At 41.2% G+C, this 288,358-nt stretch overlaps 1 protein-coding gene across 3 annotated transcripts; it reads right to left on the reverse strand.

The window, feature by feature from the left end:
- Positions 1-2,825: 2,825 nt before the first annotated feature.
- Positions 2,826-216,763, reverse strand: CHST11 (carbohydrate sulfotransferase 11). 3 transcript variants are annotated; one of them, XM_056574514.1, is made up of 3 exons: positions 216,279-216,763; positions 81,701-81,786; positions 2,826-5,260 (listed from the first exon to the last, which is right to left on the reverse strand). In XM_056574514.1, exons 1-3 carry the CDS (start codon positions 216,379-216,381, stop codon positions 4,406-4,408), a joined length of 1,044 nt encoding a protein of 347 aa, XP_056430489.1. In that variant the 5' UTR covers positions 216,382-216,763; the 3' UTR covers positions 2,826-4,405. The 3 variants fall into 3 exon arrangements, with proteins under 3 accessions (XP_056430489.1, XP_056430490.1, XP_056430488.1); XM_056574515.1 differs by lacking the exon at positions 216,279-216,763 and adding an exon at positions 84,475-84,697 and having other exon boundaries at positions 2,827-5,260; XM_056574513.1 differs by having other exon boundaries at positions 2,828-5,260; positions 216,264-216,761.
- Between the last annotated feature and the right edge of the window lie 71,595 nt (positions 216,764-288,358).

The following is a 288,358-nucleotide window of genomic DNA, read 5'->3' on the forward strand; positions in this document are numbered from 1 at the left end:
AGTCCAAACTTGTGCACTTCAGTAAAGGGGCAAATTATTAGATACCCATACATACTAGATGTATTCTCCGATGGGAAGATTCAGACAGTGCATCAATAATATTCATTTAATAGATATTAGATATTGTATTGTACCCCTACATTCTTGGTCCTACGTTCTGATGGTAGAAACACAAACTTAAAGGGGTTATCCAGGAAAAAAATGTTTTTTATATATCAACTGACTCCAGAAAGTTAAACAGATTTGTAAATTACTTCTATTAAAAAATCTTAATCCTTTCAGTACTTTTGAGCTTCTGAAGTTAAGTTTGTTCTTTTCTGTCTAAGTGTTCTCTGATGACACGTGTCTCGGGAACCGCCCAGTTTAGAAGCAAATCCCCATAGCAAGCCTCTTCTAAACTGGGCGTTTCCCAAGACACGTGTCATCAGAGAGCACTTAGACAGAAAAGAACAACCTTAACTTCAGAAGCTCATAAATACTGAAAGGATTAAGATTTTTTAATAGAAGTAATTTACAAATCTGTTTAACTTTCTGGAGCCAGTTGATATATAAAAAAAAGTTTTTTCCTGGAATACCCCTTTAAAACCCTGGCTTTTATTTTATACTGCTCCTTCCATAACCACAACCTTGTGTCAGACGTTCTGCCTGGTCCATTCACCTGTTTATAGTCTTTCCTATAATAAAACATAGATGAATGTATAGGTTAGCATTTTCATTTTGTCCACATTTCGGCGTGTTAATATGAAGCACCACAGTTGCAGTTCACTGCATAAGTATTGAATTTATTTTGTTCAATATTTTATACAATTTAATACATCATTAATAAATAATCTTTTGGCCATTCCAGTAGATTACAGTTTCATTTGAACCATTTACAGCTTGAGGTGCATGCAAAACATCGCTCTGCAAAGTGATGCACGGACCTGAAGCAGGGACAAAAATTTTAAAGAACATTATGTACAAAAAGACAACAGTGCATCCTCACTGGGGAGTGGGAACACAACAGTTCCAATGCATCATTGTCATCTACAGTATAACACAATGTTTTGCTAGTGACTGGAAACACATTAGGGATATGAATAAGCGTAAGAAGTAAGCATTTACTGACCAGCAGGAAGACATAATACAAAGCCTAAAGGGACAGAAGTGCAGGCGGTCTCTTTGTATGAATTGCCGTAGATTATTGTATTCTATGACAAAAGCAGAAAGAAACGCAAGGCTTATTTTAAGGCTCATTCTTGAGGCAGTGCTGTGCCTTTATCACTCCCATTGTAGACTGTGCTATCTATTCTGGGTAAATACTGTAATCCACTTGCAACCAGCACAATTTATTTACAATGTACACGGATCTGATCTTTACTTTGCTGGAGTTGGGATTTTGACGGCTTACATGGCAAACCATCAATTGAGGTAAAACCTAAAACCATATAGCTTAAATTTTTATACATAAGTGAAGCAAATATGTTTTGTAAGGTTGCAAAAGACCATTTCTAGCATTGGTTTGTTGTACTTTCCATAGTCGCAGAAGCTGCATCACATGATTAAATTCTGTTGGTTAAGTCACCAATCTGCCAAATTCCTCATTCGCTCATAAACAGACATAAAGTCCAGATCAAAAGAAGCTTAGAAAATAGTAGAAGTCGTTCAGCTAGGGATAGGGCTGACTGACTGGGTATTCACATATGTTCTCTCCAAACACGAAGACAGAGTTTGTTTATTGGAGGGACGGAAATTCTGCCTTCAAAAATTCATTATTTATACTCCATATAGGGGTGCATTTATTAACAACCGAAAAGTATGAAAAATATTAACGGTATGTTCACACATGCTTGATGCAAATCTGTCAGTTTTGAGATAGCCGTATATATATATACAGCCCTAAATAACCATCGGGAATGGGAGTGCACAAATTCTGTACCTGTACCAGTGTAATAAGGTCCTGACCGCAAATGCCGATAGGTCAGAGAGACGGGGTCTTCTACCAGACTCCCTGAGGATTGACAGTTCTAAAGTTTTTTTTTAACTAAACCATACAGCTATCATTCATTGGTAAGAGGTGGAGCCGATAGAAAAGCCCGCCTCTCTACGTATTGGCAGTGCATAACCGAGAACAAAGGTGTATGTGCTCTCCCCCTTCCCGTGGCTACTGCAAAACTAGGGACAGAATCACCTTAATTCTCTGTGGATTTCAAGCTGCGGAACTGACGCTGGGAGTCTGACTGCTGGGACCTCCCTGTGATCAGACACTCATCCCCCTATCCTGTGGATTGGGAAGAAGTTATTTTTCACTGGACTACCCCTTTAATCAATACAAATAAATAGATTAAATCTGCAGCTTAAAATCAAGAGCATAAAATCCACACAGTGTTAAAGGGGTACTCCGCCCCTAGACATCTTATCCCCTATCCAAAGGATAGGGGATAAGATGTCAGATCGCTGGGGTCCCACTGCTGGGGACGCTGGGGATCGCTGCTGCAGCACCCCGCTATCATTGCTGCGCAGAGCGAGATCGCTCTGGACGTAATGACGGGCAATACAGGGGCCGGAGCATTGTTACGTCATGGCTCTGCCCCTCGTGACGTCACGGCCCGCCCCCGTCAATACAAGTCTATGGGAGGGGGCGTTGCGGTCGTCACGCCCCCTGCCATAGACTTGCATTAAGGGGACGGGACATGATGTCATGAGGGGCGGAGCCATGACGTCACGCTGCTCTGGCCCCTGTATCGCCCGTCATTACGCACAGAGCGAACTCGCTCTGTGCAGTATTGATGGCGGGATTGCTGCAGCGGCAATCCCCGGGGCTCCCCAGCAGCGGGACCACGGCGATCTAACATCTTATCCCCTATCCTTTGGATAGGGGATAACATGTCTAGGGGCGTAGTACCCCTTTAAGTATGTGTTAACATACCCTAAAGAAGTATCCAGAATTATATGGGAAATTGTTGCACTAGGTACTATATCTTACAGAACAGAAAACGCTCCAGTATAGGTAAAAAAAAAAAATCTAGATCACTTTACATGAAAAATGAAGACATTTAATATGGTGCACAATTGTATTTTCGACATAGACGTGATTCAAGGTACCCAGGTTCCTCAGTTATTTCATTATCCCTTATGCCCCCCAGGGGGTTCAGCCTAAAGGTATTCCAGGTGAATGAGAGTACATTACTGAGCAGCACCCACATGGATGAAGTTATAAAGTTGTCTGCAGCACCTAAAAAACAAATTGCACTTAAAATGGTCACATTTTGCATAATATCTGAACCACATACAACCAAAAGCTGATGTATAGATCTGAACAGACTGCTAATGTGTTTTGTGGGTGAGGTTACAGTACTATATAGTATAGTGAAAACACAGTTTATTCAGATTTATGCAATCTCCATAGTTAAAGGAGTAATCCTGTTCAAGAAAGGATAGGGGATGAGTGTCAGATCGCAGGGGATTCGACCTCTGTATCTCCGTCTCTCCCATAGAGATGCATGGGGGAGGGCATGTCGGCCACCGCTTCTTGCCGTTGTCGACACACTTCATTAATGCGGAGAGCTGGGGCACCAAGCAGGAGATTGTGAGGGGTCCCATTGGTCAGACCCCACAAGATCTGACACTTTTCCCTATCCTGCGTATAGTGGATAACTTTTTTTAATACCCTATTCCTTTATGGGAATTGATATAGACTACATGTACCAAATAGGCCAAGGCATAAGGGTCTATAGTAGAGTAACAAAAGAAAGAGGAAACACTTGTACCTAATACACAAATACTGAACTGATATTGTATACTATTATTCACAGTATGTCTGAACTAATGCAATACCCTTTTGTTTATTCAAAATAAAAGATATCTCTATATAATCTCGAGTAGAAAACCTAATGGGTTTTAGCTTGTTAAAAAAAAAAAAAAAAGGTCACATCATTCAGGTGACACTGGTAATTTATTTATTTACTAACCAGGGTGGCAAGGATTTCAACAAGGAGAGTTCCTAAATATTTGGCTCTTTGAATATGTACATATATACATATGTATGTATATATACACACAGAAATATCTCTATATATAGATATTCTAGAAACATAAAGATTTATCTATATATAAAGACACACAGTAGACTTAATCAGACCAAGAGACATTGTTTAAATAACTATAAATAATTTATAGACAATTTACATACAGAATGAAGGCGTCATGGAACTTGAGAACAGCATAGTAGCTTGCGTGTCTTCAGACTAGCTTAGATTCCTCTTACCCTAAACAGTTTGTAGTCTTTCCTAAGAAGAGATTAAGTTATTATGCTTGTACTGCTTGCAGCACAAATCGAACGCCCCCCCCTCCTCCCTAACCCCACTTTTGCCTTCCGTTAATTTACAAATTGTCCCTTATCGCACAGTAACAAACAGATTTCCAATCATTCTAGCTTCAGATAGGCTGGAGTGGAGTAGTTGAACATTAAGTAGTCAAGTTTGTATACTTCGTACAGTTGTGTTTGGTGCTCGGAGCTGATGTTCTGGAAAAATTCGGCTGTCATTTCATCAGTAGTTCTAGTAGACTTGGCAAAAGTGGGAAACTTTAAGTAGTTGCCCACTCCCGCCAGCTGCAAGACATAATTTGAGTCCTCCTCCAAGGTTTCATATTTCCCTATGAGATCATAATGAATATGACAAGGGTGGCAGAGAGAAAAGACAGTTTGCCAGTGCTCATTAAATGGTTCTTCTTTTTGGGTATGTGGGTCAATAAGATAAGCGACAAACTCTTCAAATTTTACATCGTTGCCATTATGCAGTGCTTCCTGGGTGGCATTTTTACGTTGCCGCCTTACTATTTTGGTTCCGTAACGCTTATGGAACGATGTATTGTATTTCTGGGTAAATTTGTTTCTGTAAGCTGAAACCAGCCTCTCAAATGGTTCACGGACAAACAAGAACTTCATGAAATTTTTCAAGCGATGGTTAATCTCTGAAATACTGTACTGGTTTAGGGTCTTCAGATTGGACGACACATGGGCTACATTGGCTGGAATTTCCATTGGATCGCTATATTTACCTCTACCTGTAAGGACCATCATCACTCTTTTCCAATTGGTGCATGCCACTTTTGGAACATAGCAATAGATCATTTCATGGTATTCATCTACCACCAAATGTTTCAAGTCATTAGGAGTCAACATACGACGTTTTCTGCTGGATACATTGTTTGCTCGACAAATGTCTGTAACCTGATCTCTTCTAATTTGGTGCAAAAGGGCATTATTGGAAAGGTCCACCTGTAAAAGAATAGAAAATATAGTCTTTGTTAGAAATCACAAAGTGTCACAGTGTTACTGGAACATTGGATTAATAAAAAAAAAAACACTTTTAAGCATAAGGCTGGGTTCGCACAGTGTAAAATTCGATATGTATTTTAAAATATCTGCCGATTATCCCATAAAATACAACTGCAATCAGTGTAAATTCGTACACAAAATAAAATGCGCCCACATTTTCGAAGAAAATCAGAACATGTAAACTTAAATATGCACTGAAAATTAACACTGTCTGAACCCAGCCTAACACTGAATAATACCAAGGGCAGGATGGGTAGTAGGTAGTCAATGACACAAAGATACAAAGAAGACAAAAGTGACATTCCATGTAGCATGCACTGCTTCACCAGGCCTATGGCTTTAAGGGGGCTATCATGACAGAGCATTACATTTTTTTAAACAAATAATAAAACATTCTTTATTTAAACTTTATATATACTGTATAAACTCTTTTTAAGTTTATATATATATAAAAAATAAAAAACAGAGAGCCATTTAGACATTTTCCTATATAGCATGGTGCTACCTGGTGTTCAAAATGTATAGAAAAGTGCATATCCACCTACTGACCACATGCTAATTCATTCTCCCCATAGCTAGTCCTCTGCATTATGATCCTCTTTTCATTACAATGCAACTGAAAGACAACACTTTTTATGTCAGAAACACTGCCTTTTACATGAAATACGTATCTAAAGTCCGGCATATGATCCCTATGACGTCTGGCTTCTTCCAGCGCTCAATTGCACGCTGTAGGAGGTCCCACCGGCTGGATCTGAATATTCAAAGGCGCTGGTCACGTGAGCGTTCAGTAGGCATAAGCGCTCATGTGACAAGCGACCATGAATATTCAAGTCCAGCCGGTGGGACCTCCTCTATAAACGTACCTGAAGTCCGGCTTCTTCCAGCACTGAATTGCACATTCAGTGCTGGAAGAAGCCGGACTTCAGGTACGTTTATAGGTCAGAAACCCTGCACCGGTCTCCTGTTCACCCACACTATAACCCGGTGTATCGGGTTTAGTGTGGGTGAACAGGTGTCAGTTTTCCTTTAAAAGCCCTTGAAAGAAAATTCTGTTAAAGTGTTTCTAAATATCATTTTCCAAATATAGATTAAACCATATGTGTAGAAAAAGATTTGCACAGAAAATCCTAGAATGCCAAATTTATCATAAAGGACATACAGTACAGCAATGAACTGTAATGAGTTGTATAGCCTTGGTCACTCACAGGCCCATGTTAGTATGTGTGGATCAATTCTTTTTCATGGATGTAGATCCTATCTTATACACTATACATATAGATCTATCTAGGTCCTTAGCTGACAGGTTACAAGAAGCAGAATGCTACACAGAGCAGCAAGTTGATTCTTGACTTCTATGAGGCCTTACGCTTAGTCCTGGCTGCAGGGTATTCTCCTGCTCACTAGATGACGGGTTATTTTACTTCAGCTCATGTAAATGATACGCCACTTGCTGAACACCTAATTCTTCATGGCTTCTGCAGAACAATGGTGAAGCTACTCTGTGGTAATCTTGTGACAATCTTATTGCTATAAATGTAATGCATCCTGCCTATAATCCAGAATTACAGATTCCCCTTGTGAAAAAGACATACAAGGTTGTATCTCTTTATGTCAATAAAACCGTAAGATAGAAAAAGGCTTAAACGCATAGCTTTAACATTTAATATAATATATATATATATATATATATATATATATATATATATATTTTTTTTTTTTACAAAATATTAAATAATCTCAGAAAGGATAAGGGTGAAATCTGTAAATTAGAGCTATACCGATACGATTCTATATTTTTAATGCATATTATGGCACTGAATCATACACATGAAATCTGCCCAGAAACTGCATCCTATTGATTTATGAATGATAGTTCACATTTTTATGCCATCGTTTTCAAAATCTGTGTCACATAAAAAGGTGATGTGTCACTTCTTTGATATGTATTTTTTAATGGATTATTATTAGAGATGAGCGAACTTACAGTAAATTTGATTCGTCACGAACTTCTCGGCTCGGCAGTTGATGACTTTTCCTGCATAAATGAGTTCAGCTTTCAGGTGCTCCCGTGGGCTGGAAAAGGGGGATACAGTCCTAGGAGACTCTTTCCTAGGAATGTATCCACCTTTTCCAGCCCACCGGAGCACCTGAAAGCTGAACTAATTTACGCAGGATAAGTCATCAACTGCCGAGCCGAGAAGTTTGTGACGAATCGAATTTACTGTAAGTTCGCTCATCTCTAGCCAGTATGTATACTAAAAAATCTTACTAAAAAAGACACAAAAATATGTACCAAAATATACATTAAATACACATAGAAAATTATGAAGTGTCGAAAATACACTAGAAAGGATTTCTGAAACATTTCTTTTGAAATAGTTATTATATTTTTTAACCTTTAAAATATGCTTTGTGAACATACCTCTGAAATACAAGCTGAAGAGCATCATATTACTATTATCCCAAGTTATAGTTCTATTATATAGTTATACTATATCAGTTTTTTCTTACATTCTTCTATTACTTTACAGTTCTGTGCTAAAAACAAGGGCTGGATTATTAGATGCCGGAATAAAGAAAATTTACTGTATGCCTGACATTAATTTATATCAATATAAACACACAGATATGCGCGTGTGTATACTCATAACAAAAAACTGCAGACTGTCAGACATTTTAGACGTTTATTTTATTTTTTTTAAGTTATTTACCCTGCAGGGCTAGTAGGATACTTAGAGATTGTTCCGCGAAATTACTGAACTGACTTCATAAACATGACTCATGCACTCAGCACTTTATATTATTCAAAAGCCACAGTGGAGAAAAATACAAGATCATACAACAGTGACTAAAGATATCAACACCTGCAATAGTCTAGACGTACACACACAAGGAGAGTGATAGATTTTGTTAAGGAAGGCTTAAAGGGGTACTCCACCCTTAGACATCTTATTCTCTATGTAAAGAATAGGAAATAAGATGTCTGATCGCGGAGATCCCCTGCGGCACCCCAGACATCCGGTGCATGGAGCGAACTTCACTCTGTGCCGGATGACTGTCTATGTGGGGCAGAGGCTCGTGACGCCACATTCACATCCCACTCGTGATGTCTCAGCCACGCCCCCTAAATGCAAGTCTATGGTAGGGGGCGTGACGTCTGTCACACCCCCTCCCATAGACTTGCATTGAGGGGGCATGGCTATGATGTCACAAGTGGGCATGGCCATGATGTCATGAGCCTCCGGTGCTCTAATGCAGCAGGGAGATCGCGGGGGTGGCCAGTGGCGGGACCTCTGCGATCAGACATCTTATCCCCTATCCTTTGAATAGGGGATAAGATGTCTAGAGGCACAGTACCCCTTTAATGAAAGTTAAGCAAACGTCTGAGCTTATTGTGCTATTCAGTTTTTGTAACGCTCATAGTAGGTAATAGGGGTTACAGAAAAAGTTACGCTATTTCCACACCTATTCACTACTTTGGGAGTTACAGAAACAACATAATACAGAAAGCTCAGCTGTTTCTATGATGCTGACCATCACCACAGATTTATGGATTTCATTCCAACTATAACAAAGAATATATAGTTCTTAAAAGCGTACCTGTCAGATCCCGCAAAAAATAAATAAATAATATGTTACTCAGTAACCTAATCCTGGCCATGTACATCTAATGTTTATGCCTCTATCATCTATATTTATTATAAAAAAAATACCTCTTTTCATTAGCTCACAGTATTATAAAGTCTCTCAGGGAAAGGGGGCGTCTCCCTCCCTTGTGGTGGTGGGAGGTGATTTGTGTGTCTGCTCATGCAGCCCTGTCCATGAGTCATATTTTGTCCATGATCCATGGACAACCTTATGCTGCTGAAGGACTGGTTAGTGTCCCAGTAGGTATGGGGACCCCTAGTGGTTGGATTTTCAGGAGACTTTTTCTTTATTAAATATAACAAAAAGGGTAAACAACCATATTACAAAAGGTCTTTCATTTTCATTAATAATAACATATAAAAAGGTTTTGGATCTGACAGTGCCTATTTAAATATTATTTGAAAAGACATCCATTAGGCAAGGCAATACAAAAATCTATATAGAAAGGGTTATTTACAGTAAAAGTGTACCTGTCATTTCAGGTAACTTCAGATAAGCTGCCCTGGGTGCATGAAAAGCAGCACTATTTCTGGACACTCAGGCATTGTTCACAACATTTCTGCTCTGCAGGCTTTATCTGTAATTTCCAATTTTCCCTAAGCTAGCGGGTGGTCCCTAGCCGCTATGATGTCTGCAATACACTGCGCACACAGAAGGGATCTTGCTTTTCTTTTCTATACTCCATTTAGTAAGAAGAAGCAGCAGCATGGAAAGACATTATAGAGCAGTACTGAGCGGTAACTGTGGTAAGATCTATTACTTACAGTTGCCTCTCTGCAGTCTCTATGTGTCTGTCTGCTTCTGCTCATTGAAATCACTCCCTCATCTCACACCCTTACCCTTTTCTCTCCATAGACTTTTATTGACCATCTTGTAAACACAGGATAATAGTTTGCTGTTTTTTCAGAGTTAATGAAAGATTAGAAGCCTGATAACAGTAGAGCTATTTTTTTCTCTCTGATAAGATATATTACAAAGTTTCTTACATTCGCTTGAACTATTGATTTATGCAGAGATTGTTGAAATGACATTTTAAGAGTTATCTGGGAAAGCTTACAAGTATTGCACTTGATATACTATGATGATATTCACTAAAATAATTCCTGTTTTACTAGCTGACAGTTAATTTACTAAGCCACCCTGGCAAGAAAACTCTACTTTCACTGGAATTTTGTTAAGTTGAATCATGGACATTTGCAAATAAAAAAAGCAAAAAAAGAAATACTGCAAAGTGTATTCAAAGGACCTTTAACCAGTCAGGGCATGTTACTGGAAAATATAAAGGAGAGACAGCACTAAGATGTAAACATTTCTAACTTTTATAAATCTATAGCTGACATTTTATGCTATTAAATAGTGTTCTGGAAGGAAACAATTTTCCAAAACACTACCAATTTACTTATCTCCCCTGCTGAAGCACACAATACCGGATATGTAGTTCAGCTGCAGTTTTCAGTTTTACACACAAGTAGGACATCCAGCTAAGGCAAGACTGCTGTAAGTGTTATAAATAAACCGAAAATTGTTTCAGAATTGTTAAGCAGTAAGTTGCAGCTGCAATTTGCTATAGTAATCTTCTGCTATAGTCAGGCAGGGTCATTTACAGATCACAACAATACTGTTTTTCTCAGCTGTAATAATGTATACGTGTCCTGGGTAGAAAATAAGGCGAGCCTCTAAGCCGCTTAGGCACGAACGGAAGATGATCCTGTTTTGTGATAAGTTTAGATGTAAAATGTCTTCATTAAAGGACAACTGCAGCGGTATGACACTTATCCCCTATCCACAGGATAGGGGATAAGTGTTTGATTGCGGGGGGTTCGACCGCTGGGACCCCCCGCGATCTCCCTAACGGGGTGCCGCCATTAGCGCTCATGGTGAGCGCTAAGGCGCGTAGCATCGACCTAGAGGTCGACAGTGATGCCCCGTCTCCTCCCCGCCCCATACAGTTCTATGGGGGAGGCGGGGAGGCACGAACGCTGCCTCCTCGCCTCTCCCATAGAGATGCATGGAGGAGGCGTGCCGGCTGCAACATCATGCTGCGGCCGGCACGCCCCCTGCATGGGACAGCCGCGGCCCCATATAGGAGATCACTGGGGGTCCCAGTGGTCGGACCCCCCGCGATCAAACACTTATCCCCTATCCTGTGGATAGGGGATAAGTGTTAATCACGCTGCCGATGTCCTTTAAGCATCTTGCCTTACTGTAAATGGAATCCTAACATAATGTTCATGTTAAATTAAACACGTGTGTGTATATATACATATACACAGACCCCCTGACCTACGATGGCCCCAACATATGATCATTTCAACATACGATGGCCTCTCAGAGGCCATCGCATGTTGAAGGCAGCATCAACATACAATACTTTTGTATGTCGGGGCCATCGCATAAACAGCTATCCAGCAGCGCTGACTCCTTCAGCTGCCACCGGATAGCCGTTTACGGTGCCCCGTGTGGTCCACTGACGATCACTTACCTGTCCTTGGGGCTCCGGCGCATCCTCTTCGGGATCCCCTGCATCGTTGGCGCTCTCCATCGTCGTCATCACGTCACTGCGCACGCCGTCCCGCCATCCAATAGGAGCGACGTGAGCAGCGACGTGATGGCGGCGACGGAGAGCGAGGATGCCGGGGAAGCAGAGGCCTTGCCGGAGCGTCGGGGACATCCCAGGGACGCGGCGACAGCGATGGAAGGCGACATCCAGGGCAGCGGTGATGAGCGGTGATGGTCCGGAGCGGCGGGGACACGTGAGTATAACCTCCAATACCAGTGGTCTTCAACCTGTGGACCTCCAGATGTTGCAAAACGACAACTCCCAGCATTCCCGTACAGCCGTTGGCTGTCCGTGCATGCTGGGTGTTGTAGTTTTGCAACATCTGGAGGTCCGCAGGTTGTAGACCACTGTCCTATACTTTACATTGCACGGATCCCTCAATGCGATGGTTTCAACAAACGATGGTCCATTTGGAACGGATTACCATCGTATGTTGAGGGACCACTGTATATATATATACACACACACACACATACACATAAACACGGCTCCTATTCTTGACAGCCTACAGAGCTGAACAAATCGTGACAGCCCATGATCTGTTCTGATATCCATTCTGAGCAAAGGATATCCAATGGGATAGTGCAAATGTGAATAAAGCCTAAGTAGGAGTAGCAGTACAAGGCAACATGCTTGTTGGCATGGCAGATACAAAACTTTAGGGACAAGCAAAATAGTGTCAGGTGATGAGGTAACATATGATGCGAATATTGTCAGTACAAAGAATAGAAATTATAGGAAAATTATTTTGAAAATGACAGCAATGTGAATGACTACACTGAGTAACATTGGGTACATGATGTTTAGAACTAAAGACATTTGACATGTTAAGTCAGTTGGTTATTACAGGTAACACCTAAATGTAATTTGTCTTAGAAGAAAAGTGAAATAATGTTAAAATCTGCCTGACTTTCTAATTAAAAATAAGCTATGACATATTTCGACCACTGCGAATAGTAACCCATGGAAGTCTGAGGCTTTGATGATTTTTTGTTCTGCCTCTTTTATTACTACTGTTATAAGTCCTTCTTGGTGGAAAGATTTTATAATGGACATTGACCTGGGCTGGATTTGCCATCAACTACCGTATTTTTCGTCATATAAGACGCACTTTTTCCTACCCGAAGCTGGGGGGAAAAAGTCGGTGCGTCTTATATGGCGAATACACCCCTATCGCGGTGGTCCCTGCGGCCATCAACGGCCGGGACCCGCGGCTAATACAGGACATCACCAATCGCGGTGATGCCCTGTATTAACCCTTCAGACGCGGCGATCAAAGCTGACCGCTGCGTCTGAAGGGAAAGTGACACTAACCCGACCGCTGCGGTGAAGTCCCGAAAAGCCCGACTGAATAGCCGGGTTAGTGCTTACAGGACACCGGGAGGGACCTTACCTGCCTCTTCAGTGTCTTCTCCGTTCAGGGCTCCCCTGTATGGCTGGTGCTCTCCTTCCTTGTCATCACGTTGTCGCGTACGTGCGTCGGTGTGCGTAAGGACGTGATGATGGCGACGGAGAGCGAGGATACCCGGCCGGCAGCAGAGACGTTCCAGAGCGACGGGGACACGGCGACAGCGATGGAGCGACATCCAGGGCAGCGGTGACAAGTCTGGAGCGGCAGGGACACGTGAGTATTACCTCCTATGCAGTGGTCTTCAATCTGCGGACCTCCAGATGTTGCATAACTACAACTCCCAGCATGCCCGGACAGCCAACGGCTGTCCGGGCATGCTGGGAGTTATAGTTTTGCAACATCTGGAGGTCTGCAGGTTGAAGACCACTATTATGTTCAAAATCTTAAAAATTTTTAGATTTTGCACCTAAAAATAGGGTGCGTCTTATACGCCTGTGCGTCCTATAGGGCAAAAAATATGGTACATGTCATAGGATTTGAAATAAGCAATATTTCAGATCCTATAAGATGACCTTTAATGCAAACACTGCAGATGTAGTTCCTCCCCGATGAGGAATGGAATAACACTTTACATTTCTGTCATTTTCTGATAATATTTTGTAACTATTACTTAATATAACCACAGAAAATACACACAAAACTGTTCAAACGCCCAACAATTTCTCCCTAAATGCCTCTCAGGAAGAAGTACAGTACAGAATTAAAATATCTAAATTACCAGGCCCAGAGGGCCTACACCTCTGTATTCTAAGGGAATTAAGTAGTGTTATCGACAGACCATTATCTTTATATTAAAGGATTCTAGAGTATAATGATAATGTCAGTTCCACAAACTGGCACAAATAAAATGTGGTGCTCCAATTCTGTCTCATGTTTCGTGTTGTTTTTTTGCTGACAAATGAGTTAAACTGAATGGATTTTTTTCTATTTTCCCAATCTATGTTACTATTAATATCCTCCTTTTCTTTGCTTTTATTCTGCCTTATATTGCAATCAACACCAAGAGATCCTTCCTGTGTATGAAGAAATGTGTGTCACAGCCACATTCCTCCTCCTCCTCCTTGGTTGCAATAGGACATCTGTAGTAATGTCACAGCCTTAGCTATGGCTCTTTATAGATGTCGTATTATATTTTGTATTTTCTTGTGGAAACGCAAAACAGAATGAAGAATGTGCTGCAGAGGTCACAAAACTCCATAGAATAATATAGATTCTGTATTTTTCACATACTCTTTACAAACAGAATACGAAGGCAAAAACATAGAAGTTTGAATGATGCCTTAAAAAGATAGTATCAGTCTTGTTCTGTAGACTGAAAAAATAGAACTTTCCCGTAACTAATATTTGTGCTATATAAAAAAAAAGAAAATTAAAGAGAAATGGGTCAGGGTGGTTTCTTTGCCATTACAGTGCTGTGCTGGAAATACATAACTGCAGGGCAATGGGGTCACATTGTTACGTGTTTAGTCTCCATAGGTGGTAGAACTTTTTGGAACCTCTCTCGGAATCTAATTGACATCCATCAACCTCCAGCCTCAGAGCTATTAGGTGCCAAAATTTGCTACCCACAGGTAAATCTCCATAATAAGCCTCGGGCCTTTTCTTCCAGCTGTTCCAACACAGCAGGGCCAGGTAATCTCTGTACACTTGTTAAGTTTTCTGACAAGAAAAATGGACACAGGCAACTGAAAGGGTCTAAGGACCCTTTAATTATTTCTCCAGCACTGGATTTCTCCTATGGTGATTAGATATTGGTGTAGCCCTTATTTTCCCCTGGTATGGAATTATTATACAATTACTATAGAAGTAACTAAGGGAGGTTAATAATAATGAGATACCCATGGTGTGTGTTCCATAAATAACATGTAATATACATGTAATTGAGAGGTTAAGGGTCAAAGGTGACTTGTTTTCACTCTGGCTGGAGGTGTGGAGTGATCACTTTGGTTTTCTGCAGTTTATCCTCTGCTCATATGTCTAAAAGGACCAAATTGGGTTACACAGAACCACTATAGTACCCGTTGTATGCACATATGTGATATTGTTGATTGTAACTATGAATGACAGGACTGTAGAATTAGCTAGCACATCAGGTCTGTTTCATGTCTGTAACTATAGAGGTACCCAGGTTTATATAGGAGCTGTATACACAAAATGGTAGGAGATTGTCAAAGCAATTCAAGTAGCAAAGTAACTCAATATTATACTTTTGATGCATTGGAGAGATACAAAAAAAAAAAAAAAGTTTACAAAAGTGTACAAAGCATTTACTGTGACTACTTTAACACCATCATTTACAGGTTCTAAGGTCTGTGCTTACTATATCTCTCCTGTGATCATGTTCCTCCCCTGACTGTGATCTTAGAACCCTTTTTAGGCTGGTGTACTGTATTCTTCTTTGGATCCTATTGCCTGGTAACAGTTGTTGTTCTTTTGGTTATGACCTTTTGTCATAGTAACTTTTTTCATAGTAACATATAGTAACGTATCAATAGCAGTGTTGATCCAGCAGAAGGCAAAAAAAACACGTGCAAAACAAGTACAAGTCAATTTTACTCATCTTAGGGAGAAGAATTGACCCCAATTTTAATAATCAAGATAAATCCCTTGATCAATGACCCTTCTCCAGATTCTAGTAACTGTCCTCTCCTTATCTTCCAGTTTCATCCTTTGGCTCATGGCATTCTGGATGTGTCCCTGGTGAAGACCCTAAGCTGCATTCCTGACTATGTTACAGTTCTTCATGCACTCCGGCACCAATCAGTAACTCTTCCTGAGACTGCTATCTGGGACTGCTGGTCCTGGGACCTCCTTGTGAGGGAGAAAACTGAACAAAGAGGATATTTTTTTAGCACTTCACCCCCTACTCCCAGCGGATTTTTTTTCTTTAATTCTCCCTCCAGTCACCACATGAGTGAACTGCAGACTGTATATGCATTGGATTAAATAATAAAACTGTATGCGGTAAGCTTTTAAAGGGAAAATTTTTAATAACAAACTGTAACTCACCTTATGTCGCTCCCCTGATGAGCCGATATTGGTCTACTGTCTTTTGGGCCCAGTCCTCTTCTGCATCTTGGAGCCCGACGTGTCACGCTGTGATCAGCTTATCACCAGCCGCAGTGATGTCCCGCCTGGGCCAGTGATACGCTGAGCACAGTGTCATGTAACGGGCCTAGGCAGCAGGGAGAAGATGGAGCTCAGGCTGTGTGATGCATTGGGCTCCAAAATGCAGAAGAGGACTGGTCCCAGAAAACTGATATCGGGGCACCGAGGGAGTAACAGAAGGTGATTTACAGTTGGTTATTTTATTTTTTTGCAGCCCAGGCACAATGAAATGATATAACATTCCGGCAGAAATCTCATTTAGGGTAGGGTCACATTCCACAGTGTGCCTCCAGCTGTGACCAAAAGCTCCGCCCTCCACCCCCTGACCTCCGTCGCTCTGTGCAGCCACACAGGGGCCTGTGAGTTGCCGCACGCACGCGCAGTGTACTATGGGTCGGGCAATCGGCGGATCCTCAGCGTAAAAAAACTCTGTGGATCCATTACGTGTAACCCTACCCTTAAGCTCTCTGTTCCGCTTGCTGAAGTAACTAAACTCTTATAATTTGTATGGTTATGTATGAAATTTAGGTCTGTATCAGAAAAACAATGGGCATATGAGTATCCGACCTGGACCATTTAGCCAAGGTAAAAGGTGGCCTGGTCTAATGAATTATTTTTGCTTTAACATCAATTGGATGGCTGAGTGCATATGATTTACTGTGGGGAACAGTTGAAACCAAGATACACTATGGGAAAAATTATCTGGGGGAGATAACCTGATACTCTGGTTAATGTTTTCCTGGAAAAGTTGGGTTCTGTCACTCATATAGATATGCCACCTACCTAAATATTCTTGCAGACCAAGTTCATGGCAGCAGCATTCTCTAATGGCAGTGGCATAAGCCAGCATGATAATGCACTCTGCCACAATGTAACAAGAAATGGCAAGAAACATGGTGTTGACTTAGAAATACATGTCCAACCCATGAAGGCACCACTTTGCAACTCACAGAGGATCTGCTGCTAACATCTTGGTACCAGATACCGCAGGACACCATCTGAGGTCTTGAACTGCAAAGATTTCTGCAAGGGGAATGGGCACCACAACTCGGCACTGTTGTCAGGAATACAACATATTGCTGTTTTTTAAAGGGAAAATAAGATTTGTCAGAGAACGCTTTTATCTGTGTTTTTTCTTTATTAAAATTTGTTTATCTAAATGAATGCTCATATTCATATCAGTTTAGGATATATATATATAACCCATTTATTTAATTTATGGTATACCCTGGAATCCATAATCCTAGAAGACACCAAGCCCATGGTATATTTTACAAATTCTGTCAAAAAAAAAGGACATTACTGTGGTCATGAATTACATTTTGGCTCATTCTTTGAGCAATGGCATAAATCAGCATTTTAACTTTAAAAGGGTATGTCATAAAGAAATATAACAGACACAAGGAAAGCTGTCTATCTTCTACGTATTGGCATCAAGACTTGTAGAGGTCAAATCTATCCCAAGTAATCTGTGCTGCTAAATTTGAAAGTCAGCCAGAGCTACAGTGAAAACGTGCCAGCCAGAAGATATCTTCTAGGTGTAAGAAAATTAAAGTGCTTTAAATTTAGATTTTGTGGGTCATATGAAGCATAAAATGTATGGAAACATGGACTATTGTATTTAAAAGCATTTTAGGCACATCATGGAATCCAGCATATTCCCTTCCCTTGAATTAGAGTATTCCAAAGTACCCCACTAAGATCTTTGGGTACCATATTAGAACTCCGAAGTTGCATGAGACCTAAGTTTTTTTTTTTAAATGTTTATCACATTATATTACTTCCATCAAAAACTCTGCAATATTTTTCTTACTTTCCTCCCATGAATAATAGTGGCTGAAACTGCATTCACCTTATGAAATCAAATATGAAATTTCCTCAACTGTCTATTGTATTTGAAGCATTTTCAAAATAATTCTGTAGTTCAACAGTTCAATTATTGTAAACCCGCCTAAAAAAATAAGACCATCTCTAAACATATTTGAAGCTCTTGGGCCCCAATGCTCAATCCAAAATCTGTAGCAGGGATCTACATGTTCCATTTGTGTACTATAATATTTGTCTCAACCAAGCATCAGGGCATTGTTTGACTGCTACCTGTGCAACCTGTATAGCCAGGACCTTGGGTTGTAACCAATATATACTATTAGTATGTTGTCCCGAGCACCATGGGTGTGTAAACGCACTTCCTTCATCCCCGCCCGCATCACTGAGAGAGAGCAGGGAACGTTTGTCCACCGCAGTGCTGTCCCTATGGAAATTACAATGTTTATCTCTTATCTCTACAAGTATCTCTTTTGAAATCAGTAGTATTCACCGGCATTTAACTAATACTGTGAAACCTCTATGAGAAGACCACACCTGTGACAGATCTCCTGTGACAGATTTTCAGCCATTCATACATTCTGCATAGTAAACATTTCATTTCGGAAGACCACCCTTACAGATAACCATTTTTCAATGCAATTGCAGGTGGTCTTTTTAAAGAAGTTTCACTGTATATATAACTGGCTGAGTACCCGGCGTTATCCATTTTTTCCTACCTAATCCATGTGGGAGAGGAAAAGCAACAAAAGGAGGAGGCTTTCGTCCTCATATCTCGACCTCATATCCCATCCTCATAGCCTATCCTCATATCCCGTCCTCATGTCCCATCCTCATGTCCCATCCTCATGTCCCCTCCTCATATCCTGACCTCATATCCCATCCCCATATCCCGACCTCATATCCCGTCCCCATATCCCGACTTCATATCACAACCACATATCCTGTCCCCATATCCTGTCCCCATATCACAACCTCATATCCCGTCCTTATATCACATTCTCATATCCCAACACCATATCCTGTCCAGATATCATGCCCTCATATCTAATCCTCATTTCTAATCCTCATATCCCGTCCTCAGGTGGGGCTGAGTTGTGATAAAGATATTGTAAACTGAAAATAAAAGGGGTGTGGCTTAAATGGTGGGCGTGTCTTTGCAAGATGGGGCATGGAATGCAGGGAGGGTGTGGCTTGCCAGCCCGACTGACACATTCACCAGCAGATGCAGAGCGGAGCTTGTGGAGAAAGGCATCAGAAGTCCTATATACTTGTATGGTACTTGAAACAAAAACCCCATCCTTCACATAAGGGGGTAGGTTTGGGTTAATTTAACTATTATATATTTTTATTTGACATATAAGTAACATGTAACCATATATTAGCAAAATATCTCCAGCAGTACGGAAGTTATGCTGGAACATACATTTCCCATAGATTTGCATTGAACTTTTAAACAAAAACCCGACCTTCGCGAATGGGGCTAGGTTAGGGTTAAATTAACTATCCTATATTTTTAGTGGACATATAAGTAACATGTGACCGAGTAATATCAAAATATCTCCAGCTGTTTGGAAGTTATGCAGTAATATATATTTCTCATAGACTTGTATGGGACTTTAAACAAAAACCCTGACCCTCGCAAATAGGGGTGGGTAAGGGTTAAATTATCTATCCTATGTTTGTTATTGACATATAAGTAAAATGTGTGCCAAGTTTCATGTTAATATCTTTAGCCGTTTGGAAGTGATGCTGGAACATACACACATACATACATACACACATTAAGTTTTATATACATAGATGATATTATGTATTTTGGCAGCTTATTATGATCAATTCACATCACATTACAGATGCTTTGAACACTTATTTATTATAGCTTCAACCCAAGCAGATCATGTATTGAAGATTTCCTTAATATTGCTATTTAATTAGTTTTAATCAAAAAAAAATATAGCATGTGTGCTTTCTCTATGGGGCATTCTTAAGAGATGGGATTCCATAAGAACTTCATCATGAGATATTAATATAAAGTCATATTAATTTTGGAGGGTCGGACTAAAACACTATAGCATCTCATTGAATGCAATGCAGATGAACTTGACTAGCAGCCCAGTAAGCTAGGTGGTAAGGTTAATGGAAACAGCAGATTTTATTAACAAGGTTGGCAGGCAATACCTATTACTCCCTAGGAATAGATCAAGAGCACCGTTGAACTACACAATACTTGGCTTCATCTGTAGTGTTGTGGTGTAGTGGCAGGCTACAGAGCATTGGTGCATATTCCCTAGTTAGATTTAAATGGCAGTCATCCAGAAATACAGGTTTTATATTCAGAACCACTTCAATACTTCTGCAATGCAGTGTATTACACTACCTAAAAACCTTATTGAACAATCATGAATCTTGTATTTCTGGCAACAACCTTTCTGAATGGCTGCTTTTATAAATTGTATTGATGTAATTGTAACAAGATTAGAAATGTAAAAACACCTCTACGGCATCCATCTCTTGATAAAGTAATTGAGATAAAAAGATTTTCCATGTTAGATTTCGAGAAATACTAAATAAAAATGTACAATTAGGCCTGGGGTGTGGCTGGATGGCTGTGAAGGATATCATAAAGAAGGGGGATACCCAGAGAGTGACTGAAGAAAAACCCAGGTGACCGAGATAGGAAATGTTGGGGAAGTGCTAGATATAAACGGAAGGTACAATGAGTCAGTTAGATTGAGAAGTGGCCAAAACACAGACGTTAATAGGTATTTAGGTAGTGCCAGAAGAGGGAAATAGATGATGAAAATTTGAAAAGTGTCCCGTGCAACACATATAAGTAAATCCTATTGAACCATGCCATACAGAAAGTGACAACAACGGAAAAACCTGCATAGACAATACATAAAAGGACATAACATACTTAACCTGAGGTTTCGTGTACCAGTAAGGCAGTATCCTAATACTTGCAGGCTTAAAGAAGATGATTACTGCTGCGCCTTGAGATTTATCACAAAAGAAAATATAGTATAACCAGCAGGTTACAAAGGCCGAAATGGGCAAATTTCCCACCAACAGGTACCCGTGTGACAAGACACGAACATACACAACAAGAGGCCAAGAAGCTATATCCACAACAAAGAACTTAACATTAAGATGTGTACAAGTAAGACCACAATCACACGCATAGTAACAAACAGAGAAAGATGGAAAGAGGAAGATGGAGATGAAAACAACATGCCCTGGTGCCTCCTGGGGTTTTTGTTGTTTAGACAACAACATGAGGAACGTGGACTGACAGTGCAATCTGCCTCGGACAGAATCATATGTAACACAGAACGGAAACAACATGGGGCTCGTGGATTGTCAAGAAATCTGCCTCTAACCAGAGCGTATGTAAAGTACAAAAACAAATGACGACATGAGGCTCATGGATTGATTATGCAATCTGCCCCAAACAAGATGTTTGTAATGTACAAAGGAATAACAACGATATGAGGCTCGAGGATTATTGAGGCATATTGGGAAACAGAAGTGTGGAATACCCTATGGTAACTACAGCAAGGACTATAATGACATTCTATCACACCTGACCTCCAACATGAACAAATGTAAAAGCAATGCCATGATAACAAACAGCCTAACATACTCGACCTGAGGACCATGAGAGTAATGCTATGACAACAGCTTGAAATACCTGACCTGTATACATTAATGAAAGCCTAATGTAACAGAGGTAAAAATAAGACAAATGTGACAATAATGCTATGAACTATTCACTGACTTAGCAGGTGGGCGCACAGTATATGCTATGGTGACATAACCCGTACGTGTATGTAATAATAAAGTATACAAGTTATACAAATGGTAGCATAAAACAGTATAGTAGAGACATATGGCGTATATATGATAAGTGACATAACCGGAGTGACATATAACAGAATACTGACAGCAGCTTACATGGTATATACTAAGGGATGTATACGTTGTGTACATATAATGTTGACATAAACACAGTGAATAATTGCACTGGTGATGTATAACAGTACCATGTATAATGACAACTTATACATGGATGACATGCTGTCTGAGATAGAGCTCTGTCCTGGGCTGCAGCATGAAAGATTGTACAGATGGGGGGACGCAGAAGAAGAGTCTCCAGCAAGGGGACAGTACGGAGAGTGGTTGTGAGCATAAAACTAGATTACACCATGTCACATATAAAGGAAAAGGTACTCTAGTAAATGTATGAACACAGTCAAAACACATAACACTTAGCAGGAATATGGAGCCTGAAACTGAGAGGGTTAAACCTGGAGATATCCAGCAGTCTGTGCCGCCCTGTCAGCCCAAACACATCCTCCTGTTGGAGGCAATTATACGTATAAGCCACAGCTGTGACTTCCTGACTTTACAGAGACCTTCTACAAATGATCTCTGCAGACTAAGGGATTGATGCAAGGAAAGTGTTAACCTCAGGCTGAAATATGCAAATTACCTCATGGCCAGTGGGCCAGAGCTTGAGCCTGCACAGCAACATGTGTTTATTTAACGAGGGTCCATACTGACCAGACAGCACATTGCAGGAGGGAGATGTAGCTGCTTCCCAGCTTGCCACATGAAAGGTACTGTGATACATTACTCTAACCCCTGCACCATAGTTAGGATAGTGAAAAGTGCCTCTCTGCGATGTATGCAGTCAAACCTCCCGCCAAGACCACAGCATTTGGTGCAATGACGTTTTGCATGCTGCTGACAGGACCTGTGTGGACCAGGTGGGTATATTCCATCTTGGACAGCCGGGCCGTCGATGAAGAAGAGGAGTGAAGACCCATCTCCTTCCCCATGTCCCCCTCAAGTTATAGCCCAGTAGTTTGCCCCAGTGATCTGTCCTCTCCCTACCCCCACATAGTCGCCCATGCCCCCAGCCCCGCCCCACTCCCCTACCCTTTTCTCTTACAGGATTGAGCGGAGTGTTAGAGTAGCATGCTGTGCAATGTATAGCTTAGCCAACCTTTGTTGTGTATTGTACTGTCATGCTTTGTATAATTGTAATTTATTGTAATGACTGAACGATTAATAAGGCTCTTTCAATAACGGGTATATAAAGACCAGACTCCTCCCACAAATCAGGATAACTTAATTAAGTTTACCTTTACTTGTTATTTTTCTGTGGGATCTGACAGGTGCACTTTAAATTCAACCGATTTGAGGTACAGGCTCATCTATAATGTTTTCTCTGGATTAGACAAAAGATAATTCAAATTATGCTTAACAACTCTGTATTTTCAGCAGACAGGAAGATTAGTGGGATTAAGGGGGTTTTGGTTGGATAAACCTATCTGCTGGTGACGATAAACCTATGGACTTAGAAGTAAACAGCTCTTATCTTAGAAGTGCGCTCAGCACAAGTTTTACAGAAATAAGACTGTGAATTAATTACTGAACATCTTTGAGCTTCAACATTTTTTTTCTACTTAATAAAGTGTGGTTTTCTGGACTCATGCTAATGTATACTTTTTTTTAAGTCTAAATTTTATAAAAATATAAAGGGTTATTCCCATCTCAAGATGTTATTTATCTAAGTTCTGGGACCCCCACCAATTATAAGAATGGGGAAAATTGGCCCTCATCTGCGCTCAATTAATTCAAGTGACAGCTTTTTCCTGTTCTTTGGAGTAATTGGGGTCTCAGAGGTCTATCCCTCACAGACCAGCTTGATATCCCCCATCCTGGAGTCTGACCATTCATCAAAAGAATGGCGGTAACTTGTCCCTCCAGTAAATACATACTTGGGCATCATTCCATTCACTCTCTATGGGACTTCTGAACATACTGTTGCTGGATGCTGTACCCTGCTATCTTTGGAAGCCCCATAGAGAGTGAATGGAGCAGTGATCAAGCGTACACAGTGCTGCTCCAAGATGAGAAAACTCCTTTCTCATGACTGGTGATGGTTCATATGGATAGATGATCTCAGGAGAAACTAGTGTTTTCCAACCAGTGTGCCTCCAGCTGCTGCAAAACTGCAACTCTGAGCATACCTGGACAGCCAAAGGCTATTTTGCCTTTTAAGTGTTAGGCTATGCTCACACATATGTCAGCATGGAAAATTTCCGTGCAGACATTCCACAGACAGCTGAGTGCCAGCAGAACATGCCGGTGCTAGGAACGCTCGGAAGTGCACGGTCTCATAGACAGGAATGCATCTCTAAACAGACTCCGCAGAAAGAATAGACATGTCTCTTCCTTCTGCGGATGCCGGAATCAACATTTTTGCTCCAGAAATATCTGGTGCAGAAATTCTGCCATGTGAACAGTACAGCAGAATCCAATTGAAATCAATGGGTCTCTGCTGCTGCGGAATTCCGCTCAAAAATGCCATTGTGTGAACATGGCCTCACTGTCATTAGTTGTAAAACCTTCAGCCTCCAGAGGATGCAAATACGTTAAAGGGGTATTCCAGGAACTCCAGATTAACGGTGATCTTGCAGCAGGCATCCTGGCTAGGCACTTAAAGGGGTTATGCAGGAAAAAACTTTTTTTTTATATCAACTGTAAAGTTAAACAAATTTGTAAATTACTTCTATTAAAAAATCTTATTCCTTTCAATAATTATCAGCTGCTGAAGTTGTTATTCTTTTCTGTCTGGCAACAGTGCTCTCTGGTGACATCTCTGCTTGTCTCGGGAACTGAGTAGAAGAGGTTTGCTATGGGGATTTGCTTATACTCTGGACAGTTCCCGAGACAGGTGTCATCAGAGAGACAGAAAAGAACAACTCAACTTCAGCAGCTCATAAGTACTGAAAGAATTAAGATTTTTTTTAAATAGAAGTCATATACAAATCTGTTTAACTTTTTGGAGCCTGTTGATATATAGAAAAAAGTTTTTTCCTGGATAACCCCTTTAACCCCTTAACGACAATGGACGTAAATGTACTTTATGGTGCCATGGTACTTAACGCACCATGGCGTACATTTACGCTCCGCCATGACCGCGAGCACCGGACCGATGCTAGTGTCATGTGCGGCAGGTCCCGACTGCTATAAGCAGCCAGGGACCCACCGGTAATGGCGAACATCTGCGATTGCGTGAATGTCTGCCATTAACCCCTAAGATGCCGTGATCAATACAGATCCATGGGGATCCGATCATCCAGAATGGCGGATGGAGGTCCCCTCACTTGGCTCCGGCCGTCTCCCGGGGTCTTCTGCTCTGGTCTGTGATCGAGCAGATAAGAGCAGAAGATCACCGATAACACTGATCAGTGCTATGTCCTATGCATAGCACTGAACAGTATTAGCAATCAAAGGATTGCTATAGATAGTCCCCTATGGGGACTATTATAGTGTAAAAATGAAAGTAAAAAAGAAAGTTAAAAGAAAGTGAATTTTTTTTTTTAAATGTCCTCTTTTTCCATTTTAACCCCATAAAGTGTAAAAAAAAAAAATGTATACACATATTTGGTATCGCTGCATGAGTAAATGTCCGAACTATTAAAATATAATGTTATTGATCCCGTACGGTGAACGGCGTGAAAGTAAAAAAATAAAAAAAACTGCAAAATTGCTGCTTTTTTGTCCCATTCTATTCAAAAGAAAACTACCGTATTTATCGGCGTATAACACGCACTTTTTAGGCTAAAATTTTTAGCCTAAAGTCTGTGTGCGTGTTATACGCCGATACACCCCCAGGAAAGGCAGGGGGAGAGAGGCCGTCGCTGCCCTCTTCTCTCCCCCTGCCTTTCCTGGGGTCTAGAGCGCTGCTGTCGGCCCTTTTCACCCCCTGGTTATCGGCGCCGCTGCCCGTTCTGTCCCCCTGACTATCGGTGCCGGCGCCGATAGCCAGGGAGAGAGAAGCGGCGCCAGGGGGAGAGAAGGGGCAGCGGCACCCATTGCCGGCGCCGCTGCCCCGTTGCCTCCCCCCATCCCCGGTGGCATAATTACCTGAGTCCGGTCTCCGCTGCTCCAGGCCTCCGTCGTGCGTCCCCGGCGTCATTGCTATGCGCTGAACGGCGCGGCGCTCTGACGTCATGCGCCGCGCCATGCATAGCAATGACGCCGGGGACGCACGACGGAGGCCTGGAGCAGTGGAGCAGCACGGACCGGACTCAGGTAATTATGCCACCGGGGATGGGGGGAGGCAACGGGGCAGCGGCGCCGGCAATGGGTGCCGCTGCCCCTTCTCTCCCCCTGGCTGTCGGCGCCGCTTCTCTCCCCCTGGCTATGGGCGCCGGCACCGATAGTCAGGGGGACAGAACGGGCAGCGGCGCCGATAACCAGGGGGTGAAAAGGGCCGACAGCAGCGCTCTAGACCCCAGGAAAGGCAGGGGGAGAGAAGCGGGCAGCGACGGCCTCTCTCCCCCTGCCTTTCCTGGGGGTATATCGGGGTATACACGCGCACACACGCACCCTCATTTTTTCATGGATATTTGGGTAAAAAACTTTATAGGCCGGTGCGTGGTATACCCCGATAAATACGGTAATAAAAAAATGAATACAAGTTTTATATACACAAATGTGGAATTATTAAAAAGTACAGATCATGGTGCAAAAAATGAGCCCTCATACCGCCACTTATACGGAAAAATGAAAAAGTTATAGGTCGTCAAAATAGAAGGATTTTAAACATACTAATTTGGTTAAAAACTTTGCGAATTTTTTTAAGCGCAACAATAATAGAAAAGTATATAATCATGAATATCATTTTAATTGTACTGACCCACAGAATAAAGAACACATGTCATTTTTACCATAAACTGTACGGTGTGAAAACTAAACCTTCCAAAATTAGCAAAATTGCGGTTTTCTTTTTAATTTCCCCACACAAATAGTATTTTTTTTTGTTGCGCCATACATTTTATGGTAAAATGAGTGATGTCATTATGCAGAACAACTGGTCATGCAAAAAAAACAAGCCCTCATACTAGTCTGTGGATGAAAATATAAAAGAGTTACGATTTTTAGACGACAAGGAGGAAAAAACGAAAATGCTAAAATAAAATTGGCCTGGTCCTTAAGGTCAAAATGGTCTTGGTCCTTAACCAGTTCACACCGGGTATTTGCGGCGATGCTGGGTCATATGGGTCTCCAGTGACCCGGAAAATAATGGGGATCAGGGTTGTCCAAGACACCCACGATCCCCCTGAAGGGATAGGAGTGAGGTAGCAGGGGTGCCACCCCTCCTATCCCTGCTATTGGTCATTAAGAAGTGATGACCAATAGCAGATTGGGGTGGGGGGGGGTTAACTTTCGGTTCCCCCGTTGTGCTCACCCACAGTAGGCGACGATCGGCGGCGGTGATCGGTGGCAGCAGAGGACGGCGATGCGGCTCCCTGGATCCTACGGAAACCGGTGAGTTGCCTAGCAACATCTGGAGGGCTACAGTTTGGAGACCACTGTGCAGTGGTCTCTAAACTGTAGCCCTCCAGATGTTGCAAAACTGCAACAGAACCTAACTGAAGGTTTTCGAACCAGTGTGCCTTCAGCTGTTGCAAGAGTACAACTCCCAGCGTGCACGGTCTGTCAGTGCATGCTGGGAGTTGTAGTTTTGCAACAGCTGGAGGTATACCCCAGATGTGAATGTACAGGGTACATTCACATGGGCGAGTTTACAGTGAGTTTCCTGCTTGAAGTTTGAGCTTCGGCAAATTTTTAGCTGCAGCGCAAACTCCTAGCAGGAAACTCACCGAAACCCGCCAGTGCGAATGTACCCTAAAAACACTACACTACCACATAATAAAGGGTAAAACACTACATATACACCCCTTACACTGCCCCCCCCCCCCCCCCCCGATAAAAATGAAAACGTATCCTACGGCAGTGTTTCCAAAACGGAGCCTCCAGCTGTTGCAAAACAACAACTCCCAGCCTTCCCTGACAGCCACTGACTGTCCTGGCATGCTGGGAGTTTAGCAACAGCTGGAGGCACCCTGTTTGAGAATCACTGGTGTAGAATACCCCTATGTCCACCCCTATCCCTGATTTAGTCCTCAAATGCGCATGGTGCTCTCTCACTTCAGAGCCCTGTCGTATTTCAAGGAAACAGTTTAGGGCCATATATGGGGTATTTCCGTCCTCGGGAGAAATTGCGTTACAAATTTTGGGGGGCTTTTTCTCCTTTTACCCCTTATGAAAAGGAAAAGTTGGGGGCTACACCAGCCTGTTAGTGTAAAAAAAAATATAAAAAAATTACACTAACATGCTGGTGTTGCCCCATACTTTTTAGTGGCTGATTTTACAGCGGTTCTGACATAAACGCAAAAAAATAAATACCCACATGTGACCCCATTTTGGAAATGGCACCCCTCACGGAATGTAACAAGGGGTATAGTGAGCCTTAACACCCCACAGGTGTTTGAAGAATTTAAAGGGGTACTTCGGTGGAAAACTTTTTTTTTTTTTTGTAATCAACTGGTGCCAGAAAGTTAAACAGATTTGTAAATTACTTCTATTAAAAAATCTTAATCCTTCCAGTAGTTATTAGCTGCTGAATACTACAGAGGAAATTATTTTCTTTTTGGAACACAGTGCTCTCTGCTGACATCTCTGTCCATTTTAGGAACTGTGTTCCAAAAAGAAAAAAATTTCCTATGTAGTATTCAGCAGCTAATAACTACTGGAAGGATTAAGATTTTTTAATAGAAGAAATTTACAAATCTGTTTAACTTTCTGGCACCAGTTGATTAAAAAAAAAAAAAAAAAAAAAAAACCTTTTCCACTGGAGTACCCCTTTAACCCCTTAAGGACACAGCCCATTTTCACCTCTAGGGCGCAGCCCTTTTTTAACATCTGAGCACTGTCACTTTAAACATTAATAACTCTGGAATGCTTTTACTTATCAATCTGATTCCGAGATTGTTTTTTCGGGACATATTCTACTTTAACATAGTGGTAAATTTTTGTGGTAACTTGCATCCTTTCTTGGTGAAAAATCCCCAAATTTGATGAAAAAATTGAAAATTTTGCATTTTTCTAGCTTTGAAGCTCTCTGTTTGTAAGGAAAATGGATATTCCAAATATTTTTTTTTTTGGGATTCACATATACAATATGTCTACTTTATATTTTCATCATAAAATTGACAAGTGTTTACTTTTGGAAGACACCAGAGGGCTTCAAAGTTCAGCAGCAATTTTACAATTTTTCACAAAATTTTCAAACTCGCTATTTTTCATGGACCAGTTCAGGTTTGAAGTGGATTTGAAGGGTCTTCATATTAGAAATACCCCATAAATGACCCCATTACAAAAACTGCACCCCCCAAAGTATTCAAAATGACATTCAGTAAGTGTTTTAACCCTTTAGGTGTTTCACAGGAAAAGCAGCAAAGTGAAGGAGAAAATTCAAAATCTTCATTTTTTACACTTGCATGTTCTTGTAGACCCAATTTTTAAATTTTTACAAGGGGCAAAAGGATAAAATTTATACTTGAATTTGTAGCCCAATTTCTCTCGAGTAAGCACATACCTCATATGTCTATGTAAAGTGTCCGGCGGGCGCAGTAGAGGGCTCAGAAGCGAAGGAGCGACAAGGGGATTTTGGAGAGTACGTTTTTCTGAAATGTTTTTTTGGGGGCATGTTGCATTTAGGAAGCCCCTATGGTGCCAAAACAGCAAAAAAAAAAAAAAAACATGGCATACAATTTTGGAAACTAGACCCCTTGAGGAACGTAACAAGGAATTAAGTGAGCCTTAATACCCCACAGGTGTTTCATGACTTTTGCATATGTAAAAAAAAAAAAATAATTCACTAAAATGTGTGTTTCCCCCCAAATTTCACATTTTTGCAAGGGTTAATAGCAGAAAATACCCCCCAAAATTTGTAACCCCATCTCTTCTGAGTATGGAGGTACCCCATAAGTTGACCTGAAGTGCATTACGGGCGAACTACAATGCTCAGAAGAGAAGGAGTCATATTTGGCTTTTTGAGAGCAAATTTTGCTCGGGGGGCATGTCGCATTTAGGAAGCCCCTATGGTGCCAGGACAGAAAAAAAAAACCACATGGCATACCATTTTGGAAACTAGACTCCTTGAGGAACGTAACAAGGGGTAAAGTGAACCTTAATACCCCACAGGTGTTTCACGACTTTTGCATATGTAAAAAAAAAAATATTTTTTTTACACTAAAATGCTTGTTTTCCCCCAAATTTTACATTTTTACAAGGGATAATAGCAGAAAATACCCCCCAAAATTTGTAACCCCATCTCTTCTGAGTATGGAAATACCCAATAAGTGGACGTAAAGTGCACTGGGGGCGAACTACAATGCTCAGAAGAGAAGGAGCATCATTGAGCTTTTGGAGAGAGAATTTGGCCATGTGCCTTTCCAAAGCCCCCCCATGGTGCCAGAACAGTGGACCCCCTCACATGTGACCCCATTTTTAAAACTACACCCCTCACGGAAGGTAATAAGGGGTGCAGGGAGAATTTACACCCCACTGGCATTTGACGGATCTTTGGAACAGTGGGCTGTGCAAATTAAAAAATTTAATTTTTCATTTTCACAGACCCCTGTTTCAAAGATCTGTCAGACACCTGTGGGGTGTAAATGCTCACTGTTACCCCTTATTACATTCCGTGAGGGGTGTAGTTTCCAAAATGGGGTCACATGTGGGTATTTATTGTTTTGCACTTATGTCAGAACCGCTGTAAAATCAGCCACCCCTGTGCAAATCACCAATTTAGACCTCAAATTTACATGGTGCACTCTCCCTTCTGAGCCTTGTTGTGCGTCCCCAGAACACTTTGCGCCCACATATGGGGTATCTCCGTCCTCAGGAGAAATTGCGTTACAAATTTTGGAGGCTTTTTTTCTTTTACTGCTTGTGAAATTTTAAAGTATGGGGCAACACCAGTATGTTAGTGTACAAAAATGTTTTTTTTTTACACTAACATGCTGGTGTAGACCCCAACTTTACCTTTTCATAAGGGGTAAAAGGAGAAAAAGCCCCCCAAAATTTGTTAGGCAATTTCTCCCGAGTACGGCGATACCCCATATGTGGCCCTAAACTGTTGCCTTGAAATACGACAGGGCTCCAAAGTGAGAGCGCCATGCGCATTTGAGGCCTAAATTAGGGATTTGCATAGGGGTGGACATAGGGGTATTCTACACCAGTGATTCTCAAACAGGGTGCCTCCAGCTGTTGCTAAACTCCCAGCATGCTTGGACAGTCAATGGCTGTCCGGAAATGCTGGGAGTTTTTGTTTTGCAACAGCTGGAGGCTCCGTTTTGGAAACACTGCTGTAGGATACGTTTTTCATTTTTATTCGGGGGGAAGGGGTGGGGGGGGGGCAGTGTACGTGTGTATATGTAGTGTTTTACTCTTTATTTTATGTTAGTGTAGTGTAGTGTTTTTAGGTTACATTCACACTGACGGCGGATTACACTGAGTCTCCCGCTAGGAGTTTGAGCTGCGGCTGCTGCAGCTCAAACTTGAAGCAGGGAATTCACTGTAATCCGCCGCCAGTGTGAATGTAACCTGTACATTCACATGGGAGGGGGGGGGGAGGGCAAAACTACAACTCCCAGCATGCACTGACAGAACGTGCATGCTGGGAGTTGTAGTTTTGCAACAGCTGGAGGCACACTGGTTGGAAAATACTGAGTTAGGTAATAGAACCTATTACCTAACTCGGTATTTCCCAACCAGTGTGCCTCCAGCTGTTGCAGAACTACAACTCTCAGCATGTACTGATTGCCAAAGGGAATGCTGGGAGATGTAGTTATGCAACAGCTGGAGGCACGCAAGTACAACTCCCAGCATGCCGAGACAGCCATTTGCTGTTCCTGAATGCTGGGAGTTGTAGTTTTGCAAGATTTAGAGGGGTTCAGGCTGGAGATCACTGACAGTGGTCTCTAAACTGTGGCCCTCCAGATGTTGCAAAACTACAAATCTCAGCATGCTAAGACAGCAAACTGCTGTCTGGGCATGCTGGGAGTTGTAGTTTTGTAATATCTGGAGGGCTACAGTTTAGAGACCACTGTCAGTGATCTCCAGCCTGAACCCCTCTAAATCTTGCAAAACTACAACTCCCAGCATGCCAACACAGCAAACAGCTGTCAAGGCATGGTGGGAGTTGTAGTTTTGCAACATCTGGAGGGCGACAGTTTAGAGACCACTCTCTAAACTGTCACCCTGCAGATGTTGCTAGGCAACAGACTCCCGGACACGCGGCGTCATACTCACCTCCACCGCCGCCGTGATCACAGCCTCCGCCGGGTAAGGGACCGCCGCTGCCGCCGCCGCCGCCACTGCTACACGGTTCCCCTCGCTGTGCCCGGACACCGATGGGTGGGCGTAGCGGGGGGAACCGAACTTTAACCCCCCTGCCCCCAGTCTGCTATTGGTCGGCCGCTCCGCCGATCAATAGCAGGGATAGGAGGGGTGGCAACCCTGCCACCTCACTCCTATCTCTTCAAGGGAGATCGAGGGTGTCTTGGACACCCCCGATCCCCCTTATTTTATCGCGGAACCGCCGTTGATGGGCAGGGGGAGAGCGCTTCCCCTGCAAACACCGTAGATGCCATGATCAGAACTGATCACGGCATCTATGGGGTTAATGCTGCCGGGACCGGCGCAATCGCGGCCCCGGCAGCTGCGGTGGGACTCCGACTGTGATTGACAGCTGAGTCCCACCCGCGATCTCCTGCGCTGCCCGCGGCAGAGCAGGAGATCGCTTGGACGTATGCATACGTCCATTTGCGCGAACGTGTAATTCGCCTGGACGTATGCATACGTCCAATAGCGGGAAGGGGTTAAAGTTGGATGGGAGAATGAAAAAAAAATTTTCACTAAAATGCTGGTGTTACCCAAAATTTTTCATTTTCACAAGGGAAAATAGGAAAAAAGCCCCCTAAAATTTGTAACCCCATTTCTTCTGAGTATATAAATACCCCATATGTGGATGTAAAGTGCTCTGCGGGCGAACTACAATGCTTAGAAGAGAAGGAGCGCCATTGGGCATTTGTCCGGAATTGAAGGCCACGTGTGTTTACAAAGCCCCCAAAGTTCCAGAAGAATGGACCCCCCCCCCACATGTGACCCCATTTTGGAAACTACACCCCTCATGTAATGTAATAAGGGGTACAGTGAGCATTTACGCCCCACAGGCGTCTGACAGATTTTTGGAACAGTAGTCAGTGAAAATGAACAATTACGTTTCTTGAGGGGTGTAGTTTCCAAAATGGTATGCCATGTGTTTTTTTTTTTTTGCTGTTCTGGCACCATAATGGCTTCTTAAATGTGACATGCCCCCCAAAAACTCCTTCCCTTCTGAGCCCTCTAGTGAACCCACAGAGCACTTGACATACACATATGAGGTATTTCCTTACTCGAGAGAAATTGGGTTACATATTTTAGGAAGATTTTTCTCCTATTACCCCATGTAAAAATTTTAAAACTGTTTCTACAAGAACATGACAGTGTAAAAAATTAAGATTTTGAATCTTCTCCTTCAATTTCCTGCTATTCCTGTGAAACACCTAAAGTTGAAAACCTGAAAACCTTTTGAATGTCATTTTGAATACTTTGAGGGGTGCAGTTTTTATAATGGGTCATTTATGGGGTATTTCTAATAAGAAGGCCCTTCAAATACACTTCAAAACTCAAAACTCATTTTGAAAATTATGTGGAAAATTGGAAAATTGCTGCTATACTTTGAAGCCCTCTGGTGTCTTCCAAAAGTAAAAACATGTCAACTTTATGATGGAAACGAAAAGTAGACATGTTGTATATGTGAATCAATATATCATTTATTTGGAATATTAATTTTCCTTATAAGCAGAGAGCTTCAAAGTAAAAAAAAAAAATGCAAAATTTTCAATTTTTTCATCAAATTTTGGAATTTTTCACCATTAAATGATGCAAGTATCGACAAAATGTTACCACTAACATAAAGTAGAATATGTTACAAATCAAAAGTAAAAGCATCCCAGAGTTATTAATGCTTAAAGTGACAGTGGTCAGATGTGCAAATAATGGCCGGGTCCTATGGTGAAAATTGTCTGGGTCCTTAAGGGGTTAAGTGCCTAGCCAGGATGCCTGCTGCAAGATCACCGTTTACCATATGGTTAAAGTGGCCCTGTATGAGGGAGTCTAAAGTCTTCTAATCTGGAGTTCCCTTTCCGCCGTTAGACATCTTATCACCTATCCAAAGGATAGAGGATAAGATGTCTGATCGTGGGGGTCCCGCTGTGTTCCGGTGGCAGTGGTCGTGATTTCAAGCCACACCCCCTCATTCAGAATGCTAGGTGGTGCACGGAGATGGCAGGGGTCCCAGCGGTGGGTATAGGGGATAAGATGTTTAGCGGTGGAGTACCCCTTTAAGGATACATTTGTCGAAAAACTATTTTATTCCATTTCTTCTGTATTCAAAAGAAAGATAGAGGATGTTTCAGATAATAATGAACATGCTCAAATTTCCTTTTGTAGTGGGGTTGAAATGCCTCTTGTACAGCTTCTTTAGGTTTTACACACATTTTCAGGGACATGTTTTTTCAGCATTTTTTTGGTCAGAAATATTGCAGGCAGATGGTACTTTAAAGTCTTTAGTGTTTTGGGGGACCAGTGGTGTTTTTGTCATCACAAACATATGTTTATAGATTTTCCCTTTGACACTTTTCTCCACAGGTTTTTATACAGGACATGAAAAACATCAGAAGAAATTCATGTATGAAATGTCACAAAATAACAATCATCCTTTAAACTGCTTGAAACACAAAGTGGGTGATTTATCAAAACCAGTCCAGAGGAAAAGTTGCTGAGTTGCCTGTAGCAACCAATCAGATCACTTCTTTCATTTTTAACAAGGTATCTGATTGGTTGCTACGGGCAACTCAGCAACTTTTCCACAGGAAAGGTTTTGATAAATCTCCCCCAAAGGTATTTTTACATGCAGCCCCAGTGTCTCAATGTACGGTATAATCTATAATCATATGTATACATTACACAGTTCTGAGGAAAGTCCCATGGCCTATTTTTTTTTATCTTTGCTACACATTTTGTAAAAATGATATCCTAATACAGGTTCAGCCCCCCCCCCCTCCCCCGTTAAAATGGGAGAAAAAACTTTTTAGCATATACCCTTTTTCTATCCATGGGTTTTTATAGCAGCTCGTGGGATACCTTTGTTATATATACATCATTGACATTATTCTGTTTGTTTGACTGAATCTACTATAATTGTATTATTCTGCTATTGTAATTGATGTCTATTGTTTATATATAATTATTAGGTTACATCTTAGAGTCAATGTGTGTTCTCATACTGTATATACATATATATATATATATATATATATATATATATATATGTTGTAATAAATTATAACTGAATATATAACCTTCCAAATACAGAAAGGAAGCCATGTGCAGCTTGTTCTACTGTTAATGGAAGCAAGGGAATGAGAAGCTATGAGCAATCAATTGGGATAGCCCAAAGGATTTAACATATAACAGAGGGCAGCCAGGACTGTGAGTATAGGATCTGCAGCAGACAGATTGGTTTTACCTCAGGCATAGTTATGTTACATTCATGCGTACATAAGCCTTTGGGTAGCACAGACTATCACATCAGCAAAACTGCAGGGAAACCTGTCGCTTTTTGTAATTAGCAATCAAAATGTGTTATTATAGTTCTGCAGATGTAAGCTTTATGGAGCTGGAAAAGCTACACACCGCACATAGACATTAAATTGCTTTGCTTATATAGTTATATTTCTAAATAGGTTGTTACAAAAATTTGTTAACCTTATCTTTTGGCTGGGTTGACAGTATGTTTAGCCCAAACCACAAGTGCGTCGAAAACACACATGAAGTCCAAATCAATTAAAGCTATTCTGTGTGTTAGTTCAATTCCTGGTTTTGGCTCAATATACTACATGTAAACCCAGCTACTGAAATGTAAAACAAAAAAAACATCCTCTGTACTTTTAGGGATTAGGAAATCATAGCCGCTACTAAAACTACAGATTGGTGAGAGAAGTAAGAGAAATGGAGTCCAGGTGGGAGTACTACTTTCAAACAGTCTAGCTCTGGTCTTGTCCAAAGAAATTGATAGAATGTGAACTATGGGATTTCTGTATTGCAGCCAAAACTGGTGCAGACCTGGCAGACCTAAGGCAAACCCATGGCAACCCCATGATCAGGCTGCAAGGGTGCCAATGGGGTGACATAGGCAGCTCTTCCTTACTTGACTACTTAGAATTAATGTTTGCTATTGACTGCAGCATCAATGGAATAAAAGTGGCAGGATCAGAGATCCCTCTGGTCTTGGTCACTAGAGCAAGAGTAAGACTGCCATTAGACAGCCGAACACATACTCAGTCTGGCATGTGACACCCATACAGGGCACTGTAAAACATGGCCCTGCTAAATAAGGTCCTAACAAGGCACATTGGTGCTTGTTAAGGGGATAAGTTTTATATATAAAATGATACAAGTGTTTCCAATTTTTTTTTCCATTAGCTCACAGTGTAAGAAATGATCTCAGGGGAAGGGGGCATGTCCTTCCCTTGTGGTGGTGGGAGGTGATTGGTTTGTCTGCTCATGCAGCATTATCCAATGGATAAGCCTGATGATACTGCAGGACTAGTTATTGTATCAGTAGGTATGGGGTACCCCTAAAAGTGGGATTTTCAGTAGCCGTTCTTCTTATTAAATATTTAAAATTGTTTAAAAACCCATATTACAAAAGGTCTTTAATTTTCCTCAGTACAAGAAAAAGACGATATACCAAAAAGCGCACACCCACTATTCATGTACAATTAGAAAATATGGAAGGTGGTTTGGATTGATAGTGGATCCAACATGTCACCCAGTCAGAGGCTATATGCCCAGAAGAGGTGAGTGTCATGAGTGTTAGGCTCAGTTTTTGGGTTAGGGTCCCATCCTATATGAGGCCACCTCCACGTGGTGGATGGGGGGGGACACGTTTTGATCAAAAAGTGCGCTAAGAGCCTCCATTTTGTTGACCAAGTGTGCTGCTGCCATTTTCTTCTTTTACATGTTTTGTACTTGCCACAGCAGCACGCACCCGTGTATTGGGTATAGGTGCTGGGTAAATTTTTTTTTTTTGTTTAGTTTTTTGCTGTGCAATTAGAAAATATACGTTATTGCAATTTTCACATAGATGATAATGCAGACATGGACACTTAAAACCATCTAAAAGACCCAAAGACCACTACACAACAGGGAGGATTCCCCCCCAAAAAGGGGGAGACCACTCCCGGGACACCTGCTAAATCAAGAGATAGATATTGCAACGGTCCCAATAGCCCAGAAACATTAATCACAGAATAAATAAAGAGTGATTAATGTTTCTTGATTTAGCAGGTGTCCCGGGAGTGGTCTCCCCCTTTTTTGGGGGGTCCCCCCTGTTGTGTAGTGGCCTTTGGGTCTTTTAGATGGTTTTAAGTGTCCTTGTCTGCTTTATCATCTATGCGAAAATTGCAATAAAGTATATTTTCTAATTGTACATGAATAGTGGGTGTGCGCTTTTTGATACATCGTCTTTTCTTCTGGTGTAATGTTAGTTCACTGATATACACAGTGTCTTTCCCATTTTCATTAATATATATTTTGGACTTGGATTACCCACCAAAAGATGTTCTTCTATTGGATGGATAAATGACCAGAATGTAAAGTATAACAGAGGATATATCATGGAACAATCTGAAGAGGAATAAGAGCCCCAGCAACAATATGGTATACTGTCATAGAAACAATGAACGTGCCATTTATAAGCAGACCCAAACATAAGGCAGGATATTTTAGATAACCATCTAAATGTTGGTTCTTCTCAAAGACATAGTCTTCTGGAGAGGATTCAGTGTATTTTCTTTTGGACTTTTTTTTTGCATTTAAAATCAACTTTTTGCACGACCTATGTACCAAGTCTCTTTTTAACCCCCAAAACTGCAATAACCTAGGAACGTTGCAACAAGAACTCTTGCTGTTCATGAAATTGCTTTTCTTTCAGAGAAACTTCAGGGCTATGTATTTCAAGCCTCCTGTCGCTTCTAACAACTATAAAAGTCTGTAAAAGACTTCTGCCGTATACAGTGGTCCCTCAACATACGATGGTAATCCGTTCCAAACGGACCATCGTTTGTTGAAACCATCGCATGTTGAGGGATCCGTGCAATGGAAAGTATAGGGCAGTGGTCTACAACCTGCGGACCTCCAGATGTTGCAAAACTACAACACCCAGCATGCCCGGACAGCCGTTGTAGACCACTGGTATAGGAAGTTGTACTCACCTGTCCCCGCCGCTCCGGACCGTCACCGCTCGTCACTGCTGCCATGGATGTCGCCTTCCATCACTGTCGCCACGTCCCCGAGGTGTCTCGGACACTCCGGCAAGGCCTCTGCTTCCCCGGCATCCGCGCTCTCCGTCGCTGCCATCACGTCGCTACGCACGCCGCTCCTATTGAATGATGGGACGGCAGGGGATCCCGAAGAGGACGCGCCGGAGCCCCGAGGACAGGTAAGTGATCGTCAGCGGAACACACGGGGCACCGTAAACGGCTATCCAGTGGCAGCTGAAGCAGTCCGCGCTGCCGGATAGCCGTTTATGCGATGGCCCCGACATACAAAAGCATCCTTTAAGTGAATGAATTAAAAAGGACATTACAGTTTTTTCCCGTTCCGACGCATTTCCCCCCATTGTCGGGGTTCCTCAAGGAACTTTAGGGTTAAGTCCTATTGATACGGACTGATGTCACAAGAAGAGGCCTGAATATAGATAACACCGATAAGCCTTGTCTTCTTATGCATCAATGATACGTCAGGCGTGTGCCCCGGTAGGTATGTTCATCCACACGCCCGCGGGCGGGCGTGTGGATGAACATACCTACCGGGGCAAACGCCTGACGTATCCTTGATGCATAAGATCAACACAGTGGTTTCTTTTCAGGTGTTGTGTTATTTTTTGTAATATCCTTTCCACACTGCAAACACAATGTCAAAGTAGCCTTCCTAATGTTACTTACAGAATACATTGCTGAAACAAATAACAAATGTTCTACAAAATAGCAGCAATGAACATGAGGCTGACCATGCATTATTTACGGTCACTAAGATTAAGTGCACTAACAGTAATATGTAGATTGAAAAGTTCCTCTTTATATTGCATGTCAATAATGCCTCTGTGCTGTATCCAATGGTACAGTACGATAAATCACATAGACAGGCTACACACAGGGAGGGCTGCATAACGTTCGAAGACCTTGAGTATGGCGGCACTGACCTTGCTGCTCAATTGAACTGCACTGGATGTCAATGGAAATTACAGATTGTGACGTCACCGGCTCCATAGCCGAAAGCGCCGCGCACCATAATACAAATGGCTTCTATTGTTTTGGCTCTGTTGAGCCGCTGTTTCCTGCGTCAGATTGGATCCATACACCTTAATGATTAATGTGTCCGCCGGAAAGATCCCTGCTGCGGCTATACAATGACATATCAAATGACTGATTTAGGAACTAATTTAAAATCAAGTTTTAAACTAAACCAGAAATAAACATTTATGGTAGTGTATTAGGTTTCTGCCTTGTGTTACTACTTACATGTAGTATAAATATAGGTATTGGACAGCCTACAATGAGCTAGTTTTACCGCAAGCCAGTAGGTGGCACTAGTCAGCTGTTCCAAATTAACATGCCATTTGCTTGCAAAATGTTCGATACACATTCTTTATGTCTTTTAAAGCCATAGTAATGTAAATTCAAATAGTAGCAACAATAAATTATTTAGATTTTTTACCATTTTCGTTTTTTTTTTTTTTTTGTTTAAACAAGAATTTTCTGTTAAAATCGTTACCATCATATAAACAGGAAAAAAAAAACCTTTGGCATGTCACACACACCTCAAAAGTTTTGATCAGTCGGGGTCTCAGTGTTGAACCTCCCACTGATCTCTAGATATAGCTGGGAGAAGACTTATTTCTCTTTATTGTCACTCAATGACTTGTCTTCTGTATCTAGAGATTTAGAGATCAGTGAGACTATTAATAAAACTTTGGATATGTCTGTGTCACATGTCAGAAGTTTTTTTTAAATAATAATAACGCTTTAGGGTAGGGTCACATGTGCCATATTTTGCTGCATATCCTATTGAAGTCAATGGTTACTAAAATCAGATGCAGAAAATATGCAGCAAAATACAGCAGGCGTGACCCTACCCTTAAAGGGGTACTCCGGTGGAAAACATTTTTATTTCAGATCAACTGGTGCCAGAAAGTTAAACAGATTTGTAAATTACTTCTATATAAAAATCTTAATCCTTCCAGTACTTATCAGCTTATCTGTATGCTACAGAGGAAATTGAGTAGTTCTTTTCAGTCTGATATGCTCCTACTCTAGCATGTTCCTGAAACAGACAGAGGTGTCAGCAGAGAGCACTGGGTCAGCCAGAAAAGAACAATACAACTTCCTCTGTAGCATACAGCAGCTGTTAAGTACTGGAAGGATTAACTTTTAGTATTTTACATATCTGTAGAATTGTCACCAGTTGATTTTAAAACATTTTTTTTTCCACTGGAGTACCCATATAGGCATTTTTTTGTTGTTGGTCAATTTAGGCTCCTTTCACACTATAAATTCATCCCTTTTAAAGATCCGTTATAATGATCCGTTAACAAAACCATTAAAAACAGATGTTAAACGGCCATTACAAAATCCCATTATAGTCTACATTATCCATTTTTACCCGTCATAACCCGTTATTAATAACGGATGTTATTTTGTGACAGGAGAAAGAACGGAAGAAATAGTGCATGCACTATTTCTTCCGTTACCTTCTCCCGTCACAAAGTAATGTCCGTTATTAATAACGGGTTATGACGGGTTAAAACGCATAATGTAACCTTCCCATAGACTATAATGAGATTTTGTAACGGACGTTTAACGTCCATTTTTTATGGTTTTGTTAACGGATCATTATAACAGATCTTTAAAACGGATAATTCTATAGTGTGAAAGGAGCCTTAAGAGTAACCATTGGTTTTATTAGGATACAACCATCACATTTCACTGTCTTTTTTCACTGTAGACTTAAAGGGGTATTCCAGGCAAAAACTTTTTTTTATATATCAACTGGCTCCGGAAAGTTAAACAGATTTGTAAATTACTTCTATTAAAAAATCTTAATCCTTCCAATAGTTATTAGCTTCTGAAGTTTTCTGTCTAACTGCTCAATGATGATGTCACGTCCCGGGAGCTGTGCATGATGGGAAAATATACCCATAGAAACTGCACAGCTCCCGGGACGTGAGTTATCAGAGAGCAGTTAGACAGAAAACAACAACTCAACTTCAGAAGCTAATAACTATTGGAAGGATTAAGATTTTTTAATTGAAGTAATTTACAAATCTGTTTAAATTTCCAGAGCCAGTTGATATATATATATATATATATATATATATATTAAAAAAGTTTTGGCCTGGAATACCCCTTTAAGTGGGATAAAAATGTAATTTTTGGGGGAAGGGAGGCAAAGATTTTTTCTGAACAGCTAAGAGAGGATGTGTCTCATACATCTGATGATCTTGAGCCGCCCCAGATCAGAATGCTGGCTACAACAAGCTGGATTCGATGGGGCTTACCAGGCCTTTGGACGATATGGCATAATTGTCCTTTTTTCATGGTTGACACGGATAAAACAATGCTGCATGCAACATGCAAAAATAAAGTGCAAGTATTATTTTTTAATGTAGATAGTGAAGGTTTATCTACCCAGGTCCAGTCCTTCTCCTTCCCATCCATACCTAATGGCACAAAAAAATCTCCACAGTGCTTCACAGCAACATTGTCTGTCACCAGAAAAAATCAATAGGTGTCCAACATGCGCCCCTGCCAAGGAGCACTCTATTGAGGCGAGTTTCTAACGCCTCGCCCCTCCATAACATACACATTACCAGACTACACTTTAACTCTTTAAGATATGAGTGCAAAGTAAAACCATGAATTAATAAATCTTGTTTGTGAACAATACATCGGCCCTATAAAGATCAGTGTAACTCACGGCATCTAACCTAAGCATCTAACTGTGACACACAATACCTCCTGCTAAGTGATGTTGGTGTTTTTTCCATAAATCTGGATTTCCATCTGCTCAGCAATTCATGGCATTCACCTTAAATTACACCGGACCTGAGATCACTACGAGGCTACAATCTGCATTTTGTATAACCAATTATCAAAGCAAAATCTAAAATAAGAAAAAGCTGAATAACATGTTTTCGCTTAGTTTGTGTAAATTTAGATTTGTTGTGGTATAAATGATGATAAGACAGTTCTGACCTAAGGCAGTGCCCTGTGTGGTTTGAATGCTGTTAGGACATGCTGACTTATAACCCACCAGCGCATTTCACAATACGGCAGCTATGACGGGGGGATTAAGAGGCACCTGAATGAACTTAGTATACAACATTGTATAGGTTCTGGGGGGAAAAACTGCAGTACATTTTAGCTATTTTGTTGGCTTTTAGCAAATGTTGGTTGTAATAAGATGATTTAAAACAGGATCACCTTGACTGCGTTCACACAGCATTTTAAAGTCATGTAAAAAATGCAGTATAATCTGTGAGCAGCATGTAATACAGCAGGAAGTACTGAGCAAGATGATACATACAGTCATGGCCAGAAATGTTGGCACCCCTGAAATTTTTCTAGAGAATGAAGTATTTCTCACAGAAAAGGATTGCAGTAACACATGTTTTGCTATACACATGTTTATTCCCTTTGTGTGTATTGGAACTAAACCAAAAAAGGGTAGAAAAAAAGCTAATTGGACATAATGGCCCTCATTTACTATTGCAAACCCTACATGTTTTGTTGGGTTGTGCGCCAGATTCTGTCTGCACCAGATTTTGCGCCGGAATTTGACCCAGAATTGAAAAAACCCAGACTAACGGAAAAGGGGGCGTGAACACCGTGAAAAAGGGCGTGGTCTCTGGAAAGGGGCGTGTTCCCGACATTTTCACAAAAACTCAACATATTTACTAAGGTTTTTACATTAAATGTGGTGGATTTGAGCTGAGGAAAATCAGACAGATCAGAGCATGTGTAAAAAAAAGCAAAGTGTAGGGAAAGTGGAAAATGTAGGGAAACCTTAGTAAATACCGTGGAAAATAAATTGTAGGGAATAAAAACCCACAAAGAAACCTACACTCCACTCTTAGTAAATAAGGGCCAATGTCACACCAAACTCCAAAAATGGGCTGGACAAAATTATTGGCACCCTTAACTTAATATTTGGTTGCACACCCTTTGGAAAAAATAACTGAAATTAGTCACTTCCTAGAACCTTCAATAAGCTTCTTACACCTCTCAGCCGGAATGTTGGACCACTCTTCCTTTGCAAACTGCTCCAGGTCTCTCTTATTGGAAGGGCGCCTTTTCCCAACAGCAATTTTAAGATCTCTCCACCGGTGTTCAATGGGATTTAGATCTGGACTCATTGCTGGCTACTTCAGAACTCTCCAGTGCTTTGTTGCCATCCATTTCTGGGTGCTTTTTGACTTTTGTTTGGGGTCATTGTCCTGCTGGAAGACCCAAGATCTCGGACGCAAATCCAGCTTTCTGACACTGGGCTGTAAAGTGAGACCCAAAATCCGTTGGTAATCCTCAGATTTCATGATGCCTTGCACACATTCAAGGCACCCAGGGCCAGAGGCAGCAAAACAACCCAAAACATCATTGAACCTCCACCATATTTCACTGTAGGTACTGTGTTATTTTCTTGTTAGGCTCCATTCCATTTTTGGTAAACAGTAGAATGATGTGCTTTACCAAAAAGCTCTATCTTGGTCTCATCTGTCCACAAGACATTTTCCCAGAAGGATTTTGGCTCACTTAAGTTCATTTTGGCAAAATGTTGTCTTGCTTTTTTTTTATGTCTCTGTGTCAGCAGGGGGTCCTCCTGGGTCTCCTGCCATAGGGTTTCATTTCATTTAAATGTCTACGGATAGTTTGCGCTGACACTGATGCGCCCTGAGCCTGCAGGACAGCTTGAATATCTTTGGAACTTGTTTGGGGCTGCTTATCCACCATCTGGACTATCCTGTGTTTACTCCTTTCATAATTTTTTTCTCTTCCATCCATGCCCAGGGAGATTAGCTACAGTGCCATGGGTTGCAAACTTCTTGATAATGTTGCGCACTGTGGTCAAAGGCAGATCTAAATCTCTGGAGATGGACTTGTAACCTTGAGATTGTTGATGTTTTTCCACAATTTTGGTTCTCAAGTCCTCAGAAGGTTCTCTTCTCCTCTTTCTGTTGTCCATGCTTAGTGTGGCACACACAGACACACAATGCAAAGACTAAGTGAACTTCTCTCCTTTTTATCTGCTTTCAGGTGTGATTTTTATATGGCCCACACCTGTTAGTTGCCCCAGGTGAGTTTAAAGGAACATCACATGCTTGAAACAATCTTATTCATACACAATTTTGAAAGGGTGCCAATAATTTTGTCCAGACCATTTTTGGAGTTTGGAGTGACATTATGTCCAATTTTCTTTTTTTCCTCCCTTTTTTGGTTTAGTTCCAATACACACAAAGGGAACAAACATGTGTATAGCAAAACGTTTTACTGCAATCCTTTTCTGTGAAAAATACTTCATTTTCTTGATAAATTTCAGGGGTGCCAACATTTATGGCCATGACTGTAGATTTGTGAGAAAATAATTAATATTTATTGATCTACACTTCTTCTAATTATAGGTGTAGAAGTTCAATCGGTGGTCCTACTCAGTGATTGACTGTACGCTTGCTTATATGTACAGGCAGGGTTGTCAGTTAGTAAAGGCAAACTGACAGCGGGTTCACCCGCACTAAACCCAATACACAGGGTTATAGTGCTGGCGAATCGGATTACAATGAGTTATCACTTCCCTTAATACTACCTCTGCTCCCATATGCCTGCCCACCTCATGTATATGTATGGGACCCCTTTTCCCATGTGAGCATGAGATGGGCAGGCATATCGGTGCAGGGGGGATGGAGGCCGAGATACTGGGTACCGCTTCTGTTGTGAAAAGTCGGCCATTTCCAGATTAGCAAAATCGGCTAATACAACGGATATCTCTGGAACCTGACTGATATCTCCAGAACTGGACTGTGGATCCGAGTAAATAATACTTCTTTATAATCTGGTTCACCTGTACTATGATCCTGTGTATTAGGTTTAGTGCGGGTGAACCGGCTGCCAGTTTCCCTTTAAGTAGGACTGCCAATCTCTTTCTACAGCACTATATATCAATCTGCTCAGCTTCTCATGCTGTATAATATGATAAGCACAGTAAGGACTGTTATTTCGATGAAACAGGTTTTCTCTTAAGCCAGTGTTCTCAAACTGTAGCCCCCCAGATGTTGCAAAACTTCAACTCCCAGCATGCCCGGACAGCCACTGTCTTAAGCATATAAATAGATCCCACAGAGTCATAAGGGATCAAGGTAAGCTTTACCTACCCACATTTCTTAAAGGGAATCTATCAGTTGTATTTAGCCCCCACACTGCCAACAGTACCCTATTCATCCTCAGAAGAGTATCCAGGTTATTTACTCGTATGCACAAGACAGCGCTCTAGTTTTCAAAAAAAAGGACTCTGATAGACATTCATGTAATATGCTAGTTACCAGTCATGGAGAAGGGCAGAGTGTTGGGCTTTGGACAATGTTTCCCTATGCTCAAAGAGCTCAACCAAGCTTGGCTGGGAGGGAGAAGGGTCTTGCCAGCATGACTGGTACAGCCACGTCTCCTCCTCCATGACTGGATACATGTGATTAGCATTTGGCACTGGCACGGATCAAAGTATGTACTGAACATGAGCAAAATACTGGAAGCAGTATGGGTGGCCAAAGTAAGATGTCAGGTCCCCTTTAATTTGCATGGTGACTGCTAAAATGCTGTCAGAAACCAGAGCAATGTAGTCATATGATAATGCACATCTATTGATTTATTTTAAAATGAAGCAATTGAAGCAAGAAGGAAAAGCAGGACTCGGTTGTACATTTGGGCTACACATTGACTTGTAGTTATTGTGGTGATGCAGAAATCTAGTTTTTGATGTCTACTGACTATTTTGTCATGGTAACTTGCAGGTTGCAACATGACCACTTTTACCATTATTCGATCCCATGTCACACAGCCACACGTTGTTGTGTAGCCGGAGCTCCCAACAGACTCTTGAGAGCCATGGACAATGAAGTCAATGTTTCTGTTCTTTTTTGTGTGTGGTGCTCTGGCCTTGAAATGAATTATGAGGAGTTCAAGACATTCCTTCCTCTTAGAATTTGTTATTCTTGAGGAAATCAGAATGCTAATCCGGCGCTTACTGATAAATGAACTTGGGTTTGTGTATATATCTCCTACTGACTTGATATGATTATGAGTAAGAGCATTATGATGCCAGCCTGCGGGGATATTACATTGCTAGGGAATATTTCTCTTAGTCCAACATAATGTATATTTTATCAGCATTACTCTATTAACACATCTTAGCACACACAAAAGCTAACATTTACCAATCTGTTAGAAATATAGGTTACTAAATAACATTATTGTCCATAAAAAAGTATGTATGTACAGTCTAAAAGACATCTGTTAAATTGTTTTATGGGAACCACTACTAAAGTAACATGAATTCTATAGACTGTCATTGCATTAGTATTTAAAGGGCTTGTCTATACCTATACTTACCCTTCACCATGTCCAGTGCTGCTGCTCTGCCCCCTCTCACCAATTTGTTTACTTGGCTGAAGCGATTACATGCCCCCATAATGAACCACTATCGTTTAGCACACAGATGATCTACAAAGAGCGCCTCCCTGTCTGGAAGACCCGGCGTGTCTAACCTATTCCATTCACTACATTGACAGCTTACTGATTTCATTGAGCACCATGTAATACTTCCTTTCTCCTAAGGGGGTGCTGCAGGGCAATTGAACACTTGGTTCAGGATTTCTCCATGAAATACAGCTGGTTTAGGATGGTCTCAGCAGTGCAAAAATACACTTCTAACAAAACCGAACTGTCCATAGTGACAATTTTTTAAAATTACTCACTTTTTATTTTTTGTTCAACAAAAATGAAATTAAAGTGAATATTGATGATTTATTACACCTTACAAATTTTTATTTTAGAAAGCATAAGACAGACACCATTAGTCAGAATATCTGCATTTGTGGCTGCAATTCATGTAGTACATTGAAAAGCCCCTTAAGACTCTGACCTGGTACCAAGTGTCACACTTTGGTGTAAGCAGAACTTTTGTAAAAAAAAAAAAAAAAAAAATCTAAAAAAACCAACAATTTAAAAAAAACATTTTTTAGCATTCAGGATGTGGTCAGGCTCCGCTACAAATTTTGATTTCACTCTCACACCTCATATCTTTAAAGAGGTAAAACTATTTTTAGCAACAATATTATTGGACCTGAATGCTGGGCTTTCACTGAAATGTATTCTGCACATACAGGCCTTCTAAATCACAAATGAGCATTGTATGTGAGGTGAATGTTATAGAGCTATTTAGTTCTGTGTGGTTATGAGCCACTTTCACAGCGACTATGAAAAAATAAAGCTAAAGGCTGCATCCTGTTCTAAATATGCAGTTATTGGTCTGGGGCTGCCAAAAGAAAAAGATTTGTTATAGGTCTCACCTGTAATTTGAACTCTACTGACTATAGTTCATAACCTATGATATTAAAAAAGGAAAAGAAAAAGAAAAACAAACATATATCTATCTGTCCATCTATCTGTCCATCTATCTGTCTATCTATCTGTCTGTCTGTCTGTCTCTGTCTATCTGTATATCTATTTATCTATCTATCTATCTATCTATCTATCTATCTATCTATCTATCCATTTACCCATTAATGCATCAGATAGTTTCTTACCTGTTTCTTGCTGCTTTTACCTCTTAAGTTTGCACAGGGGCTATTACATACCAGCCGTATGAAACAGTCTTCAGTGACATGCTATTTTACTAAGGGTATCTTTGTGTCACTCATCCAAGCACCAGAACTTTCTGTATAAAGAAATTCCATTGAGTGTCCAACAGATCCCTTCCACACAGTTATAATGAAGAAGATGACTTGTGAAAAAAGTGGACAGGTTCTCTTTAAATTGAATATAATGTAGAAGAGTAGATGACAGCTCATCTCCTCTGACCACTAATGGCCTCTTAGCTTAGTTATAGGAATTTACTCATAACCAAAACTTACCGCTTATCCGCAGGACAGACGACAGGTGTCCAACTGCGGGGTCTGACTGATGGGGCAAAAAAAAAAATTTTTTTTTAAATGGGCCCCAAACAGGGCAGAGCTCAATGCTGGTGTGAACCTTGCCTTACAGAATTATTGAGAATAAGTGGGGAGGGATGAAGTATTTTTTACTTGAGAAACCACACACCAACCTGTAGCATCCTTTCCTTTACCTGGTGTAGGAAAACCAAAGTATTTTAGGCTGTAAGCTCAGTGGTTAGCACTGTTGCCTTGCAGCGCTGGGGTCCTAGGTTCAAGTCCCACCAAGGGCAACGTCTACAAAGAGTTTGTATGCTTCGGGCAAGCAGGGCTAAATGCCGGAAGACTTTACACACTTTGGCAAACACTGCTACATTGGACCCGGTGCCCATATGACAGGGCAACCAGTCTTGCCCCGTCACTAAACTGTTACATACATCTGACTGCGGGGACTTCCTGGCGGAGGCAGATGTAAGTAGCGCTGTCCAGGTGGGGAATCTGTGCTACGGCTACCTAATGTGGAGAATCTGTGCTAAGGCTACCCAATGTGGGGAAACTATGCTGCGCTACCTAATGTGGGGAACCTGTGCTACGGCTACCCAATGCAGGGAATCTGTGCTACGGCTACCTAATGTGGGGAATTTGTGCTGCGCTACCTAATGTGGGGAAACTGTGCTGCACTACCTAATTTGGGGAAACTGTGCTATGGCTACCTAATGTGGGGAATCTGTGCTAAGGCTACCTAATGTGGGAAAACTGTGCTACGGCTACCTAATGTGGGGAAACTGTGCTACGGCTACCTAATGTGGGGAATCTGTGCTACGGCTACCTAATGTGGGGAAAATGTGCTACGGCTATCTAATTTGGGGAAACTATGCTACCTAATGTGGGGAAACTGCTACCTTCCTAATGTGGGGAAACTGCTGCCTACCTAATGCTTACCCTCCCCAGCAGTAGCACCCCCATCATCTGTCAGCTCATGCTATTACCACGGGGGGGTAGGGGGAATGGGGGGGGGGGGGGGTGTTGCTGGTGGATGATGGGGGTGCTACTGCTGGTGGGGGGGGGTTGCTGGTGGATGATGGGGTGCTACTGATGGTGGGGGGTGTTGCTGGGGGATGATGAGGGGCGCATGATGGGGCATTATATGTGAGGGGCGCATGATGGGGGCATTATATGTGAGTGGCGCATGCGGCCCAGCCTCACACAGCTGCTACCTCCAGTGGCCCCTAGATAATTTGAGACCCCTGGTCTAACAGGTCACTGAATCACTGCTTCCAGGGGAGAACTCTAATCTACACTAATGTTCACTATACAAAATTAACTTTTTTTTTTTTATATATACATACAAGGCTATGTGCAGCCAAAGGTGCATGGGGCCTTACTATACTAAATAACCCAATTAGAGAAAATCACGGCATGCTCCAGTATTAAAGGGGTACTCCGGTGAATTATTATTATTTTTAATCAACTGGTGCCAGAAATGTAAACAGATTTGTAAATTATTGCTATAAAAAAATCTTAACCCTTTAAGTACTTATTAGCAGCTGTATACAACAGAGGAAGTTTTTTTTCTTTTTGGACTTCTTTTCTGTCTGTCCACAGCAGGAGAAAATCCCTATAGCAAACCTATGCTGCTCTGGACAGTTCCTGACACGGACAGAGGTGTCAGCAGAGAGCACTTGTGGACAGACAGAAAAGAAATCCAAAAATAAAAGAATTTCCTCTGTAGTATACAGATGCTAATAAGTACTGAAAGGATTAAGCTTTTTTTTTTTTTTTTTACAAATTAAGTAATTTACAAATCTGGCACCAGTTCATTAAAAAAAAAAAAAAAATCTTTTCCACCGGAGTACCCCTTTGCAGTGACGCCTTTACTACCTGTTGTAAAGCAATATGGTCAAGTTTGGTCTCTTACCAAACTTGACCATATTGCTTTACGATAAGTAGTAAATACACGAAAAGGGGAAGATTTATGAAGCTTCAACTCCTGTGTTTAGGCATGGATAAGTTTTTAACAACTTTTTGTCATGCTCACGAGTGGGTGGAGCTTCGCAGAAGGGGACGTGGTCTCCAGCGGTGCCGGATTTACTAAAACTAATGCCGGATAGGCATAAGTTTTAGTGAAAATCTATACCATCTCCTATAGAGTTTTAGTCAGGTATCGGTGTACCATCCAAATGGAAATGTGGAGGTGCACCATCTTGCTCATAGACTACTTTTGACAAGGGGAATGATAATGCCAGAAATGTCACTAGAATAGACAGGTCCTCTTTAAACGTTTTTTCTAAATGCTTTTTATTTATTTTTTTACACTTTACAAATTCCAAACACTATTATCAAAACAACTTCAATATATCATATGGGGATAATACCCCATATAAGTAAAAAGTACGATATGCCATCTAAATACAGAAAAATCCTAGAAACCGTAAAAAGAATTGCATAGTTTACTGATTGCGAAATTATGAACCAGGCATTCATACACTTAAATATATGAACCCAAAAATGTGCAGCAAAACCATGTGATTTTACCCACATGCTCTTTGGTGGAGTTTCTGGCCATGTTGGAGCCACCAAGAAGATGTCCCTGTAAAAGGCTTGGTTCACACGTGTGGAACGCTCACACAGAAAACATCTGCAGACATTTCACACACTTGCCTGATCTGGCGGGTGCTAGGACCGCTCAGAAATGTTCCGTCTCATAGACGATGCATTTCCTTGGGGACTTGTCTATTCTTTATGCGGACGCTGGAATTAGAATTTCAGCTGCAGAAATATCTATCGCAGAAATTCTGTCATGTGCACAGTGCAGCATTGAAATCAATGGGACTCTGCTGCAGCGGATGCCCGCACAGAATATTCCACATGGACATTGATCTCCGCCCGTGTGAACATACCCTTATAAGGAAACAAATCACTAGGTGACATTTTACTGAGGGTATATTCACACTTTTAGGCTTTTAATTACCATTATTGAATACAAAGCCAGGAACAGATCGTAAATGAAGAACACGTATAAGGGAAAGACTATAAAGTTTCCTCAATCTATTCCTGGCTTCATATTCAATAATTGAAATTACAATCCTGAATGTGTAAAACAAACACTTAACCAGAGGGATTTGACTAACTGAAACACAACATTATACTTGTTTAATGGTCCACGCTCATGTACAGAGCTCCACCACGCTCTGGTAAGTCCGCATTCTAAATATAACAATGGGGGACACTGAAATCATTTACATCATTGTCAGACGATATTACTCGTGTGTAGCTGGAGCATAAATCCTCTTTCATTTCTCATGGTAGATTCGATGTACATCATTTACATGTTTCCTACCACCCATCACTCCAAGTGATGCCTGTCACAGGGCACACATGCCATCCCTCCAAACCCTGCTGTGGTTTTATTTTACACATGTCATTTTTACATGCATTAAAGGAGTAGTCCAGTGGTGAGCAACTTATCCCCTATCCTAAGGATAGGGGATAAGTTGCAGATCGCAGGGGGTCCGACCGCTGGGGCCCCCTGCGATCTCCTGTACGGAGCCCCGACAGCCCGCGGGAAGGGGGCGTGTCGACCTCCGCACGAGGCGGCGGCCGACACGCCCCCTCAATACAACTTTATGGCAGAGCCGAAGCGCTGCCTTCGGCAATCTCCGGCTCTGCCATAGCGATGTATTGAGGGGGCGTGTCGGCCGCCGCCTCGTGCGGGGGGTCGACACCCGCTATCTCGGCGGAGAGCCGGGGCCCCGTACAGAGAGATCGCAGGGGGCCCCAGCGGTCGGACCCCCCGCGATCTCAAACTTATCCCCTATCCTTAGGGTAGGGGATACGTTTTTCACCACTGGACTACCCCTTTAAAGGAAGTGAGTCGCTTCTTCTTTTGATGTACATTATGTGGGAGTTGTATCAAATTGTATTATAAAAAAAAAATGCTCAAAGATATTCTTCAAATGAGCTTGAAATAAATCAAATGTGGTCAAATGTGTACAGTATGTGAATGTGCAGTCACAGTGTATTGACTCATGGCAGATTTTTGCTGATCTTTCCTCTGGATGGGGTGAAAAATTCAGGCAAATGCTGCAGTAACAACATTATTCACATGAATGGAACTTACCGTATATTATCAGAGGCATATATTTCTGGAACAAATCTGCCATGTGTGAAAATAAGCTAAATATACATTTTACAGTCACACAGATGTGAAGACATATTTCCTCCCTATAGTCATACATCAGTGAAAAGCAGTCTGTGGTCTAGAGATGCTTTTCATAACCTACTGGGGATAGGAAGTATAACCATAATCAGACATTTTGGGACACCAATCTGTTAGTCACCCTACCTACCCCACAATCTACACAGACATTCCCGGCTCGCTCCTCCCTGGGGTTGCCAACTGTCCCTAAATATCCCAGACAGTCTATAAAAATGGGAAACATTTTTCCGGGGACTGTGAAAAAAATAAAATGTGTCCGTGAGGCTTGTGGTACTTGGTCAGGGCGTGAAATCACAGTAAATACTGGTAATGGGTTCTTGGCATTGTACTGAGCTATAGACATTTATAATCTAATCCTATCTTAGATTCTTTGTCATTTATTATGGGTTTGAAATGTTTGTTTTCTGTGACTTTTAGATAAGTTGCCCACAAAATAGGAAAAATTCTCCTGTCTAAACCTATGTTTTGGATATGTTTACTAGGAACACTAAGGCCAGCATTAGACAAGTATAATACAGAAGTATTATTGTGTCCGTAGACCTGTAGTCCAGCCGTGATTTGCAACTGAAATAGGGTCACAAAATGCATTCATACTCACCTATAAAACAGCCTAAGAATGGATTTGACAGTCACATGTAAATAAGTAGTTGAAGAGAACCTGTCATCTCTTTCATGCTGTCTGAACCACAGACATTGGAGTGATCCCTAGAGCCTTCTCCCTGCCTCACCAGCCTTGATTTATAGATCTCTCTGTGTTTGGGTATAGGTACATGATATATGATCCATGACATGAGTTTATGATTGGGCTATGAGGACGTCTTGACGCAATGACTGACCGTCAGTTGATACATATGCTGGTCCGAACCAAGTGTTAGCTACTCTACATGACAAAGTTTTTGTACATGGCAGGTATCAGTGTTTTACTTCTTAGTTGTTTAGTTTTGTTCATACTTTGCACTGTTTTCTACACTTTCAACATATGCTTTATAAGTACTTTTCTGTAGGAATTTTGCTAATTATCAGTATATGACATGATGATCTACTTTGCAATAAGATACTGATTTTTCCATGATTAAACCATGTCCGACATTGTGTATTTGCCCCCTCCAGACAGTCATCTATGTGTGTGTGTGTGTGTTTTGGTGCCATCATTTGTGTTGTTATTTTTTTTAGGCATTTTTGCAATAAGAAAGTATATCTTTCAATAAGCTTGTTTTTTGGGTCCTATTTTGGAGTTATTACATAATAACATAGTTTGTAAGGTTGAAAAAAGAAAATAGTCCAACAGTTTAACCTAAAAACCCTACTATGTTGATCCAGAGGAAGGCAAAAAAAATATATAAATAAATAAAAACCCAATGAGGCAGCTAATGCCAATTGCCCCATACCAGAGGAAAAATTATTTCCTGACTCCAATATGGCGATCAGAATAATTATAATACAAATAATAAGATTCTGAGCAATAACAATAGGTGTCCTATGCAACTTCGTTGCTTGGCCACCTAATTATACAAATAATAATATAAACCCACACATGCAAACTTTGAACATTTGTCTGTGTGAGTCCTTCCTCTGCCCACTAAATAGGTGGCACATACCATACTAGACATTTATAGGTTTGCAAGCACTGGGAAAAATCTAAATCCTGTCTGAGGTCTGTTTTTGAAGGTCCTTGCACACCGGATTGCCATTTCTTATAATCCGCTGTAAGCACTGTAGCTGCTCAGTTAATACATATCTGTTGTCTGTATCCAGGTTCTGTCTCCATGGAAATATACCAGAAGAAGCGAGTTAACAAATTACCTCTGTTTCTGTGCTGCCTTCCCAATCCCTGCTCCTGAAGCTGAAGGAAGGAGGGGATAAAGACTGTCTTTATATTGCTCCAGGCTCTCCTTAAGCCAGAGCAGACACACTGTGCCTATTAATTTAAAGTTTCCACATATGGAATGTGTAAATGTAAGATTACATGTAAGATCTTGAGCGCGTTTCTCAAATATAATGGGCTATTGAGCTACTTTAACAAGCTCAATTACAAGGTATTATGATAACATATATTCTTCACATCACTTTGCTACACTAGGCTAACATCGCCCAGGTTATTCTTATATTTCAGCATGTCAAGAAATTTCCATGGCTACCCTGAGAGCTTTAGAGTACGGCGTCTATTTTTCAGACAGATCTAGTACTACCTATTAGGAACCATGTCCCAAATTGTCTTAATAAGGGTGGATTAAGCTGGCATAGAGTGACCTTGCCTGGAGTCCCAGTGTTATACTGAGTGGCGTGACCCATCACAGAACATTAATATAAAAGTCAGGAAAAATAAACAGAGATGCAGCCAAGCGAACACGTGTTCTGCCAGAGTAGTCTAGTGAAATCAGAGGGTGTACCCTCAATATGATGCTTTCCAGGAGCGACAGAATGGGTGAGGCGAAGTCTAGGTCAACATACTACTGCAATGTGGAATTACAATGGTCCATACATTTATTGAACTGCAAAGAGTGAATATTGAGAAAGATACAGAATGAGAAAAGATGGAAAATGAAGCTTCATTGGTTAATAGATGGTAGTACAGGCTAGTGTGCAGCACCAGATGGTTCTAGCTTTTTAGGGGTTAATTTTTTGAAATATTTAAAAAGTGCATTGCTTTCTGGCTTTTTTCAAATCCTATAAAAAGCCTATGAAAAAAAATGCCCTACTTGGATACTATGTTCCATAAACAATGACAAAAACAAAAATGCTTTGTATGTAAAATGTTGTATGTTCTAATTTAAGGCTTTTTTTCCCCACACTGTTTTCACACATCTAACAAAAATGGACCAAATGCAAAAACTGAATTGGTACACGCCTTCATTCAAAAATGACTGAAAATAAGAACAAAAACTATAGTAGCAAAAAATAATAATAATCAAAATGATATTCAAAGCGCGACAAAAAATGCTAGGGCTTCTTTTACACATGGCTCTTTCCAGAAAAACCCTTTTCTGTTAAATCCGCAGTGAAGATCTGCAAATATAACATAAATGTGTGCAGCAATCAAATGAAAATTTTAAATCTGATGTAAACCATTGTAAATTTTACTAGGAAGAAATCTGCAGCTTTTTGTCTCATGTGAATTAACCCTAAGCTTACATTTCCAAACAGTTTTATTCAGCTGTTTATTTGAGCCTGAAGCGCCTAAGAAATGTCCAAAAGAACAGCTGTAAAACAGACCAAAAGCCCCAAAAAGATAAAAATGATACCGCTTCAATAGAGAGTTCATACCTGTGTTGTCAATTCACATTTTTTTATTCTGTCATACATAAACAAAAGTGCCAAATCCATGGACGTCAATGGTGCCTTATAGACTCCACTCCCTTATAATGGGGTCTGTCTTGTGGTATCCTTTGTTTTGACAGAAAAAAATGATGCCCTCTATTTACTATGCATGTGTGAAATGTCATTAGCCATAATAGAACTACAACAAATACAACAACCACAAGTGTTCAAACAGAACCACCATACATACAGTACATATGCCACATTAATGCAATCACAATGGCCAAATGACTTTGCTGTTCAGTGCCTATATACAAATGCTGTAGAGTGCCTTAATATTATCAATAGTGCTGCTTACAGAGTTTGTTTCGCAACATTTACCACCTATTACTGGGAGGGACCCCCACAGATCAAGAATAGGGTGTATGGCTCTCTACAACAGTCCTATGGATAGTGGGGGAGATTTATCAAAAGAGTGACACAGCTGCCTATAGCAACCAATCAAATCGCTTCTTTCATTTTTTTTAAGGTCTTTTTAAAGAGGAAAGAAGCGATCTTATTGGTTGCTATGGGCAACTGTACCACACTTTCTATACACAATTTTTGCGAAATTTCAGTGAGTGAAGCAACATTACACACTCATGACTATAGCTACAGTGAGCGAGTGTCCCGGTGTTTGTACCCCCAGAGTTCATACGTTTGTCACCTTTCTCCTACGATAGGTGATAAATGTTGTTCTTGGGATGACCTCTTTAAAAACCAGTGTTATACAATGCCCAGATCTCTTTGATAACATGCGCCCCTTTTGCCCTCTTGTTATAGCTCAGTCTTGCTGTTATATAATAGTAGAGAACCTATTTATACTGAATAGAATTATGTATTTTCTTTCAGGACATGCTTTGTATGTAGAGCATTTGTAATTCACGATTGGTTAAATGAGGCTCAATAATGCAATTTGGAATGACATAAAAAAGGAACAAATAGTGAACTTTTTCACAAAAACGAGTGTACAACCAGCCTTATAATAGATACGTTCTAAGTGTAACAAGTACTGAAGAAGCACCCTGTCTAGATTTAGGGTGGAAAACTGAGGGATTACATAATGCCATTCATTGTTGAAGCTCAGTGACTAGTTCATCTTGGACTTTCTGCTTACTTAAGGTCTCTGGGGCGAGTCGAATGTTTTTCTTATAACCTGAATAAATGATTCCAACTGAACAAGGAGTGTGCAGCTCAAAAGGAAAACACTGCTACAGTTTCCTGAATAATAATACAAAAAGGCTTCTGAAAAGGCTACCCTTGTTGTTCCTCGTATTCCTCTTCTATTCCTCACATTCTGTCGGTTAATTTGATAAATATGGAAAATTGCAAGTTGTGACCTAACCCAAATCACAGATGACAGCTAAGAATTTGTGGGCTTTATGACAAATGCTGGTTTGTTGGTAGAAAAGGAATGTATGCTTAAAGCAGTGTAAAAATCATCTTGAAGTCTATTTTATAGAAAGAAAGATAGATTGATATGAGATAGATAGATAATGCACTTTTTAAATGACAGTAATACGTGGAAGGTTAGCAGCCTTCTATAGCCTCCAAAATGGCTGGATATGACTTCCTATCCCCACTTTAATGGGAAGAGTTGCTCTGAAGCACAAAGTGCTGCTTTAAAACATGAATATATTCATGAAACAAGAAACAAGTATCAATGAACTATTGGGTTTAGAATTGAAACGACATCACCTTGTACAATCCCCAGCAGAAGCCCTGCGCTGCTGTAGAGAGCCTCTGCTGTGGGTTGCACATGGTGATGTCATTTCAAACATCAACCCTTGAGAAAATCTTGCATCTGCCCCTGTTAAGCAGTGATACACAATATTTTGCACTGCCCTAGGTGCTGCCTTCCTACGCTATACCACTTGGTTAACTGCAAGTCCCCCACTAACACCAGCGTGTGAGAAAAGGGAGGGAATGGTGGAGCGGGAGCTGACAGCAATTGTCCCACTGGAGTCACTTGTAAGTTTTGCAGAAATGATGGGTGAAACAACTCCCAGCATACCCTTACCACATACTTAAGGTCATACTGGAAGCTGTAGTTTTAAAAGGTAAACATTTCTTTAGCACTTTCCCATTCTGTGGCAATTGGTATATTTGATTATTTTACTGGAAATAATTTTCTGCAACTTGCTACACCGCGGGCATCACAACATGCTACAGTGCGGGTATCACAACATGCTACACCGTGGGCATCACAACATGCTACAGCACGGGCATCACAACATGCTACAGTGCGGGCATCACAACATGCTACACCGTGGGCATCACAACATGCTACACCGCGGGCATCACAACATGCTACAGTGCGGGCATCACAACATGCTACAGTGCGGGCATCACAACATGCTACAGTGCGGACATCACAACATGCTACAGTGCGGGCATCACAACATGCTACAGTGCGGGCATCACAACATGCTACACCGCGGGCATCACAACATGCTACACCGCGGGCATCACAACATGCTACAGTGCGGGCATCACAACATGCTACAGTGCGGGCATCACAACATGCTACACCGTGGGCATCACAACATGCTACACCGCGGGCATCACAACATGCTACACCGCGGGCATCACAACATGCTACAGTGCGGGCATCACAACATGCTACACCGTGGGCATCACAACATGCTACACCACGGGCATCACAACATGCTACACCGCGGGCATCACAACATGCTACAGTGCGGACATCACAACATGCTACAGTGCGGGCATCACAACATGCTACAGTGCGGGCATCACAACATGCTACACCGCGGGCATCACAACATGCTACACCGCGGGCATCACAACATGCTACACCGCGGGCATCACAACATGCTACAGTGCGGGCATCACAACATGCTACAGTGCGGGCATCTAAACATGCTACACCGTGGGCATCACAACATGCTACACCGCGGGCATCACAACATGCTACAGTGCGGGCATCACAACATGCTACACTGTGGGCATCACAACATGCTACAGCGCGGGCATCACAACATGCTACAGCGCGGGCATCACAACATGCTACAGTGCGGGCATCACAACATGCTACACCGTGGGCATCACAACATGCTAAAAAAAAATCAGGGCCTATATCCCTTAATGTTATGTTTTTGCAAGTATTCATCCAGTTGCTGTTTAAATGTCTGTACAGACTCTAATAAAACCGCATCTGCAGCAGAGGATTCCACATCCTTATTGTTTTTAGTGTAAAAAACCCTTTCCTTTGCCTTAGACAAAATCTCCTTTCTTCCAGTCTAAATGTGTGACCACGTGTCCTATGTGTAGTTCTGTTTATGTAAACATTCTAATATAGTATACATAAACTGCTTAAAATGTCTTATGATCTTTTTAATATTGATATATCTGTTTAAACATATCCTATCTGTTTGTAACGTAAGGCCATGTTCACACTACGGAATGTCCGCACGGTGTCTGCAGAAAGAATGAAACTGTGGATACAGAAAACTGAATTTCCGTGCTGGAAACATCTGGCATGGATATTCTGCAGAGCAGCAGAATCCTGTTAAATTCAATGGGACTCTGCTACAGCTGAATTTCCGTACCGAATTCTGCATTGGAAATTATGTCGTGTGAACATGGCCTATGAGTCTTAAACAAGGTCAGGACTGTATGGTACACTTAATAATATTGTAAGTTCCTTAAGCAACACCTTATTTTCTGTCCACCAACACAAAATACTCTAATAGTGCCCCTCCTGAGACTAGACTCTGCATCCGCCCCTGGCTTTAAAGGGGTACTCCCATGGAAAACTTTTTTTTTTTAATCAACTTGTGCCAGAAAATTAAACAGATTTGTAAATGACTTCTATTAAAAAATCTTAATCCTTCCAGTACTTATTAGCTGCTGAATACTACAGAGGAAATTCTTTTCATTTCTGAACACAGAGCACCCTGCTGACATCATGACCACAGTGCTCTCTGCTGACATCTCTGTCCATTTTAAGAACTGTCCAGAGTAGGAGAAAATCCCCATAGAAAACATATGCTGCTCTAGACAGTTCCTAAAATGGACAGAGATGTCAGCAGAGAGCACTGTGGTCATGATGTCAGCAGAGAGCTCTGTGCTCCAAAAAGAAAACCATTTCCTCTGTAGTATACAGACCCTAAAAAGTACAGGAAACATTAAGATTTTTTAATAGAAGTAATTTATAAATCTGTTTAACTTTCTGGCACCAGTTGATTTAAAAAAAAAAAAAAAGAAAAGTTTTCCACGGGAGAACCCCTTTAAGTGCAGTACAATCAATAACATCTATGCAGTATAATGAATTAACATATAACACTGATAAACTATGTGATTTGAAATGTATCACTTGTCATCACTACAGTCACCATCAGACTTCCCCAGCTGACCTACAGCAGACGTTTGAAGCATTTGCCAAGATGAAATTTCGTTAACATAGTCTTGGCAGACCTGAGTAAGTAATAGCAAATTGCTTATTTAAGTAAGGGGCATTTTACTCAGCAAGATATAAAATACAGAGAAGCAACATTACTCGGTAATCGTGTATTTAGGTTTTTCGACAAAAATAGCATTTTAGAGCCGCCGCCGTGTAACTAATTATGTCCCTGGTTAATATATTAATAAATGAGCCTGCCTTTATGAACAGCGTTTTGTTTCTTCTCTACAAAAGCTAGTCTCATATACACTGATGTATGGGCACAGCAGGGACCCAAGACTTTCCACAGAATATATATACACAAAACAGCAGCACGGTCATGAATATTTGCAGTTTATAAAAGAATTCAAAAATCCCCTAATAGAATATTGAGTTCCAGCCAGCTAATATAAGAGTAGGATATGTCAATGCATAATAGGAAATAACAATATAAATTTCATATCCAATCACATGGAAGTTTGAGTGACCCATATTTAGAGAAAATTAGGGATTGCATAGGGGTGGACATAGGGGTATTCTACGCCAGTGATTCCCAAACAGGGTGCCTCCAGCTGTTGCTAAACTCCCAGCATGCCTGGACAGTCAGTGGCTGTCTGGAAATGCTGGGAGCTGTTGTTTTACAAATCCCAGCATGCCCAAACAGCAAACAGCTGTCTGGGCATGCTGGGAGTTGTAGTTTTGCAACATTTGGAGGGCTACAGTTTAGAGACCACTGTATAGTGGTCTCCAAACTGTAGCCCTCCAGATGTTACTAGGCAACAACTCACCAACTCACCACCGGTCACAGCACAGTTCCCCCCTTCTGCCCGGACTACTGCGGGTGGGCAGAGCGGGGGAACAGAACTTTAACCCCCCCGATCTGCTATTGGTCGGTCCACCAATAGCAGGGATAGGAGGGGTGGCATCCCTGCCACCTCACTCCTATGCCTTCAGGGTGATCAGGGGTGTCTTGGACAGCCCCAACCCCCCTTTTTTTCCAGGTCACTGGAGACCCATATGACCATGAATCGCAGCAGATCACCAGTCAATTTGCGACATAGGGGGGTGTCTCAGGACCCCAGGGGTTTGTATGGGGTGCCTGCTGAATGATTTCAGAAGGCATCCCAGTCCGGTCCCCGCCCGGAATTCCCACGGGCGTCCTTAAGTATCAGGGAGCCAGGGCGTACCCGTACGCCCTAGGTCCTTAAGGGGTTAAGGGTTAATTTTCACAAAGAACGCTGAAAAAAAGAAAGAAGCAATCTGATTGGTTTCTATGGGCAACTGCACCACAGGTTTTTAGAACTCTCCCCTAATGATTCAGGATTTTTTTTTATTATTAGGAAACATCATGGAAAAAAATAAATATAAGCTCTTATTCATAAGTAAGGTATGACTAATCTACAAGGAAAAGAAAAATAGGGGATGACATGAAAATTCCAAACGTTAAAACAAACAGGAGGAATGATGTAAAGCAATCTATTTTCTATTAACAATGAGGTGTCCCCATAGGGGAAGACTGTGCTTACTATCCCCTTAAAGCAATAGCTCTGTTCACATAATGTTTAGCTGACAGCTCTACTTTTTCTCTGCAATGCCTGGAGCTATTTGCCTAATTGACTCATTAAATTGATTATTACCGTTCATGAAATAGCTGCAAACAATAAAGAATATCTAAAAACTATAAATAAGATACCAGTAAATGAACCGCTGGTGCTGACAGATATAACATTTGCTTCCTATGCAGCAGTAATAAAGTTGTTACACATTCTATTCTACTTTATGTACTGTACGAATCATGTCTTAATGTGGCCTTTCATATGTCAGACAAGTGTGCTACGCTTTATATATTTCATATTCTGATGATAACATAATTAGTGTTGCTCGCGAATATTCGCAATTCGAATATTATTCGCGAATATTGCATATTCGCAAATTCGCGAATTTCGCGAATATGGCGCTATATATTCGTAATTATGAATATTCGTTTTTTTTTTCTTCACAGTACACATCACAGTGATCATCCCTCTCTGCTTCCAGCTTGTGTGGTGTAAAGAAGGCTCTAATACTACTGTGTGAGACTGCCGTGCGAGAATTCGCATATACGAAAAGTAGCACATGCTAATTTTCGCATATGCGAATTTTCGCGTATGCTAATTTTGTGTATGCTAATATTCACATATGTTAATTTTCGCATACGCGAATTTCCGCATATGCGAAAATAAAACGAGAATATAACGAATATGCGAATATTCGCGAATTAATGACGAATATTCGTCCATATATTCGCGAATATTCGCAAATTCGAATATGGCCTATGCCGCTCAACACTAAACATAATCTGATATCAACTATAAATTGGTTTGGTCTGTAGTAATAAATGATGAGGGCATATACACACACAGCTTCGCTATGTCTAACCTGTACAAGCGTGGGTGAAAACCATATGGCAAAACTGTTTCAATTTGCAGTTAAACCAATTTATTATCATTTATTTGCTTCACAGTTCTAGCAAAAATTTGCTACTTGTTCACGTAAGCTTTGCAAATGTTTCCATAAATACATGATAGACACTACTAATGAAGGGAATTGTCATCTTCCTTACAGAAACAGCACCTTACTTGTAACTCATATTGCGACTCTTGGCCATTCAAGTAGAGAGAGCAGAACTACAATACCACATACTGGGATAAGTTTGGCGCTGTTCCTAAAAAAGAAAATCCTTTTTCCTAATTTTTGAGGACCCCTTTAAACGGTCAGGTTAAACAAAAGCCTTACAGTTTCACACAAGGTCCCTCATGCCTCTGGCCAGGCCTAGTGCAGTTATGGTTTTTAATGACACAGATATCTTTAAGATCTGCACCCCACAGCTGGGAATTGCAGTACTGAAAGGACAAAGACAACCAAGTAAAGAAAAATATCAGCCAAGCAGTTGTAATACTGCATCAAAGAGAACACTGAATAGTAAAAGACTAGAGAAAGTTATAGCACCAGAAAACTGTAGATTGGATTTATTCTGGTATACGCAAACAACGTCTGAGCCACTCTTAAAAACTGAGCCCGAATCTGTGAAGTATAAGTGTTATATGTTTAGCTGAGTAAAGAGAACTAAGAGTTAACATTTAGCAAATTACCCCTTTCACTGTCCTGTTATTCACATGTAACCATGAAGGGCACCCCAACCTACATTAGCCAGGAAACTTACCCCTACAGGAAAAACCCTAATGGACTATTGACACCATGTTAATAGTCCAGTGCAATCCTCTCATCACAGTACCAGCCAAGAAGTATGGGATGTTTGATGGAAGCACTGCAGGCACTGGGACAACTATGAACCCCACTGTAACCAGATCATGCCTGCTAACAACTACATCACTCATCATACACCTACAAGTCAGACCAGCTCCCTCTGGGCTGCGCTGCATATGCATTGTGGCTCTGAAGGTGACACAGATTCTTAAGTTGCACCCATAATAACTAAGATTTGTCTGTTGATTCCTTTACCTCCAGCCAGCGCTCTAGCTGCTAGAATATAATGGAAGCCGGTTAATGAGATTTCTGTGTCTGTTAATGTAATAAACCAAACATTTTTTGAACAGATGCTAATGTGAGCTTGAATTCCAGACACAGAAATGATGTCTAATTACACTAATTTGTTCCACCTGTCAGCAAATTTGCACTTGCTAATATCTAAATGAGATTCTCCGAGCCTCCTCTCACCTGAGTAATAACCAACTGCCCCCTACAAATTGATTCTTTGAGTGAGATACATGAATCAAACTCCAGGATCTACGTAGTCAGTGTCCCATGTGCGTGTCAGCCTGATACAGCTACTTATCACAAGAAGAGATTCTCATAGGAGATCAGCGGGTTAGTTTATACCAGTGTATGGAAGGTTATGATAAGATCTAACAGCAGATTTGACTGCACTTTGTGCCTAGAAATAATCCAAATGAAACCTGATGACTGCGCATTTTAGAGAGTTGTATATGGCCCACCATGAGCATGATGAAAGGAAACCTTTATCAACTGGATCAAGTTTACAGGAAAACATATTACAGTACATATACAGTGGGGATCAAAAGTTTGGACACCCCAGGTAAAAATTTGTATTAATGTGCATAAAGAAGCCAAGGAAAGATGGAAAAATCTCCAAAAGGCATCAAATTACAGATTAGACATACTTATAATATGTCAACAAAAGTTAGATTTTATTTCCATCATTTACACTTTCAAAATAACAGAAAACAAAAAAAATGGCGACTGCAAAAGTTTGAGCACCCTGCAGAATTTATAGCATGCACTGCCCCCTTTGCAAAGCTGAGACCTGCCAGTGTCATGGATTGTTCTCAATCATCATCTGGGAAGACCAGGGGATGTCAATCTCAAAGGTTTTAAATGCCCAGACTCATCTGACCTTGCCCCAACAATGAGCACGATGGTTTCTTCTAAGCAGTTGTCTAGAAATCTGAAACTGAAAATATTTGATGCTCACAAAGATGGAGAAGGCTATAAGAAGATAGCAAAACGTATTCAGATGTCAATATCCTCTGTTTGGAATGTAATTAATAAATGGCAGTCATCAGGAACAGTGGAAGTTAAAACAAGATCTGGAAGACCAAGAAAAATATCAGACAGAACAGCTCGCAGGATTGTGCGAAAAACAATTTAAAAAAACACGTTTGACTGCACAATCCCGCCAGAAAGATCTGGCAGACACTGGAGTTGTGGTACACTATTTCACTATAAAGAGATACTTGTACAAATATGGTCTTCATGGAAGAGTCATCAGAAGAAAACCTCTTCTATGTCCTCACCACAAAAATCAGCGTTTGAACTTTGCAAATGAACATATAGACAAGCCTGATGCATTTTGGAAACAAGTTCTGTGGACCGATGAGGTTAAAATTGAACTTTTTGGCCGGAATGAGCAAAGGTACGTTTGGAGAAGAAGGGGAACAGAATTTAATGAAAAGAACCTCTGTTCAACTGTTAAGCATGTGGGTGGATCAATCATGCTTTGGGGTTGTATTGCAGCCAGTGGCACAGGGAACATCTCACGAGTAGAAGGAAAAATGGATTCAAGAAAATTTCAGCAAATTTTGGATGCTAACGTGATGCCATCTGTGAAAAAGCTGAAGTAAAAGAGAGGATGGCTTCTACAAATGGATAATCATCCTAAACACACCTAGAAATCCAAGGGGGATTACATCAAGAGGCGTAAACTGAAGGTTTTGCCATGGCCTTCACAATCTCCTGACCTCAACATAATTGAAAATCTATGTATAGACCTTAAAAGAGCAGTGCATGACAGACAGCCCAGAAATCTCAAAGAACTGGAAGACTTTTGTGAGGAAGAATGGGCAAAGATACCTCAAACAAGAATTGAAAGGCTCTTGGCTGGCTACAAAAAGCGTATACAAGCCCCAAAGTGGGCAGTAGAAGATAATAACTCTGCAGGGTGCCCAAACTTTTGCAGACACCATTTTTTTTGTTTTCTGTTATTTTGAAAGTGTAAATGATGGAAAGAAAATTGAACTTTTGTTGACATATTATAAGAATGTCTAATCTGTAATTTTATGCCTTTTGGAGATTTTTCCACTTTTCCTTGGCTTCTTTATGCACATTAATACAAATTTTTACCTGGGGTGTACAAACTTTTGATCCCCACTGTAGAATATACATTAGTAATAATGGTATTTTAGTCATCACCTTGTCTTACATATTATTATAACCTTATTAATACTTTTTAAGTTCGCCAACCGTATATGTCACACATTTTGTGGTGGAGTCCCATATCTTGCTAGATGGAATAATAAAGTTTTCTGAAACTTAGAAGATGCCAACATTAAATTGAACAATGAAAAAGAATATGTAAAACAAGAAGGGCATTTCTGATAGTATTACTTTTAACAGCGGTAATTTTAGTTTAGTAGTTCAAGGGAGAAATCACTTTAAAGAGTACCTGTCAAAGTTACATAGTTCCATAATTAGTACGGTTGAAAAAAGTTCAACCAGGGAATTGAAGGGTAGGGGTGTGATGCGATATTGGGGAAGGGATGGGATTTATATTTCTTCATAAGCATTAATGTTATTTTGTTCCAGGAATGTATCTAATCCTGTTTTAAAGCTGTTAATTTTTCCGTTCCTGAGGTAGACTGTTCCATAAGTTCACAGTTCTCATGGTAAAGGAGGCGTGTCGCCCCTTGAGACAAAACTTTTTCTTCTCCAGACGGAGGGAGTGCCCCCTCGTCCTTTGGGGGGGTTTAACCTGGAACAGTTTTTCTCCATATTTTTTGTATGGGCCATTAATATACTTTTGCAAGCGCAACGTCGCTGAAGCCTCGCCATGCCCCGCATGCACTTCCAGAGTTTGGTCTCCTGCCAGGCCGGGAGGAGACCAAACTAACTGTTTGACTTGCAACAGAGAACAGAACAGAGCCACCTAGTGGCTGTTTTTTCAATCACATCAAAACATATAAAGATTAAGAATTATAACAGCAAGTAAATAGCAAAGCGTCTTATAATTACATAACAAACAATATATTAAAAGTCTAGTTTGGTGACAGGTACTCTTTAAGAAGTTTTTCCTATCTATTTCTATCTGACAAAAGCACTGGTAAATTGCTAGAATATGAAATAATCTTATGATGAATGGGGGTGTGATCTCTGGGACCCCCACCAATCCTGACAATGAAGGGGCTCAGTTCATGAGCTAAGCCATTTGCCTTCTCTTTCAATAAATCATCCATGATGGAGAAGAAGGATAACTTAGCTAATTGAGCCAGCCTACACATGAATGGCACACAAGGAATGGGAGGACAATTTCCGCCAGCGGATTTTATGTTAAAACACCACAGCTTAAGTATGAAGCTCAGAACTTCCAGGATTTAAATTGGGTCATCCATTGGGTTTTGAAAATTTGTATTAGTAAGATTCTGTATTTTATATTTACAAAACAGTCTGATTTCTACTGATAGATCAGTAAGATAATGGAAAAATGGGAAAAGAAAGACATAAATTCCTTATTAATTTAATAAACTTATATTCTCATAAAAAATGAACACGCTGTCCATATTTGTAGTAAGGTTTCCTTTAACTCTTTTCAAGATATTTTTCATAGCCCTAGCCTTGTTTCTAAATACCCTGGCAAAGGCAAAGCGGCTTTTGGGTGGCCCTAGCACCCCCACCCACTCCCTGCCCCCTAGCTTTTTGTCATAGCCCTACCTCTGCTATTAGCATTACTATAATATCACATTATAATCTGATTAAATTCATAATTCCTCCCAATTGCTTTCTACCTTTCTCATATGATCTTTTTTAAATTTTACAGAGAAGTCAAGATTAAGATACACGTAGGCATGACTATTTTTATTTCATATTACACACTCCATACACAGTCCATTTACGGTCTACTTCCATATATAATACATAATATCTATGTGTCTCTTAGGTCTGGTAGTAAGATAGTTTAATTAGAGGCATTGCTTGGCAGGCTGAACTAGATGACAAGGTTTCATGTCTCAAAGCATTCTAAAATCTGTATGCTACAACACATGCCACATCAATCACAGACATTATGCTGCTGCGTCTACTATTACCTCGAAAGAATAAAATACCAAGGACTGAAAGGAAGGGAGAGGAGTATACACGCTACATATGTTCTAGCCATGTGTAAATGAGAATTGATATTTTTTGTTTTATTCAGTTTTGACTTCCTAAATTATACTTTTTGAGGCAGATTAGTCTAAACTGAGCAACAAAGGCTATGGCTGTCAGGTAACAATATGAACCCTCTGTGGCGGTCTACTAATTTCTGACCATTACAAAGACTAGAGGTGCCCAATGATAGTTACTTTTTTGTGCAGTTTTAGAGGGGAATAAACTTTTTGTTTCACGGTTAGTTATTGAACTGCATGTGTAAACAAAAGGTTGAAGATCTATTTATTATAGGTGTGTGCACCATACAAACAAGTGCAGCCAGCACAAGATTCAGGGCACAGGGCACACTATGCAAAGGTTTAAAAAAATGTCATAAACCAATAATGCTTGGGCTTAAAGGTGTTCTCCGCCCCAAGACAAAGGATAGGGGATAAAACGTCTGATCGCAGGAGTCCAGCCGCTGGGGACCCCCGTGATCTCAGTGTTGCACCAGGAGTTCGTTTACAGCGTCGTATTCAGCGTTGGAGTCTCGTGACGTCACGGCCATGCCCCCTCAATACAAATCTATAGGAGGGGGTGTGACGTCCGTCACGCCCCCCTCCCATAGACTTGCATTGAGGGGGCATGGCCGTGATGTCAGGAGCGGGGCGTGACCGTGAAGTCACGAGCCTCCGCCTCGCATCGCCAGTCATCCGGTATGGAGCAAAGTTCGCTCCGTGCACCGGATGTCTGGGACATCTTATCCCCTCTCTTGTATCCTTTGGATAGGGGATAAGATGTCTAGGGGCGGAGTACCCGTTTAACATGCACTTTTCATAACATATTATTTGTGTTGTAAGAAAGTTGCTCGGGGGGGGGGGGGAGGGGGCTATAAATATAGCATTCATTCTGGGCTGAATATTCTTTTATAGAATTATTTTAGAAAGCTGGTGAAAACACAAGTATATTGCCCAGTGTAAAATATAACATTGCACACTGGCAAGATCAGTTATTAGGTAGGCTACATTTACATATGAGGTTAATAGATCAATCTGCACAATGTTAATCAATAGGACACGTAGAGAATTATCATAAGCCATCTCTCTATGAAATCTATACTATAAATTGCATAGTATTTACCTTTGCTGCATTAATCCATTGCCAGAGTTTGAGAAGGCTTTATCGGCTCCTGGTCTGAGGGGGACAATTTGCGCTTTCTATAGGCAGTGAGTTGGGGTCTTAGTTGACTCCAAAATTTTGTCTACCCTCATATATTAGGGCTTTGTAGGGCAAAGTAGGAGGTTCCTGCCTAATGGTACCACCCTTTTTAGGGCGTCCCTTCCATGTAGAGGTTAGGGCATCTAGTTAGTGTTTCATAGGGAGATGGTAGTCCCATAGGTCCCATGAATATTGGTTGATATCCATCTTCCCTCATCCCTTTGTAGTACTTCACCATTGGCCATATCCCCTCTAATAGGACCTGTTCCATGCCCTGTGTGTCCTATAAATTGCATAGTATTTCCCTTTGCTGCATTAATCCCTTGCCAGAGTTTGAGAAGGCTTTATCTCCCTGATTCATATTATTTTGAGTTGAGGCGACTGTCAATATACATCCATATCTATCATTTATGCACTCACATTATCATAACTATATGTATGTTTGTGTACATCTTAATTACCATATCGACATTGTATGATTCCACATAGGATTTGTTACCACTTGCAGCATTGCTGTAATACTGCGTAAATGCGGATTTGCAGTGTTGCTGTAAAAATAAACAGCTATTAACTATTCAAAATTATATCCGTTCCTCTTGAATGTACTCTTTCAAGTGTGGCTGTGGACTGCTGAACTTGCGCTGCATAAAATAATAGTTTGGAGTTAGGAGGCGATTGTAACTTACTTTGTAATCTAGATGGTGCGTTTTTCCTAGCCTATTAACCACTGTTGTCAACGTGAATATCGCAATATCTTAACCATGATACCCGTTCCCTAACTGTGTATCTCTGAACCATGCGTCTTATGACTGGATCGTGACCCCGCCCCCTGCTTGCGTCATGCAGGGGATGGGCTGAGGGAATCCTGGAAGCAGACGGGCTATTTGTATTGGTGCCGGCACGCAAAATACATGCGCTGATCCCGGGAGCACGAACCCAGTGTTCTGCCACTGCAGGACTATTGCTCATTGTCCTACTGGCATCTTGTAGAAAAAAGCTTCGTTTAGACCAGGATTTGTGGTGCTGATGAGGACACAGGACTCACAGGGTCAGGAAAACATCCATCAGACTTTATTACCAATAATGCAACGCGTTTCGCTGCGCATGCACAGTGAAACGTGTTGCGTTATTGGTAATAAAGTCTGATGGATGTTATCCTGACTCTGTGAGTCCTGTGTCCTAATCAGCGCCACAAATCCTGGTCTAAACAAAGCTTTTTTCTACATTATCCTACTCTTATCCAGGAAGGCTGCAGATGGACCCTATATAACTACACACCTCTACCATTGTTGTGTATGTTGTTACACAACCTCATCTGGTAAGCGGTATTGAATTCCCCTATCTTCTTACCATTACCACCTACGTTACTCCACAAGGAGCGCCTCTGCTTTTTTCTCCTACCGACATCTTGACGTCTTGTAAGTATCTATCAGTCTACCAGAGGCGTTTATTTGACGGGATGGTTGGGTATATAGCTTATATTTGCATATTTGCTGTCGTAGGGCTATCAATATCCACATGCACATACGATATTGAGTCTCCATATATGTGAATATTTTGTCCCAATATATACGCCCGGAATCAGGCTCCATGAGAGAGGTACTATCATGTATTTTCTGTCTCTTTTATTTCTAGGTGCGGGGGCCTCGCGAACTTATAATAGTGCTGCGTGTGGATAAGAGTCTATTTTTTTTTGCACACATACTGCCTTTTGCATGTCCTATTACTAATTTGAGAGTGGGCTACTGTATATGGCTCATTATAACTTGCTATATACCCTATATTGGGGTAGTTGGTCCAACGTCATGCAGCTGTGGTAATTCTAATATCTTTAGACAACTGTGACCACAATATATGTTCCCCTGAGGACATCCCCAAGCGCACAGGGGATAGAAACGTACGTTGGGAACAGTTATGTTGCAATTCATGCAGGGAACAGGAACACCATTATTTTTGTGACGAAGGTTTGCCATGCATAAAAGGCAAACGCATCATATAACAATATTTTTCTTTTGTGTGTATTTTTCTGACCAGTAAATATATTACTAAAGCCATATTGCAGTATTAATACTGATGGATTTTTTTGATCATTGGTATCTCTTGACCAATATTTTACCGGGGTTTGGATATCACGTTTTCCTCACTATAGGTGACACGATTATATAATAATTTTAACATATACCATTAAAATTTAGTTTTTAATTGGTACCTCCCTCCTATTTTTGTTTAGTTGGTTATGCCTAGGAAATTTTTACATGTGGTTATACATATAGCCCAATTCTTATATGTGTTGAATAGGTGTAATACTGTTTTACTTTTCATAAAATACAGTACAATACTGGTTTATATGAAATTCCTCTGCTCTGATAATTCTTGACCTCAGCGCTGAGCACAGGCCGCTCATGCTTGCAGCATTTCAGGTAAAGGATACGCTGTTATGTGGAATCTTGTTACAAAGGATTTATTGAAAGCACAGATTAAATGAAGCCTGATGAGTTTACATTTACTTTGATGAAATTCCATCAAAACTGAACAAATGCAATGGATTAAGTTAGAATCTCTCATTCCTTATTGCAGAGGCTTGGATAGTATAAATAACCATTACAATAGGTTATCTTATGAGAAACAACATAACTACAACAGTAGCATCTGGAGGGCTCAGCTTCCTTCTTGATATTGACATTTCTTTATTGCAGACTTTCCGAAAGACTCCGAGAATCTAGCATTTTTCTGTATATATGTTGTATAATGTTCTCATATGTGTGTAATTTAAAGTGGTTATCCAGGAAAAAAACTTTTTTTTTAATATAGTTACATAGTTAGTATGGTTGAAAAAAGACATACGTCCATCAAGTCCAACCAGGGAATTGAAGTGAAGGGTGTAAGGGGATAAGGGAAAGGGATGTAGTTTTATAATTCTGCATAAGCATTAATGTTATTTTGTTCCAGGAATGTATCTAACCCTGTTTTAAAGCTGTTAATTGTTCCTGCTGTGACCAGTTCCTGAGGTAGACCGTTCCATAAATTCACAGTCCTCACGGTAAAGAAGGTGTGTCACCCCTTTAGACTAAACCTTGTGCCCCCTGGTCCTTTGGGGGGGTTTAACCTGGAACAGTTTTTCTCCATATTTTTTGAATGGGCCATTTATATACTTTTATACATTTATCATATCCCCCCTTAAACGTCTCTTCTCAAGACTAAACAATTGTAACTCCTTTAATCGCTCCTCATAGCTAAGATGTTCCATGTCCCATATTAGTTTAGTCGCGCGTCTCTGCACCCTTTCCAACTCCGCAGTGTCCCTTTTATGAACAGGCGACCAAAACTGACCAGCATATTCCAGGTGAGGCCGTACCAATGCTTTATAAAGGGGGAGTATTATGTCCCTGTCCCTTGAGTTCATGCCTCTTTTTTTACATGACAATATCCTGCCGGCTTTGGATATATATCAACTGGCTCCAGAAAGTTAAACAGATTTGTAAATTACTTCTATAAAAAAATCTTAATCCTTTCAGTACTTATAAGCTTCTGAAGTTAAGGTTGTTCTTTTCTGTCTAAGTGCTCTCTGATGACATGTGTCTCGGGAACCGCCCAGTTTAGAAGCAAATCCAAATAGCAAACCTCTTCTAAATTGGGCGGTTCCCGAGACACGTGTCATCAGAGAGCACTTAGACAGAAAAGAACAACCTTAACTTCAGAAGCTCATAAGTACTGAAAGGATTACATTTTTTAATAGAAGTAATTTACAAATCTGTTTAACTTTCTGGAGCCAGTTGATATATAGAAAAAAGTTTTTTCCTGGATAACCCCTTTAATGTTCTCATATGTGTGTAATTTAATATGACACTACTGTCAGTGAAGTGTATCTGAATCATGGGTATTTTATCTTCGATGTATCCATTCTGCAAACTGGCTCTCATGTACAGTAGTCCAGACCCATACTAGAAGACAGCCTCACAGTATAACTGATGCATTAATGACAATATACTGGTGACATAGTGAATCATCTGTCCTTTTGCCCTGCGGAAAGACTGGAAATGTGCATTGGGGTTTAGGCACCACACCGTCATCAACATAGGTATGTCCTTTTTAGAAGCTTTCATGTCCAGGCCTTGCAGCTTTCACGTGTGATATTAGGATTTATCTGGGTTCTGAATAGTCTTGGGTTATACATATTTTGATCATATAAAGAAACTAAGTATCCCAATGCACTGATAATATATAAGGTGAGCCTGTTGCACATTTATTTGTTTATTATGTGTACCCAGGCTTTTGAGTACATTTGATTTAAATGGGCACTGTCATTAAAACTAATTTTTGCTATTGCACTCCTTATGGTAAATAAAAAATCTTTATAATGTACTTTGTTTAAAGAAATTCAAGCACAAATAAAACATAGAAAACTTAAAGCGTACCTGTCAGATCCAACAAAAATATCTACATGATCAGTATCTAATCCTGACCATGTACATCTAATTTGTATGTGTCTAACACCTTTATTATTATTTTTTTTACACTTTTAATTTAGCTCACTAGTCTGAATTCCTCTCAAAGGGAGGGGGCGTGGCCTCACTGTGCAGGTCTCCGCCCCCTCCCTCAGTATGCTGTCTGCTCACATCTCCCCTAGCATTAGCAAAACTACAACTCCCAGCTTGTCCTCACAGAAAGTATCGGGGCACAAGCTGACAGTGGGAGGATTTTTCCTCCAGCTGTAAGCCCTGCACTCACAGCTGTCAATCAAGGAAGTGTGTCCATGACACATGGACACAGCAGGACTAGTATGTGTCCAAGCAGGCAGAGGGGGCAGTTGTTTAACTGGCTTTTTCAGTATGAAATACTGAATATTTTCTAATGAAAGCAACTGCATAACCTATTGGTTTTGCATGCTTAAATTAACAACATATAAAAAGGTTTTGTATCTGACAGTGCACCTTTAATGGGATTTTCCAAGAAAAAACTTTTTTTTAATATATAGAAACTGGCACCAGAAAGTTTAACAGATTTGTAAATTACTTCTATTAAAAAATCCCAATCCTTTCAGTAGTTATCAGCTGCTGAATTTGTTCTTTTCTGTCTGACAACAGTGCTCTCTGCTGACACCTCTGCTTGTCTCAGGAACTGTCCAGAGTAGGAGTGAATCCCCATAGCAAACCTCTAATGCTTCAGATAGTTCCTGAGACAACAACAGGTGTCAGCAGGGAGCACTATTTTCAGAAAGAAAAGAACAACTCAACTTCACCAGCTGATAACTACTGGAAGGATTAAGATTTTTTAATAGAAGTAATTTACAAATCTGTTTAACTTTCTAGAGCCAGTTGATATAAAAAAAAGTTTTTTCTCCTGAAATACCCCTTTAAGTTTTCTATGTTTTATTTGTGTTTAAAAAAGCTTTCACTAGGTGTCTCCCTACTTTTCCAGAGCACAAGTAAAAATGAACAATTCTGAAAATGGGATTTTTGCACTGAGCTTTATAGTTTATTTTTTTTATCAGCTTTAGTATTTTATTGAGCCCATGAGTTTATACCATAGGGCAGTGGTCTTCAACCTGCGGACCTCCAGATGTTGCAAAACAACAACTCCCAGAATGCCCGGACAGCCAAAGGCTGTCCGGGCATGCTGGGAGTTGTAGTTTTGCAACATCTGGAGGTCCACAGGTTGAAGACCACTGCCATAGGGGATTGTCTTGCTTTCCAGCCTTTTCTTGAAATGGTAGTCAAAACTAAAATGTTCCAGGCATCAGTCCTACAACTAGAGAGACATGTTTAATCCCTGGACATTAATAGCAAAACAAAGACTAAAAGACTATAGATCTAGAATCAGCAACCAATTTTTCCAGGAAACAGCAGACTGGGAACACAGCTAAAGAGACCAGAAGCCTAAGGCTACATTTACTAGTAGTGATTTCTGATATGATCTAAAACATGGTTTTAGTGCTCAAATTCATCAGATAAAACCATTATATGACTCATAGACATTCCCCATGATCTCTAAAATTGTTGTAGAGAATAGCAAAAATTGCACTTTTGTAGTTCATGATTTATGTGGGCTAATGCCAAGCTTAGATGGATATGTTGCATTATTACCAACAGCTGGATCGGTGCCACCACAAGCTCTGGTTCCCAAGGTGGTGGATATTCCCTTCCACCCTGATGCACCACTGGGACTGTTGACAAGTATGAGTTGTGCTAATAAATAATCATAGAAAATCATAGAAAACTCCTTGTCATTGGTATATTTAAACAATGAAGCTACAACACTTGCCAGAGCACGGTGGCCCCTTCAAACCTCTGATCAGTGGGGGTGCCCAGAGTCCCAGAGTTGCCAAATAATCTAATATAGATGGCTTATGTTTAATTGTAAAAGCACAGAGAATTCCTTAAAGGGTAGCTCCCACCATCCTATTTTTTTTTTGCTAGCCCATTTCCCCATACCCCCCCCCCCCGCTACGGCACTAGCCCGTTCCCTCCTCCCCCCCCCCCCCCCCCGCCCCGCATACCCGTTCCCTCATTACACTTGCAGTTACTGCAGAGTCCAGCAGCGGGCGTGCAGGGACAGCGGCGCGGCGGCGGCGATGTGCGGGAGGAGTGGCCTCCCAGCCAGTGGCCGGGGAGCCAATGCGCTCGCTCCTGCCTGTCTGATTGACAGGCAGGGAGCGAGTGCAGCCTAACTGAAAAAGGACTGATTGCCACTCCAAAATCAGTCCTTTTTCAGTGGCTGGTTTTTAAATGTAAATTAAACCTTTTTAATGAAAAAAATTATAATAAAAGTATATTAGAGATATGTTGTAGTACATAAGTACTACAACATATCAAAAAATAAAGTTGGTGACAGTGCCCATTTAAATAAAAAAAAAATGAAATAAAAATAAAACCATGGCAAAGTAGTAAAATGTGTAGTTTCATAGTGGCAGATCTCCAGTTGTCTTCATCTTTTCATGTGTACTCCTTGCTTTAGAACAATAATTGCCAGATCAGTCGTCTTATAGCAATCATCTCATCACAAAGTGAAGGAGACTCGCGAGATGGCACCTGGCATTCCCAATGTTGTCAGTGTACTGGCGTAAAAGACAACAGTACATGATTAAACAGTGAATCTGAGCTACTCGAATAACTACCCTTTACACATCTTCTCATGTAATGATAGTAATTGTGTCACATACTTCTCTATATTGCTGGCAATACAACATTTGGAGACTGAGTTCAAAGAGAGAGGATGGAGGATGGCTAAAATACAACTACAAATGGTTTTTGCCACATAAAAGTGAAGGAATATTGCTAGGAATTGCCATGATCCTGAAAATTAAGGTTTGCTAGTTTAGCCAGCACTATAGCGTCTTTAATGTTTTTCCTCACACTGTGGTGGTCCTACCCACCTGCTGTGCAGGGAACTGCAGCTCGGACCCATTCACAGATACAAACCCAAAGGGGCTTTGTTCCCTTAATTCTCTGAGATTAGCTGGGGTCACAATGGTTATTTTGGATACTTGGAGAAAAACCTATACTCTCGTCTAACCTACCCATAAATGTGGGTGTACAGGTATACAGTATTTATTTTCCCACAGTCAAACAATACAAATAAACAATATTTAAATGTACACTGTGATGTACCCAAAGCTTTGTGGGGGTAACAGATACCAACATTTTTTGGGGCATTTTTTTGGGCATTTTTTTGGCATTTGTTAGCAATACACATCTTAGATGCCCTTCAGTAGAACCACCCAGTCATGTCATCCCGGCTTCTCCAATTAGCTCCCTCATGCTTATAGGGGTTATCCAGGAATAGAAAAACAGAGCTAATTTCTTTCAAAAACTGCTTTCCATCTGTCTCCAGTTTGGGTGTGGTTCTGCAGCTTAGTTCCATTTAAGTGAATGGGGAGAAGTTGTAATATCACACACAACCTGGGGACAGACGTGGAGTTGTTTTTGAAAGAAATTAGCTCTGTTTTTCTATTCCTGGATAACCCTGCTAATCCCAGTGCCGATCACCCCAGACACTCAATGTGCCTACTCAGGGATTCTTGTGCCTGACATCAAAGTTATTGGATGGAAGATCTGACCAACCAGAGTGAGTATCTCACTGGTAAAGCCCATGTATTATTGAAGTGCATGCACTTGTATAGTATTGGTGATGCAGATTACCTAATATTTACATTTAGAGGTTACTAACCCTTTCTTTAGCTGTCTATGTATTTCTGTAGGAGATACAGGGGAGAATGGGGCAGGGGTTGATTCCCTGTCAGTAGAGATAAAGTCTAACCATATGGTGCTCCCTTTTCCCTCAAAAGAGCCAATGTCAGTATTTCCAAAAGACTAGAACACTCTTTTATATAATACAAGAAAAAATCTATAGTACCTTTACAGAATATGGAATGAAACTACCAACATAAATGGTAACAGAGTTTAAAGGGGTATTACAGCCTTTTACATCTTATCCCCATCCAAAGTATAGGGGATTAGATGTATGATTGGCCGTCACGCCCCCTTCCATAGACATGAATGGAGGGGGTGTGGCGTGACATCACGTCTCGGAGGCAGTGCCCTGCACAGATTGCCAGGGGCTGCACCAAGATCACGTGGGTCCCAGCGTCGGGACCCCTACAATCGTACATCTTATCCCCTATACTTTGGATAGGGGATAAGATTTATAAGGCCGGAATACCCCTTTAACTCATGATACAATGACAGTCTTTAACCTATTAATATGCAATTTTTTTGTACACAGAGGAGCAAAAGATAGTTTTCTTGCCAACAATGCTGCTTCTAAAAATATGCATTGTGAATATATGAAAGTTAGATACCTATTTTCCCTTTCTCCATATAGATATGAACCAACATTTTTTTTAAATGAATTATATAAATGAATCCAATGTTAAATATCAATCCATCCAATTTTCCTACCATTGGGTGTTTAGATTCCTAGTTCTAAAAGCATTTTTGATATACTGCCAATCTTTATGTCACCTAAGGCAATGAATGGAGGGCTATCACTTATACAGGACTACTATCTATAATGGAAGACTTCTATTATCAGCAGCTTTGGCGGAAAGCTAAGTAGACTGATAGCGGAGACGTTGCTTAGATATTATCGGACAGGTGTAGGATACCAAAGATTTTCTTTTGTCTGATTGGTTTTATGGAATTTAACCTGAAGCGCCATTTCACCTGCTGCGTATCAAATTCCAGGAGGCTGAAACTCAAAGCAATGTCTGTAGACATTTCAGCTGAAAAGTCCTGTTAGTCGTCTGTTAATGAACTTGTGATGGAGATCACTATCACAGCCCATAATCTAGTGATGCTGGAAACAAACATAGGTACTAAAAAGTCGTTTTGCTTCAGAATTGACTAATAATCCCTTTATTGTTCTAGAGCAAATTAAACAATGCAAATATGATGTAAACGCTCTATTATCTACAAAAATGACCACCCGACTATCTAAATGATAAGCCTGTCGGAACGTACTCATTGAAAACAATATTATTAAATTATATTATTACACTGCATTTTCTTTGATATATTTTAAACAATATTATTTCAGTAACAAACTTAATGAATGCTATCAAAGATAGAAAAGGGGATGTTTAGCCAGTGGCCTGCCTTAGGCAATAGCTGCAACGGCACTTTTCTCCTCTCATACACTTTTAAAACCAGTGCATACAGGTATTCATGACCAAAAAAATAGATAAAAAAATACCAGCATCTTAAGTAAAGTACATAATACAAGTAAAGAAAATGGAGGAAATTGACATATTTAGCCTCTGGCTTGCCCTAAGGCGTAAGCTGAAATGGCCATTTCCATCTCCTTTAAATTAATACAGAAAACCTATGTGGGCTAATGGCACTCTAGAATATCAATACTGTCTTTATTATCAGGTATTATAACAAATGGCTAACTGTAGAGTATACAATAATGTCCAATAGTCAGGCTAGAGCAAAGAATTCCCAAGCTTCCTAAAGAGTAGGACACAACCTGAACCGGGCTGTTAAGTTTATAGCCATGTACATGGTTACATTGCTTGCAAGCCTGTTGGTACTTGCAAAAACTGTACTAATCGTAGATGTAATTACAATGTCGTCTTCGCATTCACTTTAATGGGACAACACTGCAATACTTTGCACATACAAACTGTACATTAGTTTAGCTATCATTACACTCGTATCTACCTCAATACAGTGAATAGTAGTCCACTGCTCAGCGTTTGGAACAAACTGTTCCAAATGCTGGTTGTCGGCGCCGGGAGATTGTGATGTCATAGCTCCACCCCCTCATGATGTCATGCCATGCCCCCTCAATGCAAGTCTATGGGAGGGGCGTGGCAGCCGCCACACCCCCTCCCATAGACTTGCATTGAGGGGGCGGGCATGATGTCATGGGGTGGGGCTATGACATAAAGAGCTCCCGATGCTGGCTCCAGCGTTCGGAACAGTTTGCTCCAAATGCTGAGCAGAGGACTACCCCTTTAATGGACATTCTTCTTCAGCAGCGGCAGAATACGATTCATACAACTAAACAAATCTAAATGGTGTCAATTGGGATAGGTTCAAAAATAGCAATTTATTAAACAACTCACAAGAAACAGATTGCCATGCAATAGTAAATTTAGATCACTGGATCATCTCCAAAGCCTACAGTAAGTCACTTTGCATCTCCCCAGTGAATTCTGCAGGCTTATGGGCCCAGATTTATCAAAGAATGTCTATGGTAGAGCTATTTTCCCACCTTTATTTGTGTGGCGGGTTTGACTAGCGTGCATCTTATTTATCAAGAAGGTGTAGGAGGATGATGAATTTTGCGCAGCTCTGCTGTGGTGGAAAAAGCTCTACCACATACACTTTTTCTAGACACTTATGAGGGAGGGAAGTAGACACTTTCCCAGGTCCTGAATTTGGCAGGTTAGGTGTTTACTTACTTTCACAGAGCTGCCGTGACATTTTTACTTGCATTTTAGATGCTACTATCAAATTTGATTGCGGTGTCTAAGGGGTTAAAACCGGGCATCACCGTGATCGGTGATGTCTGCCATTAGAGATGGGTCCTGGTGGCAAATAGCCGCCAGGACTACCCAGCTATGACCCGCGCTCAGCTCCTGAGCATGTGTCATAGAAGGGGAGTGGGACGCTGTCGTCCACAAGAGGTTAAAGGTTGAATTGTGGAAGGTAGAAGTGATTCTCACGCCTACTGGTAGGTGGTGTAGCTTTGCGCCTAAAAAAAAGTACCTTTGCGCACAAAATAGCGACTTTTGACAAAAATGTTGATACGTGACCACTGCATGGTCAAAAAGAAAAAGTTCTACGGGTAGGCAAAAAGAGTGAAAGTGTCTATATCAAAAGGCGCATGAAAGTCGCTAAATATGCTGCTTGCGCCTGAACTGCGCCTAAACATAGACAAAAGAAATGCTCTAAAAGCAATGATAAATCTCCCCCATGGTACTTTTGGTCTTTTGCCAACCACTCCTTTTTGGGTGACTACCATTTGACTATACTGTATTTAGCTACTCACACAAACTAGTCACATTAAATGTATATATGCTGAGCAATATACTGCCTGTCTGGCGGGTAAAGCCAAACTAATAGACAAAAACAAAGTTGCATTAAGTGACACATTGCATGTAGTTAAGAGGATACGAGTGGCTTACTGAATATCGATGAAGAATTTCTTTACTTTTAATAACTATATATGTGAGGCTTTCCATTCAGTTAATAATGACTCTAAAGAGATTGTTATACTAAAAGTAAACTTGAGATATGCAGTTTCATTAGGTAGAAGTGCAGGATGTGGCTGAATAAGATCCACATTGCTAGAGCTGCCTGGTGAAATCATTATTTAGCTGTACCTTGGTCATAAAAATTAAATGCAGTTTGGAGATATATAAAGATTTTACCAGATCAAACCATTCATTCGACCACTGCCAGAATAAATGTTTTCCAAGCCAAAAGGGCAAAAAAGAGTATAATAAAAAGTATAATGAATTTTGGATGATCAGTTATTCAGGAAAAGCTAAAGTATTACTTATTGCAGTGTTTTCCATGCCGGCATCCCAGGAACCCTGGAGTTCTTATGCCAAAATAAGGGCTTCCCCATAACATAGAAACAAGTCATGTCACCTGTTATAATGAATTTGTAACTAAAGTGTAACCTCTTTCCTAAAGTAAATTGTATAAAGACCCCAAGTCCACCTTTTCTGCCCTTTTACATTTTAAAGGGGTACTCCACTGGCCAGTGTTCTGGCTGAGTTCGAAACATTCAGTTCGAAACACTATGTGCGTGCTGCTGGGGTCGGCCATGCCCCCTTGTGACTTTAGGCTATGCCCCCTCAATGCAAGTCTATGGGAGGGGGTGAGACGGCCGTCACCGGCGTGCGCACAGCGTTCGGAACGAAATGTTCCGAACAAAGCCGGAACACTGGCCAGTGGAGTACCCCTTTAAGATCAATTTCACATTCAGGCTGTTAAGTTGTGGGGAAAGTGGGGACGACCATACATTCTTAATAACATTCCTGGCAGCCAATCTGATCTTTCTTTTCAGTGACCACCCAAAACGTTCCTTCCTAATAAATCATTAAAAAAAATCTATAACAACGTCCCCCCAGCTATTATATATTTGACTGTTAATGTGTATCAGCCTTATCACATCCCCACAATGCAGTTCACCACAGGGTTGCTATAAATCATAGTATACAGGCCATACAGTAGAACGTATGTGTTATAGAATATCATAATGCAAAATGTAGTCAATTGCCACAAAAGATAATTGTAACATATTCACAGGTTAAAGGTATATGACTGACAAAACATGTCATAGGCATTCAATAACCAACCTGTGCTGGATTGTAGAGTTGCTGGAGTGGACTGCGTGACCCCTTCCGACAGCAAATGTCCATTCCAAATGGATTTCTGTGCATAACTGGAAGAGAAAAGAAAACCTGTTTTATTCTATAGCATAATGTATATGCAATACATTTGAAAATTTTACAGTACAGAAGATAGGGAAACTGATGGTAGAACTGATCCCATTTATTTGAATGGGACAGTTCACAATCATCTAGCGTTTCAATTTTGATGCCGGATGGTTGTACAGTTTGCTGCCTTCCCCTATCCGTAGCCCAAAAACAATGGACGCCAGATGCCATACAACTGATGACAACTTGTCATCAGTTGTGGCATCAGTTGCCTCGAGATTTAGGCTGAGTTCGCCTATGCCAGATGCCAGCCTAACAAAGAGACAAAGAGAACCTACAGTTCCTGGAATCCAAAGGCAAAACTTATTTTCTAAAGTTTTTTTTTGTAACACAAGAGGCTTTCTATATAAAAAAAAAAATCTCCTCAACAATCGTTTAAAATCTTCAAAAAATTGTAAATCTGAGTAATGATATCAGGGTACTACATGTAAATAGTCATAAATCAGAATCAGACCATATACAGAATGATACATCCACTTGAGGACTGTATGTGTCCGATCAAACAATTTTAGTAGAAAACTGCATATCCAATATAGCAAGTAAAATGATTTTACGCTGGAGTATTTTCACATTTAAGGGGTAAAATCAGCAAAAAAATTAAAAATCCATTTAAGGGACACACCTTCAACATGCTGCAATAAAAAAGGAAACAGATGTATGAAAACCAAAGCCAAGAATGAATATATAAGTACAACTGAATTAAAAAAACTGCACAGAAAACAAAAAGACCATTACAAAAACATAACATCTGGGTTCTGAGACCGATATAACAAATCAGCTGAGCTCCATTTCTCCTTGCTCACTGAAGACAGGCTGCTTTCTAGGGCAGTGTGCACCAAAATGTCTCTATGTCATTTGGTCAAAAACTTTTTGAAATGCCAATAACAGTTTAAATATTGGTGTGATTTTTTTAAGCATTTTTATTTTATCTTTCGATTTTTTTCTGATTAGTTTACAAAGGAATAGCTAAATGTGAATAAATGAGAGATTCTATGAGTAATATTCTATGAGATTTTAAAATATGATTTTAATAAAGAGATGGCAGTACTAATGTGGTGTATGTAACCCTGTAGATGCTGAATTCTCCATCATTAGAAAAGGTCAACATGATTTCCCAGTTAGAAAGCACAATGGATTTTCTTCTGTGCTCGGGTTTAGCTTATATCTCATATCTTGCTTTTCAGGAAGCTTTCTGCTCCGAGGAGTCAGACCTGCCACTGTCCATCACCATGATGTTCTTCCCCACCGTGGTGCGTCCTCATTTCAGGGTAATGTGCGCTAGAAATGACAGCCCCCTCAGGTGCAGACCGGACAGTGACCTCTGTGTGGATCATTTTGGATGTTCTCTTTCATGTATAATCTTATCAGTCACAAGCCTTGCCTCCACTGTAAGATTTCATAGTACAGCTTGGAGTTCACACCTTTCTATGAACCAGAGATTTCATTTCTTAATATAACACTATGTGAAGCTTTGGTCTCAGACAACACATATACTTTGATACGACTGGAGGAAGCGTAAATTATTACTCTGTCTGCTAATATAATGGTACATCTTACTGTAATAACAATGTTTTATGATACCCAGATACAGTAATGTGTTAATATCACAAAATATTAGGGCCATTAAAGATATTGTTTGGATAGAGCCTGACTATAATTGAGACCTTCCTTTTTAATTCTGCTTTAGCACAAAAGAAAATATCGCATTTCACATATACAATATATAGTAGAAACATTACTTTAGTACAGTGACCCCCCGACCTACGATGGCCCTGACATACGATCATTTCAACATATGATGGAATCTCAGAGGCAGCATCATCATACGATGCTTTTGTATGTCGGGGCCATTGCATGTTGAAGGCAGCATCAACATACGTATGCCTTTTGTATGTCGGGGCCATCGCATGAACGGCTATTCGGCAGCGCAGACTGCTTCAGCTGCCACCGGATAGCCCTTTACGGTGCCCCGTGTGGTCTGCTGACGATCACTTACCTGTCCTCGGGGCTCCGGCGCATCCTCTTCGGGATCCCCTGCATCGTCGGCGCGTCCCGTCATCCAATAGGAGCGGCGTGCGTAGCGACGTGATGGCGGCGACGTGAGAGCGAGGATGCCGGGGAAGCAGAGGCCTTGCCAGAGCGTCGGGGACACCCCGGGGACGTGGCGACAGCGATGGAGGGCGACATCCAGGGCATCGGTGACGAGCGGTGACGGTCCTGAGAGGCGGGGACACGTGAGTATAACCTCCAATACCAGTGGTCTTCAACCTGCGGACCTCCAGATGTTGCAAAACTACAACTCCCAGCGTGCCCGGACAGCCGTTGGCTGTCCGGGGATGCTGGGTGTTGTAGTTTTGCAACATCTGAATGTCCGCAGGTTGTAAACCACTGTCCTATACTTTACATTGCACGGATCCCTCAACATACGATGGTTTCAACAAACGATGGTTCCTTTGGAACGGATTACCATCGTATATTGAGGGACCACTGTATTGTAATTTGGATATTATGCAATAACTTATACAGAACAATATCATTTAGAGCCCCTGTACAACCTATGAGTTGTACTGAGCTGTAATAAAGCACTTATTAAGGGATTTACACCACAATTTGTGTTGCCAAGGCACGGATACCTCATGTAGCTGTCAAAGTAACATGCCGATGTTCCCATGCTTGGACAGGAACAGGCTCCATTCATTTCAATGGCCCTGAGATTTGTCAACTTCTGACTTCATTCAGATCATTTTCCGAGCATAAGTTTTGGCTCGGACTGAGAAGTCTGGTCTGAGAAGTCTGGTCAGCACTTCTAAGTCCAAGACAAAAGTAAAATATGAACATGGGGGAGTTTTATCAAAACCTGTGCAAAGGAAAAGTTGCCCATAGCAACCAATCAGATCGCTTCTTTTTATTTTTCAAAGGCCTTCCTTAAAATGAAAGAAGCAAGCTGATTGGTTGCTATGGGCAACTGGGCAAGTTTTCCTCTGCACAGGTTTTGATAAATCTCCCCATAGTCACTAGCTGACTACATTTAGAATTTGGAAATGCATGGAACCCATGCCTGCCCAAGAATATGAATCATTGTAATCATTTTATATTGTATGATTTTAACCAATAAAATCTATTGTTATTTGCATTATATTTGAGTCTGCCACAGTTCTTTATCTATATAGGTTATTTATTTCTGCCCAAGCATGGAAAGGTCAACATGGATACATCACCATGACAAACTCCTATGGGGCTCGTCGTGACCTCATTTTTATATGCATCTTGCTCCATTGGATGCTTTATTTCAGAGAATTTTTCCCCAAGTATATAGGTCAATTTAGTTATCTAAAATATGAATGTCGGCATCATTTCTATTGTCACCTGAAAAATTTGTTGCAGAAATGTCTGCAAATGAAACTCTAAATCTGCTATATTTCAATAGAGCCTAAGGTTGCTAGACATACTCTCACTAAAGAAATAAATCATTTATAGGTTTAGACTACATAGATTCTATACAGTGCATAAGCTTAGTTGTTGTATGCCCAGGTAGAACAGTTGCCTGAGGGCCTAAGAGCGCCAAGACCAATTGTTTGGAAATATAGCTTTCTGCCCCTGCAGTTTTCTTCTGGCCTTTCACCCTGATAGGTGCCATATGCCAGGGCAGGAAGATCCTTTAGGTAAAGAGCAAGAAACCAATAGCCAGCTATTACATTTATGGCAGGTGAACTATTACATTAAACAGTTAAAAAAAAAAAAAATGTATTTATATGTAAGCCAGGTGTAGTCATATAAGATACTCAAATGTTAAAATGATTTCATATACAAAATGATTTAATTAAAATGCAAAGTATACTTGTATGGTTATAAACAGAAAGTGTCTATTTAAAGGGGTACTACTAAGGATAGGGGATAAGATGTCTGATCGCCGGGGTCCGGCTGCTGTGACTGCTATATCTGTGCCAGCGTTCTGAACACTTATGTTTGGAATGCTGGCATTATGCGGCCATGTTTGTAACATCATGTTTTGCCCCCTCAATTCATGTCTATAAGTGGGGCCATGATGGCTTTGGTCGAGCAACTACAATTGTCACGCCCTCTCCCATAGACATGAATGGTGGAGGTGTATGACGTCACAGCTGCCAAAAGCCTGCGTTCTGAACATAAATAAAGACCGCGGGGTGTCCGGCCACTGGACCACCCACGATCACACATCTTATCCCCTATCCTCAGGATACAGTGAGAAGATATCTAGGGGCGGAGTACCCCTTTTATTGCTATCTTACTCTTACCATACATAGTGACCCTTATTTACTAAGAGTGGAGTGTAGGTTTCTTTGTGGATTTTAATTCCCTACAATTTATTTTCCACGGTATTTACTAAGGTTTCCCTACATTTTGCTTTTTTTTTTTTTTTTTTACAAATGCTCTGATCTGTAGGGTTTTCCTCACCTGAAATCCACCACATTTTCTGTGGAAGTAAATGTTTTTTTTTTGTGAAAATGTCAGGAACACACACCTTTTAGGTGACCATGCCCCCTTTCCCCAATGGTCACGCCCGTTTTTTCAATTCTGGTGCAAATTCTGGCGCAAATTCTGGCGCAGACAGAATATCTGGCGCAAAACATGTTGGGTTTGCAATAGTAAATGAGGGCCATTCTGTCTGTTGCTGATCTATTTTATTGTTTTTAACCCGTTAACGACCATGGACATCTATACTCGTCCATGTGCCGTTAACGGGATATGATGCCGGCTGATCCACTGCTGAGGTAGCCTGAGGGCTTACCTCTCCTTCCATGGCGGTTCCTGTGCTCAGAATGATAAAGCCTGGCAGGACCAGGCTTTATCAATCGAACTCAGAGAACACAGATCAATGTGGTTTTATGGAACCACATTGATCTGTATGAGGAATCAAATGATTCCTCTTAAAAGTCCCCTAAGTGGACTAAAGGTGTGCCAAAAAAAAAAGCAAAAAAAAAAGGAAAAAAACACACATATTAATCCCTTCTTTATTAAAAGTGTAAATTACCCCCCTTTCCCAAATTCCATATAAAAAAATATATAAACATAATAAAAAAAAAACATATGTGGTATCGCCGCCTGCGTAAATGTCCAAACTATAAAATATGTTGTTAATTATACCGCATGATCAATGTCACATGCGAAAAAAAATTCCAAAATAGCATATTTTTGGTAACTTCTTATACCATAAAAAAATGAATAAAAAGCGATCAAAAAGTCTGATCAAAACCAAATGGTACCGATAAAAACTTCAGATCACGGCACAAAATATGAACTCTCATACAGCCCTGTAAGCGAAAAAATTTAAAAGTTATATGGGTCAGAATAGGACAATTTTAAATATATTAATCTTCGTGCATGTAGTTATGATTTTTTCCAGAAGTGCGACAAAATCAAACCTATATAAGTAGGGGATCAATTTAATCGCATGGACTTACAGAATAAAGATAAGGTGACATTTTTACCGAAAAATGTACTGCGTAGAAACGGAAGCACCCAAAATTTACAAAATTGTGTTTTTTCTTCAATTTTGTCATACAATGATTTTTTTTTTCCGTTTCGCAGGAGATTTTTGGGTAAAATGACTGATGTCACTGCAAAGTAGAATTGGTGGCACAAAAAAAAGCCCTCATATGGTTTGTTAGGTGCAAAATTGAAAGGGTTATAGGTAAGGAGGAAAAAACAAAAGTGCAAAAACAGAAAAACGCTTGGTCCTTAAAGGGTTAATTATATTTGATAGTTTCATATTAAGGTAAATTTATTAGATTTTGATAGTTTTGAGTCTGCTGAAAATATATTTAATGTTGTCTTAGTATAGAATGTACATTTTCCATAATATAAAAGGCACTATTACAGAGCTGCAGTCAAATGGTTGCATCATTATAGCCCTTCCCATTATCCCAAGTGATAATACTGCATACTGAAAAAAAAAAAAAAAAAAAAAAAAAAATAGAGCTTTAATGAAAGTGCTGCGCTGTAGGTTTACTAGTGATATTCATAGGTTTACTAGTGATACCCCACTCACAGATTTGTTATTTTCCTGTGAAGGAGAAAGGACATTTCAAACATCAAAACAGCAAAGGAGGTGGAATTATTCATAGTAACAAACAGCTAATAAAAAGAAAGGATTCTAAGATCCCATTAACTATAAACACATGAATAGGCAATAGCAATACAATTGCATGATAATACCCTGCAATGCCTGTTTCAGGCAGATAACACGCTAAAAGGGACATACAAGTATGCACCATATGAGCAGAATTCTCTATTCTTAGCTTTCAAATCAATATGTTTCCTAATAATGAAACATTGCTACAAATGCCTGTTACATGTATTTGTGTGGAAATGGAATTTGCAGGAACATGAATCAATTCCCACAGTATTATTGTACAGTATTATTATGCATTTCAATTATCATATTTAAGTTTAAAATGTACCCCTAAAATCTATTTAAAATAAAGATAGAATGGAGTTATCTTTTCAGCAAGAATTTTAAATAATCACTGTGCTTTCTGGTTGATTGCTCAGTACTACAATTCCCAGGATTCAATAGTTCCCTCAACTCTTCATCACAGCACCCCCACCCTGCCTTCTCTCCTCCCACAACTCCTGCCAACTCCTCACCCAGAGCTGTAGTAGAACATTGCACCTGCTTGCTCACCCACAGCCACTATTCCTTCCTACTTGAGTATCCACCCTAAGCGACGGATCATCAACTGGGTAGCGGTTCCTGAAGTGAGTAATGCAGGGGTGAAGGTAAGTCCAAAACAATAAACAAACACTGTACAGAAGTCAAGGAAGCAAGTCAGGACAAGGGTAAACGAAGGCACAAACCAGGGAGCACAGTACAGCAAACAGACAGATAAACCAACCAGAAAAACCAGAAAATTACGCAGTACTAAGTACGTAAAAATTTAAATAATATTCCAGTCCTCTAGGTTATATATTTAAAATGTATTAAAGATAAAATATAATATAACACAAGTAGCGTTTTAGCTTATGTGGAATCGAAGGGCCCTTGCGTCCCACAACAGCCTGTGTATTACATAAAAGTATTCATCTAATATACTGTAAGATGTATTACTTTTAAATCCATTTGAAGCTGCTGAGGAAAGGATTCTTATCCTGAAATGTGTAAAGCTAAGGGTTATTATCCCACTGATATCACTCAGCCAGTGATTACAAACCGGATTCCCGCCACGGAACCACACCTGCACAGCAGGGATTACCAGAGAATAGGAAGGGAAACTACTTGCCACTGCACAGACCCCGTACCACACCGGAGACCGCAAGCCCTGCACTGCGCATCGGCAGAACTTATAAAGAGACCTGCGCTGCCGACATACACCGGAGCTCCACACATGGGATGCACAGAGTGCATAGAGCTCATTACTGCTAATATCTGCCAGCTCATCTGCTCGGTCCGAGCGGATCCACTGGACTATAGTGTTGCTCACGAATATTCGCAATTCGAATATTCGAATATTACGAATTTCACAATTAAAATTCGCTATTATGAATATTCGTCTTTTTTTCAAACTGTTTTAAAAACTGAGCACATTGTAGGGATCTCCTTCGACTGATAAATGCAATGCTTGTATCATTTCATTAAAGACCCAGGGATGAGACTGTGAGGCAAAAGGTTTATGAATGCGAATATTTGCATTGCGAATATTCGCAATACGAATATTCGCAATGCGAATATTCGTGGAAATTCCGCCCTACTTATGCCTGTGAGCCAATGAGAGTTCTGCAAGCACAGTTGTCATAGCTTAGCAATGTCCCTAGCTACGTCCCTCGCATGATGTTATAGTGCGCATGCGCAGACGAGCGAAATTTCGCTATTAATTTCGCATTCGCAATAGCGAAATTACGCAATTCAAAAAACGTCACGAATATAACGAATATTCGAATTTCACGGATATAGGACGAATATTCGTCCTCATATTCGCGAAATATCGCAAATTCGAATATGGCATATGCCGCTCATCACTACTGTACTATACAATATTGGCTAAAACAGCCCATACTACAAAAGGGTAAGAGATGTCCTACACCTAACCTCTCTTTACTCACAAAATCCTGTTGACAGAGACTATTACTTTTTATTTGGTACCAAAGTTTGTCAGACTATAGGTCACAGCAGACCAAGAAGTATATAAATTGTTGCATTAAGTATATCTACTGGCTATACATTGAAAGTGATATAGTTAAACTAAACCATTATATTTTATTATACTATGTTTTAGCTTACAGTATATTAGAATATACTTTTATGCAATACACAGGCTGTTGTGGGATGCAAGGGCCCTGCGATTCCACATAAGCTAAAGCGCTACTTATGTTATATTATATTTTATCTTTCATACATTTTAAATATATAACCTAAGAAGCATGAGGAGACCATAGAGTGGCTGCATGGCAGAGCCTGGAGTGGTACAAAGGTGGGTTAAAAAAAGGTCTGATGCGGAAGAATGTTTATAACTGGGGAGCAGCACCTTAAATCTGTTTGTCACTATCCATATTTGTGAAGTGTTGGTGTGGCACCATGGTCAATCTACTCTGATGCATCAGGCATTGGTGGGTGGAAATCCTAATTGATCCATGCCTGATTAATCTTCACAAAAGTCAGTCTCTCCACATTTTTCGTGGACAGACGAGTTTTCCTTGGGGTGACTATGGGACACGGTGGAGAATGAGGAGGCAAAGTTGCACACTGTTGCAGCACCAACGGCCTGAGAGCGTGGAGGCGGAAGCGGCGTGACCTGTCCAAGTTTCTGTTGTGGCTCTGCAGGAACCACATTCACCGAGTGTACCGTAAAGGACATGTATTGTTCCTGACCATAGTTACAGTTCCACCCGTCGGCGCTGCCATGCACTTTGGTACACTTTGGTACACTTTGGTACAGTGGGGTAGTGGCAAAGGTGGGAGAAAGAAGGAGAACTTGGCATCAGATGTGTGGGATCAGGTGGGTGGAAGTATCAGAATAGTAGCTGAGGCAGGTAGGCAGAAGAAAACGGTCTTTTTTGTTAAAGTATTGGTGTGCACAAGTAAGTATTGAGGTTATGCATTTGTTAAACTTAACTTTTCTTAGGATAAAATATATAGACCCAAATAATTTTTTTCATCTAACAAAAGGAAAGGTGTGCAAAAAGCACCATGTGCCACCAATACCAGCAAGTATCTATGTGATGCAAAGACCTCTAAAAGGTGTAAGGGAAGAACATATGGTCCATTGTAACAGTTGTGGGTAAAAACTTCCCCTGTAAGGCCCTACACTCCCACCATTAATTCCTTTATTGGCAAGTGTTACTCATCCTAAAAAGGGTGGCCCAACACAGGAACCTCTCCCTATTTCCACCTAAAAACACTGCCATTCCCCATGGTTTTTAGTTGGAAATAGAGAGAGGTCTCTGTGTGGGGCTGCCCTTTTTAGGACGAGCAACACTGCCAATAAAAGGAAATAATAGTGCGAGAGTAGGGCCTTACAGGGGAAGTTTTTACCCCCACCTGTTACATGGACCATATGTTTTTCCCTTCCACCTTTTAGAGGCCTTTGCATTGCATAAATACTTGGTGGTATACGTGGCATATGGTGACAGAGCCTGGAGTTAGTAGCATTAGCATGAGGAGACCATAGAGCAGCACAATGACAGAGCCTGGAGGTGGCAGTAGCAGCATGAGGGCCATGCCAACTGAAAGGTGAGTCTGAGGAACGCACCAACTGTTGTAACAGTTACCTGCTAGCAGTTGTACACTACGCTTCATATATCCACTCTCCCGGCTGGAAGCCGTTTCTTTATTACTGCACACCTCCGCAGCAATCTAACTCTGAGGAAGGTCCAGGGATTGGAATGAAACGTCAGAATCTGATGATTGTCTAATAAAATACTGTCATTATTCTACTCCTGTTTGAGTGCCAAGTTTTTCTACTTATGCCTGTTTAAAAGGGCCACCAGTGTGTAACCTGGAATGTGGCCAGGGGACTGCAAAAATAATAATAAACAATAGGCCTCAAAAAATTTCACTTTGTCACTTTCAAAACTTTCTTCTGAGTCTTTAAGCAATCAAAACTTACACATGTTGGTGGAAAACTGCACTTCACTTAAACCAGTAGTCCATTTGGCCACATATAGTGAAGGCACTCTTAAGTGAGGTACAGCGAGCCACCATGGACACCCTGTACTGTGTAGCAGTAATGCCAGCTTCTTCCTATAGGGGTTTCATTTTTTTTTCAATGCAGGGATAAGACACAGCCTAGGAAAGGATAGGTATAAAATATTACAATATGTGCATTTTTAAAGCTGACTCACCTCCAGATGGCAATGATGGGGATTGAGGTAGGTGACTGACTATAAGTTACTTATTATTTTTAAGTTTGCCTGGGGCAGAATTATTTTTTAGTGCCATTTTACTGTCAATAGAAAATATTTTTTTTAACATGTTGCCCCCATGTCAAAATGGCACATGTTTTGATTGCACCGGTTCTCAGTACTGGCAGTTTGCTTAGTCCCAGCCACTTAAAGGGGTAGTCCAGTGGTGAAAAACTTATCCCCTATCCTAAGGATAGGGGATAAGTTTGAGATCGCGGGGGGTCCGACCGCTGGGGCCCCCTGCGATCTCTCTGTACGGGGCCCCGGCTCTCCGCCGTGATAGCGGGTGTCGACCCCCGCACGAGGCGGCGGCCAACACTCCCCCTCAATACATCTCTATGGCAGAGCCGGAGATTGCCGAACGCAGCGCTTCGGCTCTGCCATAGAGTTGTATTGAGGGGGCGTGTCGGCCGCCGCCTCGTGTGGAGGTCGACACGCCCCCTTCCCGCGGGCTGTCGGGGCTCCGTACAGGAGATCGCGGGGGGCCCCAGCGGTCGGACACCCCGCGATCTGCAACTTATCCCCTATCCTTAGGATAGGGGATAAGTTGCTCACCACTGAATCACCACTGGACTACTCCTTTAATCCAACCTTTTTTCTGTACAAGGCTGCACAGACTTATACAGAAAAAAGGTCGGGTTGGATTGACAGCAGGGGAATGAGCTTCACCCTGCTGCTTAATTCCCTGGCAAATAACTAGCAATCGCAGAGGGCCTCAGGACAAAGTCTCGATGTGATTTGACATAAGTTGGCAACATGTCAAAAATGGTGTGTCTTCAATGAAAAGGGTTGTGGCATTGCTGGGAAGAGGGCATGGTTTAAAGACAACAGTATACTTTGATAAATCTGGCACATTCTTACACTGCCTCTTTAACCCCTTAAGGACTCAGCCCATTTTGGCCTTAAGGACTCAGACAATTTAATTTTTACGTTTTCATTTTTTCCTCCTCGCCTTCTAAAAATCATAACTCTTTTATATTTTCATCCACAGACTAGTATGAGGGCTTGTTTTTTGCGCGACCCGTTGTCCTTTGTAATGACATAACTCATTATATCATAAAATGTATGGCGCAACAAAAAACACTATTTTTGTGGGGAAATTAAAAAGAAAAACGCAATTTTGCTAATTTTGGAAGGTTTCGTTTTCATGCCGTACAATTTATGGTAAAAATGACATGTGTTCTTTATTCTGAGGGTCAATACGATTAAAATGATACCCATTATTACATACTTTTCTATTATTGTTGTGTTTAAAAAAAATCACAAACTTTTTTACCAAATTAGTACGTTTATAATCCCTTTATTTTGATGACCTCTAACTTTTTAATTTTTCCGTATAAGCGGCAGTATGGGGGCTCATTTTTTGCGCCATGATCTGTACTTTTTTTTAAACCACATTTGCATATAAAAAACTTTTAATACATTTTTTATAATTTTTTTTAAATAAAATGTATTAAAAAGTAGCAATTTTGGAGTGTTTTTTTTTTCATTCACGCCGTTCACCGTACGGGATCATTAACATTTTATTTTAATAGTTCGGACATTTACGCACGCGGCGATACCAAATATGTCTATAAAATTTATTTTTTATGCTTTTTGGGGGTAAAATAGGAAAAAACGGACGTTTTACTTTTTTATTGGGGGAGGGGATTTTTCACTTTTTTTTTTACTTTAACGTTTACATTTTTTTACATTTTTTTTTACACTTGAATAGTCCATAGGGGACTATTCATAGCAATACCATGATTGCTAATACTGATCTGTTCTATGTATAGGACATAGAACAGATCAGTGTTATCGGCGATCTTCTGCTCTGGTCTGCTCGATCTCAGACCAGAGCAGGAGACGCCGGGAGCCGTACAGAGGCAGGTGAGGGGACCTCCGTGCAGCGTTCTGAATGATCGGATCCCCGATCCGATCATTCATTCAAATCGCGCACTGCCGCAGATGCCGGGATCTGTATTGATCCCGGCACCTGAGGGGTTAATGGCGGACGCCCGTGAGATCGCGAGCGTCGGCCATTGCCGGCGGGTCCCTGGCTGCAATCAGCAGCCGGGATCAGCCGCGCATGACACGGGCATCGCTCTGATGCCCGCGATTATGCACAGGACATAAATGTACGTCCTGGTGCGTTAAGTACCACCGCACCAGGACGTACATTTACGTCCTGCGTCCTTAAGGGGTTAAGGCTTACACTAAGTATTAGGCAGTTTTAGTAAATCTTCCTCATTGCTTTATGACATATGGAAGGCACTAGGGGAAGCCGAGGCTGCACTTTGACATCATACAGGTTACATTATTTCATTTAAAGGGGATTTTGACATTATAGCATCTTCTGACATAACAGCATTTGGACTCCCACATATTTGACTTTTTAGACATCTGACTGACAAATCACGAGATATTGAAACTGGATATGTCCTTTTATTGTAAAATGCTTTCCTCTGAATTGTTTATATCTCTTAAGTAACATCCTAAAAATCAGGACTGATCATAAGAACTTCCTTAAAATCGGAACTAATCACATTTAAGCTGACTGCCTGTTTGAAATGGCCACCGGTATGTTCTTTATCTATCTACTTGCTCTGAAATGTAGCCAGGGAACTGCAAAACTAACAAAAATGCCACTTTCAGGTATAAAATAATACAATATATGCATTTTGAAAGTTGACCCAACCACAGACAGCAGAGGTGGAGATTGAGGCAGGTGATCATATCCAACCTTTTTTCTGTCAAGCCTGCATAGACTTATACAGAGAAAAGTTCGGATTTGATTGACAGCCAAGAGGTGAGCTGTGCACTGCCTCTCACTTCCCTGGCTGAAAACAATCGCAGTTAGTCTCAGGACTGAATCTCAGTATGATCAAAACTTTTTACATGTGTGAGCAACCTTGTCGAAAGTTTTTTCCTAATTACAGTATCCCTTTAGTTGTACAATTTGAGACACCTCTTTCCTATTTTGAGTTAGTGGCCCAGATTTACTAAAAACTGTGGCTCAGGCTGGTTGATGAATCTGTTGTATTCTTAGACTGTCTAGTCTCAGTTTAGACTATTAGTTGGCTTAAACTGCACCAGGATTTTGTGTCAGAGATTTGGTGCATTTTTGGGTGCAAAGTATTACATCTTTTACCATGCCCTTTAACAGAGGCCCCACCAATTCTTTAGACGCCACACCCCTTTTTGTAGGCATCTTAAAAATGCTCAAAAGGTGTTAAAAACTCATAGTAAATGTAAGGCAGTTTTTTTTGGAGCAAAATTTGCCAGAATACTATTGCATTTAAAATAGTGAATTGTGCTAATAAATGCAAATATGTTTTTTTGTCCTACTGATTTATGATAAAAAAAAACAAAAAAAAAAACATAGTCTTAATGTATCTGAAACCTCTATCATTTACCATAGAGAATTTAAGACTGCAAGCTCAATGGGAAAGGCCCCAGTGTAAAGGAATATATTCTGTTTTCTGCTGAGCTAGTGGTATAAGTTAAAAGGGAAATAATGTAAATAATACATAAGCATGGATAAGCTCAGTTAGTGTATAATATTGCATTAATATTTCATTGTATACAGAAAAAGGGCTGCCTAATACAATAATTTTTACTGGAATTCCAGACAATAAAAGTCGCCATTTTATAACAGGCTACATTTCCTCTTTTGAAATAGTAGATAATTATATATTAAGATAAAATGTGAAGAAGCAGTAGACAGAAATTACGAAAGCTGTACATGTTAGATAAAAATTAAACCTATATATTCTCCTTGTCTCAGGATGTATAAATTCTCTTTCCTTCTGCATTAGGGAACAGTTCAGACAGGAACCACATGGAAATGAGCCCCTATTGGCTGTAGTTATAAAATCTTAAGTCTTATGTAGAAGGGAAGATAATAAGGGTCCCTCTAATACCCTAACAGATGATGCACCCCCTTGGTGTAAAGTACATTATATCCACAAAGAAAGTACACCAATTAGGTAAATGAACTCCAGGAGTTCTGCCACCATCTGCTTTTAATTCCCTTACCCTATCCACACTACATTAGGAAGGGCCCATCGTAGGTAGTCAAGATTAGGTATTCACCTGTACCCTTTTCCCCATTCCCCCACACTAATGGTGTTATTACGGTTACCTTATATTTGATTTATTTTATGTTTTTGATCTATAAGTAAAAGTTTTGTTTTATTCATTTACCTAATTGGTGTACTTTCTTACTGTAGTTATAAAAGTCTGTCTATCTCTTTGTGTGGAAATATCCTGTCTCTTAGGTTAGTCGAGCATCGAAATGACATAAGCCATGTATTATCAAAGTCAGGGATATGATTTTGCCCTTCACGCATGATAGGCCAATGATGTCTAAGGACTTGTGCTAGATGTTTCATAATAGGTACAGTTGGGCAAAAAAGTATTTAGTTAGCCCCCAATTGTGCTAGTTCTCCCACTTAAAAAGACGAGAGAGGTCTGTAATTTTCATCATAGGTATACCTCAACTATGAGAGACATAATGAGAAAAAAAATCCATAAAATCACATTGTCTGCTTCTTAAAGAATTTATTTGCAAATTATGGTGGAAAATAAGTATTTGGTCACCTACAAACAAGCAAGATTTCTGGCTCTCACAGACCTGTAATTCCTTCTTTAAGAGTCTTCTCTGTCCTCCACTGGTTACCTGTATTAATAACACCTGATTTAACTTGTTATCAGAATAAAAGACACCTGTCCACAACCTCAAACAGTCACACTCCAAACTCCTCTATGGCCAAGGCCAAAGAGCTGTTGAAGGACACCAGAAACAAAACTGTAGACCTGCACCCGGCTGGGAAGACTGAATCTGCAATAGGCAAGCAGCTTGGTGTGAAGAAAACAACTGTTGGAGCAATTATTAGATAATAGAAGACATACAAGACCACTGATAATCTCCCTCGATCTGCAGCTCCACGCAAGATCTCTCCCCGTGGTGCCAAAATGATCACAAGAATGTGAGCAAAAATCCCAGAAACACAGGGGGACCTAGTGAATGGCCTGCAGAGAGCTGGGACAAAGTAACAAAGGCTACCATCAGTAACACACTACACCACCAGGGACTCAAATCATGCAATGCCAGACGTGTCCCCCTGCTTAAGCCAGTACATGTCGGGGCCCATCTGACGTTTGCTAGAGAGCATTTGGATGATCGAGAAGAGGATTCGGAGAATATCATATGGTCAGAAGGAACTAAAGTAGAACTTTTTGGTAAAAACTCAACTCTTGTTTGAAGGAGAAAGAATGCTGAGTTGCATCCAAAGAACACCATACCTACTGTGAAGCATGGGGGGGTTGAAACATCATGCTTTGGGGCTGTTTTTCTACTAAGGGACCAGGACGACTGATCTGTGTAAAAGAAAGAATGAATGGGGCCATGTATTGTGAGATTTTGAGTGAAAACCTCCTTCCATTAGCAAGGGCATTGAAGATAAAGCGTGGCTGGGTCTTTTAGCATGTCAATGATCCCAAACACACCGCTAGGGCGACATAAGAGTGGCTTTGTAAGAAACATTTCAAAGTCCTGGAGTGGCCTAGCCAGTCTCCAGATCTCAACCCCATAAAAAACCTTTGGAGGGAGTTGAAAGTCTGTTTTGCCAGGTGACAGCCCCAAAATATCACTGCTCTAGTGGAGATCTGCATGAAGAAATGGGCCAAAATACCAGCAACAGTGTGTGAAAACCTTGTGAAGACTTACAGAAAGCGTTTGACCTCTGTCATTGCCAACAAAAGGTATATAACAAAGTATTGAGATGAACTTTTTATATTGACCAAATACTTATTTCCCACCATAATTTGCAAATAAAAATGTGATTTTATGGATTTTTTTTCTCTCATTATGTCTCTCATAGTTGAGGTATACCTATGATGAAAATTACAGGCCTCTCTCATCTTTTTAAGGGGGAGAACTTGGACGATTGGCGGCTGACTAAATACTTTTTTGCCCCACTGTAGAGTCTCGCAGAAAAAGGTGTATGTTTAGTCCCATATAATAGTTGCTCTCTATCACTTCTCATCATTACTTTGTTTTTACTTCAAGTTACTTTGAGCAGTCCAATGTGTTTGTAGTCCATCTGGAGGAAGCATAACTCTATGTGTCCCATCACTTCAGCCATAGGGTGGTGGTAATACAGAGGTGATGTGTTCCTCATATGGACTGGGTTAGATCTAGTACAACATGAGTTCCACAAATTTCTCAACCAAATTCATGTAGATATTACATTTACACTCACTCAATTTTCAGATACCGTTGTAACTATCATTGGACAAAAATTAACAATGAGCAATTCAACATTGAGGTTCGATAGCTGCCAGCCTCGCCTCATGTTATAATCAGTACCCACTAGCCAAATGCTGAGAACTAAATGTATAGTAAGCACAGAAGGGAGACTTGAACCAGTACTAGATCCTGGTCAACTGGTAAAATGCAGTAAAAACAAAGTAAGGATTCATGATAGACAACAACTATTATATGGGACTAAACATACACCTTCTCCTCTGAGATTTCTGAAACATCTGGCAAGATTACACAAGTCCTTAGACGTCATTGGCATTTCTAGCGCAAAGAGTAAAATCATATCCCTGACTTTGCTAATACACGGCTTATGTCATATTGACTCTTGACTAACCTAAGAGGCAGGATAATCAAAATTGATATTTCCACACAAAGAGATAGACAGACTTTTATATCTACAGCCAGGAAGAGTTCGTTCTCATGTCGTTCCTTTGTGAACTGTTCCCTAATGCAGAATGGAAGCAAATTTATACATCCCAGGATAAAGAAAATATTTGATGAAACTTCTATCTAACGTGCACAGCTTTGTTTTTATGTAATTAATATATGTAAATGTTGTTTGTGCATATATATATATATATATATATATATATACACAACATGACATGCGATTTTAAATCAATCAGCACAGATACATGATTAGAAAGCAATGTCTTGATTTACCAGTATCAAAGCACTTTAATAAACAAGGACATTCTGAGAAAGATCTAAGTTTTATGCACTTGGAACATGTACCCCTCAACAAAAGGGGGAGACACAATTAGTATGCTTAAACGTTAAAAAATGAGGTGAATATATGAGTTGCACATACTGAAACCTGTTGGTCTTTATGTGGACTTTAAGGTCACTCATAAAATTTGTAATGTATAATAATTTCATTGAGTTCTGTCTGTTACATGTCGATAAATGATTGTAAGTTCTCTCTTTTGATGTAATTTTCCAGGGGTTATGGCATCGGAATCACACATCAAGTCACAAGGCCATTTCAAGTGATGCATCTATCATCTATCGTAGGTAGGATGTTTAGCCAGAACTGTTACTGTAATCATGCCTTCTCATCTACTGTGCACTCGCAACATGTATGCCGCCATATACAAGACACCTCATGTGAGCTTGACATCTGTCGCCCCATTTAGTGCATTCTGGGTAGTTCGCTCTGTGCTAAGCTGACAGCTCTCCATGGGATCCAGGTATACCAGGATTACACGGAGAGCTGCTGTGCACTGGGTGGCAGAAGAAATGTAGGGATCTCTGTGTTTATAGAGATCATTTTTATGATTTGAATATAGGAGGTTAATTGGGGGTACAGCAATCCCCCAATATGTAACAGTTCTGCCAGCTGCTTATTCCTAAGATGTATGAGTGATCTTCTAAGTATGGTCATGCAAATTAATGTCTTGATGTCACTATATACGCATCGATTGGCCTGATCTGCTTTGCCCTTTGACACTAACTGAACCGCCGGCATTGCAGCAAATAGTGGATGCTAGATTCTTTTCTTCACTGACACTATGATCGGTGAGTCCTCCAACCCCGCCCCCTGTGGACATTTTAATATTCATTACACCTGATCACTTTAGTATAAGAGAGATATATATATAGGGGAATATGCAAAGCAGCTCATTACATCTGTACTGACGAGTGGCAAAAACCACGAAACAGCTGTGTGCAGATGGGTAGAAACTTCCCTTTTGGGGAGTAGTCTGGCTTGGCATAAAATCCCGATCAGCTTTTTATATTCCTTAACAGGAGCTAAGCTGATACCAGGGAACATTACCTGAAAAGGTGATGTAATGAGCTGCTTTGCATATTCCCCTACCCAGAATGCCCGCGGAGTGCTTAATGGCCTTCTGAAGCTCCGTTACACCAGGAGTGGTGGCCTCGCCCTGAGGCAAATACTCATCCCCTATATATATATATATATATATATATATATATATATATATATATACATATATACAGTTTATACAACATACAATATGTGTTTCCACTTGTTAATTATCACAAACTTGTTAATTATCACATAAACTGGGCTGTTTAATTACTATACAGCTTGAAGTTGGTTGCATAAGGCAGCAGAAATGTTGTTGCTATATACTTATGTGCTGAATAAAAGCCACCGTTTTTACATTTCATCGGAAGTGCTGCTGAATTCTTTGCAATTGTTCCGATGGAGAATCCGTGACCTGGATTGCATCAGCTTGGAGCCTTCATTTTTCCTTTGATGCACTGCTTTCCTGGAGTCTCTATCGTTCTATCTCATCTATCTATCTATCTAACTATATCATCTACCTACCTCATATCTATCTATCTATGTACCTATCTTTTTTATATCTATCTATCTTTGATAGGGAGACAAAGCCCCTCCTGCGGATGTATGCTGTTGGTATGAATAAATATGCACCACCTATTGCACTTATTTTAAGTTATGTATGACAGTCGGGCTGGCCATGGTGTTTACTGATTTTGGTGGAAATAGGTCAATAAATGAAAATACTGTATAGAGATTATTATTTATCTCTTGCGGGGCAGAGAAGGGACAAGGGGAAGACATATAAAAGCTTTTTTATAAGTGGTTTCCTCGTAATGGGTGTCAGCAGAATGGACATGTAGCAACCTTTCTTAAGTTTTAGGCTCCACAGTCCGGCAAATTGCAGGAAATGAGATGTAATAAGCCATTCCTTTGCTGTATTTACATCAATAACCCCATCTAATGTACACCCGAGTCTGCTCACCAGGTACTATATAAAGCCTTAGGAGAAAGTGAACAACTGCTGACATGTTTTCACTATTAAATGCATCATGCACAGAATCTACACAGTTTACAATATTGCTCATATGCTGCTCACTAGGACTTAGATTTCTCTTAGTATATAGGAGAACATTAGTAAACACAGCCTATGAACTAATAAAAAGACTGCCGTCTGTAGTTAAGGTACAGATTACAGAATTCTGAATTCCATGGAGAAAATATGTGATGTAATTTCCCTAATATGTACCTGCCATCTATAAAGTAGACGGCTAAACATAGATCTATGTCACATCACAACAACCTGCAGTGCCGGACACTCGTAGTGCACCTGCAGTAGGGTCAGTATTTATGTGTAATAAAGCCAGAATATCAAAATGTTTGCTTTGGTAAAGATTTGCATCTTTTGTGAAATAACAATCAAGAATAAAAGAAATAAAAAATAAGCTATTTTGGACTTTGGCATTTTTTTTTTATGTTTACACTGTTCACCGTACGAGATCATTAGCATTATATTTTAATAGTTACGATATTTCCACATGCCAAATATGTTTATTCTTTTTTTTACTTTTTTTTTATTTGTAAAATGGGAAAAGGGGGTATGTTTTTTTAATTGGGGAAGGGCTTATTTATATTTTTTAAAACTTTTCATTAGTTATTATTTTTTTATTTTAACTCCCCAGACAGCAGACCATACAAGAAGATCCCCAGAGAGCAGGTAAGGGGTCCTCTGGCCGCTACCTTTACCAATTGCAGGTGGTCCGGTGAGTGTTGCCAGAGCTGGCAACTGCTGTAGATGCCATGATCAACAATGATCATGGCATCTAAAGGGTTCATGGCGGGCATCGTGATCGCTGATTCCGCCATTAGCGGCAAGGTCCTGGCTGCTATCACCTGCTGTGTATGCTTCAAGTTCATGACGTCAATGTACCAGGGCCCCATGAAATACATTTACATCATGAGTCCTCTAGGGGTTAAACTCTTGGTGTGCAGAGTTCTCCTCTTTCTTTTTCCCTGAAATGAAAGAAGTGATGTAATGCAATTACTAAGGGCAGCTAATCCACTTTCTGACTACACTAGTTCTTACACATGAGACCTATTATGGTAATTTTACCCTTGTGGCCAATACTCTTGTGTACCCAGGCCCTGCTATTAATTTATTGATATAATGCGGTTCTTATGAATGTGTATATGTAACATGCTTGGATGATCTGTACCACATTCTTGACATCTGCAGTAATTTTTCCTGCAGTGTTGCGTACATTTGTTTACCTAAGATGGACACACTCTGAAACACACAAAAAGCAGTCTCCTTCACCATTTTAGTTTATGCTTTTTGTCTGCTTGAGAACAACTGTTATTTGTGTATATAATTTTACATATTTGGCACAGGTCCTTTTTTCCAGAAAGTCTTGTTTTATGGGAAGTTTTTGTCAATGAATATGTCCCTGCATTTTGGCATTGACCACTACCGCTCTTATGGTGCTTGCTAAATAAAGATCTCGTCTAATCTTATTCCAGGGGCTCTATAAAAAAGAGTTTCATAAAGATGAGATGTGGCTGCACTATGAAATCCAGTAACATTATTTTGTAGTTACTGAAGTGGAATTGTTGAAAAGAAAATGACACACACACACAAAAAAAATGAGATAAGTAATCTATATAATCTAGGGAAATTATCAATAGCTTAAAGTTATTCAACTTTTCTAGAGTCCTGAATGTCAAATCCACCTAAATATGAAGCTGCATTCTTGGAGGATTGATGCCCAAGACTCTCAGGATAACAACCCATGTGGGAGCTGTGCTGATGGCCATAATGCTTGTCACCTAGCTTTTCCAGAAACAGACATAACTAAGAAATATCAGCCCGCAGAAGATATTTAGTTATGTTTTTCTGCTGTATTTTAGGAGGAGATTTATGAGAACATACATCAGTCTTCCAGGAGCTTTTTTATTCTTAGAATGCACATGTAAATGATTACTGTGACTTATAAGGCCTTGAAACCCAAGTCTATTCCTATAAATATACAGGACTGGAATGAAAATAACAAAAAGTTGAGGTTGCACAATGTGATGTAAAGGCAAAATGTGTCAAATCCTTCATGAAGTGCACAGCTTCATGAAATTCTAATATGACATAGGAGCTCTATGGTATGTGGCTCCAGTAAAACCTTCTTTGTGTCTAGTATTCAATGCATGTGATCTGATTCATACTTCAGCGATACCCCAGGCAGGGTATTGTTCTATAGTTATGTTTAGCGTTAAGCTAACAGTCACATTCCCTATCTTGAGATTATAGTCTAAACACTTTTCTATGGACAACAATGAAAACACAAAACTAAACACACAACAGTTAGTAAATTCTGTCCCCTGTGTGATTTCACCCTGAAATGCAGCAATAACCGATATTAAATATTAAAGTGGTTTCTCGTTTCTATAAATACACACGCTACATTTGCTGCCTACACAGTGTTTAGCATATGCACTGGGTCCATAGATGCTACTGTATCAACATTTATGTGAAAACACAGAACACATCCATTCGGCAGCAACAAGAAAAACAACGAGAAAAACAGATGGTAAGACGCACAAGCAGAGTCGACTGTCCTTAAAGTGTAAGTCCACCATTGGTCTTTCACCCATACTGCAAAAATTGGTGCAAAGAGATGGAGCTCACACTTGGCAGTACTGTTGCTAAGTCAACTGCACAACACCCAGCAGGTCCCATGCCTGCAGCCATTTTCTAATAACTGACATGGTGCACAGAACTTGCTGGGCATCATATGGTTGCCTCGGCAACTGTACTGCCCAGTGTGAACTGCATCCTCTGCACCGATCTTTGCAGAACAGGTGGAGACCAACACTAGACTCATACTCTAAAATTTGATACAGTAAGAAATATTTTGATAACTAAACCATTATTTGTGTATATGATTGGTAGGTTATCTCCCACAGACTGCTCCTTGTACCCAGTTGTGTATTGCAATCTTGGTATCAAAAATGTTTTGACTATTATTTCGTTGTGCAATGTGGCTTCAACACAGTCCAGCCTAAATATATTTTTTCAAAGGTAATCTTGGATGGTGGTTTTGGAGAAAGCCTGTCTTATACCATGGCTGTACAAGCTGCCCCAGAAACAATAAATAGCGTTTTTTTCAGTATGCCAATGGCCTTTGATAGGCCCCATCTATGTCAAATGTTGCACATTGTAAGGCTATACAAAGTTTTGTAGTTAAGTTTGATAAAAGTCCATTCTTCAATCATTCTGTGTTGATCCAGAGGAAATATGACTCTGTGTCATGTGACCTGAATGAATAAGTCTATGGGGATGTGAAGGTCTCATAGAAACAAAATGGGGAGTGAAGCATGTGGCTGCACACGTATCTCCCTGCTTGTTTTCATGATCAGTTGGTGTCTGAACACTCAGACCCCGACTGATAAAAACTTTTGACATGTCCCTAGGAACCAAGTTTTTTATTGACAGGTACACTTCAAAATTTATTTCAGAATCAGGATGAAGCCATGAGTCAATTCCTGGTACTACCTCTTGGAATCTAGTACCTGTACCTCGTGATATTATACTTTTTTTTTTTTTTTAAAGCATCCACTTGAACTTGTGCAATTAATTCACCATCACACCATGAGCATTATCAACAGTATCTCTTAGGTTTACAGTAGGAGAATATGTTGAAATGTGTGTGCATACAGCATGGTGTGACCAGTACCTACATCAAACCAATAACAGTTTGTGCATTTTTGGTGCTAAGTTAAATAAACAACATTCGTGGAAACAGAAGAACCTATTTAAATAATTCTCTATGAAATAAGGTAATGGGGTCTGGTAGGCATAACATTTACTACTTGCTGGAAATCATTTTGTGGTAAGCAATAGCATGGTCTTTAATGCCCAATTTAAATATTCCATTCAGCAGCCCAAGCATTGTGAACTAAATGCTCTTTGTTTTCATTACTTTTACAAGCAAAGCCGCAAAACAGCTCCAGTCTCTGAAAAGTCATGAATGTAATGCTAATGCTGAGGAGAAAAGTGATTTGCTACAGTGGCACCGGACATCGGATCGGAGATACTTTGCATGCAAGTCACAAATCAAACAATTTCCCCCAAAGCACCACCTAGGAATAAGCAATTGCCTTTCAATATATGGAGAATACGTGATTTAACTACATGGATACAAGACTTAAACTGCCTGGAAAACATCTGCAATATCACGATTCACTTGTAGAGAGCACAAATACAGATTTAGTTTTGTATTAATGTGGTTTTAAAAACAAAATCTACCCCAATCCCACAAAGAAATGCAAACTTGTGTAACATAATTATTTTATATTTTTTTTGCATAATTGTTATGTCAAAAGATTTTATGTCCAGACACTGAATGATGCAGCGTTTTATAATTTTAAATGGGAATAAAAATATTTAACATGAACCTAAATTAGAAGTAAATTGTGAGGCAAGATATTTCCCTTCAGTATTAGTTATCACCTTCCACATTAGAAACATTTTGGCAGTAGAATGCAGATGGCATCCACAGCTGTGATGAGATGTAAGTTTTATTATTGGGAAATTAATTCATTTAAAAAATATTTACGTTAAAGAAAATCTGTTATCTCTGCACGAGAGATATAGTTAGCAAAAACTAACTACAGTGACCCCCGACCTACGATGGTCATTTCAAGATAGGATGGTCATTCCAAATGATCATTTCAAGATAGGATGGCCTCTCAGAGGCCATCGCATGTTGAAGGCAGCATCAACATACGATGCTTTTGTATGTCGGTGCCATCGCATAAACGGCTATCTGGCAGCGCAGACTGCTTCAGCTGCCACCGGATAGCCGATTACGGTGCCCCGTGAACTCCGGTGATGTCTCTTACCTGTCCTAGGGGCTCTGGCACGTCCTCCACAGGATCCCCTGCATCGTCGGCGCTCTCCATCCTCGTCATCACGTCGCTGCGCGCGCCGTCCCGTCATCCAACAGGAGCGGCGTGCCTTGCGACGTGATGGCGGCGACGGAGAGCGAGGATGCTGGGGAAGCAGAGGCCTTGCCGGAGCGTCGGGGACACCCCGGGGACGTGGCAACAGCGATGGAAGGCGACATCCAGGGCAGCGGTGACGAGCAGTGACAGTCCGGAGCGGCGGGGACACGTGAGTACAACCTTTAATACCAGTGGTCTTCAACCTGCGAACCTCCAGATGTTGCTAAACTACAACTCCCAGCATGCCCGGACAGCCGTTGGCTGTCCGGGCATGCTGGGTGTTGTAGTTTTGCAACATCTGGAGGTCCGCAGGTTGTAGACCACTGTCCTATACTTTACATTGCACGGATCCCTCAACATACGATGGTTTCAACAAACGATGGTCCATTTGGAACGGATTACCATTGTATGTTGAGGGACCACTGTATACTTTTGTTTACAGTGACGGTCCTTTTTATAACTCCTCACTTTCTCAGCTACTCCGCACCGCCATGCTTTCCCGATTGATGTACAGAGCTTTGTCCTTGAAGCCAAGGCTTTTACACTAAGTATATGGGGTAAGGTATGGAGGAAGCGGCTCAGCACCACCTCTCCAATTGTTTAGCTGTATAAGAAAAGTGCAGCATTCTAAGTTTAAAAACAGAGGTATAGTTATTTTTATCTGAATATATCTTCGTGGATGATATCTGTCAGCTCTGTATCTTGTATAGATTCCCTTTAAATAAGAAAATGTAGAACAAATGACTAATATTTATTAAGGATATGTTCACATTAGCATTCTTATCCCTACAGGCAGGATTTTGATGTTTCTGACAAAAATAGAGTAGTTTGTGGGTCTATTCTTGGTCGGTCCCATTATGTGTTACTGGGACCCATTAAAGTTTTTTTGGATCTGTTTTAAAATGGATCTAACAGTCAATGCCTTACTAAGTACAGGCAGGAGTGTGAGTAAAGCCCAAAACTAGCCATACAATTGTCTCAGTCCGTGCTTCCATACAGTATTTTAGTCACTAGTTTTAGCCAAAACCAGGAAAAAAAGGCAAATATTTCCATTATAGTTCAAAATACCAAAATATCAGAATACTATGTCGGCTGAACTATGTTTTCCCAATCCCTCCATACAAATGCATGTTTGGTTAAGTAGGCATGAACTATAAAGATGAATAGGCTGAACCTAGACACCTCAAGCAGTGGCTTATCTTCACAAGGACAAAGGTATCAGGTGTGTTAAAATCCAACATGCCCATCCATTCCATCCGGCAATGTCAGAAGGCCTGACACACATCAGATCCTGCTGAATCAGCAGTTTTGGTTGACTTTAATGTATTTGGCTAGCTTTATGCAGATGCCAGTTTAGAATGAGTTTTTGGGAAGCTAACAAACATTTAGATTAATCATTCATTCACATCAAAAAAAGAATAATCTGACAGATTTATTGGATATGGTTGATGCTGAAGACAAAATATTTCTCATGAATCATTGAACTCCGCACATTTACACTGCAAACTATTCAGATTACAAACTATTCCCCCTGTGCAGACATAAAACCTATTTCAATGAAATGTCAGGCACATTGTTCCAGTGTTTGTGTACAGACTTGGCTGGCTGGATCGCTAGCAATAAAATGAGTAACATTTTCCAATGTATGCTGAGCATTAGCTGTAATATTTGGCAGGGGTCACAGACTGTCATATAAGAGAAGTATCGGTAGAGCTGCACTGCCCGCAGTTTACCCAGGTCATCTATGTTCACACTATGCTTTCTAGATATTTCACATGAATATACACTTTTCCATACAAATATATGCTGGAGACTATCCAAAGCCTCCTATCGGCAAGCATATGCAAAATTGAACATCAAGATGGAATTTTATGTATATTTTTTAGTAAAAGTTATTGGGAAAAAAAGGTCTAACTATACAGTATACAAGCGGAGATGTTCTTTAAACGCTGTTGGCTTTATGTTTTCTTCTAATATATTCATAAAATGTAATAATGTAATGACCAAACTGGATTACTATGCATTTTAATCTAATTTTGCTACCTATATTACTCTTATCCTTCTATGTAGTGTTACATCAAGAAGGCCATGACACCCCATGAGGTACTGTACTTTTCTAGCTGGAAAAGTGTTATAATAAAAAGGAAATCTATGTTATAATAAAAAGGAAATATTTCCCAATCATTCCCATAACAATGTGCTTTATGCATGCTTAGAAATGCCAATGCCTCTTTATGTATGGAGCAGAAGCGATCCACTCTAATGAAACTGGATCCACAATTAATCCATTTGGCATCTTCAGACTCTACCCCATATGTTCATAATTATCTATTTGGGGACTCATACCTTGAAGAGATAAACAAATATGTCTGACAACCATACAGAACCCTTCCCCCACCTAGACCAGATAACTTCTCTTTACCACAGGTTTCTTATCAACCAACCCCCTTCTTTCAAACGACTGGCTGGCCAAGATAGATCTCAAAGACGCCATCTCAAGGTGGCTATGCACCTTATGTCTCTACCATACCTCCTGTTTTTATGGGAAGGTCAATGTGGCAATGCACCAGCCTGCCATTCGGTCAATCCCCAGCCCCTTGGTGCTTCACTAAATTATTGAAACCAGTAATCGCTACTTTTAGGGCTCGAGGAGTTTGTCTTAATCTGGACAATATTCTAATCATGGCCAATTCTTTAAATCTCATTCATCTTCACATACATTGGACACCTTACTTACCAATCTCTGATTTCTAATCAATCTTGAGAAGTCAGTTCTCAAACCTTCAAAAGAAGTGGAATTTTTTGGATTCCTTGTTAATACTCAATCAGCCATACTGAGTCTTACCCCAAGAAATAAAAAATAATTTTGAGTTCAATATGATCCCTTTTGAACAAACAATTAGTGTCCCTATGAGCCATTGCTTATATTGTAGAACTACTTTCCTTTTCCATTCAAGCAATCTTCCCAGCACTACTTCACTACAGGGCACTTCAAGGCTCAACATTTGAGAAATGGCTTGGGTTATTCAGATGAAATATTCCTTACTTTAGACACCAAAAAATGTTTTCTATGGTGGCTTCATCCTATTTAGGCTTGGAACGGCAAAGTCAACTTAAGTTCAGTTCTGGATATGATCCTATAATCGAATGCCAGTCATCTGGGTTGGGGTGTTCGCTGCAGTTCCCTTTCCACTGGAGGAAAATGATCCGAAGAAGAATCCTTTCTTCATATCAACTGTTTAGAACTTTTGGCAGATTATTTTGCCCTCAAGAGTTTTGCCAAAGACAAGTCCCATTGTTGTATTCTACTGCAGATGGACAACATTGCTGTGATACAATACATCAATCGACTGGGAGGTACCAAATCGAAAATGTTAGCCAATGTTGCAAAATATTGTTGGCACTTTTGTCTGAGTCAAAACATTATTTTGAAAGCAGAATACCTCCCAGGTTTGTCCAACGCCATAGTGGACTGGAACTCTTGTTTCCTAATCAGCGATTGTAGACTAGATCCTCTTGTTTTCAATCAACTCAATTCTCTCTGGGGTCCCCTTCATCCCGACTTGTTCACATCCTGTCTGAATCGACAACATCCACGATTCTTCAGTTGTTGTCCTGACCCAGAGTCTCTGGGCACAGATGCATTACTTCAACTTTGGCCATCAGAGACCCTTTATGCATTTCCACCATTTGTATTAATTCTGAGAATTACTCCTATTACCAAATTACAGAAATCGACAATTATCCTGATAACCCCTCTTTGGCCGACCCAATCTTGGTTCCCTCAGATTCTGGGAATGTTGATAGATTTTCCTTGCATCATACCAATTCATCAACCCATCCTATTAGATTTGTCAGGGAATCCACATCCTCTGATTTTGTCAGACCAATTGTCTCTAGTAGCCTGGTTCATCTCAGGTCATCATAACCTGATTTTGATCTTTCACAATCAGCTAGAGATATTCTATCGGATGCCTGGGCTCCATGTACCAAATCAGCTTACGGATAAGCCTGGAAAAATTTGGTCTAATTGGTGCATACAACGGGATTTGGATCCCATACATACATCTATAACTCAAGTCATCAATTTCCTTTCAGATTCTTTTGATAAGGGTAAAGCTATCATACTATTAATGTAAATCGTTTAGCCATCTCTTTTTACCATGCACCAGTGCACGCTTTACCATTAGGAAAACACCTTTTAATGTGCAAGTTATTTACAGTTATTAAATATAGAAGACCCATTGCTCCAAGGTATCAATCTACTTGGGATGTCACGGTACTCTTAAATTTTATCAATTCATGGGGAGATAATTATTCCATATGATTAAAATTATTATCTTATAAACTCACAATGTTATCATGTCTCATTTCTTTTAAGTGAGTCTCAGACAATTTTCCCCTCAAGGAGTTATATTTTTCCATAATTAAATGAACTAAGACCAACCTTTGCACATTTTTTTTACCCAGCTTTGCCTTATGAAGGAAATGTATGTGTTGTTCGTTGCTTGAAGTCTTACGAACTAAAAATGGAAACTTAGGAGTCGCTCGACTTGACTCAATGACTTATCTCCTTTTGCAGACCTCATTTACCGGTATCTTTTCCAACTTTAGCAAGGTGGATTAGACAAGTCATGTCTCTAGCAGGTATCAATACTTCAGTTTTTGGGGCCCATTAAACTAGAAGTGCCATTTCCACTAAAGTTAGACAAGCAGGAGCTGAAAGCTGCTTATTGGTCATCAGAATCCACATTCAAAACTTCTTATTTTAGACCCACACGTTTCTATGTCTTTATTTTAACTTTAAATTTATGATTATATCTATTTTCATTAATGTATACGCTTTAAACAAGCATAATGTGAGTCTCCTGTCTTGTTATAAAATTGGAGATTTTCCTACCCTCGGTGGCGGAAAATATAGATTTTATTAAAGACAGGAGATGGGCATTATCCCTCCCATGTACCCAACCCTATCTATTTATGATTTTTTGTTTGTTTCGTTCAGCCTAAACAAGTTACATCTCTGGGTTTCCGGTTATTCCCTCTTATATAATGGATCAGCCAACCTTAAGTTGACCTGCAATTAGTTCCAGTTCCGTTCATTCTGTTTTCAATACGAGAACTTCAACTTTATATTATTCTCATCTACTAATTCATCAAAGAAAGAGGAGGGGCTTCACCTGAGGGGTCCTTATATTCACCTGGACTGTACCATTACAGATTAAATACTGGACTTAATGTACTGCTTAAACTTTTTTCTTGTTAACTGTTTATTAACTCTTTGTTTGCTGCTATCAATTCAGTAAAGAAAGAATTTAGCATAATGCTTGTCTCCTGTCTTTAATAAAATGATCTCCAATTATGGACCGACATTTTCTTTCTTTTAACCTTCCCATGTCACAGAAATAAAATATAAATAGACATATATAACATTATCTATCTACCTCTATTAATCTATAAAACTTAATTGTTTCAAGTTTTCAAAATTAAATGTAAGACAAATGCAACTGGTGTGAACACGAGCGAAAAATAAAGTTATCGTCACATACATCATATTATTGCTTTCTTCCAGAACCAGTGCCACACCTGTCCACAGGCTTTGTCTGGTACTGCACCTCATCTCCATTGCAATGTATGAGATTAAATATGGTACATATTGTTTTCCCCCTATGTTAGGTGTGAAAATCAGGAAAGTGCTTTCCATTATGGTCCATTAATCACATGAAGGCTGGCCAGTATACATCATTATATAATTTTTTTTTTTTTATGGAATAGCTCAAAAGACTACATTGTTTCCATAGATAGAAATAGATAGATCCTGTAATAACATATCCGCTAAATGGATACTATAATAGTCTATTTGTGACAGGTGCCTCTGTACAGCATCTGTCACTGGAATTTTATATGTACATCAGGAACTTTTCATGGCTTTTGAGTTAAACGGATAGTGTTATATCCTATGGTCATGTTCACACGGAGGAATTTCTGTGTGGAAATTTCGCAGAAGAATTCCACTGGAAATTGCGCCATAATTTACTGCCCATTGATATCAATGGGATTCTACAGTCCCATTCAAAAAGCAGATTTTCCGCTTCCCACATTCCGCAAAAAAGATTAGTCTTATATTTTGTGGACTTCTGTGGCGGAATTTCATTGGGGCCTTGCTTTGCTTAATGGAATGTGTGGAATTGTGGAAATTCCGCTGTGTGAACATAGCCTACATGTGATGATGCGTTAAGCAGATGCCTAACAATGGTATCTTTTTAAGGGACATGTTACAAAAAAGCTCACAGTATAACCATTCAACAAATCTTATATGAGTCTCTCGGTGAAGGATTTCACTGTTTTGCATTTGTTACAGACTTTGTTTAACATGTACATTAGGAGCCTTAAACAGTGGCAAAATCGAGACTTTTCATTTTTAGTCATATTAACTAATGGTCAACATTTTCTGTATTTACTGGTTAACATAAATAAATTGTATACTTGTTTATGAGAAGTCTTAGGGTCTATTCACACGTACAGTATTCTGCGCAGATTTGATGCGCAGGATTTCAAACTGTGTTCAGTTATTCAGTTTACATTGAAATCTGCAGCAGAAAATCCTGCGCATCAAATCTGCGCAGAATACTGTACATGTGAATAGACCATTATATACTGGCTTTTTATACTTAAAATCTAAAATTCTTTACATTATTGAGCTCTAGACTACTTATATCATCCATAGTGGAAAGAAAGTGAGCCAACCCCATGAACCTTTCTTTCTAACACACTTATTTTGTTGATGTGTAAGAATAACAGATCACATCATATGTGATGATTGAAAAGGAGTTTGCAAGTAAATAGTTTTGGAAACATTGGAAAATGTTATGGCTGGTCTGGAAACTCTGTATTGTTTTATTAAGAAGTTAAAGCTCCACTAAGCTAAACTGGATATAATCAAGTAAAATACATCGTACAATCCTATCATACAACGTACAATAATATCATGAAATATAATCATCTAAATAATGTTGTTTTGTTGGCAAGCACGTGAATGTATTCAAGCTTCAATGACAAGATTGGAGCAGTTAAAGACTGTAGTCATTTTACCACATGAGCACAATGGCATACTTTCCTGATCTGTTGTTATACTGATGGCATTTTACAGTCATATATGAAAAGCAGGTTACTTAGGTGTGTTAGCCACATTTAAAGTGGACCTTAAAGCAGGATAAGCTGTCATGTGTGTGTACATGAAGACTAGCAATATGTATGGACATTATAGAATGTATGGTATATAGTACGCTTATTTATTTCTTGCCAGATTTCTGCTCTGCAGCCTATCTCTTTAACCCCTTAAAGGAGTAGTCCAGTGGTGACTCAGTGGTTTACAACTCATCCCCTATCTTAAGGATAGGGGATAAGTTGCAGATCGCGGGGGGTCCGACCCCTGGGGCCCCCCGCGATCTCCTGTACGGAGCCCCGACAGCCCGCGGGAAGGGGGCGTGTCGACCTCCGCACGAAGCGGCAGCCGACACGCCCCCTCAATACAACTCTATGGCAGAGCCGATGCGCTGCCTTCGGCAATCTCCGGCTCTGCCATTGAGATGTATTGAGGGGGCGTGTCGGCCGCCGCCTCGTGCGGGGGTCGACACCCGCTATCTCGGCGGAGAGCCGGGGCCCCGTACAGAGAGATCGCGGGGGGCCCCAGCGGTCGGACCCCCCTCGATCTCAAACTTATCCCCTATCCTTAGGATAGGGGATACGTTTTTCACCACTGGACTACCCCTTTAAGGACTCAACCCATTTTGGCCTTAAAAGGGGTACTCCAGCCCTAATACATCTTATCCCCTATCCAAAGGATAGAGGATAAGGTATCTGATCGTGGGGGGTCCCGCTGCTGGGCACTCCTGCCATCTGTCATTCCGCACCCACCTTTGTGAGCTCTCCGCAGCGCTGGAGGCTCCGAGTGTGAAGCGTAACGACCACGAGGCCGGAGTATCGCGGCCCTCACGCCCCCTTCCATAGACTTGCATGATGTCACATGGGGGCGGAGTCATGATGTCAAAATACTCCGGCCCCGTGGTCGTTACACTTCACACTCGGAGCCTCCAGCTCTGCAGAGATCTCACAAAGGTGGGTGCAGCGGGACCCCCGCAATCAGACATCTTATCCCCTATCCTTTGGATAAGGGGTAAGATGTTTTAGGGCTGGAGTACCCCTTTAATGACTCATCAAATTTTTTTTTTAACGTTTTTGTTTTTTCCCCCTCACCTTCTAAAAATCATCCACAGAAGCGTATGAAGGCTTGTTTTTTGCGCGACCAGTTGTCCTTTGTAATGACATCACTCATTTTACCATAAAATGTATGGCACAACAAAAAAATACTATTTGTCTGGAGAAAGTGAAGAGAAAGCCGCAATTTAGCAAATTTTGGAAGGTTTCATTTTCACGCTGTACAATTTACAGTAAAAATTAGGTTTTCTTTATTCTGTGGGTCAATATGATTAAAATGATACCTATGATTACATACTTTTCTATTATTGTACCGCTTTAAAAAAAAAGTTTTTAAGTTTTTAACAAAATTAGTAGGTTTAAAAGCCCTCTATTTTGCTGACCTATAATTTTTTCATTTTTCCATATAAGCGGCAGTATGAGGGCTAATTTTTTGCACCGTGAGCTGTACTTTTTATTGATACCAGATTTGCATATATAAAACTTTTAATACATTTTTTATCAATTTTTTGGGGAATAAAAGGTTACAAAAAAGCATCAATTTTGGATTTTTTTTTTTTACGGTCACGCCGTTCACAGCATGGGATCATTAACATTATATTTGAATAGTTCGGATATTTATTTTTTACACTTTTTGGGGGTAAAACGGGAAAAAGGGACAATTTACATTTTTATTGGGGGAGGGGATTTTTCTAATTTTTTACTTTTATTTATGCTTTTTTTTACTTTTATTTTTACACTTTAATAGTCCCCATAGGGGACTATCTATAGCAATCGCTTGATTGCTAATTCTGCTCAGTGATATGCATACGGCAGACTGATCTCAGACCAGAGCAGAAGACCCCTGGAGATGGCTGGAGGCAGGGCAGGGGACCTCCGGCCGCCATGCTGGATGATCGGATTCCCGCGGCAGCGCTACGGGCGATACTATCATCCATCTTAGTGACCGCACTGCTGCAGATGCCATGATCTGTATTGATCACAGCATCTGAGGGGTTAAAGGGGTTATCCACCATAAGGTGATTTTAGTACATACCTGGCAGACAGTAATGGACGTGCTTAGGAAGGATCTGCACTTGTCTTGGGGCTAAATGGCTATGTTGTGAGATTACCATAACACTGTGGCTAGCTTTTTGACAACTGGCATTTCCTATTTGACTTTTCTTTTTTTTACTACAAATCCCACAATTCCATTTTCCTCTCTCCCACACATCAGCCACCCCACTCATTGAAACATAAATGAGCTGCATCCATCAGAAGACCTGTGGTTTTCAATCAGGGTGCCTACAGCTGTTGCATTAGTTGCAGATTGATCTCTCTTCCACGAAGCGATCCCCCCACCCATTGAAGCAGACAGGCTCCCTGTCACCAGCTGACTAGTGAGTCAGGTCTCGGCCGCATTGCAAGCTGGGAAAAATCTGAGATAACAGTCATTTTGTATGCTGCTAAAAAATAAATATTGGAGTTAAAATCACAGAAGAATTGTGAGAGAACCATCACATACAGACACTATATTATGAACTACACTAACTTTACAGCCCCTGTAGCATAGTCAAATAAAAAAAAAATCCTGGAATACCCCTTTAATGGCACACATCAGTACGATCGCTGATGTGCGCCGTTACCGACGGGTCCTGGTTGCTGATTCTGGCGGGGACCTGCCACGTATGACCCAAGCATCGGTCCGATGCTCACGGTCATGTACAGGACGTAAATATACGTCATGGTGCGTTAAGTGCCACTGCACCAGGACGAACATTTACGTCCTATATCTTTAAGGAATTAATTTGCACAGTCGTACTTTGTGCATATAGAAGAGGAGATCCTGCTTATTTATGTCACTATACACATCCTAAGAAGGAGCAGCAGCAACAAGGACATTATAGAGCAGTACCAAACAATCTAAGCTGTATATAAAGTGATGGGGATAGATCAATTACAGAGAGACTGCAAAGCTACATGACTGCTGTTTGCTTCTGTTCTGAATTCACTCCCTCTTCTATCTCCCTCCTGCCCTCTAAATAGACTTGTATAGACGGCATGTAACCAATCTCTCAGTGAACTGCTAGTCCCTCTTGTATACATTTTTCTGATAAGATATATTACAAAGTTTCTTACATTAGCTTCTACTAGTGACCCATGCTGAGTTTATGAAACAATGGTGGCTATTTAAATGTTCTGTTACTTCTAGTGTAAAAATTTTGTTTTTTTTGGCTGTATCGTTCAATAGAGCTCATTTCCAAATGTTGTGCAAAAATGGAAACTGGTGCAAAAAATTGCATAATTAGCACAATTTGGCGGCGCTGAAAATGATAAACCCCCCCCCCCCCCCCACACACACACACACACACTGTATGTACATAGCTTGATTGTTCTTAGTTGCCTACCATCACAATCTGCCCACAGGCCATACCTTTCTCTCATACTCAGTGTTCATATCACTGTACAGTCTTAGACTACCTATTCAAACACCTCCATTTAGTTAGCATTTCACTCATGTTTAAAGATCATCTCACTCAGAAACACTTTTCCTTATTTCTATTTACAGCCATTTAGTGTATACAATGTCAAGTACATATATTGTCAACATGGGCTTTGGTGTCCTCTAAAGTGCTAGGGCATTATGCTTTATGTGGTCATTCAGCACTAATAGAGTGACATAGAATCTAAACAGTTTTCAGTAATGTGATTTACTTCTAAAAGGGTACTCCAGAGAAAATAAATTGTTTTCAAATTAACTGGTGCCAAACAGTTATACTGATTTGTAAATTACTTTGATTAAAAAAAATAAAAAAAAAAACCTCAAGCCTTCCAGTACTTATCAGCTGCTGTATGCTCCAGAGGAAGTTGTGTAGTCTTTCCAGTCAGACATTAATCCCACCTCTGTCCATGTCAGGAACTGTCCAGAGTAGGAGCAAGTCCACATAGCAAAACTCTCTTGCTCTGGTCAGTTTCTTGATATGGAAGAGGTTGCCGCAGGGAGCATCATGTTAAATTTAAATGAAAATTACACAAATTCCTCCACAGCATAAAGCAGCTGATAAGTACTGGAAGGCTTGAGGTTTTTCATTTATTTACATTTTTTTTGAACAAAAGTAATTTACAAATTAACTTTCTGGCACCAGTTAATTTGAAAACAATTTATTTTGTGCAGAATACCCCTTATGGGTACATTCACACTTACAGGATCTTCTGCATATTTTTGTTGCATATTTAATTTCAATGGGTAGTAAAATCAGCTGCAAAAATATGCAGCAGATCCTGTATATGTGAACGTACCCTTAAAGTAAATCACATTACTGAAAACTATTTTTGATCAAGTCCCATGGGACTTTTATTAGCGCTAAATGACCACAAAAAGCCTTAGTGCTATTGACGTTTTACAGGACGCCTAAGACCAAGATGACAATTTATGTACTTCCAAAGAAGGGTGGAACTCAGGCGCTGAAGGACCAGGCAAATCTCGGGACAACAATACATTTGTTCCCAGTATGCAACGCGTTTCGCGCATGTGCGCTTCATCAGGCATTGATATGCCTGATGAAGTGCACATGCGCGAAATGCGTTGCAGACTGGGAATAAATGTATTGTTGTCCTGAGATTTGCCTGGTCCTTCACCGCCTGAGTTCCACCCTTCTTTGGAGGTGACTGTTTTTTCTTGTGCCAATTTTGTGGAGCGGCAGCAGTGGACCACTATTACACACCTTTATCCATGTTGTGCTGGCTTATGCACAACCTGCTTTGGTAAGCGCTAATTTACATTGAGCATCTTGCATGATTTGGCGTTATTACACTATGAAGCGCTCCTTCTTTGTCTTTTTTATTTTATTTATGTACTTGGCATTGTATATACTTAGTGGCTGTAAATGTAAATTAAGAAAAGAGATGATCTTCAACCATAAATGAGGTGCTAACTATATCTTCTTATGACGATAAGTCTCCAGGTAGAGGAGATGACGCCACTGCTGACAGAACACGCGCACACTACTGCAGACCGAATAGAAGTGACCTTTTTTCTTATCCCTTGACAATGTTCCTGAATTCAATTCTTGAAAGTCATAGCACAAAAATCTTTTCCCACTCAGACACTTTAATGGGCCTGGAGTCTGTTATTTTTCTTTTTTTACAAGCCATGTGAGTATTGAGAAAGTCTACTGCAGACTGCTTGCCTCCTTGTGAATTTTATCATGTAGTCCCCCTATTGCTCAAGCTGAATGATTCGCTTTTTCAGTTTATAGGATATTTATGCACACTATAAATTTTTCATTCTTACCTATTTTATTATGTGCTAAAAACAACAACACAAAGTACACATACAGCAACAGCTACATACCCCGGCATATATAGGTCACCTTCATTTATTTTTTTAACCTATAGACATTGAAATATATTATAATATATATATATATATATATATATATTTTTTTTTTTTTTTTTTTTTTTTTTTACTTAGCTTAAAATATCCATATGTTAAGACCATGTAATTTTAGGTCCAAAGTTCTGTAATAATTTATTTTATAACAGAGCTTTATAAATTTAGAATTCCAAATCCCCTCTATAGACATGAATTAGGAATAGGCATGCAGAGTGTGAACTGACAGGTGCCAAGCCTGTCAGAGGTTACTTTGGCCCCCCTGGAACAGTAACTAAATGTGGGGTGCCATTTAGTTACTGTGGCCGCCAGATGCCTTCTGAAGGCCTCCATGTTTGAAGAGAAAAAGAGAAAAAGTTGCAGAATTATGTTGTTCTTTTTAATTCCAGCATACAAATATTTTTTGAGGAACTTACAGGAACTTTCTTCATGGTATCACTCCTATTACAAAGCAGTATAGATGCCCTCAGACTTTTTTTTTTGTAAAGGCTGCTCTTGCTCGCAGTTAGAGAACATGACCTTAAAGGGGTACTCCCGGGAAAAACAAATTATTTTTTTAATCAACTGGTTCCAGAAAGTTAAACAGATTTGTAAATTACTTCTATTAAAAAATCTTAATCCTTTCAGTACTTATCAGCTAGAAGAAGTTGTTCCTTTCTGTCTGACCCCAGTGCTCTGTCCATGTCAGGAACTGTCCCGAGTAGGAGCAAATCCCCATAGCAAACCTCTCCTGCTCTGAACAGTTCCTGACATGGACAGAGGTGTCAGCAATTTTAGTTATTGTTCCAGGGATGCCAAAGTCAATAGTAGCAAAATTTGCTGTGGATTTTATGCAGCGAATATGTTGCACAAAATCTGCATAAAATCTGCTCGTGTGAACGAACACTGAGTGTATGTTCACGTCCTGTGGCTCTGCTGTGGAAGATTGAGGAAGATTTATCAGAATTTGTGTAGAGGAAGAGCGGTGCAGTTGCCCATAGCAACCAATCAGATTGCTTATTTCATTCTTAAGAGGCTTTTTTGGGCAACTACACCAGTTCTCCTCTACACAAGGTTTGATTAACTTCCCACATGGATTTGTTTTGGTGCAGAATTGCTGCACATTTTCTGCAACTGATCTGCCGCATATTCACAGCAAATCTGCTCCATACCATTAAAGGTGTATTCCAGGAAAAAAAATATTTTTATATATCAACTGGCTCCAGAAAGTGAAACAGATTTGTATATTACTTCTATTAAAAAATCTTCCTCCTTCTAATAATTATCAGCTGCTGAAGTTGAGTTGTTCTTTTCTGTCTGACAACAGTGCTCTTTGCTGACATCTCTGTCTGTCTCGGGAACTGCACAGAGTAGAAGAGGTTTGCTATGGGGATTTGCTTCTAGTCTGAACAGTTCCCGAGACAGGTGTCATCAGAGAGCACTTAGAAAGAAAAGAATAACTCAACTTCAGCAGCTCATAAGTACTGAAAAGATTAAGATGTTTTAATAGAAGTAATTTACAAATCACTAACTTTCTGGAGCCAGTTGATATATAAAAAAAAGTTTTTTCCTGGATAACCCCTTTAAACTCCTTCAGTAATGTGTGTTTTTGCCCTTAAACATAAACTAAAGATTGACCACTGCACATGCAAAAAGTGAACTAGCTATAACAATGTATCATAAGCAAGACCTAACACGAACATAACACAAAGACAGAAATAAATAAACCCACATACTAAATTTCAATTACATGAACATGCGGCATGAAAACAACTTCTTTCCTCTCCTGCTTTAGGTAATGCTCAGCTGCTTGGAACCTATTCACAAAGCTCAACAGAAATCCTATAGCTACAAAAGGCACAGACATCAAAAGAAAAAGTAATAAGAGTGACCTATGCCAGCAATGACAATGATGCAAAGCAAGCTGCGAATGACACAGTATCAGTCATGTGACACAGGCTATTTCCATCTGATGAGCACACTGTAAAGAAAGCCATGCTCCAGCTATGCATAACACATACTGAGTGATGTTCTACAGGCATCCTTCATAGGTTTCTAGACATCGGGCCAAGGTTACTGACCTTGAATATTTTTTTTAATATATTTCCATTTTTGTTTATTACTACCATGAGGCTAGGTTTTCAAACAGTTTTTTTCTGCCATTTTTGCGGACATGAAACTGCTCTGTCATTTTGTACTCCCAATATGCCATTTTTGAAGTGTTTAAAAAAAAATAAAAAATAGTATGTTTTAGTTTTGGGTTTTTTTTCTTGAGGAATTTTCCCTCTGCTTGTTTCTCATATCAAGCCATGTTATTCTTTCATCATGTGACTCAAGGATTTCTATTGAAGAATTGGGGGGAAGGGTGGAACGCCAATGCTAAACACACATGACTTTTTTGACGTTTTTAGTCTGCCTTAGACTTCTATGGGAGAAAACACCAAGATTTTTTTGGGGGGCTGGAAAAATGGAAAATACCAAGTGGAAACCTAGCCTCAATGGCTTTTTTTTTTTTTTTTTGTTTAAATACAACAAACCCCATTTATAAACTGCTTTATGATTTTTCCAGAGCTATAACATTATTATTTAGCTACAGAGGGGGAAAATTTAAATTCATGATTCCTGATGAGACTAAAATTCCAACTAGTTATACTCATAATTTCCACAGTGTGAACCTGACAACCATGAGTAAGAGTTGCATATAGACTCGAAACATGTTTTTTTGTTTGTTGTGTGCCCACTTATGTGTTTCTAACCAGACACGCTGAAATCAATAGGGTACAGTGAAACATGGTGTTCTTACATTGTGTGAACACTTACATTTTTAACAAAGTTTATACATTTTAACAGGACACTTTTTTTTTTTAACTGGCCTGGTCTTCTAAAATACACAAGGTATTCCCTAAAATAAATAAGACATTCCCTTTCAAGCGCTTATTTTTAAACTAAGCCTTTTTGACCCATATACCTTTCAATGTAAGTCATTCCTTATCATCAAAGAAAACAGACTTTCCTTTCTCTTCTTTAAAGCTTTGAGTCTTATACCACTATAAGTGCATATCTGTCTAATGACTGCCTGAGGCAATAAGATTTAGTAACGTCGCTGTCACCTGGATTTTATTGGATTCATTTATCACCTGTATACATTTTTTTTAGATACAATTTTATTTGGTACGGTCTTCGAAAACACTGTATTCCTAGAATGTACAGTCCATTTATTTAACTTTAAAACGCAGCCTCTTTGGCTGTATAAAGTCAGAAATGATCGTTCCAACTTTTTTCTCAGTGTAAAAAATGTTACTGTAGCTTGTTTGTACAATGGTTTCCATGTGTGACGGAGCAAAGCGTTAGATCACCAGTTACTGAACTGTAAAGTGTGGCCCAGCCCTATACAGAACATAACTACGAAAGAAACTGCATTCTTTAAGAAGAAAGACATAATATGGATTCTCTAGGGTATGGATAGCAACGCACAAAAATACATGTAAAATACATGTAGTAATGAATTCTAGATGCAGCACAAGGGAAACCCTAGAGGTCTTCAAGAGTAAATAAAATGCAGCAGAATGGCAAATGACTGGCTGTGTTATACTTACTACCTGAAGAAGTACTTGAAGGAGTTTTACCATCCAAAAAACCTACTACCCATGTGCCTTGTGAGAAATTTTGACTCCAAAAACCTCATCTTGAAAAACTGTCCAGGATCCAGTACGATAATTCCTGGCATTGTCCCAGAATAGCACACATCTGCCCTAATAGAACAAATCATTGACATATTGAGCCGTCTCCCTGACATGACTCTACATTGGCAATCTCTGACTGTTTCTGATTTTTTTGTTACAACAGATCAGTTCAGGGTCATGAAAGACACCTGTATTGAATTATAAGGGCACTGTGCACATGTTAAAAAGTGTGTCACCTATTTTGGATAATTCTGTTCAACAGCACAATATGGCCAACTTCAAGCGGGCAATTAAATGTAGTATTTACTGCTCTGTAAACACTATTGCTGACCTATACTACTTCACTGTTGTGGGGGGACAGCATGCTGTGAACACTACCATACCGCAGGGTTGAGAGGGTTAAAACCAAGGGAATAATGGTTGAGAATACATCTCAAAATGTTGCTGCTGTATTTCCTTCCATGCTTTTTAACGTATAAGTCAACATGGGACGTAAAGACTCAAATATTTTCCTCCCCTTGAGTGAGAACTGGTATGGAGCATCCAACCGAAGGAGATTGACAGGTATTATGTGTTTCTTCCATTTGTAAATAATCACACTAACGGTTGTAAACTTCTCACTAACTTCTTGATGATGGTCTTGTAGCCAATTCCAGCCCTGTGCAGGTCTACAGTCTTGTCCCTGACATCCTTGGACAGCTCTTTGGTCTTGGCCATGGTGGGGAGTTTAGAATCTGATTGATTGACTATTTCTGTGGACAGGTGTCTTTTATACAGGTAGTAAACTGAGATTATGAGCATTTCCTTTATGAGAGTGCTCCTAATCTCAGTTCATCACCTTTGTAAAAGACACCTGGGAGCCAGAATTCTTGCTGATTTATAGGTGATCAATCTTGCTGAGTAAAATGTAAATCAATTCATAACTTATTTGACATGTGATTTATGTATTTATTGTTGTTATTCTGTCACTCACTGTTTAACCCCTTAAGGACCAGACCAATTTTATTTTTGCATTTCCGTTTTTTCCTCCTCACCTTCTAAAAATCATAACTCTCTTATATTTCCATCCACAGACCCATATAAGGGCTTGTTTTTTGCGTCAACAATTGTACTTTGTAATTACATCACTTATTTTACCATAAAATGTACGGCACAACCAAACAAATATTATTTATGTGGGAAAATGTAACCGCAATTTAGCAAATTTTGGAAGGTTTTGTTTTCACGCTGTACACTTTCCGGTAAAAACGACATATTTTCTTTATTAAAATGATACCCATGTTATATGCTTTTCTATAATTGTACCGTTTAAAAAAAAATCTCAAACCATTTTAACAAAATTAGTTTGTTTGAAATTGCCCTATTTTGACCACCTATAACTTTCTCATTTTTCCATATATGAGGTGGTATGTAGTTTATCAGTACCGCTTTTGCTTAGGTTTAACTTTTTATACATTTTTTATAAATTTTTTTGGGAATAAAATGTGACAAAAAAGCAGCAATTTTGGACTTTTTATTTTTTTACGTTTACGCTGTTCACCGTACGGGATAATTAACAATATATTGTAATATATCAGACTTTTACGTACGCGACGATACCAAATATGTGTATTAATTTTTTTAACGCTTTTTGGGGGGTAAAATGGGAAAAACTGACGTTTTAATAAAAAAATTGGGGAGGGGATTTTTCACATTTTTTAAACTTTTTTATTTTACATTTTTTTTAACTTTTTTTTTAACTTTTTATGTCCCCATAGGGGACTATTCATAGCGATCATTTGATTGCTAATACTGTTCAGTGCTATGCATAGGACATAGCACTGATCAGTATTATCGGTGATCTTCTGCTTTGGTCTGCTCGATCTCAGACCAGAGCATAAGACCGCGGGAGACAGCCGGAGCCAGGTGAGGGGACCTCTGGCCGCCATGCTGGATGATCTTATCCCCGTGGCAGCGCTGCGGGAGATCCGATCATCCTTTCAAAGTACCGCACTGCTGCGATCTGTATTAATCACGGCATCTGAGGGGTCAATGGTGGACATCCGCGCGATCGTGGATGTCCGCAATTACCAGCGGGTCCCTGGCTGCTGATAGCAGTCGGGACATGACGCGAGCACTGCTCCGATGCTCGCGATCATGGTGGCGCTCAAATGTAAGTCATGGTGCGTTAAGTACCACGTCACCATGATGTGCATTTACGTCCATTGTCGTTAAGGGGTTAAATAAACCTACTGCTGAAATTATTGACTGATTCCATCTTAGTCAGTGGGCAGACAATATCCGCAAATACTTTACATACACACTAACACATATATACATACATTTACACAAATATATACATATACACATTCTAACTTGCAGACACACTGATCTTCTCTCCAGGATTGCTCTTTCTAAGGAGAGAGAGTAGAACAGGACAATTTCAGCCAGCAGTGCTGTGAAGACTAAAACTATAAACATAGAGGGAGATTTATCAAAACCTGTGTAGACGAAGAGTGGTGCAGTTGCCCATAGTAACCAATCAGATCGCTTCTTTCATTTTTCACAGGCCTTTTATAAAAATAAAAGAAGCACATTGATTGGTTGCTATGGGCAACTGCACCACTCTTTCTCTACACAGGCTTTGATAAATCTCCCCCTAAGGGTCTCTTCACACAGCAGAATTTCCGCTTGCGCAAGCGGTAATTCAGAAGTGTAAATGGAGTGCGGAATCCAAGAGAAGTCTATGGGCTTTCATTTGAGACAGAATTCTGAAAGCGGAAATGCTGCCATGTGAATAGACCCTCAGTCTCCTTTCTTATTCTACCGGTGTCTGTATGTAAGGCAGTCTACCATCTGATGGTGAAAATTGAATATGTTTTACTTTCACCAGCAGAGGGCGGATACCATAATGTGCAGACCATAAGAGCATGTTAACACAAGCTATAAACCACATGGTTTTTGATGCAGGTTACTGCATCTACATTGGGGCAAAAAAAGTATTTAGTCAGCCACCAATTGTGTAAGCTCTCCCACTTAAAAAGATGAGAGATACCTGAAAGTTTCCCCATAGGTATACCTCAACTATGAGAGAAAAAATGAGAAAAAAAATCCATAAAATCACATTGTCTAATTTTTAAAGAATTTATTAGCAAATTAGGGTGGAAAGTTCATCTCAATACTTTGTTATATACCCTTTGTTGGTAATGACAGAGGTAAAACGGTTTCTGTAAGTCTTCACAAGGTTTTCACACCTCCATGCAGATCTCCTCTAGAGCAGTGATGTTTTGGGGCTGTTGCTGGGCAACACAAACTTTCAACTCCCTCCAAAGGTTTTCTATGGGGTTGAGATCTGGAGACTGACTAGGCCACTCCAGGACCTTGAAATGCTTCTTACGAAGCCACTCCTTCATTGCCCGGGCAGTGTGATTGGGATCATTGTCATGCTGAAAGACCCAGCCACGCTTTATCTTCAATGCCCTTGCTGATGGAAGGAGGTTTTCACTCAAAATCTCACAATACATGGCCCAATTCATTCTTTCCTTTACACAGATCAGTCATCATTGTCCCTTAGCAGAAAAACAGCCCCAAAGCATGATGTTTCCAACCCCATGCTTTACAGTAAGTATGGTGTTCTTTGGATGCAACTCAGCATTCTTTCTCCTACAAACACGACGAGTTAAGTTTTTACCAAAAAGTTCTACTTTGGTTTCATCTGACCATATGACATTCTCCCAATACTCTTCTGGATCATCCAAATGCTTTATAGCAAACTTCAGATGGGCCAAGACATGAACTGGTTAAGAAGGGGGACACGTCTGGCACTACATGATTTGAGTCCCTGGCGACGTAGTCTGTTCCTGATGGTAGCCTTTGTTACTTTGGTCCCAGCTCTCTGCAGGTCATTCACTAGGTCCCCCCGTGTGGTTCTGGGATTTTTGCTCACCGTTCTTGTGATCATTTTGACACCACCGGGTGAGATCTTGCGTGGAGCCCCAGATCGAGGGAGATTATCAGTGGTCTTGTATGTCTTCCATTATCTAATAATTGCTCCCACAGTTGATTTCTTCACACCAAGCTGCTTGCCTATTGCAGATTCAGTCTTCCCAGCCTGGTGCAGGTCTACAATTTTTTTCTGGTGTCCTTCGAGTGTAACTGTTTGAGGTTGTGGACAGATGTCTTTTATACTGATAACAAGTTTAAACAGATGCCATTAATACAGGTAATGAGTGGAGAACAGAGAAGACTCTTAAAGAAGAAGTTACAGGTCTGAGAGCCAGAAATCTTGCTTGTTTCTAGGTGACCAAATACTTATTTTCCACCATAATTAGCAAATAAATTCTTTCGAAATCAGACAATGTGATTATTTTAGTTGAAGTATACCTATGATGAAAATGACAGGCCTCTCTCATCTTTTTAAAAGGGTACTCTGGTGGAAAACTTTTTTTTTTTTAAAATCAACTGGTGCCAGAAAGTTAAACAGATTTGTAAATTACTTCTATTAAAAAATCTGAATCCTTCCAGTAGATATTAGCAGCTGAATACTACAGAGGAAATTATTTTCTTTTTGGAACACAGAGCTCTCTGCTGAATCACGAGCACAGTGCTCTCTGCTGACATCTCTGTCCATTTTAAGAACTGTCTAGAGTAGGAGAAAATCCCCATAGCAAACATATGCTGCTCTGGACAGTTCCTAAAAGGGACAGAGATGTCAGCAGAGAGCACTGTGTTCCAAAAAGAAAATAATTTCCTCTGTAGTATTAAGCAACTTATAAGTACTGGAAGGATTAAGATTTTTTAATAGAAGTAATTTACAAATCTGTTTAACTTTCTGGCACCAATTGATAAAAAAAAAAAAAAAGTTTTCCACCAGAGTACCCCTTTAAGTGGGAGAACTCACAATTGGTGACTGACTAAATACTTTTTTGCCCCAGTGTACAAGCATGCAGTTTTCAACTTCCATTTAATTTCAATGGGGGACGTGGTACAGTGGAAAAAAAAAAAAAAAAAAAGAACTCACATAATTCCCCCCCCCCCCCCTCATGATTCTACTTTAAGGCTTCCATTTAAATCAAAGGGAGCTTCATGACTGGATTGATCACAGCTCAAAAACAGCACACGGGCGTGTAAGGGCACAAGGGATTGGTTTTAACCCTGTAAAGCCCCTTTGTGTACTCCCTTGATCATCAGAATAAAAGCCTACTCAAATATAAAAATGTATAGACTCATTAAAGCAATGACAGGTCTATAGAGTTTTGAATGATGAGTGCATTTTCCTTCTTTGTCCTCAGGAAATGTCCTGGAAATACTATGAAAATGACTAGAGAACTAACAATAGAGCCATCAAATCACAATATATAATTAGGCTGCTCCTCACAATCACATGACACAGAGTATAAGCATAATAACACCTGCTCATGGAGCGGCGGCTTTGTCCTGCCTTTATACATTTGCATTATCTCCTAGTACAGGGGGTTACCATATTACAACAAAAAATATAACATTTCATAATCTGTAACTTTTTATAATAAAAATGCCAGTGGCATTTTTTTTTTTGTATAGTGTTTGGACTATTGCAAACACAACACGACACAAAAAGCATAGTATACTGTATAATGCACAAAAATCATGTAGAAAAACTTAAAGGGGTATTCCAGGCAAAAACTTTTTTTTATATATATATCAACTGGCTTCGGAAAGTTAAACAGATTTGTAAATTACTTCTATTAAAAAATCTTAATCCTTCCAATAGTTATTAGCTTCTGAAGTTTTCTGTCTAACTGCTCAATGATGATGTCACGTCACGGGAGCTGTGCATGATGGGAGAATATCCCCATAGGAACTGCACATCAGAAAGCAGTTAGACAGAAAAAAACAACTCAACGTCAGAAGCTAATAACTATTGCAAGGATTAAGATTTTTTAATCAAAGTAATTTACAAATCTGTTTAACTTTCCGGAGCCAGTTGATATATAAAAAAAAGTTTTGGCCTGGAATACCCCTTTAATGAGTAGACATAAGATCACAACAGTATGGTTTATTATGTCCGATAACACTATGGATTTAGTATAAGGGCTTTGGGATTAAAGCTATTAGAGATGAGCGAACTTACAGTAAATTCGATTTGTCACGAACTTCTCGGCTCGGCAGTTGATAATTTATCCTGCATAAATGAGTTCAGCTTTCAGGTGCTCCCGAGACTCTTTCCTAGGACTGTATCCACCTTTTCCAGCCCACCGGAGCACCGGAAAGCTGAACTAATTTATGCAGGATAAGTCATCAACTGCCGAGCTGAGAAGTTCATGACGAATCGAATTTACTGTAAGTTCGCTCATCTCTAAAAGCTATCTACACCTGTGATTGCAAATGAGCTCAGATAGTAGACGGTGGAAAATAAAACCTGGAGTTCAGCTCACAAAGGCTGGAGAGAGAGGGGAAAGCAGATTTAAGGCAGTCTGCTAGAAAGAATCATTTAGGCTGTGTACAAATATAGAGAAAAAATAGAGCTCATAAAGCACATTTTAGAAGCAAAGGTGAACAATATTTTCAATAAAGACCTATAGAAAATCATTTTTTTAAAGGCATTGAAAGACTTTATGGCCTTATTACAGATGCATGTTGTACAGATATGGAATTGGACCATACTATACCTCTGTGTGTCTGTAATTTTATATGTCATGCAGAGTTGGATTATATTACATTTAGGGGATAATACAGTTCTTGATGTGAATGACAAAGTCTTGTACAAATGAGGTATAGCACAGACACATGTGAATAGCTCAGAGACGTATGAATACATGTCCCCCAGCACTTTCTGGCTGTTTTACTAATATCCATTATTAATCTATGAAGGCTGAAGGTGTTACCTTTAAGCCAACAACTGGATATATTTCATAGGACTCTCAGAAATGAAGAGGAGTCCAAGAGCTGTTAAATGTTACATATTATTCAGCCCTATATCTGTTTCTGGGAAAACTAGGTAAAAAAATCTAGTCTTAATGAAATAGCCAAAGAAAACAGCTGATAAGTAGTTATAACAAATCTATGCTGGGACATACTGTACATATCGGGGGAGATTTATCAAAACCTGTGCAGAGGAAGAGTGGTGCAGTTGCCCATAGCAACCAATCAGATTGCTTCTTTCATTTTCCACAGGCCTCTTTAGAGGCCTGTGGAAAATGAAAGAAGCAATCTGATTGGTTGCTATGGGCAACTGCCCCACTCTTCCTCTGCACAGGTTTTGATAAATCTCCCCCATCATGTTTACATTCGCGTATATCTGTCATTTTACGACTGTATACAATGCTGACACCCTATACAGACGGGTACTATACATAAATCCCTTCACAAGTCCCAGTGTTCAAATGTTTAACAGCAAGCTTAGACTTCACAGTCCATTAAGAGGGAGTTCACACTATGGTGTTGTAGCTGGCATTTGGTACCATTACGTGACAGACTTTAATGTGTCCCACTTTACAGACTTTCCTGTGGGGGCAATCACACACTTGGTTAGCTTTTAAAGTGTCTGTGTGTTTATAGTGTATATACAGAAGGCTTCAGTCTTGTTTGTAGCCGTTTCAAGAAAACAAACACTGACTTTAAAACCTGCAGCCGGCTAGGACAGATCGCCTCACTGCTCCATTCGCTTTAATGATGTGTCACATCAGATATTATTTCCTTCCCATGCCCGTTCCTTAGGCACAATCCTGGCACATCATAACAATTTATCACACAGAAACCTGTACATTTGGTCAAACTGCAATAGTAGCCTCGAAAATGGACTGCGGAACTGGACTACTCAACTGGAAAGCTTTTGCCCAAATGGCTGCCATACCTGATAACTATTAGGTGATGTGCACACTAAGGTGGATTTATCAAACAGCATTTCCCAAATGGGGGGGAAATGTCCTTACTATTGAGGACATCTTCCTTATGTGGGGGGGGGGGGAATGTCCTTACTATTGAGGACATCTACCTTATGGGGAGGGTTCCTTATTACTGGGGGCATCTACCTAGTGGGTAATTACCTACCTACTGGGGATCTACCATGAGAGAGTGAAAGAATTTATCTACATATTCTACATTCAATAGAATTTTGACAGCACTCATCACTGAAGTTCACCTAATGGGATAACCTGGCCATCTATCTATCTATCTATCTATCTATCTATCTATCTACTTCAGCACGCAGCAGCCTAAACTGCTAATACTTATAGGTGGGTTGGTGTCAATTCACATTAGGTGCAGTTTTGATGCATTTCCTTATTCAAAGTGCATTTTGTTTTAGAAATATAGTCACGAGGAGAAGTGATTTGACCTTAAATAACAATTGAGATGTTTTATTAAAAAAAAATTGTAAAGCCCTCAGTCTGTGTTCACACATTGAATTTTTCACACAAATTTAGTGCGTTTTGCTGTGATTTTCAAAAAAATAAAAAATAGCAGCAGCAAACAGATCTGGGTGGTAAGGGGAGGAGTCTGAGAGTTGTCAGGAGGCATCTATTAGGTCATAATGTCATCTCATAGTTTACAGGAAGTCAGCTGACCAAGAACAGACCACATTCTGAGACACAAATGTAATTTTTTTTTTGGGTGGTCTGAATGCAGGTCACATGACCCCTATACAGTATTGAAATGCATAAATGCAGCTGTGCTGTAGGACTAGTCCAGGATATGGGCAAAAATAAAAATGGTAAATGCTTTTTTGAATCTGTACCCAAATCTGTACAATTGTGTTCCTTGATGTGTTTTTGTTAACATTTCCACCCTGTACACAGGCACACACATAAATATAGCAGATGTCTGGGCAGAAATTTACATATAAGACAGCATATTAACAAATGCCACTGAGCCGTACAACTCCCAAGAGGATTTAACAAGAAAAAGGAAAAAAAAAATCCTTTTCTTAGATTCTCCATTGGGATTGTATGTGCACTTACACAAGAGACACTAGAGCTGCTCAATAAACAGACAGAAACCGGAACAGGGGGATTAGAGTGGAACAAAAAAATCAATAGCAGATTAGACCTAATTGTATATACACAAGGTACCGCTATAGTGGGAAGGACACCAGCCTTAGTCTCAGCTATGTCAGAGTATTCATCTTTGGGAGACACTTAGAAGGAAGCTGCTGACAAATACATTATTGCTGGTTTTATGCTTAGGTTGGTGCACATCGTTATGATTTGCCATCAGTCTTATAGAGAAAATTAAGTCAGGGAAGTAAATACTGATAAACAAAAATGACACATGACTGGGGTATGGCTGATTTGAAATTTACCCATCGACCTTCCCTACCCCCTTTAAAGAAAGACACTGGATGTTGTGTGATGTTGGAAAGTAATGGCCACACAGTCTTTTTAATTCAAAACCATGTAATACAAAGCATTAAACTGTATTGTCACAATAATAAGACACAAAATATAATAGCAACATTTTGTAAGCAGGGGAGGCTGTCACAAAGGAGGTCAAAGATGGATCTTGCAAGCAGTACAAAAATGGCAATGCACTGAATCAGGGTGGCAAATCTGCCAGGGTACTATTAAATTCCACCAATTTTCATATCCCACCTTAGCGGGAAGCACCAAGCTATCCTTACATATCTCTGATACACCCCAAAACCACCTCTAAAAATGTCATATATGACCTCCTCTCCGCCACAATGAGCAAGTATGACTCCTTGGGCTTGCAAGTTCTGCTGAACCAGGACAGCCTTCTCCTTCTAACCTTGTTCACATGCACCCTATCAGCTCTTAGCAGTCCCATGTCCGGAATGTTAAGGTCCTGATGCCAAACTACGATCCCCCATTTTGAGCCACAAAACCATGTACCTTCATATGAATCCTCCTCCTAGCCCTGTTTAGTCTATCCAGGTACCTCCATATGAATCCTCCTCCTAGCCATGTTTAGTCTATCCAGGTACCTCCATATGAATCCTCCTCTTAGCCCTGTTTAGTCTATCCGGTTACCTCCATATGAATCCTCCTCCTAGCCCTGTTTAGTCTATCCGGTTACCTCCATATGAATCCTCCCCCTAGCCCTGTTTAGTCTATCCGGTTACCTCCATATGAATCCTCCTCCTAGCCCTGTTTAGTCTATCCGGTTACCTCCATATGAATCCTCCTCCTAGCCCTGTTTAGTCTATCCGGTTACCTCCATATGAATCCTCCTCCTAGCCCTGTTTAGTCTATACGGTTACCTCCATATAAATCCTTCTCCTAGCCCTGTTTAGTCTATCCGGTTACCTCCATATGAATCCTCCTCCTAGCCCTGTTTAGTCTATACGGTTACCTCCATATGAATCCTCCTCCTAGCCCTGTTTAGTCTATACGGTTACCTCCATATGAATCCTCCTCCTAGCCCTGTTTAGTCTATATGGTTACCTCCATATGAATCCTCCTCCTAGCCCTGTTTAGTCTATATGGTTACCTCCATATGAATCCTCCTCCTAGCCCTGTTTAGTCTATACGGTTAACTCCATATGAATCCTCCTCCTAGCCCTGTTTAGTCTATACGGTTACCTCCATATGAATCCTCCTCCTAGCCCTGTTTAGTCTATACGGTTACCTCCATATGAATCCTCCCCCTAGCCCTGTTTAGTCTATCCGGTTACCTCCATATGAATCCTCCTCCTAGCCCTGTTTAGTCTATCCACAGAGTTAGAATGGCACCACCAAGATTGGACTGCAATCTGCGACCATACCATGATCTAGCAACAAAAGGTGCAATGAGTAAAATGTAATAAAACATATCAATTCCTGCAAGGAGCAAACCCCAGGATCATGTAAATGCCACCTTAGCGGTCGCTTATAAAGTAACTTAAATACCTAGCAGCAACATCAAAATGGCCATGGCCAGTCTGATCTTATAGCAATGTAGTATTTCTAGATTGTTGACATTCTGATCCACTTATATGAGATCTGTACCTGATTTTTTGTTACCATCCTCTTTCCCTGGGATACTGTATGACTTCAGTTTTGTTCAGCTTGGTGTGGTAGAGCATATATGGATTAAAATGTAATCTTTTCTTACTGTCCTCCAATGTCCTTGCCATCACATATTAAAAAATTATTGTAATTGCTTTTGGGCCTGCAGAAGAAGACATTGGCCCTGATTTACTATTCTCTCTCAGAGATAGAGGCAATCTAGGTAAGGTTTACAAAAATGTATCATCCTTATTAAACATTAATTTAAAAGTTAAAATCACTATAAAATCACGAGAAACATGACATGGTGATCAGAAAAACACACTGAAAAACGGGATGAGCTGTTCCAAGCAATAATATGAAGATGTTATGCAATTTAAATATCATAGTTATTTGCTCTGTATTCAAAGTTAAATCCTCCCATCAGAGAAATGAACGGCTATACAGGACTAATATACAAAGACAATGGGGGGCAACAGTGAAACAGATGGTATCTCAAATAACAGTTATTAAAGGAGGGGAGACTGCAAATAAAAAAGAAAAACAACATGTACAATATCAGAAGTACCAGTCATGCACCCTACGGTGGAACATCTCCCCTACCCCGAACGCTTTTTTGCTAGTCGCTTCAGACGAACCGACTAGCGAAAACGCGTTCAGGGGTAGGTGAGATGTTCCGCCGTAGGGTGCATGACTGGTACTTCTGATATTGTACCTGTTTTTCTTTTTCGTAGAATGGCGCTGCGGACTCCCAGGTAAAGATGCAAATGGACCAGGTAATGGTACAAAGGTTCTCAACAGAACCGTTTATTCATACAGGAAAATAAAAAAAAAAGGTGATTGATTCTGATCTGAGGGAGGGAGGGCCCGAAACGCAAAACGCGTCATCACCTGTTTTTTTATTTTCCTGTATGAATAAACGGTTCTGCTGGGAACCTTTATACCATTACCTAGTCCATTTGAATCCTTACCTGGGAGTCCGCAGCGCCATTCTACAAGGTTTTTTTTTCCTCCAGCTACTTCCTAACATATTTACTAAGGTTTCCACATAAAATGTGGTGGATTTGAGCTGAGGAAAACCTGACAGATCAGAGCATGTGTAAAAAAAGGAAAAAGTAGGGAAAAGTGAAAAATGTAAGGAAAGCTTAGTAAATACTGTGGAAAAAAAATTGTAGGGAATTAAAACCCATAAAGAAACCTACACAACACTCTTAGTAAATCAGGGCCATTATATGGTAGCTAGACAAACGCTGAGGACGGCATCAGGTATGTAAGCGATAGCTGCTGTGTTATACCTCAGCATGAAGCTATCTTTGGCTTCTGTCCTGAACAAGAGAAAGTGCCCAGAATTCATTTACTAGAAGATTCTAGTTTCTGGAGCCCACAATCCCCATTTGGCTTAGTAGTAAGTGGCCAAGTAAAGAAAACATTAGTAAAAACACAGACATATGTATTATTCTAGCACCCAGTTGCTCATTTAAATTGTGAATTAATTATGCACCTTGCCAAAAAAAATCATCAATCTGTCATCGTAACACGTAGCCTGTTAAAAATAACTAAATTCAATTTATTCAGCAAACAGAATCAATGGGAGCATTACAAAACAATGCTTATTGCTTATTACTTATTTGCCATTTATCATGCAATTGTCTAATCATTTTTTGCAGAGAAACTCCAGTGAAGAGAAGCCGTCTGCCAGTCCTCCCCCACCCCCTCTAAATCCATACAACAAAATCGAGTCAGGTTCATGTAAGTTTGTGGTTTACAGTCTAGGGGTATGTTCACACAGGCAAAACAACGCTCTGACAAACCCCCTTAAAATCGGTATGGAATTTGCAGAGCAGTTTTTGGTGCTGATTTTTTCTCAAGCAGCCAATGATTTCAAATTGAGTTTTCAAGTGGAACCGCTGTAAAGTCAATGAGTGATGAAAACAATGCATTTTGTTTGAGAACTGTTTTTAGTAAAAATGTTTGCTCTAAGGGTATGTTCACAAGGACAGAAACAGTAGATTACAGCACAAAGAAAAATGTCAGTGGGCACAACCTCCTGTTTACACTAGTCCTTTGGATGCGGCACACAGGTGGCGCTCTATCCAAAATCCAGTCTTAATATACAATCCCAAATAGAGTAAAAGATGGCACTCACCAGAATTGCAGTAAAAGGTATCTGTAATTTCATTTTATGTGGTCTTGGATACAGATGGCCGACAGGTCGTTTCACGCCTCAGGGCACTTAAGCACCCTGTGAGGTGTGAAACTGCCTGTTGGCCATCTGCGACCAAGACCGCATATGATGAAATAAAAGAAATCTTTTACCGCAATTGTGGTGAGTGCCATCTTCTACTCTATTTGGGTGTGCACAGAAACAGTAGAGTTTTTGAGGCTAACAAGTATTTTTGCTTTAAAAAACCATGCTTTTTCGGCTTGAAAAACACCTCTCATTGATTTCAACGGGAGCCTCATAAAAAGTGGAAATTGCTTAAATTAGGTTTTTTTGCTTAAAAAAAGAAGTAATAAGTCACTTTTTTGGTGAGGTTTGCCTAAAAACAGCACATGTCAATCAATGGGAGGGCCAAAAACAATTTGCTGTATATTTTGGGTAGTTTTGTGTATTTTGAAGCATCTCTTTAAGCGTTTTTTTTTAAGGTAGATTTTATGTGCGTGGTTTTTGCAGCGTGGACATGCCCCAATGTACATGCCAGATATATACAACGGTACATTTACATAATTGCATATTGACTTCCATTCATAATTCATATAACATGTATATATATATATATATATATATATATATTTATTTATATTTATTTATTTCTTTTCTGCAAGTACTTGTAATGAAGTATTTTATTAGAACAAAATATAAAATTAAAATTTGGCAGTGTTGTTTTGCTTTTTTAAATATTACAGCTGTGTATTTCTTTTAATTTGGACCCAAACATGTAGAACCTCCCACAAATTCTGTAGACTAACAACCAATAGAGAACTTTTTCAAGCAAATCTAATGGAATGATTCACATAGTTTTCTAGCATGTCCGTTCAGGTCTCAGTGAAAACACATCCGTATACCTACGGAAGGCAAACAGTGGACCATTCATTTACAAATTAGAAACACACCCTGCCCTGCGCCTGCCAATGCCATGAATCAGCTTTCTACACCAGCTTTGTAATACAGCATAGTAATAAGACGGAAGACGGGTCTACGATATCATTGTTATTATTATTAATAATCTTTGGTGTCCACATTATCAGCGCGAGACAGATTTAGGCGAGAATGAGAACTAGACATAGAAATCAATGTCCTTGGGAATGACAGAACAGATGTCCTTTACCCTGGCCGACCTTCAGCTTTCCTCCAAGTAATCTGGCTCCAAACAAGGCGAAGATCCCAGCTGTTAAAAAGGATGCTACACAGGAATATCTGCAGTTTTCAGAATATATATAATTCACTCATGTTAAAAGAAAATATAGAAATTCTACAAAAAAAAAAAAAAAGAGTATAATTATGTTGCCACCCATAATCGGCACATGTTAAAGCTCGTTCCAGCAGAAGAATAAAGGCAACTCTACAAAAAATATAACTTTTATAAAAAACATTTTTTAAATATCAACACCAAAATACAAATCCTGCCATTATCATCGCACACATATCCATATTAGCTTAAAGGGGTTATCCAGGACATTATATATATATATATATATATATATATATATATATATATATATATATCAACTGGCTCCAGAAAGTTAAACAGATTTGTAAATTACTTCTATTAAAAAATCTTAATCCTTTCAGTACTTATGAGCTGCTGAAGTTGAGTTGTTCTTTTCTGTCTAAGTGCTCTCTGATGACATGTGTCTCGGGAACCGCCCAGTTTAGAAGCAAATCCCCATAGCAAACCTCTTCTACTCTGTGCAGTTCCCGAGACAAGCAGAGATGTCAGCAGAGAGCACTGTTGCCAGACAGAAAACAACAACTCAACTTCAGCAGCTGATAATTATTGAAAGGATTAAGATTTTTTAATAGAAGTAATTTACAAATCTGTTTAACTTTCTGGAGCCAGCTGATATAAAAAAAAATAGTTTTTTCCTGGAATACCCCTTTAACGACACAGGACGTATATTTACGACCCCGCATCACGTCGCGTCGGTCCCGGCGCTCATCAACGGCCGGGACCCGCGGCTAGTACCACACATCGACGATCGCGGCGATGTGCGGTATTAACCCTTTAGAAGCGGCGGTCAAAGCTGACCACCGCTTCTAAAGCGAAAGTGAAAGTATCCCGGCTAGTCAGTCGGGCTGTTCGGGACCGCCGCGGTGAAATCGCGGCGTCCCGAACAGCTTGCAGGACACCTGGAGGGCCCTTACCTGCCTCCTCGGTGTCCGATCGGCGAATGACTGCTCCATGCCTGAGATCCAGACAGGAGCAGTCAAGCGCCGATAACGCTGATCACAGGCGTGTTAATACATGCCAGTGATCAGCATAGGAGATCAGTGTGTGCAGTGTTATAGGTCCCTATGGGACCTATAACACTGCAAAAAAAAAGTAAAAAAAAAAGTGTTAATAAAGGTCATTTAACCCCTTCCCTAATAAAAGTTTGAATCACCCCCCTTTTCCCATAAAAAAAAATAAAACAGTGTAAATAAAAATAAACATTTGTGGTATCGCCGCGTGCGTAAATATCCGAACTATAAAAATATATAATTAATTAAACCGCACGGTCAATGGCGTACGCGCAAAAAAATTCCAAAATTCAAAAAAAGTATTTTGGTTACTTTTTATACCATTAAAAAATGAATAAAAAGTGATCAAAAAGTCCGATCAAAACAAAAATCATACCGATAAAACCTTCAGATCACGGCGCAAAAAATGAGCCCTCATACCGCCCTGTACGTGGAAAAATAAAAAAGTTATAGGGGTCAAAAGATGACATTTTTAAACGTATACTTTTCATGCATGTAGTTATGATTTTTTCCAGAAGTACGACAAAATCAAACCTATATAAGTAGGGTATCATTTTAACCGTATGGACCTACAGAATAATGATAAGGTGTCATTTTTACCGAAATATGCACTGCGTAGAAACGGAAGCCCCCAAAAGTTACAAAATGGTGTTTTTTCTTTGATTTTGTTGCACAATGATTTTTTTTTCCGTTTCGTCGTGAATTTTTGGGTAAAATGACTGATGTCTCTGCAAAGTAGAATTGGTGACGCAAAAAATAAGCCATAATATGGATTTTTAAGGGGAAAATTTAAAGGGTAATGATTTTTAAAAGGTAAGGAGGAAAAAACGAAAGTGCAAAAACGGAAAAACCCTGAGTCCTTAAGGGGTTAAGGAAGTAAAGGATAACCAGAGGATACTATTATTCAGTGCCTAACATATTTCTCTTGGCGCACTGTTTTACCAGAAGTCTCTCAGTTAGGCTGGGTTTACATATAATCAGGCGTCCAGCATAGTTTCCCTCCGGCGTGCACCGGCAGGAAACTGATGCTAGAACTGATCCAATTCATTTGAATGGGACAGTTTACAGTCATCCAGCATCTCAATTTGGATGCTGAATGGTTGGCGTTCTCCTGTCCGCCATCCAGAAACAATGCACACCGGATGCCATGCAACTAATGACAACTTGTCATCAGTTGTGGCATCAGTTGTGTCGAGATTTATGCTGATTTCACCTATGCCAGATGCCAGACATTTGTGAACCCAGCCTTACCTACATGCAGAGATATGGCAACCTCCAGATCAATCATTTAAAGAGTACCTGTCACCAAACTAAACTTTTAATGTATTTTTCCTTATGTAATTATAAGAAATTTAGCTATTTACTTGCTGTTAAAATTTTCAACCTTTATATGTTTTTAATGTGATTGAACACACGGCCACTAGGTGGCTCTATTCTGTTCCCTGCGCAAGTCAAATAGTTAGTTTGGTCTCCTCCCAGCCTGGCCGGAGACCAAACTCAGGAAGTGCATGCAGGGCATGGCGAGGCACAGCTCTTGCAGACTTCAGTAATCTTGTGCCTGCTGGGGAACGCCCACTTTCTCCTACCAGGAGCTCACACAGTGTAAGCAAGGGGAAATGTATGAATCAGAGCTTTTTAAAGGGCAGGAGGGGTGTTACAAGCAGTTAGGGAATATAAGCTGAGTTAGTTTAGAAAATATGGTTTGATGACAGGCACTCTTTAAGCTTATAAACAAGTTTGCTCTTGTCATTGTCCTAATTCATAATCCATTTACAGATGTTCATTATCACAGTACAGTGCAAAGGGTAATGCATCAGCTACACGACGAGTTCCATGTCCATAATTAACCCTTAACTTTCTGACTTTAGAGCACACAGTCTTGGTTACATTCCCCTGGCCAATTCCCCAGGTTAATGCATTCAAGACACTTGTAAATGCCTATAGACTGTGACCTCTACCCAATTTGCATTTGTGTGCTATAGTTTCATCTATACAATTTGGGGGGGAAAAATCTATTCCACCTGGAAACAGTCAGTAATCAGGCCGCAGCTGACAATTCTAATCCATATTGAGTTCACATTTTTGCATCCCGCTTTTTTAAGATTAAAAAAATACATTTAAAAAAGGGAACTAAATAGCTATCCAGTTGCAGTTTATTTTTACCTCACATAAACAGTATTGATCCGGATCTTTTTTTCTCTTACATCCTGTTACCTTCCATTTTATGCTAGATTCCTTTTACAGTATACCAGTATGTTGCTGGTACACATCTAGAACATGTAAAATAAAAAGAATGGCGATGTATACCGCAGCATACTGACAATGGCCCAGTGCACTTTAAGGCTATGTTCAAACATCGTAAAATGAATAACAAAATAAGTCTGTAAATTAGGAGTAAAATACGTCTGTTCTTTCTATCTAATAATGTGCACAATAAAGTTCAATGTAATAGCAGCTGTTTAAAAACATCCATACTTCCAACATTTGCTGTGCACAGCCACTTTATCATTGACCTTTACTGTGCACATTAGTTTATTCCCATTTTACAGACATGTTTTTTTTTCCACCTATACTGAAGACCCCAAGCTTCTAATACAGAGCAGAAAAGTTCTTCAGTCTGGAGAACTAGAAATTCATGGTGCCACGCTGTTTTCACAGCTCCCATTAATGTCAATGGGAGTAACACAACCTGCACAAAACAAATGCTGCAGTTGTTTACGGAATCCTATTGAGATTGGAATACCCCTATAAGAAATTGCATGAACACACAAAATAGAAAGGAAGGAATGAAGGGCTAGTCAGAGATATGTATTGTTACTGAGACAATGTTATATGACCTGTCAGCAAGAAGACTATTAATAAACTGGAATGATGATTAAGTACATAACATAGCTTCATACACCATCCCCACATCCTGCACCTTCCCCACCATTAATAAGAAATACAGGAATATTCAATCCACTTATTGGTATGCATCCACTCATGGAAATGTGAGTCAGTACAGGCATTATCTGGAACTAGAAGATATTCTATCCATGACTATTTTCCTTGGATGCACAGAAGGCATTTGACTCGGTGAAGTGGCCCTATATTTGGGCGACTGTGAAGGAATTTGGCTTTGGTCCAAGGTTTATTATATGGGTACAACTACTGTGTAGAGACCCAAAAGTAGCCATAAGAGAAAATGGGGGTATATTGAGTAATTTCCCGTTGTCTCAGGATGCCCCTTATCTCCTGTGTTATTTGCAATTGCAATAGAACCTCTTGCTTAACATATTAGATCTGCATCGGAGATAAGGGGCTTCCGATATGGATCCTATATAAATAAGGTCACACTATATGCAGATGATGCTATATTGTTTTTGAATGACACTGGTCCCTCCCTTAAAGCGGCAATAAATCTTATTGGGAGATTTGGGAAAATCTCTGGAATATGTATAAACTGGGACACATGCAAGACAGATTGAATATCTTTGGAACTTGTTTGCAGCTGCTTATCCACCATTCGGACTATCCTGCATTGACACTATCCTGTTACTTGCCCCAGGTGAGTTTAAAGGAGCATCACATGCTTGAAACAATCTTATTTTACCACAATTTTGAAAGGGTGCCAATAATTTTGTCCAGCCCAGTTTGGAGTTTGGTGTGACATTATGCCCAATTTGCATTTTTTCCTCCCTTTTTTGGTTTAGTTCCAATACACACAAAAGGAATAAATATGTGTATAGCAAAACAGGTGTTACTGCAATCTACTGTGAGAAATACTTCATTTTCTAAAAAAATTTAAGGGGTGCCAACATTTACGGCCATAACTGTCCGTAGATGAGCATTTAACTATAAAATGCGTTACCCAGATAAAATATCATGGAATTGAGATATCTCCCAATATAATTGAATACGAAGTATTAAACTTATCACCATTGTTAAAAAAAAAATTTAAAGCAAGTGCTTGCATAAATTACCTATATCTGTGGTGGGAGGGTAAATATTATTAAAATGATATACATGCCCCAACTTTTATATTTATTACACAACTCTTCCATATGGCTACCATTTAGTTTTTTCCAAAAAATAAATATACAATTCAGAGAGCAAATTTGGAACGGCAGGAAACCAAAATTAAAGCTGGCTCATTTACATCGCCCCAAAGCAGAAGGCGGGCTTGCGTTACCAAACCCTTGGTTTTATTTTCTGGCCTCACAGTGTCAACATTTAGCAGGATGGGATTATCCACAGCAGAATAATAGTCTAACCCAAATTATGTGTTGTTATCTACATGAAGGTCCCTTAGTAATATCCTTGATAAAACATGACTTTGTTAGGGAAAAAAACTGTTTTACCAACATTTCACTTTATCCACAAAGTCTGGGATGAAGTGAAACACATAAGAGAGGTAGGGAAGATTAAGGATTATACCCCATTATGGGATAATAAATGTTTTGATTGAGATAGACAAACTCTATGGATTTGATAAATGGAAGGAAGCGGGAGTATTATGGGTGAAAGATCTATATAAGGGTGAAAGCTTTAGACCAGTCTCTGATCTTCAGGAGGATTTTCATTTGCCACACCCCCTCTTTTTCCAAAATCTACAAATGAGACACACAGTTATGGCCCAGAATAAAATTACGAGAGTAGAGATAATAAATGACCCTATATTGAATTTAATATTAAGGGAACAAAATAAAACTGGCAGTATATCCAGAGTTTATAAATTATTGTTAGATACATTTTGTGAGGGGTATTCAATCCCTGCTTTTACAAAATGGCAGATAGAGGTTGAAGTAGATGATGTGCAATGGAAGTCTATCCTGAGATCTGTCCTCAAGCAGGCTTTGGGCCAGACTATCGCAATTATATATTCTATACAGAGTATATCAAACTCCCGCCTTCCTTTTTAAAATTGTAGATAGGTAGGATCTTAACCATATGTTGTGGCAATGTATGTACGGTATATAAAAAATTGTTGGAAGGATATATTGAATTATATTGGGGAGGTGTTTAAGATTAAAATTCCTATGCAAATAAAGATTTGTATATTGGGATATGTAAAGGTACTAGCTATAGATGAAAATTAAAAAATCACAGTGGGACGTTTGATATATAGCGCAACATTGGAAGGATCCTAATCCCCCAAGGATGGAACAATTTGTAAGGAAAGCTGATATGTTAGTGATATGGGAAAAAGCACTATATGGTAAGAGAAATAATGTAATTAAATGTAACTAGATTCGGAAAAGTTGGATCGATAGGAGCAAATTATAGAGATATATGCGTTTTTCCCTTTTCCCTTTTTTATTTTTTCAAAGGGTGGTGGGTGGGAAGAAACAGAGAAAAATTTATTGAAAATATTGTATTGTTATTTGGTACAGAGTATTGCATAATGGTTATGATGGAACTAAATCAGTATAAGCTCTGTAATGGATAAAAAAAAAATTCTAATAAAGAACTATCTAAACTAAATCCATGACTATGGGTATGTGGATGGTTAACCCAGTGTGGCCATCAGAGATTATATTATATCGTTATACATCGCTTCCAAACAATGCCTACAGAATTATTATTATATTAACATTATTTATTTATATAGCGCTCTTGGTTTCAGTGCACTTAACATTTGAAAAAGGTTAAATTGCATAAAACAAATGCAGGAACAATGAAAGTGACAGGTTAAATCGCAGACTGTTATAGAGGAGGAGAGGGTGCTGTTATTGCAGGTTATCAATCGGGGTTCACACCACACCTGTAGTGTACGCTGACTCCGGTTGGCTCATTTTTGCGCATACGGGACCACCCAGTCTGCGCTCCCTAATTTCCGCAAAAATGAGCCGACCAGAGTCAGCGTCTGACTCCGATCAGCTCATTGAAATGCATTACAAACGGGCCGGGTCTTGCCTGGCATATGGTAGCGCCTGGTTTTCGCTTCCCTCAGCCGTATCTGGTTCCCGTATTGCCAAATCGTAGCGTGAACTGGCCCTCAGTGATCCAAAACAAATGTTGTAAAGAGTATATAAATGGACAGAACATAGAAATTGTTAAAAATTCTGCCTTTTTTAATAGAGTAATACATATATATATATATATATATATATATATATATATATAAGAAAACAGATAACAGATATCACCAGGTCAAGAGCAAAGAAGCGTGCTTAACTCCTTGGCTCTGGGGTCATTGCCTGAGACAAATAGTCTATGGAGCGTGCGCTCTTCACCGAGCTATATCAAAAGAATGGTGGGGGTCTGAGCACTGTAATCAAAACTTTTAACAAGTCTGCATGACATGTCAAAAGTTTTTTTTAATGATAGTCAGACAACTTTGATTTAGAGAGACAGTTTGGACAGTAGCTGCCATGATAAGAGACCCAACAAGTCACAGCCCTCTGGGGGTTGTGTGTAGTAACCAATATTTTTATTTTTACTAAATCCTAGCCATGTATGTGTTCCAGAAATGTGTTACGTCTATCAGGCTGTATTTGTGCGAGGGGCTGGAACATTTCCGCCCCTAAACTACTAGGTGGGGCATATAGGTGTTGTGGGTGGTGGGTAGGTGTATATAATGCCCCTGCTGTTACTGGAGGGGCGTACGTGATTTTTTTTGGATACAGCCTCGGGTTTTGGTGGATGCTGTTGGTCAGAAGTGCAGGGTTTGAATCTCCCACCACTGTCTGAAGCCCTGCCAGTCGCTTCCCCTCTCGGAGTCACCAGGGAGAAGCTGCGGTAACCAAGTAAGGTAGGGCCTTGCTGCCTGCCGACTCTGCCTGCAGCGCTGCAGGATCCGGGCAGGTGTGCAAGGCGGGTGCAGGAGCAAGTACCAGGGGGGCCACCGGCTGCCTGCGGCATTTGCATAGTTGGCTGGTCCAAGGGGCTGCAGCCATGTCGTGGGCAGTGAGGGTTTGTGCCCTGCATTATGCCCATTTGCTATGGATGGATGTGCTGCAGGCCCAGTTTGTTGCTGTGTGCATTTGCCGTTCTGCCTCCTCCTGCACAGCCGGTTCAGTACCTCCTCAACAGCCCTTGGGTGGGCTCAGTCAGGGAGACGGCGGTGGGAGGAGGGATGTTGGGTAGCGGAGGGCATATGGTTAAGGGCTGGGGTGACTATAGCAGGCCTCGGTGTGCCGGCATCCGGCTCTCAGCTGAATCTATGTGATGTGATACGTTAGCGTTGGGGTAGCTCCTAGTGCTATCTATAGGTCAAAGTATGTGTTGTTCATGTGGCTAAGTAAAAATTTTCAGCTGCATATTTATATACACGCCCTATATTGGCAATCGTAGTAGTCATTTCAGGTATAATGTATATGTAACGTTTGTGACACAAGCACGAGTGTGAAGCCCTGAGCACAAATATATGTTCTTTCTTGCTGTGCCGTTCTTCAGGCCCCACCAGACCCCTCACCTAGACCAAGGATTCATCTGCACCAACTGATCAGTCATCTGGCGCATACAATTATTTCCAGCCACACAGTGCATGTGAAAGAGTTCACAGTGTATTGAGGGATTTTACAGATTATCATGGTAATACAGAATTTTGATCTATATGGAAATTTTCTCAGGACTCATCAGAAGACCCTGAAGTCTTTCCAAGGACTGGTAAATCTGACACTGCTTAAGGCTCTGCTGTATGGCATTGGAATATGTGAGTATAAAATACTGGACTTTAAGTTTGTAGTTTGTATTTTATAAAGTCTGTAAAGCAGATTCACATAACAGCTTCTGGGCAGATCACAATCACTTCTTATAAAGTTGCATACATATATTAATTTAAATAGTTTGTAGTCAGTTCTAAAGTCTTTAAATTCTACATGCAGGAATTTCAGCCTTGTCCATTACTCCACTGATAGCAGATAGCAAGGGCAAGAATTAGGAACCCCTTAGGCAGGAACTGATTGGTCTGTGTGAGAGCATGTGACTGTGGTGGAAGAATCTTCATACTATATGGGCAGGGTTCCTACCCAAACACTGTGTAATGCTGTAGTGTGGCATGAGGGAAGCTGTGCTGTGCTGAGCTGAGGAAGCGGAGAAGCTGTAGCCTGCAAGAGAGAATATCTGTTGAGAAGCAGAGATGTAAGCAAGCAGACTGAATACTGAGCAGTGTGAAATGTACTGTGTGGAGCTGTAAACTGCTGGAGACTACTGCTGTGTACCTGAGACGATTGCAGTGTGTGCCACACACTGCAAAGACACGCTGCGATTCCTACAGTGAGAGCACCTGGCTATTCCTGTGTGATGGGCAGCGAGCTGTGAGTAGAAGAGTCTGAGCTTTGTGCCCCCCCCCCCCCCCGATCATCTGTACAGAGCCCCGGCTCTCCCACAGAGTGGCTCATCACGACCCCCACCCGAAGCGGCCCCTCCATATATCTCTATGGGAGAACAGCTCTCCCATAGAGATATATGGAGGGGTCATGACGCGCCACTCTGGGAGAGCTGGAGCTCCATACAGACGATATGGGGGGGCACAGCCCTAGGTCCCCGCCGTGATCTAAAACTTATCCCCTAACCTGCAGATAGGGGATATGTTTCTCTGTACTGATCAGGCATGAGACTTGTCCTTTAAGGAGATTTTTAGTTTAGTTTAAACCAAACCGGAAAAACCTACGTACTGTGGAACTGTACTGTACTTTGTACTTTGCATGTAAAGCATTTGTGAGTTTTGTTCAAAATTCAGTTAAATATACTAGTGACATTTGTTATAGCACCATTTAAACTTTGAAACAGTCACCACAACTTGGACAGAAAAAATCATGTAGCTCACTCAGCAACAAAATATACCTGAGGTTACTGGTGTTGCCTATAGCCAAATAGGCCAGAAATGTGTACAAAAATAATAATATGATATATATATATATATATATATATATATATATATATATACAAATTATATGTGACAAGTTCTCAAAGGTATACAAGATTAGAAGATAGTTAGATTCAGTACAATGAAATATCAGTATTTATTAAATAAAATGCAATGTATTACATAGAATAACTGTGCAGGCTCCAGATAATTAGTGTAGATATAGGTACATTAGAAACCAATAATAGCAAGCCAATATAATATATGTTCCCCACTATTAGTTCGGGGTATAATAAATAAGTCTAAATGATACAGGCTGAGATAAAATGATTAGGGATAAGATAGGTATAAAAATAGTAGAAAAGTGGTATAAACAAAAAGTATGAAAATAGTGCAAAGTGCGCTAGTGCAAGGGTTCGCTGTAGTTCTCTATATTACAAAGTCCATTGGTGCAAAGTTCGCTATAGTTCTCTATATTAGTTCTGCTGGAGTAACATAGTAGAATTTACAAGATTATGATAGAAATTAAAGGTATTATTAGTGCACCGCACCACTCACCACACTATTTGGAGGGGGGGGGGGCTCCTTAGCTCAGCGTCAGATGCGGGCTGGCATGGATTGGCATCCAGCCTGATGCTAGCAGTGCCCATATGAGGATGCACTGGGCGGTCGTGGCTGGGGAGCTCTGTGTGGTAAAAGCGGTAAAATCGATGATCTCCAGTATGGTGTTGTGGCCGCGGATGGCAGCCGGCCTCAGAGAGGGTGATGTCCGCAGTCGGATGTTATCAGTTCGTGCGAATGCGCTGTGATGCCGGCATCCATTTGTATCAGAGTATTTTCAGTACGCGGGCTGTAATAGCTGTTGCGAGTGGCTAAGCAATAGAATGGATAATATTTGCGGTAAATGTCCTTTGCACAATATGGAGGTAAGTAAAACCAGGCTAAACACGTTTCAAGACCTCGTGTCTTTTCTTCAGTAGCCAAAATTATGGATAAATGGTGGTGTAATGTCCAGTTTATATAGCCATCCTAAATGATGCTAGTGAAAAAGGGGCAGGATTAAGGAAAGCATGTGGAAATCAACTGGATTTACTTCACCTGTTTTACTTCACCTGTGGTATAAATAAAGTTTGTACAACAAAATAGACATATTAGTACTGAATCTAATAGGACAGGGGTTTCATCGGCACCCAAAAAGTTTAAATACTTTGCAGGAGTATTATTATCCTGGGGGTTCCCTAATAAGGTACTCACTAATGCTGTGGCCATCCTGGAGGACGCAACGGACACATCCATCCCGGGTTTTCACATCTGTTTTGTGTGTGTTTTTTGATCAGTGACATAATGGGTCATGTGACCCCTTTACATGTATTTAACTTGTATGGTTTGTAATTCATGTTAGTCTACGATTAAGCACCAAGGTGCGAAACGCGTCAGTCACATTTTCTGTTTGTGACTTCTGTACGAAGATTTAATAAAGCAAGTTTTGATTTTATCTGCATACCTCGAGTACTGGACGAATCCTTTTTCCTCTACATATGTATAGCGGTGTATTTAGGAAGTGTGGGGAAATAAATGAAAATAATGATAGTAAAGATAGAAATGAAAATAATAATGATAATGAATGAAAGTAAAAATAATAAAAATAAAGATAATAATGATGAAAATAAATAAATAAAAGTAATGTTAATGATGATAGAAGTAAAAAAAACAATATATATATATACGGTATATATATATATATATATATATATATATATATATTTAAATTAAATTACATAAAAAATAAATAAAAATATGAATCAATAAAAATAATATGGTGGCATAATTGACAGTAACAATAATAATACAACTGAGAATATGAATATTGCGAGTAGATATGGAAATCACTATATATAAGTATTGGTAAGAGGAACATAGATATGATTGACGATAAGCTTGAGTGGGATCAACCACAGGATCCGTCATTGCGTCGGTTGACAACCTGCAGGTGATGGATTGTGGGGAAGAATCCAACTATAAGTAGATTAAAGAAAACCAAACACTTCTAATTCAGCATTAAGCCCTCTAGGTATTAGCGTATCGAATTCAAAAATGTTCTTAGCTTCCGCCCTTGACATTCGCGAAATGTAGTCTCCTTCTCTCTAGCACCTCTTGACACTCTGGATGGCTACAAAGAAAAGGTCAGATGGATTTTGGTTATGATGTTCCGTAAAGTGGAGGGATAAAGGATGTGTTTTAATTCCTTTTTTCATATTGTATATATGTTCTGATATATGTATTTTTAGTTGCCTCTTGGTGCAGCCTATGTACTGTTTACCGCATTCACACTGAATCAAGTAGATTACTCCTTTGCTGTGACAGGTAAGACATTCAGATATTTTATGTATATAATTGTTTGTCATAGATGAAATTTTGGTTATTTTTCTAGGGAAATATGTAACTTTGCAGCTGGAACAAGAGCCGCATCTAAGTCTAGTAGGTTTTGCAGTAATTAAAAGGTCTAAATACTGTATAGCATCTGTGGTGTAAAAATTAGATTGAGTGCATTGTTGTTAAGTTCCTGTATAAATATTTCCAATTGGTCTCTGAACCCTTTCCAAATTAAAATGATATCATCAATATACTGACGCCAGAGCAAGACATCCGCACCAATCCTGAGAGTAATGATGGAGTGCTCCCAGGCTGCCATAAATAGATTTGCGTAACTTGGCGCAAATCTCGTGCCCATGGCTATACTGGTTAACAGTAAATAAAATTTGTTTTCAAAGTAAAAATAGTTGTGCAATAGCATAAAACCTATAGACTTTAAAATTAACTCGATCTGCTCTGGTAAAATGTTGCCTTTTGTTAAAAAATATTTGACTGCATTTAGACCTGCTTCATGTTAGATAATGGTTTACAGGGAACTGACATCTGGAGTTGCTAATATATAGTTGGATTCCCATTTTGTGTTTTCCAAGATTTTAATAACTTGTGTGGTATCTTTCAGATAGCTTGTAGTTTTCTGGACAAATGGTTGGAGAAAGCTGTCTATCAGTTGGGCTAAATTGGAGGTTAATTAATCTATTCCAGAGACTATAGGGGGGGGGGGGGGGGGTTAGTGGAATCTTTATGAATCTTGGGAACACAGTAAAAGACAGGAAGCCTTTCTTGCGTTCCCAAGATGAAATCATGTTCATTGGCAGAAAGGATATCAGAGGATCATCACATAGTATCTTACTATACTTGGTTCTGGAGTCTGATGATATGATGATAATTTCATATAAGTATTTATATCAGACAATTGTCTGTCACATTCTTGATTATATCTATTTGTGTTTAGAATTACAATTCCGCCACCCTTGTCCGCAGGGCGGAAAGTATTTCCTTCATTTTTCTGTAATTCAGAAATAGCTGTTTTTTTCTTTATAAGAGATATTGTTCTTTTTAAAAATGGGTTTCAATTTTCTCATGTCAGACTCCACAGCCCTTTTAAAGGTTGAAATATCAGGACCAGTTTCTTGTTTTGGATAGAAATTAGATCTTAGTGCACATGTGGTGTGTTGGTAATTACTGGATTTGTGTAGTTATTGTTGCTATTGGTTGTTTGAGAGTACTTTTTCAGACAAAATCTTCTCACATACTTTTCTATACCATTATAAGTATCGAACGTATTAATTGGTTGGCTAGGTGCAAATTTGAGACCTTTATTGAGTAGTGATTTTTGAGAGTTGGTTAAAGTCGTAGAACTGAGATTAAATATAATGTCAGGTTCGACTAATTTGTCTTGCCTATTTTTTGTGGTGGTTGTGTTTCTAGGTGTATTTTGTTTTTGTCGTCTTCGTGTCCTCTTTTTCAGGGAGTGTTTGTGTAGAATGTACACGAAATACATCTAGAAACACAACCACCACAAAAAATAGGCAAAACAAATCCAGTAATTACCAACACACCGCATGTGCACTAAGATCTAATTTCTATCCAAAACAAGAAACTGGTCCTGACATGTCAACCTTTAAAAAGCCTGTGGAGTCTGACATTAGAAAATTGAAACCCATTTTTAAAAAGAACAATATCTCTTATAAAGAAAAAACAGCTATTTCTGAATTACAGAAAAATGAAATTACTATTCGCCCTGCGGACAAGGGTGGCGGAATTGTATTTCTAGACACAGATAGATATAATCAAGTATGTTTCAGACAATTGTCTGATATAAATACTTATGCAAATTTATCGTCAGACCCCACAATCAAGTATAGTAAAGAGCTTAAAATACTATGTGATGATGCATTATACTCTGATATCTTTTCTTCCAAAGAACATGATTTCATCTTGGGAATGCAAGAAAGAATTCCTGTCTTTTACTGTGTTCCCAAGATTCATAAAGATTCCACTAACCCCCCTGGTCACCACATAGTCTCTGGAATAGATTCATTAACCTCCAACTTATCCCAACTGATAGACTGCTTTCTCCATTTGTCCAGAAAACTACAAGCTATCTGAAAGATACCACACAAGTTATTCAAATCTTGGAAAACACAAAATGGGAATCCAACTATATATTGGCAACTCTAGATGTCAGTTCCCTGTACACAAATTGTATTTACAGTTAACCGGTACCGCCATGGGCATAAGATTTGCGCCAAGTTACGCAAATCTATTTATGGCAGCCTGGGAGGACTCCATCATTACTCCCAGGATTGGCGTGGATCTCGAACTCTGGCATCAGTATATTGATTATATAATTTTAATTTGTGGAGGGTCCAGAGAACAATTGGAATTTTTTATCCAGGAACTTAACAACAATGCACTCAATCTAATTTTTACACCACATATTAGCACAGATGCTATACAGTTTTTAGACCTTACTGCAAAACCTTCAAGACTTATCTGTAGTACATACTATAAACCAGTCTCAAAAAATTGTTTTATCTTTTTAACAGCTGCCACCTACCAAGATGGCTTCTAAATGTTCCTATGGGACAATATCACAGGCTCAAAAGAAACTGCACTGTCGATTCACAGTTTGAAGAAGAAGCACGTGCACTTACAGAAAAGTTCCTGGAGAAGAATTATCCTCAGAATGCCCTAGCCCAAACAATTGATAAAGTACGTAAACTAGACAAATCATCCTTATTTGTCCCTAACTCTGAAGAGCCAGGACCCGAATATAGTTTTACCTTTTAACAAAAACAAATAGAAACCATCATAAAAAAGCACTGACACTTTTTAAAGAATGATAAATTTATTAGACAGGATATTCCCATCAACCCGATTGTTTATACAAAAGCACCAAATCTGGGAATTATAGTCGCTCCCACAATAAAAAATCCACTCTCCTCCCACTCACCTTTAACATGGCTACAGACAAAGGGATGCGACAGATGCGGCTCTTGTTATGGCTGCAAAGTTACAGATTTCCCTAGAAAAATAACCAAAATTTCATATATGACAAACAATTATATACATGAAATATCTGAATGTCTTACCTGTCACAGCAAAGGAGTAATCTACTTAATTCAGTGGAAATTCGGTAGACAGTATATAGGCCACACCAAGAGGCAACTAAAAATAAGTACATCAGAACATATATACAATATCAAAAAAGGAATTGAAACACCTCCTTTATCCCTCCACTTTACGGAACATCATAACTAAAACCCATCCCATAACTAAAACCCATCCAGAGTGTCAAGAGGTGCTGGAGAGGAGGAGACTACATTTCACGAATGTCAAGGGCCGAATCTATGAAAAATTTTGAATTCGATATGCTAATACCTAGAGGGCTTAATGCTGAATTAGAAGTGTTTGGTTTTCTTTAACCTACTTGTAGTTGGGCTCTTCCCCACAATCGGTCACCGGCAGGTCGTCAACCGACGCGATGACGGATCCTGTGGTTGATCCCATTCAAGCTTATCGTCAATCATATCTATGTTCCTCTTACCAATTCTTATATATAGCGATTTCCATATCTAGTCCAATATTCATATTCTTAGTTGTATTATCATTGTTACTGTCTATTATGGCACCATATTACTTTCATTTTTATTTATTCGTATTTTTATTTATTTTTTATTTAATTAAATAAAATTTCATTTTTTTTACTTCTATCATCATCAACATTACTTTTATTTATTTATTTTCATCATTATTATCTTTATTTTTATTATTTTTAATTTCATTCATCGTCATTATTTTCATTTCTATCTTTACTATCATTATTTTCATTTCTTGACCTACACTTCCTAAATACACAGCTATACATATGTATCATACATATTTAATACTATTTTCATATTATATTTGTCATTATTTTAAATATATATATATATATATATATATATATATATATATACTAGCTGAGTACCCGGCGTTGCCCGGTTTTTCCTTCCTCATCCTTGTTGGGGAGGAAAATCTACAAAGGAAGAAGCTTTTGACTTCATATCCCATCCCCATATATTGTTGTCATATTCGAACCCCATATCCCGTCCCCATATCCTGTCCTCATATCCCGTCCTCATATCCCGTCCTCCTATCCCGTCCTCCATATCCCGTCATCATATCCCGACCTTATATCTCGACCTTCCATCCCGACCTCATATCCCATCCTCATATCCTGACCTCCTATCCTGTCCTCCTATCTTGACCTCATATCCCGTCCTTAAATCCGACCTCATATCCCATCCTCATATCTCGACCTCCTATCCCGACCTCCTATCCTGACCTCCTCTCTTTGTGAGATGGGGTGTGGCTTGCAAGCTGGATTGACACATTCACCAGGAGATGCAGAGTGGAGCTTTGGAGTAAGGTACTGGAAGTCCCATATACTTGCATGGGACTTGAAACAAAAACCCATCTTTTATGTAAGGGTGTAGGTAAGGGTTAATTTAACTATCATATCTTTTTAACATATAAGTAATAGGTGTACCAGGTATTATTGAAATATCTCCAGCCGTACGGAAGTTATGTGGGAATATATATTTCCCATTAATTTTCATGGGACTTTAAACAAAAACCTCGACCCTCACAAATGGGGAGTAGTTAAATTAACTATCCTATATTTTATGTGGACATATAAGTAACATGTGACCAAGTATTATCGAAATATCTCAAGCCATTTGGAAGTTATGCAGTAACATATATTTCCTATAGACTTGTATGGGACCTAAAACAAAAAACCCTGACCCTGGCAAATGGGGATGAGTAAGGGTTAAATTACCTATCCTATGTTTGTTGTTGACATATAAGTAACATGTGTGCCAAGTTTCATGTTAATATATTCAGCTGTTTGGACGTGATGCTGGAACATACACACACACATACATATACACACACACACACACACATACACACATTGAGTTTTATATATATAGATATATATTTTCTGACTAATTATGTTATTATGATCATGTACACATATATATCTATATCATATATATGTGTACATGATCATATATATATATATATATATATATATATATATATCTAATAGACTATTCTACATCATACTTGTTTTCCTTTCTGTCCTATTAGATCCAGTACTAATATGTCTATTATGTTGTACAAACTTTATTTATACCACAGGTGAAGTAAATCAACAGGTAAAGTAAATCCAGTTGTGTCACGATTCGGCTTCCAGGTAGTGGATCCTCTGTGTCAGCGAGGGATTGGCGTGGACCGTGCTAGTGGACCGGTTCTAAGAAGCTACTGGTTTTCACCAGAGCCCGCCGCAAAGCGGGATGGTCTTGCTGCGGCAGTAGCAACCAGGTCGTATCCACTAGCAACGGCTCTACCTCGCTGACTGCTGAGAAGGCGTGGGACAGAAGGACTAGGCAGAGGCAAGGTCAGACGTAGCAGAAGGTCGGGGGCAGGCGGCAAGGTTCGTAGTCAGGATGGGTAGCAGAAGTTCAGGTACACAGGCTTAGGACACACTAAACGCTTTCACTGGCACAAGGCAACAAGATCCGGCAAGGGAGTGCAAGGGAGGAGACCAGATATAGCCAGGGAGCAGGTGGAAGCCAATTAAGCTAATTGGGCCAGGCACCAATCATTGGTGCACTGGCCCTTTAAGTCTCAGAGAGCTGGCGCGCGCGCGCCCTAGAGAGCGGAGCCGCGCGCGCCAGCACATGACAGCAGGGGACCGGGACGGGTAAGTGACCTGGGATGCGATTCGCGAGCGGGCGCGTCCCGCTGTGCGAATCGCATCCCCAACGGCCATGACAGTGCAGCGCTCCCGGTCAGCGGGACTGACCGGGGCGCTGCAGGGAGAAAGACGCCGTGAGCGCTCCGGGGAGGAGCGGGGACCCGGAGCGCTAGGCGTAACAGTACCCCCCCCTTAGGTCTCCCCTTCTCTTTGTCCGGTAACTGCCTCCCCTGGGATGAGGACACCGGGAAAGAATGGAGGGTTTCCTCAACGGCAGGCAGTACAGCAGGAGTGGGAATGGGGAGGGAGGGCAGAGGGCGAGGCCTGGCACGGGGCAGTGTGACACCAGGACGGGGGCCATGGGGAGGCACAGAGGCTTGCCTGACGGGACTGGGAGGGGGGGAGAGGCACTTCCTGTGGCAGGCAGAGTCCCAGTTCCTGATCTCCCCGGTGGTCCAATCAATGGTGGGGGAATGAAGCCGGAGCCAAGGCAGACCGAGGAGGACCTCAGAGGTACAGTTGGGGAGAATGAAGAACTCAATCCTCTCAAGGTGGGGTCCAATAGACATGAGGAGGGGCTCTGTGCGGTAACGCACGGTGCAGTCCAATCTGGCTCCGTTGACCGCGGAAATGTAGAGCGGCTTAACGAGACGGGTCACCGGGATGCTGAATTTATTAACAAATGACTCCAAAATAAAATTTCCAGAGGCACCGGAGTCCAAGCAGGCCACGGCTGAGAGGGAGGAGTTGGCTGAAGAAGAAATCCGCACGGGTACCGTGAGACGTGGAGGAGCAGACTTGGAACCAAGAGACGCCACACCCACGTGAGCTGGGTGCGTGCGTGCGTTTCCCAGGCGTGGAGGACGGATAGGACAATCCACCAAGAAATGCTCGGTACTGGCACAGTAAAGACAGAGATTTTCTTCCCTACGGCGATTCCTCTCTTCCTGGGTCAGGCGAGACTTATCCACTTGCATGGCCTCCTCGGCGGGAGGCCCAGGCGTAGATTGCAACGGATACTGTGGGAGAGGTGCCCAGAGATCTAAGTCTTTTTCCTGGCGGAGCTCTTGGTGTCGCTCAGAAAAACGCATGTCAATGCGGGTAGCTAGATGGATGAGTTCTTGCAGATTGGCAGGAATCTCTCGTGCGGCCAGCACATCCTTGATGCGACTGGATAGGCCTTTTTTAAAGGTCGCGCAGAGAGCCTCGTTATTCCATGATAACTCTGAAGCAAGAGTACGAAATTGGATGGCGTACTCGCCCACTGAAGAATTACCCTGGACCAGGTTCAACAGGGCAGTCTCGGCAGAAGAAGCTCGGGCTGGCTCCTCGAAGACACTCCGGAGTTCAGCGAAGAAGGCCTGGACTGTGGCTGTGGCAGGATCATTGCGGTCCCAGAGTGGTGTGGCCCAAGACAAGGCCTTTCCTGAAAGAAGGCTTACTACGAACGCCACCTTAGACCGTTCTGAAGGAAACAAGTCCGACAACATCTCCATATGCAGGGAACACTGAGACAAAAATCCACGGCAGAGTTTAGAGTCCCCATCAAATTTGTCCGGCAGGGACAAGCGGAGGTTAGGAGCGGCCACTCGCTGCGGAGGAGGTGCAGGAGCTGGCGGAGGAGATGGTTGCTGCTGTAGCAGAGGCAGAAGTTGCTGTAACATGGCGGTCAACTGCGACAGCTGCTGTCCTTGTTGGGCAATCTGCTGCGATTGCTGAGCGACCACCGTGGGAAGATCAGCGAGACTTGGCAGCGGCACCTCAGCGGGATCCATGGCCGGATCTACTGTCACGATTCGGCTTCCAGGTAGTGGATCCTCTGTGTCAGCGAGGGATTGGCGTGGACCGTGCTAGTGGACCGGTTCTAAGAAGCTACTGGTTTTCACCAGAGCCCGCCGCAAAGCGGGATGGTCTTGCTGCGGCAGTAGCAACCAGGTCGTATCCACTAGCAACGGCTCTACCTCGCTGACTGCTGAGAAGGCGTGGGACAGAAGGACTAGGCAGAGGCAAGGTCAGACGTAGCAGAAGGTCGGGGGCAGGCGGCAAGGTTCGTAGTCAGGATGGGTAGCAGAAGTTCAGGTACACAGGCTTAGGACACACTAAACGCTTTCACTGGCACAAGGCAACAAGATCCGGCAAGGGAGTGCAAGGGAGGAGACCAGATATAGCCAGGGAGCAGGTGGAAGCCAATTAAGCTAATTGGGCCAGGCACCAATCATTGGTGCACTGGCCCTTTAAGTCTCAGAGAGCTGGCGCGCGCGTGCCCAAGAGAGCGGAGCCGCGCGCGCCAGCACATGACAGCAGGGGACCGGGACGGGTAAGTGACCTGGGATGCGATTCGCGAGCGGGCGCGTCCCGCTGTGCGAATCGCATCCCCAACGGCCATGACAGTGCAGCGCTCCCGGTCAGCGGGACTGACCGGGGCGCTGCAGGGAGAAAGACGCCGTGAGCGCTCCGGGGAGGAGCGGGGACCCGGAGCGCTAGGCGTAACAAGTTGATTTCCACATGCTTTCCTTAATCGTGCCCCTTTTTCCCTAACATCATATAGTACGGCTATATAAACTGGACATTACACCACCATTTATCCTTAATTTTGGCTAATGAAGAAAAGCGTGAAATGTGTTTAGCCTGGTTTTACTTACCTCTTTATTGTGCAAAGGACATTTACCGCAAATATTATCCATTCTATTGCTTAACCAGTACCACTGTTACAGCCCGTGCACTGAAAAGACTCTGACACAAGTGGATGCCGGCATCACAGCACATTCCACACGATCTCATAACATCCAACTGCAAACATCCCTATCTCTGAGGCCGGCTGCCATCCGTGCCAAACTGCGGCCACAACACATTACTGGAGATCATCGCTTTTACCACTTTTACCACACAGAGCTCCCCAGCCACGACTGCCCAGTGCATCCTCCAATGGGAGGGCACCGCTAGCATCAGGCCAGATGCCAGTCCATGCCAGCCCGCATCGAACACTGAACTAAGGAGCCCCCCCACCGAATAGTGTGGTGAGTAATACCTTTAATTTCTATCATCATCTTGTAAATTCTACTATATTACTCCAACGGAACTAATATAGAGAACTATAGCGAACTTTGCACCAACAGACTTTGCAATATAGAGAACTATAGCGAACCTTTGCACTAGCGGACTTTGCACTATTTTTATACTTTTTTTATACCATTTTCATAGAATTTTTATACCTATCTTATCCCTAATCATTTTATCTCCACCTGTATCATTTAGCATTATTTATTATACCCCAAACTAATAGTGGGGAACATATATTATATTGGCTTGCTAATATTGTTTTCTAATGTACCTATATCTACACTAATTATCTGGAACCTGAGCAAGGGCCCTGCTGCTAGACTTCAGTTATTCTATGCAATACATTGCATTTTATTTAATAAAGACTCATATTTTTTTTTTTCCAAACTGTAATTTATATTAAGGAATTTTTCATGGATACAAATCCAAATAAGAGGGAAAAAAAACATACAAATAACATCACAGAGGGCCATGACCCAATAACAGTTGGCATGGTATGAAGGAAAAAAACAGCAAATGGTAGGGCCAAGGCAGGCAAATGGCAGACAAAGGCCTCCAGTACCCTAATGGTAGCATAATAAATCAGTAACGTTAACCATTAAAAGGCTTAAAGAGGCGGAAGTCTATGTGCCATCCAATATAGACAGTCGGGCCCTAAGGGCCACAATCACAGGAAGGGGACATGTAGGGGGAAAACACACACAGTAGGGACACAAATACATACACACAACTACCACAAGAGGCAAAAGGAGGAGGAGGGATAAAGAAGGAAAAGGGTAAAGAAAGAGAAGGTGGGATTGAGAAATTAAGGCGGTTGTCTATCAGAGAAACGATCCCAAGGTTCCCAGACAGAGAGGAATAAGGTAATATAATTATTTAAAGAGGCCATGAGAGATTCCAAAGAACGGATCTCACGTATATCGGTTAACAGGTCAGACTCAGAGGGAGGGAGGGTCCTCTTCCAACACTTGGCAATAAGGGTTTTAGCGGCTAAGGCAATATGCATGAAGAGCTCAAAGGGCTTTTTAGACAGAGTGGGATGAGAAAGATGGAGAAGATAAATAAGGGGGTCTAGAGGGACCAACGCACCCAGAGCCTCAAATACCAGTCTCTGTACTGTTTTCCAGTAATCAGCTAGGAGAGGACAGGACCAAAAATATGGAACACTGAACCCAGCCCCACTCCACAAAGCCAGCATTGGGGAGTAATGTCAGGGTTCGGTCTATTCAACAGTTCCGGAGTATGATACCAGCCCATAATTAGTTTATACTGGGTTTCCTTATAGGCAGTGCAAATCTATGCCTTAGAGGCTCTTTCCCAGATAACCTGCCATTGAGGTAGGGTGATAGTAGTGTTGAGAACAGCCTCTTAACGACCCATATAACGGTTGGACGGGGGGTCGCCCTCAGGGGGCTGGAGAAGCAAGGAGTAAATGTCGGAGAGAAGGCCCCTCGCCTGAGGCCCACCTCAGCACAACCTTTCAAATCCAGTGGGCATAGAGACCACAGTGGAGCCAGTCATTGAGGACATAAAATGCTGCAACTGTAAATAGTGTAAGAAATACTCATATTTCATTGTACTGGATCTAACTATCTTCTTATCTTGTATACTTTTGAGGACTGGTCACATATAATGTGTATGTATATTTATATATATCATATTATTATTTTTGTACTAGTCACCACAACTTGCCATACCATAACAAGCCTATAGAGTTTAACCCACAACACTAAATCCCTCCTGCACCCCTCTGTCAAGTACAATGCTAGATTACAGAAAGCAACCAAAACATCTGCATTAGATTAAGGTATTTTTGTATATTTCTTATGTATAATGGGAATAACTTCCTTTCCAAGTTCATTCCAGCAAGAATGATTCCAATAATAACCTGCCAAGAGTATTATATTGTCAGACCCCACTGTTTACAACAGACTTTATTCAATACAGTACTTTGACCACCACCACCATTTGTGAGCCGTGTACTGACTCCTTGCCTTCACCTGCACTTGTAAAGGAAGGGCCTCATAAAAATGGCTATGGAAATTCCTAATGCAATCGATAAAGTTAGAGCTTCACTTTTAGCATGTACTATGAATAGGATTTTTGCTATGATAGATTACTGACAAGTGAGAAAATGAACTTGATCAGTACAGAGAGCAGAATAACTTTCTAGACAGACAATCATTTAGAAAGGACAACTAAATGAAGCATACACTAAGCACAACATTAATATCTGCAAAGACCTGCAGTCAGTTAACACACGGCCTGTATTACAGAACTTCTCAGAGCCAGTAGAGCAGCAAGCAGGATGTCTATAACCTGACCAATGATGCAGACAGAAGCCTAGGCAATATAATTCAGCTCTAAACAAAAATCTTATCTATGTTTCCTTGGATTCTTCAGTCGTCGTGCTTTACTGTTGCAGGTGCCAGAAATTATGTGTACATATATTTATATATAAATATATGTTTATAAGTAAGAGACACATATTACCGTATATACTTGAGTATAAGCCGAGTTTTTCAGCAACTTCTGGCATAGCTGTGAGGGGATGGGCCAGGCCATCCATCTTCCGCCATCTCTGCTGCAGGGACCGTCCGGTGGGGAGGGTTAGTCGTTCCGGGCTGTCCATCTTTACGGGGAGGCCCTCTTCTCCGCTCTGGGCCGACCCCGAACTAGTGACGCTGCATTGATGCCACCGCGCAGGGATGTTCATGCGCACGGACGTCCCTTAGCGTCGTCAATGCAACGTCACTAGTCCGTGGCCGGCCCGGAGCGGAGAAGAGGGCCTCCCGGTGAAGATGGACGGCCCAGACCAGCTCACCCTTCCTTCCCACCAAGAAAGCAACAACTGGGGAGGTAAGTAGAAAACAAAAGGGGGGTCTGGATGATGACGAAGGGATTCACAGGTGGTGATGATGAAGGGGAGATGATGACGAGGGGTATGATGACGAGGGGGATAATGACAGGGTGATGATGATGGGGTGATAATGACAGGGTAATGATGACAAGGGTGATAATGACAGGGTGATGATGACGAGGGTGATAATGACAGGGTGATGATGACGAGGGTGATAATGACAGGGTGATAATGACAGGGTGATAATGACAGGGTGATGATGACGGGGTGATAATGACGGGGGTGATGATGACGGGGGTGTTAATGACGGGGTCTGGATGATGACAGGGGGGATGATGACAGGGGGGATGATGTATTTCCCACCCTAGGCTAATAGTCGAGTCAATAACTTTTCCTAGGTTTTTGGGGTGAAATTAGGGGACTCGGCTTATATTCGGAACGGCTTATACTTGAGTATATATGGTATATTATATTGTTTTGTAATAGGCGGCTATTCTCATTGCTTCATGGTTTAAGCTATTCGGTCCTGTAGCTAGAAATTCCTTTCTATCTAGGCCTTCAAGGGACGTAGAAAGCCCTTTGTGTTGGTGTAGATGGCTGTCTGATAAGATCCAATCCAATGACTCACAAAAGGCAAGACCTTTACGGAATATGAGACAAGAATATACAATAATTCCGCAACATAGCTTGGGTGGCTCCAACCGTCTCATGAATGGATAGTCTACATAAAATAAACCAAAATGCTGTTTCAGACAAATAAAGATCTTATTTCTGCTAAACACCTGATAAGAATTTGAGATAGCCTACAATGTATACCTAAAAGATAACGTCCATGTTTTATTCCAAGCGAAGCTGACTTTACAATGCTGAAAATGAATCCATTCAGTGTGACTATACAGGATATGTTGGAATAGACACAACTCTGTTCTATTTAGCTCTCCATTTTGTTTGTCATACAGCTAATACAACAAATCAGGCACAAGCAGCGGGTCAATGTACAGGACCCTCCAGCTGAGTACAGATCTAGCCCTATTCATTTATTGGGCATAGTTTTTTAGTGAACTCAATTCATAGCTGCAAACTGTTTACCGCATATTGTACACAGCACTACTGGTAACTTTGTGGTATCATAGGCAATATAACATATAAAAACACAGTTTTATAGTATTTTTTACATGTGTTGTAGATGTTGCTTTATTATTTATTACAATTGTAATATGTATTTCTGCATATTTTCAAGTACAGTAGTATAGGGAAGCTTAAGAAAAATAAGTCAGAAAAAAATACTCTGGGGAAAATTTACTGTACTACTGTACTGAATTTACTGTATTTCACACGCTGGTCTTTAGTAAAATCCCACGGCCGTAACGCACTCCTCTTAATAACACTGCAGCAGTTTCCAGCACCATGCTTTGACATTTACCCAAACTCAGAGCTAGAATAGATTGTAGCTGCAATATATATATATATATATATTTGCTCTCTAGTGTGCATTGTTGTAAATTTGATGTGAGATTAGAACATGTCAGCTTGTGTAAAGGACCATGGCGGTGATTGAATGTGCGGGAGACCGGAAATGGTAGGGGTGAGAGTCAAGTAAGTATACTGCTTTGTTATTTTCCTGGAAGCCAGTGCCAGATAGTAAAAAAAAATCCTACCTGCCCGGGCAACCCCTAATGGTCTCATATTGCTTCATACTTTGAGAAACATAACCATCCAAAACCCACACCACTAGTAGACTTAGCTGTCACTATCCAACACCTACTAGTGAACTAATAGGAAATCATGAACTTTTAAAGGGGTACTCCAGTGGAAAACTATTTTTTTCAAATCAACTGGTGCCAGAGAGTTAAACAGATTTGTAAATTACTTCTATTAAAAAATCTTAGTCCTTCCAGTACTTATCAGCTGTTGTATGCTCCAGAGGAAGTTGTATAGTTCTTTCCAGTCTGACCACAGTACTCTCTGCTGACACCTCTGTCTATGTCAGGAACTGTCCAGAGTAGGAGCAAAACCCCATAGCAAACCTCTGGCTCTGGACAGTTCCTGACATGGACAGAGGTGTCAGCAGAGAGCACTGTGGTCAGACTGGAAAGAACTACACAACTTTCTCTGTAGTATACAGCAGCTGTTAAACAGAAGTAATTTACAAATCTGTTCAACTTTCTGGCACTAGCTGATTTGAAAAAAATATATATAAAAATAGTTTTCCATCAGATAACCCCTTTAAGGACATTATGAAGCAAAAAAAGTTCAATGCATGCCCTTACATATTCCTACTATTAGAGATGAACCTGCAAAACTAATATACTACAACTACATACATATAATAAACAGTCTAAAGAATCCCTTTTATCACAGTTTATCATTGGATCATCAGGATCCTCTTATTAAATATCTGAAACAGAATCTCAGATGGAAGGAAGAGTTCATACTGAAGTGAAGATCGTGTATCTATCTAGCTTAAGTTGCATTTCCTGACTCCTGAACATGTGAAGAGTGGTAAGGCAGTTCTGAGCACAGACAACAAACACTCTCATGAGCTCTGCTAACTCTTGAAAAAAAATGCTAGATGTAAATTGAATATCTGAATGGTACTTAAAAGTATCCAATGAATAATGTTTTAGTGAACACAAGATAACACATCTTTCAAGTTGGTTATACAGTAACTGGTTAACAAAACAGAGAACATGTAATACAGTGGTCCGTTACAATATTAATTGGTTCTGGGACGACCATTGTATGTTGAAACCATTGTATGTTGAGACCATAACTCTATGAAAACCTGGTAATTGGTTCTGAAGCCACCAAAATGTCATCCAAAAATAGGAAAAAGTGAGGATTAAAGAAAAATAAGTAGATAACTAATATATATAAAGCAAATCCTCACATATAAAAGTAAGAAAGATCTGCTGGGAGCTGTAATCACTGTCAATGTAGAGGACAGGAGCTTCTTCGGGGTCTTGTACAGTACAAGTAATGTCCTAAAAAAGTTAAATGGAGCCGCCCTCACCTGATGTCCAAAGGAGCAGCTAACCCTGGTACAGGTAAAGAGTAGTGTTGCTCGCGAATATTCGCAATTCGAATATTATTCGCGAATATCGCATATTCGCGAATTCGCGAATTTCGCGAATATAGCGCTATATATTCGTAATTACGAATATTGGTTTTATTTTTTTATTTTATTTTTTTTTTCTTCACAGTACACATCACAGTGATCACCCCTCTCTGCTTCCAGCTTGTGTGGTGTAAAGAAGGCTGTAATACTACTATGTGAGACTGGCGTGCGAAAATTAGCATATACGAAAATTAGCATATGCTAATTTTCGCATATGCGAATTTTCACGCGTGTTAATTTTATATATGCCTATATTCACTTATGATAATTTTCGCATTCGCGAATTTTCGCATATGCGAAAATAAAACGAGGACATGACGAATATGCGAATATTCGCGAATATATGACGAATATTCGTCCATATATTCGCGAATATTCGCAAATTCGAATATGGCCTATGCCGCTCAACACTAGTAAAGAGTAGAGAACATGTAATACCTCCCTGTACTGTAAGGAGGCGCTACCAGACACCAGTCAGTGCATGCACTTCAGTAATACAGGTGTTTTACCAGTGAATGCCCATTCTGATTGGTCAGTTCTTCCAGCCATTCACATGTTTCACAGATCTGGACTGTCTGTACCATTGTATGTTGAGTCTGGTTTCAAGTTACAATGGTCCAGAAAAGACCATTGTATGTTGAAACTATTATTCATATGTATGTTGAGGCCATTATAAGTTGAGGGATCACTGTATAGGTTTATAGCGTTGTTGTTTTTTTTTTTTTGTTGTTGTTGTTCTGATCGGTAGTCACAGGATATGAACAACAAATGTAACAGCAGTTTTTTAATCCCTGCACACTGAATAGCGCCCAACCAACCTTCTCCAAGTGTTTTTGGCAGAATCTGCAACATGACTTCTAATGCAGTGGTAAATGAAGCATTCAAGGAGTATTTATCTCTGGATGGTTATGGCATCTACACATGATATGCCTTAAAGGGGCTATCCAGTGGGAAGAAAACAACAACCTGTGTATGGTGTCAAAAAGTATAAAAAAGCAGCATACTAATATCATCTTATTAGCCACACTGCACAGATCTCTCCATATCATCTCTGCTCGCTCCCCTGTAACTGTGATATCACATTACATTTCGAACTCTGTCTCTGCACCCCCTTCCCTACTGTCTGCTCAGGGAGAGACTAGTAATATGAAGGGGGGACTCATATTACTGCTCATTAGATTTTAAGTCAGCGGGAAGCCTCTCTCAGTCACAGTAGTTTCCTTCAGGACAGGCTCACTGCTGTCTTATCTGAGAAACACTTCCTTCTGCCTTAAAGGGGTACTCTGCCCCTAGACATCTTATCCCTTATCGAAAGGATAGGGGATAAGATGTCAGATCGAGGGGGTCCCGCCACTGGGGACCCCCGGGATCTCGGTTGCAGCACCCACCTGTTGTGGCTTCCGGCAGGTGGGTGCTGCAGCCGAGATCCCGGGGGTCCCCAGCGGCGGGACCCCCGTGATCTGACATCTTATCCCCTATCCTTTCAATAGGGGATAAGATGTCTAGGGGCAGTGTACCCCTTTAACATCTAATGAGCAGTAATATGAGCTACCCCTCTTTTCACATACATTGTATGGTCCTCAGCAAACAGAAGGGGAGGGGGAGCACTGTGGGTACTGTGCTTTCAGAAAGTGTGATGGGGCATCACAGCTGATATGGAGAGATCTCTGCAGTATGGCTAATAATATTATATTAGTAAGTTGCTTTATTATACTTTCTGACATCACATTGACAGCCACTTTTCCATTGACTTACATTGTGCACATTATTCGATTAAAAATACAGTCTTATTTTATTTCACGGATGTATTCACTAATGCGTGAACATAGCTCAAGGGCTAATTCCTACTCCTAATATGTACACTTATACAGTACTGGATGTTTATCCTTTACCTCTAACAGTTGTGAACCTGCCTTTAAAAGACCAAACTGACTCCTTCTATCCAGAGCATTATTCAATTTGTAAACGGATGAAGAAAAACACTTAAGCTCTGTTTACATTTTAGTTTGTTCTTTACTATCATGTTCCCATTGCATGCTACATTATTCTATACAGGAGGAAAAAAAAAAAAAAGAAATCCGATGAACCATTTATACGTCAATGGGATCCATCATGGCATCTGGAAAAAATGGAAGCCATGATACTAGCATTACTAGATACATACATATTGTATCTACATTTGTTTGCTGTGTCTCTATTGCCTTAATCTAACACCTTTACTTCTAATTAAGTGTCACAGGAGGCCAGTAGTTCTGTAATGCTCAATAGCCTGACATATTTATCCACTTATGGTCTTAATATATCATGCAAGAAAAGGTTTCTGTAGTCCTGTTATATGCTGATATAGTTCCTCTGTACAGCACTGTATTCAGGAGATATTCTTTTCCTAGAAGCAAGAAAACTGGTGAATATTATCATGAACTAGAAGCGGACATTTCCAAGTCAGTGGGATAAATATAATGTTTGTTGGCATGTTAGTCCCTCACAGGCAGAATTATGACATCTGGTGAAAAATGAGTATTCTAGCTTTGAGCACTTCTGAAAATACAGTCAGCCACCATGCGCTCATTCACAACATATTTCCCTTCCGTATTAACAGAGGCAATGCATTTTTATGGTTTATTCACATTTTCACTTTTCATGTGTGCATAGCATAGCATTGTTACCGATATGCAGCACAAGTCAATAGTTCCGTATTGGTACCGTTTTAGCCTATAGAATCATTGGGGTCCCTAAGAAGTGGTGTGTAAGCACTATTGTCTTTTTCTTTTTTTTGTACATAGCATGTTTACATTTTTTTCTGTTTTGGAACTAAAAGAGAACCTGTCATCAGATTTTTCTATGTATAATGGGCATTACGTATGGCAAAATCTTCCTCCTCACCATCCCAAGGGAAATGTTCTTGCCGGCAGGGATGGTGAGAATTGTCCCCCACCGGCCCCTAAATAGGCCCCTTGGTGGGGAGCAATACTGACCTAGTCCCGCTGCTCCAGCAGTTATCACGCCCCCTCAGTGTGATTGACAGCCCTGGCATGGCCCGCATCATTGCATCTACTCCGTCTGCTTATGAAGCAGAGCAGTGACAAGGGCTGTCACTAAAGGGGCGTGGTTACAGCTGGAGAAGACAGGACTAGGTGAGTATCTGATCTGATGACAGGTCTGATAAAATGTCTCAAAAACATCAGATTTATCATTATAAAACTGGTTAATAAAATGTGAACTTCATGGGAAAACATCCCATAAAGGGGTATTCCAGGCAAAAACTTTTTTTTACATATCAACTGGCTCCGGAAAGTTAAACAGATTTGTAAATTACTTCTATTAAAAAATCTTAATCCTTCCAATAGTTATTAGCTTCTGAAGTTGAGTTGCTGTTTTCTGTCTAACTGCTTTCTGATGACTCACGTCCCGGGAGCTGTCCAGCTACTATGGGGATATTTTCCCATCATGCAAGGGATATTCTCCCATCATGCACAGCTCCCGTGACATGACATCATCATTGAGCAGTTAGACAGAAAACTTCAGAAGCTAATAACTATTGGAAGGATTAAGATTTTTTAATAGAAGTAATTTACAAATCTGTTTAACTTTCCGGAGCCAGTTGATATGCCTGGAATACCCCTTTAATACTTATGTATACTAATTTTACAGCTCTGATTGTAACAACTATAATAAATGACTGTTAGATCTTTCTTTTTTCTGCTTACGTACCAAAGTACTGTATTTTGGTACAATATTCAACATGTAATTTGGCATGTATATAGAGCCATCAACAGCCCGAAATACCTTTCAGATAAAAAGTAATTGCTACATTTTTCTAAAGCTCAAAAAGGCTACACATTTGACCAAAAATTGACAAAAAAAATTGTGGAAAAAAAGAGCCAAAAATTATCTGTGACCGTGACTAATCTCATGATGCAAAATAATGAACTCCAAAATAATAAAAGTAATTAAAAAAAGCAAATGTTCTCCTGCTACACTGTACATAATATATTAAGCAACTAAAACAAAATAGACAACCTAACGGAAAGAAAATGTATATATATATATATATATATATATATATATATATATATATATAAAAGTGACTCTATGTGTTAATGAAAAAAAAAATGCTGTAAAAATTATTTTTGTAGTCAACAAATAAGAAAGTCATGGCCTTTAAACCACCACGTGTGCTAAGCCTATATAAAGTGTCTGGTCACTTCAGACTGTAACAATCAGGATGTTAAAAGGTTTCATGATTTTAATTTGCAGAGTGACCCCACATTAAATTATGGCAATAAAACAGTGAACTGGCATTTCCAAAAAGTCAAGAGTATATCGGAAAAGCTTGTACTTTATGAGAGTTATCATCATCCACACATTTCCATAATTCATTAAATTAAACACTCTTCAATTTCCATAAATGGTTTAAGGATTAGTGTTGCTCGCGAATATTCTCAATTCAAATTTTATTCCCGAATATCGCATATTCGCGAATTCGCGAATATTCGCGAATATAGCGCTATATATTCGTAATTACGAATATTCGTTTTTTTTTTTTTCATTTTTTTCACAGTACACATCACAGTGATCATCCCTCTCTGCTTCCAGCTTGTGTGGTGTAAAGAAGGCTCTAATACTACTGTGTGAGACCGGCGTGCGAATTTTCGCATATACGAAAATTTGCATATGCTAATTTTCGCATATGCGAATTTTCGCTTATACTAATTTTTGTACATGCAAATTTTCGTATATGTTAATTTTCGCACACGCGAATATTCGCATATGCGAACATAAAACGGGAATATGCGAATATTCGCGAATATGACGAATATTCGTCCACATATTCGCGAATATTCGCGAATTCGAATATGGCCTATGCCGCTCAACACTATTAAGGATTAACTCATACACACGGACAGGCACTGCAAATAGGATTTTGATCAATGTTTCCTTATCAGGTGTTAAGCTTTGTTCAAGCACATATATTATATTACGTGCACATTTTGTCCATAATAGTCAAAAAAAATGAAAAATCAGCATTTCTTTTGCAACCAAATTTTTGCAAATTACAGCCAAAAATGTGTGAATTAAAAAAAAACACTAAATTTATAAAGTGGCTATTTCCTGATGGAGTTTGTTCCCTTAAACTACAAATCCCATGATTCCTTGTTTGTAAGTGTGAGGTCCCTATTCTCCCTCCCACACATCAGCCACCCCACCCCTTGAAACACACCTGTGATCCCTTCAATAAAAAAGACCAGTGTTTTCTGACCAGGGTGCCTGCAGCTGTTGCAAAAATGGAATGATCTTCCTCCCACCCAGCGGTCGCTCCACTCATTGAAGCAAAGACAGGCTCCCTCTGATAACCTGACTAGTGATGAAATGTCTCGGGCCACACTGCAACCTGGGAAAACCTTAGACAACACTCATTTTGTATGCAGTTAAAAGTTAACTTTGGGACAAAAATCACAAAAGAATTGCAAGTCCACCAGGTACAGACACTATATGATGAACTACACTAACTTTACAGCCCCTGTAGCGTAGTCATATGAAAAAAAATCTCGGAATACCCCTTTAAAAGAATAAGGGCTGCCATATGTAAATCCAAGTGTAAAGAAAAAAAGTAAAGTCAATAACAACCAATCAAATGCTAAACGCAATTATTCACTTTCTACGGTAACTTCAGTACTGTAAATCCCAGGAGATTGTTGGCACTTAAAGTCACAAATACCAGGAATTCTACTAGAATCAATATTACATAGGTAACAATAATATAAAATAGCTCGGTGGGTTACAGGGCCCTTGTGACCCGCCGATCTATTTTATTTTCTATTATTGCATTTACTTGTTTGTGTTAGACATCTTGCGTATAGATGTCAGGTTGGTTAGCTCAGTGTTAAGTGGTGTATTATAGGGAAAGAGCCTCTCAATTTTCCTTTTTGTATAAAACCTAGGATGTCTATCTTTTTACGAAAATAAAACAATTGATAAAATGTGGTTATTATCACAACAGAAAAAGATGGCAACATACTTTTTGTTTTTACCAATATACAATATTTTCAACTTGGAATTTAATCTTCAGTCACATAACCTCCAAGGACCTCCAAGGTAGTATTTTCTGAAATACTACCAGTACCACGAGCCACACCAGAGAGGCAGCGGGAGATCAGGGAGGTAAACAAGTGGCTCAGAAGCTGGTGTAGGAAGGAAGGGTTTGGGTTCATGGAGAACTGGGCTGACTTCGCTGTCGGTTACCGGCTCTACCGTAGGGACGGGCTGCACCTCAATGGGGAGGGTGCAGCTTTGCTTGGGGAGAAGATGGCTAGAAGGGTGGAGGAGTGTTTAAACTAGGGACTTGGGGGGAGGGAACCTACAGCAAAGAGGGGGAAGATAGTGTAGATAGAGAGGTGGGAATTATAAATGTACCTGGGGGTGGAGCGGAGGGAGGGGTTAGAATAGTTAATAGGAATAGGCTTCATAGGAAAATAAAACTTACACCCTTGAATCCCATTAACCCCAATAACATAAAGGAGGGAAATGTAAAGTGTATGTTCACAAATGCCAGAAGCCTAGCAAATAAAATGGGGGAGCTTGAGGCCTTTATACTGGAGGAACATATTGATATAGTTGGGGTCACTGAGACATGGCTGGACTCCTCGCATGACTGGGCTGTCAATCTGCAGGGGTTTACATTGTTTCGCAAGGATAGAATGAACAGAAAAGGTGGTGGAGTCTGTCTGTATGTAAGAAGTGGTATGAAAGTCAGTGTGAACGATGCCATAGTGTGTGATGATTCTGAGGATGTGGAATCACTGTGGGTAGAATTACAAAAGGAGGGAAATACTGAAAAAATAATATTTGGGGTAATCTACAGACCCCCTAATATCACTGAAGAGATAGATGTTCGGCTTCATAAACAAATAGAGAGGGCCGCCCGGGCAGGTACAGTGGTAATAATGGGAGATTTTAACTATCCAGATATAGATTGGGGTCCGGGGTTGGCTAAAACTACAAAGGGGCGACAATTCCTAAATTTATTGCAGGATAATTTTATGGGCCAGTTTGTGGAGGACCCAACAAGAAGTGATGCCTTGTTGGATCTGATCATTTCCAACAACGCAGAGCTGGTTGGTAATGTAACTGTGCGGGAAAACCTTGGTAATAGCGACCACAATATAGTTACTTTTGACTTAAAATGTAGAAAACAAAGACAGACGGGGAAGGCAAAAACATATAACTTTAAAAAGGCAAACTTCCCTGGGCTGAGGGCTGCACTACAGGACATAGACTGGGGGGAGGTGTTCTCAAATACTGATACAGAAGGTAAATGGGACATCTTTAAATCAACTCTAAATAACTATACAGCTAACTATATACCAAAGGGGAACAAATATAAACGATTAAAACTAAATCCTACATGGCTGACACATGATGTTAAAAGAGCAATAAACAACAAAAAAATTGCCTTCAAAAAATACAAATCTGATGGGTCAGCTATAACATTTAAACAGTACAAAGAGCTTAATAAAATCTGTAAAAATGTAATAAAAACAGCAAAAATTCAAAATGAGAGACAGGTGGCCAAAGAAAGCAAAACTAATCCTAAATATTTTTTTAGATATATAAATGCAAAAAAACCAAGGACAGAGCATGTAGGACCCCTTAATAATGATAATGGGGAGGTTGTCACAGGCGATCAAGAGAAGGCGGAGCTACTGAATGGGTTCTTTAGTTCTGTATATACTAAGGAAGAAGGAGCTGACATTGGCCAGGTCAGTGCTGGTAACACATCATGTAATGTACTGAACTGGCTTAATGTAGAGATGGTACAAGGTAAGTTAATTGATATAAATGTAAGCAAATCCCCAGGGCCGGATGGACTACACCCAAGAGTTCTTAGAGAGGTAAGTTCAGTGATATCTGTACCCCTGTTCATGATATTTAGAGATTCTATGGTGTCTGGTATTGTGCCAAGGGACTGGCGCAAGGCGAATGTGGTGCCAATCTTCAAGAAGGGCTCTAGGTCTTCCCCAGAAAACTATAGACCGGTAAGTTTAACGTGCATTGTGGGTAAATTGTTTGAAGGACTTATAAGGGATTACATACAGGAATACATAGGGGATAATTGTATTATAAGTGATAGCCAGCATGGGTTTACTAAGGATAGAAGTTGTCAAACCAATCTAATTTGCTTTTATGAAGAGGTGAGTAGAAGCCTTGACAGAGGAATGGCTGTGGATATAGTGTTTCTGGATTTTGCCAAAGCGTTTGATACTGTCCCTCACAGACGTCTGACAGGTAAGTTAAGGTCCTTGGGCTTGGAAACTTTAGTTTGTAACTGGATTGAACACTGGCTCATGGATCGTACCCAGAGAGTGGTGGTCAATGATTCGTACTCTGATTGGTCCCCGGTAATTAGTGGTGTACCCCAAGGTTCTGTACTGGGCCCGCTATTGTTTAATTTATTTATCAATGATATAGAGGATGGTATTAACAGCTCTGTTTCTATCTTTGCAGATGACACCAAGCTTTGTAGCACGGTACAGTCTATAGAGGATGTGCATAAGTTACAGGATGACTTGGATAGACTAAGTGTCTGGGCATCCACTTGGCAAATGAGGTTCAATGTGGATAAATGTAAAGTTATGCATCTGGGTACTAATAACCTGCATGCATCGTATGTCTTAGGGGGGATTAAACTGGCAGAGTCACTGGTAGAGAAGGATCTGGGTGTACTTGTAGATCACAGACTACAGAATAGCATGCAATGTCAGGCTGCTGCTTCCAAAGCCGGCAGGATATTGTCATGTATAAAAAGAGGCATGGACTCAAGGGACAGGGACATAATACTCCCCCTTTATAAAGCATTGGTACGGCCTCACCTGGAATATGCTGTTCAGTTTTGGGCACCTGTCCATAAAAGGGACACTGCGGAGTTGGAAAGGGTGCAGAGACGCGCGACTAAACTAATATGGGGCATGGAACATCTTAGCTATGAGGAGCGATTAAAGGAGTTACAATTGTTTAGTCTTGAGAAGAGACGTTTAAGGGGGGATATGATAAACGTATATAAGTATATTAATGGCCCATACAAAAAATATGGAGAAAAACTGTTCCAGGTTAAACCCCCCCAAAGGACGAGGGGACACTCCCTCCGTCTGGAGAAGAAAAAGTTTAGTCTCAAGGGGCGACACGCCTTCTTTACCGTGAGGACTGTGAATTTATGGAACGGTCTACCTCAGGAACTGGTCACAGTAGGAACAATTAACAGCTTTAAAACAGGATTAGATACATTTATGGAACAAAATAACATTAATGCTTATGAAGAAATATAAAATCCCATCCCTTCCCCAATATCGCGCCACACCCCTACCCCTTAATTCCCTGGTTGAACTTGATGGACATATGTCTTTTTTCGACCGTACTAACTATGTAACTATGTAACATACTCTCCCATTTATTCGTAAATGAAGGACCTGGGGGTGACTATCAGAAAGATTGAAATAGCTTTCTTTCTTTCATCCTGTTTATATTAAGTGTCTGCAAAGGCGTGCGCACGGGTTGTGCCGGGTTGTGCCGGGTGTGCCTGGGCACACCCTAATCAAACGGCCTCTGGGGGCCCCTGTCGCATTCGGGACATCCCTGTGTCCCGAAAGATCTTTTCAGGACGCAAGGATGTCTCGGTTACCTTTCTGCGGCGCCGACCCTGCGCTAGGTTTAAAAACGCAGGGGCCGCCGGGAGGTAGCGCACTCAGGGACGTCACTGACGTCATGCGTACGCCCATAGGAGAAGAGCAGAGCGGAGCATCGAGGAGGACATGCGTGCATGGTAAGTCACCAGCACATCATCTTCGGTGCTCCGACCACCGCTCCTCCAGTCCTGGGATCTACTGCTATGGCCTATAGGCCATAGCAGTAGATCGTGACCCCGGTCCCCGGAGTCCCTGGATTGGAGGAGCGGTGGTCGGAACACTGAAGTGGGGCAGTATACAGGCATACAGTTCTCCAGCCATACACTGTATATGTCTGAAGGCTGTATGTCTGTGGGAAACTATACTGCACCTAATGTGGGGAACTATACTGCACCTAATGTGGGGAACTATACTGCACCTAATGTGGGGGACCGATACTGGACCTAATGTGGGGGAACTATAATGCCAACCTGAGTGTATTTGTGTGTGTGTATGTATAGATATATACGCACGTGCGTGGCGTGAGTTTGTACTTTAGGGTGCACACCCTAATGAAACAGGCTGTGCACGCCTATGAGTGTCTGCATACAAAGAGAAAAAAGCTAAACCATAATGTTGACAAAAGAAAGAAAGGAATTGAAGGCGTGACTTATCCGAAATAAAATGTGAGAGCTGAAACTCTAAATCTGTAAAACCTACCTGAGCTTTATTGTGTGTTAAGAATAAGATGAAACATGGAGAGGTAAAACATTTTTGGGAGTTACAAGGCATTTGTGGCTCCAGATAACCCCATGTTATGTGTCAGGTTAGAGTATTTGGGGCTTACAGAAGGCATCTCTTTGGTGCCTTTAATATCAGGTAAAGCTAATAGGTGTATCCAGAATGCAGAGTTCCCACAGGACTTTATAATTTAAATTTCAGACATGGGGAAACCATCATATTAAACAATGGCCTTATAAGTTTGAACAATGGCCTCATAAGGTTATTGTATGGTCTTGTTCCAAAATAAAATAAAACTTTAGAAAACTCTTGCTACATCCACTACAAGCCAAGTGAACAAACTTTGTTAGCCCATACACCTTACATGGCCTTTGGCTTAACCTTATTCAGCCATCAGCTATCTCTCCCGTTTGGACTGAGACCTGGCGTGATGTAAACATTTGACACTGGACAACATGTCAAAAGGTTATAAAAAATGACAGTAATGCTTTAAATTGCAGTTCCCCTTTAAGGCTGCACACTCTAGCCCCCTGTGAGTAGGCTTTGTCAATTTCATCAGGATCCCTTAACAACTGAATGTCTACAGGTCAAATGCCAAAAAAGTTTTCCATTAGGGAAACATGTTCAGTATTGGACATATTAGATGTTACATTATCCTAATGTAGTGCAGAGGGGTATTTTACTTGCCAATTTTTCTCAGCCCTTAAATGGGCACTCTCATTCAAACTTATTTTTGCTATTGCACTCCTTATGGTAAACATCTTTCCAATGTACTTTGTTTAAAAAAAAAATGAAGTTTTCTGTTTTGTGTTTAAAAAGGCTGCCACTAGGTGTCTCCCTACTTGTCCAGAGCACATTTCCCCCCAACTTTTGTACAGACTGTGGCAGAAGTCCAAAATCAGGAAATGCTGAGGGGAGTGTATGCAGCCTTATCCAATCATAGCTCATCTCACACTGAACGGCTCTGGACTGTGTGTAGCAGACTGAGGGAGGAAGTTCTCCCCTGTATAGCTTCAGATGATGTAACACCCCTTCCCAGTCTGTGAATCTGACTGAGACTGAGCAGAAAATACAGAGCAATATTAAGGTAGAAAAGGCAGGGGGTGGTTTACCATGATGGGGGCAGAAAACTGGGAGGAGTATAACATTTAACAAGATTATTAGAGGTACTCTTTAAGTCTACCATCTGGTAATCAATGATAATTGGTGGATGAATAACTAATATCAGCTGCCATGGTTTTTCTTCAACATCACAAGTAGCTTCATGACTCATACCTGCCCAGACGACAGCGACAGGAAGATACTGGCAACTGTAGACAAATAAATTCCAGCTAGGAACAGAAGGAATAAACTCTGACTTTCCACTTCATGTTTTTATTTTAAAATTGGTCATCTGACAACCCCCCAACTAAAAATTCCTTCAAATATGTCAAAAGGATGGTGCGTCCCTTACAGCCTTTGTTTTTCATATAAAGTAGCAGACAGAGACTGTCAGAAAAAGTCAATGTGTGCTTCAGGGCTGAATGGAGCCATCGGGAATATGATTTCCCCATTGCTTTCTTGCTCTATTATTAGCTCTCTCGGCTGAATTAATTCTAGGAACTAATAGTACATAGTAAAATATTAGGGAAATGTTGTACACGAAATTTCCATATATATTACTATAAGCATATTTTCAACCAAAGAAAAAATACATCTGTATTTTATTAACAGCCATTTTTTCAGCCAGAAATGACCCAAAAAATAAATAAAAAAAACACGTGCAAAAAATTAATCTCCAGTATTTTTTACCGTAATTGGCTGAATTTATGAACCTAAATTAAATATAGCTGTATTTTTTTTCTGTATGTGAGCCTACTCTTAGATAACCTAACTGTGTCAAACATAAAAGATGTCCTTAAAGGGGTACTCCACTGGCCAGCATACAGAAAATTTAGTTATGAACGCTGTGTGCATGCTGCTGGAGTCAGCCACGCCCCCTCATGATGTCAGGCCACACCCCCTCAATGAAAGTCTATGGGAGAGGCATGACGGCCGTCACACCCCTCCCATAGACTTGCATAGAGGGGGCGTGGCCAACCCCTGCAGCACACACACAGCATTCAGAACTTAATGTTCCGAAAGATGGCCAGTGGAGTACCCCTTTAACCATTCAACCTGTTGCTTAGCTCACCAAAGAACACTAATTAGAATTAGAAAACACCAACTTTGACCATTAACCTCTTAAGGACGCAGGGCGTACCTGTACGCCCTGTGCCCGTTCCCGGTCTATAACGCGGGGTCACTCCGTGACCCCGCGTTATAGCAGGTCGGTCTCAATGGCTAAAGAAAGCCGGGACCCTGGGCTAATAGCATTCAGCACCGATTGTTGTGCAGCAGGCTATTAACCCTTTTGACGCAGTGATCAAAGTTCTAAAAATTGCATCCCGGCAGCTCAGTCAGGCTGATCTGGACATTCGCGGTGAAATTGCGATGTCTTGATCAGCTAGGACACGAGCGGAGGGTCCGCTACCTGCCCTCGGTGTGTCCAATCGACGATTGACTTCGTCATGCCTGAGATCTAGGCAGGAGACGTCAAGCCCCGATAACACTGATCATCCGCATGTAGTTCTGTGCTGATGATCAGTGTTAGGAATCAATGTAATGCATATTATAGCCACTAGTGGGGGCTATAACATAGCAAAAAAAAGTTGAGAAAAAAAGTTACTAATGATGAATTAACCCCTTCTCAAATAAAAGTAAGAATCACCCCCCTTTTCCCATTTAAAAAAAAAAAACCTATGTAAATAAATATAAACATATGTGATATCGCCGCGTGCAGAAATGTCCGAACAATAAAAATATATGGCTAATTAAACTGCACGATCAATGGCGTACACGCAATAAAATTTGGTGCTCAAAATAGCGTATTTATGATCACTTTTTATAGCACAAAAAATGAATAAAGCGATCAAAAAGTCCAATTTAAAAAAATGGTACCGATATGGTACAAACTTCAGATCATGGTGCAAAAAATTAGCCCTCATACCGGTCCGTACGCAGAAAAATTAAAAAGTTATAGGGGTCAGAAGATGACAATTTTAAACGTATACATTTTCCTGCATGTAGTTATGATTTTTTTTCAGAAGTACGACAAAATCAAACCTATATAAGTAGGGTATCAATTTAACTGTATGGACCTAAAAAATAAAGAGAACTAGTCATTTTTACAAAAAATGCACTGCGTAGAAACGGAAGCCCCCAAAACTTACTCTACCTTATGGGGGACATATCTATTTGGGACTCTGTCTGCCTACTGGGGGAGCCCACCCTTCCTACCAACTGGGGAGCCCTACCTGCCTGAGTACCTGATGAGGGGGACTATCTACTTAATGGGGCGGACTTACTTATCAGGGGCCCTAACCACCTAATGGGGTGACATACTGGTCTGCCTATTGATAAATACCTTATTTACAGACTATTTTGATTGAAATTATTGCATGTACCAGGACAAGTGGATTGACATGAGGGACAAGTAGATTGTGCTCCGTTTTAGTCCCTTGGACAATTAGTTGTTTTTTTTTTATTTCCACACCCCTGTTATGTACTGCCCATAAGCCAATATCTCAGTGGGGCTCACTCATATTCCAAAAAAATGCATGATGACAGTTATTTGGTTTGAAGGAGTAAAATAACTACATTATCCACAAAATCCATCAGCAGCATACATTAAATGGGTACTCCAGCGGGAAAAAAAATTAAAATCAACTGGTGCCAGAAAGTTAAAAAGATTTGTAAATTACCACTATTAATAATCTTGATCCTTAAAGTACTTATCAGCTGCTGTATGCTACAGAGGAAATTGAGTTGTTCTTTTCTGTCTGAACGACAGAGCTCTCTCTGCTAACTTCTCTGTCCATGTTAGGAACTGTCCAGAGTAGGATAGGTTTGCTATGGGGATTTTCTCGTGCTCTGGACAGTTCCTGGCACGGACAGAGATGTCAGCAGAGAGCACTGTGGTCAGGCAGAAAAGAAATTTAAAAAGAAAAGAAATTCCTCTGGAGCATACAGCAGCTGATAAGTACTGGAGGGATTAAGATTTTTAAATAGAAGTAATTTACAAATCTGTTTAACTTTCTGGCACCAGTTGATTAAAAAAAAATTCCACCAGAGCACCCCTTTAAAGGGGCTGCCTGGTGTTAATTATGTTATCCGCTATCCATAAGAACCCCCATGATCTAAAATGGAACTTCGGTTTTCAGTGTAAGCACATGCTGTTGGCGGAGTCCATTCATTTGTATAGGTGTGTCGCAGATGCCTGAGTTCAGCACTCTTAGTGAGCCCCATTCTGGAAGTCCCAGTGGTCGGGCCAACCACAATTAAGTACTTATGTGGATAGGGGATAAGATAGTTTTCACCGGACAACCCCTTTAAACTACCTGCTGTCATTGAAATGTGGATAAATATTTCTTAGGTTCAGTTTAAGAATCAAAGTCCAAGCAATGTAGCTGACTGCCAGACCTGATGAACATTAATACTGAAACAGCATAGCGCATTCCAGCATGGGGAACAGCTGAACCAGTAAAGCACTCCGCCTGAGACATGAGGTGCTCATGTCTTACAACAGGAAGCTGTATTTTACCTTTATTTTTATGTGGCTTGCAAACTTGGCTCCTTTAAGTGCTGAAGTTATCCTGTTTGTGTCCTTGAAGACTGGACCTGAGAGCTGAGAAGACTGGGACATGGTCTAAGTTGTACAAAGAAATCTCACACTGCCCTGTTACCACACTAGATAGGACATTCTTGGGATTTCTCAACTCCATTGACTTAAAAGTAGCAGTGTTTCAGACACCGGCTCTCTTCAGCTATCCTGGCCTAAGCACACTGACCCTGTGTATATTTTTATTTCAGAAAGTGCATGAATCTTAATGCTATCCAAACATGCCGAAATTCTTGACCTCCACACTGGAATATTTCAGGGAAGTCATGTGGATCTTGCGATTAAAAAGTAACTCTAGTCTTGCATGAAACAGGACAATCTTCAGCTACATAATGACACCTTTGACAGACAGACACAGTTCAAATATTCATTGGCTCTGTCTTGCATTTCAGGTATATGTTAGCCGATTCACAGTTTAAGTACGTCTCTCGCTAACATCTTTCACACTTCGTTTTCTTCCCATTTTCCAGTAAAAGTTAAATATAAAAAATATTAATAATATAAAAATATAATAAAAAATATATAAAAACTACCCCTCCCCCAAAAAATATTATTTTATTTTACATTTGGAGTTAAATATAAAGAATGTGCTTGAGAGTTCCACTTAGGCCTTATTCACTTTTGTGGCTTTTAGATGTTCTGCTCCATGTAATGGGAATTACATCAATGCCTGTCACATTGAATGTCAGACACCAATGGCAATTAACAGATCCCATTGACTGTCACTGGGTTCATTGGGTTTCTGGTATGGCATTTGGCCTTTTACCGGACAAAACAGTACTGCATGCAGCATTATTTTGTTTCAGATTTTTGCTAGAATCTTCGACGAGGGTTCCTAATGTGAACGTGGTCTTAGGCACCAATCACACTATGGTCAAAAAGCTCTGTTTGGAGCCTCCATTGGTAGTTCTATCAGATTGCTGCACAACTCTTTCCATTAAAATAATGGATACCACAATGAAACCTAAATCCCATTAGAAATAAATTGGATCTGTTAGGCTCAGTTGGGGTCTGTCATTTGATAGATCCAACACTGCCATCGTGGTTTCCATTGTAATAGAAGCCATGACGGCAGTGTGAACAGGGCCTTAGGCTGAGTAATATGAACAGTGATTCCACTTTATAATTTAACCACCCGAAATGAGCACTATGGCAAGTACTGAATGTAACTTTGGCTGCCTAGAAAGGAAGAAATTATTATTTCCTAACTCCAGGAGCGAGTGGAAAATGTCACTTCTTAAAGCAGATATGCAAAAGCGGATGTGAAAAACTAATGTCTGCATTGAATAAGATGTTATACTGTTCAGAAAGAAATGAAGCACTTAAGAAGAGATTAAGAAATTTATCCTATTAGCCTTAAATCCAAAGAGTCTGCTGAAAAAAAAGGCAAAAGGTGGTAAAGAAAGAAATCAGTCTCATAGAATGTGCGCACATGCTGAAAGCAAACAGGAATATTCCTTCCTCTAGGATACACCCTTTTTAATCCCAAATACAGCAGCTTTATGGAAAATGACACGGGAGGATTTTACCATCTGTAGAAAGGAGAAGTTGTTCCCATCACTGAACGATATTTGTCAGCCACTTGCTTACACGTCAGTACTGTCCTCAAATAGGTTAACACAAGGAAGACTTTATTTAACATTCATTGCCTACTAAATAGTACCTTAATGTATTCAGTACGCCTAAGTGTCTACTAAAGTCAAACAAGCGTAAAATGTTAAACTGCCTTTTAAAAATGTTACGTATTTTCCAATGTTGGTGCATAATTTTTCAGTCTAATGCTGGGTTCACATAGAAGGTGGCAGCATAGCCCACCCTATAGAAATATGGTGGAAAAGGCTGCCTAATAATAAAAGCAACCCCCAGGGAAAGCTCTGATGATATATCTGTCAATAAATAGAATGTTAGCCAATATGGAGCTGCCCTGGGGCAAAATCTGTAGTTTGGCTCTTCTGTCCTCCTACTGATCTCCCTTTAATGTATGTCAGGTGGCTGCCTGCAATACCTCCCCTCTAGAGGGCGCTCAGATAAAAGATGGATGCCATACAGCAGTATCCCTCAAGTGAATGCTTATATGCTATCTGTTTATTAAAATATGTGTTTTTCACAGCATCCCATTGGCTGAAAGAACATAGGGGGAGATTTATCAAAACCTGTCCAGAGGAAAAGTTGCCCAGTTGCTCATAGCCTTGTTAAAAATGAAAGAAGCGAGCTGATTGGTTGCTATGGGCAACTTTTTCTCTGGACAGGTTTTGATAAATCTCCCCCATAGTCTTTAATGGTCAATTCTCTTTCTTCATTTTTTTTCCCTGTATACTGACATATACTGGCCAAACAGGACACTCTTTTGGCCTCCCTCTGGCAATGGAAGCCTATGTACATTGGAAGCTTTCCCATTGTATCAGTTGCAGCACACACAATGTGAACCCAGGTCTCTCACGCTAGTGTCATGGGTTCCAAACAGGTTCTCTTCACTTGTTAAGTATCTGTCAGGCTTCCATTTGTTTTTTAAGTGTTTTATACCTATTATGCTCATTAGCATACAAAGTAATGTATCAGATCACCAAATGTACCGTGTCTTTTAGACTGGTGCACGCATGAGCCATGGGTGTAGTGGCTACAGAAGGAAGTACATCCATATAAAAACTTCTCCATTCCATACTTTTAAAATACATATAGCACACTGTACAGGCAAGGCTTAACTCATTTCAGGTTCCACTTATTCATAGACCCCAAAACGCATCAGCCTCTGTCCTGTGACTGTACAGTGGGTATGGAATAATGTATGGAACAAATACGTTTTATGGTCGTGCCCATTAGGAGAACCTGATGGAACAAAACCATGATCTGTGCAATAACAATATAAAATGCAGATTTCTTATATTCCAGCCAAGTATGTCCAAAATTGGAGGTAGACTACACAGACCATACATAATACTATGCTTAACAGGCAGTTTTTCCATTAGATTGAACATTGTTGGTATGCCTCTATTCAGCCAGAAAATCTTGGGAAATTCTACAGTTACAATGAAATATGTTGTTAGGAAATCAAATCCATTTGCATACCCCTCACGCACATACAGATCAATATAGACCTCCCTGTGTCTAAAGTTCCTGGGTTTGTGGTCAACTCAGCATGCTTGAAAAGCTCATGGAAAATTGAGACTTCACTTCTTTGTATAGGCTTTATAGTTAAATAAAGGCGCCCCACAGAATAGCCTGGCAAAGGGCTTTTGATATGAAGATTGGGAAGGGCAGCTTGTTTCACCAAGATAATAACCGCACGCTGCAATGTAAGACTCAAAGGAGAAGCCATAGATCATGAGAGAAGCTAAAGAAATCTTGGCTGCACAGCTTCACAAACACATGAAAGCGTGGAGTATACTATCATCATATTGCATTCTAGAACTATTTGTTGACACGTATACCTAAAATATAGCATTGTGTTTTCAGGTATAGTGAATCTGGATGTTTTGTTGTAGTACCGTATTTTTCGCCGTATAACACGCACCTTTTCTTCGCCAAAACTGGGGGGAAAAAGTCGGTGCGTCTTATACGGCAAATACACCCCTATCGCGGCGGTCCCTGCGGCCATCAACGGCCAGGACCCACGGCTAATACAGGACATCACCGATCGCGGTGATGCTGTGTATTAACCCTTCAGACGCGGCGATCAAAGATGACCGCCGCGTCTGAAGGGAAAGTGACACTAACCCGGCTGTTCAGTTGGGCTGTTCGGGACTGCCGCGATTTCACCGCGGCGGTCCCGAACAGCCCGACTGAATAGCCGGGTTAGTGCTTACAGGACACCGGGAGGGACCTTACCTGCCTCCTCGGTGTCTTCTCCGTTCAGGTATCCCCTGTATGCCGGCGCTCTCCTTCCTCGTCATCACGTCGTCGCGTACGTGCGTCGGCGTGCGACGGAGAGCGAGGATACCCGGCCGGCAGCAGAGACGTTCCAGAGCGACGGGGACACGGCGACAGCGATGGAGCGACTTTCAGGGCAGCGGTGACGGGTCCGGAGCGGCGGGGACACGTGAGTATTACCTCTTCCTGCAGTGGTCTTCAATCTGCGGACCTCCAGATGTTGCAAAACTACAACTCCCAGCATGCCCGGACAGCCAACGGCTGTCCGGGCATGCTGGAAGTTGTAGTTTTGCAACATCTGGAGGTCCGCAGGTTGAAGGCCACTATTGGGTTCAAAATCTTTATTTTTTTAGATTTTGCCCCCAAAAATTGGGTGCGTCTTATACGCCGGTGCGTCCTATAGGACAAAAAATACGGTAATTCCCATGTAAGATGAAACCTTAAAATAGGCATATCTGACAGTATTGTGCATTGGCTTTTTTTGATCTCCGAACATCGTCTGCTTGGTGGACTCTTCTACACTTTAATACTAGTAATACAATCTTGTTCATATCACACTCCCTATTCTTAATACAAGTCACAAGTTCATATGATTTAGATTGGATAAATCCTTGGGCATCTGCAGAGATGAAGGGTTAGGATGAATATACTGTAGTTCATGATAGATAGGAGATCATTTAAAGAGATTCCATCTCCTGGAGAGATCTGTCGGCCTTCTTGAGTCAATAGTAATTTGTCTAACCATGTATCATCATATTAAATAACTCATCATAGGTTATGGGAAACTTACCGTTTTAGTGACTTTTTCCATTTAAGATAGTCTGCAAAGATAGTCAGATATAATAAAGCAACAAATGTTTTATTATAATAAAATACACTTTATTGTGTTTGACTTTTGGCTGTTTATATAACTATTATATTGCACTGTTATAGAAACGTAAATGCTTTAGTTGACTAAGATACAGGGGCTGTAAAGCTTGTGAAGTTTAAAATATAGTGTATGTACCTGTGTTTGATGGTGGTCTCGCAATTCTTATGTGATTTTTACCCAGATATTTCTTTTTAACAGTATACAAAATAAGCGTCGTCGTGAGTTACAGTGCGGCCTGAGACATTACATTGCTAGTCAGGTGTTCAAAGGAGCCTGTCTGCTTCAATGGGTGGAGCGATCGCTGGGTGGAAAGGAGATCATTCTGCAGTAAATTATAGGTTTAAAACAGCTGGAGGCACCCTGGTTAGAAAGCACTGATGTATTGTTCACAGCACACATGGAAGGCAGCTCACACGTGCTTCAATGGGTGGGTGGCTGATGTGTGGGAGGGAGTAAAGTGACTTCAAACTTAGAAACATTACAAACAAGAAATTCTGGGACTTGTAGTTGAAGGGAAGGAACTCTAACAGGAAATAGCCATTTCACAAAAAGAAATCAGCAGCGTTATAGTGGAATCACAACAGAGACATTTAGCCCCAAGACAAGCACAGATCCTTCCTAGGCATGTCCATTACTGTCTGGCAGGTAAGTACTAAAATCACCTTATGGTGGAAAACCCCTTAAACTTCACATATAATATTAGAAAAGCTAACATTTTCAGATATTTTGATATTAAAGGGTTATTCCCATCCTTTGATGGTAAGGAGATGTTATCCCTTTTTGATTGGTTGTGGGTTTAACCTATGATTTAGCACTGCATCCCTTCCCTTTTTCAGCTACACAGTGAGTCTGGGACAGCACAGTTTAATTCAAGTGGATGGGGCTGGCTACCACTGTAGAAGATAAGACTACAGTCAAGTGATACATAACACTATTATCTTGCTTTTTTGATTTTTTTTTTCAACTAAAATCTATATAAACACACTACACCATTCATTTCTTATGCACTTGGAATGTTTCCATTATTAATCAAAGCTAGCTTCCATTCCCTGCACAACTGGGTGGCCAGAAGCCCCACTGTGTATGGAAAGCTTAGAATGGGGGTAGTGAAACATCAACACTGCAGCCTCTTTATTCTCAGGATAGGCCGGTGTCAGTCGCACCCCACTGTTTCTAAACTGATGCCATATCCTAGAGCTATGGCATCATATTATAAAATGGGAATAACCATTTAATTGCTTTAATAACTGCCTGAGTTAAATAGGTTGTCTACACTTGAGTAGTGCTGTACTGTCATACAAGCCCAGTGAATGAGATTAATATTGTCCCCCAGCAGTTTGAGCTCCACTGGTTGGGATGTGTCATCAATGTTAAAAAGACCAAATGCATGGATTTCCAAATCCTCTGTGGGCTATAGACTGTGTTTATATGTGTCCCATCGCAGATTGAAGATTTTTGTTAGTAGTTATATATACAAAGCATCTGGAACGTTTTGTTCTAAAATACAAAAAAATCTCTTTCCCCATCCATCATTCTGTACTCGATAACCCATTATTATTCATAATGCAAATAGGAAAATAGAAATATTGAAAATTTAGCAATTTAAAAAAAAAAATGAAAACCTCAAATTTCACATGGACAGAGTATTCAGGCTCTTTCATATGTCAGAGACAAAGCAGGATTCAGCTCACCTCTCCCAATTCGATGCTCGGACCCGTGCCCGGTCAGGCACACTCCATGGAACAAACAAATGCAGATGGTCCAGCACATCAAAGAATGCAGATTTTATTCAGGTTAACAGCACACGTACAGGTAGACGTCAGACATGTTTTGAGCGCATGCGCTCTTCCTCGCTGACGTCATTTGTTTGTTCCTTTGATATGTCACATGACACTTAGGCCCCTTTCACACTAAAAAACTGCGTTTTTTAACAAAAGAAAGGAAAGGCCCACAGAGCTAAGGCTTGTTTCACACTACAAAATTATTCAGTTTTAAAGATCTGTACAAAGTTCCGTCTGAAAATGGCAGTTACAAAATCCAATGCAGCCGTTAGAAATTCTAATAGCCGTTTAAACCCGTTATAGCCCGTTATTAATAACAGCTGTTATTTTGTGACAGAAGATAGTAACGGGAGAAATAGTGCATGCACTATTTCTACCGTTACTATCGTCCGTCACAAAATAACGGGCATTATTAATAATGGGCTATAACGGGTTAAAACGGCTATTAGAATTTCTAACGGCTGTATAGGATTTTGTAACTGCCATTTTCAGACGGAACTTTGAACAGATCTTTAAAACTGAATAATTTTGTAGTGTGAAACAAGCCTTAGCTCTGTGGGCCTTTCCTTTCTTTTGATCATCTCTGAGATGTTTCTACACCTTGTTTGGAGTCACCTGTGGAAAATTCAGTTTATTGGACATGATGTGGTAGAACACCGTTCTTTCTATATAAGGTCTCACAAGTGTGTTTTTAGTGGCTGGGAAAGGAAGACTGGTCAGGGTGGAGGGAAAGCTGAATCAGCTTATCCAGAGTGTTTTTGACCTCAGGCTGGCCCAAAGGTTCACCCTTTAACATGACAATGACCCTATGCACACAGCCAAGACAACAGAAGAAGTGGCTTAGGGATAACTCTGTGAATGTCCTTGAGTGGCCCAGACAGAGCACTGACTTAAACCCAATTAAATAGGTTTAGTGAGACATGAAAAATGGCTTCCACTGATGGTCCCATCCAAAATGACAGAGCTTGAGAAAATCTATACAGAAAAATGTCAAAAAATCCCAAATTCAGGTGTGTAAAGTTTGTGGCTTAATAACCAAGAAGATTGGAGGCTGTAATCGCTGCCAAACATGCTGCAACTAAGTACTGAGTACAGGGTCTGAATACTTATATCACTGCTAAATTTTTGTTTTTCCTTTTCAGTAAATTGGCAAAGATATCTCATATTTTGTTTTCACTTTGTCATTATGGAGTATTGAGTTCAGAATGATGGCAGAGAAACCTGTTTTTTTTTTTTTTTTTTTTTTTTTAATCCACTACATAAAAAAATGTGAAAATAATAAAAAGGGTCTGAAAACTTTCCAAATGCACAGTAGCTATTTGATAAGATCTAATAACTGTGTGAAATTGGAAATACCTGGCTGTTCTGCTAAATTTTCAGATGTCTATAAAGCTTGGCATGGAAGCAATGCCTGGCCTCATGACCTGGAAAAGTAATTTTATCATAGACTCCTCCGTGTACATAGGTTGCATTCTCATAAACTGCTGCAATTCATTGTGGACATAATAAAGGCACGGTTATTCAACATATAATTAATTATTCAACACTGGATTACGAGCACAACTTGAATCCTGGCTGCTACAAATTTAACGTGAATTAAAAATTTTGTTTATTACATTTTTATATAACATTTGTTGTCGGTTCAAGGATTTTGTCTTTTCAGACATTGTGATTCAAAATGCCATGGGCTGGCCAAGTCTGAAGGTTCATGTTTCCATCAGAAATGTTGTAGGCCACAATCCATCAATGGGTTAAATATAGCCTGTCTGCTTGAATGTTCAGAGAAGTCAACCTTTAATAACAGGGAAGACGGAAGCTGTGCACTGGTGTATTGGGCGGGTTTGTAAAGTGGTTTATCAGCAGATTTGTCTTGTTTACCCTTGAGGCATTCGTTTTCTATTTACACCAAGTGGTTTCTCCTCCACAATGGCTGTTATTGGTTGTTCTATTGGTTTAATCTGATTTGTTGCGCCAATGGCTAAATCTAAGCCACTGGTACTAGAAAAGTGCAGTACATTAATGAGTCCAATGTACATTAAGCATTCACTGCCTGTGCAGATAAAATGGCTTTTCAGTGATTTTATTAAATATTAATGGCACTGCGAGACACCTTCATCCTGTTCCTTTTTTTCTACTCAAGAGAACCAGAAAATAATTCCCAGACTCAGCACACCCCATCAAAGCGTCTGAGCACCTAAGAGCCGCAAAGAGAATTCATTCTAAAAGCAGGATGCTCAATTCTGGAAAGGCCAAGTTCATACCTCTGCAGGTTCTATCATTGTTTTATTCTTGGTATTTTTGTTTTGAGAAAATGACACACAGCAAATATCATAAAAAGGGTGTTTTTCATGACATGAAGAGCAATGAATATTAGCTATCGGGGAATTCCCCTGCCACTAATATGATAGTACTTTAAAGGGTATGATGGAAGCATGAAAAATAGAGAGAAGAGGTGTAAAGCAAATGATTTATCTCCATTAGATCAGTTTCAGACAAGTGTCGTATGAGCGGATGATTTGTACAGATGTATTTTTGTATCCTTCATCGTGAGGGAATAAAAGCTGCAATAATATGATGTGCTGGATTGTACGCATCTTCTGTACATTTGCACCTGTATGATGTCCACAAGCCCCTGCCCAACTTCAGGTCTAGTGAAACATACCTATGATGCTTCAAGTTTGGGTCATCAGACGGGTGGCCAAACCTGGACTTGTGAATGTAATACAGATGCAAAAATGTTGCAGTTTTGCACTTGTCTGAAACCAGCCTTAGCCAAAGTCTGCAGTGAATGGGATGAGTAGTTTGCATTCATTAGGATACGTACTGGATCCTGACTTTACATATTATAGATACAGTATGTTTCACGCCTTCAAGATTAATAAATCTTTCATCCATATATCCAAATAATATGTGAAAATCAATTTGGGGAAGATGAGAGGAGGTAATCTTTTGTCACATATTTTCCAGGGCTATAAACAATACATTGCTAAGTCAATAAAAAACGGCAGTTTTAACTTTTGTTTAGATTATAAAAGATTGTGGCATGGTTTCTATGCAGATAAGATACAATTTCAATTTTTAATTTTCTAAATAAATAATTCTAAAATGGCAGAAGACTCCACATAGAGTTTCTTGTATTAAAAAATGTAGCTATTATTTCATCTCAATGCAATTTTCTACCTGCAAGTGTAAATTCTTAGTCTTACAGCAACATGGTTTTGAACTCCTTAGCCAATTCTTGTAGTTTAACACAAAAATGTAAAATGTACACTATTCTCCAATCTGTAGGCTCCACTTTGTTACTTTCCATACAGTAATCTCTGCATTTTACCTTATAAATATCATTTAAGGTACAGCAAAAAACCACGGCTAGACAAGGCTATGAAACAGAAAGGACCCACAACCAATACCCATCCTAAATCTGATAAGAACATATATGAACAACCTATGCTAACTGTGATAGGTTACATTTAATACATATAGTTCTTAATATTAAAGGGGTACTCCACTGCTCAGCATTTGGAACAGACTGTTCCCAATGCTGGAGCCGGCGCCGGAAGCTCGTGAAGTCATAGCCCCACCCCCTCATGATGTCACATCCCGCCCCCTCAATGCAAGTCTATGGGAGGGGGCGTGATGGCTGTCACGCCTCCTCCCATAGACTTGCATTGAGGGGGTGGGGTGTGATGTCAGGAGGGGGCGGGGCTATGATGTCAAAAGCTCCCGGCTCCAGCGGTCGGAACAGTTTGTTCCAAACGCTGAGCAGCGGAGTACACCTTTAATAGTCTGGCTAGCCCACTGGAGCCTGTATGTATTACAAGCCATTAAAAACAGTTAATTGATATATAATGATGCACAGTGTTGTTGCTAGGGTTGGTGTCACCAGGTGTGGTAGAAAATGGTGTCACCCCATAACACCCCCCCCCCCCCCCACTCCACCAAAGTAATATTTTAGCCTGTTGTGAGAGATACCAAAGACACCAACGTGCATCGCAAAAAGTATTTCCAGAATAATAATCAAATATACCAATTTCCAAGTAAGGGAAAAGCACTAAAGAGGCTTTTACAATGTAAAACTACAGCTCCCAGTATGATGCAACCAGTGATAAGGGGATTCTGGGAGTTGTTGTTTCACCAATCATTACTGCAGAACTTACAAGTGGCTACTGCTCTGATGGGTCATAGTCAGGTACAATACACAATAATATAAGTTATTACAGGTGACGTCTTCTCTATAGTCTTCCCTTATTTAATTCAGATGGTACATACCACCCTGACTTGTTCCAGCTAGATCTTCTCTCTGCAGAACTTGATACCAAGATCCCTTCTCACTTTGTCAGTGCATTCTAATCCTCTATTTGAAAACAATTATTAATATAATGCCAGACATTGTATCCTTTGAATATAATACTACCACACACTGAACCCTCTGAATATGATATTGCCACACACTGCGCCCCCCCAATATAATTCTGCCACACACTGTACCCTCTAAATATAAGACTGCCACACACTGTATCCTCTGAATATAATACTGCCACACACTGTGCCCTCTGAATATAATACTGCCACACACTGTATCCTCTGAATATAATACTGCCACACACTGTGTCCTCTGAATATAATACTGCCACACACTCTGCCCACTGAATATAAGACTGCCACACACTGTACCCTCTGATTACACAGTAGGGATCAAAAGTTTGGGCACCCCAGGTAAAAATTTGTATTAATGTGCATAAGGAAGCCAAGGAAAGATGGAAAAATCTCCAAAAGGCATCAAATTACACATTAGACATTCTTATAATATGTCAACAAAAGTTGGATTTTATTTCCATAATTTACACTTTCAAAATAACAGAAAACAAAAAATGGCATCTGCTAAAGTTTGGGCACCCTGCAGAGTCAATATATTGTACTGCCCCCTTTGGCAAGTATCGCAGCTTGTAAATGCTTTTTGTAGCCAGCCAAGAGTCTTTCAATTCTTGTTTGAGGTATCTTTGCCCATTCTTCCTTACAAAAGTCTTCCAGTTCTTTGAGATTTCTGGGCTGTCTGTCACGCGCTACTCTTTTAAGGTCTATCCATAGATTTTCAATTATGTTGAGGTCAGGAGATTGTGAAGGCCATGGCAAAACCTTCAGTTTACGCCTCTTCATGTAATCCCTGTGGATTTCGAGGTGTGTTTAGGATCATTATCCATTTGTAGAAGCCATCCTCTCTTTAACTTCAGCTTTTTCACAGATGGCCTCAAGTTAGCATCCAAAATTTGCTGAAATTTTATTGAATCAATTTTTCCTTCTACTCGTGAGATGTTCCCTGTGCCACTGGCTGCAATACAACCCCAAAGCATGATTGATGCCACCCCCCATGCTTAACAGTTGGACAGGGGTTCTTTTCATTAAATTCTGTTCCCATTCTCCAAATGTACTTTTGCTCATTCCGGCCAAAAAGTTCAATTTTAACCTCATCGGTCCAAAGAACTTGTTTCCAAAATGCATCAGGCTTGTCTATATGTTCATTTGCAAAGTTCAAACGCAGATTTTTGTGGTGAGGACGTAGAAGAGGTTTTCTTCTGATGACTCTTCCATGAAGACCATATTTGTTATTTGTTCAAGTATCTCTTTATAGTGGAATAGTGTACCACAATCCACTGTCTGCCAGATCTTTCTGGAGGGATTGTGCAGTCAAACGTGGGTTTTGAATAGTTTTTCTCACAATCCTGCGAGCTGTTCTGTCTGATATTTTTCTTGTTCTTACAGATCTTGCTTTAACTTCCACTGTTCCTGATGACTGCCATTTCTTAATTACATTCTGAACATAGGATATTGACACCTGAAAACATTTTGCTATATTCTTATAGCCTTATCCAGCTTTGTGAGCGTCAACTATTTTCAGTTTCAGATTTCTAGACAACTGCTTAGAAGAACCCATTGTGCTGATTGTTGGGGCAAGGCCAGATTAGTCTGGGCATTTAAAACCTTTGAGATTGACATCAACTGGTCTTCCCAGATGATGATTGAGAACAATCCATGACACTGGCAGGTCTCAGCTTTGCAAAGGGGGCAGTGCATGCTATAAATTCTGCAGGGTACCCAAACTTTTGCAGACGCCATTTTTTTTTCTGTTATTTTGAAAGTGTAAATGATGGAAATGAAATCTAACTTTTGTTGACATATTATAAGAATGTCTAATCTGTAATTTGATGCCTTTTGGAGATTTTTCCATCTTTCCTTGGCTTCTTTATGCACATACACATTTTATCCTATGAATATGATACTGCCACACTGCACCCTCTGAATATAATACTACCACACACTTCTTCCTCTGAATATAATGCTACCATACATTGTGCCCTCTGAATATAAGACTGCCACACACTGTACCCTGTGAATATGATACAGTCAGACACTGTACCCTCTGAATATAATACTGCCACACACTGCCACTACACCCCTCCAAATATAATTCTGCCACATACTGCACCCTCTGAATATACTACCACACACTGAACTCCCTGAATAAAATACTGCCACATACTGTACCCCCCCCCCCCCAGAATAAAATACTGCCACACACTGATGATCCTGCTGATGGATAATGGGGGTGCTACTGCCAGGGGGGCCAGTAGCACCCTCATCATCCATCGGCAAGATCATCCTCCTGGCAGTAGCACCCCTATCATCCATCGGCAGGATCATCCTTCTGGCAGTAGCACCCTCATTATCCATCGGCAGGATCATCCCCCTAGCAGTAGCACCCCCATCATCCATCGGCAGGATCATCCTCCTGGCAGTAGCACCACCTTCAATTATCGGCAGCACCATCCTCCTGGATGATGTGGGTGCTAGTGCCAGGAGGATGATCCTGCCGATGGATGATGAGGGTGCTACTGCCAGGAGGATGATCCTGCCAATGAATGATGGGGGTGCTACTGCCAGGAGGATGATCCTGCTGATGGATGAGGGTGCTACTGCCAGGAGGATGATCACGCCGATGGATGATGAGGGTGCTACTGGACCCCCCCCCCCCCCCCCCGGCAGTAGCACCCCCATCATCCGTCGGCAGCACCATTCTCCTGGATGATGGGGGTGCTACTGCCTGGAGAATGCCCCTGCCGATGGATGATGGGGGTGCTACTGCCAGGTAGGGCCAATAGCACCCTCATCATCCATTGGCAGGATCATCCTCCTGGCAGTAGCACCACCATCATTTATCGGCAGCACCATCCTCCTGGATGATGGGGGTGCTACTGCCAGGAGGATGACTCTGCAATGGATAATTATGGTGTTACTGCATCCCCCCCGGCACTAGCACACCCATCATCTCCGTTCTCCCTGGCAGTAGCACCCCCATCATCCCCTTTCTGCCTGGCAGTAGCACATCCATTTTCCCCTTTCTCCCTGGCAGTAGAACCTCCATCATCCCCTTTCTCCCTCGCAGTAGCTTACCTTGCTTGCTGGCTTTACCCATGCTTCCTTGGTCAGTGGTGTTCTGACTGACCTGCACCACTGGTCCAGATTTTAGCAGGTCAGTGGTAGTCCCAACGCGCCGTCCAGCAAACTCCGCCCACCAGCCGGTGAAGTCCCGTCACGGACCCTCAGCACAGGTACCTTTGTGGATGTGCAGGACGTGCCGCCTAGCACTGTGGTTTTCCATAATAATAAACATAAATTGTTATTATCAAGGTTGTGTTAGGGTACATTCACATGTGGCTGAATTTGCGACTGTCCTATTCCTTTGAATGGCACATGTAAAAATCCATGAGCCAAAACAACCCCATTCACTTGATTCTAAATTCTCTGGAACAAAAACAGCTGCATATGAATCTACCCTCAAGGCTCTATTTTAATGGAGCTGTCACAGGGCTCCCATACATGAGCCCTCTACTTCTGTATGCCTCCAGCTTCATGTATAAATCTGACAAAACAAAATGTTACTATGCTCCTATACAAAGGTATTCTCTCCTAGAACACATAATACTTATATATGAAAATATCTCTATGTATAGGAGTTAACTGTGAGTGATGGTTAGATAAACAAAGGGAGATTTAAGAAAAACCGTGTAAAGGAAAGGTGATGCAGTTACCCATAGCAACCAATCAGATTACTTCTTTTATTTTTCAGAGGCCTTTTTTAAAAATGAAATAAATAATTTGATTGGTTGCTATGGGCAACTGCACCACTTTCTACACAGGTTTTTTTTATTTATTTTTTTAAATCTCCCCCTATAGTCCATAAAGGAGTACTCCGCCCCTAGACATCTTATCCCCTATCCAAAGGATAGGAGCTTCCACGCCGCACCCCATTAGAATCAGTCCCCGGAGTGAACATGCTCTAGACTGATTACTGGCGATCACAGGGACGGAGCATAGTGATGTCACGGCTCCGCCCCCATGTGACGTCATGCTCCGCCCCCTCAATGCAAGCCTATGGGAGGGGGCGTGACAGCTGTTATAATTATAATGGAAAATAAGTATTTGGTCGATAACAAAAGTTCATCTCAATATTTAGTTATATACCCTTTGTTGACAATGACAGAGGTCAAACGTTTTCTGTAAGTCTTCACAAGGTTTTTACACACTGTTACTGGTATTTTGGCCCATTCCTCCATGCAGATCTCCTCTAGAGCAGTGATGTTTTGGGGCAATTGCTGGGCAACGCAGACTTTCAACTCCCTCCAAAGGTTTTCTATGGGGTTGAGATCTGAAGACTGGCTAGGCCACTCCAGGACCTTGAAATCTGTATGGTGGCATATGGATATTGTGCCGCGTGCAAGAGGCCATCGATTAATTCAGAAGCTCCGTAGGGTCTAGTTGTATCTCTGCTGTGCTAAAACGGCCATCAGCCATTCAGAATGTTATGAATGTTTCGTTTCTACAATCCAAACCTGCTGATGCCTGAATAAAACAGTGTTGATAGCAGTAACATGTACTGCTTTTTTTATACAAATTACCAGATGGTAGAATATACCCGAGAAAAACACGACAATCAAGGTATTGATGCATCTGTGACTTGAAAAAGAGAATACATAAATATATGTCAGTGTCAGGCAGACACTATGTAAAGTAAAATAATAGAAGTAATACAACTAACAATACTAACAATATTAATAATAATAATAATCATGACACAATTTATGCTGAATATTATTTGATGGTGAATTGAGTATTATTAGGCTGGGTTCACATACAGTGGGGCAAAAAAGTATTTAGTCAGCCACCAATTGTGCAAGTTCTCCCACTTAAAAAGATGAGAGAGGCCTGTAATTTTCATCATAGGTATACCTCAACTATGAGAGATAATGAGAAAAAAAATCCATCAAATCACATTGTCTGATTTTTAAAGAATTTATTTGCAAATTATAATGGAAAATAAGTATTTGGTCAATAACAAAAGTTCATCTCCATACTTAGTTATATACCCTTTGTTGACAATGACAGAGGTCAAACATTTTCTGTAAGTCTTCACAAGGTTTTTACACACTGTTGCTGGTATTTTGGCCCATTCCTCCATGCAGATCTCCTCTAGAGCAGTGATGTTTTGGGGCAATTGCTGGGCAACGCAGACTTTCAACTCCCTCCAAAGGTTTTCTATGGGGTTGAGATCTGGAGACTGGCTAGGCAACTCTAGGACCTTGAAATGCTTCTTAGGAAGCCACTCCTTCTTTGCCCAGGTGGTGTGTTTGGGATCATTGTCATGCTGAAAGATCCAGCCATGTTTCATCCTCAATGCCCTTGCTGATGGAAAAAAGTTTTCACTCAAAATCTCATGATACATGGCCCCATTCATTCTTTCCTTTACACCCATCAATCATCATGGTACCTTTGCTGAAAAACAGCCCCAAAACATGATGTTTCCATCCCCATGCTTCACAGTAGGTATGGTGTTCTTTGGATGCAACTCAGCATGTTTTTTCCTCCAAACACGACAAGTTGAGTTTTTACAAAAAAGTTCTACTTTGGTTTCAACTGACCATATGTCATTCTCCCAAGCCTCTTCTGGATCATCCAAATGCTCTCTAGCAAACTTCAGACGGGCCCGGATATGTACTGTCTTAAGCAGGGGGACATGCCTGGCACTGCATGATTTGAGTCCCTGGTGGCGTAGTGTGTTACTGATGGTAGCCTTTGTTACTTTGGTCCCAGCTCACGGCAGGTCATTCACTAGGTCCCCCTGTGTGGTTCTGGGATTTTTGCTCACCATTCTTGTGATCATTTTGACACCGCGGGGTGAGATCTTGCGTGGAGCCCCAGATCGAGGGAGACTATCAGTGGTCTTGTATGTCTTCCATTTTCTAATAATTGCTCCCACAGTTGATTTCTTCACACCAATCTGCTTGCCTATTGCAGATTAAGTCTCCCCAGCCTGGTGAAGTCTACAATTTTGCTTCTGGTGTCCTTCGGCAGCTCTTTGGTCTTGGCCATAGTGCAATTTGGAGTGTGACTGTTTGAGGTTGTGGACAGGTGTCTTTTATACTGATAACAAGTTCAAACAGGTGCCATTAATGCAGGTAATGAGTGGAGGACAGAGGAGACTCTTAAAGAAGAAGTTACAGGTCTGAGAGCCAGAAATCTTGCTTGTTTGTAGGTTACCAAATACTTATTTTCCACCATAATTAGCAAAAATATTCTTTAAAAATCAGACAATGTGATTTTATGGATTTTTTTTCTCATTATGCCTCTCATAGTTGAGGTATACATATGATGAAAATTACAGGCCTCTCTCATCTTTTTAAGTGGGAGAACTTGCACAATTTGTGGCTGACTAAATACTTTTTGCTCCATTGTATATCAGGCACTCGGCATAGTTTCCCTCCGGTGAGCACCAGAAGGAAACTGATGCTAGAACTGTTCCCATTCACTTGAATGGGACAGTTCCAAATCATCCAGTGTGTCAATTTTGACGCCAGATAGTTGGACACGCCTCATGGATGCCGGCTAGCATACAACTGATGACAACTGATTTTTTTTTTTTTTGCAAGAGTTTTTTTGCGTTTTTGTTTTTTGTTGTGCAAAATCTGACAGAATTCTTCATAGCCATGTCTACGGTTAAGTTTACCATAGAGCACTTTCTACTGTAGAATCAAATTTATTAACTGTCTTTTTTTTTAAATGCAAAAAAATGCGCAAAAGAACTTTTCTTGCGCAAATATACACCTACTCAGAGGACACGTACCAAAGTGTCAGAAGGGGACAGATCGAGCTACACAGTCCAGGCCTGACACTTTGCATAATGGGAACAGAGCCTATCTAGCAGTGTGTTCCCAAACAGGGAGACTCCAGGGAGACTGTTTATGAACACGCTGCATTATGTGCGTTCTTCCCAGGGGAGAGCGCAAAAAATGTACTAACCCATATTTCTTGTTTTTCTTTTCTTCTCATTTCAGATACCTGTATGCAGAGGACTGCGTCAGATTTGGTGGACTGCGACGATGGCCAGCATTTTTTTTATTTCAATAAACAAGGGCTGTGGGGGAGTGTTTTTTTTAAATAATTTTTTTTTTAGATGTGTTGTGTTTTTTATAATTGAATTTTCAGGTTTAGTAGTGGAAGCCGTCTTATATACGGAATCCATTACTAAGCCAGGACTTAGCGTTAGCGCCAAAATCAGCTAACGCTAACCTCCAATTATTACCCCGGTACCCACCGCCACAGGGGTGTCGGGAAGAGCCGGTACCAACAGGCCCAGAGTGTCAAAAATGGCGCTCCTGGGCCTAGGCGGTAGCAGGCTGGCTTTATTTAGGCTGGGGAGGGCCAGTAGCAATGGTCCTCATCCACCCTGGTAAAGTCAGGCTGTTGCTGCTTGGTTGGTATCTGGCTGATACTGAAAATAGGGGGAACCCTATACATTTTTTTTATTTTAAATAAATAAATAAAAACGTGTGTGGTTCCCCCATTTTTTTATTATCAGCCAGATACCAACCAAGCAGCAACAGCCTGATGTTACCAGGGTGGGCGAGGGCCATTGTTGCTGGCCCTCCCCAGCCTAAATAAAGCCAGATTATTACTGCCTAGGCCCAGTAGCGCCATTTTTGATGCTCCGGGCTCTTCCCCGCATCCCTGTGGCGGTGAGTATCGGGGTAATAATTGGGGGTTAGTGCTAACTGATTTTGGGGCTAACGCTAAGCCCCTGCTAAGTAATGGATTCTGTCTAGAAGATGGCTTCCACTTCTGAGACTGAAAATTCAATTATAAAAAACACAACACATTGAAAAAAAACTTTATTTAAAAAAACACTCCCCCACAGCCCTCGCTAACCCTTTTATCGACATTTAAAAAAAATACAGTTTATCATGGCAATCCACCAAATCTAACATAGTCCTCCGCATTCACGCATCTAAAATGGGAAGAAAAAAAACAAAAACAATAAAACTAATCAATCAAAAAGCTGATGTGAAATTTTTTATGTAAACTGGACTCTCACCCCTTTGAAAATATCATGTAAAGCAGACAATATTCGTGGACACGCCCACTTTTACAAAACTGATCTGAACAGTGTAAATCGCGGCACAAAGCTCTTTGAAAATGTGGTAGATACTTTTCGCGCTAAAATTGTTTGTTTTTTTCCCGCAAAATTCTTTGAGAATGTCCCCCTCTGTAGTAATGCTTTTACTATTGTGTAGAGTTTTGTTTGGCGCACACTGCTGCTCCAGCACTTGTACCCTGGGAAAATGCCACAGCTCTGTGAGGTGTGAGGTAGAGAAGGCGTGCACGTAGAGCAAGGGGGGGGGGGGGGGTTCTATATTTGCACAAAATTTATCAAAGGAGAGCACAACCAACTTTTGCAAATCTTGAGCAACAGTGTAAATTAGACAAGCAGTGTAAAGGGGTAGCTCTGTGTCTACAATAGACACCTAATGATAAATCTCCCCCAATGAGACTATTGTTATAACGTGATTCACAAAAGCTGTGACATGCCACAAAGCTGCAATCTCCGAAGTCCCACAAAACTACCACTCCCAGCATACTGTGCAGGCTACCAGTAGCCACCACCACAGAGTGTCAATATTTAACCCTTTAAGGACACAGTCCATTTTACCCTCAGGAAACAGCAAAGCGCTGCGGAATCTGTAGGCACTATATAAATAAATAAAAAAATAAATACATTTCCATTTTTGTGTTTTCGTTTTTTCTTCCTTGCTTTCTAAGGGGCATATCGCTTTAATTATTCCATCCACAGTGCCATGAGGGCTTGTTTTATGCACAACCAACTGTCCTTTGCAATGATGTACAATGCAACAAGAAAATTACATGTTATCTAAATGTTTTGGGTCAATATGAGTAAAACGATACCCATGTTTACATAGCTTTTCTATTATTGTACTGCTTTTTAAAAAAGGTTATGGTTTTTAAACGATATACTGTATGTATGTACTGTATGATGGCTAATCTTTTGCTCTGTGATCTTTACTTTTTATCAGTACCACTTCTGCATGTATGTAAATTTTTGATTGCTTTTCATTACATTTTTTCTGGGATGTGACGTGACCAAAAATCTGCAATTTTGGTTCAGCAGATCAGAGAAGGGACCTTCATTGGGGCAGGTTAGAGGACCTCGGGCAGGCCTGTAAACTAATTGGTTAGGGCTAGGTTCACATTGCCCTTTGCAGCCGACCCTTTAGGGTCTGTTCGGCTCTTTTTTTTTTTTTCTTTTTTGCTTGTGCCGAACGGACCCGGAAATGGGTTAAATGCAAATGGCTACTGCCGGGTCCTAATGGACCCCATTCACTTGCATAGACTCCACCGGTGATTGGGTAATTTTACAATGCTTGCACTATTTTTTTCTCCGCTAAACTTGACAGAACTGCCGATGGAACTCCACATACCAGAGCCCGAAGGCAGTGTGAACGAAGCCTAACAAGATCTCTGTTTTCCACCCCTAACTGTTAGTCCACAGCTGCTGATAGCCAGACCGTCACATAGGACGTAAATGCACATCCTAGTGTTATCAGTACCAGGGTATATACAAAGATCCCCCACGGGGTACCCGGGGTATTTAATTCATAAATTCCAATTCCCTTCAGGGTTAACAACCCCTCCGGGACTAAGACCCCCAACTAGGGTCACCCTTTTAAAACTTCACTTTTATTTATTATTTGTTAAGAACAAAATGAGGTGCGAAAAATAATACAAACGAAAGTGTTTAAAAACACAATATATAGGAATTGGATTGGTCCATTACTGGTTCCACTAATTCTGATTCACTAGGGGTTATATGTTAGGGACTTTTTGTCATTGATCTGGATCCTAAGATTCCAATCTACATAGTCCACCTGACATGCACCTCCTCTATCTAATTTGCCAATTCCTATTATTGCTGTTTAAAAAGTGTTCCCTAGCATCTCCCCGACGTTTCGCTGGAAAGACCCAGCTTTATCAAGGTATAGGACACTAGTCATTAGTGTCCTATACCTAGGTCATTAGTGTCCTATACCTTGATAAAGCTGGGTCTTTCCAGCGAAACGTCGGGGGGATGCTAGGGAACACTTTTTAAACAGCAATAATAGGAATTGGCAAATTAGATAGAGGAGGTGCATGTCAGGTGGACTATGTAGATTGGAATCTTAGGATCCAGATCAATGACAAAAAGTCCCTAACATATAACCCCTAGTGAATCAGAATTAGTGGAACCAGTAATGGACCAATCCAATTCCTATATATTGTGTTTTTAAACACTTTCGTTTGTATTATTTTTCGCACCTCATTTTGTTCTTAACAAATAATAAATAAAAGTGAAGTTTTAAAAGGGTGACCCTAGTTGGGGGTCTTAGTCCCGGAGGGGTTGTTAACCCTGAAGGGAATTGGAATTTATGAATCAGTACCAGGGCACCAGGATGTACATTTACGTCCATTGTCCTGAAGGGGTTAACGAAGGCTCTTATACAAGACTCCATTATAACTGCCAGGGAAAATGTAGAATTGGGAAGATTGTTCTAAGCAATTCTCAAAGGCCTAGTGCAAAATAATGATAAAGCAAATCTCTCCTCATTGTGACTATTATAAGATGATTTCCTGTAGACTCTACATAGTTCACAGAAGGCATAATTATTATAAATTCTTCCATCCTGCTAGATCTCAGTCTACATGGACTCTCATGTGGCTATGCGGGAACCGCGGCTATCAATCTGTGCAGCACCGAATTCACACCTGACCAGTTTCATTACTGTGCCTTTCAGATTTATTAAATTTGCCATAGCAGATTGCCTGTAATGGGAAGAATTGGGCCATAGTTATTAAATGTGACAACAGCACAGTAAATTTCATTATGCAAACATAATTATGTTTAGTGACAACAAAGCTAATTATTAATTCACTTGGCCTCCTAGCAGTCTGTGCAGTTTGGATGTGCCTGATAGTTACTACAGGCAGAGATGCACAGTGCAGATGTCTACCCATCATCACACAGCAAGCAGAACCCATTACGGGCACAACAAAATTTATATTTAGGAACAGAGGATAGGAATGTTGAAACAATACGGTCATTTACTGCCTTGAACACCTACAGGATCCCCATTTTGTACCCAAACTAAGGATGGAGCTAATCTCTAATAACACAAATATCGTTTCTGCTATTACTGACAAATAATTTCATTTTTCATTTAAAGGAGTATTCCAGCTTTATAAATCTTATCCCCTATTCAAAGGACATGGGATAAGATGTATGATCATAGGGGTCCCGCCGCTGGGCTGGTCCCGCATTCTGTGCTGGGCGCTGTGGAGACGTGATGCCACAGTCACGCCCCCTCATAATGTCACACCACGCCCCCTCCATTCATGACGACCTCCATTCAGGTCTATGGGAGGGGGCATGGCGTGATGTCATGGGAGGGCATAGTGTGATGTCACGAGGGGGCGTGGCCGTGACGTCAGCTCTCGGAGGCAGCTCCCAGCACAGAATGCCGGGGGCTGCACCGAGATCGCGGGGGTCCCAACGGCGGGACCCCTGCAATCATACATCTTATCCCCTGTCCTTTGGATAGGGGATAAGATGTATGAAGCCGGAATACCCCTTTAAGTTTACAAATGAGGGAGATATTGAATTGACATTTGTTGCATCATACCTACAGCAAACTAAGACTATGTTCACATCTCGGTTGTAAATTCAGTTTTTTTGTTGTCACAGAGCTAGAAAAACAAAATGTAAAGTGTACCTGACATTTAAGATAACATTTTATTATCATACATGAGGAAAGGCACTATTTTTGGCCATTAGGTAACTTGTAAATAGCATATACAAATTACAAGATTTATTTTCTGCATCCCAATTCTCTTCATCATCTCTAATTTTCGGATGTCCCTGAGCTAGTGGGTAGAGCCTTACGTCTATGGTGACATATACTGCACACACAGAAGATGATTTTGGCACATTCACACAACGGAATTCCAGAGCGAAAATGGGTTTCTGCTGCACCTTGCACACTGCCTATTTTCCGTAGCAAAAAATTCCATTGTAGAAATGTAAATTCCAGTCTCCGCCGAGAGAATGAACTCTTTTTTTCTTTTGGTGGAATCCTCTCATATATGTGTTGCTTACAATGGTGCCGACGCATGCCCGAGCGGTTAAAATCAGTCGTCATCTGCTGTGCAAGGAATGTCTGCCCGGAGAATTTCTGTTGCCTGAATGTGCCCTTAAAGTCTTTATACACACCCCAAGAAGCAGCATAGAGTGCATTATAGAGAATTAGTGAGCAGTGTAAACTGTGCTTATCCCGGCTTGAGGAAGCGTGCGTGTCTGTCCCGCACATACCCCCCGGATTCACTGTCTCTGCCTCAAGATATCTGTCAAGCACCAACTGCCGCATTAAAGTCTCCACTATTGTATGGTGAGTGCCGTCTTCATTACAACTCTTATACTAGATTGAATGCACTTTTCAGACAGAGCCCCGCAGAAATACATAGCAGGTGCTGATTCCATCAGTGGTTACCAGTAGCAAAGAACACATGTACACCTAGTGGCGTCAGTGCCGAAGCTGTTTTCTCTTCTTACTTATCGTAAACTGTGAGGTCATGGGGTAAGATTTGCAGTCTCTTTGTGTGTTGCTCTTTCTCTCATTCTGCCTCTGCTCCCTGACCTCACCCCCTCCCATCTCACTCCTTCTCTCTCCATAGACTCTTATTGGCAACAGGCAAACTCATCCCTTGTGGATAGAACTGAGCTATGCAATGTAGTTCTCCTTCAGAAGGAAATTCTTGGCTCTGTAGTGCTAACAAATGGAGGTAGCAAAACCTTTTTGAGCCTTAAAACATGAGTAGATGTGGTGCCTTCAAACATTGCATACCATTTAGGCTATGTTCACATCAGCGCAGTTCAAATCCATTATGAGATCACCGTTATTGACACATATCAGAGGTCATTTATAATGGATATGAAACTGATTTAAACAGAAGTAAACTGGTAAAATATTTTGTAAAACTTGCATTTAAACAATGGGTCATTTACATCTGTTATTAGCTGTTAAAACATCAATTTATCTCTGTTAGAGTATGGTCACGCGGAACGGATCTCCATCGTATTTTATGCAGCGGATCTGCCTATGACGGACCCTACAGTGTGCCTCCAGCTGTGCCTGCCTGCTCGTAGTGGAATTCCGCTGCTAGGAGTAGACACACAGCGATCTGAGGGTCGCCGCATGCATGCGCAGTATACTCCCCCTGCTCCCTGATCTAGGCCAAGAGCAGCTGCAATGTGTGCGAGTACACTGCGCATGCGAGCAGTGGATTATCGCTATGAGCAGGCACACCTGGAGGCACACTATAGGGTCCTTCATCGGCGCATACGCAGCATAAAACACGCTGCGGACTCGCTCCATGTCACCCTACCCTAAATGTCTGTTATTTTTTAACCATTTTTTTCTGATCATGCTTAGGAGCAATAACGGATATAAAAGTAACAGAGGTTAAAGGACAAGTATCATGATTAAAAACGTATCCCCTCCCGAAGTGGGAGCTGCCACGCTCCCTCCATACAGCTCTATGGGAGAACCATCGGCAATCTTCGGCTCTCCCATTGAGCTTTATGAAAGGGGCATGGCGGCTCCCACTTCAGGCGTTGACCCCCCCACGATCTAAAAATTATTCCCTATCCTTCGGATAGGAGATAAGGTTTAAATCATGATACTTATCCTTTAATGGGGGTTACTTCCGTCACCATATACTTTATAGGGGTATTTCAGGATTTTTTATTTTATTTGACTATGCTACAGGGGCTATAAAGTTAGTGTAGTTCATAATATAATGTCTGTACCTGTGTGTGACAGTTTTCTCACAATTCTTATGTGATTTTCACCCCAATATTTATTTTTAACAGCATACAAAATGGCTGTTGTCTCAGATTTTTCCCAGGTTGCAATGTGGCGAGACCTGACTCACTAGTCAGCTGATGACAGGGAGCCTGTCTGCTTCAATGGGTGGAGGGATCACTTGGTGGGAGAGAGATCAATCTGCAACTAATGCAACAGCTGTAGGCTGCATCTTTTGAATGGATGCAGCTCATTTATGTTTCAATGGGTAGGGTGGCTGATATGTGGGAGGGAGGAAAATGGAATTATGGGATTTATGGGCAAAAGAAGAAAACTCAAACAGGAAAAACCAGTTCACAAAAGCTAGCCACAGTATAATGGTAATTTCACAATATAGCCATTGTCAGGATTCGGCAGGCTGGATCCTCTGTGTCAGAGAGGGATTGGCGTTGACCGTGTCGGTGGACCGGTTCAAAGTTGCTACAGGTTTTCACCAGAGCCCGCCGCAAAGCGGGATGGACTTGCAGCGGCGGTAGCAACCAGGTCGTATCCACCGGCAACGGCTCAACCTCTCTGACTGCTGAGATAAGCGCGGTACAAGGGAGTAGACAAGAGCAGGGTCGGACGTAGCAGAAGGTCAGGGCAGGCAGCAAGGATCGTAGTCAGGGGCAACGGCAAGAGGTCTGGAACACAGGCTAGGAACACACAAAGAAAACGCTTTCACTGGTACAATGGCAACAAGATCCGGCAAGGAAGTGCAGGGGAAGTGAGGTGATATAGGGAAGTGCACAGGTGAAGACACTAATTAAAACCAATGTGCCAATCAGTGGTGCACCGGCCCTTTAAATCGCAAAGACCTGGCTCACGCACGCCCTGGGGAGCGGGGCCGCGCACGCCGGGGCAGCACAGACGGGGAGCGAGTCTGGTAAGCGGGTCGGGATGCGCTGCGAACAGGAGAACGCTATGAGCGCTCCGGGGAGGAGCGGGGACCCGGAGCGCTCGGCGTAACAGCCATTTAGCCTCAAGACAAGTGCAGATCCTTCCTAAGCATGTCAATTACTGTCTGACAGGTACGTACTAAAATCACCTTATGGTGGATAACCCCTTTAATGTTTATTTACTAAAGTACATTTGAATATCCGTTATTTATGACAGAAAAAACATTTCTGCATGCCTGTTTTTTCATATATAAATAACAGAAATGAAGCATAACTAATGATAACTGAAAATTTAAAAAGCCCATAGAAATTAATGAGATCCGTTACCTTCATTTTCATTTCTGCTTCTCAATTTCTCTAACAGAATTGAGTAACGGAAATGAAAAATGCTGATGTGAACCCACACTTAGATTCTACAACTTGCATGTATTACAATACAAAGCATGCTGCTTAAAGCCCTTCTGGGCTCGATCTCTCACGCAGCTTTTTACAGCTAATTCTGCAGCCCTTCCCTGACTTTATATCTCTGATTTGAGTCCATCTTTTCTGATATTATTAGACATCCACTTAGATTAGACTTCAGCAGAGAGAGGGTAGTAATTAAAGACTTGTCTGAAGGAACCAGCCTAGAATGGCACATAGCAGCTTGTAATGTATTGTAATACATGCACATTTCAGAAAATGTTTAATCAAAACTAACAAAAAATCTGTTTTACTTCTAAAAGAACATGCAATGCATTTAAAAATGATAACATTCACGAGTGTCCATGGCCTTTTACTAGAGTCAGCTATCTCTTATTTTGTCTGAACAATCATTTGGTTTAACCATTTACAGTTGCTCTTTTAACTAAAGAAACATAGTTTTTTTTCAGCATTTTTGTTAAGGAAAAATTAATTAGAAAAATAATTAGAAGAAAGCACACTCGCTGATGGGGAAAACATTTCCCATGAAGAAAGTATTTTACTAGTAGAAGTGATTATCCTTGACCAGAGCCATTAAATAGGACATGTTACAATTAAATTAAATGACCTAAGACTATTTTATAGGTCACTAAACGACTGCAGCATGGATGGCTTTTACAGAACAGAAGGCTGGAAAAAGACCGGAGAGCACATTCCTGCACTCTAAATTACTCCAAAATAATAATACATTGTAAATAATAAATATTAAAAATAGTAATATTTTTTTAAATATAAACCTGTGATCCAGGAATAAACCTGATTATATTTTTTATAATACTCTGGGCATTCTGAAATAATAATTTCTGCCTATTGATAGGCTGCATATTTATCCCCTCGCCACTCATTCAGCAAAACCTTTCTCATTTTGTCTGGGTTTAGGAGTCCAGCGAGCGGTCTCACTCAATAATCGACAGCTTTCCATGTATGAATGTGTGCAAAGAGATAGCTGTCAGTAACTGCTTTCGACCCTCAACCACCCATTGGACTCCTGATTGGAGTTTCCCCACAACACCTTATATCAATCTTCTAAGCACCCCCTGCTTTATAACATGTTTAGACTGCTTGTTCCCATTAAATGTAATCTGACATTACTTTCATGCTGCCTGAACATTGAGTTATCAGGGCAATCCCCAGGGGCTTCTGCCCGACACACCAACTTAGATTGATAGATTTAGTGCTTTTGCTTATGTTTTGCTTACTTCTCTCATGGACATATGTGTAAAAATGACAGAAACTACTGACCATGTTTTTTTTTTTATTAATACATAGCCCAGTTTCAGGCCCAGAGCATAGTACAGACCCCGGTATCAACAGACCCTAGAATCAGACCTCAGCATAATACATACCCCAGTATCAGGCCCCAGGTATAATCTAAACACCACTATCAGACCCCCAGCATAATGCAGACTGTAAAATAAGAGCACAGTATAACAAGGACCCCAGAATCAGACCCCAGTATAATATAGACCCCAAAATCAGACCCCATTTTCAGGTCTTATGTATGATACAGACCTCTGAATGAGACCCCCACTGTAATAAAACCCTAATACCAGACCCCCAGCATTATACAGACCCTTAAATCAGAGCCCAGTATAATAAAGCCCCCCAGAGTTAGACCCCATTATAATACAGACCCCAAAATCAGGTCTCAAGTATAAAACAGACCCCAGTATCAGGCCCCCAGTATAATGAAGACCCCACTATCAGGTCCCCAGCACACTGATATACATAAACACACTCACATACATACTTACATAGACAGCGCACCTAACTTCTCCTCAACCCCCCACCCCTGGCAGCAGTTTGGTGACCAGCACAACTGAAGTGGACGCACTTAGCTAAGGCCGGCTATTGGCTTAGGCTTGGTAGGTCTACATCCCACATTCCCTATTACATTGCTTCTGAGAATCCCTGTCTGTATTAGACCATGAGTATTATTCTATAAAATGTGGTCAGTTTTCATCATAGTGACCTCTTTGGCTGATATCTTTAGTAAATCAGTTATGTAATATCCAGCACCCTCCTCCTCTCATGAATTATCATACATTCATCTTTGATTTACACAGGATAATCTGCTCCTTTTATTTCACCCCCTACCATTTCTATATGCTCATCATCTCGGTAACAGTTCGGCCTTCTTTATATGCAGAATATACAATACGGCTACCTATTGAGAGACAAGCTCAGCGGTAATGAATCAGCCCGCTCCCTGAAAAGGGGTTGAATACCATTAACCCTTGTCAAAGAGGCAGCTGTACAGTCATCTATCCTATCTGCCTACTGCCATACATCCAATGAGGAAAGCCATGCTTGGTAAACTTAACCATTTAGTATTTTGATGTGGGACAGGAAAATTGTGAGATTTGTTGAAGATCTCCACACTTTATCTATCTTAAATAATATTTCCACTTAAGCTGTAATATTGGCCATATGTTAGTAAATCAGAAGTTAGCGGAATATCCAGAGGTCATTTTGTTTTATTCACTTCCGTAGATACCAACATTTTTGCAGCTATATTGTTCGTCTCGTTTGAAATAGCTGCTGAAAAGCAGATTTTCTTCTATAAAAAAATATATAAACTGTAATACACAACAGAGCAATCCTCCAAGAGACAGAGTACGGAGCAGGATCGTCCATATGATACAAGCACAATAGATTGGCCTTTAGGGTCCAACAACTTCAGAAACATATCAAATGATATATATTTGTGGTGGACTATTTTTCTTGTGAACTTTGGATATCAGAAGTGAAGAGAATAGAGAACATTTATGAACCCCAATTTAAAGGGGTAGTGGGTCCAATTCTATATCAGTTTTTGATGTCCTTTCGGCTTGATGTCATTCTGTAATGAGACATAAGTTGTGTGCAGCAGTGGACCTTCTCGCGAGACACACTTAAATATGGTACTCATGCTATGCCAACTACCTATGCTTCTTCCGAAGTGTGTCTAGAGTGAACCTAGAGATAGTATTTTGATCTGTATTTTTTAGCCAAAACTAGGAGTGAAACCAATACAGAAAAAAAATGTAATAAAAATAACTGCTCTTTTTACATTTATTTTTTTTGCGTTTTCAGCTCTCTTACTATTTGTGTATTTTAGATGTACAGAAACAGCTTAGACCAATTTCACACTTCATTCACACTGTACGCCCCGGGAAAGTTTCTGGTGTACATGGTAAGCATACCCATAGACTTCCGTTACCCACTTGAGGCCAGAAGGATGTCATTTTACCTCTACAGTGATCCCTCAACTTACAATGGCCTCAACATACAATAGTTTCAACATACAATGGTCTTTTCTGGACCATCGTAAGTTGAAACCAGACTCAACATACAATGTACAGACAGTCCAGATCTGTGATACCTGTCAATGGCCGGAAGAACCGACCAATCAAAATGGGCATTCACTGGTAAAACCCCTGTATTACTGAAGCGTATGCACTGACTGGTGTCTGATAGTGCCCCCTACAGTACAGGAAGGTATTACATGTTCTGTACTCTTTACCTGTATTACTGAAGTGCATGCACTGACTTGTGTCTGGTAGTGCCCCGTACAGTAGAGGGAGGTATGTTATGTACTCTGTACCTGTACCAGGGTTAGCTGCTCCTTTGGACACCAGGTGAGGGCGACTCCATTACTTTATTAGGACATTGTGTGTACTGTACAGGACCCCGAAGAAGCTCCTGTCCTCTACATAGACCAGTGTTTCCCAAGCAGGGTGCCCCCAGCTGTTGCAAAACTACAACTCCCAGCATGCCCGGACAGCCAACGGCTGTCCGGGCATGCTGGGAGTTGTAGTTTTGCAACAGCTGGAGGCTCCCTGCTTGGGAAACACTGACATAGACTATGATTTACAACTCCCAGCAGATCTTTCTTACTTTTATATGTAAGGATTTGCTTTATCTATATTAGTTATCTACTTATTTTTCTTTAATTCTCACTTTTTCCTATTTTTGGATGAGATTTTGGTGCCTTTAGAACCAATTACCAGGATTCCATACAGTTCTGGTCTCAACATACAATGGTTTCAACATACAATGGTCGTCCTGGAACCAATTAATATTGTAACTTGAGGGACCACTGTATTAGTATATATGAGAGTTTGCTGTATGAAATAGTGCAGACTTCTCTGCTACAGAAAAGGGCAGGATACAGTACAAAAACCCCATGAACCACCTGGTATCGACTTTCCTTTTTACATCTTTATGTGGCATCTGTCATGGGTATAAGGAAGAGGGATAATTTGGGGAGCCCTCAATCTATACTTCAAATATACAGTGAGAAAATAGCCTTAGCAGTTTTTTTTTTTTTAACCATAATTCAAGTATATTTTCAACTTAAAAAAACTGCTTTTGCTCATTCCCTAAATAGTTTGGGTCAAATGTATCTCTACATCAAGCCACAATGTGTTCTGTTATGATAGTATCATGTACACTTTCTACACAAAAGTAAATAATATTACAATATATCCGAACGGTTGCAAACAATTTTACAGTCTTAAAAAAAGAGCAATGTCGCATACTCAGTAAATTTATGACTTTTGGCCAAATAACATTGTTGTTCAGCTGCTCCCCATGGAAATAGATGGAAGTCACTAGCTGCCAATGCTTCCCTTTCAAGTGTGCTCATGTGTCCCGGCAGTATGCCTGAACTCACCCCAAGGTTAGCATGTTCATTGCAGGCTGCTGAGACTAATCCTGATTGTAACAAATGGCTTTACCACTCACCGCTTCATTACCTGGCTCTGGGCATTTTCCTGTCCAATCTTCTATATACGCTGTCTTCGAGGAGCAGTAATGGAGTGCAGTGCACATTACTCAGCACCAACAAGAAGAGTATTCTCAGGTTACTCTACAAGACACTCACATCCAAGTGCAAAGCAACGCTCAGAGGTGCTAAGAACACAATGACTGTTTTATCTACATATATTGTTGGTAAAGTCATATACAGTGATCCCTCAACTTACAATGGCCTCAACATACAATAGTTTCAACATACAATGGTCTTTTCTGGACCATTGTAACTTGAAACCAGACTCAACATACAATGTACAGACAGTCCAGATCTGCGAAACGTGTCAATGGCTGGAAGAACTGACCAATTAGAATAGACATTTACACCTGTACTACTGAAGTGCATGCACTGACTGACTGGTAGCGCCTCCCTAAAATACAGCGAGGTACTACATGTTCTGTATTACTCTTTACCTGTGCCACAGTTAGCTGCTCCTTTGGACACAGGTGAGGGCGGCTACATTTTGCGTGTACTGTACAGGACCCTGAAGAAGCTCCTGTCCTCTATAAAGACCAGTCTTTCCCAACCAGGGTGCCTCCAGCTGTTGCAAAACTACAACTCCCAGCATGTCCAGGCATGCTGGGAGTTGTAGTTTTGCAACAGCTGGAGGCACGCTGGATGGGAATCACTGACATAGACATTGATTTACGGCTCCCAGCAGATCTTTCTCACTTTTATATGTAAGGATTTGCTTTATCTATATTAGTTATCTACTTATTTCTATTCAATTCTCACTTTTTCTTATCTTTGGATGATATTTTGGGGCTTCAGAACCAATTACCAGGTTTCCATAGAGTTCTGGTCTCAACATACAATGGTTTCAACATACAATGGTCGTCCTGGAACCAATTCATATTGTAACTTGAGGGACCACTGTATTGGAAATGACAAATTTGGATGTATACCAATCTACTTGCAAAGTATATTAATGAAATAACAATGTTTAACAACAAATGTAGTGAAACAATATAATTGGTGAATACTATTCATATTCACATCCTGTGATACCAGATACCAGACCCTGGATATTATACAGAAAGAAGTAATGCTACACAGAGGCAACTTATCTCTTCCTGCATAAACCTTTCTCTACGCTACCCACTGACTGACACAATCTCTCATTACAAAGAAGTTCTTCAGCATCTGCAGTGTGAGTAATCCAGTACTGTATCACAGCTGCTGCAAAACAAGATAATACATACCATTTCAGACATTTCATATCAAGAAATTTTAGGATATTCCCCCTTAACGGGGTGCTCCAGTGGAAAACTTTTTTTTTTTTTTTTTTTTAAATCAACTGGTGCCAGAAAGTTAAACAGATTTGTAAATTACTTCTATTAAAAAAATCTTAATCCTTCCAGTACTTATTAGCTGCTGAATACTACAGAGGAAATTATTTTCTTTTTGGAACACAGAACTGTCTGCTGACATCGCGAGCACAGTGCTCTCTGCTGACATCTCTGTCCATTTTAAGAACTGTCCAGAGTAGGAGAAAATCCCCATAGCAAACATATGCTGCTCTGGTCAGTTCCTAAAATGGACAGAGATGTCAGCAGAGAGCACTGTGATCCAAAAAGAAAATAATTTCCTCTGTAGTATTCAGCAGCTAATAAGTACTGGAAGGATTAAGATTTTTTTTAATAGAAGTAATTACAAATCTCTTTAACTTTCTGACACCTCTTGATTAAAAAAAAAAATAAAATTTCCACCGGAGTACCCCTGAATAAAAATATTTGGAGTCGCCTCAAAGATCAGTGTCCTATTTAAATGCACTCAACATGTGGCCTTGTGCGTAACTACTGAACTGCGTAGTGATGTCTTACATTCTTATCATTTATAACAGGACGGACATTTTCACATAGATCATTTAAACACATTTTGTAACAAACAAAAGTTTTGGATGCTAAATGGGAAAAATAAATGAAACAGTCATCAACACTTTTTTTGAGAGTCATTTGGGAATTTGGAAGACACAAACTTAAAACATAATGGCTGTTATTTATCAAAAGAAGTCTAATGCAGTTGTTTTTCTCCATGGCGGTTTTGATGTGCGTGCAAAAAAATTATCAAAAGTCCCAAGGACGATGATAAATTTCATGTATTATCAGCACTTTGTACATTTCCTTAGTGTACAGGCTTTCCTCATGTCCCTATTTTTGATAGTGTAGAGTTGCGCATTGATTTTGCTCTCTGCGCAAAAATGTGCAACTTTTTTCTAAAAGTCACAGTTAGTAAATATGTCACCACTGCGTGGTGAATCGTATTAATGGTGTATAGCAAAACAACATTGTGAAGAACGTCTATTTGAAAAGTCGAAAAAAGGTGCAAAAAACAAACAAAAAAAAAACATTGTGCCAAAACTGCTCCAAATGTAGACAACAAAACAGCTCTAAGTGCAATGGTAAGTGTCCCTCTATCTATTTATTTATCTATCTATCTATGTTGTATCTTATCTATTTAGCTGCTGTATCTTATCTATCTATGTATCTGTCTTGTCTACTGTATCTTATCTATTTATCTATCGATTTATCTGCCAAATCTTATCTATCTGTGGTATCTTATTTTTCTATCTATCTCCTATCTATCTATCTATCTATCTATCTATCTCATATCTATCTATCTATCTATCTCCTATCTATGTATCTATCTCATATCTATCTATCTCATATCTATCTATCTATCTATCTCATATCTATCTCATATCTATCTCATATGTATCTATCTATCTATCTCATATCTATCTATCTATCTATCTCATATCTATCTATCTATCTCATATCTATCTATCTCATATCTATCTATCTCATATCTATCGATCTAATCCAGTGTCTATCTTATATTTATCTATCTATCTGTCGTACCTTATGTATTTATCTATCTATTTATCTGCCATATTGTATCTATCTATCTGTCTGTCGTATCTTATCTATTTATTTATGTATCTATTTATGTGCCGTATCTTATCTGGCTGTCATATCTATCTATCTATTTATCTATCTATTTCTCTGCCATATCTTATCTATCTATCTATCTATCTATCTATCTGTTTGTCTATCTGTCCTATCTTTTCTATCTATCTATCCATCGCCTCCCTAAGACTAGAAACGCTTACTTATCCATTCATTTTAAACAACCTTTGGGCACATTGTGAACATCGACTATACCAAAACCATGTTGCCTTTCACTTTGCTCTTTATAAAAGCTTTTTTGGCAATATACTGTAAGAACTATTTAAGTAGCAGACTACAGAACTTAGGAGGACACAACGGATGCCCATTTAAAGGGGGTGCACTCGGCAGGAACATTAAGCCATCTTACTTGTGTCCAGACTTAACCAAACAATTACAATGAAATGAGCAGCACATAGGCTCCTGAATTAGCAGCCACAAGGCAATCTGATGCACTAAGGACACGATTCCCTTCCCATGGCGACACGCTTATCATGATCCTTACTTAACAAGAAGGGAAGCATCTAATGGGCTTCAAAGATCACACTACAACGCATTGACACAAGTTACACAGAGAACGATTAACCCTTAAAGTCAGACGTATTGAAGGTTTTGTTTTTACATATATCACAGAAAATATAGACATCCCATGCAGAACACATTAGCTTGTACCATAATATACCATTTATGTAACTAATATTGTGAAAATATTTGTCTCCATAGTTTGCGACAAACATACGCAGTCAACAACAGTTCGACAATATCCAGTTCTAGTATATATGACAATGACATGTACTGTGTAAGTCTCAGCCATGTGGCATACAGTGGGGCAAAAAAGTATTTAGTCAGCCACCAATTGCAAAATCACAAAAATGTATTTGCAAATTGTGGTGTATTTGGTATTTGGTCACCTACAAACAGGCAAGATTTCTGGCTCTCACAGACCTGTAACTTCTTCTTTAAGAGTCTCCTCTGTTCTCCACTCATTACCTGTATTAATAGCACCTGTTTGAACTTGTTATCAGTATAAAAGACACCTGTCCTCAACCTCAAAAAGTCACACTCCACTATGGCCAAGACCACAGAGCTGTCGAAGGACACCAGAAACAAAATTGTAGATCTGCACCAGGCTGGGAAGACTGAATCTGCAATAGGCAAGCAGCTTGGTGTGAAGAAATCAACTGAGAGAGCAATTATTAGAAAATGGAAGACATACGAGACCACTGATAATCTACCTCGATCTGGAGCTCCACGCAAGATCTCACCCTGTAGAGTCAAAATAATTAAAAGAATGGTGAGCAAAAATCCCAGAACCACACAGGTGGACCTAGTGAATGACCTGCAGAGAGCTGGGACCATAGTAACAAAGGCTACCATCAGTAACACACTACACCACCAGGGACTCAAATCATGCAGTGCCAGACGTGTCCACCTGCTTAACACAGTACATCTCCGGGCCCGTTTGAAGTTTGTTAGAGAGCATTTGGATGATCCAGAAGAGTATTGGGAGAATGTAATTTGGTCAGATGAAACCAAAGTAGAACTTTTTGGTAAAAACTTAACTCATCGTGTTTGGAGGAGAAAGAATGCATCCAAAGAACACCATACCTACTGTAAAGCATGGGGGTGGAAACATCATGCTTTGGGGCTGTTTTTTCTGCTAAGGGACCAGGACGACTGATCCGTGTAAAGGAAAGAATGAATGGGGCCATGTATCGTGAGATTTTGAGTGAAAACCTCCTTCCATCAGCAAGGACATTGAAGATGAAACGTGGCTGGGTCTTTCAGCATGACAATGATCCCAAACACACCGCCCGGGCAATAAAGAAGTGGCTTTGTAAGAAGCATTTCAAGGTCCTGGAGTGGCCTAGCCAGTCTCCAGGTCTCAACCCCATAGAAAACCTTTGGGGAGAGTTGAAAGTCTGTGTTGCCAGGTGACATCCCCAAAACATCGCTGCTCTAGAGGAGATCTGCATGGAGGAATGGGCCAAAATACCAGCAACAGTGTGTGAAAACCTTGTGAAGACTTATAGAAAACGTTTGACCTCTGTCATTGCCAACAAAGGGTATATAACAAAGTATTGAGAAGAACTTTTGTCATTGACCAAATACTTATTTTCCACCATAATTTGCAAATAAATTCTTTAAAAATCAGACAATGTGATTTTATGACTTTTTTCTCATTATGTCTCTCATAGTTGAGTTATACCTATGATGAAAATTACAGGCCTCTCTCATCTTTTTAAGTGGGAGAACTTGCACAATTGGTGGCCGACTAAATAATTTTTTGCCCCACTTGAGGCATAAATAAATATATCTCACACTGTAAAATAAATTTGTAGCACACAACGCTATGGCACTTTTTTTTTTATATATATTTTTTATCTTAATCTTTTATGTACTTGACAGCGTGGTAGAAAGTTTTATGCCTATGTGGCACAATGAGGGACATGACTTACAGGGGTTCCCTGAATTGTATTCCGTACATATGAAAAGGTTTAGAACTTTGATATCTCAATTTTTAAGAATTAAAAAATAAATAAATAAAATGTAAAAAATAAATAAATATAAACCTGAACACAGCTTTAAAATACATTAGGTTGTGTCCAGTCTAGGTAATGCCAGGACACCAGACTGATACATTGTAGCAAAGTGTCAGATACATTTGTGCTAATGTATTTATTGCACTGGATACGACTATATCTATTTTTAAGCTGAAAGCAAGACCTAGCTATGTATAGGTTTGCAAACAAAAGGTTTTCATTCACTGACAGCAAACAGCCATCTTGAAAATGGTTAGGAAATAAAAAGTTGTAGAACTTTTCATTTATGTAGTGCTGAGTTTCTTAATCAGTGTGGCTTTAGCTTGTGCAAAACTACAACTCCCAGCATGCCCGGACAGCCGAAGGCTGTCCGGGCATGCTGGGAGTTGTAGTTTTGCAGCATCTGAAGGCGCCCTGGTTGGGGAAACACAGATGCAGTGATTGTTTATTTACATAGTACCAACAAATAAAGCAATCAGCCAAAAAGTCAACAAGACAACACAAAGTGTCAAATGTCTCAACAAGATACTATGTATATGACACAAGTATAGAAAACCAAACCGTTATAACTGTGACAATGGATAAGCTGAGGGAAAGACATAACATTTACTTTTGGGATGTTATCTGGGATAAGATCAATTGATTGAAGATGAGGCGAATGTCTAATAATTAATAAATAAATAAAGAAATATAATAATAATGATATTGGGTCAAAGCAGAAAAGAACTATCAGAAGTCATTGAAGAAGCCATCAAAGTAACCCTAGACATCACATAAGTCCATGTCATGGTGCAGCAATGTACCCAAAGCTTGGTACTTGTGCCCCAGATGACAGCTCCGGTGCCCAGGAGCAGATGGGGGACAAGGGTGGTGCCACTCTTACCTGGGTGCAACATACTTTGGAAATAAAAGATGACCAGGACGAAGGATCCTAAGCAGGTGACCAGCACCATCCTGCAGATGCGGTTCATCCTCATCACCTCCATGAGCGCCTGCTTCATTGCGATGTCCTGCCCGAGCCTCTCTGCTGTGGGTAGCCCGAGCCTCTCTGCTGTAGGGTGTGGATGTCGCGCTGGTGGAAGGGAAGCTGGTGGGAGCGGATGGGTCTTTACATAGGAAAGGATGCGGGCACTGGCTGGTACCGGCTACCCCGCTCAGACATTGGCATCAGCAGCTGGTAGTAGCGGGAGATGCTCGTGCATCACTAGACGAGTGCCCGGGATGTGTCTATATAACGCTGCTCCCCGCGATCTGATCCTTGTCTACTGCTCTTGTCTGCATGAATATGATGGTAAGGAGGAGAGGGGTGAGAGCAGCTGCCAGGCTGTCCGTACACCGGCCGGGGCTGCTCTGACAGCGACAAATGGATGAGGCATGCCTGACACCACATCTGGCCCCTCCTTCTTTTGTTTGCTGCTAATAAAATGAGCTTTCAGCACTGCCACCTGGTGTCCACTAGATGTAACTACAGGTCCTCGTGCAGTGGATACAGGTTGGCATCATACATGATGCTCTTTGTAACATATCTCCCAACTATAACAGATGCTGCAGGGCAGTCCCTGATAACAGGCACTGCCCCGGTTCCTGCTGGCAGACATGCCACCTTTCCTGTACTGTGAGCATTACCAGGTCCCTCTATACTGCACTTACACCATGTTATTAGGCTGCTCCTCCCCCAGCACTTCTTGCTTTCCCCTGGTGCAGACTGTCAGCCCCTGTCCTAGTCCATTATAGCACATCTCCATGCTTTATGTGCCTCTGCCCTGATCAGCAACTGTCCCATGTTAGTGTCTGTATGGTCCACACATGGCTGTGTATTCCTTGTGTCATTTATAACAAAGGACATGCTTTATTAACCCATTGCTAACTTTAATACCCCTGCCCTCAGCTATGTGTCTCCTCTCATTCCCCACTTCTGTATCATGTGCATATGTGGTAGCCCATGGGGTGTTGGTAGAAATACCTGATAACTTTGTGACGCCAGGGCACTGTTATCCTATACATCAGTGGTCTCCAACCTGCGGACCTCCAGATGTTGCAAAACTACAACTCCCAGCATGCCCGGACAGCCGTAGGCTGTCCGGGCATGCTGGAAGTTGTAGTTTTGCAACATCTGGAGGTCCGCAGGTTGAAGACCACTGCTATACATGGTCCGATGTTGGAGACAGCTTCTCCTGGGCCATACACAGGGAGTAAATGAACACAAATAAGTCAGGTTACGGTTAACTGTTATTACTGAGCAGGGTGCAGATGGTATTACACGGACAGTTGGTTGTGGGTGAGAGAATGCAGCGTAACCCCTGTTGCCTTGCTGGGACTTGTGGTGCTTTCACCAAACGGATTTATAATGATTTGTAAGGGGTAGATGAATCCTGGTAGGTAGGGTCCTGTCAAGGCATTGAAGCCTTCTCCGTCGGGGCATAAACTTCCACCGTACAGGAGATTCTTGCAAGATGACCAGAAGAAGTAGATTTGAGCTTTTGCGCAGGCCGCCAAACAGATCAGGTCACACCACTACTGAGTCTGGTAAGGATGTGCGGCTGCAGTGGGATAGGGATCGGCCGCCGCAACAATCAGCAGTGAGTATGGGGTTAATCTGATTGCTGCGTACGGCTGTCCCAGTCCCTAGTTTCCGGAGCGCAGGGGGGCCGAGCTAACGTCCCTTCAAATACAAGTTGTGTTTTTTCGCGCGACTTTATCTACGCCAGTACGTAGAGGAGGAGCCTTGCTTCCTGCGCACCGCTGCTGAGCGCGGGCCGGGCTTGCATTATCTGGAGCGCCCGTGACAAGACAAGACCGGGGACCTGCTGCAGCTGCTGCAAACTCAAATAAAAGTAAGTTTGTTAATGCCAGCAGGCTGAAGCATGGGAGGTATCATCAGTGTCTAATCAATACGTGGGGAGGGGGGGGGGGGTGCAAAAGTATCATAATGTGACCCCCTCTATATGGATTAGATACTGACAGTGCCCCCATGTGTGGATACGATATTGATGAGTTCAGCATGTTGGGGTATCATCGGTATCTAATCCATACAGGGGGCACTGTCAGTATCTAATTCATATAGAGGGGGTCACTTTATGATGCTTGTGCCCCCCATGTATGGATTAGACACTGATGATACCTCCCATGCTGCAGCATGGGGGGGGGGGGGGCGCTGATATAGCACTCGGCAGGGGGCACAAGGGGCATTAGGTATGCCTCTGTTCAGTGTATACTAGCCTTATTTCCTCCAGTGTATACAGTAAATGATGTAGGAGATTTATGTAAGACATATTACTTATAAGGTAATACTAACACTGTTAGGGAAAAGTATAAACAATGGCCCAGATTTATCAAACTGTGTGAGAGAAAAAAAATTTAGAGATTTTCCCACAGCAGCCAATCACAGCTCAGCTTTCACTTTACCTCAGCTCGTTAGCTGAGCTGTGATTGGTCGCTGTGGGAAAATCTCTCTATTTTTTCTCTCACACAGTTTGATAAATCTGGGCCAATGAGTCTATATGGTATAAAACACAGATGTCCATGAAAGTGGGAGAATTTGAGCCATGCTCAGCCAAAAATGACCCCTCCGATTGATGCCCAAGTTGAAGACCTACTCTAGTTTTTTAATGGAAGATACAGGTTGGAACTGGATAGATAGGACTTATTGCCGCAGCAGAGAACAAGTCCAGTTTTTGAAACACATAGGAGCTGTGATAACACAACCTTGCCACAGAGACCTCACCCCATTCAGTTCTGTACATTGCTTGGAGTGTCCACTAAGCGCTATGCTATGACAGGCACAGTGACGCAGCATACACTGATAGCATATTGCAAATGAGACTGATATCAGAGGACTTACTATCTGTGGGGATTACATGTGTACCTGAAGTGGACATCATTTAAAGGGGTACTCCGGTGGAAAACTTTTTTTTTTTAAATCAACCGGTGACAGAAAGTTAAACAGATTTATATATGACTTCTATTAAAAAGTCTTAATCCTTCCAGTACTTATTAGCTGCTGAATACTACAGAGGAAATTATTTTCTTTTTGGAAAACAGAGCTCTCTGCTGACATCATGACCACAGTGCTCTCTGCTGACATCTCTGTCTATTTTAGGAACTGTCCAGAGCAGAATATGTTTGCTATGGGGATTTTCTCCTGCTCTTAAAATAGACAGAGGTGTCAGCAAAGAGCACTGTGGTCATGAGGTCAACAGAGAGCACTGTGTTCCAAAAAGAAAATAATTTCCTCTGCAGTATTCAGCAGATTATAAGTACTGGAAGGGTTATGATTTTTTAATAAAAGTAATTTACAAATCTGTTGCCTCATGCAATACTATCAGGAAGGCGTCGTAATTCCTCCAATTCATTCTGCAACAGGAACGGGGGTCAAGTCCTGGAAAAAAAGTGTAGGAACTCACCCAAGATTTCTAATACAACCCCCCCCCCCCCCCCCCCCACCACCACCACCACCATTTTGCGCCAAAAAAAAAAAAATGTCCAAGCTAAAACTTGACATCCTGCACAGTTCCAGGATTCTTACAGGCCACAGGCATACAGCTGCTTACGGATTATAAGAGTGGCACAATGTAACAAACCTCCTCCTCATGTAATCTCCTTGCTACTGGGGTGACACACTGTAATAAACCTCCTCCTCATGTAATCTCCTTACTACTGGGGTGACACACTGTAACAAACCTCCTCATGTAATCTCCTTAATACTGGGGTGACACACTGTAACAAGCCTCCTCCTCATGTTATCTCCTTACTACTAGGGTGACACACTGTAACAAACCTCCTCCTCATGTAATTTCCTTACTACTGTGGTGACACACTGTAACAAACCCCTCCTCGTGTAATCTCCTTACTACTGGGGTGACACACTGTAACAAATCTCCTTCCATGTAATTACCTTACCAGGATGACACACTGTAAAAAACCTCCTCCTCATGTAATCTCCTTACTACTAGGGTGACACATTGTAACAAACCTCCTCCTCATGTAATCTCCTTACTACTAGGGTGACACATTGTAACAAACCTCCTCCTCATGTAATCTACTTACTACTGGGCTGACACACTGTAGTGAACCTCCTCCTCATGTAATCTCCTTACTACTAGGGTGACACACTGTAACAAACCTCCTCCTCATGTAATCTCCTTACTACTGGGGTGACACACTGTAACAAACCTCCTCCTCATTTAATCTCCTTACTACTGGGGTGACACACTGTAACAACCTTCCTCCTCATGTAATCTCCTTACTACTGGGGTGACACACTGTAACAAACCTCCTCCACATGTAATCTCCTTACTACTGTGGTGACACACTGTAACAAACCTCCTCCTAGTGTAATCTCCTTACTACTGTGGTGACACACTGTAACAAATCTACTTCCATGTAATTACCTCACTGCTGGGATGACACACTGTAACAAACCTCCTCCTCATGTAACCACCTTACTACTGGGGTGACACACTGTACCAAACCTCCTCCTCATCTAATCACCTTACTACTGGGGTGACACACTGTAACAAACCTCCTCCTCATATCCTCATGTAATCTCCTTAATACTGGGGTGACACACTGTAACAAACCTCATCCTCATGTAATCTCCTTACTACTGGGGTGACACACTGTAATAGACCCCTCCTCATGTAATCTCCTTACTACTGGGGTGACACACTGTAAAAAAAAAAACTCCTCATGTATTCTCCTTACTACTAGGGTGACACATTGTAACAAACCTCCTCCTCATATAATATCCTTATTACTGGGGTGACACACTGTAATGAACCTCCTCCTCATGTTATCTCCTTACTTCTAGGGTGACACACTGTATCAAACCTCCTCCTCATGTAATCTCCTTATTACTAGGGTGACACACTTGTTAGCCAAAAAACTAACTAGATAATAGTACCATAGGCCACTATAACATACTCTCACCAAAAACAATGAGGCCAAATATGGAAAAAATTCATATACTTTATTGAAAATACAGTCAAAACATATATTAAAAAATTACATAACAATAATAAATCGGTGGTCATACAACACACACTGCAAGAGAATGATGAGAATGTCCCGTATGAATAAACAGAATGCACAAAATACAAAAAGTCTCATCCAAAATAGTGGCGTACCACATGGGATATATCAATATGTAAACACATAATATGTATAAGAATGAGACTATGAGAAACAAGAATCAAATACAAAGAAAGAAAGGGCAGGGTAAACAAAGAATGGGAAAGGCAAACAAATTCTGGTCATGCACCCTATCCTGGGACAGCTCACCTACCCCGAACGCGTTTTCGCTTGTCGCTTCGTCAGGGTGACACACTGTAACAAACCTCCTCCTCATGTAATCACCTTACTACTGGGGTGACACACTGTAACAAACCGCCTCATGTAATCTCCTTACTACTGGGGTGACACACTGTAACAAACCTCCTCCTCATGTAATCACCTTACTACTGGGGTGACACACTGTAACAAACCTCCTCCTTATATAATCACCTTATTACTGGGGTGACACAGTGTAACAAACCTCCTCCTCAGTAATGTCCTTACTACTGGGGTGACACACTGTAACAAACCTCCTCCTCATGTAATCTCCTTACTACTTGGGTGACACACTGTAACAACCTCCGTCCTCATGTAATCTCCTTACTATTGGGTTGACACACTGTAACAAACCTCCTCCACATGTAATCTCCTTACTACTGTGGTGACACACTGTAACAAACCTCCTCCTCATGTAATCTACTTACTACTGTGGTGACACACTGTAACAAATCTCCTTCCATGTAATTACCTCACTGCTGGGATGACACACTGTAACAAACCTCCTCCTCATGTAATCACCTTACTACTGGGGTGACACACTGTAACAAACCTCCACCTCATGTAATCACCTTACTATTGGGGTGACACACTGTAACAAACCTCCTCCTCATGTAATCTCCTTACTACTGGGGTGACACACTGTAATAGACCCCTCCTCATGTAATCTCCTTACTACTGGGGTGACACTGTAAAAAAAACCTCCTCCTCATGTATTCTCCTTACTACTAGGGTGACACATTGTAACAAACCTCCTCCTCATATAATCTCCTTACTACTGGGGTGACACACTGTAATGAACCTCCTCCTCATGTAATCTCCTTACTTCTAGGGTGACACACTGTATCAAACCTCCTCCTCATGTAATCTCCTTATTACTAGGGTGACACACTGTAACAAACCTCCTCCTCATGTAATCTCTTTACTACTGGGGTGACACACTGTAATAAACCCCTCCTCATGTAATTTCCTTACTACTGGGGTGACACACTGTAACAAACCTCCTCTTCATGTAATCTCCTCACTGCTGGGGTGACACACTGTAACAAACCTCCTCCACATGTAATCTCCTTACTACTGTGGTGACACACTGTAACAAACCTCCTCCTCATGTAATCTCCTTACTACTGTGGTGACACAATGTAACAAACCTCCTCCTCATGTAATCTCCTTACTACTGGGGTGACACACTGTAAAAAAAAACTCCTCCTCATGTAATCTCCTTACTACTAGGGTGTACACATTGTAACAAACCTCCTCAATCTCATATATTCTCCTTACTACTGGAGTGACACACTGTAATGAACCTCCTCCTCATGTACTCTCCTTACTTCTAGGGTGACACACTGTATCAAACCTCCTCATGTAATCTCCTTACTACTGGGATGACACACTGTAACAAACCTCCTCCTCATGTAATCACCTTACTACTGGGGTGACACACTGTTACAAACCTCCTTCTCATGTAATCACCTTACTACTGGGGTGACACACTGTAACAAACCTCCTCCTCATGTAATCTCCTTACTACTTGAGTGACATACTGTAACAAACCTCCTCCTCATGTAATCTCCTTACTACTGGGTTGACACACTGTAATAAACCCCTCCTCATGTAATCTCCTTAATACTGGGGTGACACACTGTAAAAAACCTCCTCCTCATGTAATCTCCTTACTACTAGGGTGACACATTGTAACAAACCTCCTCCTCCTCCTCATATAATCTCTTTACTACTGGGGTGACACACTGTAATGAACCTCCTCCTCATGTAATCTCCTTACTTCTAGGGTGACACACTGTAACAAACCTCCTCCTCATGTAATCTCCTTACTACTAGGATGACACACTGTAACAAACCTATTCCTCATGTAATCTCCTCACTACTGGGGTGACACACTGTAACAAACCTCCTCATGTAATCTCCTTACTACTGGGGTGACACACTGTAACAAACCTCTTCCTCATGTAATCTCCTTACTACTGGGGTGACACACTGTAACAAACCTCCTCCTCATGTAATCTCCTTACTTCTGGGGTGACACACTGTAACAAACCTCCTCCTCATGTAATCTCCTTACTACTGGGGTGACACACTGTAACAAATCTCTTCCTCATGTAATCTCCTTACTACTTGGTGACACACTGTAACAAACCTCCTCCTCATGTAATCTCCTTACTACTGGGGTGACACACTGTAACAACCTCCCTCCTCATGTAATCTCCTTACTACTGGGGATGACACACTGTAACAAACCTCTTCCTCAATCATTCTCCTTACTACTGGGGTGACACACTGTAACAAACCTGCTCCTCATGTAATCTCCTTGCTACTGGGGTGACACACTGTAACAAACCTCCTCCTCATGTAATCTCCTTACTACTTGGTGACACACTGTAACAAACCTCCTCCTCATGTAATCTCCTTACTACTGGGGTGACACACTGTAACAACCTCCCTCCTCATGTAATCTCCTTACTCTTGGGGATGACATACTGTAACAAACCTCCTCCTCATGTAATCTTACTACTGGGGTGACACACTGTAACAAACCTGCTCCTCATGTAATCTCCTTACTACTGGGGTGACACACTGTAACAAACCTCCTCCTCATGTTATCTCCTTGGTACTGGAGTGACTCATTGTAACAAACCTCCTCCTCATGTTATTAGCTACTACTGGTGTGACACACTGTAACAAGCCTCCTCTTCATGTAACCTCCTCACTACTGTGGTGACACACTGTAACAAATCTCCTTCCATGTAATTACCTTACTGGAGTGACATGTGACATGTCTCCTCCAGCTCAGCACCGCCTCCTCCACAGCATCACACAGGTCCTTCAACCACGATCTTGCCCCTCCTCCACAGCTAAGCTCCGCCCCCAACATGTGATGGTGACATCATCACAGATCCAGCATCTAGCAGTCCGGGCAAGGGGAGGAGACGGAGGGAGGGTAACAATAATTCAGAGGTCGGTCCTGCAGGACTAATGTAACAGGGATGGCGTTCCTCCTCTGGAAAAAGCAAAGGAACGCCGTTCCTGTGGGTTCCTGCAGGACTCGAGCCCTGAACAGGACAATAATCTCAAGCATACAGCCAATGTCATTAACCCCTTAAGGGCTGAGGGTTTTTCCATTTTTGCATTTTCGTTTTTTGCTCCTTGCCTTTAAAAAATCATAACTCTTTCAATTTTGCACCTAAAAATCCATATCATTGCTTATTTTTTGTGCCACCAATTCTACTTTGTAATGATGTCAGTCATTTTGCCCAAAAATCTACGGTGAAACGGAAAAAAAAATCATTGTGAGACAAAATTGAAAAAAAAACGCTGTTTTGTAACTTTTGGGGGCTTCCGTTTCTACGTAGTAAATTTTTTGGTAAAAATGGCACCTTATCATTATTCTGTAGGTCCATACGATTAAAATGATACCCTACTTATATAGGTTTGATTTTTGTCGTACTTCTGGGAAAAATCATAACTTCATACAGGAAAATTAATACGTTTAAAATTGTCATTTCTGACCCCTATAACTTTTTTATTTTTCCGTGTATGGGGCGGTATGAGGGCTCATTTTTTGCGCCGTGATCTGAAGTTTTTAACGGCACCATTTTTGCATTGATAGGACTTATTGATCGCTTTTTATTCATTCTTTCATGATATAAAAAGTGACCAAAAATGCACTTTTTTGGACTTTGGATGTTTTTTTGCGCGCACGCCATTGACCGTGCGGTTTAATTAACGATATATTTTTATAATTCGGACATTTCCGCACGCGGTGATACCATATATGTTTGTTTTTATTTTTATTTACACTGTGGGGTTTTTTTTATGGGAAAAGGGGGGTGATTCAAACTTTTAATAGGGGAGGAGTTAAATGATCTTTATTCACTTTTTTTTTTTGCAGTGTTATAGATCCCATAGGGACCTATAACACTGCACACACTGATCTTCATAATTGATCACTGGTTTTTCATAAGAAACCAGTGATCAACAATTCTGCCGCATGACTGCTCATGCCTAGATCTCAGGCACTGAGCAGTCATTCGGCGATCGGACAGCGAGGAGGCAGGTAGGGGCCCTCCCGCTGTCCTGTCAGCTGTTCGGGATGCCGCGATTTCGCCGTGGCTATCCCGAACAGCCCACTGAGCTAAGCGGCATGGTTTCAGTTTCACTTTAGACGCGGCGTTCAATTTTGAAGGCCGCGTCTAAAGGGTTAATAGCGCGCGGCACAGCGATCAATGCCGCGCGCTATTAGCCACGGGTCCCAGCCATTTTTAGACGCCGTGGCCGTGGCCCCACGTTATAGATCTGGAGCGGACACATGACGTTCCAGTACGTCATGTGTCCTTGAGGGGTTAAAGTGTCCATGTTACTTGAAAAAACTTGTGACATGTCTTTCAGTGCTAAGACCCTCACAGATCAGGTAAACGAGAGGGAATAAGCAGTAGCATGATTTACTCTCCAGCTCTCTGCAATCTTCGCCTTCATTATGCTCTATTATAACTCTATGATTGAAAGATTGCTAAGAGTCGGGGATTAAAATGTGCATGAGGGAGGGATCCCCCAAGACCCCGACCAATCAGAACTTTTGTCTTATGTGTCAAAAGTTTTTCAAGTGACAGTGCCCATTTACAAAGTATCTTCAGTGTACAGAAGAACAAGGAGACTTAGAAGATATATGGTCTCCCTGATACCAACATCATTGAGTCTGTCTGGAATGACATGAAGAGAAGGATTTGAGCAAAACTACATCCACAGAAGATCCGTTGTTAGTTCTCCAAGATGTTTTGCACAACCTCCCTGCCGACTCCCTTCAAAAACTGTGTACAAGTGTTTCTAGAAGAATTGGTGCTGTTTTTGAGACAAAGGGCATTCACACCAAATATTGATAGTAGTTTCTCTTCTGTTTATCCACTTTGCATATTGGTAATTGATATACCAAAAACTAGAAACACTTCTAATCTAAATACTTTTTTGAATTTATTTCATACCTGCCTTTTACACTTTACTGTTCATGTGAAGGTTTTACTGCTGCTTTTGCACATTACAGTGGGGATCAAAAGTTTGGGCACCCCAGGTAAAACTTTGTATTAATGTGCATAAAGAAGCCAAGGAAAGATGGAAAATCTCCAAAAGGCATCAAATTACAGATTAGACATTCTTATAATATGTCAACAAAAGTTAGATTTTATTTCCATCATTTACACTTTCAAAATAACAGAAAACAAAAAATGGCATCTGCAGAAGTTTGGGTATCCTGCAGAATTTATAGCATTTATAGCAGAATTAAAGCTGAGACCTGCCAGTATCATGGATTGTTCTCAGTCATCATCTGAGAAGACCAGGTTAAGTCAATCTCAAAGGTTTTAAATGCCCAGACTCATCTGACCTTGCCCCAACAATCAGCACCATGGGTTCTTCTAAGCAGTTGTCTAGAAATCTGAAACTGAAAATAGTTGACACTGACAAAGCTGGAGAAGGCTATAAGAAGATAGCAAAATGTTTTCAGATGTCAATATCCTCTGTTCGGGAATGTAATTAAGAAATTGCAGTCATCAGGAACAGTGGAAGTTAAAGCAAGATCTGGAAGACCAAGAAAAATATCAGACAGAACAGCTACCAGGATTGTGAGAAAAACAATTCAAAACCCACGTTTGACTGCACAATCCCTCCAGAAAGATCTGGCAGACACTGGAGTTGAAGTACACTATTCCACTATAAAGAGATACTTGTACAAATATGGTCTTCATGGAAGAGTCAACAGAAGAAAACCTCTTCCATGTCCTCACCACAAAAATCAGCGTTTGAACTTTGCAAATGAACATATAGACAAGCCTGATGCATTTTGGAAACAAGTTCTGTGGACCGATGAGGTTAAAATTGTACTTTTGGCCGGAATGAGCAAAGGTACGTTTGGAGAAGAAGGGGAACAGAATTTAATGAAAAGAACCTCTGTCCAACTGTTAAGCATGGGGGTGGATCAATCATGCTTTGGGGTTGTATTGCAGCCAGTGGCACATGGAACATCCAACGACTAGAAGGAAAAATGGATTCAATAACATTTCTGCAAATTTTGGATGCTAACTTGATGCCATCTGTGAAAAAGCTGAAGTTAAAGAGAGAATGGCTTCTACAAATGGATAATGATCCTAAACACACCTCGAAATCCACGGGGGATTACATCAAGAGGCGTAAACTGAAGGTTTTGCCATGGCCTTCACAATCTCCTGACCTCAGTATTAGACCTTAAAAGAGCAGTGCGTGACAGACAGCCCAGAAATCTCAAAGAACTGGAAGACTTTTGTAAGGAAGAATGGCTGGCTGGCTACAAAAAGCGTTTACAAGCTGTGATACTTTCCAAAGGGGGCAGTACAAGATATTAACTCTGCAGGGTACCCAAACTTTTGCAGATGCCATTTTTTTGTTTTCCGTTATTTTGAAAGTGTAAATGATGGAAATAAAATCTAACTTTTATTGACATATTATAAGAATGCCTAATCTGTAATTTGATGCCTTTTGGAGATTTTTCCATCTTTCCTTGGCTTCTTTATGCACATTAATACAAAGTTTTACCTGGGGTGCCCAAACTTTTGATCTCCACTGTAAAGTAGACTTATTTTGGATGTGAATTAATCATTAATTTGGTGTGACATGGCTATTTGTCGTTCGAGCAGAAAATATCAAATCTAGAAAAAAAATGCAAATTTTTCATTTTTTTCGCAATATTATTATTGTTATTTTTTTTATTTTTCTTACAAAAAACGCTAAATATATCAATCAAAATTTACCACTAATGTAAAGTACAAAATGTCATGAAAAAAATATCTTAGAATCGTGGAAGTGGAAGCGTTCCAAAGTTATTACCAAATTAATGGACGCATGTCAGATTTTGAAAATTTGCCTTGGTCATTAAGGTCAAAAAGGCTATTAAGTAAAGAGGTTAAATGACCTAAGGCAATTTAATGTACTAATTGACAGATCGCCCGTTGCGATCCTGTATAATGTATAGATGTATAGATACAGCCGCTCTTCTATGGTCCCCTGCACTGACGTATATAAACACATATTCATATTTCCCGCAAGAGCTGTGATTGGCCAGATGGTTCCAGCCAATCACAGCTCTCTGTGAGAAATCGGAATGTGCATATATACGGCCGTGCAGGGGACCATAGGAGAGCGGCCGCTGCATCCATACATTATACAGGAGCATCACCGTGGGTGTCAGGAGTGATACCCACAGTGATCTTTCCTTAACTACAAGTACTACTACTCCCAACATGGAGGACACTCTGCTCCGTGCTGGGAGCTGTAGTACCTGCATTAATAGACAGATCGCAGCAGGTGTTACACTCACTGCGATATGTCTATTAATGCAGGTACTACAGCTCCCAGCATGGAGCAGAGTGTACTCCATGTTGGGAGTAGTAATACCTGCAGACACAGGTACTACTCTGCACTATACTCCGGGACGGCCACTCACTCATTGATATTTTCCTCAGAGCTGTGATTGGCTGCAACCATCCGGCCAATCACAGCTCTGGGTGGGAAATATGAATAGAACACTCAGAGTACAGAGCAGAGATGTGAGCGATGTGTAGAGCCGCTCTGCTATACTCTGCTATATAATGGACGATCGCATCGGGTGTCAGACTGACACCCGGGGCGATATGTCTATAGTACAGGTACTACTACTCCCAGCATGGAACAGTGTGTTCCATGCTAGGAGTAGTAGTACTACATAAAAAATTTGACAAAAAAAGAGAAAAAAAAGTTAAACACACACACTTTACAAAAAAATTTATTAAAACTTTGTTATAAAAAATAAACATTTAGTTAAATACATTTTTACATCCCTACTGCATCCTTTTTTTTTTTTTTTTTTTTTTTTTTTTTTTGGTACCCAACTATTTTGTAAAAAAAAAAAACACAAAAGGGGCCAAAAAAGGCAAATTCCACACAAAGGTAAAAATCTCAGTGGAGTTCCAGCCTTACCCATAACACACTTTATCAATCTGCCCACCTCTTCCTGCTCTATAACATGTTTACTGCAGATCAGACTGCTTGCTCACTTCTGAATTTTCCAGGTTTTTCCAAATAAAATTTGTTGAGCACAGGATTAAGAGCAAAACCCAGGGACCACTGCTACAATGAGCTTTCTGAAACTATTTAATATGGAGTTTGATGTTTATTTCAATAAACTGTTTTGTAGAAAGCCAACAAACTCTTTTCAAAGAACTGTCACAATTTACATTTATGGAATATAAAGATAAATATAATAAATAACTATGACTTTAAAAGTATTTGACCACCTTCCTCTAATGTATGTACTCTAGATTTATATTATTATAATGAAAAAACAGAATACAGTTCTTCTGAAAACTAAGGCAAACAGACCCAATAAAACCCAATATTTAATTTCTACCTAAAGGGGTACTCCGGTGAAAACTTTATTTCTTTTAAATCAACTGGTGCCAGAAAGTTAAACATATTTGTAAATTACTTCTATTAAAAAATCTTAATCCTTCAAGTACTTATTAGCTGCTGAATGCTACAGAGGAAATTCCTTTCTTTTTGGAACACTGATGACATCACGAGCACAGTGCTCTCTGCTGACATCTCTGTCCGTTTTAGCAACTGTGCATAGCAGATGTATGCTAAGGGTTGCTTAGTTGTTAACACTGCTGCCTTGCAGTGCTGGAGCCTTGGGTTCAAATTCCACTAAGGACAACAATAAACAAATAAATAAAGACTTATTGTTATTATAATAACGTCAGCAGAGAGCACTGTGCTCGTGATGTCATCAGAGAGCATTCCAAAAAGAAAGGAATTTCTTCTGTAGTATTCAGCAGCTAATAAGTATAGGAAGGATTAAGATTTTTTTATAGAAGTAATGTAAAAAGCTGTTTAACTTTCCGGAGCCAGTTGATTTAAAAGAAAAAAGGTTTTCAGCGGAGTACCCCTTTAACTCCATAAAATGGTTACAATTGTAATTACCGTATTTTTAGCTGTATAAGACGCACTTTTTCTTCCCAAAAACTGGGGGGGGGGGGGAAGTTGATGCGTCTTATAAGGCGAATACACACCTATTGTGGCGGTCCCTGCACCATTCAACGGCCGGGACCCGCGTCTAATACAGGACATCACCGATCGCGGTGATGCCCTGTATTAACTCTTCAGATGCGGCGATCAAAGCTGACCGCCGCATCTGAAGCGAAAATAACACTAACCTGGCTGTTCAGTGGGGCTGTACGGGACCACAGCGGTGAAATCGCGGCGTCCCGAACAGCTTACAGAACACCGGGAGGGACCTTACCTGCCTCTTCGGTGTCTGCTCCGTGCCGGGATCCCCTGCATGGCCGGCACTCTCCTTCGTCGTCATCACGCCGTCCTGTCATCCAATAGGAGCGGTGTGCGTAGCGACGTCATGGCTGCGACGGAGAGGGAGCATACAGGGCAGCAGAGACGTTCCGGAGCAACGGGGACACCCCGAGGAAGCGGCGACAGCGATGGAGGGCAACATCCAGGGCAGCAGTGAGGAGCGGTGACGGGTTCGGAGCGGCGAGGACATGTGAGTACCACCTCCTATACCAGTGGTCTTCAACCTGCGGACCTCCAGATGTTGCAAAACTACAACTTCCAGCATGCCCGGACAGCCAACGGCTGTCCTGGCATGCTGGGAGTTGTAGTTTTGCAACATCTGAAGTTCCGCAGGTTGAAGATCACTGTCCTATACTTTACATTGTATTTGGTTCAGAATCTTTATTTTCTAGATTTTTATCCTATAAAATTAGGTGCGTCTTATATGCCGGAGCGTCTTATATGACGAAAAATACGGTACATTGTTTCTGAGAATCCCTGTCTGTATTAGACTATGAGTATTATTCTATAAAATGTGGTCAGTTTTCATCATAGTGACCTCTTTGGCTGATATCTTTAGTAAATCAGTTATGTAATATCCAGCACACTCCTCCTCTCATGAATTATCATACATTCATCTTTGATTTACACAGGATAATCTGCTCCTTTTATTTCACCACCTACCATTTCTATATGCTCATCATCTCGGTAACAGTTCGGCCTTCTTTATATGCAGAATATACAATACGGCTACCTATTGAGAGACAAGCTCAGCGGTAATGAATCAGCCCGCTCCCTGAAAAGGGGTTGAATACCATTAACCCTTGTCAAAGAGGCAGCTGTACAGTCATCTATCCTATCTGCCTACTGCCATACATCCAATGAGGAAAGCCATGCTTGATAAACTTAACCATTTAGTATTTTGATGTGGGACAGGAAAATAGTGAGATTTGTCTTCACACTTTTTCTTTCTTAAAGGGGTACTCCACAACAAATAAGGGGGATAGTGCAGAGTCTCCCTCAAATACTCTCTGGATGAAAGGCCCTTGATAGCTCATCAACCAACATCAGACTATCAATCATAACATCAATGAGGCCAAATAGGATAAAACATAACCTTTACTGATATATTAAAAGTCCAAATACAAAGAAATACTAAAAAGATACACTAGGTAGTGCAGTAAATAGAAGTAAAAATTTGTCTACTGAATAGTGCAATCCATAGAAGTAAGAAATTGTGCGCTGTGTAATAGATACCGTAATAATTATCCAGATCAATTACCTGCGGGATAGGGAAGAGAGTACAGGTCACCGTTCCTGTTAATCACCAAAGATATACTTTCCCTACCTAGTCTGGATTAACCCTACCTACACTTAGTGCGCCCTGGAGTTGTACAGCATCGATACAGTGGTGGGATATCCACCACCGGCCCCATACTCTAAAAGGGGGGTGCCTATATCACGCTAATCCACCAATCCTAATCCATGTGCTCCATTCCTGCTTATTCAGTATGGCCAGTATGGTTCTAAGACCTGGATATTTTGATGGGTGCTTTTGAAACCTTTTGACATCTTTCTCACTCTATGCCATAATATCAGGGTATATACATAGGGAATTTCTTTGGGTCTATGAGAATGTTCCCTTTTTTGGTTCATCTTTACCTCAATTATTTTAATTCATCCTTCTTATGCTACTTCTGTTACTATAGAGAGGTGATTAGGAGCAGAGAGTATCTCTTTCTGTTGGGCTATCCACTACATGTATGGTGATACCTTTGAAAAAAGTGATCATGTGTCATCTTGATACAATATTTTCTAAAGGTTCCAATAAGGGATTGGCCAATTATTTTCACATACATTAGTACATGGTTGGGCCCGATTTGGAGCACGGGGTGGATATTGTTATCTTCAAAATCTATTTTCTATATTCATGGATGTTTATCCAATTACAGTAAATGGAAGAAACTAATTACTATGTGTTCATATCTGATCTACTATCTGTATTATGTATCTTTCTATAAATATCTCCTCCATCCCTGAAGAGCTCAAAATGATACCATGAGAGAAACACGTTGGAAGAAGGAGTCATATGATTGTGTTAATATCATCTTTTACCCCTCCACACTTAAAGGGGTTATCCACCATAAGGTGATTTTAGTACGTACCTGCCAGACAGTAATTGGAATACTTAGGAAGGATCTGCGCTTGTCTTGGGGCTAAATGGCTATATTGTGAGATTACCATAACACTGTGGCTAGCTTCTTGTGAACTGGTATTTCCTGTTTGAGTTTTTCTTTTTTGCCTACGAATCCCATAATTCCATTTTCCTCCCTCCCACACATCAGCCACCCCACCCATTTAAACATAAATGACTTGTGTTTTTCAATCAAGGTGCCTACAGCTGTTGCATTAGTTGCAGATTGATCCCTCTCCCACCAAGCGATCGCTCCACCCATTGAAGCAGACAGGCTCCCTGTCATCAGCTGACTAGTGAGTCAGCTCTCGGCCACATTGCAACCTGGGGAAAATCTGAGACAACAGTCATTTTGTATGCTGTTAAAAATAAATATTGGGGTGAAAATCACAGAAGAATTGTGACAAATTCATCACACACAGGTACAGACACTATATTATGCACTACACTAACTTTACAGCCCCTGTAGCACAGTCAAATAAAAAAAAAAAAAATCCTGGAATACCCTTTTAAGTGTAGGTAGGGTTAATCCAGCTAGGTCGGGAAAGTATATCTTGGGTGGTTAAAGGGGTACTCCGGTGCTTAGACATCTTATCCCCTATCCAAAGCATAGGGGATAAGATGCCTGATCGCGGGAGTCCCGCCGCTGGGGACCCCCGTGATCTTGCACGCGGCACCCCAGTTAAAATTAGTCCCCGGAGCGAATTAGTCCCCGACGGCGTGTGACGTCACGCCTCTGCCCCCGTGTGACTTCACTCTCCGCCCCTCAATGCAAGCCTATGGGAGGGGGCAGCTATCACGCCCCCTCCCATAGGCTTGCATTGAGGGGCGGGGCGTGACATCACATGGGGGCGGAGGCGTGACGTCACACGCCGTCGGCCCTGTGGTCGCCGGTAATCAGACCCGGAGCGAACACACTCTGGGGACTGATTTTAACTGGGTGCAGCGTGCAAGATCACGGGGGTCCCCAGCGGCGGGACTCCCGCGATCAGGCATCTCATCCCTTATCCTTTGGATAGGGGATAAGATGACTAAGCACCGGAGTACCCCTTTAACAGGGACGGTCACCTGTACCCCGCCTCCCTATCCCGCAGGTAATTGATCTGGATAATTATTACGGTATCTATTACACAGGGCACAATTTCTTACTTCTATGGATTGCACTATTCAGTGCACAATTTTTTACTTCTAGTTACTGCACTATCCAGAGTATCTTTTTTGTATTTCTTTGTATTTGGAGTTTTAATGTATCAGTAAAGGTTATGTTTTATCCTATTTGGCCTCATTGATTTTATGATTGATAGTCTGATGTTAAAGGGGTACACCATAAGAAAAAATAGTTTTCAAATCAACTGGTGCCAATACAGATTTGTAAATCACTTGTATTTAGAAATCTTAATCCTGTCAGTACTAATCAGCTGCTGTATACTACAGAGGAAGTTGTATAGTTCTTTCTTGTCTGTCCACAGTGCTTTCTGCTGCCATTTTGTTGTGGCCAGTCCCATAGCGCTAAATGGAGGCGGCGTGTCTGTTGACCTCTTCGTAAGGTCGACGACACAAGCACTAGTAGCACAGGGCAGAGGCAGAGATCTTCCCCGTATGCAAGATCACAGAAGAGGCCCAGCGATCAGACCCCCTCCCCCCCCCCCCTCCCCCCACGATCAACATGTTGGAATAAAATGTTTAGCGTATGAAAATCCTTAACATACATTTGTCTGGATTCTCTGCTTCAGTCATATGTCATTAAGAATAAGGCTGAGGAAATCTATCATATAGCACACCAAAAATTCACAAGAAATGGCATAGCGTCTTCATTCACTATACCTACTGCTGCTCACTGATCACTTAAGAGCAATCATGCAGTCGGGTGTTAATGATCCTTAATATTCACTACTCAGTATGTGCAGAGTGCTACCATGTTCTGCAGAGCTGTACAGAGAATGTCCCCATATAGAAATACTATTATAAAGAAGAAAAAAACATAGGCAGGATTTGCTTCATTTAGGATAGGTTATTTGTACATTTCCCTCTAAAAGATAAATATCCAATAAATGGGTGATTGTACCCATTAAATAATCTTTTAAGCAGCAACCAAGGCTGCATATCAATGTGTTACTCCTGCTCTTTTTTCCTATAAAATGTTTTTTTTCCACTAGATATAACAAAGATGTCTGATAGGAACAGTCACCACCCATGGTGTCCAAGTGGAGAATAAATGGGGCGGTGGCTGTGCATGTATGCGGCTGTCTACCCATTCATGCCTATGAAAGTTCCAGAAACAACGTAGACCATTTTAAGAAATTTGCATCCAATTTTATTCTACAGCTTCAGGAAGTCACTGCCACCTATGTATCTCTTTTTTCCTTCTATTTTCTTTCACCCTGAATAGCCCTTTACTATTTACACAGTAAAATCTCCCTTAGAGGACACCTCCCAATAGGGCACACCTCCCAATAGTGGACAGTTTTTAATTCCCTGGCAGATTCCCATAAGACTTAATGTATTTGCACCCTTTGAATAGGGGACACTCCCAATAGCGGACACAGACACTCCCAATAGGGGACAATTGGACAAAACACTTCCATTATAGGACAAAACACTCCATATAGGGGACAACCAGGCTTATGTTCCAGCCCTACCTTGTACATAGGGGGCACAGCCAATACCCCAGTAAGGGGCCTAGGATCCTGCTGCACCCCCCTGCATAAGCCCCAGCACAGAAGCAGAAGACTTCTCCTGCTTCTGTACGTCTGCCGGCCACATCATTCACCCCCCTGCTTCTCATATCTCCCTGTGCCACTTTATTTCCCCTGTACCCTTTATTACCAGGGATGGACTGGGAATGAAAACCAGCCCTGGAAATTATTGCATACCAGCCCCACAGCACTGTGTCATTATGCAAGCAAACGGCCGCAGAGTGCAGGCGTATGACTTTGTGGCTATATATATATATATATATATATATATATATATATATATATATATAAGGAGTATATCCCTACTTTGCCAAATGTTACAATGAATGGTGTCAGTGTTCAAGATCTAATCACAGTTCACCACAAATTCAAAAAGTAAAGTGCCACAACCCTCTCTTATAGTGAAAAATTGCGAAAGAAAGAAAGGTGCTAAATGAAAATCCTGTATTCTGAGACCAATAATACCAGTATACAAGGAGGAATATTATCACCATACATATCAGTATCATAATGTTACTGACCAAATCCTGTATACTGAGACCAATATTACCCATAATACCAGTATAAAAGGAGGATTAGGACCATGCATATCACTATCATAATGTTACTAACCAAATCCTGTATACTGAGACCAATATTACCAATAATACCAGTATACAAGGAGGAATACTATCACCATACCTATTACCATCATGCTTATACTGACCAAATTCTGTATACTGAGAGTAATATTACCCATAATACCAGTATACAAGGAGGAATATTACCAGCATACATATTACCGTCATACTGTTACTGCCACACACTGTGCCCCTGAATATAATACTGCCACTCACTGGGCCCCTGAATATAATACTGCCACACACACTGTACCCCTGAATATAATACTGCCACACACTGTACCCCTGAATATAATACTGCCACACACTGTACCCCAGAATATAATACTGCCACACACTGTACCCCTGAATATAATTCTGCCACACACTGTGCCCCTGAATATAATACTGCCACACACTGTGCCCCTGAATATAATACTGCCAAATACTGTGCACCTGAATGTAATACTGCCACACACTGTGCCTCTGAATATAATACTGCCACACACTGTGCCTCTGGATATAATACTGCCACACACTGAGCCCCTGAATATAATACTGCTACACACTGTACCCCTGAATATAATACTGCTGCACACTGTACCCCTGAATATAATACTGCTGCACACTGCACCGCTGAATATAATACTGCCACACACTGTATCCCTGAATACAATACTGCCACACATTGTACCCTGAATATAATACTGCTACACACTGTACCCCTGAATATAATACTGCTACACACTGTACCGCTGAATATAATACTGCCACACACTGTACCCCTGAATATAATACTGCTACACACTGTACCTCTGAATATAATACTGCCACACACTGTATCTCTGAATACAATACTGCCACACACTGTACCCCTGAATATAATACTGCCACACACTGTACACCCTGAATATAATACTGCTACACACTGTATGCCTGAATATAATGCTGCCACACACTGTATCCCTGAATATAATACTGCCACACACTGTACCCTAAATATAATACTGCCACACACTGTATCCTCTGAATATAATAATGCCACACACTGTACCCTAAATATAATACTGCCACACACTGTATCCTCTGAATTTAATACTGCCACACACTGGGCCCCTGAATATAATACTGCCACACACTGTACACCTGAATATAATACTGCCACACACTGTACACCCTGAATATAATACTGCCACACACTATTCCCCTGCAATATTACTGGCACATGCTATGCCCTAATGCCGACTAATTGTTCCTCTGTGTCTCTAAAAACAATGAATGACGCCACTGTGCCCCCACAATAAATGAAGACCCTGTGCCCACAAAATAAATGATGCCACTGTGCCCCCAGGATTAATAATGCCACTCGCTCCTAGGATTAATGATGCCACTGTAGCCACAGAATTAATGATGCCACTGTGCCCCCATAATTAAGGATGCCACTATGCCCCACAAAATTAAGGATGCTTCTGTGCCCACAGAATTAAGAATGCCACTGTGCCTACAGAATTAAGGATGTTACTGTACCTACAGAATTAAGAAAGCCACTTTGCCCACAGAATTAAATATGCCACTTTGCCCCACAAAATTAAGGATGCTACTGTGCCCACAGAATTAAGAATGCCACTGTGCCAACAGAAATAAGGATGCCACTGTGCCCCAGAATTAATGATGCTACTGTGCCCCCAAAATGAATGATGTCGCCTTGCCCCCAGAATTAAGGATGCCACTGTACCTACAGAATTAAGGATGCCGCTGTGCCCCCAGAATTAATGATGCTACTGTGCCCCCAAAATGAATGATGTCACCTTGCCCCCAGAATTAAGGATGCCACTGTACCTACAGAATTAAGGACGCCGCTGTGCCCCCAGAATTAAGGATGCCACTGTACCTACAGAATTAAGGACGCCGCTGTGCCCCCAGAATTAAGGATGCCACTGTACCTACAGAATTAAGGACGCCGCTGTGCCCCCAGAATTAAGGATGCCACTGTACCTACAGAATTAAGGACGCCACTGTGCCCCCAGAATTAAGGATGCCACTGTACCTACAGAATTAAGGACTCCGCTGTGCCCCCAGAATTAAGGATGCCACTGTACCTACAGAATTAAGGACGCCGCTGTGCCCCCAGAATTAAGGATGCCACTGTACCTACAGAATTAAGGATGCCGTGCTGCCTACAGAATTAATGATGCTACTGTACCCACAGAATTAATGATGCCACTGTGCCCCTACATGAACTTTGCCACTGTAACTCTTCATCTGTTGCAAACTACAACTCCCATCATGCATAGACAGAAGGTCATGATGGTAGCTGTAGTTCTACAATAACTGGAGAGTCACAGATGGGGGAACACAAACTTTTACCTGAGAGCTTAGGATCGCCGTCCCAGGTCCCGCACTGCTCCACTGCTCTGGCCTCTTCTAGTCAGGCCTGGCCAGAGCAGATGATGTAGGCAGCTAATGGTGCTACCTGCATCATAGGAGAAGCGCAGGGCAGGGACACAGCGCTCCTTTGCTCTGGGCCGCAGCTATTCATTTGTATTGGCGTCTTAAAGACACAGCTACAAATGAATAAGGTGAGATCCAGCAGATGGTCCGAGAGACTGGTGGACGCAGTCCTTATCTATACTACGATCCGACAGTTGAGTACCCCTGATATAGGACATAGATCAATGTTTCCTAACCAGGGTGACTCCAGCTGTTGCAAAACTACAACTCCCAGCATGCTGAGAGTTGTAGTTTTGCAACAGCTGGAGGCACCCTGTGAAGGAAACACTGATCTAAGTCCTATTTTATTGTTTCCCAACCAGGGTGCCTCCAGCTGTTGCAAAACTACAACTCCCAGCATGCTGAGAGTTGTAGTTTTGCAACAGCTGGAGGCCCCCTGTTAAGGAAACACTGATCTATGTCCTATTTTAGTGTTTCCCAACCAGGGTACCTCCAAGTGTTGCAAAACTACAACTGCCAGCATGCTAGGAGTTGTAGTTTTGCAACAGCTGGAGGCACCCCTGGTGAGAAAAGGGGGGGGGGGGGGGTGAGCAGGGATCGTGCTGGGAAGGGTAGGGATGATGCTGGAAAAGGTTGGACAGGGATGGTGTGTGGGGGGGGGGGGGAGTTTGGGGGACACAGAGTGCACTTCCTGCTTTCTGGGGTCTTGTGATGCTTTGGTGTCACATGACCCAAGCAGAGCAGGGGAAACTGCCAATCAGCAGAGGGGGAAGAGGAGGGTAAGTCCCCTGCGATATCTCTTTCCTGCACAGACCTCCGACCGTCCCTGTCACAGGCTCGCACTGCACTGCAGATTCAGTTTACAAAAGCGGCCTGTGACAGGAATGCCCGCTCCTCCCGCCCCCCCTAAAAAACTTTCAGCGGCCGCTGCATTATGCATACAAGGTCCTGATACGTGTCAGGACCTTGTATGCTAGTGTGAGGCAGCGGCCAGCCCGCACTGCTGCTGCAATTGGGCAGCCAAGCACGGGCCTGCCACTGCTAGCTCACGGGGTGGGCGGCCTACCGGGAATTTCCCTGGTATCCCGGTAGTCCAGTCCGGCCCTGTTTATTACCCCCGTGCCACATCATTTCCTCTTGATCCCCCTGTGTTATTCAATTCCCCCTTTATTACCCTCTGTGCAAATTAATCACCCCCTCTTTACCACCCCCTGTGCTATTTCTCCCCCCCCCTCCCCCGTGCCATTTCTTTTCCCGTTTTTCCCCCTGTGCCATTTCATCCCCCCCTGTATCCCCTATGCCACTTTATAAAGAGGGAGGGGGGGGGGGGTGAAGAATTTACACAGAGGGAAATAAAGGGGGAATGAAATGGCACAGGAGGATCAAGGGGAAATAATGTGGCACAGGGGGTAAGGGGTGATAATTTGGCACAAGCAAAGGGGGAATTAGGTGGCACAGGGTATAAAGGGGGGAATAAAATAATAAGGGGAGGGATAAGGGGGAATTAAACGGCACTGGAGATTCTACTGTAATATTGCTTTTAATCATGTTTCATAGATAATTACACTCTGGAGTGAGTACAGTACAGTATTCGGTCATTCAGAAAGATTTTTGAGCCTTTTTTCCCAATAGGGGACATCTCTTAATAGCGGACACTTTTTTATTCCCATGAGTGTGAGCTATTGGCAGATTCTACTGTATACAGATATAGCTGAGCAGTTGCCCATAGCAACCAATCAGATCACTTCTTTTATTTTCCAGAAGCCTTTATAAAAATGAAAGAAGCGATCTGATTGGTTGCAATGGGCAACTGCTCCACTTTTCCTCTGCACAGATTTTGATTAATCTCTCCCACAAAGTACATATAAGTCGTGTAACTGTAAATTCATTGCATTTCTGATGCGAAAAAAGCCTGCATTATGCCATATTCATACAGCACATTTTTCAGAAATTCTGTGGCAGAAATTCAAGATGAATTTTGAATTTCTGCAGTAGATTGGCCAATAGATCTGCACACAGATTAGTGCCATTTTAATGAAATGAAGTTAATCCGCAGCAAATTGAACATGCTGTATATTTTAATACCGCACCCTATTCAGTCTTATTCTTCCAAAGCACATAAATGCATTGCTGGCAGAATGTTAGCAGATTCTGACAGAATGCTAAACAATTAAATATAATATTATAGTCAAGAGCTACATTCCCAAATCTGCTGATTGTTAATTGAACCAGCCAGCAGCTTTAGGCATCCATAAAATAACGTTTCCCTAAATTAGAATAAGGTGCTATGCCTGGTGTAAAGACTACTTTGTCCTGAATGGTAATCTGCTTGCCAAGCTTTGTACAAACATCACACCAGTGAGACATGCTAGAAGATTTCGGCTCTGAAGCCTGAAGAAATGTGACTGCTGATCTGGGTTATGAAAAAAAGTATTTAGTCAGCCATCAATTGTGCAAGTTCTCCCACTTAAAAAGATGAGAGAGGCCTGTAATTTTCATCATAGGTATACCTCAACTATGAGAGACATGATGAGAAAAAAAAATCCATAAAATCACATTGTCTGGTTTTTAAAGAATGTATTTGCAAATGATGGTGAAAAATAAGTATTTGGTCAATAACAAAAGTTTATCTCAATACTTTGTTATATACCCTTTGTTGGCAATGACAGAAGTCAAACGTTTTCTGTAGGTCTTCACAAGGTTTTCACACACTGTTGCTGGTATTTTGGCCCATTCCTCCATGCAGATCTCCTCTAGAGCAGTGATGTTTTGGGTCTGTCGCTAGGCCCCTTCAGGACCTTGAAATGCTTCTTATGAAGCCACTCCTTTGTTGCCCGGGTGGTGTGTTTGGGATCATTGTCATGCTGTAAGACCCAGCCACGTTTCATCTTCAATGCCCTTGCTGATGGAAGGACGTTTTCACTCAAAATCTCACGATACATGGCCCAATTCATTCTTTCCTTTACACAGATCAGTCGTCCTGGTCCCTGTGCTGAAAAACAGCCCCAAAGCATGATGTTTCCACCCCCATGCTTTACAGTAAGTATGGTGTTCTTTGGATGCCACTCAGCATTCTTTCTCCTCCAAAGACGACGAATTGAGCTTTTACCAAAAAGTTCTACTTTGGTTTCATCTGACCATATGACATTCACCCAATCCTCTTCTGGATCATCCAAATGCTCTCTAGCAAACTTCAGACGGGCTTGGACATGTACTGGCTTAAGCAGGGGGACATGTCTGGCACTGCATAATTTGAGTCACTGGCGGCATAATGTGTTACTGATGGTAGCCTTTGTTACTTTGGTCCCAGCTCTCCGCAGGTCATTCACTAGGTCCCCCATGTGGTTCTGGGATTTTTGCTCACCGTTCTTGTGATCATTTTGACACCACGGCAGGGGTGTGGAAATTTAATAAAAAACTACTTGTCCTTGGGACTAAAATGGAGCAAAATCTACTTGTCCCTCATGACGATCCACTTGTTCGGACCAATTTTCGCTTTTTCACTCTCATTTTTTCCTCCTCGCTCTATAATAGCCATAACTACCTACTAGAATGATACCTTTTAATTTTTCAATAACATTCTCCAAACCAAAAAAAAAAAAATTATACTATATACAGTCAAGAAAATGATGTATTTCTCACAGAAAAGGATTGCAGTAACACATGTTTTGCTATACACACTTTGTGTGTATTGGAACAAAACCAAAAAAGGGAGGAAAAAAAGCAAATTGGGCATAATGTCACACCAAACTCCAAAAATGGTCTGGACAAAATTATTGGCACCCTTAACTTAATATTTGGTTGCACACCCTTTGGAAGAAATAACTGAAATCAGTCGCTTCCTATAACCATCAATTAGCTTCTTACACCTCTCAGCCGGAATGTTGGACCACTCTTCCTTTGCAAACTGCTCCAGGTCTCTCTTATTGGAACAGCAATTTTATTCCCAACAGCAATTTTAAGATCTCTCCACAGGTGTTCAATGGGATTTAGATCTGGACTCATTGTTGGCCACTTCAGAACTCTCCAGCGCTTTGTTGCCATCCATTTCTGGGTGCTTTTTGACGTATGTTTGGGGTCATTGTCCTGCTGGAAGACCCAAGATCTCAGATGCAAACCCAGCTTTCTGACACTGGGCTGTACAGTGCGACCCAAAATCCATTGGTAAGCCTCAGATTTCATGATGCCTTGCACACATTGAAGGCACCCAGTGCCAGAGGCAGCAAAACAACCCCAAAACATCATTGAACCTCCACCGTATTTCACTGTAGGTACTGTGTTCTTTTCTTTGTAGGCCTCATTCTGTTTTTGGTAAACAGTAGAATGATGTGCTTTACCAGAAAGCTCTATCTTGATCTCATCTGTCCAAGAGACGGTTTCCCATAAAGATTTTGGCTTACTCAAGTTCATTTTCGCGAAATGTAGTCTTGCTTTTTTATGTCTCTGTGTCAGCAGTGGGTCCTCCTGGGTCTCCTGCATTAGCGTTTCATTTAATTTAAATGTTGACAAAGGCAAATCTAGATTTCTGGAGATGGACTTGTAACCTTGAGATTGTTGATATTTTTCCACAATTTTTGTTCTCAAGTCCTCAGACAGTTCTCTTCTCCTCTTTCTGTTGTCCATGCTTAGTGTGGCACACACAGACACACACTGCAAAGACTAAGTGAACTTCTCTCCTTTTTATATGCTTTCAGGTGTGATTTTTATATTGCCCACACCTGTTACTATTCCCAGGTGAGTTTAAAGGAACATCAGATGCTTGAAATAATCTTATTTTTCCACAATTTTAAAAGGGTGCCAATCATTTTGTCCAGCCCATTTTTGGAGTTTGGTGTGACATTATGCCCAATTTGCTTTTTTTCCTCCCTTTTTTGGTTTAGTTCTAATACACACAAAGGGAATAAACATGTGTATAACAAAACGTGTCACTGCAATCATTCTCTGTGAGAAATACTTTATTTTCTAGAAAAATTTCAGGGGTTCCAACATTTATGGGCATGACTATATATATATATATATATATATATATATATAATCTGTGAAGTGAAATTGAAATAGTGAAAGATAATTTAGCAGATTTGGTGGTTTTCTTTTCTACACCATTTACCTTGTGGTTGAGCTAACATGTTGTTTTGATACTTTAGGCCGGCCTGATTACAGCAAAACCAGATTTATATAGTTTCCATCATGTTATACAAATTTTTTAAAAATTCAGAACTTTTTTTAATTGCCATTTTTTTGACCCCCTGTAGCTATAAAATAAAAAATAAAAAATTCCCCGCATACCAGGCTGTATGAGGGCTCGTTTTTTGCGACATAATCTGTTTTTTGTATTGGTACCATTTTGGTATTGATCTGAATTTGAATGGCTTTTTAACTTTTTTTTTTTTTTTGGGGGGGGGGGGGATATTATAAAAATTGCAATTCTGTGGTTTGGTATTTTTTTTTACATTTACGTCATTTACCGTATGGGATACATAATATATTTTAAGAGTTCGTACAATTACGCACGCAGCTATACTAAATATGTTTATTTCTATTATGTTTACATGTTTTTATATAGGAAAAGGGGGTGATTTGAACTTTTAACATGGAATGGGGTTAATGTGTGTCTTTGAAACTTTTATTAAAACTTTTTTGTTTGTTTGTTTGTTTACACTTTATTAGACTTTTAGGAAGAATCATTAGATTCCTCATACAGATCAATAGAGTTCTATTGAACTCCATTGATCTGTGTGCTCTGCGATCCAGGCTCTATCAATGACAGAGCCACAGACACCAGGGAAGCAGAGGTAAGCCCTCCTGGCTTACTCTATAGTGGATCTCCCCCCCCCCCCCTGCTATCACGCTGCGGGTGGGCGATCCACCCCACTAGCTCAACAGGGAGCATTCACATGTCCCTTTAGATGCCGCTGTCAGCTTTGAAAGCGGCGATCCAAAGGGTTAATAGCCAGCCGCGGCGATCGCAGCATGCTGAGTATTAGTGGCAGCCCCCAGCTACTGAAAGCAGCCGGGGAGTACGGAGTAGCTGCAGAGTACGGAGCGGGCAGGAGTTGGGAGCCCACTTCATACAGACTGCTAAGCGCTGCCGAAGCAGGGCTAAGGGCTGGAAAAATTCACCTGACCGGCACCTAGAACTGCATGTCCTGGGCTTCGGGCGATAGGAATTCCACATCCCTGCCACGGAGTGAGTTCTTGTATGGAGCCCCTGATTGAGGGAAGATATCATTGGTCTTGTATGTCTTCCATTTTCTAATAAATCAGACAATGTGATTTTATGGATTTTTTTTCCTCATTATGTCTCTCATAGTTGAGGTATACCTATGATGAAAATTACAGGCCTCTCTCATCTTTTTAAGTGGTAGAACTTGCAAAATTGGTGGCTGACTAAATACTTTTTCCTCCCACTGTTTGTGTATATATATATATATATATATATATATATATATATATAATAAGTGCAGTGTATTTACAAAGTATTTAGACTCTTAGAGAAGTGGAGGCTACACTATTTAGTAAAAGAGAGGTGGTACTAAGGAGAGTACATTCTCAATGACCTCTAGTAATAGTGATGGGTTACTGAGGAACATTTATTTTAATGACTTTTAGTAATAGGGGATGGATAACAAAAATCTTAAGTATTGACAGGTCCTGTTTAACAATGTTTATCTCAAAAATTATATGTTCTTCCAAGCCTTTAAAGAGGTACTCCGTCCCTAGTCATCTTATCTCTTATCCAAAGGATAGGGGATAAGATGTCTGATCGCAGGGGTCTGGCCCCTGGGACCCCCCGCACTCTCTGCCATGCCCAGAGTTCAGAACATTATGTTCAGAACACTTGGTGTGGGTGCGGTGGTTGTGATGTCATGCCACGCCGCCTGTGTCATCATGCCAAGCCCCCTCCTTTCTTATCCTCTGGGACCCCCGCAATCTTTGTGCAGTACCCGGCGTTATGAACATTATGCTTAGTACGCTTGGTGAAGGTGGTTGTGGTGTCACCCACGCCCCCTAGTGACGTCCCTCCATGCCCCTCCATTCATGTCTATGGGCCAAGAGGCCAGACCTTCATAATCAGACATCCTATTCCCTATTCTTTGAATATGGCATAAGATGTCTAAGGGATGTCTAGGGGCGGAGTACCCCTTTAAAGGGGTTATCCTCCATAAGGGGATTTTAGTACGTACCTGCCAGACAGAATAGACATGCTTTGGAAGGATCTGCGCTTGTCTTGGGGCTAAATCGCTATGTCGTGAGATAACTATAAAGCTGAGGATAGCTTTTTGTGAATTGACTATTTCCTGTTGAAGTTGGTTTCCTTAACCCCTTAAGGGCCAGGCCATTTTACACCTTAGGACCAGAGCGTTTTTTGAACATCTGACCACTGTCACTTTAAACATTAATAACTCTGGGATGCTTTTAGTTATCCTTCTGATTCTGAGAATGTTTTTTCATGACATATTCTACTTTATTTTGGTGGTAAATTTTTGGGGTTACTTGCATCCTTTTTTGGTGAAAAATCACAAAATGTCATGAAAATGTTGAAAATGTTGCATTTTTCTAACTTTGAAGCTCTCTGCTTGTAAGGAAAATGGATATTCCCAATAAATTTTATTTTTATTCACAAATACAATATGTCCACTTTATGTTGGCATCATAAAATGGACATATTTTAGCTTTTTGAAAAAATTAGAGGGCTTCAAAGTAAAGCAGCAATTTTCAAAAATTTCATGAAAATTGCTAAATCTGAAGGACAGATGTTACAGAACTACAACTCCCAGCATGCCTGGGCAGTCTAGGCATGCTGAGAGTTGTAGTTTGGCAACATCTGGAGGGCTACCGTTTGGGCACCACTGTAACAGTGGTCTCCAAACTGTGACCCTCCAGATGTTGCAAACTACAACTCCCAGCATGCCCAGACAGCCTTAGGCTGTCTGTGCATGCTGGGAGTTGCAGTTTGGCCTTCCTAGTGGTTACCACAGTAAAGATCACTTTACTTTCACTTTCAATTCCCCCCTCCCCCACAGTAGTTTCCCTACCTGATCCAGGATCCAGCAGTCTCCAGCAACGATCGGGGTCTCCAGGCATCTTCTCCTGCAGGTACCGACCTCCATCTTCTTCCCACGATCCCCTCGACATCCAGGGGTGGCCAGAACGGTGGGTTGCCATTGCAACCCACTGTCCTGCTCTGCCATTGGTCAGAATCAATTCTGACCAATGGCAGGGGATAGGAGGATATCGCAGTATTGCGACTTCACTCCTACCCTTCAGGATGATCTGGGCTGTCACTGACAGGTCAGATCATCACAATTTTCCGGGTGATCGGGTCACCAGAGACCCGATCAGCCCAGAATAGGAGAAAATCGCATGTCTGAATTGACATGCGATTTTCTGCAATCGCCGACATGGGGGGGGTCCCGGGATCCCCCTCGGCATTTGCACGGCATGCCTGCTGAAGGATTTCAGCAGGAATGCCGTTCCGATCTCTGCCTGGCGCGCGGCAGAGACCGGAGAAACACCAGGACGTTCTGGAACGTCCTTGGCCCTTAAAGCCCAGGGTGCGGGGATGTTCCAGAACGTCCTTGGTCCTTAACTGGTTAAACTACAAATCCCATGATTCCTTGTTTGTAAGTGTAAGGACACTTTTGTCCCTCACACATCAGCCACCCCACCCATTGAAACACACCTGTGATCCCTTCAATGCAATAGACCAGTATTTTCTGACCAGGGTGCCTCCAGCTGTTACAGAACTGAAATTCCTGCAGAATGATCTTCCTCCCACCCAACGGTCGCTCTACCCATTGAAGCAAAGACAGGGAGGGAGATCAGAGACAGCCTGTCGTTGTTTCAATGGGCTAGGGCCAGACCCATAGTAATTAAATGTCTTGGCCACACTGCAACCTGAGAAAATAACGCTAATCTTGTATGCTGTTAAAAATTAATGTGACGGACTGACTCCGCCAAAAGTGACTTCTCCTTCCGGATGACAAGCCCCAGCATATCACAGGCAATATCCCCAGGCAGAACTAGAGATTATTGCCTCCTTATACCCAAAGAACCAGGTAACACCAGTCTTCAGGTATAAAATCAGAACTCTTTATTGTGGAACAAGTGTCTCCTTTTATAGGAAGGACATCACAGGGGGAAGGGTCAGTAAAGACAATACAGGTGACAGTCAGTCTGGGAGATAATCCAAAAAAGTTGATTAGCTCTCCCTATACAGTGCCTTGAGTGCAAAAGGTGGAGGTGTGCAGAAGTTGGACTGTGTGCAAAAAGGAGAAGCATGTGTAGAATAAGTGTATTGTACAAAAGGTGAACCGTGTGCAAAAGTGGACCGTGTGCAAAATGTGAACCATGTGCAAAAGGTGTATTGTGTAAAGGAGGTGGACAGTGTGCAAAAGGTACACCATGTGCAAAAAGGTGTATTGTGTACAGAAAGTGGACCGTGTGCAGAAAGTGTATGAAAATAGTAAATAAAGGTATTTTAACTCTAAGCTTTATGTCACTGGACAACAAGAACTGAGGGGTACAAATAGTGATGTCCTAAAGTCCATCCAAGTAGGTAGGGTGACTCTAGGATCCGTCACAATTAACATTGGGGCAAAATCACAGAAGAATAGTGAGACCACAATGAAACACAGATACAGACACTATATCATGGAATACACCCACTTTACACCCCTTGTAGCATAGTCAAATAAAAAATAAAAATCCTGGAATACCCCTTTAATCTATGAGAAGCCAGTGAAGCATTCCCACAGACTGCAAGTTTGTATGCTGTATAGCTTTAGATACTGCCCATTTTGAATATTATTTTAGTATATATAGGATATTGCCACTGAGTATTTAAAAAAGGCAAAAGAATAGCAAATATCTTGTCATTTAGTATACCCATGGTAAATAATCTTACATTTTTACAAAATACTCTATTTACAGCATTCAATGGAATGGCACAGAAAACAAACCAGTGCATGTAAATGGTCAGTGTAATGTAAGTCATTTTAGGGTGCATACTATGGGGTCAAACACTCTCTCTTCTGAGAATCCTATAACCACTGCTGCTAAATATAGGAAAGGAAACAAGTTGTTACTTTTCTGCAAGTGGCAATTACAGTCAGATACAGACTGAGCTGGCAGTCCAGATTTTGGAGAACCATAGGATTTAGAAATGGTGGGTATGGGATGTGAATGTTACTCTAAAATAAAACCCATAATTGGAACAGTTTTACATTATATGTTGTTTATATTTAATTACAGGAAAGGGCAACATATATAGATACCATAGCAAGTAAATTGATGTTTGCCATTAAACACTTTGTATGCTATACTATGTCTGCTGTAATATATCACGTAAGAAGATTTAGTATCCCACATGCTTTTCTTAAAGATTCCAAAATTGGGGGGAAAAAATGCAGGAAAGTGGCCAAGGATGACTGAGGTGGTATGTGCAATTTTAATGGCCAGAGGGCGCTGATGACATTCTAACCATGTCTGCCTGTACAACCATACCCTAATCTAAAGTGAATAGTTAAAACAAGTAGCACATTTACCTTATAATATTACAAGTGAACATCTGCAACCAGATCTATAAGGTCTATCTAAAGCCAGGGGTCTTTTAGATAGACACATTATGAGTCACCGACAAAAATCAATACCAAAACAAATGGTATGAAAAATTGTGCCTAAAGGATACACTACACCAATCTAACTGAAAAATTAGATTAAAGAAATCTTTATTGACATGAACAAAATATTACAAAATATTAAATCACATTAAAAATACATAGACACCAGAACACATACTAGACAATATGTATGGAAAAAGGTACACAAACACTGGACCCCAGGACCAACGAATGTAAATGGGGATACAAAAGCTGTTACCTGGAGTAATGCATGGAAGCAGATCCTGCTATATAGCTACGTATAACATCCAATGAGTAAACCCAACCCAAAGGGGACAACAGGGAAAAGAAACCTAATGCCATGTGTGGAACCAGATCCATACACACCTACATCAATGCATGTTTCACTGTTGAGAGCTTCATCAGGGGTATATATATACATACATATATAGATAGGTGCAATTTTAACTTTCATATATGAATTTATAATTTAGAGGCCCAAATATCCCACTGCCCTAGATTGGTGCTACCGGATGTGGTGTACTTAGAAATCACAGGACCCCATAATGAAAGTGAGGATTTGCCCCTTACAGAAGAATACAATTATCGCAACTACACGCATCAGTACATGGTAACTATGTGCTCCTAAGGGTAAAAAAAAAAAACACCTGGTTTCATTGTACTGCAGTGCAGTTGGCCACATGCAGTAACTGCTTCTAAAATACTGATGTTAACCTGTGTTTTTTAGTACTTTCCAGTTGTTGCTATTTAGCTATTAGGGTAGGGTCAAACATAGTTTGTACGCAGCGTATATCAGGCTGCGCAAAATCTGCTGCACAGCAGGAAATATGCTGCATATTCTTCGATAAGCAGACACATAGAGCTTCCCCGCGGCAACCCTGTGTATGCAGTGGGGTTTGAAGGCGGGGCCAGCGTGCCAATGGGACTGTGACGCGTGGGCCCGAATTGAGACCGCCTGCTTCTCCTTACATCTTGTAGAGCCAGGTCCCTGTTCTGGAGATTATGGGGGTCCGAGTGGTGGGACCACCTGCAATTAGATGCTCATCCCCTATCCTGTGGAAAGGGACAGTATTTGAATGTGGATTTTCTGTTAGATGTGGCCAGCTTACAGTAATCGAACACACTGAGAAATTGAAAAAAAATTGCTGATATTTTGTAAATGTTTTACAAATTTTGAAAATAATTTTTAAGAAGCTTTCATAACCACCACCCTACACTTCTTCCTGCAAATTTAGCAAACTTTTTGGGGTATGTTGGATCGGCACTAGCCCTGCTGACACATTTTCCTGTCCTACAATGTCATACTACTATCCTTCCCCGCCTATGCTCCAGTGAGTGCTTTTTGAAAAGCAACCTCTTTTCCATACTATTAATGAATCTCACTGTAACAAACAGCTCATTTAGACCCAGGATCTGGCCTTCTGAATGTGCATTACATACACATCTTACACAGTAGTATACATCCTCAAACAGCTGTTCGAGAGCTGTATACATTGCACTAGATGCACGCTAGATGATATTGCTAATCATGGAGTTCCTTGTTATTAATAGGGTTAGCCCAAATAACTAAAAACAAAATAATTTATACAAAGAAATTGAAAGAGACAAACAAGTGAATAAACACAAGAGACTCTTTTCTAAACTAGCTCATGTCACAATCTCAAGACAAGCACCAAAGACAAGACAGACGTTAGATCAAAACATATTCGCAAACTCCCACACTTGTTTTTTCAGTTTGCTTATCTCCATTTTCTTCAGATGGAAGCAATTCCTCTAGTTTTCAAAGGACTGAAAACAAGTAGACTGTCGTGTTTAGAGACTGGCATAGGACCCTGTTACACTACGTGATTATCAGCTGAACAGGTAGATATCACCCTATGTAATAGGCACAGCCAACAGTTGGTGAACAAGCAAAAGCTCGATCATCAGCTGTTCACATCATTTTACGAATGATGGAAGCAAAGGGCTGCGCGATGGATTCATTAATTGTTCGTGAGGCCCAGCCCGCATGATGTAAAGTCATGTAATAGGATCCCAAAACAAGGATCTACCGAATAAATAATGTCGGTAAAGGTAAAGGAGCATGTTGGATTTCAACTGCCCAATCGGTTTGTTCTCTTAGAGACTATCTACCACCAGACTCTCCTCCGTCCCCATTCAGAATACATGTATGCTTGGAAGAGCTGAGTTGGCATGTGCATGGTGGCAGAGGTAGAGATAGTGTCCAGACAACAGGTATCTTATGTATATGGCTAGCTTTTGTTTCTGAATCAGACAGATTGCCCTTTTGTCCTGTTAGCCACATAGCAGATGCCTGGTCTGCATCCATTAGAGATATGCTAGTGATAATAGCTCTGCTTTTCCTCCACATGCAAAGTGTGCCTGATATGAAAATATTATATTAATGCTTTATTATTAATTCTTGCTAATGGTGCCAATGTAATCCTGCTCCTGCATAAGCATCCCCAGTTACACCCCTTGTATTATCTGAGAGCTACATGCAATGCTTTAAAAAATACACCGATGTGCCTAGGTGTAGCCCTCCAGAAGAGTGTGAGTTCCTTCATGTTGCACCTGTAATGTAGCTGCTTATTTTTACTGCAGATAGAATAGAAGAATACTTCTGTATCTTCATGTAGTATTAAATGAATATGTGCACAGATAGTGAGAACCGGGCCCATTTCTAAATATTTATACAGTGGCCTATTGCTGCACATTCCAGGAGAAGGAAGCATCAAAACCACACATTTCTTAAAATGTCACAATGTTTGCAAAACAATGACAAGCAAATTAAGAATGTAAATTTGACTGTGCTCTAGCATACTTATGTGTGGTAACTGCATATATTCTCTCTCTTGTTATCCTCTTGTAAAAACCTCTGCCACAAACTCCTATCAGATAGCCCTGAAAATGGCCGTCAAAAAATCCCATTCATGTCAACTGGATTTTTGGACCATTCTTTAGAACCAGTTATGTCCTGTTATGACTAACAGACGTTCTTTCTGATGGCACAAAAGACGGTGCATGCACAAATTTTTGTCCCGCCAAGAATAACGGTGGAATAACGGACGTTAAAATTTTAACATTAAAGTCTATGGGTGATGGATGTTCACAATTGACATCTGTTAGTGCCCTTTATTTTAACATCCTTTATGAGCCGTTATTTGTACTGTGCATTCTCAGAACAGCATCACAACCAGGAAGTCACATGGAAATAAAATAACAGACTATAGCGGTGCATGACGGACGAAATAACAGGTGATAACGGATGAACATGTCCATTATTTTAACTGCACAGACATATTGGGAGGCAGGGGCTCAAGTTAAAAATAAATATTGTTCTAGTGGTGTAACAATAAATTTGGGGACCTCCCTGCAGGACATACTCAGGGGGTCTCTAAGCTTCTCCCCCACAAGGTATGCAACACCCACTCAAAATACTGCACCCATACCAAATTGTTCCAACTGTACTAATATGACCTGCCCATTTTCTATGCCCATATTCTCATTGCCACCTTCTATACACACTGCGAGCCCTCATTCGCATTTCCCCCCTACATACACTGTCATCCTCCCCACATGTTGTCCCCCCCCCCTCACATGTTGTGGGAAGCAGGAAAAGGAGCGCATTGGGGACTGCCACTGCCTAATATGGGGGGGACACTGCTGCTGCCTAATATGGGGGGGCACTGCTGCTGCCTACTATGGGGGGACACTGCCTAATATGGAGGGACACTGCCACTGCCTAATATGAGTGGACACTGTTTCTGCCTAATATGGGTGGACACTGCTGCTGCCTAATATGGGACACACACTGCTGCTGCCTACTATGGTGGAATTGCCACTGCCTATTATGGGGGGACACTGCTGCTGCCTAATGTGGGGGACACTGCCGCTGCCTACTATGGGGACTCCTGCTGCCTAGTATAGGGAACTCCTGCTGCCTAATATGAGGGACTCCTGCTGCCCAATATGGGGTACTCCTGCTGCCTAATATGAGGGACTCCTGCTGCCTACTATGGGGGGACACTGCTGCTGCCTACTATGGGGGGGACACTGCAGCTGCCTACTATGGGGGGACACTGCCGCTGCCTTTTTATGGAGGGACACTGCCACTGCCTAACATGGGGGAACACTGCTGCTGTCTAATATGGGGGGGACACTGCCGCTTCCTAATATGGCAGGACACTGCCGCTGCCTACTATGGGGGAATTGCCACTGCCTACTATGGGGGGACACTGACGCTGCCTAATATGGGGGGACACTGATGCTGCCTAATATGGGGGGACACTGCCTACTATAGGGGAATTGCTGCTGCCTAATATGGGGGACTCCTGCTGCCTAATATGGGGGATTCATGCTGCTTTATATGGGGGATTCCTGCTGCCTAATATGAGGGACTCCTGCTGCCTAGTATGGGGGACTCCTGCTGCCTAGTATTGGGGGACACTGCCGCTGCCAAGTATGGGGGGGACACTGCCGCTGCCTACTATGGGGGGGACACTGCCGCTGTCTAATATGGGGGTACACTGCCGCTGTCTAATATGGGGGGACACTGCCCCTGCCTAATATGGCGGGACACTGCCGTGGCCTACTATGGGGGAATTGGCGCTGCCTACTATGGGGGAGAAACTGCTGCTGCCTAATATGGGGGTATGTGTAATGAGCAACAATACTCTACAGTAACTAATCCATCTCCTGGAGATGGGAAATTTAGAATGCAACCCAATTCCTTGTATATGGTGGTACCAGGAGATACATTATAATTGGTCCCTTATGAGATTCCATCTATATTTCCAGTATATTACTAAAACCAGTTTATTAACAATGGGGGAGATTTATCAAAACCTGTGCAAAGGAAAGGTTGCCCAGTTGCCCATAGCAACCAATCAGATTTCTTATTTCATTTTGCAAAGGCCTTGTGAAAATTGAAAGAAGCAAGCTGATTGGTACTCCCAAGAGGTCAAAGACTTATCTACTTAGGATTAACATCTATTCATATGGTAATATGTCCCTCTTTGCTCTCAGCAAAAGTTGGAGGGTATGCTGAGAGTTGTAGTTTTGCAACATCTGGAGGCACCCTGGTTAGGAAACACTACACACACACACACGCACACACACACACACACACACACACAGATACATGGTTACTTACTAAGCCTCCAGTTGAGCCATGTCCCTCTGCATGAGCTCTCCTACTCACAGCCGACAGTTAGGATTAGGGGCTAGGATTAGTGTTAGGATTAGGGCTAGGGGTTAGGATTACTGGTTAGGGTTTAGTATTGGGGTTAGGATTAGGGTTAGAGATTAGGATTGGAGGTATGGGATAGGATTAGGGGTAAGAGTTAGGATTAAAGGTTAGGATTAGGATTAGGGGTAAAGGTTAGGATTAGAGTTTATGGTTAGGATTAGGGGTTAGAATCAGGGGTAAGGGTTAGGATGAGGGGTTAGGGTTAAAGGGGTACTCCACTGGAAAAAACATTTTTAATCAAATGGTGCCAGAAAGTAAAACTGATTTGTAATTTACTTCTGTTAAAAAAATCTCAATCCTTCCTGTACTTATCAGCTGCTGTATGATCCAATGGAAGTTCTTTTCTTTTTGGATTTCCTTTCTGTCTGACCACATTGCTCTCTGCTGACACCTGTATCCATTTTAGGAACTGTCCAGAGTAGGAGCAAATAGGTTTTCTAACCTATCATGCTCTGGACAGTTCCTGACATGTACAGAGGTGTGAGCAGAGTGCAGTGTGGTGAGACAGAAAGAAAATTCAAAAAGAAAAGAACTTCATGTGGATCATACAGCAGTTGATACATACAGGAAGGATTAAGATTTTTTAATAGAAGTAATTTACAAATCTTTTTAACTTTCTGGCCCCAGTTGATTTAAAAAATGTTTTTTTCCAGTGGAATACCCCTTTAAGATTAGGGGTAAGGGTTAGGGTTAGGGTTAGGGGTTAGGATTAGGGATAGGGGTTAAATTTAGAGGTTAGGGGTTAGTATTAGGGTTAGGGGTTATGGAGTGAGAGGGAGCTGGCTGTAAAGCAGAAAAGTGTGTCCCTGTGTGGAGGGTCACATTCCTCTACAGGGACACAGTTTTCTTCATTTCATCGGACAGCAGAGGAAACAGCCTGAGAGGAGCAAATGCCGGGGAGACTGACAGTGCAGAGGAGACTACAAGTACAGGAATGTGCCGCGGTCCTGATGTCCTCTGAGAGACTGGCTCAGGGAGCATTTGCCCTGCTGGCTGAGCACTGCATCCCAGCTCCCAAAGGCCACTACTGTCCAAGGAGGCTGCTGCCTCAGACTCGGGCTATGCCCATCAAACAGGGGGCTTAAGCCCCGTTAGCACCCTTTGGCGATGCCCCTGCTGTTAATTATTGCTAAATGATGCTAAATATTAAATAATACCTCAAAATACTGCTTAAAATTATGTGGTGTGCCACTGTGGTGAGTGGCAGGGCCACGGGTGTTGCGTTGATGAGTGTTGTGATCAGATGTTATTAACCCCGGGGTCGGATGGTATTAACCCCGTTGTGTTCGTGACGCCAGTGTGGTTTTCGGGTTGCGGAACACTACACGCCCGGATTCTCCGCTATTCCACAGGCTAGTAGTGAATAAAGAGTCCACAACCAGTTGAGGGTTAACTGAGACTTTACTGAATAGAAGACAGGTGTTATTATCTTCACATCTATAGCCAGAATTCCCAGAGAGGGGACCAGGACCCAAAGGACCTCGCAGCTTGCTGGACCAATACTTGTAATAAACTTGACTTTGACTTGTAATTTTGACTTGACTTGTACTATGTGCAGGACTTGACTAACTTCAGTGACAACAGACATAGACTTGTAGACTTACAGAAGAGTTGTAGCTTTGTGGTACTCCAGATGCTGAACACTGGTCTCTAATGCCTCTGGTAGCTGCTTCAGCAAAGACTTGTTCTGAGCAGCAGGTGGTGCATCTAAGAGATCTGGTAGCTAAGAGAATGAATTAAAGATGGCCACCCCTTTATATAGTGGGGGGCTGGACTATAGCCCATTGGCCAAGCTGTGGGTCATAGGTTAAAGCTGGTGCTCTCTGGGAGTACATGTTGCAACAAATCATATAACTGCATACCATAGCATGTGACAGGATTACTCACACAGGTCCTTGAGTCCTCCACAGACCCTGTATACTATCTAGACATTAGGATCCTGTCTATGCTCTTAAAGATACACATACCACATTTAATAAATTAACAAGAGAACAAGGCAAGTCCCTGCAGGGGAGCCCCCAGGTCACTGAGGGACTCGACCTGACAGGGCCTACAGGTAGTACAGGAACGTGTACCTGTACTGGGACATCACAATTACATATAGAACCAAATACTGCACAGAATGTCACATAAGTGTCCTATACCCTGTTAAGGATGAAGGGTGTACAGGTAAACCCTTGCATCCTGGTACCTAATGGGGTTATCCAGGAATTAAAAAAACAGAGATATTTTTTTTCAAAAACCACTCCCTGTCCGTCTCCAGGTTGGGTGTGGTGTTGGTGTACAACTTGGCTCCATTCACTTTAATGGAACTGAGCTGCAGAACCACACCCAGCCTGGAGACAGATGGGAAGACGTTTTTGAAAGAAACTGGCTCGGTTTTTCTATTCCTGGATAGCCCCTTTAACAACCAAGGGTGTATGTGTATGCCCTGGTCCCGTTCATGGGGTTTGAAGCGTGCTCACGAGCTAAGCATACTTCATACCTGGTGGGTGCCGGTTACTATGAGCAGCCAGGACCAAGGGTTAATGCAGGGCATCACAGATCAGGCCGATGCCTGGCATTAACCCCTTCGAGTTGATTGTGGCTAGAGATGAGCGAAATTACAGTGATTTGATTCATCAAGAACTTTTTGGCTCGGCAGATTCTGACTTTAGCCTGCATAAATTAGTTCAGCTTTTTCTAATTTATGCAGGCTAAAGTCAGCAACTGCCAAGCCGAGAAGTTTGTGACGACTCGAATCACTGTAACTTCGCTCATCTCTAATTGTGGCGTCTGAAATGTAAAAAAAAAATTACCCAGGCAGCTCAGTGGAGCTGATCAGGACCATCAGGTGAAATTGCAATGTCCTGATCAGCTGGGAGGATGGCTGGAGGGCCCTTACCTGCCTCCTCGCCATCCAGTCGGTGATATGATGCTCCCAGCCAGCCATGGCAGGCTTTAGCAGCAGAGCATCAATAACACTGATCAATGCTGAGCCAAAGTTCAGCATTGAACAATGTATACAAGTTTCAGATTGCATGGTATAGCCTCCTATGGGGACTAAAAAAAAAGTATAAAAAAAATATGTTAATAAAAGTGAATTAATCCCTTTCCAAATAAAAGTTTGAATCCCCCCTTTTCCCATTTTTTTTTTATTTTTATAAAATAATGTAATAAAAAATAAACATAATCATATGTGGTACCGCCACCTGCATAAATGTTCGAAGTATTAAAATATGTTAGTTAAACCGCATGGTCAATGGCGTACACGTAAAAAAATATCATTAAATTGTGCATTTTTGGTCACTTCATATACCAAAACATTTTTTTTATAAAAAGCAATCAAAAAGTCCCATCAAAACAGAAACTACAGACCATGGCATAAAAAATGAGCCCTCATATAGTCCTGTATGCCAAAAATAAAAAAGTTATAGAGGTCAGAAGAGGACATTTTTAATAATACAAATTTTGATGCATGTACCGTATTTATCGGGGTATACCACCCACCGGCCTATAACACGCACCCTCATTTTACCAAGAATATTTGGGTAAAAAAAGTTTTTTACCCAAATATCCATGGTAAAAAGAGGGTGCGTGTGTCCGCTTGTATACCCCGATACATCCCCAGGAAAGGCAGGAGGAGAGAGGCCGTCACTGCCCGCTTCTCTCCCCCTGCCTTCCCTGGGGTCTAGAGCCCTGCTGCCGGCCCTTCTCTCCCCCTGGCTATTGGCGCCGCTGCCCGTTCTGTCCCCCTGACTATCGGTACCGGCGCCCCACTGCCGGCGCCGATAGCCAGGGGGAGAGAAGCGGCCCCGTTGCCTCCCCGCATCCCCGGTGGCATAATTACCTGGGTCGGGTCCGCGCTGCTTCAGGCCTCCGGCGTGCATCCCCTGCGTCGTTGCTATGCACGGCGCGGCGCACTGACGCCATGCGCCGTGCCGTGCAGCGCATAGCAACGACGAAGGGGACGCACGCTGGAGGCCTGCAGCAGCGCGGACCCGACTCAGGTAATTATGCCACCGGGGATGGAGGGAGGCAACGGGGCAGCGGCGCCGGCAATGGGTGCCGCTGCCCCTTCTCTCCCCCTGGCTGTCGGCGCTGGTACCGATAGTCAGGGGGACAGAACGGGCAGCGGCGCCGATAGCCAGGGGGTGACAAGGGCCGGCAGTAGGGCTCTAGAATCCAGGGAAGGCAGGGGGAGAGAAGCGGGCAGCGACGGCCTCTCTCCCTCTGCCTTTCCTGGGGCGGTATCGGCGTATAACACGCACATAGACTTTAGGCTAAAAATTTTAGCCTAAAAAGTGCGTGTTATACGCCGATAAATACGGTAATTATAATTTTTTTAAAGTAGTAAATTGGGTACATACAGTAAATTGAGTATCCTTGTAACCTTATGGACCTACAGAATAAAGATAAGGTGTCATTTTTACTGAAAAATGCACTGCGTGTAAACAGAAGCCTCAAAAATTACAAAATGGCATTTTTTTTTTCAATTTAACCCTACAAATAAGTTTTCTATTTTGTTTTGCTGTAGATTTTTTTACATGATTGATGTCATTATAAAGTACAATTGGTGACACAAAAAACAAGCCCTTATAAGGGTCTGTAGGTGCAAAATTGAAAGCGTTATGATTTTTAGAAGGGGAGGAGGAAAAAAACGAACAGCTGAGAGGACAGCGGGAGGGTATTTACCTTCCTTCCCATTTTCCAATCAGCGTTTCATTGCTCCAAGCCTGAGATCCAGGCTTGAGCAATTGAGCGCAGATAACACTGATCAATGCTATGCTATGACATAGCCTTGTTCAGTGTATGCAATCAAAAGAAAAAAAAGTGTAAAAAAAGTTAAAAACAAAAGTGAATAAAAGTGATTTAACCCCTTCCTGAATAAAAGTTTGAATCACCCCCCTTTTGCCATTTAAAAATATATATATATTTAAACAAAAATAAACATATGTGGTATCGCCGCATGCATAAATGTCTGAACTATAAAAATATAATGTTAACTAAACCGCACGGTCAATGGCGTACACGTAAAAAAAATATCCAAAATTGTGAATTTTTGGTCACTTTGTATACCCTAAAAAAATGTATAAAAAGCGATCAAAAAGTCCCATCAAAATAATCATGGTACCAATAAAAACTTCAGATCACGGTGCAAAAAATAAGCCCTCATACCACCCCGTATACAGAAACATAAAAAAGTTATAGGGGTCAGAAAATGACAATTTTAAACATACAAATTTTTGTGCATGTAGTTATAATTTTTTTTAAGTAGTAAAATAAATATAAAAACTATATAAATTGGATATCATTGTAACCGTATGGACCTACAGAATGAATATATTGTGTCATTTTTACCGAAAAGTACACTGCGTAGAATCGGAAGCCCCCAAAATTACAAAATAGTGTTTTTTTCAAATTTTGCCCCACAAATATTTTTTTTCTGGTTTCTCCATAAATTTTTGGGTGAAATGATTGATGTCATTACAAAGTACAATTGGTGCAAAAAACAAGCCCTCATATGAGTCTGTAGGTGCAAAATTGAAAGCGTTCTGATTTTTAGAAGGTGAAGTGGAAAATACGAAAGTGCAAACACGAAAAAACCTCTGGTCCTTAAAAGGGTACTCCAGTGGAAAACTTTTTTTTTTTTAGTTAACTGGTGCCAGAAAGTTAAACAGATTTGTAAATTACTTCTATTAAAAAATCTTAATCCTTCCAGTACTTATTAGCTGCTGAATACTACAGTGGAAATTCTTTTCTTTTTGAAACAGAGCTCTCTGCTGACATCATGAGCGCAGTGCTCTCTGCTGACATCTCTGTCCATTTTAGGAACTGTCCAGAGCAGCATATGTTTGCTATGGGGATTTTCTCCTACTCTGGACAGTTCCCAAAATGGACAGAGATGTCAGCAGAGAGCACTCTGCTCATGATGTCAACGGACAGCTCTGTGTTTCAAACGGAAAAGAGTTTCCACTGTAGTATTCAGCAGCTAATAAGTACTGGATGGATTAAGATTTTTTAATAGAAGTAATTTACAAATGTGTTTAACTTTCTGGCACCAGTTGATTTAAAAAGAAAAAAGTTTTTTCACTGGAGTACCCCTTTAACCTGTTGGGGACGGAGGGCGTACCTGTACGCCCTTCACCCACTCCCGTTCTATAACGCGGGGCCACAGAAGGTCTGGCCCGGCCTCTAACAATGGCCAAAACCAGTGGCTAATAGCGCATGCTATTAACCCTTTAGACGCGGCGTTCAAAGTTGAACGCCGTGTCTAAAGTGAAAGTAAATTAATGCCGGTTAGCTCTGTGGTGCTGCTCTGTGGTGCTGTTCAGGATCGCCGCGGCATCCCGAACAGCTGTAGGACAGCAGGAGGGTCCCTACCTTCCTCCTCGCTGTCCGATCGCCGAATGACTGCTCAGTGCCTGAGATCCAGCATGAGGAGTCAAGCGGCAGAATCATTGATCACTGGTTTCCTATGAGAAACCATTGATCAATGTAAAAGATCAGTGTGTGCAGTGTTATAGGTCCCTATGGGAGCTATAATATTGCAAAAAAAAAAAGTTAAAAAAAATAGTGAATAAAGATCATATAACCCCTTCCCTAATAAAAGTTTGAATCACCCCCCCCCCACCCTTTCCCATAAAAAAAACCCGTGTAAATAAAAATAAACATATGTGGTATCGCCGTGTGCGAAAAATGTCCGAATTATAAAAATATATTGTGAATTAAATCGCACGGTCAATGGCGTACACGCAAAAAAATTCCAAAATAGCGCATTTCTGGTCACTTTTTATATCATGAAAAAATGAATAAAAAGCTATCAAAAAGTCCAATCAATACAAAAATTGTACCGCTAAAAACTTCAGATCACGACACAAAAAATGAGCCCTTATACCGCCCCATACTCAGAAAAAAAAGTTATAGGGGTCAGAAGATGACAATTTTAAACGTATAAATTTTCCTGCATGTAATCATGATTTTTTACAGAAGTACGACAAAATCAAACCTATAAGTAGGGTATCATTTTATTCATACGGACCTACATAATAAAGAGAAGGTGTCATTTTTACCGAAAAATGTACTGTGTAGAAACGGAAGCCCCCAAAAGTTACAAAATTGCATTTTTTTTTACAATTTTGTTTCACAATGATTTTTTTTTTGTTTTGCTGTCGATTTTTGGGTAAAATGACTGATGTCATTACAATGTAGAATTGGTGGCGCAAAAAATAAGCCATCATATGGATTTTTTAGGTGCAAAATTGGAAGGATTATAATTTGTAAAAGGTAAGGAGGAAAAAATTAAAGTGCAAAAACGGAAAAACCTTCCGTCCCCAAGGTGTTAAAAGGGTACTCCGGTGGAAACCTTTTTTTTTTATTTTTTTAAATCAACTGGTTCCAGAAAGTTAAACAGATTTGTAAATTACTGCTGTTAAAAAATCTTAATTCTTCCAGTACTTATTAGCTGCTGTATGTTACAGAGGAAATTCTTTTTTTTGGGGATTTTTTTTCTGTCACGAACACTGTGCTCTCTGCTGACACCTCTGTCCATTTTAGAAGCTGTCCAGAGCAGCATATGTTTTCTGTGTGGATTTTCTCCTGCTCTGGACAGTTCCTGACATGGACAGTGGTGTCAGCAGAGAGCACTGTGGTCGTGACAGAGAAGAAATCCCAAAAGAAAATAATTTCCTCTGTAGTATACAGCCGCTAATAAGGACTGGAAGAGTTAAGAATTTTTAATAGAAGTAATTTACAAATCTGTTTAACTTTCTGGAATCAGTTGATTTAAAAAAAAAAAGTTTTCCACTGGAATACCCCTGGGGTTAAAGGCCATGAACAATAGCGATCACAGCAGTCATACAGTTTAGGGATGCATTCCTGCTGTCTAGTAGTGGGATCAGCACCCCCGTGATATATAATTGTGAGATGCCGATCGTTTGATAGGGCAGCCTAAGGCCTGTACCAGGCATGCCAATTGATGACTATTCTTAGGACAGCAACCTAGAGATCACTCTGCAAGTCCCTCAGACTCTTTAGGGAGGATTTATCACAACCAGTGCAGAGTAAAATGCTGACCAGTTGTCCATACCAACCAATCAGATTGCTTCTTTAACGTGACTATTTTTATCTTCACAAGTAAAAAAAAAATTCCCCCTAAGACTCTGCACTCCAGTCTAGCCAGTACAAAACCAGCTGTGCCCTAAGGACCCAGCGATCGGCTGTTTCTATCAGTGCCCTGTACAGTGAATGGAGCTGAGATGCAGCACCCTCTTCAGGCTAGCGCGGTCCGGTCATAGCCCTACTGTGACATCTTCCACCCAGGGGCGGATTTAGGATTGAAAACTAGAAGAGAAAGGTACATGAATGGAAACCACAAACACTACCACACACACACTAGAAGTTTTTCAGTAATTTTGACTCGATGTGGCCCTTATTTATCAAAACTGTGTAAAAGAAAAGAAAAACTCTGTTGCCCATAGTAACTAATTAGATCTTAGCTTTCATTTTAACAATGAAATGTAAGAAATGAAAACTGCAGACTTTAAGTTTCAAGTAAATATAAATACTCCCACCTATAGAACAAGTGCCCCCTACTAGACCATGAATCAAAAGCGAATGACCAGGGAGTCAGGAGTTTGTCTGGCGCAGAGAGGAACCATCAGACAGCCAAGTAAAATCAATGGATTTATTAGATGCAACGCGTTTCGCTGCGCATGCGCAGCTTCATCAGGCATGACAAGGGAAGGCTGGTAACAGATATATATACCTCCAGGAATTAACCATTAGAGTGCTTTTTGAAAGAGTTGTTACATAGAATTACATATCCATATGACAATGTATGAAAAAAATATATAGATAGATATAAATAGATAAACAGAAATCACAAAAATAGTAATAAAACAGCAATATGAAAGCACAATGCAATCCTATAAACATATATATATATAGATATATATAATATAATATAATTATCGCATGTGGTGTGAATATAACACCACAAGCGACTCAAGAAGTCACACCGCTTAGTCACCGGTGCGGCATTCAACAACACAAGTTGGATATTATTTCAAAAAATGTATATGATTATCATATACATTTTTTGAAATAATATCCAACTTGTGTTGTTGAATGCCGCACCGGTGACTAAGCGGTGTGACTTCTTGAGTCGCTTGTGGTGTTATATTCACACCACATGCGATAATTATATTATATTATATATATCTATATATATATATATGTTTATAGGATTGCATTGTGCTTTCATATTGCTGTTTTATTACTATTTTTGTGATTTCTGTTTATCTATTTATATCTATCTATATATTTTTTTCATACATTGTCATATGGATATGTAATTCTATGTAACAACTCTTTCAAAAAGCACTCTAATGGTTAATTCCTGGAGGTATATATATCTGTTACCAGCCTTCCCTTGTCATGCCTGATGAAGCTGCGCATGCGCAGCGAAACGCGTTGCATCTAATAAATCCATTGATTTTACTTGGCTGTCTGATGGTTCCTCTCTGCGCCAGACAAACTCCTGACTCCCTGGTCATTCGCTTTTGATTCTACTCTTACCCAGGAGGGCTGCAGTGGACCTTTTTCCATATCTCTTCTGCTCTTGACCTTGACCTTGGTAATCACCGTCCCCTACCCCCACCTGCAAGATCTACTGATCCCGCACATGAGGCGCCTTCCTTTCTTTCTCTAGACCCTACTAGACCATATGACACTCTAGATCAGTGTGCCTCCAGGTGTTGCAAAACTATAACTCCCAGCATGCCTGGACAGAAATAGGCTACCAAAGGCTGTTCAGGCATGCCGAGAGTTGTAGTTTTGCAACATCTGGGGGCACCCTGGGTGGGAAATACTGCTCTAGATCCTGTGGGAAGATTTATCAATTGTCTGTTGGCTATATACAGTATAACACCTTCCATTTATATTTTCCCTTCTAGTTTGCTCAATTTATATTAGATGCAAAAATGAAAATTGGCCTGGTAATTAAGGGGTTACATTTTTGCAGTATAGAGGCAATGGGGGAGATTTATCAAAACCTGTGCAGAGGAAAAGTTGCTCAGTTGCCCATAGCAACCAATCAGCTCGCTTCTTTCATTTTTAACAAGGCCTATGCAAAGTGAAAGAAGCGATCGGATTGGTTGCTATGGGCAACTGGGCAACTTTTCCTCTGCACAGGTTTTGATAAATCTCCCTCAATATGTATACATGTGGTATAGTAATCTGATTTATAAGTGTGATATAGTGGTGCTATTTATTTTTGTAATATAGTCCCACAGTTTTTTGTGTAACTTTGCATTACAACTTCTTAAAGGTATGTTTATCATTTTATGGGTGAAACCACATGTAATCTTTTCCTCAGGTGAAGAAGTAAAGCCTGTTTACAGCTCTGTCTACCATACACTTGTCTGATATTGAAGGTCTTTTGCAGGTCTGCGGCAGCAAAAAAAAAGAAGCCTTTGTTTTCAAGAATGGTTGCTCGGTCTTTGTGCTGTAACTAATATACCTCTGAAAACCAATTTTAGGGTAGGGTCACACAGCATGTGACTGACAAATACACACGTGCGTCAAGTATGCAGGGTTTACACTACGTGGGACTTTACCTTTAATATGTGTTTGAAAATGTTTTTGACAGAGTTTTTGTAAAACCTTAAAGAATGAAACAATTTGCTCATGTGAGATTTATTTAAGATGCTAAGGAGCACCATCTTTAAAAGGGTACTCACCGTGGGTAGACTGCTGCAAGCCCGAGGTCCGGGATCACTACGGCATGGAGGGAGACGGTAAGGGGCGCTCAGAGGCTACGCCGGCAGTTTCGGACGTAGGAACATCCTTCTTCCAGCCTCCTCGAGGCCGGAAGAAGGACGTTCCTACATCCGAAACTGCCGGCGTAGCCTCTGAGCGCCCCTTACCGTCTCCGTCCATGGCGTAACGATCCCGGACCTCGGGCTTGCAGCAGTCTACCCACGGTGAGTGCACGCTACCTTTTCTTATTGTATTGTTTGATACTTTATCTAGTGTGTGCACCCCGCAGGTGCTGCATATACAATACATCGGGTCCGGACGCTGCCAGTGATTACCAGCGGTATCGTATATTTGCACGTTTAGGTGTATGGTGTGCTCTCTCCTCCTTATGCGGTTTAAGATTTGTAAATTACTTCTATTAAAAAATCTTAATCCTTCCAGTACTTTTTAGCTGCAGAATACTACAGAGGAAATTATTTTCTTTTTGTAACACAGAGCTCTCTGCTGACATCATGAGCACAGTGCTCTCTGCTGACATCTCTGTCCATTTTAAGAACTGTCCAGAGCAGGAGAAAATCCCCATAGAAAACATATGCTTCTCTGGACAGTTCCTAAAATGGACAGAGATGTCAGCAGAGAGCACTGTGGTCATGATGTCAGCAGAGAGCTCTGTGTTCCAAAAAGAAAATAATTTCCTCTGTAGTATTCAGCAGCTAAAAAGTACAGGAAGGATTAAGATTTTTTAATAGAAGTAATTTACAAATCTGTTTAACTTTCTGGCATCAGTTGATTTAAAAAAAAAAAATAATAATTTCCACCGGAGTACCCCTTTAACGACGCAGGACGTATATTTATGTACTGCGCCGGCTCCTGCGACCCCGCATCACATCGCGCCGGTCCCGGCGCTCATCAACGGCCGGGACCCGCGGCTAATACCACACATCGCCGATCGCGGCGATGTGTGGTATTAACCCTTTAGAAGCGGCGGTCAAAGCTAACCGCCGCTTCTAAAGCGAAAGTGAAAGTATCCCGGCTAGTCAGTCGGGCTGTTCGGGACCGCCGCTGTGAAATCGCGACCTCCCGAAGAGCTTGCAGGACACCGGGAGGGCCCTTACCTGCCTCCTCGGTGTCCGATCGACGAATGACTGCTCCGTGCCTGAGATCCAGGCAGGAGCAGTCAAGCGCCGATAACGCTGATCAGAGGCTTGTTAATACATGCTAGTGATCAGCATGAGAGATCAGTGTGTGCAGTGTTATAGGTCCCTATGGGAGCTATAACACTGCAAAAAAAAAGTAAAAAAAAAGTGTTAATAAAGGTCATTTAACCCCTTCCCTAATAAAAGTTTGAATCACCCCCCTTTTCCCATAAAAAAAATAAAACAGTGTAAATAAAAATAAACATATGTGGTATCGCCGCGTGCGTAAATGTCCGAACTATAAAAATATATTGTTAATTAAACCGCACAGTCAATGGCGTACGTGCAAAAAAATTCCAAAGTCCAAAAAAGCGCATTTTGGTCACTTTTTATACCATTAAAAAATTAACAAAAAGTGATCAAAAAGTCCGATCAAAACAAAAATCATATCAATAAAAACTTCAGATCACGGCGCAAAAAATGAGCCCTCATACCGCTCAGTACGTGGAAAAATAAAAAGTTATAGGGGTCAGAAGATGACATTTTTAAACGTATAAATTTTCCTGCATGTAGTTATGATTTTTTCCAGAAGTACGACAAAATCAAACCTATATAAGTAGGGTATCATTTTAACCATATGGACCTACAGAATAATGATAAGGTGTCATTTTTACCGAAATATGCACTGCGTAGAAACGGAAGCCCCCAATAGTTACAAAATGGTGTTTTTTCTTCGATTTTGTCGCACAATTATTTTTTTTTCCGTTTCGTCTGGAATTTTTGGGTAAAATTACTAATGTCACTGCAAAGTAGAATTGGTGACCCAAAAAATAAGCTATAATATGGATTTTTAGAGGGAAAATTGAAAGAGTTATGATTTTTAAAAGGTAAGGAGGAAAAAACGAAAGTGCAAAAACTGAAAAACCCTGAGTCCTTAAAGGGTTAAACACACACAAACAATTCAAGTCTTTTTTACCGCCCAAATATGTACCCACTAAAGCCACAATTCCTCTGAGAAAATGTCCTCATCAAGTAAATCAGAATAGTATCAGAAATAACATATTCCAGGCTATTTACTCTAAACCTTAATAGACAAGGGTAAACGCAGAACGCCTGCCCTTATTTACTGCTGCTGGTTTTCAGTTTCCTGATTATACATTTCTGGCTTAGAAAGAAAATGTAGAAGGGACCAAAACTCCCACTTTAGGAATGTTACGGTGTCCCCATAAGGGACGGCTAACATAGGTTGAATTCATCCACACTGATATATATAGTGGCAGGATTCACAACATGTGTGTGGTCATTGCAGCCTTTTCAAATGAAGAATGTAAGAGTCTACAAGGACTGGTATATTAACATTATCACAGGGAGCCACTTACTATGGAATGCAGTGGTTTCAGAAATGACATTTGGCTTTTGCATTACAAAATTAAAGTTTTGCTATTAGTTTATGATAATTAATTTTTTCATATTGAGGTCATCATTGAGGTTTAGACAGGACTATTTGATTGCTTTGCATTCTATTTTGAAGCCATTTTGGCACTGGGTATTTTGTCATTTTATGGCTCCTATTACCTTGCTGGATCAATGTTAGATTTTAATACCGTATATACTCGAGTATAAGCCGACCCGAATATAAGCTGAGGCCCCTAATTTCACCCCAAAAACCCAGGAAATGTTATTGACTCGACTATAAGCCATCATCCCCCCATGTCATCATCCCCCATGTCATCATCCCCCCCTGTCATCATCCAGACCCCCGTCATCATCACCCTGTCATCATCCCCCCCTTCATCATCCCCCCTTCATCATCACCGCCTGTCATCATCACCGCCTGTCATCACCATCCTGTCGTCATCATCCCCCCCCTTCATCATCACCGCCTGTCATCATCACTGCCTGTCATCATCACCGCCTGTCATCATCACCCCCCCCCTTCATCATCACCGCCTGTCATCATCACCGCCTGTCATCACCATCCTGTCGTCATCATCCCAGCCTTCATCATCACCGCCTGTCATCATCACTGCCTGTCATCATCACCGCCTGTCATCATCACCCCCCCCCCCCCCTTCATCATCACCGCCTGTCAATCCCTTCATCAGTGCTCTTCAACCTGCGGACCTCCAGATGTTGCAAAATGACGACGCACAGGGACGTTCATGCGCAGGGATGGCCCGGAACAGCTCACCTTCCCACCGAAGGGAGATGAGTAGAAAACTAAAGGGGGGGGGGGGGTCTGGATGATGACGAAGGCCGCAGTGGTCTTCAACCTGCGGACCTCCAGATGTTTCAAAACTACAACTCCCAGCATGCACGGACAGCCATCGGCTCTCCGGGTATGCTGGGAGATGTAGTTTTGCAACGTCTGGAGGTCCGTAGGTTGAAGACCACTGAGAAGGGATTGATAGGCCGAGAGTTCACTCGAGTATAAGCCGAGGGGGGGCGTTTTCAGCACGAAAAATCGTGCTGAAAAACTCTGCTTATACTCTAGTATATACGGTACTTCAAATACTTGCACAAGTGGTGATACTAATTATATTTATTTATTTTATTGATTTTAATTTTAAATACATATATTTTTTTATACTAAAAAAACTATTAATTACTTTTCTAGTCCCCTGGGGGGCGCTACTATGTGATCTCTTCATTCCTTGTACAGTTCAATGCAAGGCATATGACATGGCAGCCAAGAAGGCCTTTGCAAGGCCTTACCTGTCATAAGAACCAATTGGGGGTGATCAGACTCTAGACATTACACTGGTGCCTGACCATCCAGAAGTCACTGTCAGCATTGATAATAGCATCAAGATGGTTAAATAACTTCTTATTGACTGCAGCTGTCATCTACTGAAAGAAGCCAACAGCCCCTTGAGAGCTTGGCTCCCGAGACCCACTACATACATTCTTAATGCCAAAGTTACAAAATGGCGTTTTTTCTTCGATTTTGTCGCACAATTATTATTTTTTCCGTTTCGCCGTGAATTTTGGGGTAAAATGACTAATGTCACTGCAAAGTAGTATTGGTGACGCAAAAAATAAGCCATAATATGGATTTTTAGGTGGAAAATTGAAAGGGTTATGATTTTTAAAAGGTAAGGAGGAAAAAACGAAAGTGCAAAAACTGAAAAACCCTTAGTCCTTAAGGGGTTAAGGGAAAGGTTGTAGAGGTGTCATGTAATCAATGTATCCAGTAACCCTAAGCCCCCTTATCTGCCTAGATAGGGGGAGTCAGTCTAGTCCTGGTCTAGGAGAAAGAGAGCCAGTGTAGTGTGGTGTGGAGTTGAAGGTCAGTGCAGTGTTCAAGTCAGTGCAGTCTGAGGGAGTCAAGTGTCAAGCAACTACACTAAATCGTAAGCATTAAGCCAAGTTAAGTCATAAGAGCTGCACTATAACTACAAGTCCCAAAGTGGCCAGCGATCTAAAGTGACTATCTTTGCACCTTTACCAAGTATTGCACTACCAAAGTTTGTCGTTATATTGCATGGATTGTAACATTTGCCTGCAAGAACTTTTTGTAAAAGTGGTTTCCTTAATGCTGCATCGGTTGTTTTATTGCTCGCAACGCTTGACCCAGGGAGCTGTTTGTCCATTAAGTGTGGAGGTTAACATTATCCTGGCTTTACAAATCTTTGTCTGCCTGTCACACCACTGCGGTACATCTTACACACCTACTTCCTATAGCCACCACATATGTGCCTCTTGTCTCATTATGCTGCTCATTCCACCTCCCCCCTCTCTTTTCAATTGACTTTTAAGAGGGTTCAAACATGAATGATGGCGTTGTAGTTAAACCCTCTGTGGAAGACCCTTACAGGCTGTTGACAATGATGCAGGTGGCCTTGTGATGACTGCGCTGCTGAGGAGATGGCACAACATGTAACTTGACAGACACAGCGTGTAAATATGGTGCAAAGTGTGCTAAAGTATAGATTAGCGTTTGTCAGGATTCTTCTTTGTACAAGCTGACCATTGCCTCCAATTCACCGGGCTACCTCCAATGGACAAGCTCCAAAATAACAGTTCTTACAGGCCAACTGCAGGTCTACTTAAAGCGGTACCCCATTGGCCAGCATTTGGAACATTTAGGTCCGAACACTGTGTGCGCGCTGCGGGGAGGGGGGGGGGGGGACCACCACGCCCCCTCCCATAGACTTAAATGGGCACTGTCACCAACTTTATTTTTTGATATGTTGTAGTACTTATGTACTAAAACATATCTCTAATATACTTTTATTATTTCTTTTTCATTAAAAAGGTTTAATTTACATTAAAAAACCGGCTACTGAAAAAGGACTGATTTTGGAGTGGCAATCAGTCCTTTTTCAGTTAGGCTGCACTCGCTCCCTGCCTGCCAATCAGACAGGCGGGAGCGAGCGCATTGGCTCCCCGGCCACTGGCTGGGAGGCCACTCCTCCCGCACATCGCCGCCACCTCGTTGCCGCTGCTGTCCCTGCATGCCCGCTGCCGGACTCTGCAGTAACTGCAAGTGTAATGAGGGAACGGGTATGCGGGGCGGGGGGGGGGGGGGAGGAGGGAACGGGCTAGTGCCGTAGCGGGGGGGGGGGGGGGCACGGGCTAGCAAAAAAAAAAAAATGGATGGTGGGAGCTACCCTTTAAGTGATGTGCCCCCGCAGCCCGCACACAACGTTTGGAACTAAATGTTCCAAATGCTGGCCAGTGGAGTACCCCTTAACCCCATACACACTGTCTTCCCTCAGTCTCTTTATCTTCTTATTGGTGCAGCACTTCAACATCAGGAAGCCATCACCCACATCAGCATTAAGTTGGGCTAGCCTAACAAGCACTGGCACCTTCTCTCTCAGGACAAGCATATTACACATTATTTACACTGTATTAAAAAGACCACGAAAACAATAAAACTCTAATGCAGTCCTTATCACACAATTAAGCAGTATCTAAAACCCAATAAGTCATTTAAATGAATACATGTAGTCTCTTTACGGTAAATGAGGGAATATACATCTACCCCCCTTACAAGTCAAATTTATATGTACATAAAGTACTTTCCTGCTTCTTGAACATTCAGAGGACACTGGGAGATATGGTAATAACAGGGAAAGGAGCCGGAGTGGTCATGAACATGCTTTTATAAGAATGTGAGATGTTCTGTGCAGAGCAGTAAACAACTTGGTCTCTGTGCAGGATTGTGTTTACTGAATGCTAATGCCGCTTCTTGTATGGCCACACTATGAAATCTCTATCTTACTAGACTATATCTGCCAAGTGGAGTTTTTTTTTTAAATCCACTGTGAATTTCCACTGGGCTACTGAACTTCAGTGGAAAGTTTTAAAACTTAATACAAATTTCTATTTCCCCCACTAAAATGTTTAAAGTGTACCTGTTACTTGCAAAAACTTTTTGTATAATGTAAAAAATAACATTATGGGGGATTTTCCTTACATTTTGCTCTTTTTACACATGCTCTGAGCTTTCAGGTTTTCCAGAGCTCAATTTCACCACATTTTATATGGAAACATTAATAAATTTGTAGGTTTCTTTTACATATGTAGGTTTTTTTTTTTTTGGACACACCTCATCTCTCCTGATGGCCATGCTCCTTTGTAGGGGTTTCTGAATAAAGTGGAGAGTTAGTAAGGTTTTCTGGATTTTTTTGTTGGAAATTCTGGCGCACGACACGCGATACAAAAAAAAACTACAAAATCGAATTGGAAAGGCCTTAGTAAATGAGGCCCAATATGTATATTTGTAATATACAGGGTGGGCCATTTAAATGGATACACCTTAATAAAATGGGAATGGTTGGTGATATTAACTTCCTGTCTGTGGCACATTAGTATATGTGAGGGGGGAAACTTTTCAACATGGGTGGTGACCATGGCGGCTATTTTGAAGTCGGCCATTTTGAATACATTTTTTGTTTTTTCAATAGGAAGAGGGTCATGTGACACATCAAACTTTTTGTGCTTGGTTTTAACGTAACTTTATTCTTTCATGAGTTATTTACAAGTTTCTGACCACTTATAAAATGTGTTCAATGTGCTGCCCATTGTGTTGGATTGTCAATGCAACCCTCTTCTCCCACTCTTCACACACTGATAGCAACACCGCAGGAGAAATGCTAGCACAGGCTTCCAGTATCCGTAGTTTCAGGTGCTGCAGAATGGGCAAAACAAAAATTGGAACAGGACCCTCAGTTTACGCAGGAGATTTTGTTCAGTGATGAGGCAAACTTTTATGTGAATGGGGAAGTTAACAAACAAAACCACCGCTATTGGTCTGACACTAACCCACATTGGATAGATCCCTCCAAGACTGTTGGAACACAAAAATTGATGGTATGGTGTGGTATATGGGGTACAAAGATAGTGGGGCCATTCTTCATCAATGGAAACCTCAAGGCCACTGGATATACGAAATTGCTACATGATGATGTGTTTCCCTCTTTATGCACTGAAGCTGGCATGTTCCCTGAGTTTATCCAGCAAGATGGTGCACCACCACATTATGGGTGTCAGGTCCGAGCATTCCTAGATGAACAGTTTCCTGGAAAGTGGATTGTTCGTCGTGGGCCAGTTGAATGGCCCCCAAGGTCTCCCAATCTGACCCCCTTAGACTTTTATCTTTGGGGTCATCTAAAGGCAATTGTCTATGCTGTGAAGAAAAGAGATGTGCAGCACCTGAAACAACGGATACTGGAAGCCTGTGCTAGCATTTCTTTTGCAGTGTTGCTATCAGTGTGTGAAGAGTGGGAGAAGAGGGTTGTATTTACAATCCAACACAATGGGCAGCACATTGAACACATTTTATAAGTGGTCAGAAACTTGTAAATAACTCATGAAAGAATAAAGTTATGTTAAAAACTAGCACATCATTGTTTTTCTTGTGAAATTCCCAATCAGTTTGATGTGTCACATGACCCTCTTCCTATTGAAAAAACAAAAGTTGGATTCAAAATGGCCAACTTCAAAATGGCCGCCATGGTCACCACCCATCTTGAAAAGTTATATACTAATGTGCCACAAACAGGAAGTTAATATCACCAACCATTCCCATTTTATTAAGGTGTATCCATATAAATGGCCCACCCTGTACATTGGTTAAAAAATTTGTATATTTTTGTCCCTGCAGCTATTGCCTGTGTGTCTCTGTGAGGAGACCAAATACATGAAGTATGTGTGTACAGGCAGGGCTCTGTGCACTGAGGACAAGCAGGGCTCTGTGCACTGAGGACAAGCAGTGCTCTGTGCAGTGAGGACAAGCGGGCTCTGTACAATGAGGACAAGCAGGGCTCTGTGCACTGAGGACAAGCAGGGTTCTGTGCACTGAGGACAAACTGGGCTCTGTACACTGAGGACAAGCAGGGCTCTGTGCAGTGAGGAAAAGCAGGGCTCTGTACACTGAGGACAAGCAGGGCTCTGTACACTGAGGACAAGCAGGGCTCTGTGCACTGAGGACAAGCAGGGCTCTGTGCACTGAGGACCAGCAGGGCTCTGTGCACTGAGGACAAGCAGGGCTCTGTGCACTGAGGACAAGCAGGGCTCTGTACGCTGAGGACAAGCAGGGCTCTGTGCACTGAGGACAAGCAGGACTCTGTGCACTGAGGACAAGCAGGACTCTGTGCACTGAGGACAAGCAGGACTCTGTTAATTGAGGACAAGCAGGACTCTGTGCAGTGAGGACAAGCAGGGCTCTGTACACTGAGGACAAGCAGGGCTCTGTAAACTGAGGACAAGCAGGGCTCTGTACACTGAGGACAAGCAGGGCTCTGTATATTGAGGACAAGCAGGGCTCTGTGCACTGAGGACAAGCAGAGCTCTGTACACTGAGGACAAGCAGGGCTCTGTATACTGAGGATAAGCAGGGCTCTGTGCAGTAAGGCTCTATTACACGCTCCCGACTGACACATCAGGATGATTGACAAGCTAGGAGCCTGCACAAAGCCCTGCTTGCCCTGCTCTCATTTCCTGTATTTGGTCTCCTCACAGAGACACACAGGCAATAACTGCAGGGACAGCATTTTTCCACACAAAAATATACAAATTTTTTAACCAATGTATACTTATAATGGTGTTAACTACATTATATCAAAGGTTTCTGAAAATGACAGGTACACTTTAACTCTCAGGGGTTATTGCACAATGCTGTATGAGCAGACACACCAATCAGCTCTCACCACCATAAGGGAGGGGCACGCCCCCTTCCTCTTAGGTACTGATTTTTTTTTGTGTGTGGGATTTGACAGGTACGCTCGAAGCCTGCTTTGTACTTACTTATCAACATAATGATGTGAATGCACGCATTGCAAAGGAGTAAAAAAGAACATGTGGCCTTTCCTGACTTGACTATTTTCTTATATGCTTTCTTATAGCCAAGTGGATGTTATCAATAAGGGTATGTCTCTACATTCAACATTTCATGATGTGGTCTGGCCTTGTGATGCTGGGGAAGGCCAGGGTGCCAGTCACTAATAGGTTGTAAGCCAGCATGGTGCTCTACATGCTATCATGTAACTGGCACCCTGTGTATGCTTTATCTGTGTGCAACCATAATACTAAGCAGCTATCCCCTCATGAATAGTAGGCATGCGAGTGGTTGTTCATCAGTATTTTGCACCAACAGTAAAAGTCTGTGAAATGTTATACACCAAAATAATGCACAATTTGAAAAGTCTCCAAATATACACTATATTGATAACTAGAGATGAGCAAATTTTTTGAAAAATTCGATTCGGCTGATTCGTCAAATTGTCCCAAAAATCTTTGTTTCGGTCCGAATTTATTAGCGGAGAATCGCTATTAAAAACGGCTATTTCTGCCCTACAGACAGCCTCAATAGGGGTGTAGAACACTTTGCCTTGCTGTAACACGTATAGGGTGTGTGCTGGGCTAGTGAAATAATACTGTTATTCAGTATGACATGCAGATCAAAGGTGTCGCTATTAGAATCAATGTCGCAGAGCGCACAATGACAGAGTCTGGAGGTGGCATAAGTATGAGGAGACCATATAGTCGCTGAATAACACAGAGTGGAGGTGGCGACAGCATGAGGAGACCATATAGTGGCGGAATGGCACAGCGTGGAGGTGGAGGCAGCATGAGGAGACCATATAGTGGCTGAATGACACAGCATGGAGGTGGCAGCAGCATGAGGAGACCATATAGTGGCTGAATGACACAGCGGGGAGGTGGCAGCAGCATGAAGAGAACATATAGAGGCTGAATGACACATCCTGGAGTTGGCAGCAGCATAAGGAGACCACATAGTGGCTGAATGATACAGCCTGGAGTTGGCGGAAGCATGAGGAGACCATATAGTGCCTGAATGACACAGCGTGGAGGTGGTGGCAGCATGAGGACACCATATAGTGCCTGAATGATACAACGTGGAGGTGGCATAAGTATGAGGAGACCATATAGTCGCTAAATAACACAGAGTGGAGGTGGCGACAGCATGAGGAGACCATATAGTGGCGGAATGGCACAGCGTGGAGGTGGAGGCAGCATGAGGAGACCATATAGTGGCTGAATGACACAGCATGGAGGTGGCAGCAGCATGAGGAGACCATATAGTGGCTGAATGACACAGCGGGGAGGTGGCAGCAGCATGAAGAGAACATATAGTGGCTGAATGACACATCCTGGAGTTGGCAGCAGCATAAGGAGACCACATAGTGGCTGAATGATACAGCCTGGAGTTGGCGGAAGCATGAGGAGACCATATAGTGCCTGAATGACACAGCGTGGAGGTGGTGGCAGCATGAGGACACCATATAGTGCCTGAATGATACAACGTGGAGGTGGCATCAGCATGAGGAGAACATATAGTGGCTGAATGACACAGCCTGGAATTGGTGGCAGCATGAGGAGACCATATAGTGGCTGAATAACCCAGCATGGAAGTGGCGGCAGCATGAGGAGACCATATACTGCCTGAATGACACAGCGAGGAGGTGGTGGCAGCATGAGGAGACCATGTAGTGGCTTAATGACACAGCGTGCAGCAACAGCATGAGGAGACCATATAGTGGATGAATGACACAGCCTGGAGGTGACAGCAGCATGAAGAGACCATATAATGCCTGCATGACACTGCATGGAGGTGGTGGCAGCATGAGGAGAACATATAGTGGCTGAATGATACAGCCTGGAGTTGGCGGCAGTATGAGGAGACCATATAGTGGCTGAATGACAGCGTGGAGGTGGCAGCAGCATGAGGAGATCACATAGTGGCTGAATGACACAGCGTGGAGGTTACAGCAGCATGAGAAGAACATATAGTGGCTGAAAGACACAGCCTGGAGTTGGCGGCAGCATGAGGAGACCACATAGTGGCTGAATGACACAGCCAGGAGTTGGCGGCAGTATACAGTGGCTGAATGACACAGCCTGGAGTTTGCGGCAGCATGAGGAGAGCATATAGTGGCTGAATGACACAGCCTGGAGTTGGCGGCAGCATGAGGAGACCACATAGTGGCTGAATGATACAGCCTGGAGTTGGCGGCAGCATACAGTGGCTGAATGACACAGCCTGGAGTTTGCGGCAGCATGAGGAGAACGTATAGTGGCTAAATGACACAGCCTGGAGTTGGCGGCAGCGTGAGGAGAACATATAGTGGCTGAATGACACAGCCTGGAGGTGGGGGAAGCATGATGAGAACATATGGTGGCAGAATGAGACAGCCTGGAGCTGGCATCAGCATGAGGAGAACATATGGTGGCAGAATGAGACTGCCTGGAGGTGGCATCAGCATGAGGAGAACATATGGTGGCAGAATGAGACAGCCTGGAGGTGGCATCAGCATGAGGAGAACATATGATGGCAGAATGAGACAGCCTGGAGGTGGCATTAGCATGAGAAGAACATATGGTGGCAGAATGAGACAGCCTGGAGGTGGCATCAGCACGAGGAGAACATATAGTGGCAGAATGAGACAGGCTGAAGGTGGCAGCAGCAGCAGCATCAGGAGTCCTGAAAGTGACCCGGTGACAGCGTGGTGCGGTGGGCGGCAATACCAGTACCCGATGAGGAAGGTGGGTGAAAAAAGGAGAACTTGGCATCAGATGCGTGACATCAGGCGGGTGGCAGGATCAGAATAGTACCTGAGGCAGGTAGGCAGAAGTAAAAGTGTAAGTGTGCACAAGTAAATATTTAGGATATGCATTACATAAAACGTAACTTTTAATAATATACTTAGGATAAAATACAGTATATGGGCCCAATTTTTTTTTTTATCAAACAAAAGGAAAGGAGTGCAAAAAAAAACACCATGTGCCACCTACACCACCAAGTATTGATGTGATGCAAAGACCTCTAAAATATGGAAGGCTTTCCAGGGCAAACTCTGCTAGTTGCGGCCACAAAATCAAGTTTGGCTGCCCAGAAGTTCAGAAGATCTTCAAGGTGTGTTGGCATGGTCATGTCAAGTTATGCCACCCCCTGCTGGTTCAGGTCCTGCTCCAGGTCTACCTGCTGCTGATCAGTTGCTTTACTATGCAGGTGAAGAAAGCTACTCTTCAGCGACTGTAGACTCGGGCTGCTGCTGATGGAGCTGGTAATGCTCCGGTAACCCCACCCTACCCCTCCCCAGCAGCCATGGCAGAGCAACTGAGCATGCATCGTGCCATTTGAGCAAGTGACTCAGAGGGACTCCCTGCCTCCATCTCCCCTGCATACTGCCACGGTGTGTCTGGGTCCTCTGTCTTGCCTTCCTCATAACCCTCTATGTCCTCTAGCTGGTTCTGCTCCATCTCTTCTGTCAGATGACTAGAAAAACCGACCATCTCGCGAAATCTAAACTGTGCTCCACTGTGCCCCTCCTTCTCCAGTTCAGCCCCCACAGGGCTCATGTGGCCGTGAGATGTAGGCGCCTCGTCTCCAGTGCCCTGACCAGCCATTGTTTCCTACACGTGTTGTAGTAGATGAAACAGTGGAATGACGTTGTTCATCCCGTAATCCTGGTGACTGCCTAATAATGTGGCTTCCTCAAAGGGCCTGAGCAAACGGCAGGTATCATGTATGAGCTGCCACTGCTTAACATTGAAGTTACACAGGGGAGTCCACCTATCTGCTTGGATCATCAAGAAATCGATGATGGCTTTTCTCTGTTCGTATAGTCGGTCCAACATATGGACATGTGGAAATGTCGCACTGCAGCTCAAGTAGGGTGTACATTGTGGTGTACGAGTGGCTGAAGTGCATGCAAAGTTTCCTTCCCACTGTTAGGACGTCTAGCAGATGGGGGGAACACTTCAGGAACTGTTTGACAACCAGATTGAACACAGTTTTCATGGAGTAAGCCATGATTCGATTTCTTGATGAATGACTTGTGGTGTTGGGTTGTGAGGTGTAGGGAAGATGGAGGGCAGATGTTATGGCCCAAGGGGCAGATGGTATTAACCCCTTCTTGTCATGACACCAGGGCGTGGTTTAGCCTTAACCACCCGAAGGTAATACCTCTGATCCTGGGTTGGGTAGGGGCAATGAAGACACCAACGCCAGATTAAGGATAACGGCAGCTTTACTGAGGCAAAACAGGTGATATAGTCTTTGCAGTACAGCCAAATATCCCAGGGAGGTGACCAGTGACACAGGGGGACCTCGCAGGCTTTCTGGGACTTGCAGTAGTTAGATTGACTTTGGTGCAAGCCACTGTGACTACAGATGGACTTGACTTGACAGAGATGGTGACTGACAATATGACTTGACTTACTGATGACTGACTTGTGGCTGCAGACTTTAGGCTTGAGGCCTCCAATGCTCTGGACACAGACACTGAGATGACTGCACTGGACCTCAGCAGAAGTAGCAATGTACTAAGAGAGAGATTGCAGATCCTCCCCTTGTTATATAGGGGGGCTGGGCAAGGAGCCCATAGGTCACTTGCGGGGGGGGGGGTCACCTGCTCACTGGAGCCCTCTGGGTTGCAATCATGTGGTATAAACATTAAAGCAACAGTACACTAAATGAGGCAAACCTATATACATAATGGGGGTATGCTGCAGGGGAGCCCTGGGGACAGTACTGGGCCACAACTTCCCATACTATGACATCACAGACTTTTTGCAGTTCCTTCCCTGAGTGACTCCGTTCGCAAAGGCAAACCATGTGAAGAACAGTGTGACACCGCCGTGCCCCGTACACATGGTATGCTGCAGGGGCACTGAGATTTGTCTGTGCAGTGAAGGCTGATTACAAGGTGGAGGATGAGGAGGCGGATTCGCACACTGTCACAGGACCAACGGCCTGAGAGCGTGGAGGTGGAAGTGGCGTGACCTGTCCAAGTTGCTGTTGTGGCTTTACAGGAACCACATTCACCCAGTGGGCCATAAAGGACATGTATTGTCCCTGACCGTAGTTACAGCTCCACACATCGGCGCTGCCGTGCACTTTGGTACACACCAACAGTCTCAAGGACTGGGAGGACAGGGACTGCTCCCGGGCCATGCCAACTGAGGGTTGTGTCTGAGGAACCCACCGACTGTTGACTGGGGTTGTCAGATGTCACTTGTGATAAAGTGGATGACCGTGTTAACCAATCGGTGACGGCAAATGGGTTGCTGGTCGAGACATGACTGATGTCCTCTCGCTGCAACTCCTGCTGCCACTTGCCCCTAGTCTGCTGCAACCTCTGCCTGATGAATTTAGGCCTCTGCCACTCCTCTGTGCACGTCCTGGCACTTCTCTGCCTGACATACTCAGTGCGTATATGAGGGGAGAACAATACGCTTCAGTACTCTTATTATTTCTAAGGGATTAGATGTGTTCCTGAAAGTGCGTGTGCATCAGCTAGATAGTGATACCTATATAAAACTGTCCGCATGCACATGAGAGAATAAACAAAAAAGTTAGATCTGCAGCAAATGAAATCCTTAAACTCTATAGGTATGCCTCCCATGCTCAGTGGGAGCACCATGTACAAGTTCCACACTTATGGTTTCATAACATTTGTCAAGAAACCATATTTAAATGAAAAAGTGAACATTTTACTGTGTAATTTTTGTTAGCTACTACTGATCCGCCTCAGTCTCAACAATTGTCAATATGGGATAGCCATCATATCTTGTGAGTGCCGTCTGCTGTTCTGTCTTCATTGGATGGATCTCCTAAGGCTTGTTGTTAACCCCTTAAGGACCCAGCCATTTTACACCTTAGGACCCGGCCATTTTTTGCACATCTGACCACTGTCACTTTAAACATTAATAACTCTGGAATGCTTTAAGTTATCATTCTGATTCCGAGATTGTTTTTTCGTGACATATTCTACTTTAACTTAGTGGTAAAAATTGTTGGTAACTTGCATCCTTTCTTGGTGAAAAATCCCAAAATTTGATGAAAAATTTTAAAATTTTGCATTTTTCTAACTTTGAAGCTCTCTGCTTGTAATAAAAATGGATATTCCAAATATTATTTTATTTTATTCACATATACAATATGTCTACTTTATGTTTGCATCATCAAATTGACGAGTTTTTACTTTTGGAAGACACCAGAGGGCTTCAAAGTTCAGCAGCAATTTTCCAATTTTTCACAAAATTTCCAAAATCACAATTTTTCAGGGACCAGTTCAGGTTTGAAGTGGATTTGAAGGGTCTTCATCTTAGAAATACCCCACAAATGACCCCATTATAAAAACTGCACCCCCCAAAATATTCAAAATGACATTCAGTCAGCATTTTAACCCTTTAGGTGTTTCACAGGAATAGCAGCAAAGTGAAGGAGAAAATTCACAATTTCCATTTTTTACACTCGCATGTTCTTGTAGACCCAATTTTTGAATTTTTACAATGGGTAAAGGAGAAAATGTATACTTCTATTTGTAGCCCAATTTCTCTCGACTAAGCACATACCTCATATGTCTATGTAAAGTGTTCAGCGGGCGCAGTAGAGGGCTCAGAAGGGAAGGAGCGACAAGGGGATTTTGGAGCGTACGTTTTTCTGAAATGGTTTTTGGGGGGCATGTCCCATATAAGAAGCCCCTATGGTGCCAGAACAGCAAAAAAATACCCACATGGCATACCATTTTGGAAACTAGACCCCTTGAGGAACGTAACAAGGAATAAAGTGAGCCTTAATACCCCACAGGTCTTTCACGACTTTTGCATATGTAAAAAAAAATTAAAAAAAATGTCAATAAAATGTGTGCTTCCCCCCAAAATTCACATTTTTGCAGGGGTTAATAGCAGAAAATAGCCCCCAAAATTTGTAACCCCATCTCTTCTGAGTATGGAGGTACCCCATAAGTTGACATGAAGTGCACTATGGGCGAACTACAATGCTCAGAAGAGAAGGAGTCATATTTGGCTTTTTGAGAGCAAATTTTGCTCGGGGGCATGTCGCATTTAGGAAGCCTAAATGGTGCCAGGACAGCAAAATAACCCCCACATGGCATACCATTTTGGAAACTAGACCCCTTGAGGAACGTAACAAGGGGTACAATGAGCATTTACCCCCCACTGGTGTCTGTCAGATCTTTGGAACAGTGGGCTGTACAAAATTTTTAATTTGCGCAGCCCACTGTTCCAAAGATCTGTCAGACACCAGTGGGGTGTAAATTCTCACTGCACCCCTCATTACATTCCGTGAGGGGTGTAGTTTCCGAAATGGGGTCACATATGGGTTTTTTTTTTTTTTGCGTTTGTCAAAACCGCTGTAACAATCAGCCACCCCTGTGCAAATCACCTCAAATGTACATGGTGCACTCTCCCTTCTGAGCCTTGTTGTGCGCCCCCAGAGCACTTTGCGCCCACATATGGGGTATCTCCGTAGTCGGGAGAAATTGCATTACAAATTGTGGGGGGCTTTTTTCCCTTTTACCTCTTGTCAAAATGAAAAGTATAGGGCAACACCAGCATGTTAGTGTAAAAAAATTTTTTTTTTTACACTAACATGCTGGTGTAGACCCCAATTTCACCTTTTCATAAGGGGTGAAAGGAGAAAAAGCCCCCCAAAATTTGTAAGGCAATTTCTCCCGAGTACGGCGATACCCCATATGTGTCCCTAAACTGTTGCCTTGAAATACGACAGGGCTCCAAAGTGAGAGCGCCATGTGCATTTGAGGCCTGAATTAGGGATTTGCATTGGGGTGGACTTAGGGGTATTCTACGCCAGTGATTCCCAAACAGGGTGCCTCCAGCTGTTGCAAAACTCCCAGCATGCCTGGACAGTCAACGGCTGTCCAGCAATACTGGGAGTTGTTGTTTTGCAACAGCTGGAGGCTCCATTTTGAAAACAGTGGCGTACCAGACGTTTTTCATTTTTATTGGGGAGGGGAGGGGGGCTGTGTAGGGGTATGTGTATATGTAGTGTTTTTTACTTTTTATTTTATTTTGTGTTAGTGTAGTGTAGTGTTTTTAGGGTACAGTCACACGGGCAGGGGGGGTTACAGCGATTTTCCCGCTGCGAGTTTGAGCTGCCGCGCAAAATTTGCTGCATCGCAAACTTGCAGCCTGATACTCACTGTAAGCCCCCTGCCCATGTGAATGCATCCTGTACATTCACAGGGGGGGGGGGGGGGAACCTCCAGCTGTTGCAAAACTACAACTCCCAGCATGCACAGTCTATCAGTGCATGCTGGTAGTTATAGTTTTGCAACAGCTGGAGGCACACGGGTTTGGAAACACTGAGATAGGAAACAGACAATGTTTCCCAACCAGTGTTTTTGCAAAACCACAACTCCCAAACATTCTCAGGCATGCTGGGAGTAGTAGTTCGGCAACATCTTTAGAGCCAGATGTTGCCCAACTACAACTCCCAGCATGCTTGGAGTTGTAGTTTGCAACATCTGGAGGACTACAGTTTGCAGACCACTAATACAGTGGTTCCCAATCTGTGCCCTTCCAGATGTTGCAAAACTACAACTCCCAGTATGCCAAAACTGTCCAGGCATGCTGGGAGTTGTAGTTCTGCAACATCTGAAGGGCCAGATGTTACAGAACTACAACTCCCAGCATGCCTGGACAGTAAGGGCATGCTGAGGATGTGTAGTTTTGCAACATCTGGAAGGGCACAGTGGTCTCCAAACTGTAGTCCTCCAGATGTTGCAAAACTGCAACTCCCAGCATGCCCAGACGCCAAGGGCTGTCTGTGCATGCTGGGAGTTGTAGTATATAGGGTCCCAATACAGCAATGCATGTCGCTTTACGGCGACGTGCATTGCTGTAAAGGGCCCGACCGCGGCTGAAGATCCACTCACCTGTCGCCGCCGCCGCCATCTTCCCCGCCGGGATCCGGGTCTTCAGGGACGAGGTAAGTACCGGGGCCGGTCCCCAGCACTCCCCCGTCCCCCGCCGCATCCTCCGGTCTTCCTCCCGTCCTCTCCGGACTTCAAGGGGCCAGGCAGGATGGGAGGAAGTAACCGCCCCCCCTCCTGCGATTGGTCGGTTAACTAACCGACAGATCGCAGGGTATAGGAGGAGGTGACAGGCTTGCCACCTCGCTCCTATGCTTTAGCATGGTCCTGGCTGTCTGTGACAGCCGGGATCATGCGAAATTACCGGGCGGGCGGGTCCCAGAGACCCGATCAGCCCGGTATCGCCGCAGATCGCAAGGGCATACATGGCCCCCCTCGGCGTTTGCCCTGGATCCCTGCTGAAGGATTTCAGCAGGGATCCGCTTCCGATCTCCGCCGGGTGAGCGGCGGAGACCAGGAAAAGACATGACGTATGCATACGTCATGGGTCCTAAAGACCCAGGGTGTGATGGCGTATGCATACGTCATGGGTCCTGAACAGGTTAAAGGGGTACTCCGGTGAAAACTATCTTTTTTTAAATCAGATGGTGCCAGAAAGTTAAACAGATTTGTAAATTACTTCTATTTAAAAATCTTAATCCTTCCAGTACTTATCAGCTGCTATATGCTCTACAGGAAGTTCTTTTCTTTTTGAATTTCCTTCCATTCGGACCACGGTGCTCTCTGCTGACACCTCTGTCCATGTCAGGACCTGTCCAGAGCAGGAGAAAATACCCATAGCAAACCTATTCTGCTCTGGACAGTTCCTGACATGGACAGAGGTGTCAGCAGAGAGCACTGTGGTCAGACAGGAAAGAAAATTAAAAAGAAAATAACTTCCTATGGAGCATACTGCAGCTGATAAGTACTGGAAGGGTTAAGATTTTTTAAATAGAAATAATTTACAAATCTGTTGAACTTTCTGGCACCAGTTGATTTAAAAAAAAATTCCCACCGCATCCCTGGGATTCATTAGCACCGCAGGGATTCATTCATAACCATACCTGTACAGTGGGGGTACATAGTCAGCCATCAATTGTGCAAGTTTTCCCACTTAAAAAGATGAGAGAGGCCTGTAATTTTCATCATAGGTATACCTCAACTATGAGAGACATAATGAGAAAAAAAATCCATAAAATCACATTGTCTGGTTTTTAAAGAATTTATTTGCAAATTATGGTGGAAAATAAGTATTTGGTCACCTACAAACAAGCAAGATTTCTGGCCCTCACAGATCTGTAACTCCTTCTTTAAGAGTCTCCTCTGTCCTCCACTGGTTACCTGTATTTATGGCACCTGTTTGAACTTGTTATCAGTTTAAAAGACACCTGTCCACAACCTCAAACAGTCACACTCAAAACTCCAGTATGGCCAAGACCAAAAAGCTGTTGAAGGACACCAGAAACAAAATTGTAGACCTGCACCAGACTGGGAAGACTGAATCTGCAATAGGCAAGCAGATTGGTGTGAAGAAATATACTGTGGGAGCAATTATTAAAAAATGTAAGACATACAAGACCACTGATAATCTCCCTCGGTCTGAGGCTCCACGCCAGATCTGACCTTGTGGTGCCAAAATGATCACAAGAATGTTGAGAAAAAATTACAGAACCACAAGGGGGGACCTAGTGAATGGCCTGCAGAGAGCTGGGACCATAGTAACAAAGGCTACCTTCAGTAATACACTATGCTGCCAGGGACTCAAATCATGCAGTGCCAGACCTGTCCCCCTGCTTAAGCCAGTACATGTCCGGGCACGTCTGAAGTTTGCTAGAGAGCATTTGGATGATCCAAAGGAGTATTGGGAGAATGTCATATGGTCAGATAAAAACCAAAGTAGAACTTTTTGGTAAAAACTCAACTCGTCGTGTTGGGAGGAGAAAGAATGCTGAGTTGCATCCAAAGAACACCATACCTACTGTGAAGCATGGGGGTGGAAACATCATGCTTTGGGGCTGTTTTTCTGCAAAAGGACCAGGATGACTGATCCGTGTAAAGGAAAGAATGAATGGGGCCATGTATCGTGAGATTTTGAGTCAAACCTCCTTCCATCAGCAAGGGCATGGAAGATGAAACGTTGCTGGGTCTTTCAGCATGACAATGATCCCAAACACACCACCTGGGCAACGAAGGAGTGGCTTCATAAGAAGCATTTCAAGGTCCTGGAGTGGCCCAGCCAGTCTCCAGATCTTAACCCCATAGAAAACCTTTGGAGGGAGTTGAAAGTCTGTGTTGCCCAACGACAGCCCCAAAACATCACTGCTCTAGAGGAGATCTGCATGGAGGAATGGGCCAAAATACCAGCAACAGTGTGTGAAAACCTTGTGAAGACTTACAAAAAACGTTTGACCTCTGTCATTGTCAACAAAGGATATATATAACAAAGTATTGAGATGAACTTTTGTTATTGACCAAATACTTATTTTCCACCATAATTTGCAAAAAAAATTCTTTAAAAATCAGACAATGTGATTATATGGATTTTTTTCTCATTATGTCTCTCATAGTTGAGGTATACCTATGATGAAAATTACAGGCCTCTCATCTTTTTAAGTGGGAGAACTTGCACCATTCCAATTTTGCCCTACTGTATATGAAGTCTGTTTATATTGAAATGAACTTAGGGAATGGAATCTGTCTGTGCCGAAAGTTGTGCCTGATCGTTTGAGTTTTAAATGCAGTGGATCTTCTGCAGAAAATCATGTGTGAAAGTACTGTTAATGCTTCAATCTCTGTGGTAAAACAGGCTTTTTTAAACATCTGTTAGCCATCTCTATTTACTTTGTCTATTTACATTACCAACTTTGTTACAGCATTTTTTCCTCTGTTGTTAACCCCTTAAGGACACATGACATACTGGAACGTCATGTGTCTGCTCCCGATCTACAACGCTGGGCCCGGCCTCTAGCAACGGCCGGGACCTGTGGCTAATAGCGCACGGCATTGATCGCGGTGCCGCGCACTATTAACCCTTTAGATGCGGCGTTCAAAGTTGAACGCCGCGTCTAAAGTGATAGTGAAACCATGCCAGTTAGCTCAGTGGGCTGTTCGGGATAGCCGTGGCGAAATTGCGGCATCCCGAACAGCTTACAGGACAGCCGTAGGGTCCCTACCTGCCTCCTCGCTGTCCGATCGCCGAATGACTGCTCAGTGCCTGAGATCCAGGCATGAGCAGTCAAGCGGCAGAATCATCGATCACTGGTTTCCTATGAGAAACCAGTGATCAATGTAAAAGATCAGTGTGTGCAGTGTTATAGGTCCCTATGGGAGCTATAACACTGCAAAAAAAAGTGAATAAAGATCATTTAACCCCTCCCCTATTAAAAGTTTGAATCACCCCCCTTTTCCCATAAAAAAAAAACACAGTGTAAATAAAAATAAACATATATGGTATCGCCACGTGTGGAAATGTCCGAATTATAAAAATATATAATTAATTAAACCGCACGGTCAATGGCGTACGCGCAAAAAAAGTCCAAAGTAGTGCATTTTGGTCACTTTTTATAGCATGAAAAAATGAATAAAAAGTGATCGATAAATCCTATCAATGCAAACATGGCACCGTTAAAAACTTCAGATCACGTCGCAAAAAATGAGCCCTCATACCGCCCCATACGAGGAAAAATAAAAAAGTTATAGGGGTCAGAAGATGACAATTTTAAACGTATTAATTTTCCTGCATTAAGTTATGATTTTTTCCAGAAGTACGACAAAATCAAGCCTATATAAGTAGGGTATCATTTTAATCGTGTGAACCTACAGAATAAAGATAAGGTATCATTTTTACCGAAAAATGTACTACGTAGAAAAAGGACCCCCCAAAAGTTGCAAAACAGCGTTTTTTTTCCAATCTTGTCTCACAATGATTTTTTTTTCCGTTTCAACGTAGATTTTTGGGCAAAATGACTGACGTCATTACAAAGTAGAATTGGTGGCGCAAAAAATAAGCAATCATATGGATTTTTAGGTGCAAAATGGTAAGAGTTATGATTTTAAAAGGCAAGGAGCAAAAAACGAAAATGCAAAAACGGAAACCCCCCGGTCCTTAAGAGAAGGTTAAAGCAATGTTCACCCTCAGCCGCTCTTTGGCTGAGCGGGCGGGTTACATCACATCCTTGAACCATGAAATGCTGTTCAGCAGGGAGCAGATTGGGTTTGAAATGTATTCAAAATCTTGTTAGGGTTCTACCGTGTTTCTCCGAAAATAGGACCGGGTCTTATATTAATTTTAGCCACAAAAAACACACTAGGGCTTATTTTCAGGGCAGGGCTTTTTTATTTACAGTACGGTATGCACATTGAACAATATGGCGGTTCCACAGTATTTACACATACCCCCCCCTATCATCAACATGTGATGGGCGCAGC

This window comes from Hyla sarda, chromosome 4 (genome assembly GCF_029499605.1).
Source record: "Hyla sarda isolate aHylSar1 chromosome 4, aHylSar1.hap1, whole genome shotgun sequence".
NCBI classification, from domain to species: Eukaryota; Metazoa; Chordata; class Amphibia; order Anura; family Hylidae; genus Hyla; species Hyla sarda.

Excerpts from the sequence above, each read along its gene's own strand:
- CHST11 (XM_056574513.1), bottom strand. The coding sequence starts at position 216,381 with ATGAAGCAGGCGCTCATGGAGGTGATGAGGATGAACCGCATCTGCAGG. Across the intron at positions 81,787-216,263 it reads CCAAAGTATGTTGCACCCAG|TTATGCACAGAAATCCATTT; the intron begins GTAAGAGTGGCA and ends TTTCTCTTCCAG. Across the intron at positions 5,261-81,700 it reads AACTCTACAATCCAGCACAG|GTGGACCTTTCCAATAATGC; the intron begins GTTGGTTATTGA and ends ATTCTTTTACAG.